Source organism: Urocitellus parryii, chromosome 1 (assembly GCF_045843805.1).
Source record: "Urocitellus parryii isolate mUroPar1 chromosome 1, mUroPar1.hap1, whole genome shotgun sequence".
In the NCBI taxonomy this organism is placed as follows: domain Eukaryota; kingdom Metazoa; phylum Chordata; class Mammalia; order Rodentia; family Sciuridae; genus Urocitellus; species Urocitellus parryii.
This window is the reverse complement of record NC_135531.1, coordinates 82,630,851-82,919,208: the sequence shown is the minus strand read 5'-3', so window position 1 is coordinate 82,919,208 and position 288,358 is coordinate 82,630,851.

Here is a 288,358-nt window from a genome sequence, read left to right as displayed (position 1 = left end):
ATGACATTTACTGACTGTACCTATGCTCAAGACTTGCAGCCTTCGTGGTGTCTCCTGGGTAAATGTAACTACCTTTTGTCTCCCACACCTCTTCTCAAGATCCACCATTCCCAGTAGGATTTTTCTTTTTTCCCCAGAGGAAAAAAATGTGGATGTGGCCAATCTTTCTCATCACCTTCCTTACTCTTTTCCTCAACATCTATGAGGCCTCAAAAGTGTCTGGCCACTCTCTTATTGTCTGCCTGCAATTCCCTTTAATCAGTGTCTTTTTTGTAGAATGGTATTCACCCTGTGTCCTTTCTTGAGATCCTAATGACAGGTGGGGAGTGTGGAGGGAGAAACAAGTTTATAAAAACATTAGAATACAAACAGAAATATTTTTTAACAAATGTGCTTGTTTCATATGGCCTATTTTAAATTTCTTACTAGTGTGGTTGAATACCAATATATAAGTTCGTGAAAGGGAATAGATTATTATTTTGTATTGTCAAGTAATACTAAATATCCAGATAAAATCTTTCTCTTTTTCTGAAATAAATCAAGTAAAAAATTATGATTATGAATATCTAGGTAAATGAAGACCAAATCAAAAAGAATAACATTGTGGGGCCAGGGTTGTGGCTCAGTGGTAGAGCACCTGCCTAGCATGTGTGAGGCATTGGGTTCAATCCCTGGTACCACATACAAATAAACCAATAAAATAAAGAATAGCATTGTGGCACAGCAACTATGTGGAGTGTTCTGCTTGTAAATCACACATGGCACATCAATTTCTTTCTTTCATACCTGGTCAGGTGTATCTAGATATATATTTATTCTATCTTTATTTCTATTAGTTCTAAATTGTATAGTGTCGTGTGGTTTGGGATTGGACATTCAATTGCCATTTAGGTATTTTGGAATGCTGTACTAGATCTCAGTACTGAGAGGATAGTAAACATTTTTATTCATATTGTTTGAGTCTGAACATCTATGAAACACCTGAATGAGGTTCTTCTAGTAGCTACAAAAATGCACTAAATTTTCACTATTAATTTATGGCACAGTAAGCATCGCAACTAACATCTATAGGTTTTCAGTCCAAGTAAGAGTTTTCTAAATTAACCTCTTCAGCTAAGTACGATCAACCACAAGAATGGGACTCTTAGGAGTCTTGTGTAGAATCAACACTTTAAAAATTTACAATTTAGCCGGGTATAGTAGTACACACCCATAATCCCAGTGACTTGGGAACCTGAAAGCCAGCCTCAGCAATTTAGGCAAGCCCTAAACAACCTAGCAGGACCCTGTCTTTAAATAAAATATAAAAAAAGGGCTGGAGATATGGCTTAGTGGTTAAGTGCCCCTGGGTTCAATCCCCCAGTACCAAATAATAAAAATAAATACAACCTTTTTTTTTAAACTTTTTAAAACTTTTATTTATTATTATTATTTTTTATTTTTAGTTATACATGGCAGTAGAATATATTTTGACCCATCATACATACACGGAGTATAACCTCCTATTCTTGTGTTTGTGCATGATGTGGGATTATATTGGTCATATATTCATATATGAACATAAGAAATTTATGTCCGATTCATTCTACTTTCTTTTTCCATTTCCCCTTCCCTCATTCCCCTCTGTATAATCTGGTGAACCTACACCTGTGTCCCTACTCCCAGGTCAGCATCTGCATATCAGAAAGAAAACATTCATTCGGCCTTTGTTTTGGGGGGTATTGGCTTATTTTACTTACCATTGTTGCCTCCAGTTCTATTCATTTACCTGCAAATGCCATAATTTTATTATTCCTTGTAGCTGAGTAATATTCTTTTGTGTATATGTACCACTAAAGACTTATTTTTAATTTGTAATTCTTCTGCCTAAGCCTCCTGAGCTAGGATTACAGGTGTGTACCACTGCATGCAGTCTGTGATGAAGTTTCAGATTAGTGAGGTGAATCTGAAGTCTGGCCCTAGGCAATGGTGGCAAAGTCAATGAAGGAGAGCTTCTGAAAATGTCCTGACTGCTTTCAGTTCCTTCTAGGTGTGTGTTCTGCTAGGAGAGCCCCGCATAGATAACTCTGACTTCCTTTCTTAACTTTATTTCCTCCTGTATTCTTAAATGATGTATCACATTTAAAACTGCTTCATTTCTCATGTGTTTCTACTTGACTTCTTAAACTAAAAAGCGAGGTACAAGCAATAATAAAGGAAACAAAACTGAGAAATAAATTATGAGATAAAATTGGAATTTTAGGTAACATAACCATGTCTCTAATATAGTGAAAAACAATGACGTATTCTAATATAAAAACTGGAGTTTTTAATTTTATTGAAATAGTTCATGTCAATGGTCATGGTCATTATTATCTCTGCTATGAGAAGAAACTAAATCTTTACCCTCATCTATTAATATTATTTCCCATTAAGAAACAACTTATGGTCTGGGGATATAGCTCAGTTGGTAGAGTGCTTGCCTTGCAAGAGCAAGGCCCTGGGTTCAATCACCACCAAGAAAAAAAGAAAGGAAGGAAGAAAGGAAGAAAAGAAAAAATTATTTTGTCTCACTTAAATATATTCATCATTGGAATACTTATCATTTAACATCATTCAACATAAGAAAATTTAATTATTCTAATAATGGTATTTAACTTGAAAAGTCTTAGAAAGTATTTAGAAAATATAAATGAATTTATTTGAAAAATTCAGATTTTATCATTTGGATTTTAATATATTGGTAAAGACTATGAAAGGATATCAATTATTAAATCATCCGTGAAATGAAAGTATAATGTTAATTTTCGTATAGTTATCTTTTACTTTATTTTATTGAAGGTTGTCATGGTTTTTGAAGGTGTGAATGTGGAGTAGAGGGAAACCTTGTCTTCAGAGAGTCGACTTGGGCAATTTATGTAGCAAAGATTTGCTCAGCCTCTCATTTTTGCCTCTCAGAGGGTCACCTTCAGCTTTGTCCCTGGATAAGGGGCATGGTTCTGAGCATTCCTGAAAACATGTCTTTTAGAACACATCCTAAGAGAGAAGACGATCTTTTCTATCAATAGCAATAGAAAATTCACCAGAGAAGGATTCTGTATAGCCTGATACATTCAGTTGGCAAGTACATGTGGACTGAAATATGAGGTGCTGCTATTGGTCAGCTAGCTGTCACAGATTGCCTGATTAATAGGAACTACTGCCTCCACGGGGGGGGGGGGTGTCATTATTTGTTCATGAGTAGTTTCCACCTACCTCCTGAATTCATACCATGTGGCTGATGCAAAAACTTAAAATGTGGTTCTAGAGAGGGGAAGACAAATTGCTTGTTGTCATATGTGAAAAAACGCAGGAAGAAGAAAGAAACAAAAGGAGAAAACAGGAGAGAGAAAAGACAGTAAGTCTACTGCCACAGTCTGGCTGGGCCCAAATCAGAAGCCACTCAAGCAGGAACAAACTTTATTTCTGAACTCCACCAGCACACTCCACACAGGCTCCCTGGGAACTCTCCCAAAAGCCATGCGGCTCCTCCGGGAACAACCAACCCGAAATCCCTCCTCCGGCACTTCCCCAACCAATGCGAACTCTCCAGGAATCCCCGCCAGAACTCCAAAGTAGTGGGAGAACTCCAAAGAAGCCGGCCAAGGCAGACAGTAAAGGTCTAATATACAATTGAATCAATTCAGCATCATCTTAACGGCTCGGCTGGCCTCTCAACCAATACTATTGGCAAAATGCCAGGGGCTATTCCGACTCGGGCTGTGGCTCACAGCAGTCTACACCAATTAATGAAGGAGAGAGAAAAAGAAACTGGACAAAGTAAAGCAATGCAAAGGGAGGAGTCAGACAAAATGAGGGTCTTGATGGCAGCAAAGAAAGAAAGAGAATAAGAATTGTTAACAAATGGAGGGTATAATTCTGCCTCAGAGCTCTGCACTTTGGCAAAATCTTATATGTCCATGGAACATTTTGACTATGCTTTTAATACCATGTCTTTGGATTCCTATTTGGGAGAATAAGAATAAGATTTTACTAAAATCACTTTTGAGTGTTGCTGTCTGACTGGATATAATTGAAAATGGTTATTATCTTATCAGTGTTTTACAATGTGTAGTAAAATGAGCTCCGAACTCAATCCTGTCAGCATAGTCTGTGCATCTCTTAGTTCTGAAGAGCAAAGCAGCAAGTACATTTTATACACTGATTTAAAACTAAATAGGAAGGGGAGGAACTGTCTTGAAGATCTGAATTCTTTGCCTAAGGCCATAAGGACATATGACAATACATAAACCATTCATCTTTCTTACTTAAATCAATTATGAAATCAACAGAACCACCCAAAGGGGTTGAGATCAGACATCATGTAATTGACTTCATTATCACCTGTCAGTGGGTTCCCTTAAGAAGTGAGTAGACACATGCTTATTTGGTGATTAATGTAAACTCAGTCTCCATAAATATAAATGTGTAATCTTATAGAAGATTGGGAATTCATGTGGCATTTGGCTTTATTGATATAATGTGAAATGAAATATTTATGCACAAATGTACTTTGAAACACATAATGCATAAGACTTTCCTTTCTGAGTATCAAATTTATCTTAAAACAAGGTGTGTATCACAATAATCTGCTGCAAAACATAGGTATTGTTTCCCTAAGGCTGATTGTATCATTTAAATCTGACCATCTGTGCCCATTATTGTAATACTACTCTGTGATGGGTATAATCTTCTCTCTCCCAACAAGTGATTGCATATTTCTTGAGATCAGGGAGAATAGTTTATCTTTCATGTTCTTTTAAAATGTCTTGCAGAGCCAGGTGGGGTGGTGCAAGCCTATAATTCCAGCAACTCTGGAGACTGAGGCAGGAGGGTTGCAAGTTCAAAGATAGACTCAGCAATTTAGTGAGGCCCTCTGCAACTTAGTGAGATCTTGTCTCAAAATTTAAAAATAAATAAATAAATAAGTAAATAAAGGGCTCCTGGGAATGTGGCTCAGTGGTTAAGTACCCTTGGATTCAATTCCTAGTACCCGCCCTCCCCCCCAAAAAAATGTCTTGCAGAGTTCTAAGCATAGGATGCGTACTTGATACATATTTATTTATTTATTTTTTAACATGGCTGAATACAAGATGGGATAGGTTGGCCTACAATGTGATTTCTTTGTAAATTTTCAGATTCCTAAGCTCCTCTGTCTTTGGCTTTCTTTCAAACTATCCAACATACTGTCCCTAACCCCAATCTGAGCCAGACTAAAGGAGAGTGAAAGAATATGTGTATCACTTTCTGTTCTGTTTTTTTTTTTTTAATGCAATAGGGCCTTATTCGGTGATATCTATTTTTTTTTTTCTGTAACTGTCTGTATCACTGAATCTTCTCATCATATACCGGGAAAGATGGGACCATGGCTTGATACATCCTTGTTGTTGTCTCTTTAATCCTGGATCTAGGTTGTGACTCTGCTTCATGTTATCTCACATTCAATTTAGCAAAACTAATTACATGGTTGGGCCTAAAATCAGAATGGGTGAAACTGTATAGACTGAACTGTGCCTCCCTCTCCAAATTCATATTTTGAAGTCATGATCTTTAGTGTGACCATCCTTGGAGATGGGCACTTTAAGAAGATATTTATACTTTAAAGAAGTCATAAGGGTGGACCCCTTATACAGTATGGGCAAGATGAAAGAGGCAGAGAATAGATCTTGTGGGAACACAGTGATAAGATGATTATTTGTACGTCAGAGAGAGAGAGAGGCCTCAGGAGACCTTGCTGATACCTTGATTTGGGGCTTCTAGCCCCCATAACTAAGAAAAACATTTCTGTTTTTTAAGCCCCTCAGCCTCTAACACTTAGCTAAGGCAGCCCTAACAGACTACAGGGGGTCTCAGAAAAGTTCTGAGCAAAAGGTATGGGTATAGACAGGACATTAGTGCCACTGATCCACAGAAGAAATCTGCAAGGTTCTTTTAGAATATATTTTAGTGTATTTTATAATTTAACACTAAATATATACTACATAATATATAGTATTTGCTACTTAAATATTTATGTAAAGATTTACATATTTACATAATGTACATGCAGAAAAGAGTGAAATCCTGAATGTCAAAATTTTTTCCCCAAGCTGAACATTCAGCAAGGCAGCAATCAACTAGTTATTTTTAACCTATATCAATAAATCTTGTCATGCCAAATAGAAAGATGTCTGTTTTTTACAGCTACCCATATCAATTATGCCACAAATTGGGTTCTATCATTGGTTGTTTCTCACACTATATTCTGTTCTGTTACTGTGTGGGAACTGGTACCACTTAATCTTAATCACTGTATTCCCATGAATATACTCTATCCTAGCTTTTTTGTAGAAATTTTTCAATCATCATGTCAATTTTCATGAAACGATCTACTTGGATATTGATTGAGTGGCATTGAGTCAATTTGATTAAGAGAGACATGCTATGTTTATAGTATGGAGTGATTGCATCTTACTTTTACTTGGGTTTTATACATTTTGTATACTGCCTAATATTAGATATTTGATATTTTGATTAACATGTTAAGTTATATCATTTAAAATTTTAATTATAGAGTATTGGATACTCTAGGTGTGTACAATCAATTGCCGCAGTCTGGCTGGGCACAATTCAGGAGCCACTTGTCAAAAGAAACTAACTTTATTTTAGAACCACACACGACAAACAAAACAGCTCCTCAGGAAAAACCTTCAGAGCCCAACTGCCACCACCGGCTTCCCACAAGCCTCTCTCACAAACACAAGCCTCTCCACCTCCCACAATCCTCCTGCTCTTGCCGCCGATTGGCTGGGTCGTGTGGGCGGAGCCAAAGAAGTCCCCCAATGAGCAGCTCCGTGGTCTGAAAGGGCAGGGAAACAGCCCAATGAGCATCACCGCAGATGAGCCAATCAGCTAGATGTTGCTGGGGCCACTGTGAGCCAATCATCAGCTGGCAGTCTGAAAGTTTGCTGGGGCCCCTTCGGCTGTGGCTCTCAACAATCAATGACAATGTATTGTTTGTTTGGTTTCTACATTATTATATAGGTTATGTCATTTAGCATAATGTCGAGTTGAGCTAAAGGGATAATGATGCTCTTAGTTGTCTCATTCACAATTTCAAGAAGCAAGCTCTTAAATTTCATCATTAAATCAGCAAATATGAAGTTACTGCTAGGATTTAATAGATATTTCCTATCATATAAAGGGAGTATATTCCTGTCCATATTTTTGTAAATAATATGAAAACATGAATGGATATTGAATTTTATAAAATATTTTTACATTGTTTGTGCTAGGGTTTAGATATTAGAAGCCTCTCAAAAGCTTGTGTTGAGACAATGCAAGAAGGTTTAGAGGTGAAATGGTTAAGTTAAAAGAGCCTTAACCCAGTCAGTGAATCAATCCCCTTATAGGATTAACTGGTTGATAACTGCAGGCAGGTAGGGTGTGGCTGTGGGAGGTGGCTCCCTCGAGTCATGCCTTTGGGATATGTATTTTCTTGTTCAGTGGAGCTCCCTCTCTTCTTCATGGTGCCATGTCCCCAGCTGCTTTCCTTCACCGCACACTCCCACTATGTTCTTTCTCATCTCAGGCCCTGAGGTTTGGAACTGGCATCTATGAACTGCATTCTCTGAAACCATGAGCCCCCCCAAATAGACTTTTTCTCCTCTAATTATTCTTGTTAGGTCTTTTGGTTGCAGTGACAAAAAAAGCTGACTAAAACAGTTTGTGAAATTATTTCTGTATACTTTAAAAAGTGGTAAATCAAATTGTCATTATAATTATGAACTACTCAACACTGGAATAATATTCAGTACAAGGTGAGATATTCATTAGTTTCACTCTGTTAACCTTTCATGTATTTATTTATTTTAATTAACACATAAAATTATACATATTTATGAAGTACCATGTGATATTTTGATACGTGTGCATGCTTTGCAAGAATTAAATCAGGTCCTCCTTCAACATTTATCCTTCTTTTGTGGTGAAAATATTCAAAATGCTTTTTTTTCTAGCTTCATTCAAATATAATTACTTATAGTTATGCTAATGTACATTTAGACACTACAACTTATTTCTCTTATCTAATTATAACTTAGTACCTGTTGATCAACCCCATCCTATCCCTCTCCTACCTCTACTCTTCCTAGACTTTGATAACTACTCTTCTAGTGCCAGTTGTCAAGAGATTAACTTTTCAAGATTCCATATATGTATGAAATCATGCAGTATTTGTCTTTCCTTTTATGGATTACTTCATTATAATGTAATTTACTCTGTTAGTTCATGTTGTCATGAATGACATTATTTTACCTTATTTATGGCTAAGTAGTCTACCATTGTATGTACTCACTGTTTTCTCTATCTATTCATCAGTTGATTCACTAATTTCAAAGCTATTGTGACTAGTACTCCAGTAAACATTGGAGTGATCGTGTGTGGTGTGCATGCCTGCAATGGTAGCAATTAGGGAGATTGATGCAGGAGGATTGCAAGTTTGAGGCCTGCCTCAGCCAGCCCCTATTTAAATAAAAAAATAAAAAAATAAATAAAATAAATAAAAATTTTAAAAAATGCTGAAGATGTAACACCGTGGTGGTAAATAGGCCTCGGAAGCCCTTCCCCAGTTCCATAAAACAAACAAAAAAAACCACACATGTGAATTCAGATGTTTCTTTGACATATGAACTCATTTCCTTTGGATATATATGGAGGAGTAAAATTGCTGGATCAGTGCTTTCCTAACATTTTTTTTTTGGGGGGGAGGGATACTGGAGATTGAACTCAGGGGCACTCGACCACAGAGCCACATCCCCAGCCCTATTTTGTATTTTATTTAGAGACAGGGTCTCACTGAGCCCCTAAGCACGTTGCCTTCGCTGAGGCTGGCTTTGCGTTTTGTTTTGTTTTGTTTTGTTTTTTTTTATTGGTTGTTCAAAACATTACAAAGCTCATGAAATATCATCTTTCATACATTTGATTCAAGTGGGTTATGCTTTGAACTCGAGATCCTCCTGCCTCAGCCTCCTGAGTTGCTGGAATTTCAGGTGTGCCACCACACTTGGCTTTTCCTAACATATTTTTATAGATCTTTTTAGTTATATTTGTGAGAGAGATGATAACATTGTTCCATGTTGTATATCGTAGCTGATTTTTGTTTTAATTTTCTGGTTATATCAAAGCTGTTAAGAAAGCTGTATTAAAATTTCTAACTATGATTAAAGATTTATATCTATCTCCATTTATTTCTTTTCTGTTTGCTTTGAATGTCTTGAAGCAAGAAAGAAGGTATATATACACTTTGAAATGTTATATTATCCTACTGGGAACAATCTTTTGTCATTGTCCACAGAATATATCTTTTTTTAAAAAAAATTATTTATTTAGTTTTAGGTGGACACAATATCTTTATTTATTTTTATGTTGTGCTGAGGATCAAACCTAGTGCCTCACATATGCTAGGCAAGCACTCTACCACTTAAGCCCCAACCCCAGCCCTTAGAATATATCTTTTAAAAAGTCTCCTTTGATAGATGGGGTAGAGAGAGAAGATGTGAGGGAAGGGGAGGGGGGATAGTAGGGGATAGGAAAGGTAGCAGAATACAACAATTACTAATAGGGCATTATGTAAAACTGTGGATGTGTAACCGACGTGATTCTGCAACCTGCATTTGGGGTAAAATTGGGAGTTCATAACCCACTTCAATCTAATGTATGTAATATGATATGTCAAGAGCTTTGTAATGTTGTGAACAACCAATAAAAAAAAAGTCTCCTTTGACATCACATGATCACAACAGTTTTTAGTAATGTAATTCAAATAGTATATTTCCCTCTTTTAATTACTTTTTTTGGTGGCAGGGTATACTGAAGATTGACCACTGACCCACATCCCCAGCCTTATTGTGTATTTTATTTTGAGATAGGATCTCACTGAGTTGCTTACTGCCTCAACTTACCTGAGGATGGCTTTGAACTCCATATCCTCTTGCCTCAGCCTTCTGAACTGCTGGGATTACAGGTGTGTGCCACTGCGCTCTTTCATTTACTTTTAATCTTAATATGCAACTTAAAAAACCATGGAATTTCGTCATGTTTTTAATGCAATATAACAATACTTTTCTTCTATAGGAAAATTTAGTCTAATCACATTAAGTACAATGCTACTTAAGAAAGGTATAGAATGTGGTTGAACTCTTGGGAATTTTTTTTTTTTTTTTTGAAAGGGAGGGAGGGAGGAAGGGGGGAGAGAGAGAGAGAGAGAGAGAGAGAGAGAGAGAGAGAGAGAGAGAATCTTTTTTGTAGATGGACACAACACAATGCCTTTATTTTTATGTGGTGCTGAGAATGGAACCCGGTCCCGCCTGTGCTAGGCGAGCGCTCTACCGCTGAGCCACAATCCCAGCCCCTGGGAAATTTGTTTTATATGTATAACATTTGTTTATTGCTTGTTGATGTCACTTTTATTTAGTTCTTTCTTTTTGACTGGTCAGATTTTTTTAACCCCCTTATCTGTTCTATTAGTTTTTGTTTTGGGGGAACCAGAGATTGAATCCAGGGATGCTTAACCACTAAGATACATTCTCAGCTCTTTTTTATTTTTACTTTGAGACATAGCAGAGGACCTAAATCAGGGCGTTGCGCAAGCTAGGCAAGCTCTCTGCCACTGAGCTAATCATTATCCCTTCTTTTATTAGGGTTTTAAGTGTTTGTTTTATGGATTAAAATATGCAGCCCTCATTTATTAAAATCTTTTCATATTAGCAATTTGTTTATTTAATATTGTATAGCTTTAAGATATTTATTTCGGTATCTATATTAACAGCAAAATGTTTACTACAGGGAAACAAATTAACATATTCATTTTCTTCTATAGTTCTCTATTTTTGTGTCTATGTGGTAAGAGTACATAAAATCTACTCTCAGCAAATTTTCAGTGTACAATAATATTAGCTATTGTTCTGTTGTATATTAGATCTCTAGACTTATTCATTCTATATAATTGCAATTTTTTTCTCCTTAGCCTACACTTGCCCATTATCTCCTCTTCTCAGAAGTAAGCCCAGGGGATTTATACGTAATTTATATATACACAGTGAGCTAATTCTCTCCAAGATCTCCAAGAAGAAATAATGGTGAAAGGACAGTCTCCTCATTAAATGGTACTGGGAAAACTGTATATCCACGTGCAAAATACTAAAACTGGATCCTTATTTTATACCAGACAAGGATTGAATGTAGAAATGAAAATTATAAAGCTACTAGAAGGAATCATAAAGGAAAAGACCTTCAATATTGGCTTTGGTGACAAATTAGAATTTTTATCACTTTTTAGCAATATAAGAGACAAAAATGGAATTATTTTTCTCTTCCTGACCTTTGTACTCTTTGTTGTAATATATCTTATTTTCACATATTTATGAACATAATATATATTTATTAATGTCAATTTAGAAAATCAACATTTTTACAGAATTATTTCCTATTTCTTGTATTGTTTATTCTGTTCTAAAGCACTTTGCTTTAATTAGGATCATTTATCTTTAGTTGGAAAAACTCATTCAGTATTTAATAAGGGAGAAATATTCAGCTTCTTTTTGTCTAAAAATATAAACTTTTATGCAATATTTTAAATTAAACTTTCTTTTAAGATAATTCTAGAATCATATGGTATTATATGAAACAGTATAATATTCTGTTATCCTGTGCCCTTTTTACCCAGCCTCCCCCCAGTGGTAACACATTGCAAAACTATAAAATACCACAATCAATATATTGACATAGATATAATCCATCAATCTTACTAGGATTTCACCAATTTTGTTACTTTGTTTATTTGTATGTGTGTGCATGTGTTTAATTCCATGACATTTAATACATGTACACAGTTAAATATTTACCACCAGAGTTAATACAAGACTTTGCACTACTATACAAAAATATCTTATCTACATTTTAGAACCAGGACCTTCTCATCCCCATGCCAGTGCATAACCTTCCAATCAATATGCTTTTCATCTTCAATATTTTTTGTCATTTAAAGAGTCTTATGCAAATGGAATCATGCAGTATATGGCCTTTTGAGATTGACTTTTTCCATTCAGCCAATTGCCTTGATATTCATACATGTTGTTGGGCACATTAAAAGTTCACTACATTTTACTGCTGAACAACATTCCTTGTGTAGTATTCTGCAACCCTTTATTCACCAATCATAGGACTTACAGGTTGTTTTCAGTTGTGACTATTACACATAAAACTGCTGTGTATCTTTTAGTTGCAAGACCTACAAAACTGCATTGCAATCACAGTGGATACAAAAGACCAAGGTGGGCAACTGGTGACGTTCAAAAATTTGTCTGTAAGTTCTTAAATTTTCAACTGTGCCTGTCTTTGTATTCCCTTTGTATTGTCAAGGATATTTTACAGATATTTTGTTCATATGTATACCCTATTTTTTCCTAATGGGAAGTTATGTTAGATACAAATTATTTACTTATTTTTAAATTTTTATTTGTTCTTTTTAGTTAAATGTGACAGTAGAATGTATTTTTTAATTTTTTTTAGTTGTCAATGGACTTTTATTTTATTTAGTTATATGCGGTACTGAGAATCAAACCCAGTGCTTCACACATGCCAGGCTAGCGCTCTACCACTGAGCTACAATCCCACCCCAGTAGAACGTATTTTGACATGAATATAATGTCCCATCCTTGTGGTTGTGCAAGATGTGGAATTATATTGATCATGTATTCATATATGAACACAGGAAAGGAATGTCCAATTCATTCTAATGTCTTTCCTATTCCCATTCTCTGTTAGATGCAATTTAATCCTGTAAAGTTACAGGTGGAACCCCAACGATGATATATATATATATATATATATATATATATTTGTTTTGAGAGAGAGAAAGAGAGAGAGAGAGAGAGAGAGAGAGAGAGAGAGAGAGAGAATTTTAATATTTATTTATTTATTTTTTTAGTTTTCAGCGGACACAACATCTTTATTTGTATGTGGTGCTGAGGATGAAACTCCGGCCGCATGCATGCCAGGCGAGCGCGCTACCGCTTGAGCCACATCCCCAGCCCATATTTTTAAAACACAAATTTTGGAAGAGTAAAAGATTATTTGTATTTTTGGAAAAGGTAGTGATCTAAACCATAAAACTAAAAATGGTATAAACTGTTTGAAAAAGTCTCAAAGCACGTTTGATTTCCTTTGTGTATGATGAATGTAAGAATTAAATAATTTAGCAACAGCTGCCTAATCAAGATAGAGATGGAGCAGTAAAGGGTGTTAGGAGCCACAGCAAAAATATTGATACAGGCACCTTTGGATTTTATGACCGCCAGCCAGCAATTCACATTCATATGGTAATTGGACTCATGCTGTCTAGCTGGGCCCATTTTCAGGACTCAGGTTACTCATGTCACTCTTGTAATGGGAGAGTTCCCATTGGTTAGGAAAGGATGGTAGGAGGGTGTTCCGGGGGAAGGGGAAACCCCCCCGGATCAGGTAGAACACACACGTGGCGGACCCACCTGTTAGGGGACGCACACGGCCTCTCTCTAAATAAAACTTTGTCTCAGTTTGACTGGCTTGTGTTCTTGTGCCCAACCGGGTTGCAAGATTGCAAGCCCGCGTGCACTGACAGCTCAGCAGGGAATCGCTCAGCAGGGGTGCCGCAGGCAGTGTTCGGCAGCAGGAGCGGGACTCAGCCGGCTCGGGACCGGGCAGTTTGCGGCAAAAGGGAACATGACACTCTTTGTTACAAGAGAGAAATAGAATGTAAATGGGGAATCGAGATGAAGCAATAGATCTGTGTCCAACATCATGGCTTCATGAATGAACTTTCACATCAGAGCCATGGTACACACAAGAAAAGAAACAAGGTGGATTTCTTTACAATGGCTAATGCTCATACTCTTTTATCAAAATGAAATTATTTTTTAAGGATAAAGATCACCAATAAGACCAACTGCACAATCTTAAATTTACATTGAATTCCACATGGTATTTCTCATGGTGTCTTTTTTTTTTTTTGTAATATGTGTGAAATGATTTAATTCTTTGTGACAACACTCAATAGAAAGATTAAGTATCTTTCTACCAAATAAATTAAATTTTATTGTCTTGATTAGATAATCACAAATACAGAATTTATTAAGGATATCTAAGAATTGTGTTTTATTATAATTTTTGGTTAAAAAAATTCAGGATGCTTGCTTTCTAAATAAAAATAAGACAAATACAAATATAATGCATACATTGAGGATAATTTTTATTTATTCATTTACTTATTTGTTAATCGATCTATTTATTTATTGTTACTGGGGATATAACAGGGGTGCTTAACCACTGAGCCACATCCCCAGAATTTTTTTTTTTTTTTGAGACAGCACCTTGCTAAGTTACTTAGAGACTCGCTAAATTGCTGAGGCTGTCCTCAAACTTGGTGTCCTCCTGTCTCAGCCTCCTAAACTGCTGAGATTACAGGCTGTACCATCACACCTGGCATTAAGGATAATTTAAAAAAAATGTGTCAAGGGAACATGGAAGTGAAAGAAATAAATAGGAAAACTGAAATCAAACCTAAAATAATAATTATAGCAATGAGAGTAGTTGTACAAATTTTGTTGTTTAATTATAAGGAGCCTATGATTTGATTGTTAAAAATCAATCCAATGTCAGAAACAAATCATTTTCAAGCTAGAATTCTAATGGCTTAAAGAGCATTAAATCTTCCTACTAAGGTTCTGAGTGGAGCCAGAACACCAGCAGCCCCATGCCCACTGTTGCCAGGGCAGCAGATGTATATACTCCTGTTCTAGGATTTATTCAGGTTGGTAGTCATCTTTTCTATTTTGATAAAATTGTAATTAAAAATAAAAATGAATATGTGATAATGGTGAAACTAATTGAAGAAAAGCCATGAAAGTAATCAGCATAATGAATGTTATCCAAGTGTTCTATATTCATTAACCAATGATGATTTTCATATCAGTTACATTATCAGACCAAATTTATGTTTTCAGAGCCAGCACTGTGAACTCAACTGATCATCATAAAATTAAGCTACCTGCTTTCAAATTAATGCATATCACCAACAATAAAAATCCTGAAATCTGAAGTTTGCAATTATTTCCATAAATGAGGAAGATTAAAAAACAAACAAACAAAATTAGTCTTGCTTTGCAATACCAACTCTTTTTTTTTGGAAAGGCAGGTGAGTAACCTGCACCCATACTGCTCTTCACCTTTGTGCTGTTTTATCTCAGCAGTCTTGCTTTTCATCGTGCTGTTCATGTTAATCTGAAAGAAATGGACAAAAGAAATAAAAAGGCTAGTTCCTTTCCAGCTACCCTATAAATACCTACTACATCCTTTCTCTGCAGCTCCAGACCTCCCCAGGATGGCTTGGGTGGGAAAGCCATGGATATATGTCTATCATAACTGCTGATGACTAATTTGGCAATGCCACTATCAGTGTCAGAACCAGGATTCTAACACTCATAAAGCTGAGATTCAAAGTGGCTAATTGGACAGTCCTCAGAGTTTTGCTGTGTGTTTAGTAGAATTGGAGACAATGTTGCTTTTCTGACTCGAGCTTATATCTTCTTGCCAAGGACTAGAACTAAGTCTAATATGTCATAAATACAGTTCAATTACATTTGCCTGCAGCCACCCTTACCACTGGGCTCAACTTCCATTCTGGAAACAGACTGAGACTTCAATCATCCACCTCCTCTCATGAAGATCAGTTCAGGCCACAAAAAAACCCACCTTCTAGTTCATCTCCTCCAGCAGATATCAGACATGCCTGACTAATTTTAATTTTCAGTAAGAACGCAAGGCGAGTGCAAGCTGGGACCTGGGACACACAATAACAGATATAAGCACAAGTACATCTCCAAGTTTAGCTCAAGCTGTTACTTTGTAAAGGTTTCAATGGAAGTATGCACTGTTCTTATTTTCCAGTTTGTTCCTTTGGCAAACTACTGTACTCAAATAAAGATGTCAATTATGATTGAAGTGAGTGGAGCTAGAACACTAGCTTATTATTATTGATTATTTTCCTTTTCCTTAAGTCAGAAATTCCTGTAATGATACTTTATAAGAATTATCTAGTACAAATGTTCTTTAAAGGATTCATATTTGAGATGAGAATTTTTATTTCTATTAAAATTATTTCTTTTCATTGCTTCCTTCAATTCCAAAAGCACGACGATTTTGTAATTTCATTATTAAATGCTTCCAGGGACATGTTGACCCTTGTTAAGAAATTGCCATTGCCATCCAACTGTAAGTCATTATCTGAAGTGGAATGCTAGGTCTGTTAACTTCTGAAGTGAGTATCCTTGTGTACAAGTACCGTGAGGTTCCCCAAAGTATAGTTTTAACTTCGAGTCTATTAACAGCAGGGCACAAATACAGGGAATATAAAACATTTTGTGAAATGGAGATAGAGATATGTTTCTGTTGTTTATAAAAATCCATATAAACTACTAACATAAAACATTTTAAGATTAATGGAAATTCAGGGATTTAAAAGAAATGGAAAATAGTACTTTAAACATAATAAGCAGTTTAAGTCTTATCCACAGCTTCAAGACTAGCTGGGATAAGTTGAAGAGTAGTAGGAACTATTTCTTGAGGTTATTATTCAGTTGAAAGCACCCACAATGAACAGAGTTTTTGAAATAAATATAATGAATGTGGACATGTCTATTTGTTGGAGAACTCACAGCAGTGCTCCACGAAATAACCTGGAGGTACTTGTGTCTCTTCAGCCTTTTGGGCTGTTGAGGTTTTCATTAGAAACTGCCACTTGCTGTTACAACCCTCTTTTCTTCGAGTATCATAGAGCCAGTATGGGTAATAGATTGTAAATCAGTCTCAAATTAAAGCACTAAGATGCAGTCTTCCAAACTCTGTAACTATTCCTTAAGTGCCCTTCTCTCCCAATTGTTCCCTCTTTCTTCCTCCTGGGTTCCCTGAATTGTTAACTACCCTTTCTTCCTCCCCAGCTAACCTAACAGGAGTTACTTTCTTTCTTTGTAACTATACCATCTTTCTCTTGAAAATTTTCCTGCTCTGGAATATTCTGGAACACCAACTCACTTCCACTTTACAAAATTCATTCTTTCATGATTAGATCTCAATACTAAAACTGACGATTTTGATGAATTGTTGATTCCATAGGCAAATATAAGTTGATGTTAGTATGAAGCTATACTAAGGCATGCTATTTATGCGTCAGATGAATATTTCATAGGAATAATATCTTAAAATGACATAGGGCTTGGAATTTAAGGCAACAAAGTGGGCATGGCAATTATACTGGTCTTGAGGCAGGTCTTTGTGGACCCCCTGTAATAGACAAGTAAGGAGAGTTTGCCTTATTTAGAGTGGCCACAGCTTTCAGCTTGATATGTAGCTACCTGAGCTGGAGGTCAGAAAATTTATGATACTGCTGGAAACCTTCATTCTGCCAGTGTTGGAGTTAGAGAAAATGGTAAAGGCTCATAAGCAAATTTTGGCCTCATGGTTCTTCTTTAGAGTTCTGTGTAGTGCTTCATAAAATGATGTTTTGAGATTTCAGCTTAGTTTCTTACTTTATACTTTATTGAGAAGATATCTTTGCCTGCACAATAATCACACTCCTATAATTTATAGAAGTTCTACTTGCATGAGATCCCATAGCTGCCTATGAGAACAGCAGAGCATTTTTAGCCTCCTGTGAGTTAGTCAGGGAGTTGAGATGACATCATGAAGGGCAGGAAGAGAATGTGTCTGGGCCTCACAATGATTATTGGTTTCCTCTCCTACCAAATGCAGCCACAAGATGGCAATGTGACAATTTGAATAAAATCAGTGGTTAGAAAGCTTTGTTTTATTTAGTTAAGAGGACTTATAGAAGGAACAATGCACTTTAGGCAAATACTTTACCTGAACAAGGAACTGTATCCCACAATGTATTAATATTTGTGTTGAGGTTCAGGAGATGGGTGACCTCCCGTCAGAGTGATTCAGGCTGGGGCAAAATATAACCTCACATCTTGCCTTCTTTTCTCCTCTGAAGTGCTCCAGTACAATGGTTGATGCAGGTCTCTGGATTTTGCCTTTGCACAGTAATGAGAAGGTTTCAAATGACATTGACTGGCACTAGAGGACAAAGGCAGACACTTTGATTTTATTTTTCTTCCTGTGACATACAGATAGACTGAGTAAAGTCCTACCAAGAAGTTAGGAATTTTAGAGGGCAATAAATCCTATTCGTTTACAGATAAGTCATTTAACAATTCCTTCAAAGTTTATTGTTTCACTCAGTGGGTGAATGTATGATTAACTTTATATTATAAACATTTCATTATTTAGTACTTGCATCAGTGTTGTAGAAGATAGAATAATTCATTATACAAAAATGTTTAGCCTGTTTCAGGACCAATGCAGTTTGAAATATGCAGGTATATGCTTATTTTTTAAATAAGTCTAGGGCATGATTGCTTCCTTATTATCTAGAATTTATGTTTATAAAGCAACTAGTGAAGAGAAAGTTTGAAAAGATGGAGGAAATTATTTGTGTAAAACATTTAGTATAGTCCTTGGCCCATAGACACCAACAACAAATGCCATTGTAAATATTTTTATTGTTGTTTGTGTCATGCTCATAGTTGGTACTGCGTTGACAATTTTTATGGGAACAAATTATTTGAGCTGTGTTGTAAAGCCACAGATAATTTTTTTTTTTTTTTTACCCAAAGTTCTGTTTTGGAAATGCAAAGACAATGCTAATCCATGTTAGCTAAAACTTTAGAGTGGGTATTTTATATGAATAGTCTTGCTTAATTCTCACAATACTATGGGTAACTATGATGTAAGTGAGATACACTCATGCTATGGATGTATTTATATAATTATATCCATAACATTTATATATGTGAGAAGAGGAAGAATTTTTATTTCTCTCACATGTTGAAGCCTCTGCGTCAGCCCTTTAGACAGACAGCATTGGGCATGGGCCTAATCATAGCTGTAGCAAATTTCAATTTGAATTTATCTTTCACCACTCTATACATAAAGTGAAATCTTTTTTGTGGATCTCAGATCCAGCTGTCAGCCTCCACTCAGTGGCAGCACCTCACTCTATTTTTGACAATGCTCCAGACATTAATTGCTCTATAGTCATTTGTGTTCCTTTACAGGGGTAATTTTTTAGGACTTTTATGAAATTTTAAGGTTTGGTATAACACTTTGAGGGCTCTTCTTAGCTGTCTCTTTACCCAGTTCTCTCCAGTAAACTTGCTTCCTGGAATTCATTTTTAAAATTTTTTTTTTTAGTTGTAGATGGACACAATACCTTTATTTTGTTTATTTATTTTTATGTGGTGCTGAGGATTGAACCCAGTGCCTCACAGTGGTAGAGGCAAACGCTCTACTACTGAGCCACAACCTCAGCCCCTCATATTGTTTTTAAGGAGTTACCATTCATCTCTTAATGCATTTATAGTCAAATCTTCTTTTTTAAAAGCATTTTTAAATTTATTAATTCTTTTTAGTTATATAAAACATTAAGATACATTATGACATAATCACAAAAGCATGAAATATAATTTGCTCTAATTCAGTAACCCGCACTTCTTCTCTCTCTCTACTCTCCTCTCTTTACTGATCTTTCTGCAATTTATTTATAGTTTTTTAAAATAGTGTCTTGTGGATATACTTTATGTTGGAATTCAGTGTGCTACATTCTTTATTTTTATTTTTTTTAGTTATAGATGAACATAATACCTTATTTTTATGTGGTTCTAAAGCTTGAGCCCAGTGCCTCAAACATGCTAGGCAAGTGCTCTACCACTGAGCCACAATCTCAGCCCTGTAATCTTGGATGTCCTAGCCTTCAGAATTGTGAAAATAAATGTTTATAGATTAAACCACCAATCTATTGCCATTCCTCTATGAATTAGGACGGGGTGGAGGAAGGGGGCCCTTGACTCTTTGCTATAATCACTAACAATGTGGGCCTTGCAACTTGGAGCTGAGGCAGCAGGAAATGTTCCTGGTTCACACAAACCCTCAAGATATGGTATTCCTTGGCTGTGAATTTAGGAGAGAAGAGGTCCCATTTTCTTGGCCATACTACCTTGATTTGAGCTTCTATTACACAGAGCTTAGGTATGCAAAAGGGAGGGAATGCATCGTGACTTAAGTGTCACAGACTCTTGGATTTCTGTCCCAGATTTAGTAAATTTCCTTGAAGCAATGTGTCTTCTTTTCTATATGTGTTTAGAAAAAATAACAAATTTTAAATGATTATTTTAAAATAATTTGGGGCAGTTATGATTCTTTTTCTGGATAACATGTCCATAGAGCTCCCCACATTACCATTCTGGAAGTGTAACTCCTGTAATAAGCATTTACTAAATGACTTTTAAGTGCCACCCAGGAATAAATATTTAAGAGCTATCTCATTTTATCCTCACAAGAACACTTTGAGCTGTATACTATCATTAGCCTTATTTATGGATGATATCACTGAGACTTGGATTACATGGCTTGTACAAGGTTGCACAGCTAGTAAATAATGAAGCCTGTATTTCAACCAAGGTCTTTCTGACTGCAGAACCTACTTGACTGTGGCTTAAGGGATGGTCAGTGTAGGACTCAACAGCCAGCTGGCCTTGGGCTAAATCCTGCCAGTCACTTAATAGGCAAGGGACCTGGAGCAAGTGGCTTAATCTCTTTTTGTCTCCCAGTATTTGCATAAAAAATAAATGCTTTCCTTGTGGGATTGTGGTGATTCTTGAGAGAGAAAGAACATGAAAAATTTTATGATAGTTCTTGAACCCAGTAATGGGTTTGATAGTTACTAGCATTTTTGTTAGTTTTTAATTCCTATTTAAATCTCATTCTATTTACAAAAAGGAATTCTTTGGATATAAAGTAAAGAATTCTGTCACTGGAATGTTTATTGTTATCTTAAGTGAATCTCTAATATATTTTACACTTAATTATTTGTAGAAAGGGAGGAAAAGTATATTGTAGTCCCATAGCTAATAATTTTTGGTGGATTTTGAATCATTAGCTTTTCAAAATCTATGGTTTTCTTTATTTTTCAAAGTAAACTTTTAATTGATATATCAAAAGAGTATGTATTTATTTGTGTACAATATGGTCCAGCTAAGTATATACATTGTGCAAAGGTCAAATCTAGCTAATTTATAGTTACAATTTTTAATATGGAGTTACATTTATTGTCAATATTTTATTTGAAAACAAAAGTACTTCTTTTTTTTATTGATAAAATGTCAATTGTCTCACCCTCCCCTTTTAGACACATGTATAATTTTCAATATATGATAATGGTACCCCTCCTCTCAGAAGAGACTAGTTATAACTATAAGGTTAAGTCATTTTACAATGCAGCTGATGAAATGTTGGGCCTGGTAAAAGAAGAAAGGAATTTTTAATGTTAGGTTTCTATAGTTTCTATTACAAATTACCATAAACTTTGTATTTTAAAACAACATTTTTTTTCCTCTTCAAAGTTCTGGAGAAAAAAGTTCAAAATAAGTAACAATGGATCAAAATCTAGGCCTTTGCTTCCCCTTTGGTCACTAGGAGAATCAGTTCTTTTCACTAGTAGGTTCTGGTGGCCACCAACATTCCCTGGTTTGTGGACACATCACTCTAATCTCTGCCTATTTGCTCACATTGCCTCTTCCTCTCTTGTTCTCATGAAATCTCCTTTATCTTCCCTCATAAAAAAATTAGTTGTGATGATATTTAGGGACCTCCTATATAAGCTAGGATTATCTGTCCATATCCAGATATTTAATGATATCTGCAAATGTCTTGTTTCCTTACAAAGTAACATTTATAAATTCTAGAAATTAAAGAACCCTAATCTAATAATATCAGTGTTCTTAGAGAAGGAAGAAATGATTTCAGAGCTTGCTCTTCACACAGCATGTGCACAGAGGAAATGCCACATAATGATAGACAGAAAGTGACCATTTTAAAGCCAGGAGGAGATCCCTCACCATAAACCAATTCTGCCAGGCTTGATCTTGAACTGCCAGCCTTTGATGCTGAGAGAAAACAAAACTCTAATATGCTTTTGTTCCTCATATTTTCTAGAATGAGTAATTATAGTAACTCTTGCCTGAAAATAGTAAGATGACTTGGGGACCATTTCCCACTGGGATAAAAATTTTGGTCATACCACCATATAATCCTTTGGGACCAGGAGAGGTGGTAGCTGAGTATCAGGGGACTACAGTGTTGGTATGGAGAAAGGTGAAAGTCACCATCACTCATGGACCAAGTAGCAGTTTCTATCTTCTAATCTTCTCCTATATTTTTCCCAGGATGTGAGACTATCATCCTGATTCTGTTTCCTGAACATATGTGCAGAGATGGATCTCAGTAGTGCTAAGGTCTGAATGCATGGTACATTTGGAGAAATGAAGAAGTTATGCAACTGGAATAGGGTTTGAGGATTGATATTAAGGATTTAAAAGATAAGTCTGAAGACAATGGTAATTGCCACCAAAATTTTAGCAAATACTAAGTGTTACTTTCAGAAGTTTGGATTTAATGAATGGATAAGACTGAAATCCTTCACATAGGACTTGCTGCTTCACATCCAGCAGCAGCAAATATTCTTTAGCTATTTGGTGATGGTGTCTATACTGTGTCACTATCTCAGCTAAAGGCATGGCCTCCAGCTCTTTTTATTTTGAGACAGGGTTTTTCCAAGTTGCTTAGGGCCTCACTAAGTTGCTGAGGTTGACTTTGAACTTGCAATCCTCATGATGTGGACTCTAAAAATGCTGGAATTGCTGGGATTACAGGTGTGTGCCACTGTGCCTTGCAAGCCCCTGTTTTTTAGTTGGGGTCATTGGCACCAATCTCATGCCAAAATGCAAAGTAACACTCAGTGTTTTGTAGCACTAAACAAATGCCTTTGGCATAACTTTGCTTATAATCAAAGCATCGTAAAGGTAGGGAGCACACTTGTAAAAATATGTACTTATGTTTTATTGTAGTCTGTACTGACAGGACCTAATCACTTTGACGTCTCCTTTCCTTAGAGGACACAATAGTTATTGCTGTGACTATTGAAGGCAGATGGGGAAAGGGTAGTATAATAAAGCTGAGAAATATCGAATTTTCCTTGCATGGGTGACATGTGTAACGAGGTCTAACCTTTTAATCTCTGTGCTAAAATTGTGCCTAACCAATAGCCATTGTAATTGATATAAATTGGGACCAAAACAAACAGAACAAACTTTTTTTGATCTTTTTATTTTGAGATTAAGCATCCACCCTGGGTAGACAACATATAATTCTATAATTATGTTCTGAAAGCTATTGGAAACAGGAACAAACACAAAAATCACAGTGTTCAGTGTGCACATAATGGAAAGAACAACATAAATGTATTCTATTTTATTGATTAAATGCTTTCTACACTGTTTCTACAATGTAAATTTTTTTTGGTATATCAATTATTTTTATTCCATAGAGCTTCCCTCTTGATTAGTGGTGTTCCTCCACTGAAAGTGCTTCCTATAGAGGAAAAATTAAAATAATCTTAAAATCTTTCGATGAAAAATTATTTAAAACATTTAACTATTTTATGTTATGAATGAATAAATAATAAATTTAAATATGAAAGGGAGTTTTTACTTTTGGCTTTGTTATGGTGACTTATGTTGAGGTTAATGGGATTTTGGGGATCTTAAGCACACATTATAATAATACCCTTTGAAAATTTCTGAGAGTAAATTTTAAAAGTTCTTACCATACACCTTAAAAATGATTATGTGAGATAATACATGTCAATTAGATTGGTTTAGTCTTTCCACAATGTATGCCTGAGTCAAACCATCATGTTATATACTATAAATATCTAAAATTTTTGTCTATTAAAAGTAATAATGTGCCCTTTTGGCTTTTATGCACTTATTTTATTTCTATGTTCTGTATTTTAAAGTTCTTATTACCTCTGTTATTTACTAATGTAGGTACTGTTTATTTTCCAAGTTTAAAAAAATAATTAAATCTAATTTTGGTGGATGTTTGCTGCTTCACATAATGGCTTTGTTTCCTTAACTCAGAGTTTAGTCTCTATTTTGTTGGTAATGGTATTGGATTTCTTTTTAAGGAATTATGCCTCTCCCGTTGTCAAAACTGTAGTGAGAGGTTATATCCAGATGCCCTGCACAAGATTAATGGACAGAGCAAAGAAAAATAATTGGAGTTCATGCATTGCAGTGGTTGGTGGCTTCCATGAGAATGTTCTGTAGCAGCAACAGCAGCCGTGACCTTCAGAGCATCTCTGCCTCTCTCCTGTTAACTGGATTTGAATCTCTGGTTATTACCACTGAATTTCAGAGTTCCCTGGCAACTTTCTAATAAATTTCTTTTTCAGTCATGTTAGACAGTCACTTGATATTGACAGCAATGAAAACAAAATCTCTGACTCTTCCAAAACTTTAAGAGTACACAAAATACCAAATATCAGATTTCTATAGAGATTATGAAATAAGTAGCTAATAGTTTTAAAGTATAGAAATCAAAGCATTTTAACTTTTGTCATTTGATAACTATTACTCATTTAAGTCTACTCTGCAATTAAGATATTTTCTCTTTTATACTTCTAGAATGTATTTGACTGATGGATACCTACTCTAACAAAAGTTTTTTGTTGTTGTTGTGTTTTTTTTTCTTTTAATTTTTTATTATATGTTTTTCTTGAGACACATGCCAGAGAATTGTCAGAGTAAAAAATCTTCAGGATATTCAGGTTATCAGGGTTGGGAACAGGATTCAAATCAAGAAGCAACTATGTTCACATTGATCTTATTGATTAACTTACTCATCCATCCATTATACAGGTATTTATTGTGAGCTTTAAGTGTGCCAGGCATATCTTAGAAGTTAAAATCAGAGAGTGAAATAAACAGCACATTTTAATTCATGATGAGCTGTGCCCTGCAAAGTGAATGCATCAGTGGTGCCCGAGGAGCTCAGGAGGCTTCTGCAAATGCCATAGAATTCTTAAGTGAGAAGGTGCTCATTTTTGGTCTTGAAGAATGTGTAGGTAGTATTCAGGCAAGGAACAAGCAAAAGGAAAAAAAAGAACAGAAAACATAAGGTCAACACAACAGGAAGGAATGCATGGTACATTTGGAGAAGTGAAGAAGTTGTGCAACTGGAATAGGGTTTGAGGGTTGATATTAAGGATTTAATAGATAAGTCTGAAGACAATGGTGATTGACACCAAAATTTTAGCAAATACTAAGTGTTACTTTCGGAAGTTTGGATTTAATCTCAAAGTTTGGAAGCTACAGAGTTAAGATATACACTTTTGAAGAAACTGCCCTGAATGCTACACAGGGAATAAACAGTAGGAGATCTAAAATAAAAACAGAAACCAAAGCTATTTTAAGAGTCCCAATGAGATGTTGGAGAGAAGATCTAAGGTAGAGAGATCCACTATCATCAGTCTAAATCCTGGCCTGCCCCATAATCACCAAAGGAGAAAACACAAAAGCAAACATGAATTTTTAGTATTAATTTTAAGTATAAGTTCCATTGACAGACTTTATTTGCTGATTCATAAATTAAATATTTATTCTGTGCCCTTCTCTAGCATTATTTTATCCATTTAGTTTATAAGGGTAACGAAGCAGGAATATTATCTATCCTCAAGTCTTTCAGCCAGGATTCCAGCAAGAATTGCTGATACATTCCAAATTGCATATTTTAAAAAATGTTAACTAAAAAGAATATTTTCCCAAGAACCAGAAAAATAAAGAATATTTCTTTTTCAAGTGTGTATGAAAATAACAGAAAAGAAGGTTGTTTTCTTGGGATAGAAAGAGACATTTTAACCCTTTACAAGAGAAGGATGTGTCTTCTATAACCCAGAAAAAGGAAGGAGAGAGTCCACCTTGAGAGAAGTTAAGATTACGGAGGACACTGCTCATCTAAGGTGGCTTCTCACAGAAGGAACCAGAGAATAAACACCCCTATCACCTCTCCACCACTCTTCTTCCTTCTCATACCCTGCTGGGGAATCTGAATGGCTCAACCAAACAAGACAAAAGCAGGTGTTTCTGTGATGTTTTCTGTGCAGGTCTGCATCTTGCAGCAAATAGACATGTAGAAAGTTGGAGAGTTGACTGGGAAAAGCAAAATAAAGGTGTAAAGTTTTGTAAATTGGATGAAACCCCCATGTATTTTTTTGTATGTGTATGCATGTATTCATTCTTTCAAAACTTTGTCTATTATTTGTTTCAACTTGGCTTCACCCTTGTGGAACATTGGAGGAAGGAGAGAGAGATTAGCATACTACGATTTTTCCTATGTTGACTCTGCTTTAGAGGTAGCCCAGGACTTCATCCTTTTCTACCAGGCAGCCTTCCCTTTGAAGTAGGCAGGTAATTTTACAAACAGGGTGTGTAGAACTTTTTATTTAACAGTGTATGTAAATTAGCATGCAAATGACACTCATATTTATTTGCCTGATTTCTTAGAACCTTGCAATTTGGGCAAACTTCAGCATCTGAAAAAAAAAGGGAGTTTTTTTTTTGTTATTTGATTTTTTAAACAGTCTGCATAGACTTTGTGTTTTGTGTCCTTTTCTTGTGACCTCTGTTTGTCTATTTGCGGATTACTTGGTCTTTTTGCTTTTTGCAATGTTTTGGGTTTGCAATGATGAAAAGCTTCAGAGTAAGGTCTATAAAATCCAGTGCCCTCTATTAGTTTTTCTTACATAAATAGAAGGTGACAATAGCATCTTTTGTCATTGGCAATTCTGAATTTATTATTCTGAATAAAACTGAAATTCAGGTTCTTAGCTGGTCAGTGACAAGATAAAAGATGTAAAACTGACAGGCACAGAAAATTTACATAGGTAGGGTGAATTTGTCATTGTGTAGTTATATTTGATACTATCAAAAAAAGAAACTTCATGACATTCTCAGGATTGTAGAGAGAAAGATTTAGATTGTAAGGAGTTGATGACTTCACTTGTATTTTCAAGATGTCTTGTAAATGAACATTAAAAATGCTCTTAAAATAAAGGAAGAAGGCTGAGTCTGATCAGCTATGCATATATTTACTGAAATGGTATGTGTGAGAGTCACAAATTTTCACTTCTATAGAATATGCCAGTGCTTTGAAGACATATCACTTTATCTTCAATACATTGCATTTGCAAGTAGAACCGAAAACATTAACAAATATAGAACTACCATGAGTTTTAAAAATAATAAAGGTACTGAAATCAGACAACATGATAGAAAAGGAACGGCTTCTGCTCTCTACTCTTGGTCTCACTGGCAAAAATAGTAAATTAATATCACAGTATGCTGGGCAAATAGAATCCAAAAGTAAAAATCTGCATTAAATCCTCTAGGGAGTATGTACCAAGTGGTGATGGGTTAAAAATCTGCAGGCCAAAAATACAGATCCTTTATCTGGGGAATACCAAAGGCAAAAGTTCTCACAGGGTCTGCAAAAAATGCTACCCATTTTGCACAAAAAAAGCCTACATTTATATGCACTATGCAGAGGTTTTTTTTTTTTTTATCCAAATATAAAATTTCACATTGTTTCTCTAAACTTCTAACAGGCTCTAGAAAAAAGTCAAGTAGAAGTGAAAGATGAGGTTTTACCTCACCCATTATAGATCCTGAACAGTGGTTCAGTCTGTACTGAATGAGGAACATTTTGTATTGAAAATGTGATTAAATATTAATTTAGGATGGATGAAATTTTTTAGTACTTGAAGGTATATCTGACTTACTGAATATAAATATTAGTCCCTGAAAGTGACTCAAAAGTCTTCACATGATACTTATAAAATGTGGGTGGAATAATGGGAATAGAGGTTGAAAAGTGTTTGTTTGAAGGCAAGCTTTATAGAATAATGAAGCTACATGCTGGTTTCAATAAATCAGTAATAATAGTATTATGGAAATTTCTGCATGTTGAATTAGAAGTCAGAATAACATAATTAGTTAATTCTTCCAATTTTGTATTTTCTGAAAAATTTTATTTCATTAACAGTGCAAAAATAAAAGAGAGGGTGTTGACATATTCAGTTTGTGCAAAATTTTTGTAGTAAAATTTGATCACCCAGAATAAGCTGAGTCATTGAGTCTTGGTCTCCATACCTGCTTCTTCTTTTTTCTTTTTTTCCTATCTACTTAATTTCTAGAAAGGTTTACATTAAGACTGACTCATTAGTGAGACAGGAAATATTTAATTCCAGTTTCAAACATCAGCAACTTTGGGTAAATATGCAAGAGAAGCAAACAATTGATAATCTAGGGAGGAAAGATTATTTATTTATACATGTAAAGAGGGTTTGACAAGTGTGGAAAGTTTGGAAAAGATGAGGAGGTGAGGGTGAAACTCAGGACCGATAGAAACTTAAGTAAAAAAACAAGTAAGAAAGGACACATATATGAAATTCTGCAGGCTGGGGATGTAGTTTAATGTTAGAGTACTTGCCTAGAATATGTGAGACCCTGAGTTTGATTCCTAGCACCATGGAAAAAATTGTTTTGCTTTGTGAATTTGGTGACAAATTGTTTTGCCTTGTGAATTTGGTGAGTTTTGATCTATCATGCTGGATAAATTTCTACACAATCTTAACCAGTCAAAATACTTCCAATGCTTTTTAAGTTTAATTATGCAGGGGGTAGGAAAGATTGTGGAATGAGATGGACATCATTACCCTAAGTACATGTAGGATTGCACAAATGGTGCAACTCTACATGTGTACAACCAGAGAAATGAAAAATTGTGCTCCATTTGTGTACAATGAATTGAAATGCATTCTACTGTCAGGTATAACTAATTAGAACAAATAAAAAATGTTTAAGCATGTATTTTAAATTTAAAATACCCTTTCCATGAATTTTAAATTCTTGGTGACTAGGCAGGATGTTCATTTCTCTCTGATGATTCAAATGAAGTATGTCCTTCTAAATCTGGGAGAGTTCACAGTGAAGAGTTGTGAATTCCCAGAGTAGATCTGATAAAATGCTTATTTTAGCCTGAGGAATGTATCACACCATTTCTCACTTGCAGTGTGGCTTGAATCCTGCTCAGGAGGGATGCATGATTCAAGACACATGGCATGTCTTCCCATGCTGTATTCTTCTCACACCACTTGTGACCTTTTCCCTTCCCTCTTTCCTGACAGATCAATCTTTCACTTCCTCAGCAGGCTTTCAACAGTGAGGAGTCATGTTGCTGGACTGCTCTCCGCAGCCAATGCTATGTTGATGCTAACAGTTGGCTTGTCTTTTGAGGGACAAGGACACCATCCTTTTAATGATTCCTTTTAATTTTTTTAAAGGGTTGTTTCTGGAAGGGAACACTATTTCTTTCAGTAGTTAGCTTGGAAAAAAAAAAACTATATAATTTATTCCATCAGGCAAAATACCAAAAGCACTCAATTATTTCAGGAGCAAGATTCATGAAAGACCGATATTTGTTCATTTAGCATACACAATAAAACGACATTTATTACAGCAGAAATGGTGTCCTTAGAATACATTTTTATCACTTTATGCTTGCAAAAGTTGATCTTTAATAATCTAATATAGAGGACAAGTAATCAGTAATTTCCTTGAACAGTAACTTAAGTTTGATATATATTCCTGTCCTCTTAACAAGCTTCATGTAGTCTTATAATTTTATGTCTCATTATGCTCACTGGCATCTAATAGAAAATGCCACTGTATAAATCAATTATGAAATTAACCTAAATTGTGTAATAAATTGTATGACAATTTAGAGTTTTGAAAATCTTCATTAATCTCATTGTACCTTTACTTATTTGAATAAAAACGAAACTTGTCTTTTTGTTCTTTTTTTCTTGTATATGCATCTACACACGAAACACACACATATAAAGTTTGTTTAATCCTTTGAGGAATTTGCAGAGTTTTTAATTCAAAAACAATTTAAAAGATTATTCAAGGATATGCTTCTGCCTGGGATATGGAAGGCTGGAAAAAAGTCTGTCACTCTAACCACAGGAAGAAGTTAAGTAAACTTTAAAAATCATATATTTTTTATACCTATTAGAGAACTGAAGTCACAGGACCAACAAGTTACCAGATATTTTATAAAAACACATCTCTTCACTGGTAAACGGCCCAATATTTTCAACTGTATATCGTAGGGGAGACTGAGTTCTTGGAATATGCATGTAAGATATAGGCAAATTTTGGAACAAATTGATATGGGATGAGTATGGACTACAGTGAGAGGATGCCCTTTACCTGTTATGCCACCAATAAAGAGGGAATTTACACTCACTCTCAGGCTCTTTTCCATGAAAATTCAACAGGTATTCACTAGAAATTTTGGGTGAGTCGAAAGACTGAGGAGTCTCTCTCCAAGGTGTAGCTCTGAAGTGCAGCCAGTGTTTTGCAAAATGTTTTAAGGGTCAATTTAAGGTAAATTAAAGCTTTCAACTCCCAGGGAGAGAGGCAAAGTTGGAGTCCCCTATGGCATAAGTAAAGATTTCTTTTGGACACAGAATCAAAATGTGTTATTACTGAGGGAGGAAAAAAGGTAAATTGGACTTTATAAAAATAAAATTTTATCTAAAAATGACACTATAAAGGAAATGAAGTGATAAACAAGATACTATGCAAAAATATTTGCAAATCAACAGTTTGATAAAGGACACATAACCAGAATATATAAAGGACTCTTAATTAAAACTCAAAAAAATAAGCAAGGCAATGGAAAAGAAGTAACAAAATATTGAACACATTCTTCATAGAAGATACATGTATATCAAATATGCAAATTTCAAATGCTCAAAATCATTTATCATTAGAGAGACTCAAATTTAAAGAAAAGTGATATGATTATTACATACTTATTTGTATAGCAAAAATTCAAAACTTTGACAATACTTTCTGTTGGTCAGATGCAGAACAAGAATGACTTTATCCATTGTTTCAGGAAATGCAAATTGCATATTTATGGCTATGCAGCTTAGAAGAAGTTTTGAGGTATTATGTGGTGTTAAATATAGACTTGCATGTTTGACTTTCAGTTTCACATACAAGAAGCTTGGATCACCACTTTCTCCTAACTCACTACTCTCTCCTAATAACAGGTAAAAAGGTAGAAAAATTGACAACTCTTCTTGGGTTTCTAATAGAGGCGAGAACATGAGGCAAACTGCCATACTAAAATTTTAATTGTAGACAGACAATTTGATTTACAGGAAGCCATGTCCAACAATAGCAGAAACTTATGAATGGGAAACTACTGAAGCAACCAGTTCTGGAGCAGAAAAATCTGAACCACGTTTGGTGAATTGCTGACCCTCAGAGTGAACAATTCTGAGAGTAAAAAAAGAGGCCTCCAAGGGGCTGGGGTTGTGGCTCAGAGGTAGAGCCCTTGCCTAGCATGTGAGAAGCCCCAGGTTTGATCCTCAGCACCACATAAAAATAGATAAATAAAATAAAGGTGTTGTGTCCAACTATAACTAAAAAGAATTTTAAAAAGAGGCCTCCAAAACGTGAGATTGACCCTTAGGAGCTTGATTCACACCAAATAGATGTAGAAACATCTCCTCATTGTACCAGCAGAAGGGAGGAGGAAGACCCCTTTTAAAGTATTCCAGAACACTGTAGTTTGTTTAGCAAGATCTGCCCTCAGAATCAGAGTCTAACCTACAGGAGTGTTATCAGAGCATATCTCATCTGAGATAAGGTAAATACCCAACTCCAGTCACTCTAGGCTATGAAGAAGGGATGGATGCCAATCTATGTCACTGAAGAGAGGACAAGATCTTATTATAAAATATTTGTATTATATCTGAAGCAAAATGTTATTATTCAAAAGTGGACTTAAAATTAATGGCAAATATGAATTACAAAGTTTAAGAAAATTAAAACTTTTTTTTAAAAAAAGCATAATTGATATGCTTAGAAAGAGGAAAAATGAAAAGACATAAAATGGTGAATTGAGAAACAGAAAGTGAAAAAGTGAAATAAAAAAATTAGGGACAAAAAGCAAAGGGCGAGAAATAGAATATCTGAACAAGCATGATTCATATTAATTGAACTGTATCATTAATCAATTTGAATCTTGATAATCTAAATGCAACAATTAAAAATCATAGATTTCTCAAGTGGTTTACAAAACAAAACATACTACATTTTATGCATAAGAAAGCAATTTTAAATATAAAGACACATATAAATTAGAAATAAACAGATGAATATAAGATATTCTAATACTAAGTTAGCACCTTAAAGCTAATCAAAAAAAAAAAAAAAGGAATCAGACGGAACCAACTTCAAAGTGAGGAAAGTTAGCAGGGATAAAGAAGTGTATTACAATATGATAAAAGGGACAATTCTCCAATAAGACATAACAGTCTCTCATGTGTATGTACTGAACAAAAGTATTAAACTACTTGAAGCATAAAATGATAAAATTGCAAGAAAAAATAAATGAATTCACTGTCATGGTTGGAGAGTTCAATACCGTTTATCAGAAATGAATAGATTCGTCAATCAAAAAAATCAGCACATAACTGAACTCAACAACACATTAATCATGTAATATGGTGAATAACTATAGGCTATGCCATCCAATGAGAGCAGCATATTTCAAGATTGCATAGAATATTCACCAACAGAGTCCATATTCTGGGCTATAAAAAATACCTTATCACATTTAAAATAATAGAAATACATAATGTCTGTTTTCTGATCAAAATGGAACTAGATGGAAACCAATAATAGATAATGAGATAATCCCAATATGGTAAAATACATAAAACTTCTAAGTAACACACAGGTCTAATTAAACATTTTCAGAATTCATGGATACCTTGAGCTTAAGTAAAAATGAAAACACAAATTATCATAATTTGTAGAATGCAGCAGATGCAAAGCTTAAGAGGGAAATCTATAGCTTTGAATGCATATATTAGAAAAAAGAAAGATCTAAAATAAATAATCTATATTTACATGTTAGGAAACAAGAAACAAAAAAGTAAATTAGGTACAAAAAAGCAGAAGAAAAGAAATCATAGAAATTAGAGTAGAAATCAGTAAATTGAAAATGGAAAATTATTAGGAAAAAAATCAATGAAACCAAGAGCTAATTTTTTCAAAAGATCAATAAAATTAATCAATAAAATTCTAGCCAGGTTAACTAAGAAAAAAGAGCACATGAATTATTAATATCAGAAATGAAGAGGGGCCATCATTACAGGTCTGTGGACAATGAAGGGATAATAAAGGAATACAATGAAGAACTTTATGCCAATAAATCTGACAATTAAGAAGAAATAATTTCTTGAAAATCAAAATTTGCCAAAACTTATGCAATAAGAAATAGATGATTTGAATGAATTTAGATCTATTAAAGAAATTAAAACTATAATAAAAAATTTTCCAAAACAGAAAGAATTAGGGCCAGATGAGTTCACAGGTGAATTCTATTACCCATAAGGAAGAACTTATACCAACTCTGCAAACTCTTCTAGAAGATAGAAGTAGAAAGAATGCTTCCAAAATCATTCTGCGTCCAAGATTGCCTTAATAATAAAACCAGAGACAACACAAGAAAAATATTCATTGATATCACTCATTAACATAATGTAAAATACCTAACAAAATATTAGCAAATCTAATACAACAAAATATAAAAGAAATTATACAAATGACCAAGTGTGATTTATTCCAGATATGCAAAACTGGTCCAACATTCAGAAATCTCAAAGTAATCTATCACATCAACAAGATTAAAAAAATTATATGACCATATCAATAGATGAAGAAAAAACATTCAACAAAATTCAACATTAATTCATGATAATTTCCTTAATTTAATAAAGAATATCTGCAGAAATCCTATACTAACTTCTTGACTAAAATTGAGAAAATTGAAATTTTTCCCACTAAGATCAGGAACATGAAATGAAGTCTCTGGCCATCACACTTTTGCATAATCATAGTGGAAGTTCTAGCAAATGTATTAAAACAAGACGTGAAAATACAAGGTATATAGAAAAATAAAAATAAAAAGTGTTACTGTTTGTGTGACATGATTATGTGAAAAATCTAAAAGAATCTACAAATTCCCCTGGGACTGAGAAGTGATTAAAGCAGGGTTCTAGGACACAATGTAAACATACATGTCAATAGTTTTTCTATATGCAAGCAATGAATAATTTGGAATTTAAAATTAAAATCATAATCTTATTTAAATAAGTATGCCAAAATGAAGTAGTTACGTGTAAATCTATCAAAATATGCACAAGTTCAATATGAGGAAAATCACAAAACTCTAATGAATGAAATCAAAGAAGTAAATAAATAAAATGTATACATCATTACAGAGGTTCAGTATTATCAAATTATCACTTCTTCTTAGCTCCATGTACTCAGTGAAGTCCCAATTAAAATTTCATTAACTTATTTTCTGAATATAGACAAACTTATTCTAAAGTTTATATAAAGAGGAAAAAACACACAACCACAAACAAAACAGATTAACCAAGACAATTTTAAAAAAGAACAAAACTTACTATTAAGTTTCAATATTAATATTGCTTAGTTTTTTTTTTAATAAACAAGTGCCAATGAAACAGAATAGAGAACCTAGAAATTGAGCCACGGAAATATAAATAACTAATTTTGAGAGAGGAGCAAAAGAAACACAATGGAGCAAAGATAATCTTTTCAACCAATGGTGCTATAAAAACGGAGCAACACATGCAAAAAAATCAAAATTGTCTTAAGCACCGATTTTATAAACTTCACAAAAACTAATTCAAGGTTGACTATAGATCTAAATGGAAAATGCAAAAGTATTGTGTTCCTAGAAGATAACACAAGAGAAAGCCTGGATGACATTTTCAGGATAACACTTTGGATACAAAGACATGATTTACAAAAGATAAAATAAATATTCCAGACTTCATTAAAATTAAATACTTCTATTCTTCAGAAGATAATGTCAAGAAAACGAGAAGACAAATCACAGACTGGAAGAAAACATTCTTAAGAGAATCTAATAAAGAACTCTTATCCAAAATATACAAATAATGCTTAAATAAGGAAAAAATACAAGTAACATATAATGATTGAAGACCTTAACAAACATCTTATCAGAGAAGAAATACACATGTTAAATAAACATATGAAAAAATGCTTCACATCATAAGTTATCAGGGAAATACAAGCTAAATCACAAAAGAATGCACTTAAGAATCTGAAACACTGATGACGTTACAGGAGGACATGTAGCAAGAGGAGCTCTCTTTCAATGCTGGTAGGGATGCAAAATGCTACAGACATGGTGAAAGGTAGCTTAGCAGTTTTTTATAAAATTAAATATACTCTTACCATATAATCCAGCAGTGATAATCCTTGATATTTAACCAAAGATAATGAGAACTTTTGTCTACACAGAAAGTTGCATATGATTGTTTATAGCAGCTTTAATTATAACAGTCCAAACTGGAAGCAACAAGAAATGTCCTTCAGTAGGTGAATTGGTAAATAAGTTGTGGTATTGTAAACAAATGACATACTATTCATCATGGAAAAGAAAAGCTCTATTAAGGCATCAAAAAAGAAGAAGAAAAAAAAAACCTTAAAGGTATAATATTAAGTGAGAGAAGCCAATCTGAAATTGCTCTACACAGTATGATTCTAAATATATGAAATTCTGGAAAAGGCAAAGCAAAGCTAGAGACATTAAAAATATCAGTGGTTGCCAGGGGTTTGAGGATTCAAGAGGGGAAAAAGGCAGAGCACAGAGTTTTAGGGCAGTAAAAATACTGTGTGATACCACAATGGAGAGTACATGTCATTATAAATTGGTCCAAACCCATAGAATGTACAACATCAAAAGTAAACTGTTGAGTTCAGGTACTAATGATTCTGCCAATGTAAGTTCATTAATTGTAATAAATGTCCCACTCTATCAGGGTTGTTTATAATAGGGGGGGGGTATGCATGTGTGGGACACTGAGTATATGGAAAATATGTAACTTCCCCTTATTTTTGCTGTGAACCTAAAACTTATAAAAATTAAAGTCTTCAGAAAATGAAAAAAAAATCACTGTATTTCCTTAAAATCACACTGTTTGGTATGTATCCAACTAAAGTGAAAAATTATTTCAGCACAACAAACGATATATAAATATTTATAGCAATTTTGTTTGTAATTTTCCAAAATTGAAGCAACCAGAGTATTTTCAACAAGAGAATGAATTAATAAACTACTATACATCCACACTGTGGTATGTATGGATGAGAGAATTAAAATAAGGATAACTATGAAAGAAGTTTTCGCTTTTAATTGCTCTAAAGAGCATGAAATTTTTATGAAGCGACATTTAACAGAAAGCAGCAATGTACTTTGGTTTTATAGCATATGTAAAAGTCATGAAAACAATTACACATAAGATGGATGCTATGGCTTGGGTCTGGGTTGTCTTCTAACTTGATGTGCTGGAAGCTCATTCTCCAGAGTGACAAAAGTGGGAGTTGGTGAAAATTTCAAGAGAGGGGGATTCATAGGCGTTCCTACGGGCACTGGAAATGCTGCTTTTGGGTCATGAGTTAGTAGAGTCATGAGTTAGTTCTTAAGGTAAAATTGTAACAAATAAGTGGCTCTGGCTCATCCTCTCTCTTGGCTTCCCTTCTGGTCATGAACCTTTCCCTTTTGGCACATGCTTTTACCATTGTGATGCCATTTTCCAGCAGGCAAGCTGATACCAAATGCAGTGTCCATGAACTTGCAGAACTGAGAGCCAAATAAACTTCTTTTCTTTATGAAGTTACTCAGATTAGAGTATTTTGTTAAAGTAATAAAACTGATTAATACAAAGAAGACAAATCAAACTTAATTTATATGCATGTTCACATGTAAACACATACATACAGATATATGTACGCATGTATATGTCTTCATCTATGTATGTTCTCACCTTTTTTCTCTGACAAAGACTGGAATAGCTTCGTTACAATGGCAGTTAGTAATGTAGTGCTGTTGATACCTAAAAATCTTTAACCACTAAAAGGAAACAGCTTTCTAAGAACAGATCAGAGATTAAGAATGAGACTATATGATATTAGAACTTCTGTTTGCACTGAAATAAGAAAGTGTTCAAGAAGAATGGTAGCATGTTGAAAGTACACAGGATCAGCTTTGATGGAGTTTCCAAGGGTCAAATCTAGAAAAATTTCACCTCAAATTAATGATAATAGTAATGGATCAAGACCTAATGAACAAATTAGGTAACCTTATGTTCAAGAAAATTGTAAACTTGATTAGAGATTTGGCATTTTTACGAGTGCTCTCAGCAATATGGTTGACTAGATGCTTTTAGTGATCTCTCCTCCTTTATCATGAAGCAATGAATTAAAACCATATTTCATCTAAAAATCACTAAAGGAGAGCACCAGAGAACAGCAAAGCAGCAGAAATCCTGTGTAGCACAGAAATTCAGGATGGCCTCATAAAGAACAGAAAGAAATACCTTGCTTTTGGTATCCCTTCACTCCAGTTAGGATGAGCTCATAATGAGGAAGACTTATCTCTGTGGGGAAACTGTAAGCAACAAGACCTCAGCCGTCCCCATTACCAACATGCATAACTTCAATACCTGCTGTCTTCATTGAATTTTCCTACTCTACAGTCTTCAAGGTTCTGAGCCCCATTGATACAGCATTCTGGAGTCCACACACACAGATTCTACCTTCAGAGAAGGAGCTGATACTGTGCCCTGCATTCCCATGGTCCAGGATGCTACATCTCTGATTTATCTTGGAATCAGATCCACTGCTAGAGTACATCCTGCTTTATACCCACTGCATCTCTTCATCCCTGAGGATAAACTGCTACTGTACTGTGTCCACCCAGGAGTGAGTCATGCTATACCTTAGGGAGGACAGGCTACAACAGAGTGGCTCCACTCCTCTACTACACTTCTGATGAAGTCTCCCTTTATGGAAAAAAACTGAAGTGATTCCCTGCCCCATGGGATCTAGAGCCTTGAACTACTGGAGCAGTCATTTTCTGGGTAGTAGCAGTGAAGTCAGTATCCCACTACTGGGGACCTCAGGTTTTCTGGCACTGAAGTAATTGTGCACTCTGTGTCATAGGTGAAGCAGCATCACAGGTGAAGAAGCACCACAATCTCAGGGTCCAGAGGCTTCAGTGACCATGTAGCTACACTTTCTGGGACTGAGCAGACACAGTGCTTCCTCTCCCAGAGAATCAGAGCTTTGACTGGGCTGCAGCACTCTGCCCACCAGACCAAAAACCACAGTGTCTTGCCTACATGGAATTATACTAAGCTAAGCTCTGGCATCCTTAGCTGCTAAGTAGCCTGCTCAGGGCCCAAACCACAGTTGCATTTTACCATATCTGGGTTGTGACTGCTGCTGATCCTGGCCTCAGAGAGCCTGGGTTCTGCCACATTCCACCATCTCAAGGTCCAGAGTCCTCACCATATGGTACTTCATCGAACCCTATTTCTTGAGATGTCATTGTGCCCTGTTGTTTCTGGGTCAAATTTCATCTGTTCCTGACTTTCCAGTGTTCAAGCCTCCACATCAAGTCTTCTTTCCTGAAGTCATGTTAGTTTTGTACGCTGTCCCTGAGTGCCAGAAACAGAGCTTCATCTCAGCCCCCTGAGCCTGAGCTGCTGAGGTGTGCTGCACAAACTCTGCATTAGCAAAAAAAAAAAAAAAAAAACCAAACAAACAAACAAAAAAACCACACACACACACAAAAACCCCCAAACAACAACAACAACAACAAACTACATATGATTATGACTTGGGGAGAGTCCCAGTGCTATAGTAGTTTCTCAAAATCTTGAAATCAGGCATGCAAGTTCATGGCCTCTAAATATCTGTTCCCTGGATCCCAGTGTCACTGTGGCTGCCTGTGAGTTATGCCAGACCCAGGACTAAAAGTGACCTCTTCAGTTAACATTTGTCACTGAGAGGCAAGAACAAGCTCTTGCCTTAATAACCTGGGCACTCAACATTACTTCCACAAACACCTGAAGCCCAAACTAAAGAGAAATTCAAAGTCAGTGTTTATAATGATCACAAATGAAGCTGTAGAGATATTCCACTGTGCCCACACAGAATCAAAGCCAGTAGGCACCTTGACCAAATGACTTATTCAGATCCACCTGTAGGTGAAAACGTCCCTTATTAAAGTCATTCTGTGAAGTTTGAAAGAAGTGACTTTACAATAAGGTATGCAGAAATCAGTGAAGGGACACAAGAAACATGGAAAAGCAAGGAGGCATAAAAGCACCAAAGAACAAAGTAATTCTCTAGAAACTAACTCCAAAGAAATGGAAATTTATAAACTGCCTGAAAAAGAATAAAAAATAATGCCCTTAAGAAACTCAACTAAATACAAAAGAATATACATAACTCAATCAAATCATGAAAACAATTTATTATCTCCATGAGCAACCAACAAAAAATGATTGATACAAAAAAAAACCCAGAAATCTTGGAACTGAAGAATTCAGTCAATAAAATAAAAAATGTGGCTTCAACAGCAGACTAGAAAAAAAGCAGAAGAAATAATTTGTAAAATGAATGTCTGCAGAGACTCAGTGAGAAACGAAGAAAAGGGTGAAGATAGACTACAGGGCATAGGGGACTCAATTGTCTGAAATTGTTGTGCTATGGTAATTCTAGAAGGGAAAGAAACAGAGAAAGCAATAAAAAAGCTTATTTAATGAAATAATTGCTAAAAACTTTCCAAATCTTGAGAGACATATAGGTGTCCAGATCCATGAAGCTTAAAGAATCCCAGATAGATTTAATCAAATGAGGTCCTCTCAAAGGTATATTATACCAAACTTAAAATTCAAGACAGAATTTCAAAAGCAAAAGGAAGAATCCCTTCAGATAAAAAGGAATCCCCATTAGACTACCAATGTATTTCTTAGCAGAAACCTTGTAGGACAGGAAAGAATGAGAGTTGATGTACTGAAAGAAAAAAAAAAAAACCCTGCAAAACAAGGGTATCACACACAACAAAACTATGTTTCAGAAATGAAGAAAAATAAAATATTTCATAAATGAATACAAGTTGAGGGGATTAATTAATACTAGATTTACCTTACAAGAGTACTAATGAGAGTTCTTTAAGTGAAAACAAAAGGAAGATAATTATTATTCTGAATATGTATATGAAAGTATAAAACTCACTGGTAAAAGTAAGTACATAGCAAAGTAAAAAATACTTCAATACTGTAAAGGTTGTGTTTAAATCATCCAAATATCTAATATTAACATTAAAATTCAAAACAGTTAAATATAACTAAAGCTAAACATTGCTAAGAAACACACTATAAAAAACATATGAACTGTGACATCAAAACATAAATTGTATGAAAGAGGTAAAATTGCAGAGTTGTATGAAACAGAAGTTAGGTTGTTATTAGCTTAAAATAGTATATTAAAATTATAATTTTTTTGGAGTTAAGCCTTATGGTAACTGCAAAAGACCATAGCGAATATACACATGATAAGGAGAAGAGAACCAAATCTTAGCACCACAGAAAATGAAAATGATTACAAATATGATAATAAGAGAGGTAAAAAGAACAAAGGGGATAAGAAATAACCAGAAAATAATGTATTGTTAGTAGTAAGTTCTTACTTACTAATACCAACCTTGAAGGTAAATTGATTTAATTCTCCAACCAAAGATATTGAGGGGCTAAATGGTTTAAAAAAAAATCCAACCATATGCTTCCTACCAAAAACCCATTTAATCTTTAAGGATACACAGAGGCTGAAGGTGAAAGGATGAAAGAAGGTATTATATTCAAATGTTAAGCAAAAGAGAGCAGTTAAATTTATATAGTTAAATTTATATAAAGTTTTATTTATATAAAGTTTTGTAATAAGTGCCTATATTTAAAAAGAAGAATCATCACAAGTAAACATTCTAACACTAGGCCTCTGGGAATAGAAAGAACACTAAACCTAAAAATTAGAAGAAAAAAAGAAGTAGTAAATAATAAAAATTAGCATAAAATATGACAAATAGCAGAAAAACTATTGAAAAAATAAAGAAAACTGAGTTAATTTTCTGGAAAAAAAATTGAGAAAAACCTAGCTAGTCTAGGAACAAAGAAGATTAAATCAATAAAATTAAAAATGAAAATGATGAAATTACAAAGATGTTTCAGAAATAATAAAAAAAAGAATTGGAGAAACTATCAGGAAACATTATGTGCCAACAATTTGGATAACCTAGAGAAAATAGATAAACTCCTAGAGAAATACAACCTACCAAGATTGAGGCAAGAAGAATTAAAAAGATTGAACAGAACAATAATGAATAAAGAGATTGAAAATGCATTTAAAAAACTTCCAACAAAGAAAACCTCAGGACCAGATGGCTTCACAGAATTCTATCAAACATTCAAAGGCCAATTAATGTTAATATTTCTTAAAGTCTTCTGAAAAAGAGAGTCAGAGGAAATGCTTCCAAATTCATTTTATGAGAGCAGCATCACCTTGATACCAAAGTGAGGAAAATAAATCACAAGGAAAAGACTGATTTCTTCACCGAATATTGATCCAATGTCCTTGATAAAATATTACAAATGGAATCCAGTACATACCAAAATATTATGTCATGACCAATTGGGATTTATCCCTGGAATACAAGACATATTAAACACATAAAAGTCAATCAATGTGATGCATCACATTAACAGAATGGAAGATAAAGACCATATGATTAACTCAATCAACACAGAAATAGCATTCAACAAAGACCAACATTGTATCTTGATAAAAAGCCTCAATTGTTTAGGTATAGAAAGAAAATTTCTACATATCATGGAGGTCATTTATTAAAACTCCCAAACTAACCTTGAAATCAATAGAGAAAAACTGAAATATTTTCCACTAAGATCTGGTACAATGCAAAGATCTTGCTCTCATTCCCCCTTTTGACATAATACTGAAAGTATTAGAAGAGCAATCTGGCTTGAGAAAGAATAGAAGGCATCAAAACCAAAAAGAAAAAAGTAAAATTATCTCTATCTGTACCTGACATGATCTAATTTGTCAAAAAAAGAAACCCAAGGATTCTGAAAAAATAGTTTAGGACTAATAAAAGATTCCAGTTAAGTTCCAGGATAAAAATAAACATAAAAAATAAGTATTTCTATACTTAAAAAAGGCTTAACTGGAGCTGTGGGTGTGGTTCAGTGGTAGAGCACTTGCCTAGCATGTGTGAGACACTGGGTTTGATTCTCAGCATCACATATAAATAAATAAAATAAAGGTCCATTGACAACTAAAAAATATTTTTTAAAAATGCCTAACTGAAAAAGAAATTTAAGAAAGTCCATTTATTACAGCATCAAAAAAATGTCTAGGAATAAACTTAACCAAAGATGTGATCTTTTGAAACCTGTAAACATTGATGAAAAACATTTAATGCTACAAAAGTAAATTGAAAATTTCTCTATGTTCAAGAACAGGAAGAATTAATATTGTTGAAATATCTTTGCTATTCAAATCAATGTACAGATTCGATGCAATTCCTACTAAGGAAGAATAGAGTTACTTTAGATTAAGTAGAGGGGAGTGAAGAAAGGGGAGGGGAAATTGGGGTAGGAAAGATAGGAGAATGAATTGGATGTTATTGCCTTATGGACATATATAACTATATGACCAGAGGGATTTCAGACCATGTACAACTGGAATAATGAGAAATTATACTCCATTTATGTATGATGTATCAAAGTGCATTCTACTGTCATGTATAACTAATTAGAACAAATAAAATTCCCAGTAGAATTTTTCATAGAAATATTTTAAAACTTTAAAAATATTGTGGAACAATAAAAGACTGAGAGTAGCCAAACAGTTCTGAGAGAGAAAACAAAGCTGGAGTCCTCCCAGGTCGCAGTTTTGTATTATATCACAAAACTATAGTAATCAAAACAGTATGATAGTGATGGAAAAATAGACAGATGGGTTAGTAAAACAAAATGGAGAGCCCCGAAATAGATCTAAACATATATAGTCAACTAATTTTTGACAAAAGCACCAAAAGGATACAACAGGGAGAAGACAGGCTTTCAACAAATAGTGCTGGAAAAATTGGATTTCCACTTACAGAAGAATGAAATTTGAGCATGATCTCAAACCATATACAAATGAATAAAAGATCTGAATATATCCGAAACCAATAAACTCCTAGGAGAAAATAGGGAAAAGCTCCTGGTTACTGGCACTGGAAATGATTTTTGTGGGTGGGATATCTTAAAGATCAGGCCACAGGGACAACTAAATAAATGGAAGCAGATCAAACTGAAAGCCTTCTGCATAGTATAGGAAATAATCACTGAAATGAAATGGCAGTTCAGTTCCATTGAGAGAAATATTTATAAACCATAGATCTGATAGTGGGCTAATATCACAAATGCATGAAGACTAATACAACTTAATAGTAAAAAAATAAATATCCTGATTTAAAATGAGACAAAGTTCTGAATTCACATTTCTCCAAAGAAATTATAAAGATCACCAACAGGTACATGAAAAGATGCCCAGTTTCATTAGTACCATCAGAAGAATGCAAACCAAAGCCATTATGAGTTGGGCATTCCAGTGACTTGGGAGGCTGAGGCAAGTTTAAGGGAGGCCCCTGCAATTTAGCAAGACCCTGTACATAAATAAACAATTAAACAAACAAACAAATAAATAAAAGTATAAATATGAAATGTTCTGGGGATGTAGCTCAGTGGTAAAGTGCCCCTGGGTTCAATTCTTAGTTTCAATTAACAAACAAGCATAAAAACCATAAGATGTTCTCTCACATTTGTTAGGATGTCTATTATCAAAAAGTCAAAAAATGACAAATGTTGGTGATTTTATTGTGCAAAGGGAATTCTGCTGGTGGGAGTACAGTTTGGTATAGTCATTATAGTAAACAGTGTGGAAGTTTCTAAAGGAAATTAAACATAGAATTATCATATTACCTACTATTCCCTTTCTTGGGCATACAGTAAAAGGAAATGAAATCACCATCATATACCTATTTGCACTACCATGTTCTTTGTAGCATGATTCACAAGAGCCATGACTGTAAACCATCTTAGAATCTTTCAATGGATGGATAGAAAAAGAAATGGGCACACATATACAGTGAGATATTATTGAACCTTATAAATATGGAGAACTTGCCATTTATCATTACATGGATGAGACTGGATGACATGCTAAGTGAAATAAGCCAGACAGAAAGAAATTATCATATTTCCTCACTTAAACAGGAAATCTTAAAAATATTAAAATATATAGAAATAGGGAACAGAAGCATAGTTACCAGGTGTGTTGGGAATGGGGAAATACAGGCCAAAAGACACAAGGTAGTAAATATGTAGGATGATCCAGTCTAGAGATATAATAATGTACATGAGGACTATAGGTGAAAAAATTACATTGTATACAGGATTAATACTAAATGAGTAGATTTTAGTTTCTTGGGTCACAAAATTTGAAAAATAATTAGCTGTGTGAAATTATGGATATATTAGTTTCACCAGTCTTTTAACTAATTATATGTAATCCCAAACATCCTGCTGTATACCTCAATATACACAATAAAATTTATTTTTAAAAAAGGAATGGAATTTTTATATTGTCTCAAAATAATTTCCAACAAAATACTTATCTGTTACTAAGGGAAAAGGTAACTTTTTAATTGAGAAGCCTGAAAAAACACTGCTTTATTCAGGTGATCAGAGTGGACATAATCAATAATCGACAAGTTTAAATTCTAAGACTCCTGATAAAATGCAAAAAAACTCACAAACAAACCATGGTATTAATAATACATGAATGTTAATTTTCTTCTCTCAGATTTCACATTGTACTATGTAGAAGACTATGATCATTTATAAGAAATACTGTTTCATTTTGAGAAAAGGAGCATATGTCAACAATTCACACTGAAATAATATTTTTTGATGGGGTGCTAGGACTCAAATCTAGGTCCTCATGCATGCTAAGTATATGTTGTACCACTGAACTACACCTTTAGCCCCCCCCTAAATTTAAGGTACGCTTACAAATTTTAAGATTGATATCATTTCAAAATAAATAAAAATAGATAGTCTGTCTCAATGGTCTTAATAGAGTATTAACTGCTATTCTTAGATTAAGAGATTGCTGCATTCTTTGTAGTCAATTACCTTAGTAATTTTGGTTAAGAGTTTTATTCTGAAATGGTTTAATGAGAAAAAAATAAGATTTTATGTACTGATCAAGGTAGTAAAATTCCAGAAATCATTATAATCTAGTAAATTCATATCACATTCTGGAATAAGCCAAATGTTGTATGACAGCAGTGAAAGTAAGGAAATTATGAAGAAAAATTTATTGAATATATTTGTTCATATTAAAATTATAAATTACAGATGTAGTTTTAGATTAAGAAAGACATTTATTTTTTAGGATTCACTAAATATCAATGGCATATTCATCTCTAAATGTTTTCTTTTTTTAAAAAAAAATTTATTTGTTCTTTTTAGTTATACATGACAGTAGAATGTATTTTGACATGTTATACATAGATGAAGTATAACTTTCTGATCTTGTGCTTGTATAAGATATGGAATTACACTGGTAGTTTTTTTTTGATGTTAAATATTTTTATTTATTTATTTATTTGTTTTTTCTTTTTTCTTTTTTTAATTTTTATTATTGGTTGTTCAAAACATTACATAGTTCTTGACATATCATATTTCATACATTTGATTCAAGTGGGTTATGAACTCCCATTTTTACCCCATATACAGATTGCAGAATCACATCAGTTACACATCCACTGTTTTACATATTGTCATACTAGTGTCTGTTGTATTCTGTTGCCTTTCCTATCCTCTACTATCAAATAGGAAAGTTATGACTGATTATTCTACTATCTTTCTTATTACCATATCTCCTCCCTTCCCTTCATTCCCCTTTGTCTAATCCAATAAACATCTATTCTTGTTTCCTACCCTTCCTTATTTTGTATTAGTATCCACATGTCAGAAAGAACATTCAGGTTTTGGATTTTTGGAATTGGCTTATTTCACTGAGCATGATAGTCTCCAGTTCCACCCATTTACTGTCAAATGCCATAATTCCATTCTTCTTTAAGGCTGTTTACTATTCCATTGGGTATATGTACCACATTTTCTTTATCTATTCATCTGTTGAAGAGCACCTAAGTTGGTTACATAGCTTAACTATTGTGAACTGAGCTGCTATAAACATTGACGTGGTCATGTCACTACAGTATGCTGATTTTAGGCACTAGACCAGAGACTCCAAATAGAAGAAAAAGTTGCCCCAAATCATCACCATGTCAGCCTAGGATCTGAGTTCCTTAAGAAGACTCCTAAAGTACAATAAATAAAATCAAGAATCAATATATGGGATGGATTCAAAGTAAAAACGTTTCTTCTCAGCAAAAGAAACAATATCATGAAGAGAGAATTTACAGAATGGGAGAAAATTTTACCACATGCACCTCAGATAGAGCATTAATCTCTAGGATATATAAAGAACTAAAAAACTTAACACTAAAAATAAATGGGCCAATCAATAAATGGGCAAAGGAACTGAATAGGTGCTTCACAGAAGAGGAATACAATGGATCAACAAATATATGAAAAAGTATTTAATACCTCTAGCCATTAGAGAGTGCAAATTAAAACTACACTGAGATTTCATCTCACTCTAGTCAGAATGGGAATAATCAAGAATACAAGCAAGAATAAATGTTTTTAAGAATGTGGGTAAATTGCTGGTACAACTGCAAATTGGTGCAACCACTCTGGAAAGCAGTATGAAGACTCCCTAGAAAGTTTGGATTAGAAGCACCATTTGACTCAGTTATCCCACTCCTGGGCTTATACCATAACATCTCTAAATGTTATAATTACTCATGTGTCATCCACAATCAATTTAGTTTCAGAGACACCTTGATAACTCAAACATTATATAAAGGTTTACAGCAGTACTGACTGTGTCTACAGAAGAGATTATATTCTCAGTCAATTTATTACCTGTTGAATGTGAGAGTATCATTTATAACTTAGAAATGGCTGTTTGACCTCTAGAAAATGAGGTATTTGAACCCTAGCCCCATGGAGATCAGATTTCCTTTTTTGGTCATTATAGGTTACCTTTCTAAGGAACGTGTATGTGTATGTGAACACATGAGAGAGAAGACAGAGAAATCTGTAGGGAAAGACACAGAAAAGAATGAAGAAGATACTAAATTTTTGTTTCCCTTTATAATATCCATTTGGGATTGGTAAGGGTTCTTTTTAAATAATCAAAATCCCAGATTCATAATTTAAGCATGAGATTAAATTATTACCATGCAAGAGCAATTTGTGACTAAGAAATACCTTTAGGTAATATTCAGGTGCCAAAGTTCCTGCTGAGAGACCTGAACTGGTACCCAACAGGCATTCCTTACATGTTGGAATTGTCAGTATCTTCATCATAGACAACCTTGTACTCAGAGTCACTCAGCAAAGGAAAGAAATGTTAGAAATTTCCTCACACTGTGGCATTCAGAGGCCCAGAGTATATTTTCCCAGTGGGCAATGAAAAGGTTTATCAGTCCTTTCATTTTATGAAAAATTTGGACTAGAAATTGACAAGGCCTAGGAGAGCTTGAAGTTTTATGTATTTTTAAAAAATAGATCTGATACACATCTGAACACTTTATCTTAAGTGGTGCATGCAGGTCAGTTGGTATTGCAAAGTTATACTTATCAAAAGAATTTACAACTTTCTCCTCCTAAAGAAAGTGATATATTTTTCTCAAGTTTCTTACAATGAAATCCCACAATCTCTTTTGATGTCTTTATTTAGAACACGGTTGAATATAGAATAGTCTTCCTTTAATACTGCGCTACAGAAAGTGTATAAAATTTTTGCAGTCCACGGAATTTTCGAATACTATTATGGAACTTAATTTCTTCAGACATATGCAACAGAATCACAAATAATTATTTATAAACTTTGGACATATTCAGTTTTTTAAAGAGTTTTTCCTTATGATGGTGAAGTTCCCCATTCTCAAAAGCCTGAGGCCAGATATCACCGTAGCCTTTAATATAGAACCAACTAAGTAGAATGCTGTTAAGAAATCTAGGTTTGTTTGAATGGTGTTAAGCATTAACAAACTTCTTGAGTATCATCATCATAATTTTGACCATCTTTGCATGTTGCCTGTACTCATACTTATATTATATTTTTTAGACCATAGACATTTTTTATTTAAAAAGTTTGATTTAAAAGGTCTATTTTATATCACAATTACATAGTATCTATTCATTTCCCCCAAATAGAAAATAACCATAATATGAAGTGATAACACATTATCTTACATTCTGTAATAGAAAAAATGTCTTTGCCATTAGGAAGAGCTTGATTATATTTTTGTTTTTTACAAACAATTCAAATATTTGATTGGTAATATTGGCTAGTCTTTTATGGTATCGTAGACTCCATTTTCTTGTTTGTAAAATAGAGATAATTTTGCTTACCTTTAATATTCTACAAAAAAATAAAAACCAAGTACAATCAAATCATATGAGAAAACAAAATAACACTGAGATAAAGTAGCTAATCAGTAATAGCAGATCTAATCATAATCATCTGTTTTAAACTGTTTTCTACAATTTTCTTCTCATCTCCACCTGCTGAAATCTTACTCATGCTTCAAGTCCTACATTTAAAAATTACTTCTTCCTCCATAATATCTCCTATTTTCTTAATGCAGACAAAATTTATCATAACATTTCAAAATGATTTAAAAACAAAAAAATAAAAAAGAAAAGTGGAAAATGTAAACATCTTTGTCTTTTATTTTATGTGATTTATCCTAATTTTAAAAGACAGAAAAATTAGTACATTTGGTTAGAGTTTTTCCCCCCTGGGAGAAGAGCTATTTTCATGAAACTGGTTTGTTTTTAATTAACAAAAGAGAAATTTTATATTAAGTGTAATAGTTTATTTTCAAGGTGTAATAAAACACACACAATGCAGAAGAGAATTGGTTTTAAAACAGACTACTGAGTCTAAGAGATTATAACTAGAAATCTTAATAATAATGATAATTCAAAAACTTCCATAAAGAAAAGCAGTTGTTTGTGTTTATTCTTTTGCTTTACTTAAAACAGAGTGCTGAGCACACTAAATTTGCCAGTTAGCACTTCTCCCTCATAATATAAGATGTTCTGTTTCAGAACAGTTGCAGACTTTGCTCTCAGGAAAGCATATGGCTGTTAAATTTGAAGAGATCAGGGCATAGCACAGACTAGAAAAATAGCAAATGACCAATGAGTTTTCCCATGCATATCACACTTCTTCATGATATCCTTAGTGTATTTATAACTATTTTAATAATTAAGTAGTTATTTAAATTAGTTTTTAAAAGAACCAGGGAGAAAGGGGAGAGAAAGGGGAAATACCAGGGAACAATATTGGCCAAATTATAGTTATATTGTCTGTATGGATTAATATATAACAATGAAACTCACCATTATATATAATTAAAATGCACCAATAAAATATGTGAAAAAAGAAACCTGATGCTTATCATTTGTAATTTTTTTTAAGGGAAGAATGCTTTCAGTTTTTAAGCCATCCAAACCTTAGCAAATTTAAAAGACAATCATAGCTGAATATTTTCTAACTGGTTTAGCAATAAACATATAGTACAAAATTAGTTTTCCATAACAAAGTTCCAACATTGAATTCTCAGGTTAAAATGGATGTACCTACCTCCTGTTCCCTCACTTTATAACAATTTGTCTTCTTTGACTTCTTTCTATTCTAAATGCAAACAAACAAACAAACAAACAAAAAAAACAACAACAAAAAAACGTGAAGATTTTGTCCTCAAGATTGTTGCAGGTAATGTTTGAATTCGGAACTTGTATATTTTCTTTTAACACTTTGCACTAATTGCTTTCTTACTGCCACAACAATAAACACAAACATAGTAACTCAAAACAGCACAAATTTACTTTCTAATGGTTCTGCAAATTAGAGATGCAACACAATCTCACTGGGTTAAAATCAAAACACAACAAGCTACTTTCCTCCTGGATGCTCAAGAGGAGAATATATTTTCCTGCTTTTTTTCATCTTCTAAAGGCTATCTATATTCCTTGTCTTGCTCTCTCTTGCTGTCTTCAAAGCCTTCAATGCCTCATTTCTACTGACCTGGCCAAGGCGATTCTCTGCTTATGAGGACACATGTGATTAGATTGAGCCTGCTTGGATAATCTAGGACAATCACTGATGTCTTTACCTGTAGCCACACTGGCAAGTGAGAACAAAAAAAGACAATACATTCACAGTTTCCAAGAATTAGAACATAGACATCTTCAGGACCTTTTTTTCCTACTTACTATACATTTTGAACCAAGAAGGACAACCTTTGTTACTCTTTTTTGCTACAAGTTTTGGGAAAGCAGTGAAAGGTCAATATTTCAGTATTCCTTTTTAAAAATTTTTAGTTGTAGATGGACACAATACTTTTATTTATTTATTTTTATGTGGACTGAGGACTAAACCCAGTGCATCCCATGTGCTAGGAAAGTGCTCTACCACTGAGCTACAGCCCCAGCCCCTTCAGTTTTCTCAATAATAAGGAACTGTTTCGAATGATTTATGTATTTTTAAAATGGAGAAAATAAAAATACAAAGGCATAAGTGTGTTATCTGTGGGGCCATTATTTCCATAGGACAAGAAGTTAACAGTTTTGGGATTCTACTATAGTCATTCTGGTAGCAGATATTCTCAACTCTTAACCACTATGCATGCACTCCTTTCATGTTATGGAAAAATAATTCCACTTGAATAACTTGATATGCAGCTTCAGTAATGCAATGTACAGAAAAGATTAGCACGGGCTTGAACCAAGGCCACCACTCTAGACTGCTACTCTTCCTGCCACTGCTCACATCCAGTTAAGTTAAAATAAAATCACAGGATGACCCCAATGAAAAATGAGAAATCAAGAAAGGGGTGGGGAAGGCAGGAAAAGAGAGAAACTGAAGAAGGGAGCTCTTTTTTCCATTTGGCAAAGGAACATAGTAAATTTAACATAGTTAAAACTTTATAGAACACGAGAACTCGATTTGAGCATCGTGTGCATCTGTATATAAGCACCAATTTGAACCCTGCATCCCCAAATCTTTAAAATGTTTAGATATTTATCTTTCTCAAGAGTATAGATGCTGGAGTCAATGGCTATTGGTCTCTAGTGAAAGACTGGGAAAATTAGTAACAATATTGTTGGTAGCTATTTCCTCCTGAGGAACATTTTCTCCCCTTTTGTCAATGGGTCTAAATGAATCTGTTATGAAAACAAAATATTTTATTTGGTGAACTGCTTTCAGTGTCCTGATCATACAACTTTGACTTCATTTCATGATGCAAGTTCATTTGGAACCTTGTTGACTCCCTGTTTGTGAATATTCCAGGAACTATATCCAGGTTGGTTCCTCTACCCCAGCATCTACCTTTCTGACCTTGTCATTTGTTGTACAATTAAGTCCACCTGATGTATGAGGATGAAGAGGCACCATCTGGTCCCAGAATTCTAAGATGCCCTCACCCCCATTTCAAAGACCTCTGTCAAACTCTCCAACCCTGACCTCAGAACCACAAGTGGAAGCCGTGGCTGCATGAATGACCTTTATGAACTTTCTTTAAAGCATTAATTTCCTGAAAATACAAAATTATTAAGAATAAAGGATTATTAAAATGCTAATTAATGCTGCATAATTGACTTTTTACATAGATTAAATAATGCTTTTACTACACAAATATTCTTTAGTATATATAATATGCAATATACTGTAAGAATGTTATGTGTCTTTGTCACCAAAAGGGAAGAAACTATCTGAAAATAAATCTAAAATAGAGGTAGGTAGATCTGACAGAGAAAGAAATCAGTTCCTAATCACAATGTTTAAATGCTTTATCTAGTTGTGTATGTCAGTCCTCCCTTTGTAAGTCTTAGTGAGCCAATTTAGCCCATTTTTAATTTATCTATTTATTCCAGTTTCTAAATATATTCAACTCAGGATAATCAGCCACTATACAAAGTGTTTTCTTTTTCTTCTTGTCCTATATGGCTGCTGATTCTAAAATTTTAGATTTATAGATACTTTGCTTTTCTAGTGTGTCAGATAAGGTTGATGTAGACAGACACGAACTTGTAATACCATCCTCTCTAGAATATATTATCTGAAAATTTTACTCAACTAGAGATTCACATGAAGCATGTATTGATTGGCCTCAAGTTAGTTTAACAAATATTGAATTACACTCTAATATTCATCATGGGTTGGAATTTCTCTTAATGTCTCATTGATCTAGAAACAATCTACTATAAATTGTAATTAATATATTTTATTTTGAGCACAAATAGAACTATATACAAATTCCTTGGGTAGATTCCCAGACCTCTATGTAATCCACCATGCATTTTGACTTGCAACCTGCCTTTTCTTCAAGTCACAATAGGGTCACTTGGGAAATATCATCAGACTAGCTGATAGGAGAAGACAAAGTATTAGCCTAATCTGTGAGTATAAACTGAAAATAGAAGATAGCTTCAGTAAAGTCCCACTTATTGGTGACTTTACTAGAGTGGAAATGAACTTGGGCAGAACTTTGGGGATGGGCCAGTTAACCACTTTATCCAGAGAATATCCCCAAAGAAAAATATGCATGGACTAATGGGCAGTGTGACAAATAACTATTTCAATTGATCAAGGAAGGGCAAAGACTTGAAGATCAGAAATGAGAACTGTAGAGGAGAGGCATGCTCACGGAAATAGAATAGTGGACCTGAGGTGTAAAGATCTTTCTAATTTATGATAATGCCACCATAGAGCACTGAACGAATCAGCAGACTAAATAATCCAATAGTTTGTATGATCTAGCCCTGTCACTGGCCACCACACTTGTGGTGAGGTAAGTGTACAATTATAGTAGCCATAACTGCAGAAGGAAAATATTTATGAGTTTGAAGTTATGGGATAATGTTTATCTAAGTAATCTTGCCACTGAATGTCTAACCTGTCTGTTTCACTTGGGGTTTGACAGCCAATGGCAAGGACTAGATTACGTAAACTGGCTGAGTTAATAAGTCTGCTGTGTCATACAATGCTGTCACTCTGGTAAGTGCTCTCTGGTGGGCTTCATCATAAAATACAGTGATCTTTACTGTTTATGCCCATGGTTTTATATCCAGGAGTTTTATATCCAGGTTTTATATATGTGGTATATAAAATTAAGCATAATTGTCTCAAAAAGAAAGTTAATAAATGCTCAAAGTTCATCATTTATTAATATTTGTACCAAATTTTATATTACATGTGGTTTTTTTTAAACAATAGTTCTTTTTTATTTTATTTTTTGGTGTAGATGGACACAATACAATGCAGTTTATTTTTTATGTGGTGCTGAGGATCAAACCTGGGTCCCGCCAGTGCTAGGCAAGTGCTCTACCTCTGAGCCACAATCCCAGCCCAAAACAACAGTTCTTGAGACTTTATTTATGGCCTGTTACATACTCAATTTTTGTAAATGTCCCAACAGTGCATGTAAAGAATGTGGCCAATGACTTTGAACAAAAAACATTAATATCTATAAATAATAACTTTGATTTAAGACAGTTTGTAGTACATTGGAATTTTACTTCTAGTAATTTTACTTCACAGAATACATTGTCCATCCCTAATACAACTTAGCAAAAGGGGTGGGGAAAATTCAAGGAATTGGATAAAGAATTATGAATTATACATTTTAAATTATGCTGCATAAACTCCATTGTATTTCTACATTTTCTGCAAAAATAATGTGTTGTTTGTTCAACAAAGAAGAACAATTTGCAAAGCTATTTCTAGAATCCAGGCTAGAAAAGTGAGGTTCTTAATGATTAAAAAAAAAAAGTAGTTGATAATATCTATAGGTCCAGGTGGTAATAGAATGTAGACAATATTTATGAAAGAATTAGAAAGGTGCTCAAGTTATAGGGGCAGCAGGGAGTAGTGTGTAGCATTTACTGAACTAAGAAAAACAAGAGGAAGTACAGATTTTAGGGGAAGAAAGATGGTGGTGAATGCTGAGCTTATCTGTAACATTCAGTAAAGTTTGGTAGACTGTAAGTGTGAGGAATAAAGTACTGGATTATTCCAGCCTCAGTCTCTGATTTCCCCAAGATGCTTAATTTTCATTAATATTTTTCCAACTGAATCAGAAAAAGGTTAAAAGATTATATGTGCTTTTTAAGTTATCTATGTGTATTGAATACATGGGATGAAAATACAATGTGGTAACCTGATACTGCTCATCTCTTCCCAATGTCTCAGTCAGGGAAGTTATGTCAGTAGTTCAAAATTCACCATGAAGAAGCATTCAGTTCAAGAAAAATAGCAAATGCTACAAAACTGGGCTTCTTCATTCCCCTTGAACTGCCAAAAGGTAAACATTTTCCAGTACATGACTAGTTATAACTCTCAAAAAAAATCTTTTTTTAAAGATTAAAAAAAACCACTATTTTTTTTTTACTTTTAAGCATTCAAGAAAGAGAGCAGAAATTTTTATGCTACAAACAGCTTTTATTTCATCAGATTTTATATATATAAAAGAAAGAATAAGGGGAAGCTTTTCAAATACCTTTATAGAATGTTAGAATGAGGTAGCATTCATGACTCAAGGGGAGCTTCCCATAAATAAAGTAGAAATAGCTTCCCTTTACTTAAATGAAGAATCTACTGAGATGTGCAAAATGCTATCAAGATTTTTAAGATTTCTCAGAAATTATTCTATATCACTTATTCTCAGGTAATGTTATCCTTCATTCTGATATAATCTCTAAAGTTTATTGTTTATGCAAAGATTTTTCTTGTTGTTCAATTGTTTAAAAATACTTTAATTCTTAGCTGGTTAATGAGATTCTTTCAGCATTTTAAATTATATTTTAGATATGAAAGTATATATTTGCCTTACTTGATATGAAATTCTCTGGGAATTCTTTGGAATTATCAAGGACCAATGACCTTGGTACTTTGTTACCACACCTGTAACTTTGGCATAGGTAATATATGTTTTTATGCTAGAAATATAAGTTATTGCATTCAAAAAAGAAATGCTAAAACAAAATTGCACCATTGTTTTTCCTATTACAGACAGCTTGTCTTTGGTAGTATTTGCATTAAATTGCCAGCTTCTAAAATGGATTAATAAGACAATGGCTTATCACATAACACAAAAATAAAAACCAAACAAACAAAAACAAAATAAAAACATAATGCTTGATGTCCTGGGAAGCAATTTACAGAGGTACTCTTTAAAGTGAAGAGTTGGTGCTGAATGTTGCATTGCTAAATGACTTGGCACAGAAATTATACTGACACAGTTTTGAAACATTTTTTCCATTAGGAAACCAATTTCCACTTAAGTGGTGAAATCAAGCTCTGACTTGATTGTTGTAGTGAGAAGGATTATGCTGTCAAATCAGATGAATCCATGTGAACACAATGTTTTTGTTTAGACAAATACTGAAAATATTTGCGGGTAAAAAGAAGCACAATAATAAACTCTATTGTAGCATTAGCTTTAAAGAAAATATGTTATTCTTTTTCCTTTAAAATGGAGTTTACAATTGTTGGTTTATCTAGTCTAGAAAATACCAACCAAAAATATAATTTTTCATATCAACTTAAATTTTTCCTTTCAATTTTATTTGATTCCTAAAAGATATGTTTTTTCTACATCAGTTCATATATATTAATTCTATTTGTCTTTACCTTCCAATATTGTGTGGCTTTTATCCTTACAGCCTTTAGCTTGCTATGATTCTTTTGTTATTTGTAAATCATTTTGTGAAGCTAGTTGTAGCAAATGGGACAGACCTGTATTGTTGGATTGTTTCAGTGACTTAGTTTGCCTCTCCAGCTTGTTACTTCCTGTGGTAATTTCTGGGTCCAGCTTCTGGCTCTAAAGCAGATGCTCAATAAATATATGCTAAATAGATTAATAAGCATTTTTCCCTAGAGAAGTTTGAATAGTTATTTGACTGTAAAAAGAAGCACAATTTCTGTGAAATGTATAAACCACAGTTTTGATGAACCACTGAAACTGCTAATGAGAATGGAATAATTTATTGAAGTTGAATTTTTCAATGGCAAAGTAGGTAACCTTGTTGTGTTCCTTGAATGCAATATAGGGGCTGATTTGTTGTTTCAGTTCTTAGTTGATGCAACCCTTTATTATCATTATGGGAGGTGTATAGTTACAGATGATGTAAACACAGAGCTCCTTGAAATCTAGAGATTCTAACTAAACGTCAAGGGCTTGACAACAAATTAAGACTGATCTGTGCGTCTATGATGTGACTACTACTATAAAGATGGAATAAAGAGTAGACCAATAAGATATTACGTGTGTGGTCTGGATGCTATGGACTGAATGTCTGTGACCCTCACCCCCACAGTTCATATATTGAGTTTAATCCACAAAGCAACCGTGTGTTTGGAAGTGGGAATTTAGGAGATGATTAGGTAATAAAGATAAATCTCCTAGGAATTGGATTAATTCCTTTAAAAGAAGTAAAATTGACATGGAATCTTTCTTTTTAGTTCTCTGCCACAGGACAGCTAGCCCTCCCAAAATCAGGAAATGGGACCTCACCTCACCCACCTAATCTACAGTATTTTTTTTGTAGCAACGTGAACTGAGACATTGAGAATGGGATCCTTGGCACAGACTCTAGGCTCACCTGGAGTCCAGAGCCCTTGCCCACACACTTAAAGAACCAAAATGAATCATCAGCATGACCTTATCTTTGCAGCAGTAGTGCAGTGAAGATGGATCTTCTGCATAAAATTCTGAGGAGTGCACCTTGGCTGCCATGCCTCCTGAATTGGTGTTGGCATGATATACACTGGTTCCAACCTGTTTTTGTGGTCAAAGATAGTCATAGCCCTCCCTTGAGGGTGGTTGAAAAACCTTCTGTCTCAGGCAATGGCTCTTTGAACTCATCATTCCACCTTCCTTCCCTTTTTTGTTTCTTTTCTACACCTTAGGTTATTTTATTAGAAATATAACTGCATAGGGGCTGGGAAGGATAATAAGGGGCTAGAGATGCCACGATTTTTAAAGGAAAAGGAGTAAACATAGATAAGTTTTAGATGCTTAAGTAGTTGTATGGTTCTCAAGGGAATAAATTATATTATCAGAACAAAACACAGGGTTAGGGAACAGAAGATTTCAACTATACTCCTAGCTCTGGCACCGGCCAGCAGTGTGACCTCGTGGATTTAATTTATTCATCAGAACAATGAAGCATTTAGTTTCTTAGGTTTATATATAAATACATGACCAGTAAAACTCCACATCATGTACAACCACAATAATGGCATCCTAATTAGAATAAATTATACTCCATGTATGTATAATACATCAAAATACACTGTCATATGTGTCTAAAAAGAACAAATGCAAATGTAATAATTTAAAAAATGAGGCGTTTAGAATACTAAAGCCCTTTGCAGTCACACCTTGTATAATTCTACAATGGCCTCACCACTCTGTTTTTTTTTTTTTTAAGGATTCATACTTGAGCTGAACTCTGAGTCCTTGGTATTACACTGGCTTTAAAATATATTTTGCTACTTCTTTAAAAAATGAGAAATAGTGTATGCATTTCTTACCACAGCCACTGGGCTTTATATCAACTTGTTCTTGATAGTTTTATACCTAAAGGAAAACATATATCAAGGGGATGGTCCTCTCTGTAACTCTTGGCATATTTTACATCATCACACCCATGCATTTCCAGGTACTTATGCCAGTGCTATGGTATTAGTCAAGGTCTTAAAATGTCCTTGGTTGACTTAAGTGAAATGGAGTTTTCTGTGCTTCTTAACACTTCGTATTATAAAATATATATCTTAGAGTGAGAATTGTGGGTAGTTGACTGCAGTCAGTGATAAGAGAAATTCATCTTCCTGCAGGTCACAGAAATCAGTGCTTATATTATAAATGTGTGAGTACAATTAAAGGCTTTTGAAGATACCAATATTTTCTAAAGGCAGAGGTAGATTAATGCTTGGTATTGTATTTGAATGGTGCTGGTTATAATACACAGTAGAAAATTACATAGTTTGGCTAAATACACTAAATTAAAGGATTTAGTAAAATCTGAATGCTTTCCAAACTTCAGTCTGAATTAAGCACTGTTGGTGCCAATACCTGACTGTTATTCCTGTTGCTGTTTCTCCTGAAGCAATTGCTATGCTTTCTATGTATCCAGTTAGTCAAATATAGATGTTTCTGATTTATACTGAGAGAATAATTTATGATCCTACCAAAGAAGGATTTATTGTTTTCTGAGTAACAACATGAAGTTCATATTCTCTCCAATCAATTCAAAATGTTGAGGATTAAAATGTAGCTATGCATGCATCGACTTGGACCAATCTCAAAAGGATTATGATGAGCAAAAAGAAGCAGTTCCATACTAACCTAGGAAGAGTGCTGTAAGAAAGCATTGAATTCTGGAGTGAAGTGGAAGCAGGAGCTATGGATTGCCTCAAGAGGGCCATGAGGGAAATTTCTAGGGTGATGACAATGATTTATAGCGTATTTTGTGTAGTGGTTGTACAGTTCTAATACAAGTGTTAGAATTCAGTGACCTAAAAACTTATGATCTATGCATTTGATAGCATAGAAATTGTACTTGGATATCAGTTATCTGAAAAAGATTATTCTAAAATGTTGGTATTGATATGAAAAAAACAATCATTAAAGTTTTTATTTGAAACCAATGGGGCCTACAAAATTCAGAAAGGCAGCTTAAGGAGCTCTTTGGCTCTTCTGCACAATAAAATGACTAAAAGTGTAATAATTATGTATAAATCCTCAACCATTTGAAGTTTACAGAAACTGTGAAGGAACAAAGGAAATTAAAAATATATATTTATTAAAGTAATTCAGTATATTGAGAGTCTGTGGCATTTGGGCACTAATCCATCTCTCTCCTCTTGATCAGCTCAGCATAAAACAGCTCTATTGCAGTTGAGTGCAATTTAGAATAAAGTTTCCCCCCATATTCCAGCTTAAGACTTAGTATTACCTTGGAATGGAAAGAACATCAGTTTTTCTCATCTACCCACACTTAGGTCCATGTTTTAGAAACTATATTCTATATCACATATGTGGAAATGTTTGGGCTTTCCATCTTCAATTCATCTGTCACTTGCAAGAGAAAATTTCCACCCTAGGCCTGACAGGTAAAGAATACTGGTTCCCAGTCACTTGTGCTGCAGCTTACCCATAGAGTGGAAGTTCTGCTCTGGGAGCGGAGAACTTAGAATACTAGTAGCTACTGCCTTCACCAAGTACTCCACATGTAAATAGAGAAAGAGGCCATTGTACCCATCCCTAGCTACATAATCAGAAACAATAAGGTGTTGCCTAAAGGGAGAAGCAGGATTCAGAACAGAGAGTTCCATAGCTCTTCCCAATAGCATTTACTTTATTTGGAACAGAGTGTGAGGAAGTCCAACCCTAAATGTACTGTTGAAAACAACAGGTATTTTGGTAGTAAGCATGTAAGTGGAAGATGATAGGTCTACAAGAAGAAAAAGATAAGCTACAGACCAAAGAGAATGAGGGAAAGAGAAAGCGAATAACAGGCTTACTCCAGTCAGAAAAAGCCTCAAGGATGAGTCTGAAAAATTATTTCCGCTAAGGTCCAAGATTTAATTGGATTAGAATTTACAGTTATTTATGGTACAAAGTTCCAGCTGGCAATTAGTGGAGATGAATATCTGGGTATGTTAGCTGCTTACAGAAGAAGGAAATTCAACAGAATTTAACCTCAGCAACTTAGAAAGGCCCTAAGAATTTCAGGAGACCTTGTCTCAAAAAAAAAAAAAAAAAAAAAAAAAAGGCTGGGCATGGTGGCACACATCTATAATCCCAGTGGCTCAGAGGCTGAGGCAGGAGAATCGTGAGTTCAAAGCCAGCCTCAGCAAAAGTAAGGTACTAAGCAACTCAGTGAGACCCTATTTCTAAATAAAATACAAAATGGGACTGGGGATATGGCTCAGTGGTCAAGTGCTGTCCCTGTTATCGGTACCAAAAAAAAAAAAAAAAAAAGAAGGCTGAGTTTATGGCTCAGTAGTTAAGTGCCCCTGACTTCCAAGGTGGTGGGTGGGTGGGGGGTAAAGATAAGCAAAATCATAAAGTCTTTAGTTATACTAAGAAAAAATGTGATGACATAAATACAATTAGAGATGAAAAAGGAAACATTACAAGTGATTCCACTGAAATACAAATGATCACTGGAGATTATTATGATCAACCATATGTTAACAAGTTGGAAAACCTGGAATAATGGAAAAGCTTATGGACACATTTACCTAGTGAAATTGAACCATAAAGACATAGAAAACCTAAACAGAGATTAAATCAGTGATAAAAAGTCTCCTAACAAAGAAAATGCCAGAAACAGATGGTGTCACTACTGAATTGTATCAAACTTTTTTTTAAAGAGAGAGAGAGAGAATTTTTTTTAATATTTATTTTTTAGTTTTCGGCGGACAAAACATCTTTCTTTGTATGTGGTGCTGAGGATCGAACCTGGGCTGCATGCATGCCAGGCACTACCGCTTGAGCCACATCCCCAGCCCCTGTATCAAACTTTTTAAAGAAAAACTAATGCCATTTCTCTCAAACTAAAAGGAAGGGAGCCCTCTGAAACTCATTCTATGATGTCAGCATTACCCTGATATAAAACCAGACAAGGATTCAATAAAAAAAGAAAACTATAGACTAATAGACCCAATGAATATAGAAGTATTTGTTTTTTACAAAATACTAGTAATCAAATACAATAATACATCAGAGAGATAATTCACCATGAACAAGTTGGATTTAACCAGGGATGCAAGATAGTTAAATGTGTGAAAATACATAAATGTAAAGAGCACATCAAGAGAATGAAGTACAAAAATCATAAGATTATCTCAATAGAGGCAGAGAAGGCATTTGATAAAACTTAATATCCCTTCATGATAAAAACTCTAAACAAACAAAATATAGAAGGATCATAACTCAACATAATAAAGACGAAGTATAACAAACTCACAAAGTCATGGCAATGGAAAAAAAACTATGACTGTTTTCAGTAAAATCTAGAATGAGAAAAGTGTGTCTACTCTCACTTTTCTTGTTCAATGTAGTATTAGAAGTTTCAGCCAAACAATTAAGCAAGAGAAAGAAATTACAGGTCTACTAATAGGAAGGAAGAAGGTCACATTATCCCCATTTGCAGATAATATGTACTATTTACAGAAAAATCTATACTTCATAAAAGAGTTTTAGAACAAAGGAATTCAGTAATGTTTCAGGACATAAAAGCAGCAAAGAAAAATCAGTAGTATTTTAATATACCAATAATATGATTGTAGCCAGGAGTAGAGGTGCATACCTGTAGTCCCAGCTACTGTGGAGGCTGAGGCAGAGACCTCTTGATGACAGGAGTTCAAGGCCAGCCTGGGCAACATAGCATGATCCCTTCTTAAAAAATGAGATTTCTTAGAAAAAGAAATCAAGAAAACAATCCCATTCACAATAAGTACAAAGGAATATAGAATGCTTATTAAGAATAAATTTAATCAAAGAAGTAAAAGAACTACTTCTGACACTTCTTTATGGGAAGTTCAAATTCCTCCCTTCTAATATGTTGAGATACATAATGCATTATTGCTAATTATATCCACCCTAATGTTCCATACAACACCAAAAATATTTCTCTTAATATTTTACAAGCAAATTAGTAAATAAATATATTCATATGTGTAAGAAATAATGAGGGATGAGGAATGAAAAGAAAGTTTTGATGTGACTGGAGCATAGCTGGAAGCCATGAGGTAGTATTTCTAAGAACAGATGAAGAGATGAAGTTTGTGAAGAGCCCCTGGACCTGCCTTTAGTTACAATCAATAGAGGCATGACTGGTTATTTTATCTACTGGTATTGTAAGATTATTTAATATTGAATAAGGGCTGGTGGCCTCATAATGGCTTAGAAGTTAGAAATACTTATTTTAGATTTTGAAGTTAAATCCTTTTATTTTTCACTTGAAAATTACCAAAACATAAATCCAAGGTAGTAGGGTTTTTAAAAAGTATTGGCAGCATGCCAATGCATATATGCTGAAAAAATAAAAAAGAGTAAAATACACAATCACCACCTAAATACCCCTTATATTACTACCTACTTTGTCATCTATGAAGTAACGGACATCCTCCCCAGGTTCTGTCTGCTTCAGAAATGACAACAAACCTGAGTTTCTTTGCTGACATTGCTGTTATGTAAGACATTGATAATGTCCTTAATTTTTAATGCCTCAAAGCATTAGTGTGGTATAACATTCAAGAATACCTTGTTGGTGTGTGTGACAAATGTAATTTGGAGGACAGATTTTGAAGTGATCTAAAGAGCGATTTCTGGTGTGATTCCTAGGATAGAACTATCTTAATTTATTTACTTTTCTTGTCTTCCATAATCCTTAGTTGACCAGTTTTGTGTTCCTATCACAATTTTGGAGAATACTGAAGAGTTATATTCTATTTCGTACAGTTCTAGGAGTAAAGTTGTGGATAGAAATTTCACTGCTCAATAAAACTTATAAGAATGCTTCATGACAACAACTGTTCGGAAAAATTCATCTTACTTCTTAGCAAAATATAGTATTCTGAACACAGACTTAAAAATGTACACACATATGATGAATACAGTAACTTTTGTTGAACTGTCATTAACATACCCCCCAAATAGTTTACGTATTCCCTCATCTCCCCATGAAACATTCTGGTTTTTCAGTAGCTAGTGTTAATCAAAGTCTTTTTGATTTTCATGCTCATTATTGGAGGTGTTTCATACTTGAGCATGATTTAAATTTCCATAAAAATGTAATGAATCTGGAGCTGGCATTAAAATGTTATTAAGATGGCAAGTTATATGATCAGTGCTTCCTTAGATAGAGTTGATGATAGGGGTTTCCCACTAGAGGTCTTGCATGACTGCTAATGAATCACTTTCCTTTTATTGAGAAGTCTGTTGAGAAGTAACAGGGCCAAAAAAGTCTGTTTTTCTATAGCACTGTATGAATGTCTCAGTCTTAGGAGGCTCAGTGTGACCCTGCATCTGGCATTTGGATTTGCTCCACTGGTTTGCATCTTTATTGCTCTCCAGTTATTCTGTCATGGCATTTTCCCTGATCTTAGGGATAGCCCAGCAGCTGACAGTCATAATGATTCTAACTTCTTAAGTTTAGTCCTAGGAAGTATGCTCAGGTATAGAGGGCCAATTTCATTTTAGCATATGTGCACAAATGAACTTGCTTAGCTCTTGGCAAATTACATATACACCTCTCCAAAACCCATAAACATATCTCTTAGCAATCATGTCAATAAAAACAAATGTACATATACTAGCAATAGGTCCTATGTGCAGAGTCTTATGCTTTGTTTCCTAGATATTTATTTGTTTGTTATTTCTTTTCATTTAATAATAAGTGAGTATAGTAGATTCCAATGATATAAAAGCAACACAGAGAAGTTAAAAATTAACACATACTTACAATTTAATTAGCAATAATGTCTTTTTTCTTTAAGAAATAATAAATTATAACCATACTTTTATTTTATTCATGGTTATACATTTTTCAGTGGTGTAGTATGAGTGTCAAAATTCTACTTTTTTAACTGAAAAGCTTATGTGACTAAATCTAAAGATTGTAGAGCATAAAAAGTATCTTAGTTTGAAGGATGGATGGAAAATTGCCACTATGCCATGTTGTAGTGTGTGTTCTGACTAGTGTCACCATGTGAAGAAGTCCTGATTATCTTGATGGAGAAAGGGGTTACATAGAAGGGACTGGGGAAACAGGAAAAAGAAATCACAGAGAGGGAGGGATTGAGAGAGTGAGAGCAAATGTGTAGGAAAACTGTTTTGGCTCCAGACAATGGACAATAAATTCAATAAGCCCCCAAAATCATTAAAAAACACTGCATTATCATTGTTTTCATCTCCAAAGTTTTGCTGATTTGTTATTCAGAAAATAGATTACTGGTATTGGTATATTTACTTATTTGTTTATTCAACAAATAATTGTTTAGTATCAACTCTACAGGGTTTAACTGTGATTCCAGTTGTCACTTGTTTGCATCAATATTTTCTTCAAGGCAATCTTAATGGGTACCTAGTTCTCTTGTTGTCTGGTTACTCTCTTACCTGTCTTCATGAATTAATACCATTTGATCTTTGAATTAAGATATTTGGCTGAAAACTCCCAAATTCCAAATTAAAATGTATAAACTTCTCTGAATTTAAGATCTAAGGAGTTGAAAGTTCATTGTTACTGAATTTTGTGTATTTGCATGTAGTTTATTCACTATTTTAACTTTTCCGTCTCCCCTTTTCCTCAGATCTTGTCACAAGTGATACTTTTCTTCCCTGCTTTCTGCCCTTTTTTGGAAGTATGACACAGAGTTTAAAAATATGCAAGTGTTCTGGAAAGAACATCTTGAGAATACTGATTTATGTTAATAAGCTCCATTATTAACCTTAGTTATTAACCTTATTTCATCTTAGTTCTTTGTTCATTGTTAAAGTAATTTTATTTACTGTAAAATATTCTGGTGGTTTTATAAGTGTGGGTGTTGGGGAGGCTTACCAGAATCTAAAAACTAAAGTAAATGTGCGTTGTTATGGTTCAGATATGAGATATTCCCCAAAAAGTCCATGTGTGAGACAATGCAAGAAAGTTTAGAGGTGAAATTTACAGTCTAAATGTAATCAGTGAATAAATTAACTGGGTGGTAACTGTAAGCAGGTAGGGTGTGGCTGGAGGAGGTGGGTCTCTGGGGGTGTGCCTTTGGGATATATATTTTAGTTCAAGTGAGCAGAGTATGTCTTTGCTTCCTGTTGCTGTGTTCTGAGCTGTTTTCCTCCTGCATGCTCTCAGCTATGACATGCTGCCTCACTTTGGGCCCAGTGCAATGGAGCTGAATGTCTATGGACTGAGACCTCTAAAACTGTGAGTGTCGAGTAAACTTTTCCTCCTCCAAAATTGTTCTTTCAGGTCTTTTTTTGGCCATACCAATGAAAAAAACTGGATGAAAACCTGCATGTGCATAAAACACATCATAGCAAATGTGAAAAATCTAAGAGGAAAATTACATTCTTATACTAGATATATTTCTGAAATTATTGAACTCATTTAGTTTATTTTCAGAGTCACATTTCTGAAATTATTGAATTCAGATTGAGGTGTTTTATTTTTGGGAAATATGCCACAATTTATTGATTGCTAGTCTCCAAAAATGCTATATAACTACTTTGTATATTTTCTTCTGAAAGTGTTAGAGTCTGTAAACAAGTCTGGATGGTGCCTGGCATTTTGCCAGAGGGAGTGGTTTGTGAAGTAATGCCAGCGAGCCATTAAGTGTGGAGATTCCTTATTGGTTGACTGCTGTATCTAGTTTAAATGTTAATTAAGATAAACTGTGTGGAATGTATAAATACCTCTGTTGTCCTACAATAAATGGCTCCCACTCCTGCTGTATCAATGTACACAAGTTGTTTGTCACCCTCCGGTTATTTTGTCCAGCCAGCCAGGCTGCGGCATGAAAGTATTTATAATTTGAGAAAAACACAAATTAATTATGTTTTTTTTTCTTTTTTGTGTGTGGTAAACAATTTGACCAATGTAAATGTGATGTGAAGAATGTTTGTAATTAGTTCTTTGGACCTTCAGTGCAAAGTTTTCCAATATGTAATGATACTTACCAGTAGGGGCATGCTGAATTTGAGGTTTTTTTCTAAGATGTCTTGCAAATATTAAATGCTGCTTAGATTTTTCCCACTTACCATCAACATCATTTGTATACATGAAATCCAATAAGAAAACCCACTGCCTAGGTGAAATTGGAAGAGGGTGTGTGCTACCAGTTAAAATCCACTGTTCATAAACTGTTTTTTTATTTCTACAAAAATTATAAAAGTAACCTTTTATTTATAAGATGTTTCCTAGAACTTCCTAATTTGTTAATGTCTGTACTCTAGAGCACATTACCTTTCGTACTATTTTGTTTTCACTTGTTGCATAATATTTCCTAATTCCATGAAGAATTTTAGTGTACAATACAATGGGTTCTCAAAAAAAAAATTGGGTTCTCTTCCAAACCCCAGGTAGCCATTAGTTACAAAGATGAAGAGGACATACTCTACTTAGGCTTTGCAATTGCTGGCAGTGTACACATGAGTTTTCTGTATATCTTCACAGAAAATTCATTTAAAATCTTGATATTGAACATTAAGAGGTAAAAATCCCATATAACAAAATTTTTCAATGTTATGGTTCTCATTCAACATTTCATTTTTCTCTTATACCCATGTGATTGCTCTGAGACACCCTGGTTGTAACCAACAGGAAGGAAGAATCTATTGTTTTATCTCTAAATATCTGAAAATATTATAAAACATTTTTCTTCACTATAAATTTTTCCAAACCAATTGATACAGGGAAACATGTAAAAATAATTCTGAAAACAGGAAGAGACTTCTACTCGCCATGGTGAGTCAGAAGCCCTAGGAAATCCTTGATGACTTTTTTCCCTGACGAATGTCATACACCCACCACTTGGTACATAGAGAAAATTATTCTACCAACCTCATCAGATTGTGAATGAAGAAATGGGAATTTCATTCTTATATTCCTTTAAGAAACAAAACCAAAATCTAAAACAACAGCAACAGACTATCCTGCTTCTTTAAATTTTCACTTAACCCCAGTTAACTTTCTTTCATGAATAATACATGGATTAGAAGCAGGTAGTCTCTCATATAGCTTATTTAATTACTTAACTGCTGTGTTGGAGACTCTCATACATTTTCATACATTTTTTCCCAATTATCAAGTCTTTACATCATTAGTGAGGATTGTGGAACAGATTTACATTTTTTTGAATGCTACTCATATATTTTTTATGATGAAATTAAGAGCAGAATATTTAAAATTCTGAAGTCCTTGAATGTTTGATAAAGGGATGTGGTGATCTTTGCATATAAAAAGTTTATTCTGATCTGATAGATATGCCAATTATGCTAATGAGATCATTATATATTTTATATATGTATCTAAATATTGCACTGTACCCCATAAATATTTATAACTACTATGTGTCATTCAAAAACCAATTTCTTTTTTGTACCAGGGATTGAACTCAGAGACACTGACCACTGAGCCACATTCCCAGTCCTATTTTGTATTTTATTTAGAGTCAGGGTCTCATTGAGTTGCTTAGTGCCTCTTCATTGCTGAGGCTGGCTTTGGACTCGTGATTCTCCTGTCTCAGCCTCCTGAGCCACTGTGATTACAGATGTGCACCTCTGCGCCTGGCAAAAATCAAAATATTTTAAAAGAACTTTGGCATCCAGCTATGATAAAAGAAATAGTGCCAGATTAGTCCCCTGCAAATAAATAATCATGAAAACCAGGAAAAAAATCTAGTTAACTATTTTTAGTATTGACCATAGGTATCAATTTTCTCTGCTTAAGGACAATTTTCTTACCATGATAATCTTGGGAAACTTAAAAGGCAGAGTTCTGAGAATATTAACAAGATTGGAGATAGAAGAACAACCAGAGCATTAATACTCTCTGGAATCAGAAGACCAGAGATCAAAAAGGGATGTTTATGTTAGGAAGGTGGTTGCAGAATACTTGTAGGAACCCTCTGAAAATCTATTATTAATTATTATTATTATTATTTTGGTACTAGGGATTGAATCCAGGGTACTTTACCACTGAGCCATATTCTCTGCCCTTTTAAAATATTCTATTTAGAAACAGGGTCTTGTTGAGTTGTGTAGGGTCTTGCTAAATTGTTGAAACTGGCTTTGAACTTGCAATCCTCCTACAGCCTCCTGAACCACTGGGATTATAGTTGTGTACTACCATGTCCAGCTGCAAGTCTGTTTTAGAGACTGGTCATCAAATAGGCAGGGAAAGAACTTCACAAGGCCACAGAGTAGTTGCTTGAGAATGGATGAAAAAATTTTGAGGTGGGCAATACTGTGGGACATTGACTTTGTGGTCCAATTGAAGGGAAGAGACCATTATCTTCTTTGGTATCCAGCTGACAAACAAGAAAAACATTGACTCAAGAGTTAGGACCAGTTCTTAGAATTATACCTACTCTAAATACTTCTTAAAAAACCCAAGTTGCTACAATTACTTAAAGGGTCAAAATTTTGTGGTTGAGTCCATTGAAATAGAGAAGCTTTGGAGATACTCTGTGCTTGCCATAGAGCATTCCTAAGAGTATAGTCAGGACTACAGAATGCAATTCAAACTTCACCAGAGTTTGCCTGTTAAAACAAAATGATGTATCTTCAGAGGAAAATTAAAACATCCAGAATATTTACCACATATTCACAATATCAACCACACAATTAAAATGCACAGATTTTCAAAGAAGCTAGAAAATTTGAGGAAAATGTGAGAACAAAAATAGTTTAACTGCCAGGCATATGCCTGTAATACCAGCGTCTAGGGAGGCTGAGGCAGGAGGATCACAGGTTCAAAGCCAGCCTCAGCAAAAGCAAGGTGCTAAGCAACTCATGAGACTCTGTCTCTAAATAAAATACAAATAGGGCTGGGGGTGTGGCTCAGTGGTCAAGTGTCCCTGAGTTCAATCCCCAGTAAGGACCCCCTGCCCCCCAATGGATCAAAACCAGACTCTGATATGGGCCAGATTTTGAAATAAGCAAACAAGAACTTCAAACCAGTATTATCAATATGTTCAATGATTTGAAGAAAAACAGTGATGTGAGTAAATAGACAGACTCTCAGTACTACAATGAAAATGATAACCAAAGGATTAAATGGAAAATCAGTAGTTGAAAAATACAACAACTGAAATGATAAAAAAGTGGATGAATTTAACAGAAGATGAGAGACAGAAGAACAACAGAGAATTCAGAGAGTTTCTAATGAGAACAAAGAGGAAATAGATTGAATAAAATGAACAAGTCTTTGGAACCACTGAAAGTACCAATGACATAATATACATGCAATTGAATCTCAGAAGAGCAATAAGGCAGAAAAAGATTTAAAGTAATGTTTCCATTATAAGGCAAAAAAAAATCAAAGATACAGATCTAAAAATCTTATTACTTCCAAAGCAAGATAGTTTTTTTTAAAAAAAGCTATACCTAGTTATGTGACAGTCAAGCTGATGATAATCAGAGATGAAAAAGAAAATCTTCAAAACAGAAAGAAGCCAAACCTTATTATATAGAGAAGAATGATGTTATGAATGGTGACTAGTTTATCAGAAATAATGGTAACTCGAAGGTAATAGAGACATTTTTAAAGTACTGAAAGAAAAACCAACCTAACTCCAAAATCTATAACCATCCAAAAAAATCTTTAAAAAAGAGAGAAAAATAATGATATATGCAGATAAATGAAAGCTAAAAGAAAGCAGTATGTATAATGCTAAAGGCTATTCTTCAGACTGAAAGGAAATGACACTGTATAGCAATTCAGATCTACAGGCTCTGATTAAAAATCATCTAATATAGAGAAAATAGAAAATGTTTTTTTTTCCTCATAAATTGTTTAAAAGAAAAATGATAACATTTTAAATTGGGATTTATAATATATATATAAATATAAACAATGATTAAAATAAGGTAAAGGACAAGTGCAGGTAACTGGGATTGCACTGTTAAATTTATTATATTTTAAGGTGAGAAGTATGAAATAAAAAATAAGAAGTAGGAAGTGGGAACTGAGGAAATGAATATGCTATATGAACATTGATAATAAAGTAAATGTAATAATAAAGCATATCCTATTATTCCAAAGAAGATACAGAGAGAATATATCATAACATGGCAGATGTTAACCCAATCACATCACTGTACACATTAAAAAGCAGAGACTTTCATTTTAGACATGAAAAGAGTCATATATATATATATATATATATATATATATATATATATATATATTTGTACAGGAGATTCTTTTCAAATATAAACATATAAGTATATTAATAAATAAAGATATAAGTAGATTGAAATTCAGAGTAGGTAGGGTGTATGATATGAGACCCACACACTTTAAGTAAGCTGGAGTGGCTGTATTAATATGAAGCAAATCAGCACTTAGGACAGGGTACTCACAGGACAAAGCATCACACTTCATAATGACACATATGAAGTTTGTTAAGAAGACATAACAATTCTAAATTCACTAATAGCAGAACTTCAAAAGCTATAAATAAAAACTCAGCTGGGTGCAGTGATGCCTGCCTGTATTTGAGATGTTAAGGAAGAAAGACTACCAGAAAACAGAAAACAAACAAACAAACAAACAAACAAAAAAGGAATAAAAGAAAATAAAAAGAAAAAGGTTTACAGAAATAAGGTGAAAATTAAGCAGAAAGTAACTGATATCTCCAACTTTATTTTGCTGGAGAACCACATTGAAACCATAATTGAAAATACAATTAAAAAGTTGTCCTGTAAGAGAAAGTAAGCAAAGGGGATGTATTTTTTGAGATATTTCTAAGAGTTTTATAAAAAATATGTGATAGCCAAGACCTCAGATTTTGAGAAAATTCAATGCACAATCTGCATATGGCATCTTGATATTTCTGTGTGTGACCTGCTGGAAAAATCTACACGCTAGCACTTAGAAGACTGTGATGCTGGGTACTTCCACATGGAGATGATAAAGGAATATGGAAAAGAGATTATCCTGAGCATTTCCCAGGCATATTGTCTCATTTGGAAGATTTATTTATTTGTTTTATTACTAAATCCTATTTAGTTCCAAAAAAAGTACTTCCAAATGTGTATGATTTGGGTAGACCCATTTTTCTTGGATGATCATGGGGTAATAAACATGCTGACAATGGCTTTTAGACTTGCTGTTAGGAGCTGTGATTCAGAGAAACAATTAGCATTTAATTCTGGGAGAAATTTGAAAATAAAATAACTTTTTGCATGTGAAATATTTTTAGGTTGTACTATTATCAGAGGCATGTCCTCATCAAAATTTGGGTGATCTGAATTTGTTTATGCATTAAAAATTTGCAAGGATTTTTTTTTTTTTGCTTTAAAAATTTCTAAATGCTTTTGCAAATTCCAAAACACATTCTACAGAGCTTTTAGTAATTAAGCACTGATTTAAAGATTAGAAGAGTGACTGTAAATCTGTTGTTATGCCTCATTCTGAGCTTCTCTTAATCTATGGCCTCTGGGCACTTAATTTGTAGGTGGTAAATCATCATGTGTGGTGAATGACTCTATTCTTCAGTCTCCTTCATGACTGAAAACAGATCTATAGTGTTGACACATGCCTGATGTTAGTGCTATTGAATAGAGACATGGTTCATATTCTGTCAAAGTTACATTTCAGATTACTAATTGTGTTCCTTTTCATAAGGTTCCCTGACAGATCTTATGTGTGTAACAGAATTTGTGAGAATATTGAAGAAGCAATAACTTTTAGCTGCTGTTTCAGTAACATAATTACTTTTCCCTATGTATGCAAATACTGCACTAAACTCATGATAAACCTGACTCTACTTTCAAAACCAAATTGCAAGAAGAATTTAAGAAGCTACAGTGTGTGGACTTTCACTTGTCCGGTGAGGAGATCCACAGAGGAGAGTGTGACTGTGGAGTCACAAATCAAGATCTCCAGAGACCAAGCTGGAAGCAGGTCTGATTTTATTGTGTAGTTACCATGTATATATATTCGGGCAGTAGCTAAGCAGATAATAGGTATCCACCAATGCAATTTCTGGCCAACTGTTCTTGTAGCAATCAGTTGAGGAGTGGGCTGTGGAGTAAACACTGGGACTACAACACATGGCCTCATGCTCAGGGTGCTGTGCCTATGGGGTAAGCAGCCTGCCATTCATGCACCTAGCACAAGCAGAGCTGCCTGCTACTGAGGCACCCTTAACCTTAACGTATGCCATGTATACAGTACTCCATGCACTGTCCCCACATCTCCCCCCATCCTCACCTGTCCTTGCCACAAGGACTTCAGACAGCATGGCTGTTTTTCATTCCAAGCCTTTCAGATGATTACATAAACATCTCACAACTCAAGAAAAAATTATCACTATCACAAACAGTGGGGCAAAGGTAACAGCATTATAAAGGTTAGTTAATTTGGATATTAGGTTTTGCCAATGGTCTGTCAATCCCTGGAATAAAGTGGAGGCTGTTAAGACAAATACCTTAGTCTCATTGATATTGACAATTGCTTTAGTAAGGTTATGCATAGTCATTACATAGTTAGCATCCAAAGCGCCCTTTATACTGAGAAAAATTGGAGAAGTGTGGGGTGACATTTTCAGATACAACATATTGGCTGACACAATTACTACAAAATTTTGGGTCACAAGAAAGCCTTTTCAACATAAACAGAATATCTAGTTGTTCCTGGTGGAGGTCTAGTTCTTGCTGAATGACTAAAATAGAGGCTCAGGATAGTTTATTTAAGTCATTTTGAATGGCAAATGCTTTGGCAGTAGACAAATTGTTTATAGTCTGAGCAGTCTGGATACTCTAAGTGAGCAAAGCAGTGGCAGTGGCTGTGGCGACGATGGTGGCTACCAGGGAAATAATTCCAGTGACGATGAGGCTAATTGTACACCTTATCTGGTGTAGGATCTTTCAGAAGATTCTTCAACTCCATGTCTCATGGACTCCTCCACTCTCTGGACAGGTTCCCTGAAGCCAGATTGCTGGGGGCACTCTGAGGATAAATATGTGTTTAGCTTTCGTAGCAGGGGTTAGACAATTTGTGAGCCAGCAGGGTGTATTGACTGCACAAGGGATCTCTGTATGAAAGATATTTATGCCATCGGTATCATTTATTATTATTAGCATAGGAAAGGGTGGCCTAACACATAGTGGGTATGGGTATAATTTAGGGCAAAGGTAAATCCATGGTTAGGGCCTTGTATTAACATCAACCCATTCATCCAGCTGGCTACCACCCATTTGATGAGTGTAGCAGCCAGCATTATTGGCATGATATCCATCATACCATATTAATTTCCTCTATAATGGTTGGTAACATCTTGTCCCTGAGAAATTACTCTTATCAAGGAGATATGGTGGGCATGACACATTGATTCCATGGGATGCTATCATTATCTGAGGAGGGCTTTCCAAAAAGCTTTGTTGAGCCTATTGGCAGCAAGAGTGCCTTGCATTTGCCATGTGGGAGTCTATGGCTTTTGGTAGCATTAACTATAATTCTAAGGTCAGTAAGAGATACCTCAACATATGACTTGTTGTATTTATCTACAATAGTTTCATTAGCAAGAGCAAAACAGGGGAGACTGTATGGATTATAGGTTTCATTATCTACTACAGAGAAAAAAATGGGCAGATATGGAAATGTTGGTATTCCAGGGTACAGTGACCTTCTGGATGGATAACTCAGGATCAATAAGGTTTGAATTATTGGAAAAGAGCTTACATAGGGCTCCTTCCCAGTTGGCCACTGCTAAAGGTGGTGGCCTAATGACCAAAGCTCAATTTTCCTGACGGGAAGCTTCACTGTTAGCAGTGAGTGCTGCACACAATAGGACCACCATCATTGGCCCAGGGATGAGGTTGCCCCTAGGCAAAGGGGTCAATCTAGTGTCTTGGGCAACAAGACCTTTAATATCACTTCAGGTAAATTTATGTGAGGTTCGTTTGCATTGTTCAGTCCTTTTTTTGTGAGGTTTCTCCTCCAGAGTTAGTTCCTTCACCTTCTTGGTTGGTGGTTCTGGGGATCTGGGGCTTGACTTTCTGGCAGACACCCAGATGGGGTGAGGCTCCTGTTTACATATACAAACCCTTGACCCATGGTTAGGAGGGGCCCTGGACCGTCCCATGCATTTGTTATGGGATCCTTCCAGGAGACCATAGGTAGATGGGTGAGTTCCATGAGGAGGTGCTCAATGTTTATGGACTGCTGTTTCCATAGAAAAAATTTGAAATTGAAAGAAAATTTAAAGTAAATGAGGTTTGGTTCAAGGCATTGCAAGAGGACTTGGTATAGTTTCTCCCCTCTGTTTTGTAGCATGGTCTGTAATTCCTTGTGTGTTCTTTCTAGAATACCTTGAGCCTGAGTGTTATAGGGGATCCCGGTTAAGTGCTATATATGCCACTCATTGCAAACCACCTGAAATGTCTTGCTGGTATATGCTGGCCCATTGTCAGTTTTACTAGACACAGAAACACTCATGATTCCAAACACTTTAGGAGATGGGAGATGATCTTTTTTGTGGTTTCTCCTGTGAAGACTGTGACCATTACACAGCCTGAATAAATTTCAATGGCTGCATGAATATATTTTAAATTTCCAAAAGGTGCATAATGAGTGACATATATTTGTCATAAAGCATTATATTTTAACTTTCATGGATTCACTCCAGCGGGTTGTAAAGAGCCAATGGGGAGAAAGGTTGCAATTTTTTGCAGTCTCTGACTAGCTATTTGTAAGCCTCTTTAGTCATTTCTGGAAATAATTTGTGGAGGCTCTGGGCATTTTGGCCAGAACTGTCCTGTTCCCCCATATCCCAACAAGTGGAGCTCCCTTTTTCTTTTTTATCACCTTGTTCCTGCTTTAATGCAACTGTCATGACTGAGGCCAGCAGAAAGGCTTGAGCTGCTTGTGTCCCTATGGCCTGGATAGCCAAAACCCAGTCATCCAGCATGCCATTTTTTACTGATGCTACTGCTGCTCTGTGTTCCTTATTTAGTCGCTCCCAGATCAATTCCTTGGCTAGGGCTTCCCTAATTCCTTTATGAGACATCCTTTTACTTCCTTGTTTACTCTGTCAATAAACTGTGGCTAGTCTTCAATGGCTTTTTGCCTTAGGCCCTGGATAGAAACTATACCTCCCCCAGCTGGTAATTTCCTCCAGGCTCTTAAAGCACCAGTGGCACCTGATTGACATAATTCAGTGGACCTGTAGCTTGTATCACAGGGGAACTGTAGATTCCCTTTCCCTGAAGGCATTCAGCTTGGAGGTTAACATTTGTGGCATGGTTACAATCTCCCTACTGTTCACATTCATTGTAGAAGGATGCCTTCCACTTCAATGCTCTGGCTAGGTCTTACCAGTGTTGAGGGCAATTAAATTCATGACTTAATGATTCCAGTATTTGCTTCACAAATGGGCCCATCCTCTTTTACTGACTTCTTCAACTTTCAGGGTACCTGATGTGTGTGGGTACCAAGTAGCAGGATGCTGTGGTGTGGGGGCCATCTTGACTGGAAGGCTTGTATTCCCTTACCCCACTTTTCATTTCTTATGTAGATCTTTGAAAGGATCTCTGGCCTCTTAAAATGGGTTTCTGGGAGAAACATGGCTTGGGCCTGTCTGGTGGCCTGGTCATTTCTAAGTTGTCATAGTCCCTTGATGGCTTTGGCATTGCTTTAAAAGGAGGCAGTTGCTATTGACTCAGGGAAGGATATAGGCTTTGCCTGTCAGTAGAAGACGTACTTGCACCATTTGCGGTCACCTCTTCCTGCAACATGAAGGCTAGTGGTACCGCTTCCCATCTCTCTCCCTCCTGCACCTGTTGTGGTTGCTTGCTTTGAAGTAGATTGTTGCCTTTGATTTTTTCCCCTTGTCTGTCTCTCATAATCTTGTCTTCCCTCAGGGCCATCATTATATGGCTAGGGTCTGTTGTAGGGCCCCCTAATGGCTTTTCTGAATGGCTGTCACAATAGGGGAAAAAAAGTAGTGGTAAAGTATACCCCTGTCTTACTTCAGCTTGCTGCACATTTAGTATTATCTTGTCCCATATGGTATGATCAAAAACATCAGCAGCACTAATCCAGGGGCTAGTGTCTATTACTACATCCCCAAACTTGTGGTCCTCTTTCTTATTCAGGGTTAAACCTCTAGTGTCTAGGAGAGTGGGCAGCATTTGCAACTTCGAGTCTTTGGTGGAGCTTGGTATATTCCCCATCTTTCCCTTCCTCACCACTCTATGAGGAGCTACACCTTGTTTTATAGGCTTGCCTCAAGTCTCCTTTCAGGCAACGTATGTGTGGGTTCTCTCTCTTTCAGTGAGGAGGTCCACGGAACAGGGTAGAGGAGAGTGTTTGACTGTGGAGTCACAAGTCAAGACCAAGCTGGAAGCAGGTCTGATTTTATTGCATAGTTACCATGTGTATATACTCAGGCAGTAGCTAAGCAGATAATAGGTATCCATCAATGCAATTTCTGGACAATTGTCCTTGTGGCAACCAGTTGAAGAGTTGGCCGTGAGCAAGCACTGGGACTACAACACGTGGCCTCATGCTCAGGGCACTGTGCCTATGGGGTAAGCAGCTTGCCATTCACTCACCTAGCACAAAGGGAGTGGCCTGCCACTCAGGTGCCCTTAACATATGTCTCTTATGTAGTACTCCATGCACTTGTCCCCATACTACAGGAGTTTCAACAATTGTAGAAAAGTAGCTCCTTTGCCAAGGAGCATGTATATAAAGTGTGCAGTGTGGATACATAAATTTATATTTTATTACTTGTAGAATACGCATATTAGGTGAATAAGTTCATGTAACCATATGCTATGATTCACTTGGATTATAAAAAATTTGGAGATTATAGAATTATGAAGAAATGCCTGCCCAAATCAGTTAGTAATTAATTCTCCAAACTTGTTTTAAAGGTGGCGCAATTTGGGGGGGTTAGTGTCTGTGGCAAAAGAAGACAAATGAACCTAATCTTTTTGCTTTTCTTTTTTTGGGGGGGTGGGTGGGTACTGGGGATTAAACTCAGGGGCTCTTGATCACTAAGCCACATCCCCAGCTCTATTTTTTTTTTTTTTTGTATTTCATTTAGAGACATGGTCTCATGAGTTGCTTAGTGCCTTGCTTTCGCTGAGGCTAGCTTTGAACTCACAATCCTCCTGTCTCAGTCTCCTGAGGCATGCACCATTCCACCTGGCTTTTTTTCTTGTTCAAGTATAAGATACTTAGGAATAGGATTTGAGGTAAGGAAGATGACCTTTATGAAGTTAGTGTTTAAGAAAGTCAATGCCCTTCCTTTCTTTTCTTTTTGAAAGAAAAAAAGTATATTATTGTTCTTTTTTTACAGTTAAGGGAAATATGAGTGTACCTGCAAGAAGAGGAGACTGAGGTGTTTCTTCTGTAGTATGCCTGCCTGATTATTGAACTTGTCCCTATGCTCACACACTGAAGCTAGAGATAAAGCACACGAGAAAGATATCAGGGTATTATTTGTGACTGTAACCAGGGAGGACATAGAGACTACCCTCAAATTCTTGGTATCAGGGTCCATAAAAGATGAAATTTACAATATGGGAGCCATAGATGTCAAATGAAATACAAATGGGATTTCTGGGGTATATCACAGCACCAGAGCAAGGCGTTCACACACCAAAGGCAAATTATGCTGTCTTCTATTGTAGGTCATATTTAATCTATGCCTTTGTGGGACCAGAGTCAGAGATTTAAAAACATTGACAGATGTTTAGACATTGACAGATTCCATTGAATTGTCATTTGAATTTCTCACGATCCAATCAAATCAAAGGCTATGGTAATATATGTGTTCTAGATGGTAGATTGTTTAATTCATTTATGTTCTTGCTACACCTCCCTGTGCATGAAGTACAGGATTTCCCTCTTCCTGTTTGATACTGAGTTAGTGCCACTGACTTGTAACTCCATAGACTATTACTGGGTTTAAGAAGAACCATTGAATAGGGTTGTGTAATTGCTTTATTATTTTTTTTCCTTGACCTCATGCATGAGAGAACAGTATGTACTGTGTTTGGGCTACCCCTCTCCCTCAACCTTGCAATGAGAAGGCATAAAGGAGCATATCTCTTTCCTGCACACCTCAGCATGGTATCCAGTTTTCATCCCTATTAATATGTAAATCAAACTTTGTTGTCCTGAGCCTCTAAGACTGTGAGTTTTGCATTTATAAACAAAGCCAACAAATAGAGAAAAATTGGACAATAATAGAAGCATTAAATTGATAGGAATTAGGTTGCCAGAAGAAATTCTAAAGTCAGAAGAGAGAAAAAGCATAGGAATTCCATCCCTCACCCCGACTGGGGATTGAACCTATGCTCTCCTTCCCAAGTGTTGATAAGTTAACCAGGTTGGCCTTGAATTTGCAATCCTCCTGCCTTAGCCTCCCTAGTAGCTGGGATTATAAGTGTGTACCATAGCACACAGCAAAGCATAGGGGTTCTGACCTTAAGAGGAGATGTAATAGTAAAAGGATTTGGCTGGCACTGGAATACAAAGTGAGATGCCAGTGGAGTTGTATTTCATGGATTCATTTGTAATGTATTTATGGATCACCTTTAATGAATCACACATTGTATCAGGCACTGGAAAAATAATGAAAAGATTAGTGGTCACTTTTGAAAAATTCACAATCCCCTAAAAAGTGTGCAGGCTAAAAATGAAAGATTTAAGTATTTAAAATTACACAAAATCCAGAATAGAAAAAATAAAAATAAAAATTTCACTGAAGGCTTGTAGAAGTCATCCTAAACAAGGGAATAATGAGCTGGATTTTTTTTTTTAAAGATAAATAACAATTTTATATTCAGCAAAGAAGGTGGGAAGGTGTCCCAGACAACACAGAAGACTCTGTGTTGTTTAGCTTAAGCTACAAGCTGTTCACTTTGGCTGGAGCATTAAATGTTAGCTTGGAATGGTTGGTCAGATGAAATGAAAATGAACTGTTAAAGGTGAAATCAAGGAGAGCCTTTTATGCCAAACTAAATAACTTGGCATTTACTCTAGGTAATAAAATTTCATTGGGAAAGATTTTAATCAGGGGAGACAGATGATCTGATTTTCATTTTAGGAAGATCACTTTGGTAGCTTTTAAGGGTCAGTTGCAAAGGACCAAGGTTAGAACCAAAGGAGATTAGCTAGGAGTTCTTCAAAAAGTTTTAGAATTATTTAATATAATAGAGTGGGTTTATATCTTACATATGATTTAAATTCTAAAATAGGGAGGATGCAATTCAAATATAGTAAAAATCATTTCAAAAAATTATTCAGTTCCATTTTGCATCACGGGTACAACAGAAACATTTTTCGGTGGTTGTATTTGAATAGATCACTGCGTTTTTTTTTTTTTAATGAACTTCAGATAAGTAGCTGTCTTATGCATCTTGAAATATTTAACTACTCACCCTGGTGAGATACTTATGCTAAGAGACATACATTGTAATTGAGAGCAATTGAGAGAACAATAATTTACATTTCTCTGCTTGCAAGAGAATTTATATTCATTAAGAGGATTGGAGTTTCTTCCTTACCATTTAAAGACAGTTGTCTTCTGTTTATTCCTTTTAACAAAAGCTCATTAAGATCAATATATATAGAATATGAGATCCCATTGGCATTAGAAGGAAACGACTTCTATAAGTTAGCCTGAATCTTTTTCAAATTAAACATTGGACCTCAAAACCATGAGCAACAAGAACAAAAATAAGCAAATGGGATTACTTCAAAATGAAAAGCCTCTAATCAGTAAAGGAAGCAATCAATAGAGAAAAGAGACAACCTTCAGAAGGGGAGAAACTCCTTGTGAACTATAAATTTGATGAGAGGTTGGTATCCAGGATATATAAGGAATCCATTCATATCAGTAGCAGAAAAACAAATAATCAATTAAAATGAGTGAAATATTTCAACAGATATTTCTCAAAGGAGATACATTAATAGCCAACAGGTATATGAAAATATGCTCAACATTTCTGATCATTGGAAAAATGCAAAAGAAAACCACAATAAGATATCATCTCATTCTAGTTGGAATATTATAAAAAAAGACAAGAAATAATAAATGCTAGTAAGGTTGTAGAAGAAGAGAAACTTTTATACAGTGTTGGCAGAAACGTAAATTAGTACAGCCTTTCTGGGAAACATTATGGAACTTTCTCAAATAAACTAAAAATAGAGTTACCATAGAATCCAGCAATTTCTCTACTGGGCATGTATCCCAAGAAATGGAATAAGAATGTCTTAGAGTTATCTGCATGCCCATGTTTATTGCAGCACTGCTCACAGTAAGTAACATTTGGAATCAAGGTGTACATCAAATGATAAGTGAATAAAGAACATGTGGTACATATGCATTGTGAAATGGTATTCAGCCATTAAAAGGGTGACATCCTGTCTTTTATGACAATGTGGATGGACCTTGGGACATTATGTTAAGTTAAGTAAGCCAGTCCCAGAAAGACAAATACTGTAAGATCTTACATGTGAAATCTAAAACCACTGCTTGTATGAAAGTGAGGATTAGAAAGGTGTTACCAGAAGATGCTGGGGTAGGGAGAGTGGCCGGGAGAATGGGAAAGGTTGATCAATAGATTCAAACCTATAAGGATGCAATTCCTACAGGAATAAGTGTTAGCTTTCTGTGTGTAGTAAATATAGCTAATAATAATGTATTGTATATTCTGAAATAGAAGAAAGTTTCTTTACTGCTTTTACCACAAAAAAATGATTAATATTTTAGGTGATGAACATGTCAATTACATGATTTGTTTATCACACAATGTGTGTGTGTGTGTATATATATATATACAATATATATATATATATATATATATATATATTGAATCATCACATTATAACCATAAATATGGATAACTCCTATGTATTAATAAAAATGATTACAAATTAAAAATAAAAAAGAATATTTAAACAGCTTCTGGTTTTGACTTTCAAAAGTTAGAGGATATGTGGAATTAAAAGCTTGTACTTTCAGTTTTTCATCTGTTTTTTGGGGGGACAATCATATTCTTCTGATTAATAAATAGTATACAAGTAAAGAGAAAAACAGCATACAAGTTTAATTCTGCCTTTTCATCTATGTGTTAATCTCTATCATACATTATAGATTTTGACGTGATTCTTTTTGTCTTATATTTGAGACACATGTCAGGCACCTTTTATAGAAGGTGAAAGTCACTATTTCTTCATTGTCAATGAGAAAGCAAAGGGCCAGTGTGGTTAGTGATGAATGGGAACTACAATCCATATCTAGTGGCTGATTTCAGTGCTGTTCAGATTATTGCTACATGTCAAATTATACCTGCAGTGCACACATGCTAATGAAGAATTTTGGCATGGGGAGCTCAGGGTCCTTTGATCAGTGTAAAGAACTCTGTTTTCCTAGATGAATCTTGGTGAAAATTAGGAAATGATTTTCCTTCAAGGAAAGATGGATCCTTACACAACTGTTAAGATGTCTCACATAACTAACTGTGTGCATCTGTACGTGTAAATGTACATTTGTATGTATTTTACATAATCAAAATCAGCTTCCAACTTCCTGCTGGGGTGCAGGTATGTCTCAGTGCTTTGTCAGGTGATGATAGAGTGCTTCTAAATTCATAGTGCTTCTCAACATATCAACTAAATAAGTACAGCATTTCTTTCATTTCTGCTTAATAGCTCCTTCTTGCTATGTCTAAAAGGCTTTGTGTTTTTTACTTCATCTGCTTTTGATTTTTAAAGGGACAATAGCTGTTTCAGAAAATATAGATAAAAATGTATTTAAATAGATATTTCCAAACATGAAAAACATGCTTTTTGTCATAATGGTATATAAATTGAAGACCAAACAAATGAGCACAAAAATGTTTTGAACACTTTTTGTGATTCAATTATCAAACCTTTCCTCAGCAGATTATGCCCTCTTCACTTTCTGTAAACAAACACTTTTCTGTGTGCATCTGTTTCTAAAGGAAAGTCACCCCCGTTGTTTTTAAAGGATTATTGAATTCTGTGGATTTTGAAACAATACTTGAAGGGCATCCGCATTAAGGCAGAGATAGAAATATGTCACATTTGTTTTTGTTTCTCAAATTTGTGTTCTTATATAAGACTGATCATTTCCCCTAAGGAACAAGTTACTATTTTCTTTCTTAAGAATCTTGTGATTATTAAAGTAGCAATATGAAAAAATTCACTTAGGTATGGTAAATAATTTCACATGCCTCAATAGAAAATTATGTTTATTTAAAAATCTGTAGCAATTTGGGATAGATCTTTCTCAATTCTGTAACAACACATGCTAAGATATGGAATCTATAAAGACAACACAACAATACAGTTTGCTAAATTCAATTTTGATTTTATAGCTTTCAGCCAAATCATAACTGCCTTATTATACAACTATTATAAAGCTGAAAGACATATGTTTAAAAAGTATAAAATATGTCCATGTTTCATGTAGTAGACATATCTCAACAATGTAGAAGTGTAATTAAATCCATATAATTTCAGGACAAAATTTTTAATTTTTAATACTATAACTTTATTGGTATTTCAATGTCAACTGTTTGCTCTTTGTATATTTAAAAAAGTTATAAGTATATATTTTAAAATGAGGTAGGCAATATTAAAGTCAAATTCACACAGAAAATTAATGAAAATAATATTGAGATATTACATAATAAACCAGAAGAGGAAAATTTAAAGTACCTGCTTTCTAATTATGTAAATGTCTATTAATTATCAGCATTCCCATAGTCACAAAAATGGACAATAGGTGGCAAAGACTTTGGTAGGTTTTCAGTGATTTCTAGGATGCAAAGTTGCATCACTCAACCTTTGAAAGAAAAATAGCAATGTGTGATTTTTTTTCAATCTGTTTTTTTTCAATCAACATTAGGCAAGATAGGAATGAATTTGAATATTTGAAACTGTGGTCTGAAACATGCATTTTGATTAAAAACTCACAAATGGGCAATAGACATAAACTGATATTTCTCAAAATAAGATATACTATGATCAGTAGGCATATTATAATTCTCAACATTAATGATTACTAGTGAAGTAATCATGTAAATCAAAATCACAAGGAGTTATCACCTCATTCCAGTAAGAATGGCTATTTTCAAAATGGCAAAAAAGAACAGGTGCTGGTGAGGATGTAGAGAAAAAGGAACAAGCCTAGCACACTGTCAGTAGGAATGTAAATTACAACAACTATCAAGGTAAACAGTATGGAGGTAACTCAAAATATTAAAAATACAACTAACATATGATCCAATAATCCCACACATGGTTATACATTTGAAGAAAACTAAAGTCACATGTCTAAGAGACATCTGCATCACCATGTCTATTGCAGCTCTATAATATGTGGGCAAGATATAGAATCAACCAAGATTTCCATTGGCATCAGCCATCAATCTCCATGGAATTAGAAATGGCATAGTAATCAAGAATGTCGTGATGGTGGAGTTTCCACAGGAGCCATATTGAATATCTACCAGTTCTTGAATCCTTTATGAGAGAGTTGGTCTATCTAATATACTTAGGTTATCCTCAGGGTATTCACTGCCATGCTGCTCCCCATGGGTAGTAGTCAGTAGAGCTCCTGTATTGTCTAGTCTCTGGTTTCACCTGATGGGGACTTATTAGTGGATGCTGGCACTTCATTCATCCAAATGTCCTTGTCATGACTGCTAAGCACATATCTGCTTCTTTCTTGCCCATTCTTGGCCAAATCTCTTGTCTTTCATTAAATATTTAACAATGGCCCTCAGACATCCCTTGAGATTTGCTGATGTACTGCCTTTATCTCATCCATCCAAGAATAATTATTCTCAGTAACATCTGCCTTTTATGATCTGCAGCTGAAACATGGGCAGGTCCACCCTTATTTCAGCTCCACTAAAATTATTAACATGTCTAGTTATTTCCAGATCCTGAGAAACCATCCAGGATTAGGCTAATTTCTTTCAATGCCTCAAAATACAACTCAGTACAGTAGGATTTACATCAGTGTTGGTTTCTGTTTCATTTTATGGACTTCTTTCCAGGGTCAGATCTTCTGGTGTTCCTAGAATGGACATCTATGCCTTACAATCCTTCTCCCAGAATTATTTTCCCCAAACTAGGTTTATATTCTGCAATTATCAACAAGTTTAAGTTATTCTCTATTGTCTACCTTTGCGACAGAATTCTAGTGTTAAATACATTTGGGAACTGCTACATATCATTTTTGCTGTTTTAAAATATTTTTTAGTTGTAGATGGATAATATATATATATATGTATATACATATATATATATATATTTGTTTATTTGTTTATTTACATTTATGTGGTACTGAGGATTGAACCTCACATGTGTAAGACAAGTGCTGTTCCCCTGAGCTACAAGCCTAGCCCTCATTTGTCTTTTTTAATAGAATTGCATCACATATGTCTATTAAGAGATCAGATAAATCTTTCATTGTATTTTTAGAGTTGTTTAGCATAGAAAATCTCATAAAAGAACATTTATGAATAATGATATTAGATAGTTTGTGAATCTACAGCTTTTTGTATCTAGGAAGGGAGGATGATTCTTTTTTCTATTTTGCTGCAGTTAGACTCTGGAAGTGTATACGAACATGATCTCGAGTTTTCATTGTTATAATAAAGGAAGCCATCATCTCAGGGGAAGTTTTATATAAGAAATGGTCCACATGAAAATTTTCCTGAGGAATTCTGTCCTTTCCTGTCTCAGGTAGGTAGCATAATTGTGAAAACATCTACCACTCTTGTTATGTTCTTTTTCCCTCCAGTGTTAGAGATTAAACCCAGGGCCTTATGCATGCTACCCAAGCACTCTACCACTGAACCACCTTCCCAGCTCTCTTGTTAGGATTTAGATGTGATGTATCCTGTAAAACACTCCTATGTAAAGCAGCAATATTCAGAGTAAAATCATTGGATTATAAGAACTGTAACCCAATGAGTCTATCCTAGTTTGAATGAACTGATTGGGTGTTACTGTGGGTGGGCGGGGCATGGATGAAGGAAGAATTACTGGGAGTGTAACCTAAAGGGATGGATCTTCCTTGTGTGCCACCAACCCCTACCCTGATCCCCTTGCTTCCTGGCCTCCACAAAGTGAACAGCTTCCCTTCACTGGTCCCTTCTCCCATGATGTGATTTCCCATGGAATGAAATCTCTGAAATCATGAAGCCCAAATAAACTTTTCCTTTTCTAAGTTGCTTTTGTTGGGTATTTTGGTCACAATGATGCAAAATTGACTAAAACACCTTAGAATTATGTTCTTCTTAATGAAAACACATGAGATAAGAGGAAGAATATAAAACTTGGAGTGTAAAAGAAAACAGTATTTGTTTTATTTAAGATTCCTTAACCTCTTGCTTCTTCAATTTCATCATCAATAAAAAAGGGATAATTACATCTATTTGCAAAATTATTTTGAAATTTGAAAGCAAGACTATGCAAAATGAAAAGTCAAAACATGCAGTAGAACTTTATAACACATGTCAGTTTCTATACACAAGAAGTTGATTCTTTCCCCTAATAGAATAAAAGATAGGTAAATTAAAGTTTAGCTTTCTTTTCTGTCAAAAGGAAGAAAATCTCCTTGAATAGTCTCCTTAAAAGGAAAGGGAAGCATGTTCTCTAGAGTGTGTGGGAATTCATTTAGAGACTTCAGTGGTGTAGAACTTTCATCTGTGACTGAGTTGCCCTGCTTGTTCAGATAAAAAGGAAAACTATTTTGAATAAAACATGACTAAAAAGGAAGGTCAATCCTATCTCCCTCTAATTTGGGGGAGTAAGTAGTTAGGAAACTTTCTTTAAGACATTATATTCTATATTTAACTTTTTTTTAACATTATACATACATGTGAATGATAATAGTGGTTAGAGTATTTCTTCACTTTCAAAAGCCCAAGTTATTTGTTTATTTTTTTAAAAAAATATGTTTATCAACACAAATTAACTGTGGAAATTGATGGGTTTCATGGTGACATTTTCATATATATATTATATATATGAAATACACTTTCATATATATAATATATATATATATATAATATATGAAAGTGTATTTCATATATATATTATATGATATATATATATATATTCGCATATGATGGATCATGTCCATCTTCTATCACTCCTTCCACTCCCCTGTCTCTGCCCTTCTCGTGGTCTACTTCTCTTTCCCTCATAGGCCCTTCTCTACTTCTAGATTATTTATTTATATTTTTAGCTTCAATATATGAAAGAAAATACCCGGTACTTATTTTTCAGTGTCTGACTTATTTAGCCTAACATGGCATACTCTGGTTCCATCAATTGTATATTGATGCGTGTATACATACCATATTTACTTTACCTATTCATCTGTTAAAGTGAACCTGGGCTGATTTCATATCTTAGCTATTGTGAATAGTGCCACAACAAACAGGGATATGAGGGTATTTCTTTTAAAGGCTGAATTCATTTCCTTTAGCTAAGTAACCCAGAGTGGGATAGTTGGATCATATGGGAGCTCTATTCTGGGTTATGTAAGGAACCACCTAATTCTTTTCCACAGTGGCTCTACTAATATCCATTCTCATGTTATTTTTTGGCTGTGAAGTATTCCCCAAAGACTCATATATTGAAGGTTAGGTCCCCAAATGCAGCAGTTCAGAGGTAGAGCCCTTGAGAAGCGATTTGTTCATGAAAGCCCTGATCCTATTTGTGGATTAATCCATTGAGAGATTCATAATTTTACTGGGAGGTGATGGAAAGTGTAGGAAGTGGGATCTAGCCAAAAGGGGTATGACCCTTGGGCATATGTTTCATCCCCATGTTCTTTCTCTTATTCTCTTTCTCTGTTTTTTTTTTTTTTTTTTTTTTTTTTTTTGCTTTTGTGAGCTTTCTTCTGGCATGCCTTATATCATGAAGTTTCTGTCTTGAGTCAATAGACCATGGACCGAAACCTCTGAAACCATGAGCCAAAGTAAATCTTTCTTTCTCTAAGATGATTTGTCATAGCAACAAAAAGCTGACTGACATACCCACCAACAGTGTAAAAGGACCCCTTTTTCTCCACATCACCAGTCCTGGTGGTTACTATTGTTTTTTGATAGCCATTCTGATTGGGATGAGTTGGAATCTCAATGTAGTTTCGATTTGTATTTCCCTAATGTCTAAAGGTATTAAGCATTTTTCATTGATTTATTGGTCACTTTTCTTCTTTTGAGAACTATTTAGATTTGATCATTTTGATTAGGTTACTTCCAGTTAGGTTATTTTTTGCTAAGTTTTTGAGTTTTTTATGTATTCTGAATATTAACTCTCTGTCAAATAAATGGCAGAAATGCAAAGATTTTTATCCATTCTGAGGATAATCTCTAGGCTCTATTTATTTTTTCCTTTCCTGTGCAAAAACTTCTATTTGATGTAATTTCATTGGTCAATTCTTGTTTTTGTTTTCTGAACTACTAGTGCAATTCTATTCTCAGGAAATCATTCAGATATCTCGTTTCACCAGAGGGTTTCTCTATTATAGGTGTTACTTTTTATTTCTAATGTTTGATTACTTACTAATTCTTATTTGCTCATTTATTCTTTTAGATTTACTCTTTACTATGATTTTGTTTATCTTCCTTCCACATTTGGTCTAGTGGTTTTGAAATTCTCTTTGTTTATGATTATCATAGAACATCTTTATTTTAAATGAGCTTTCGATCTGATGTATTAATTTTTTAATTTCTAAAATTTCTATTTGGTTCTTTTTTCAAAATCTGTCTCTTTATTGAATTGCTCATTCATATCTTATATTTCTTAATTCATTCATCTATTTGTGATTTCTTGGAATCCTTGAACTTTTAAAAAATCATTTTTTAAAGGTTTTATCTGGCATTTCCTCCATGTCAGTGTATTTGAAATCAGTTGCTAGAGAGTTATAAACTCTCACATTGCCTGCTTTCCTCACATATTTCTTGTGTTTTTGTGTTTATATTTGCACATCTCTGGGGATGAATACCTCTTCCCCTTTACATGAGGGCTTCATTAATAAGCAGCCTTGTCTGCATGGTGTTATGTGTAGTGTTGGATTTCAACCCAATTAGACTTCATAATCAGTTTCTTGTGACTTCTTTGGCAGGGACTGGAGGTTTTTGACATCATGCCTACTGTGTCATTTCCTGGGACTTGCTTTCTCTGCAAGTTTCACAAGAATGAGGTCTTTCTAGTAAGCCAGGTGAGTGTGGAGTAGACAGAAATGTATGGGGTAAACTGTATGGTTGCTCCTTCAGGTTTGTCAGCAGTGTCCAATCTGATAAGGTGTAGGAGCAAACTATGCTGAGCTCCCTTATAGACACAGTGTTCACATGGATTATGTTATTCCTCTCTCCTGTTGCCATGCGGGTACATCTAGGAGAGGGACTTCCTGCTGCCCCAGCTGTGCATAGTTGATTCTGGGTAGATGGCTAATGTTTTTTTGTTTGTTTGTTTGTTTTTTAATCTTTCTTTTTCTTTAAATTGAAATATTTGTGAAGGATTGAGTAGGCCAAGTTCACAGCAGAAATAGAAATAGTACAGTTTTGTGAGTAAAGCTGAGGTGTAGCTCAGTGACAAAGCACCTATTCAACATGCTTAAGTTGCCAGCTCAGTCTCCAAAAATGAATAGAAAGAAGAAAATAAACAATAAGAATAACAACAACAAATATAATCAGATTAAAAATGAATACTGAATTAATACCAACAAAGACAGAAAGGAACAAAAAAAAAAAAGGAAACAGATTAAACTCAATACCTAAAAATAACAAAAATGAAACTGAATTAAAAACAAATAACTAAAAAAGAAAAATACCCAAATAATGCAAAAAATAAAGAAGAAAAATGAAAGCTTAGAATGTTAAAAGAAAAAAGGAAAGCAGAGGAAAATAACAAGTTGAAGAAAAAGGAAATAATTTAAGACATAAAGAGTAAAAGAAAAATTAAATACTAAAATGTTAAGAAAATGGAGAAAAAGAGAAAAATGTGAATGAAAAACCATAATAACAAAAAATAGTATAAAAAGTAAAAATTTCCTCTCTCTGAGATGCTCAATTATGTGGGGAACAAGTGATATCATGACTAGTGCCGATCAGTTTCTTTCTGTGTTTTCTTGAGTCCTATAACCCTTGGACAAGCAAGTCTGAGTTATTCATCCCCTTCTTTCCTTTGCTATGCATACCAGGCAAGCCAGGAGAGGTTTATGGCTAGATCTTGATGGATTACCTCTCAACTTCCCTGTACACCCCAACAAGCTAGGGCATAGATGCACTCCAGAGCTATTTAAGAGTAGAGTGACCTCTACTCTTTCTGACTTGGATCTGTCCCAAGATCAGAGCAGATGCTGACCCTGCAATATGTCAAAGACTCTGGTGCCTTTTGTATTGTGTGCTCTGAGTGAGAGGAGGCTATAGTCACAACCACCTGACTGTGGTGTTCCAAATATAGCTCTTGCAGGAAATCCCAAATGAGTATTCTTTATTCCAGACTCCTGTAGCTGGCTTCCTGAACTAATGGTTTTAAAGGGAACACTTTTTTTTTTTTAATGTAATAGTCCAGTTTCCCATCACATAGAATTCTCAGCAGGTTTGTTTGAGACTGTCTCAATGTCAAACTGATTCTCCAGGCAGCTGCTTACTAAACCAGAGTACTATTGCTGTAGGGACCCAGAGATGGGGAAAATGCTTTTTATGCCCACAGCAGTAATTTTAGATAAGACTATCTTAGGATGGCTCCCTGTCACAGCACCAGAAAGACATCGTTTATCCCATTTATCCCAGTTTTTCTCAAATCTTATTTTCAACAGAAAATCTTCCTAGAAAAGTGCAAACATCAAGTCTTTACTAGATTTGAATTTTTGATATAGAATCTAGCACTTAGTTACATATTCTTTAATTATACCATATGTATCTTGACTCCTAAAATAGATTCTAAGTGGCTATAGTATTTTATATATTCTTTTCCTTTGTATCTTTGTACAAGGTCACAATGTTGGAGATATTTATAAAAAAATGGATACTTAAGGATTGCATGTAAGAATCACAGAAAAAAATGCTTTCCTAGAGTTTAGAATGAATAAATTTCATACTTTCTATACCCATTTTTATTTAAACACTTGTCTTTCAGAGAGATGATGGATGTTAAGAAAAAATGCAGTGTTTTATCTTTCAGTCAGATGTGAGTAATTCAAGAGGAGTGACCTCTACTCTTTCTGACCTGGAGCTGATGGTAGGGTATAAGTGGTCCTATATATAGGTCATTGGTAAAGATGCAGAGACTTGGTCTTACAGGTTGTCATGCTTGGGGAGTTGCCTGCTGGTTTCTAGTTACACTTTGACTAGTGGTCTAAATGAGAGTGTTACTTGGACCCCATCAGATTAATGTGAAATCGGTACCGTCACTAAATACATAACTCTATGTGATCTTCCCTTGTTTCACAACAGGGTAAGCACCAGTGGATATTAGATATTCTCTACCTAACTGTCCATGAAGCATGTTAAGTTGTGACAGAGGAGGACTGAAACTAAATGGTAAATATGTGTCCTTGTGAGAAAAAGAAGACAAGGGATAGTCTGCCTTAGATGCTACAGTGTAATTCAATTCTGGCTGCTCTCTGTCTCCCCACAATTGACTGTTTTCTTGAGGGCCCTTTTTATTATCACCTCTCCCACTCAGGAAACCCTACTTCTCACACTAGAAAGAACCTTCTGAATTCTGTCCCCTCTTTGCTTTGTGTGTCCTCCTAATTCATTAGACTTCAGCTCATGTTAATAAGGCTGGGGATTTTCTTTTCCTGGCTGGTTGTGGTTTCAGTTGACTCTACCCAGAGAGTAATAAATATGACAAATGTTCCCATTCTAACTGGAAATACTTTGGCTGGTTTCATACATTCTTAAGAACAAACAAGTCCAACATGTAATGCATGTTATTTCTTCCACACTAAAACAAATAGATCTGCAGATAAGGACAATATTTTCTTTATTCAAAATTCTCCTTGTTCCCCACCATGTTAAGATGTTTACCCTGGTATTATTATACTGAGAACCATTTTATACCTTTCTAAGAAGTAGCTTATGCAAAGGGCCTCCATGATCAATTAAAATGTTTCAGTCTGAGTAGGATTGGAATGGATTATCCTACATCACCACCCAAAAATCACTAAATTTGTCCCTTGATAGAATGAGTAGGGTAGATATTTCCATACATTTTTGCCTTACTATGTCTTATTGCAAACCTATATGAAATATAATCACTGTTGGTTAGTTATTACATTTTATAAGCAATTGAATCAAGCTCAAGTTTTAAAAAGGTGTTTAAGGCAACAACTAGAAGTTGTGATGCTACTAGAAAATAATAAGCTTATCTGGGCAAAACCTTTAATTTTTATGATTACAGTATAATATATGAGTTGATAATCTTAAAAAGTACCCTCCACATTTTTAAATTGTTCAGTTATTTGGTAGTTGGAGAGTGCTTAACATGAACTTGTAGGGATGGATATATAAGGATACAAATGTAGCCCTTGTTCAAGTCTCAATATAGGTAAACTCAGAATCCTGCTTCAGAAGAAGAACAAGAATAGAAAATGTTTAGAGAGGATGGTGGTAAAGGTATGTATGATACTAGTAGAAACTTTTTTTTTTGGTCATTAGAATATTAAAGATTCTTTTGGTATAAAAGAAAAATAAACTATTTAACACATTAGTGAATATTAAATCTTCAAAAGCTAAGCCACTGTGAGCAACTATCAAAAACATAAGCTTTCAAAATAATGTTATTTTGAAACAAGTTCATATTTCTATCTTAGATGGATTTTTACCAAGAATGCACTGGTTATTGCAGTGATCTTATGGAGGCCCATAGTATGAATTAGGGTATTGATACAAAGGGAGATTTTCAGCTTTAAAAATGCAGACATATAATCATATTGCTCACAGATACTCATTTTTCATTTCTCAGTGAACAGCCCTGACATGCTCTCAATTATAACATAAGACAGTTTGAATGTATTTAAAGTGGATATTTAACTTTGTTGGTAGATTTTAAATTTCTGTATTCTGATGGTTAAACTACTTTAACTGTGACTGGCAGATTCCACTACAGATGTAGCATATTTAATTGATTTTTATGTGATGGAAGAAAAGATGGAAAAAACATAAATTGGTCTTCAAATTGAATAGTTTTTTCATTTTAAAACAGTAATTTTTCCTTCTTCATCAACAAATCAACAAATAGTCTGTTTTAATAGTTTTGATATTGCAATCAAAACAATCGAATAATGAGGGGCCATGGCTCATGCCTGTAATCCCAGGAGCATAGGAAGCTGAGGCAGGAGCAGCTTCAGCAACTTATTGAGGCACTTAGCAACTCAGCAAGATTCTGTTTCTAAATAAAATATTTAAAAAAGGGCTGAGAATGTGGCTCAGTGGTTAAATACCCCTGGGTTCAATTCCAGGTACCAAAAGAAAACAAACAAAAAAACAAAACAAAACAAAACAAAACAAACAAACAAACAAACAAAAAACAACCAAATACACTATGTAGAACATTTTAAAAACTTTTATAATTATGCAGGCTATTTTTGAGTAAACTGATAACCACTTTAAAATAATACTGTTATTATATTTTAGCTTGCTATTCTACTCTATTGCTTTGTGGATTGCATAGGAGTTTGGTTTTAATTGTGGAATAAGTGAGGCACCTAGAAGGAAGTGACTGATCCTTCCCAGAAAATTGATATTGAGCTCTGAAGGAGCACACACGTTATTCTTTTTATTTTAGTTTTTGCCTTAGGAGTTTGGGCTAATTCTGAGGAGGACAATGAAACATTTTATATTTTTAGTACTCTTGTCTACTTTCTTTGAATTCTCAGGAGTTGTTCCCTTTGTTTGTTTCTCTTTTACTCAACTTGGGTGAGGGATACTTGGTTTATTCAGAATGCAGCTGTTCCTTTGGGTTGCTGTTTCTTTTATGTGTTGTGTATCAGATAATCATTGATACTCATGAATGACCTGTTGGTGGACATAGAATAAACGGCAGATTTCTTTACAGAGCCACCATTTTCTGGTCTTTGCTTGAGTGTCACCTCCTCAAGTCCTGTGTCTCATCACCTGTCTCCCAACTCTAACCATAATGACACAACTTAGGATGATCACTTGAATTCTCTGTTTGAGGGCTTTTAATTTCAGTAAATGGAAGTCTTTCTCTATTTTTGTTTTTCTGGTGAACTCCTACATATACATGAAATCTCAACTCATATATCTCCTTCATAAATATGTGGTTACTGTTATCTATTTACATGCCATTTACTGCCACCAATCTATTCATTTAGTTGAAAATGTGGAAAATAAAAATGGAAATGTATTATTCATTTTTGTATCACCAGCCTACTGTTTTGCCACTCAATACTTACTAGGTGCTTATAAATATTTGATAAATCCTTAAGGATAACTTGCTCACCATCTCAGATTTTGATATGTGCTGAACAGATACTTGCCTTTATTCACAGTGATTACACATTAGAACAAGTCCTCTTGCACTGCAGCCTGACTAATAAGTGACCTGCCTTGAACCTTCTGTTTTATTGTCAGGTACTTAAGTGGCCAAGTAAGATGCTGGAAACAATATTCATGAATATTCATGAAGAAACTCTGGCAGCAAAATGCAGAGGAGGAAAAATAGCAATAACAACTCAGTACACAGAGAATTGATAATGTATACTTTGCATTATTAAAATGTTTATTATGATTTTGAGCTACAGTTCTAATCTAATTTCATATTTTTAACAAAAATATTTAATCATAATAATGGCTTTCTCTGTTAAGTATAATAACTGTTTGTCTATTAACTTAGTATTAGCATTCTCATTAGGTAGAAGAATTTTAAAATAATTTTTAGTAAAACCCCTAGAATAAACTGCACATATCATCCTTGGGTGTGGCCTGTACAGTGGAAGGACTCAATTATTGGTGCAGAAAAGCGCTTTTCTGTTTTGTGAATTAATATTTTCTTCTTTGAGAGACAATTTTACCATGAAAGTTTGTGAAATTAATATGTCTTTGATGATATTTCTAGTGCTTATGGTTTAATTATTGTTTTAATATTTCTACCAGAATCTTTAGTGCCCATTGTGTAGAATAAGTTAACCACCAGAATTCCTGGCAGATGCTTTTGCTCTAACCATACCTCTCATCAAAATAATAGAAACTATACCTTTATTATTCTCTGATCAGGTATTTCCAATGTTTGAAAGCATATGTGGTAGAGTAAGACAAAGGGCTTTTCCAACATATTTTCTTTCCTTTTATGATAACTATAATTTTCTCCCTAATTGCATGAAAGGATCATTAAATATTTAAGCTTTTAAAAGTAATACTGTATTTCCAGATTACTAAAGAAGGCTCAATTTTGGCAGGCACATTGGCACGTGCCTATAATCCCAGCTGCTCAGGAAGCTGAGGCAGGAAGATTTCAAGTTCAAAGTCAGCCTCAGCAACAGCAAGGCACTAAGCAACTCAGTGAGATCCTGTCTCTAAATAAACCACAATATAGGGCTTGGGATATGGCTCAGTGGTTGAGTGCCCCTAAGTTCAATCCCAGGTACCGGAAGAAAGAAAAGAAAAGAAAAGAAAAGATAAAAGAAAAGAAAAGATAAAAGAAAAGAAAAGAAAAGAAAAGATAAAAGAAAAGAAAAAAGGAAGGAAGGAAGGAAGGAAGGAAGGAAGGAAGGAAGGAAGGAAGGAGGGAGGGAGGGAGGGAGGGAAGGAAGGAAGGAAGGAAGAAATTCCAGCTTTGAGGATGTAAATAAACAGATTTCTTTGGAATGGTTTCATCATGCTTTTGTTATGTGTGTGTTCTTTATAATAACTAGATCTCTTTGTGATAGGAGAATTCTCTGTTGAACTTTAAAGGCATTGGGCAATGAATATCCAAAATTATGTGGTACACAAAAATGTAATATGTTGCTGAACTTGTTTCAATATAGAGTATTGCATAGTCTGTGGTGCTTTTAGGAAAGACTTATTTTTATTGCATATTTACAGCAATTGTTCTGTTTCTGGGTGGGAAACTAAACCTTCAAGAGAATTTTGGCCTATCCATTTTTCACTCTAACCTTGTTTTCTAACCTTAAGAGCATCTGCTTCTAACAGCAGATTCTTGGCAGTTTCCTAGGGCTTAGAAGGATTAGCAAGAGGTTTGATATTGAAGAAGGATGACTGCATTGCCTTAGGACCAGTGTGCATATATACTTAGAAGAGCTGATGTGGCAAACGATGAATGGAAAGGCAAAACACCATGTACAATTTAGGCCTGCTGCTCTCTTAAGTCAAACACAATAGGAAAAAGATGAATGCAAGAGTTTTATTTATATATAGTTTTATATCAGAACTTCAGCCTAAATTTCAGAAAAGAGTCACATTACATATTAGTAAGATGACATACGAAATTTGAAAGAATTTTTAAATAAATTGGTAAAAAGAGAAAGGGTTACAAGAAGCATAGAGAGACACCCTGATTAGCAGATGGCAACCCAGTTCTATTTATTTAGATCCTTCTCTTCCTCCTCCTCCTCACACCCCCTTCTCATTTTCTTCTTTAGTATTTACTTACACTCAGGAGATTAGTTATTTTATTTATTAATTTGCATTTGGGATCTAATATCAGTGTTCAGATTTATTAGAATGCAGTTATTTGAGCTTTGCATTTGTAACTATTTTTTTTTAATGTGGATTGAACCCAGTACCCCCACACGTGAGATGCAAATGCTCTACCACTGAGCCACAACTCCTGCCCATAACTACTTTTTAAAAAAATTGGTTCTTTTTAGTTATACATGACAGTAGAAATCATTTTGATATAATTATACAAGCATGGAATATATCTTATTCTAATAAAGAATACCATTCTTGTGGAGATACACAATGGTAGAATTCACTATAGTGAAATTTAAAAAATTGAATTGGTTTTAGTGTTCAAAAAATGAATGGCTTCTTCTGATAGAGAATTCAGGATATATGTGGGTACTTTACACTTTCACTAAACAAACTATGAAGGAGTCCAGATTATGTCACCTCAAAGTATAAAGAATTGTTGAGCTAAAGAAAATTAAGAGTCAGATGCAGGAGAGTTCTCTGCCCTTCCTCTCCTTGCCCAAAAGCAGGATATAGATACACCAATACAAAAGGTATCTTGCTTCCTCTGCCAAGGAGAATGAAGGATAACCATTAAAGGCACTATTTGACCCTTGTCCTATTGGTGACATTAAAGGAATACATATGAACAGCTTTACTAAGGAGCCCTTATCTGCTATTTTTTTCCATTGTCACTTTTCTAAAAATTTACTTTTCTTTATTGAATTTGATATGAAAGCTAAAGTCACTTCTCTTAGAAATAATTATTCCATGAATTTCATGGATTCCATATGTGTGTGTGTGTGTGTATACACATACATACATACATAAACATATATACATATACATACATATATATATTGTTTAAAGTCTTTTATAAAAACAAAATTTATTCAATTTAAATCAATCTAATGTATTGATTTTTTTAAAGAGAGATTTTAATATTTATTTTTTAGTTTTCGGTGGACACAACATCTTTATTTTACTTTTAGGTGGTGCTGAGGATCGAACCCAGCACCCCAGGCATTCCAGGTGAGCGCACTACCGCTTGAGCCACATCCCCAGCCCAATGTATTGATTTTTTATGTGTCAATTAGAAAATGATGAAATACAATTAAAAAAGGCAATTTTTTGAATAAAAAAGTAAAGGTTGATAATTTATGCCTATACCACATAATTTATACTTCACATATATATGAAGCAAAAAAAATGTGTTTTTATGACTGGCTTATTTCACTTAACATAATGACCTCTAGGCGAATCCATGGACAGGTTTTTAGCAAGTTCCTGCTATCCACTAAGCTTTGGCTGTACTCTCTGCATCAAAGCCTGACTTTCCTTCTGGGGCCTCTCACTTGGTTGTTCTGTCTCAGCCCTAAATGTATTGATTGTTCCTTGTATCTTCCACTCCTCTATCCATTAGTATTTTTAATTTTTACTACCATATTGGTCATTACTTCATTCCACTATTACAGTTTTATATATATATATATATATAAAACTTTCCTCCTCAGATTATTTTGGGGTTTCTCTCTCCTGTTGAACTCAGATTGACACAGAGACCACTGCAGTTTTATTTAGAAACATATTCCAGATCTTGATCTTCTCTTTCTTTATTACACAAAACCCTACTGACAAGTATAAGATACTATATAGATTCTATATACTTTGTTGAATTTTTTTAAAATGTCAATTAAAGGACAGCAATTCATGTGATGATCATAACATATTTTAATTCTAAAATATCAAGTAGTATATGTAGAAAAATATTTTTTTCTTCAACTTTAAAGATTCATATTTGGAATAGTCTCTTGTAGCAAAGGACAGATTAACACACCCACACACAAAAGAAAATTTTAATTTATTTCTTACTCTGAAGGGATTCTAGAATAAAATCCCTTGGCTCTGAAGGGATTCTAGAATAAAATATTGTTTTTGTTTTTGTGTAGTATTGGCAATGGACTTAAGGAGTGATATAGCATCCATATGCTACATTGTTATAAGTTCAAGTCTTACAAATCATTTAAAATGAGTACACTTAAAATATAGAAATATTTTCATTTTATCTCCATAATGTTTTATTTAAATGAATCAAGTATGTTCTGGTTCATAATGTGTCATGTAACTGAGCAAAGCATTGAATGGAACTATTGAAATCAATTTATCCAGGTTTAAAAGACAGTATGTTGTTTATATCAGTCTGTAAAAGCACTTTTTTGGGTTTTTTATAGTTCCAGATGATACAATGGTAATCAAATTACCTGCTTGAATTGAGAGAAATGATTTGGCTCATGAAATTAGGAAGTTCAAAGGAGTAAATCTCATTAGCTTAAGGTATGACTAGATCCAAGATTTCAAATGATGACACCTTTGAAGTTATACCTCTATTTTTCTCTTTTTCTTTATTGTCTTCCTTTGTTGTCTATTTATGTTCATGTAGAATCTTGAAATGGATATTTGATTAGGTCACCAGAGTCTTGGGTATATTCTACTAGATAATCTTATTAACATAGAGTGCTTCTAGTGTATAATTTCATAGAGTGCTTCTATGTTGGTAGGATTATCTAGTAGGATATACTATATTCTATAATTCCAGCAAAACAAGAAGTTTCACTCTTACTGGGCCAATTGGGTTTCCGTGACCATCACTGACAAACAGTTTTTGTCAAGAGATTGAAAGATAGTGATTGATCAAGGTTTTGTTATAAACCCTGAACTCAATAGGGTGAGAAGATTAAGGAATGCAGAGTTGAAATATGTTTGTTCTGCTTCTGACCCAACCAAATGAAATGTGAATGGAGATGAGTGACTTCCTTTCAAACAGGGAGTAAAATATATGTTATCAGAAAAAGAAATGCTGATTAGTAAAACCAAAGGGAATACAACAAAGAAAATATCAAATGTAAAACAAAGATAAATGAAATTAACAAAACAGCTTGATCAATGGAACATCATGGATAAAATGATTAGGATTAATCCATGATTAAAAATCATGGATAAAGTGTTTAGGATTAAAGAAGTCAACCAAAATTTTTAGCAAAATTGTACTCTACTGGAATTAGTGATAGGTCTTAGATGTCACTGAATTTCATCTCTGGTTAAACTTTGAATTCTGTGAATTTAAACACACACATGCACACGCACACACACAGGGACTACAATGGTATAAAAGAAAATGTAAGGTTAAAAATGATCAGAACTGCAAAGAATAAATATGTCTTATTCATACAAAGAGAACAATATCATCTGGGTGCTAACTTGCAAGAAATTTGTGCAAATGAAAAGAGTGTATGTTGATTTCATCCCCAGGAGAATGGCAATTACACATTTGAACTCAGTCTTTTTTTTGTGATACATAACATGGAGGATTAACTTTATTAATATTCACAGAGAAATGTTGAAAGAGAAACGTATCTATTTGCAACAGTTAAAAAGAAAATCAGTTGTGGCAAGAATATTGTTACTTATATCATATTCAAAGACTTTTCCTTGAGTATCATGCACAGTTCTGAACTTCTAAAAAAAAATCTTTTTTGCTATAGAACCAGGTAAAATGAAATAGATATCTTCCCAGAAATTATTCAAAATAACATATTAGCTTAAATTTTTAAATTATTTTGAAAATAAGAAAAATCATAATGCTATTCTGAAAAAAAATGCTATAAGGACAAGTACGTATGACCTTTATTTATTTATTTTTGTTTTGCAATTTTATTTTATTTGTTTGCCAATTAATGTATGACAATTGGAATTTATTTTACAACTTTTTATACATAAATTTTTCTTTTAATGTAGCAGGTCAATAACTAGCATTAGTTATATAAGTAATGAGATAAAAATTTCATTTACCTCTACCATTCTAAACAGAACTGTTTCCCTTTGAGCATGCCCATTTGTTTATTTGATTGTTTGTTTGTTTGTTTTTCTTTTTTTTTATTGTTGGTCGTTCAAAACATTACATAGTTCTTAATACATCATATTTCACAGTTTGATTCAAGTGGGTTATGAACTCCCAATTTTACCCCGTATACAGATTGCTGTATCACATCAGTTTCCCTTCCATTGATTGACATATTGCCTTTCTAGTGTCTGATGTATTCTGCTGTCTGTCCTATTCTCTACTATCCCCCCTCCCCTCCCCTCCCCTCCCCTTTTCTCTCTCTACCCCTTCTACTGTAAATCATTTCTTCCATTTGTATTATCTTGTCTTACCCCTCCTTTCCTCTTATATGTCATTTTGTATAACCCTGAGGATCGCCTTCCATTTCCATGCGATTTCCCTTCTCACTCCCTTTCCCTCCCACCTCTCATCCCTGTTTAATGTAAATCTTCTTCTCAAGCTCTTCGTCACTACCCTGTCCTTGTTTACTCCCCTTATATCAAAGGAGTCATTTGGTATTTGTTTTTTAAAGATTGACTAGCTTCACTTAGCATAATCTGCTCTAATGCCATCCATTTCCCTCCAAATTCTATGATTTTGTCATTTTTTAATGCAGAGTAATACTCCATTGTGTATAAATGCCACATTTTTAATCCATTCATCTATTGAAGGTCATCTAGGCTGATTCCACAATCTTGCTATCGTGAATTGTGCTGCTATGAACATCCATGTAGCAGTGTCCCTATAGCATGCTCTTATTAGGTCTTTAGGGAATTATCCCAGGTAGAAAGAACCCATCCTATAATTTTTTAGTTTGTTTTCTGGCACTTCAAAATGTTTATTAATTATACTAAATATTATTCTTCTTTTCCTTTGTTGTTATCATTACAGAAAATTATCCTTTGAAAATAATACACAAATATCATAAATTTGTAGCTATTATTATATTAAAGACAACAGTTTTCTGCATATGTTCTGTCTTCTTAATTATTTTAGGAAACTGATGAGATCATCACATTCATTGGTCATTCAGAGAGTGATCATATTTCTTATTGCTTAATGGAAGATGAAATTATACACTAGAAGCACAATTCTCAACTAGGAAGCTAAATCACATTGCAATTGGCTTAGTATATAAAGATAGTGGATGTAGCCCAATGCAGGGTTATCAATATCTGCATCCTTGGAGCTACTTCTAATGTGTTCTAAGTAATAACAAAACTCAACATTTCAATGTGTGTGCATACAAACTCCCTTCTCTTGAGGTCATGCCTATATTGTTCTGAATCTTAGTATAGTAAAATTTTGAAACCTTTCTTCCCTTTAATGCTTTAGGATTTGTTTATTTTATGGAACACTTTTGGTGGGAACTCAAATGATTGTTTATTCTGAAATCTTCTGAGCATACCTGTATTCTCATTGTTGTTTTTCATGCTACATACTGGCCATAATGAGAAGCCCTTGCTATAGACATCCTTGTAGTGAGCCCTCAACCTCAAGACACTGCCAGGTGGTAGCAACCATATTCCTTTTATTTTTGCCCTTATAAAATGTTCCAAGTGTTTATATTTATAAACAAAGTATTTCCTATACAGTCTAAGCAAGTTAACTTGCATTTTATTGTAGATTGCTTCTATGTGATCTTGAATTCCTGCTTTCAAACTCTATCAGGATGTAAAGTTAGCTTTACTAAAGGGTGATTTCTAAACAACAACTACTCTGTTTAATTTAACTTATTTTTTTCTCCTTTCTCTAAATTTTGTTGTCTGAACTTACCATGACTGCCTGATTGGAGATTCTTAATGGTAGCCTAATACTCAGTTTCAACAATGAGCATGCTGAGAATTTAGTGAAATACACACTGTGGAATCACAGGGAACATGAACAATTCCCATTGCAAAGATTGGTGATGGATAATATTGTTCCAGAAAAGAAGAACCTTGAATAGTATTCTCATGCCAACATCTGTTAATATAAAATGTATTTTAGCTACTAGTTGCTGGACATGGACCTATCTTTATGGACAAATACTGTAGATTATTCAAGCCTCTGATGATTCTCAAAACTAACGGTTGTTAAGGTCTTATCAACTTTAAGGCAGAAAAAAACCATATAACAATAAAACAGTTATATGAAACACAATTATTTTTATCAGGTTCGATCATCAAATAAAGAATAAGACTTTTACCACTACTGCACAGTTTTAATGTTTATTGACATCTACACACTCTATTACTGCAAATTAATCTTTGCTATCTCCATAAATTAAATTGTTATGACTTTGATCTATTTTTCTGGAATAATTGGATAGACATTTTTTACTTAAGAACAATAGCCACATTTATGATATCACAAATCTCTACACTCAACAATTGGTTATTTGAGAAACTGGACTAAAGAAATGAGCTTTCACTCTAGAGGCCTTGTTACTTCAGTGCCCTCAGAGGAAGCACAGCAAGAAAAAGCCTCTGAGGAGGAAAAACATCTAAAATAAATAGGGTCTATTTAGAAACTAATTTAAAAATTAATTTTTGTAATATTATAAGTGAGCTTAATTCTTGATATCAGTTATAGAACACCTAACTGCATGAAACCACATTCTTACAGTTACATTTAAAAAGTAATTGTGTGCATTTTTAAAGAAAAAAAATAATTTTTTTTTGTAACCAGCAATAGAGAAGTCTGACTAGGAACTGTTGATATAAATGGAATACATAAACAATCAAGAAAAAAATTCTTTGAAATATTATTCAGGATTTCTGGACCTCTTCTAGTCTTGCAGTAAAATTCTCATGTAATGTAAGAAAATATGGAATCCCTGGGGCATGACAAAAAATATTGTCAATCCAAAATGATGCCTTATTTGTAAAAAATATCAAATAATGAAATATTATGCAGAACATAAACTCAAAGTTTAAGTTAAAATTCAAGGGTTAACTCAAGTATTTTCCAAGACTTGGAGGAAAAAATAAGTATTAAAAAATGGCTTATAAGACATTTTGTACCTATGTAAATGATAACATCTATGAACACTTTTTATTTCCAAATTGTGCCATGATAAAATAATTACCAAAAAAGTTCTTAAAAGATAAATCTGTGTACGTAAGGAAATAATGATTGAGAAATAGATGCAGAGAGGCAGGATAGGTTGCTTACCTCAATAAATCTGAGTACTTTGAATTCACTCACTAGTATCAATATTTCTAATAAAAAGATCTCATCTTAAACTTCTTTGAATTGGTATAAATAGAAAACTCTGCATTAAATTTTGAAATGAGCCAGGCATGGTGTTGTATACTATAATCCCAGCAACTCGGGGGTTGAGGCAGGATGATCAAAGTTCAAAGCCAGCCTCATTAACTTAGCAAGGCCCTAAACAACTTAATAAGCACCCCTGGGTTCAATCCCCAATCTATAAAAATGTATTTTGGAAAGGTGTTCGAATACATAATTTTAAAAAGTATTTTATGAAATGAGGTGTGCTTGTATATGCTAGTTTAATGAAACAGATAAATTTTGGCTTAATTTGGTTAATTGTTATTAAACATTTTATGAATTGAACAAAATGTTTTCTTAAAAAATCACACAAACATAAAATTAATTCAATGACCAATTTAAAATTTTGATGCTTTAAATTTGGGCAAAAATGCTCTTAATGATAGAGAATGACCCATGAAATGATTTATTAATCATGTGGATTGTCAAGGTTGATCACATTCAACCATGAACTGTAAAGAAAGTCTGAATCTTTGAATGCCTCATGGTAAAATCTCTTTAGAAAAAATAAATTCTAAGAGTTATATAAAAAAAGTGAGAGTTTAGACTTATATCCTCTAAGATATTTAGATCATTCACATTATAAAAATCATACTATTAATGGTTTAAAATAAAGATTAATTTCTTCAAAATGTATACAAGGCTGAGAGGCAGATGAATATTTTAGCCCTCCACGTGAAACTAAATAGCTTGATCTCTCAATATGAAGAAACACATTTCAAAATTTCTAAAAATAGTAGCATGGGACTTTCTCCTTTTTTTATATTGTTGTCTTGTCCGTCCTCACAAGGTCTAACCATAAATTATTTTTCCATAAAGAAAGTATACAGAAATTCCTGCATACATATACATTTGACTTTTATAGGCACATTATTAAATAAGGGTGTTTGTGAAATCATTTATCACCAGGGAATAATGAGATATGGATCCAAGCTGTTATGTTTGTGGCTTTTTAATTCAGCACAGATTTTTCAAAATTAAGAGACCCAACTTACTTTCATAGATAATAAACATTATGTTATCAGAAGCAAGAATACACTTTCAAATAGAATGCAAAAATCTCATTAAATTTAAAAATAAACCAAGTACTCAAGAAAATTGATCCTGGATAAGATGCTTGGAGTGATATATTCAGGTGCAGAGGCATGCTTATTGTCTCTTCTGCTGCTAAAATTCCTAGGAAGGCTACAGAAAGACATCTGGGTGTCAAGTTGTCTTACAGATTCTAGTCTAGTAGTTTTTTCTTAAAGTTGAGGTATGGTTGACAAATGTACAAGGTGATGATTTGATATAAATATGTATAATGAAATAATTACTGTAATCAAGCTAATCCATCAACTCATATGGATTAGCATATAGTTATATTAACATAGCATATAGTTATCCTGTGTGTGTGTGTGTGTGTCTGCATATGTGTGTGGTGATATCACTTAATAGGTACTCTCTTAACAAATGTCAAGCACACTATACAGTATGATTATAGTCCCCACACTGTACACTAGACTATAGAATTATTTATCCTATATAACTGAAAGTTTATATCCATTGATGTACACTTCCACATTTTCTTCTTCTTTTCTGTTTCTATGAATTTGATTGCTTCAGATTTCACATGTAAATGAGATTATTCAGTGTTTGTCTTTCTGTACCTGATTTGTGTCACTTAGTATAATGTCCTCTGGATTTGTTCATGTTTTAACAGCAGGATTTTTTTCTTTATTAAGACTGAATAATAAATTGACATTCCATTGTGCGCATATAAGGGATATAATGGAATACAATATTGACGTGTTTTGACAAATTCATCTACTGGTAGTTACATTTCTTGGCTATTGTAAATACTGTTGTAAAGAACATGGGAGTTCAGACATCTCCTCAACATGTTTCTTTAATTTCCCTTGGATATATATCCAGAGATTGAATTGCTAAATCATACAATAGTTCTATTTTTAAAATTTTTAGTAACCTCCATATTTCTTTTTTCTATTTATATACCCCTCAACAATGTGTAAGAGTTCCTTTTCTTCCACATCACAGCTAATACTTATTATCTCTTTTCTTTAAGATAATAGCCATCCTACAAGTGTGAGGTGATCTTTTATCATGGTTTTGATTCAGATTTTCCTAAGGAATAGTCGGAAGTTCTATTAGCTTATTAATTGAAGAATCAAGTGTGATATTTCTGCTATGGGACTTTAATTTAAACAGAGATTGGCATATCATGTAGATAAGATGATTATATGGACAAAGCAAATTTTCAGTTGAATTCAATGAAATTCAAGTTTCTTTCCAACCACTAGATTTAATAAAATCAGGTGGTCTTTTGTTATTTCTTTAAAGACATGAGATTTTATATGTATTTTCAGAACTTTGATTCTATTCTTAATTTACTCCTTAGATGACACCTGAAGTTTTTAAAACTTTAGTCCATTTTTCTGTATTGTTCTTTTAAAATGTAGCATGGAAAATGTTAGTCAGCATTCCATTGCTGTAACTAAGTACTTGAGAAAAACAACTTTAAGAAGCAAGATTTATTTTGACTCATACTTTCTAAGATTGTAGCCCAAGGTCACTTGGTTCTGTAGTTTTGGGGCCTGTGGTAAGGCAGAAATATCATGGTTGAATGGTTGAGCAGTCATGGCAGAATAAAGATTGTCATCTCATGGTAAAAAAGAAGAAGAAGGAGAAGGAGAAGGAGAAGAAGAAGGAGAAAAAGAAGGAGAAGAAGAAGGAGGAAAAAAAAGGGGGTCATGGACAAGGTATGTACTTCAAGAAAACACGCCCAATGCCCTCCTTCCTCCTACGAGACTTTGCCTCCTAAAGTTTCTACCAACTCACAAGACTTCAACACATTAGCTTTTGGGGGACATTCCATATCCAAACTATACCAGAAAAGTAATCTTTTTTCTTTTGTTTACTAAATTACACCAATATTTACATTTATTCTTTTTCACCATGTAACTTGAAAGACAAATACTCATAGTCTCTATAAAAGCACCGTATTATACATTTTATAATTTCTGCTGTTACATGCTATTTTGTTCTGTGTAACATGAAATCCAAAAAATTAATTTTTTTCCTAATTTATTTAACAGATATAGAAAAATTAGCATTTTTCTTGTCTCTCTGGATAGCTATTTTTCATATCTATGAAGAATAATGTAATAAAAGAGTTGTATACCTAGGTATGGCATGAATTGCTGAATTATTAATGGTTTGTGAGTGCCCATCTGTATTCCCAATAATACACAGAAGATGTTACTAATAAGGGTTGAGGAGCTGAAGCCTTCTTTTAACTGTTTCCTGCTTTCTGATGGACTGGAAATTAGTTATTTATAGCTCACTTTTCTTCTAAGAAATATTTTTAAAAGCTGAGATAAAACAGAAACTCCAGTGGAAACAATGATTATTTCCAAGGTTTGGGAACATAGCATTTTTGAATGCTGGGCCATCCTGACTGTTCAACCTGTCAGTCTAGCTCTCCTGCTGTGCACTATACCCACTGTGAAAAGCAGGAGCTAGTGCAGCACAGAGAGAAGCAAGCATACCAGGATTCCAGAGTCCAAAATATTATAAAATATCTTACAGTTGCCCTGCATGCATGCTAATTTAAGGAAATCAATGCTTAATCTTGTATCCTTGCACTTGTTGTGTGTATGTGTGTGAGTCTGATAAAGAATACTACTTGAAATGTTTTTGGTAAACATGATTCCTAATAATATGTTGCTTCTAATGATGCCTGGTAATGATGAAAATTGTGTTCTATGGAACTTAAAGTATAGGACTGAGTCTGAAGTGCAATGATAAATCTGTTCCTTTATTAGAGTAGAGGCATGTTAACTATTTCTTGGCACATATACCAGAAAATGCTAAAACATGCTAATTAAATGATGAGCCCTTTGAACCTGAGTCTAAAGTTTTGAAGAAAAAGGATTAAAAAATGAGCACAATCATAGACTTCTGACCATTAAAACATTATTGATAAATAATAAAATATTCAAGATCTCTCAACAAGTTCATATAACATATCAGTAGTTATATTTTCTTTAGAATAAACTTTGTGTTAGGCAACCGATTTTAAACTGTTTTAGTAATTTGATTCCCATAAATCACAGTGAAATAGATAACATTTTTGTTTCCATTATTTAGATAAAGAATCAAACATAGAGATAAAGTCATATTGTTTCCAATTTGGAATATGACAAGCCTGTGTGAATAGAAAACATTTATAAGGAAAGAAGAAATTTTCTTTGGGAAGACTTTTTAGTTGCTGAAGCTATTACTCCACTAAATTTAGAAGTCAGTTTTTGGCTTCTTTCTAAACATTCAATAGGATGTAAACCATTTTTTTGCTTTTGATGACAACTGAGAAAAAACAAGATTTATTTTTGGCAAGGTACAATGACTTTTGTTTTAAATTAGATTTTTCAGCCTCCGTGTGAGGTCAAGGAAAATGCAAACATCTGAATCTGAATTATGATTAAACATAATGCATTAGCTTTTAGGGAAATATAACAAGTTTACTAAGTAAGTTTATTTTGAATAATTTTATTACTATGATTATGAGGCTTCATTATTATCCCTTTCCCTATTTTTTCTCTCTTTCACCACAGACACAATCATAAATGCACGCTGAACTCAGGTTGAGCTGAGGTTGTTTTTATGCTGTATTATTTCCTCAATGATATGTTATTTTAAGCCGTATCACTTGATATGCACCATCTCCAATGTATATCAGACTTTTCAAAAACCGTATTTATGAAAGGGTTCCCTTTCTCTAGGCTTTGATTTTTATTGTATTGAAGCAATTATTGATGAGGGACCATTCTGTTTCCTTACTTCCAATTTACTCTGCATTAATAGTTTTATAAAATACATCAACGTATACATGGTGTGATACACAGTGATTTCAAATATTTTTTTTATTTTAAAATCATCTGTGCTAATTATTTCCTTTAACTAATGAAAACACATTTCTAACATAGGTTACTTAAATTACTAAAGCAACCAATTAAAGAGGGTTGAGCTGCAGTACTTGTTGAATCCTTGTCAAATGATCTTTCCCACGAAAAAGTGTTTGGCCCTGAGTGAACACTCAATGACAAAAAAAAATGACTACCTGTTCTGTAACTAAAGTATCATACTATCCAAAATGAATCAAGCATTTTAAACATATAAAGTCACCATAACAGATTGTGCATTATCTTAATCTACGTGAATCCCTAGTTCGACTCATCATGCCCTATAAACTCTGTCTTTCTCCTGCATCATGTAATTTATTTTACTAATTTTGGTATTGAAGATTGACCCCAGGGGTGCTTTACCACTGAGCTACATCACCAGCCCTTTTAATTAATTAATTAAAATTATTTTGAGACAGGGTCTCACTAAGTTGCTTAGGGTTACTGAGGCTGGCATCAAACTTGCAAATCTCCTGCCTCAGTCTCCCAAGTCACTGGTATTATGGGTATGCACCAACCACCACACCTGACTTCCTACATTGTATGTATAGAACTCTAGGATTATATACACTAGTAACTGTCATGTTTCCCTGCTTCCTGCCCTTGACGTGTATATCCCATTTTGAAAAAAATACAGAATGAAATGAAAATAAAGAAAGTTAACATTTGTTTCTAAGTATTTGATAAGTCTTCATACAAAACCTAAAAATTCCATTTTGGTTAAGAGTCTGTACATAGGTGAATGTCACTATATCTAAAATTGTAACAAATTAAAATTTTATATTTTCTGAGTTTATTTTCTTTCTTCAACTGGACCAACTCACCTGATTCTTGATAGAACTTGGATTCCTGTCACATGCCAGATGATCAAATGTCTTAAAGAAACTCAGGTGTCAATGGGCATATATGTCCAAATTGTTCAATGAAAACACTGGTGGATATGAATTAAAGTTTGAGGCAGAACTCAAGTGTGACAGTTGTGCCTTCCAAGACCTGATAACATCCCAGAGTTGTGATAACTCTGTTCTATGTAAGGATTCATATTGAATTGAATATGAATATCGTATTCATTATGATACCTTCTATCCTACTTAGGTCAGCATAATTGCTAATTCATCCATTAGCATTCATTTATCCGTTAGTATTTGTTTGTTATTTTTTAAATTTATTTTTTTGCTAATAATACCCAGCAGAAGAGATATTATGTGACTCTTGAGGCTAGGTCATAAAATTTAATGCTGTTTCTGCCTTATGGTTTAGAATGCACTCACTCTTGAAGCCTTCAACCATTATGTAAGAGATGATGTTATTTTAAACATGCTATAAAAAACAAACTTTGGATTGTGCAAAGGGGAAAGAGGGGAGGGGAGGAGTAGGGGAGTGGGAAGGACGGTGGAATGAGATGGACAATATTACCCTATATACATGTACAACTACACCACTGGTGTGTCTCTGCACCATGTATAGCCAGAGAAGGGAGAAGTTGTGCTCCATTTGTGTAGAATGTGTCAAAATGCATTCTACTGTCCTGCATAATTAATTAGAACAAATTAAAAAAAAAACACAAATACACCCTTAAAATTATCCAATGCAGAAAATGTACAGGAAAAGCTTGAACAAGGAGTTAAAATAGTTAGTCTGTGATCATTTATTTCCAATTAAGGGGTGAACAGAGCTACTTTCAGGAAAAGAGTTATCCCAGGTATATAATAATCAACAGTGAAGAGAAAGCCTACAGAATGGGAGAATATGTTTGTAAACTACACATTAGATAAGAGGCTAATATCTGAAATATATAAGCTACTCAATTCAATATTAAGAAAATAACCTGTTTTAAAATGGGTAAAATACCTGAATAGATATAGTTAGAAAAAGAAGACATACAAATGGCCAACAGGTACATAAAAAAATTCTTAACATCATCAACAATTAGGGAAATGTAAAAAAAAAAACCCACAATATCATATTACCTACCCTTTCAAAAATGTCTATTATTTAAAAACACTAAAGAAACAAGTGCTGTCAAGTGTTGCGGGATAGGTCACTCAGAAAACACACCAAGTCCCAGTTTTGTCCAAATTGAAGAGTCTTTATTTAGCTGGCCTGCTGGTGACTACTTCCCACAGGACCCATAACTGTCTCTGCAAGGAACAGCCCAGAGCTTGAGCCTTTTAAGTTATTTAAAGTCAAAAACTGCAAAAACCACATCTGGGTTAACATTGCTGCAAGTAAGAATGTACAGAAGCTAAACTGGGCAGTTAGGGAGACAATAAATTGGGTATATTGGTATTTCCATAGGACTTTCCAGGTTGGCATAGCAGCAAGCAAGCAGAAGAGAAGTGGGTCAAAATGACCCTAGTTCAGTACAAGTTAGAGAATGGCTGCTAATGTGCAGACAATCAATCTCTGATAGGTACATAACCCAAGAAAAATGGAAACCAAAGAGATCAATTTTACATTATATAAGAATTGTTATTTTGTGTTGCCAAGTATGCTACACTAGGTAACTATTAATGGGTAAAGAGGCGGGGCTTTCCCATTGGAGAAGCATTTCTTACATAATATGGAGTCTCAGGGTAAAATGGAGTCTCTTTGGTTAATGCCTATATAGCCTGTCCCATAACATCGAGAACTGGGAGCATCGGAGCCCTTGTACACTATTCTTGGGAATGTAAATTAGTACAATCATTATGGAAACAGTATAGTTTTCCCAAAATACTGAAAAGAACTACCAAGACAATCTAGCAATCTCAGTTCTGGGTGTAGAGCCAAAGGAGATGAAATGAGTATGTTGAAGAAACATACTCCCATCTTTTTTTTTTCATTTTAAAATAATTTGTTCTAATTAGTTGTACACAACAGCAGAATGCATTTCAACTCATTGTACACAAAAGGAGCACAACTTTTTATTTCTCTGGTAGTACATGATGAAGAGTCACACCATTCGTGCAATCATACAGTTACATAGGATAATAATATTAGTCTCATTCCACCATATTTTTCACCCCCGTACCCTCTCCCCTCCCCTCACTCACCTCTGCCCAATCCAAAGCTGAACTCCCATCTTTATTACACCACTGTTCACAAGAGCTAAGAAATGTAAACAACCCAAGTGTCCATGAATCAGTGAACGAATGAGGAAAATGTAGAACATATACTCAATAGAATGCCATTTAGTCATAAACAGTGAATTTCTTTTTGCGGTAGGGGTTATTGAGGATTGAACTCAGGAGTACTCAAGCACTGAACCACATCCTTAGTCTTATTTTGTATTTTATTGAGATACAGGGACTCACTGAGTTGCTTAGCACCTCACTTTTTCTGAGGCTGGCTTTGGATTTGTGATCCTCCTGCCTGAGCATCCTGAGCCACTGGTATTACAGGCCTGGCCCCTGGGCCTACATAAAGAATGAATTTCTGTAATTTGCTGCAGCATGGATGAACTGGAGGTCATTAAGTTAAGTGAAACACACATGTACTGAAAGATAAGTGCCACTTGATCTTGCTGATACATGAAATACAAACATGTTGACTTCATAGACTTTGAGAGTAAGTGGTGATTTCCAGCGTCTAGGGAGAATAGGAGGGAGAGGAAGGAAAGGTTGATCAATAGGTAGTAAGTTACTGTTAGATGAAAATAAGAAGTTCTGGTGATAAAAAACAAGAAGTCTGGGTGAGTATTGATAACAATGGTGTGTTATACATTTCAAAAAGTTAGAAGAGTGTATTGAGAGTTTTCACCATATGGAAATGAAATGTTTGATTAGAAGATATGTTAGGGTCTGTAAACAAGTCAGGATGGCACCTGGCATTTTGCCAGGGGGAGTGGTTTGTGAAGTAATGCCGGCGAGCCATTAAGTGTGGAGATTCCTTATTGGTTGACTGCTGTATCTAGTTTATGTTAATTAGATAAACTGTGTGGAATGTATATAAACCCTTCTGGTCCTACAATAAATGGCTCCCACTCCTGCTGTATCAATGTACACAAGTTGTTCGTCACCCCCCGGTTATTTTGCTGCAGCCGGACTGTGGCAAAGATATACATAACTTGATTTAAACATTATACAATGTACACATATATTTAAACATTATGTTACCTCATTACTATGTATAATTTTTATGATTTTATACCAGTTAAGATAAATTTAATTAAAATTTTAAAGATAGGATTCAGTCTAATACCATCACAAATAACTGACTTCCTGGTAATTGGACAGATAATATTTTTTTTAATTTATATATGATAATGGAATGCATTTACAATTCTTATTCCACATATAGAGCACAATTTTTCATATATCTGGGTGTATACAATCTATATTCACACCAGTTCATATCAGATAATAATTTTTAAGGGAGAAGTCCTGATGTATGGGATGCACCTATACAGGTGTTCCAGGTACAGGATTTCTTGTGGTAAATAAACTTGTAATCAATGAATTTATGAGGTATGGCTTCTTAGAATATATCACATAAACTATATAGCTCTCTGATGTTTAAAATCGAGTTGTCTTATGTCACAAATATTCCTTACTATGTGAGGTAACCAGCATATCACTGAGAGACAGCACTATTTCCTGATTTCTGGTACTCTTGAAATTATTAGTGAAACATTGTGCTGGTTAGATCTCTACTTGTTCAAGTCTCATTTAACAATTCAATGCTCTATGTTTGCTCAGTTTGAAATGTTATATTGTCATATTGAGTTAAAAAGAGTTGCTTTGTTTCATTTTAAATTCAACATTAAGAAAATGCATTATTTTAGTTGTAACTCTGCCAATGTGTATATCTAGAGGCTTGCTGCCATTTCTGCCTTCAGTAATCCCAAGAAAGGATAACAGATTGAATTGGTGTAGGGTATTCTTGGTTAGCAAAAATTCCTGTGTAGCTTTGGGATTTTGAATTGGTGAATATTCATGATTTGTAGAAAAGCATGATACATATTGCAATCTCAATAACACAAAATTAGATATTGTGTATGTATACGCATGACCTAGAGGGACATTTCCAATTAAGCTGCTTGTGCCTGAGTGAGTTTGTTCTTTGCTTTTGTCTTGCTTTTCCTGTAATGCACACATTAACTTTCAAAAAATAGAAGCTATTTTTAAAAAGTGCCATAATATATACTTTTAATTTATATACTTTAAACTTTATTCATAACTTTGGGTCAGTAAAACACTTTAACCAAAAAAAAAATTTAAGAATGTTCCTTTTAATATTTTGTACAGAATCATCTCTCTTTACTTTTCTTTCTCCAAAGAATTCTTGGTACCCTTTTGTTTCTTATTTCAATGCATATTTAATATAATTTTTGTCATGTTCTAAGATAAAATATTTTTATAAGTTAATGTATTTATAATACTGAGATTTTCTATCCTGAAATACATTTTGTCTTCATTTCTCCGGTCTCCCCTGTTGATTTTTACAGACGCCTATGTATTTTTATCTATTGTTTCCAAGTTATTTATTTTATTTAAAAGTGTGCATTCTGCTTTAGTTCTTTTAACTGATTTAACTTATCATTTTCTCTTTAAATATTTTATATTTTTCAAGAATTAAAATCAGTGAAGTCATTAAAGTGTTTCATTGTAAAAAAATATGTAAAGAACAAGAGTTGGCAACTTTCCCTCTTCCATTGTCCCATTATTGTTTAGCATGCCAGTGTGTGTCCTCCCCAGGTACTTTTCTTTGTGCTGATATAAACACACACACACACACACACACACACACACACACAAATGCTTATTGTCAATAGTATTGTTCAATTTATATGCATCTAGTTCTGTTCTCTAGTTAGTAATTGTTGTAACATGGAAAATGTTGATCTTTTATGAAATGCAGTTTTATTTCATTTTCATGGAAACAGTAGTATGTAAATAATATTAATAAAACATCTGTGTTCTTACTTCTTTTAAGTGTTTTTATATTTCTTTTTATCATATTACATAAACCCTAAAAGACCAAACATGAACCAAAATGTTATTAGGAATATTTTAAAAAAAATTTATATACTCTCATTTAGTTTGTAATGTCAATTTTTTAATGATTATTATCAAATAAAACATGTATCTTTTCCAAAATTATTAAGTTTTTTGGTTTTATTTGTTAAGAAGTAACATATCAGTAGCATGCCAATAAATTGCCCATATTGCAATCAATTAAAAGATAATAATTGAATAATAATTGAATAATAATAGCAAGATAAATTTTGTTTTTAAATTTGCTAATATTTGGCAATATATAAGATATATAATCTGTGTACAATATTTTGGTATTCATATACAGACTATGTATTTATATATAGTCATTAATTTCTAAAAAGTCTTTAATCATAATTTAAATGATATTTGCTCATTGAATTTTTTTTTTTTTTTTTGTACTGAGGATAAAATTCAGTGATGCTTACCATGGAGCTATACCTCCAGTCCTTTTTATTTTTCATTTTGAAACTGGGTCTCACTACGTTGTGTGGGGCCTCACCAAGTTCGTGAGACTTGCTTGAACTGCCTATCTCCAAGTCCCTGGGATTGTAGGTTGGGGCCAAATCTCCTGGCTCATGCATATGTTATTTAGAACTTTTAAAACTCTTTAAATGATTGGGTGATTTGGAGTTTACTTTTGTTTGTTTGGAAAAAAAAGTCTTGTTAAGTACAGTCAAGGTGCTCTTGTGTTATTTCTGCTTTTAGCTGTTCAAGATTATCTTTATAGATAAATCTAGGATCAATTTTAGAATATTTTCTTTGTACTTTAGGAAAAATATATATCTTTTTATTTTTTGTGGTTCTCACAATTAAACACAAATCCATATATTTGTACACACAAATATATAAACACACACAAAAAATAAATGCAGTCCTAGTAATACCACTAGTCCTCAATGTATAGTCCATAAATTTCTGGGGGATTTAGGACTCCTTCAAGATATTATCAAGCTCAAAAGAGTTTTCACAGTAACACTATCATATAATTTGCTTTGTTTTCTTTTGTTATGGTGATGGTTAGAACTATATTGTGAAAACATTGTTAGTTATAATGTCTGGCTCTTTTACATGAATGACAACATTGACACTGAGTTATATGACTATTATGAATGTAATTTCCATCACACACTCATGATTGAAAAAATATTAGTTTTACTCGAAATTGTCTGTTGAAGCAGTAAAAATTGTTAATATTATTAGATCTTTACCTTTGGTTATATTTTAGTAAGTTATTAAATATAAATATTTCAATAAGTATTAATAAATATACACATTTTTATTAAGTAGTTCCATTGAAAACCAAAATATGATAATTGTGTCTAGGAAAATAAATATTTGTGGATTGAGATATAATTGAACTTCCTACTTTTTTCATAGGATACTATGTCATTTGAAAATATGACTGACAAGTAAACCATAGTCATTCAGATTTGATTTTATTACAAACAAATAAAGCCTGTCTGCAACTGGAAAAGGGGAATACCTGACAGTACTGTAGCCAAATGTGTCTTTCAATGGAAAATTAAAATAATGAAAAACTTGCATGCTTGAGCTTAAAAGATCCCCAAAACAAAAATTCTCTTCTGAAATGGTGAATTAATAAATGTGATTTAAAAAAATCTTACCATGATTCTTCATAATTCATTATCACAACAATATTAATTATGAGATACTTTACATGAATTATTAGAAGAATGTAGGATATTCTTTGATTTACAAAAAAAGGCAAAAAGAACATTTGTATTTGTTGTAAAATAGTTAAAATATTATAAAAACTATTACCAAATATAAAATTATCATTGTCATAACTTGCAGCAGTCCGGCTGCAGCAAAATAACTGGGGGGTGAAGAGCAATTTGTGAAGACTGATACAGCAGGAGTGAGAGCCGTTTATTGTAGGACAACAGAGGTATTTATACATTCCACATGGCTTATCTTAATTAACATAAACTAGATACAGCAGTCAACCAATAAGGAATCTCCACACTTAATGGCTCACTGGCTTTACTTCACAAACCACTCCCTCTGGCATTTTGCCAGGCGCCATCCAGACTTGTTTACAGACTCTAACATTTCTCTAGCAAAATGCCAGGCACCATCCTGACTTGTTTACAGACTCTAACAATAACTTATTCTCTAAATAACATATTTGCATGTAAGAAATAAATTTCCAAGTCAATGTATGATCAGAACAACTAATGATCCAAAATACAATTCAGTTAGTTTTGTCATCTGTGGGGAAAGCACTAGATAGTTTATAGATGGGAAATGAGAGGGTCAATCTATCAAGGTTGACATTATAATTATAGCAAATATCTTAGAAGGAAACATCAATCGATTCTTACTTTGAGAATCTATTTTTTCTTTAGTCTCATTCATCTGCTTGGCAACTGAGAACAATCTTCATGGTTTTCTAATCTTGTTACCACTTTAAAAAAGAAGAAACTTATATTTTGCTTTTTTTTTTTTCAGATAAGAAACATAGCAGGTCTATTCCAAGCAGACAAGAAGGAAGACAGCAAATGCAGGGGAAATAGGATGCACTTAGCTGTCTTTCCACGAGGTGTCAAGCTTTTTAGCTAAATTTCCCAAGTAACAGGATGATTACATAAACCTGTTCATGCTCATACTTTGTTCATCATAGTTTCAGGTGAAAAATAAAATAAGCAATACCAACATTTTATTTGAATCTCACACCTACTTTCTGCTAGATGCTTAAGTATTTTTCAAAATAGGTGCTTCAAACATGGCAATTGTGTTCTCTAGACTTGTAAAACATGTATTTGAGTCTTTGTTGTCAGTTTTCAAACTCAGATTATAGTTTGGTTGATCTATTCATGTCAAGAATATGTTGCTTCATTTCCTATGGGGGAAATTTCTAAATAACTTTAAAAATAAATTTCTTCAGGATGCCCAATAGGCAGAGGAGTATATAAAAGCAATTGAATGGATGCATGCATAGCTGTACTGAAGAAAGCAAAATCAATCTGTCATAGCATGCAGTAATCATTGTAGAAGGCTATGAGTAGAAAACTATGAAAAAGGATACAAATTACATGAACTTGACATGGTTCATGACCTCTAACTTTGCTGCCTAGGTGATGAAAGAAGATGAAGTCCTTGAAACCTATGTATAATAATCATTATGTGCTAATTCCTGGGTTATAAGTAAAAAATCCAATGAACATTTGCTTTCAGAAGATTTTATTAAGGCCACACTTTGCAATTTTCCCTCCTCAGAAATTTTAAAAATAATTTCAGTAGTAATACATTTATCTTTTGGCCTATAATTAGAACCAGAAGGTAGCATTATATATGCTAAATTTATGGACATTTTATAGGATCATAAAATTTAATCTCATAGGTAAACACATTATAATTGCCTATGTTGTAAAAATGGTTGTGCTGTTCATTTTGTACTACTTTGCATAAATTATGAGATGTCCATTGCTGTTTATTTACATGACGATTGTGATAGGCAGGAAACTTCCCTTGTATACCCACCACATAATGTCCAGGCCCTATTCCCCAAAACTTGTATGTTACCTATATGGTGAAAGGGACTTTGCAGATATGACTTTGCAGACAGTGAGATGGGGAAGAGTATCCTGAATTATCCAGGTGGGCTCAGTGTATTCACTTGAGTCTTTACAGCATAGGACCTTTCCTAACTGGGTCACAAAGATGAGATGGAAAATAAGTGTGGGCAGCTTCTAGAAGCTAGGAAATGACAGCTGACAGCTAGCAGGGAAACCAGGATCTCAGCCTTGTAACTACTAGGGACTGAATTGTGCCAACGACCTATACGAAAGGGAACTAGAAATTCCCTAGAAACCTCAGAAAACAATCCGATCCTTCTAATAGTCTTTATTTCAGTTCTATGAGTCCCTTGTCAGATTTCCAAGCTACAGAAGTGTAAACTAATAAATTTACATTGGTTAAGACTGTTTGTTGTAATTTGTTATGACAGTAATAGAAAATTGATCTCTTTTCCAGCTTGAACCCCATAAGGAATATAAGATTCTTGCATTGGTCATTTTTTTGCTATAAAATTCTTCATTCAATTGTTTGCATTTGGTAATTCTATTTTCAATTGAGCAGATTTACACATGCATTTTTACTGTGCAAGATATACCAGTTTAATTAATCATAATATTTGATGTGACTTTTCATTGAACAGATTTGTTATTTTCTAATAATTGTGCCTAATGGTTTAATGACAAGCAGATCGCTACCCTACTTGCATTCACATTAGCCAGGAATTCAGTGCAGCCCATATTTACACTGAGGCCACTGCCTTTGATACCTCTGCTAATACCAGAAAAAATGTGTTCTGAAGATTTGGTATTTAGTTTTTCTCTCATAGGATTTCATATAAATGTACTGAACTTTACTTTAAAATGTTGGTTTGTCTTTTCAAAAAGGAATGTCCTTAATGGATTAGGTACAATGAAGCATTCAACTGTACTTTTCACTTTTATAGAAAAACTCATTTCACATTTCAGATAAATCAAAATTCCAAATGTAACACTTCATATGAACACGTTGCGCTAATAAATGTTCTTTGAAGATAATTTTTGAACAGTATAATAATCAGAACTATTGTGAAGTACAATTCATTGTTATTATAATAATCAAAAGATGTCAAGAATAGATGTTTTTAAAATTAATCTAATATTCTAGTGATATATTTTATTGTAATCTGTAGAAATAAGGATATAAAATGATGAACTTCCTTGCAAAAGAATAAAATAGTGTATTTTAGGTTAAAGACCTGATTTTACAAACCAGAGTTCCTTTCCTAATGGGAAGATGCTAAAAAGTTTATCTTTATGTAACATCTAAAAAATACCATCACGGATAATACATTAAGCTCACTTTTTACTATACGAAGGATTCATATGTAGGAATGTGTTTCATGGCTCAAAATTAATTCTAAATCTCAACTTTTTTTTTTTTAGTGGGGTACAAGGGATTGAATCCAAGGGTGCTTAATCACTGAGCAACATCCCTAGCGCTTTTTATTTTTATTTTTTTGATTTTAAGAAAGGATCTCACTAAGTTGCTTAGGGCCTTGCTGAGTTGCTGAAGCTGGCTTTGAACTTAAGATCCTCCTGCCTCAGCATCCTGAGCCACTGGGATTACAGACATGCACCACTGCACTGGGGCTAAATCTTGACTTTTTTGATCACACCATGAATATACAGACTGCCAGGGGATTATAATGTCCTTTCCTTTTCTTTCTATTTTTTGGTAAAAAATTATAACAAATACATATGATAGCATAGATTTTTTTTTTTCCATTCTGTAGTTTATTGGTCTTAGGATCTTAGTGTAACATCTGTGATCTATGGTTTGGTTTATTTGTCATCAGGATTGTGTTTCCTTCTTTGTTCCTTGCAAAAATATTACCAGCTATGCTTTGGTCAGAGTTTTGTATAATTTGAACTTAATAAGGTAGGGTTTTTTTTTTTTGTTTTGTTTTACTGTCATTAGGCAATGCAAAACATACAACATACTGGAGAGTACCTGATTTGAAGATGAACAAGACTTTAACTTGTCTGATAGTCGCAGCATTCAGACAGTTGAAGTGAGAGTGGTAAACATTTTGTGTAAATAATTGTTTTTCCTGAGTAATAGTTATTGTGAAAATTATATTATATTCAATGTGTTAGCTACTCATATTTTTGTTTTGACAAATTTGTGGTACTGAGGATTGAATTCAGGGCCTTCTATATGCAAGGCAAATGATCTACCACTAAACTGCATCCCCAGCCCAGCTGTATTCTTGGTAATTTTTTTGGTACTAACAAAGTTACAATGTTAATAATATGTAACATGAGATATAAGGTTTAAATTTTTTGCTACATGTTGTTTACTCTAATAATAGAAGAGATCTTCTTTTTCTTTAGTAATCAAAATACATTATAAAGTACAACCTTCACAAAAACAAAAAACATACTACCCAAATGCCTTCAGTCCCTTACCAAATCTTGACTATGGCACATTTCTTGTTACTCACCATGATGGTTAGTGATATTTTCTCGAGGCATTTTTACAACTTTATTTGAAAAAATACCAAACTTTCAAATGTCAATTTACATGTACATAGAGCTCTCATTTTTGCTATAGCAAAAGACATTTTTGAATGTGAAGTTTATATTTTGTGTACTCTTTAATATATTTTAATATCCTACTATTATGCAGCAAAGTCAACTTCTTCCTGATTTTCACTTTAATTTAGGGTTGTTAAATACAGGACACTCAGTCAAATTTGAATTTCAATCAAACAACTAATGATTCTAGTAACTCCCATACACTATTTGGGGCTTGCTAATATTAAAAATTATTCAATGACTAGCTGAAATTCAAGCTTCACTAGACTAAGTTCTATCATAATTTCTATATATTATTTATAAGTGAATGATAGAATACTATTTCTCTTGTTTCTATCAGTATAAGATGCTTACTTTTGTTACAAAATTTAATTATTAAATTTTTCTATTAGGTTATTAGGAGATAATCTGAGATGATTTTAAACTTGACTAGATTCAGAAACCATATGATAAATTTACTGGGCTCAGAAATAAGGTTCTAAAATGCACTAAAATTGAGTAACTTATATAAGATGATAAATGGAAGTGTTGAATAGAAATGAATATAAAGGTGTGCAATAGTTGTATTAGTCCCTCTGTCCTTTCATCCATTCCCAGTATATATTCAGGCACAATCACCGATTCCATTGTTTCTTTTCCTTTTTTTTTTTTGGCCTCACCTATTTATTTATTTTCTTTTTAACTTCCAGGTGTACCATATTTAGGATATTGTGTGTGTATATGTGCCTGTGTGTGTGTGTGTGTGTGTGTGTGTGTGTGTGAGGATGTGTATTCAGTTTAACTTGGGAAGAAACTGAAGAAAGACTTGGAATGTGTAGAAGAATATGCCTTAAAGGGACCTATGCCAGGAAAGGTGCTGGAACCTGAGAAATTTGAAATATTTGGACAACATGTTAGGAATGGTTGCCAGCTCTCGTGGGTAACCATACAGTTCTAAGGCTTTAGAAAAATGGCCTCTAATTTTGTTCTCTGATTTTTCCAGATTATGCTTGGGCCATAGAAATCCACTGCAAGGATGACCAGAGGTCTTTCAGTAAAGCCGGAAAGGGTACTGCAGTCCTTGCTGCTCTTGAAAGCACTCTGAACTCTCCTTTTTTTTTTTTTTTTTTTTTTTTTTTTTTTTTTTTTTTTTTTTTTTTGTTTTTTTTTTTTTTTTCTCCTTTTTTTTTTTTTTTTTTTTTTATTGGTCGTTCATAACATTACATAGTTCTTAATACATCATATTACATGGTTGATTCACATGGATTATGAACTCCCGCTTTTACCCCGTATACAAATTGCTGTATCACATCAGTTTCCCTTCCATTGATTGACATATTGCCTTTCTAGTGTCTGATGTATTCTGCTGTCTGTCCTATTCTCTACTAACCCCCCTCCCCTCCCCTCGCCTCCCCTCCCCTCCCCTTTTCTCTCTCTACCCCTTCTACTGTAAATCATTTCTTCCATTTGTATTATCTTGTCTTACCCCTCCTTTCCTCTTATATGACATTTTTTATAACCCTGAGGATCGCCTTCCATTTCCATGCACTTTCCCTTCTCACTCCCTTTCCCTCCCACCTCTCATCCCTGTTTAATGTAAATCTTCTTCTCAAGCTCTTCGTCCCTACCCTGTCCTTGTTCACTCTCCTTATATCAAAGGAGTCATTTGGAATTTGTTTTTTAAAGATTGACTAGCTTCACTTAGCATAATCTGCTCTAATGCCATCCATTTCCCTCCAAATTCTATGATTTTGTCATTTTTTAATGCAGAGTAATACTCCATAGTATATAAATGCCACATTTTTTTTATCCATTCATCTATTGAAGGGCATCTAGGCTGGTTCCACAGTCTTGCTATCGTGAATTGAGCTGCTATGAACATCGATGTAGCAGTGTCCCTGTAGCATGCTCTTGTTAGGGCTTTAGGGAATAGACCGAGAAGGGGAATAGCTGGGTCGAATGGTGGTTCCATTCCCAGCTTTCCAAGAAATCTCCATACTGCTTTCCAAATTGGCTGCACCAATTTGCAGTCCCACCAGCAATGAACAAGAGTGCCCTTTTCCCCGCATCCTCTCCAGCACTTATTGTTGTTTGACTTCCTAATGGCTGCCAGTCTTACTGGAGTGAGATGGTATCTTAGGGTAGTTTTGATTTGCATTTCTCTGACTACTAGCGATGGTGAGCATTTTTTCATGTACTTGTTGATTGATTGTATGTCCTCCTCTGAGAAGTGTCTGTTCAGGTCCTTGGCCCATTTATTGATTGGGTTATTTGTTATCTTATTGTCTAATTTTTTGAGTTCTTTGTATATTCTGGTTATTAGGGCTCTATCTGAAGTGTGTGGAGTAAAGATTTGTTCCCAGGATGTAGGCTCCCTGTTTATCTCTCTTATTGTTTCTTTTGCTGAGAAAAAACTTTTTAGTTTGAGTAAGTCCCATTTGTTGATTCTATTTGTTAACTCTAGCGCTATGGGTGTCCTATTGAGGAATTTGGAGCCCGATCCCACCGCGTGTAGATCATAACCAACTTTTTCTTCTATCAGATGCCATGTCTCTGATTTAATATCAAGCTCCTTGATCCATTTTGAGTTAACTTTTGTGCACGGCGAGAGATAGGGATTCAGATTCATTTTGGTACAAATGGATTTCCAGTTTTCCCAGCACCATTTGTTGAAGATGCTATCCTTCCTCCATTGCATGCTTTTAGCCCCTTTATCAAAAATAAGATAGTTGTAGTTTTGTGGATTGGTTACTGTGTCCTCTATTCTGTACCATTGGTCCACCCGCCTGTTTTGGTACCAGTACCATGCTGTTTTTGTTACTATTGCTCTGTAGTATAGTTTGAAGTCTGGTATCGCTATACCGCCTGATTCACACTTCCTGCTTAGTATTGTTTTTGCTATTCTGGGTCTCTTATTGTTCCATATGAATTTCATGATTCTTTTATCGATTTCTACAAGATATGCTGTTGGGATTTTGATTGGCATTGCATTGAACTTATATAGGACTTTTGGTAATATCGCCATTTTGATGATGTTAGTTCTGCCTATCCATGAGCAGGGTATATTTTTCCATCTTCTAAGGTCTTCTTCTATGTCTTTCTTTAGGGTTCTGTAATTTTCATTGTATAAATCTTTCACCTCTTTTGTTAGGTTGATTCCCAAGTATTTTATTTTTTGGGGGGATATTGTGAATGGAGTAGTTGTCCTCATTTCCGTTTCAGAGGCTCTGTCGCTGATATACAGGAATGCCTTTGATTTATGCGTGTTGATCTTATATCCTGCCACTTTGCTGAATTCATTTATTAGCTCTAATAGCTTCTTTGTAGACCCTTTTGGGTCTGCTAGGTATAGAATCATATCATCTGCAAATAGTGATAATTTAAGTTCTTCTTTTCCTATTTTTATGCCTTTAATTTCTTTCGTCTGCCTAATTGCTCTGGCCAGTATTTCGAGGACTATGTTGAACAGAAGTGGTGAGAGAGGGCATCCCTGTCTTGTACCAGATCTTAGAGGGAATGCCTTCAATTTTTCTCCATTCAGAATGATGCTGGCCTGTGGCTTATCATAGATTGCTTTTACAATGTTGAGGTATGATCCAGTTATCCCTAATTTTTCTAGAGTTTTGAACATAAAGGGATGCTGTACTTTGTCGAAAGCTTTTTCTGCATCTATCGATATGATCATATGGTTCTTATTTTTAAGTCTATTGATGTGGTGGATAACATTTATTGTTTTCCGTATATTGAACCAACCTTGCATACCAGGGATGAATCCTACTTGATCATGGTGTATAATTTTTTTGATATGTATTTGAATCCGATTCGCCAGAATTTTATTGAGGATTTTTGCATCAAGGTTCATTAGAGATATTGGTCTGTAGTTTTCTTTCTTTGAAGTGTCTTTGTCTGGTTTCGGAATCAGGGTGATGTTGGCCTCGTAGAACGAATTTGGAAGTTCTCCCTCTTTTTCTATTTCCTGAAATAGCTTGAAAAGTATTGGTGTTAGTTCCTCTTTAAAGGTTTTGTAAAACTCTGCTGTATACCCATCCGGTCCTGGGCTTTTCTTAGTTGGTAGTCTTTTGATGGTTTCTTCTATTTCCTCTATTGTTATTGGTCTGTTTAGGTTGTCTATATCCTCCTGGCTCAATCTAGGCAGATCATAAGACTCAAGGAATTTATCTATGCCTTCACTATCTTCTGTTTTATTGGAGTATAAGGATTCAAAGTAGTTTCTGATTATCTTCTGTATTTCTGAAGTGTCTGTTGTGATATTGCCTTTTTCATCCCGTATGCTAGTAATTTGGGTTCTCTCTCTTCTTCTCTTCGTTAGCATGGCTAAGGGTCTGTCAATTTTATTTATTTTTTCAAAGAACCAGCTTTTAGTTTTGTCAATTTTTTCAATTGTTTCTTTTGTTTCAATTTCATTAATTTCAGCTCTGATTTTAATTATTTCTTGCCTTCTACTTCTTTTGCTGTTGTTTTGCTCTTCTTTTTCTAGGATTTTGAGATGAAGTATGAGATCATTTATTTGTTGGTTTTTTCTTTTTTTGAGGAATGAACTCCAAGCAATGAATTTTCCTCTTAGAACTGCTTTCAATGTGTCCCATAGATTCCGATATGTTGTGTCTGTGTTTTCATTTAACTCTAGGAATTTTTTAATTTCCTCCTTGATGTCTTCTAAAACCCATTGATCACTCAGCAACCTATTGTTCATTCTCCAGGTGATGTTTGATTTTTCCTTTCTTCTTTTATCATTGATTTTCAGTTTCATTCCATTATGATCAGACAAGATGCATGGTATTATCTCTACCTCTTTGTATTGTCTAAGAGTTGCCCTGTGACATAGTATATGGTCTATTTTTGAGAAGGTTCCATGTGCTGCTGAGAAAAAAGTGTAGCTACTTGATGTTGGGTGGTATAGTCTATATATGTCAATTAAGTCTAGGTTGTTAATTGTGTTATTGAGTTCTATAGTTTCCTTATTTAACTTTTGTTTGGAAGATCTGTCCAGTGGTGAGAGAGGTGTGTTGAAGTCTCCCATGATTACTGTATGGTGGTCTATTAGACTCTTGAACTTGAGAAGAGTTTGCTTGATGAACATGGCTGCTCCATTATTTGGGGCATATATATTTATGATTGTTATGTCTTGTTGGTGTATGGTTCCCTTGAGCAGTATGAAGTGTCCTTCTTTATCCCTTTTGATTAGCTTTGGCTTGAAATCTATTTTATTAGATATGAGTATGGACACTCCTGCTTGTTTCTGTGGTCCATATGAGTGATATGATTTTTCCCAACCTTTCACCTTCAGTCTATGTACATCTTTTCCTATCAAATGCGTCTCCTGTAGACAGCATATTGTTGGGTCTTGTTTTTTGATCCATTCTACTAGCCTGTGTCTCTTAATTGGTGAGTTTAAGCCATTAACATTTAGGGTTATTATTGAGATATGGTTTGTTCTTCTATCCATATTTGTTTATTGATGTTACTAAACCTGATTTGTTATCCTCTTTGACTACTTTCCCCCCTTTACTGTCCTACCTCCCATTGTTGGTTATCAATGTTATTTTCCATTTCCTCTTCCTGTAATGTTTTGCCAAGGATTTTTTGAAGAGATGGTTTTCTAGCTGCGAATTCTTTTAACTTTTGTTTATCGTGGAAGGTTTTAATTTCATCTTCTAACCTGAAGCTTAATTTCGCCGGATACAAGATTCTTGGTTGGAATCCATTTTCTTTAAGCGTTTGAAATATGTTATTCCAGGATCTTCTAGCTTTTAGAGTCTGTGTTGAGAGATCGGCTGTTATTCTGATTGGTTTACCCCTAAATGTAATCTGCTTCCTTTCCCTTGTAGCTTTTAAAATTCTCTCCTTGTTCTGTATGTTGGACATCTTCATTATAATGTGTCTTGGTGTGGATCTCTTATGATTTTGCACATTCGGCGTCCTGTAGGCTTCTAGGATTTGGGATTCTGTCTCATTCTTCAAGTCTGGGAAGTTTTCTTGTATTATTTCACTGAATAGATTGCTTAATCCTTTGGTTTGGAGCTCTGTGCCTTCCTGTATCCCAATGACTCTTAAGTTAGGTCTTTTGATATTATCCCATAGCTCTTGAATGTTCTGCTCATGGTTTCTTAGTAGACTTGCTGAGCTATCTATGTTCTTTTCAAGTTGAAATACTCTGTCTTCATTATCTGATGTTCTATCTTCTAAGTGATCCACTCTGCTGGTAGTATTCTCAATTGAGTTTTTAAGTTGGTTTATTGTTTCCTGCATTCCTAGTATTTCTATTTGTTTGTTTTTTATTACCTCTATCTCCCTGTGAAATTGATCTTTAACTTCCTGGATTTGTTTGTCAATGTGATCTTTCATTGTCTGATTTTGCTGTCTCATGTCTTCCTTGAGACTCCAGATCATCTGAAGCATGTATGTCCTGAGCTCTCTATCTGACATTCCATCTGTTGCAGCTATTACCTCTTCTAAAGTTGAGTTGACCTGCATTGCCTGTGGTCCTTTCTTTCCTTGTCGTTTCATACTGCTGGCGTTTCTTCCTGCTTAGTGAAATTGTTGTGTCTTTGATATTTTCCCCCTCTATTTATTTATATTGCTCTTGTATAGTTGAAAAATCACCCTTGCAGGGCAGGTAGTGGCTGTGATCCTCCTCCAATTAGTGTGATCCGTCTACCATGCTGGCAGGCCCTAGGTCTGCTTTGCTGGTCGGTCAAAGGTCTACCTACCCAGCAGGCGCCAGGGGCACCTGTGTCACTCCATAGGTTGCTGGGCCTAACCTCCCGATGGGTTGCAGGTTCGCCTCGCTTGCAGGCACTGGGGGAGAGGCCGGTTCCGCCCCTCAGCAGGCTTTGGGCCCACTCTGCTCCTGTTCACAGTCCCGCCTACCTGCAGACACTGGGGGAGGGGACGGGCCTAGCCCTCAGCCGTCCGCCGCCGGACCTGTCCTAGTGGGTCCGGTCCGCGTTCCCCGCCGGCACGTGTAGCTGCAGTCCCTTGGCTGGTTGCTGGGCCTGACCCGCCCGCCCGTGGCTTGTAGGTGCGCCTCGCTTGCAGGCACTGGGGGAGGGGCCGGTTCCGCCCCTCAGCAGGCTTTGGGCCGGCTCTGCTGCTGTTCTCAGTCCCTCCTACCTGCAGACACTGGGGGAGGGGACGGGCCTAGCCCTCAGCCGTCCGCCGCCGGACCTGTCCTAGTGGGTCCGGTCCGCGTTCCCCGCCTGCGCGTGAAGCTGCAGTCCCTTGGCTGGTTGCTGGGCCTGACCCGCCCGCCCGTGGCTTGCAGGTGCGCCTCGCTCGCAGGCACTGGGGGAGGGGCCGGTTCCGCCCCTCAGCAGGCTTTGGGCTGGCTCTGCTGCTGTTCTCAGTCCCTCCTACCTGCAGACACTGGGGGAGGGGACGGGCCTAGCCCTCAGCCGTCCGCCGCCGGACCTGTCCTAGTGGGTCCGGTCCGCGTTCCCCGCCGGCGCGTGTAGCTGCAGTCCCTTGGCTGGTTGCTGGGCCTGACCCGCCAGCCCGTGGCTTGCAGGTGCGCCTCGCTTGCAGGCACTGGGGGAGGGGCCGGTTCCGCCCCTCAGCAGGCTTTGGGCTGGCTCTGCTGCTGTTCTCAGTCCCTCCTACCTGCAGACACTGGGGGAGGGGACGGGCCTAGCCCTCAGCTGTCCGCCGCCGGACCTGTCCTAGTGGGTCCGGTCCGCGTTCCCCGCCGGCGCGTGTAGCTGCAGTCCCTTGGCTGGTTGCTGGGCCTGACCCGTCCGCCCGTGGCTTGCCAGTGCGCCTCGCTTGCAGGCACTAGGGGAGGGGCCGGTTCCGCCCCTCAGCAGGCTTTGGGCTGGCTCTGCTGCTGTTCTCAGTCCCTCCTACCTGCAGACACTGGGGGAGGGGACGGGCCTAGCCCTCAGCCGTCCGCCGCTGGACCTGTCCTAGTGGGTCCGGTCCGCGTTCCCCGCCGGCGCGTGTAGCTGCAGTCCCTTGGCTGGTTGCTGGGCTTGACCCGCCCGCCCGTGGCTTGCAGGTGCGCCTCGCTTGCAGGCACTGGGGGAGGGGCCGGTTCCGCCCCTCAGCAGGCTTTGGGCTGGCTCTGCTGCTGTTCTCAGTCCCTCCTACCTGCAGACACTGGGGGAGGGGACGGGCCTAGCCCTCAGCCGTCCGCCGCCGGACCTGTCCTAGTGGGTCCGGTCCGCGTTCCCCGCCGGCGCGTGTAGCTGCAGTCCCTTGGCTGGTTGCTGGGCCTGACCCGCCCGCCCGTGGCTTGCAGGTGCGCCTCGCTTGCAGGCACTGGGGGAGGGGCCGGTTCCGCCCCTCAGCAGGCTTTGGGCTGGCTCTGCTGCTGTTCTCAGTCCCTCCTACCTGCAGACACTGGGGGAGGGGACGGGCCTAGCCCTCAGCCGTCCGCCGCCGGACCTTTCCTCTGAACTCTCCTTAAGCCATTCATCTTTACTTCCCTCATTGTTGTTTTATCTTTATTGTAGACCTTGATATTACAACACACCAAAAGAAAAACTTATCCAGAAATAAGCTCTCATTTTTCAAAAGATAAGCCTCTTGGAGTATGTGGAAAAGATGATGTCTTTATTTTTTATTTTGAAATATTTTGAGTGCTCATATCCTTTCACAAATTATTAAAGATAATAGAATTATGTATATGGAAACTGACCAAAGTAGGTAAGTAATATTATCTTGCACAAAATCAATTAGGTTCTTATTGTAAGTTGATTGCTAAAGTTAGGAAAGTTACATAGTTCTACAGAATGAGACTAATTATATTCATTTATTTATTTATTTATTTATTTTTTAAAGACAGAGAGAGGAGACAGAAATTTTTTTTTAATATTTATTTTTCGGTGTTCAGTGGATACAACATCTTTATTTTATTTTATGTGGTGCTGAGGATCGAACTGAGCATCCCGCGTATGCCAGGCAAGCACGTTACCACTTGAGCCACATCCCCAGCCTAAATAATTGTATTTATTTTAAGGTAAGCAGTACTGTAGTAGGGACAAACGAGGTAAGGCACTGAAGATATCAGGAAACAGTTTTATTTGGCTGCAGCCAGGTTCAGAGGGCACAGCTTTTGCTGTAATCAATTAATCACCTGAACTCTGAGTTCAAGGAGTTTCAGAGTTTTATACCCAGCATGTAAGGGGAAGGGCTCAGAAGTTCACAGTCTGCAGAAGCTCACATAAAAGCAGCTTTTTCTTTCACTGTTCTGGGCAAGTTAACTCTTCAAGGACAACACCTGAGAAGGGGAGAGCATATTCTCCCCTTTATTCCCCCCTCCCAGCTGTTATCATGGAGCCCATTTGTAACTTATCTTAAAAAATGTAGACAACTTTGTGAAACCCCAGCTCAAGGCCAGAGGCCTTGTTTGCACATTTCTACAAAGTGCTATACTGGATATGTTTCTGAAAAATTAGTAAGAGGGTGTTTAGCATCTGGAGTGCTGGTATCTTCCCGGCCAGTGGCCAAGAAAAAAAGGGCAAAACGAAAATAGGAAATTTATCTACATTGGACTCTTTTGCAGAGACTCTTTTGCTGACAGTCCCAAAATCAGTCATGGTGAAGAGAGCTTTTCTGTGGAGAAAGGGGGTGCCACTTCAGTATGGTAACCATAACAAAATAAGATTCAATACTAAATCAAAGTATTATTCCAATCACCCTATTTATTTTCTACTCCCAATAGATACCCTTCCATAGATGAATGGATAAAGAAACTGTGGTATATATACACAATGGAGTGTCACTCAGCATTAAAAGAGAATAAAATTATTGCATTTACAGGTAAATAGATGGAGTTAGAGAATATCATGCTTATTGAAGTAAGCCAATCTCCAAAACCCCAAAACTGAATGTTTTCTCTGATAAGTGGATGCTGATCCATGATGGGGGTGGAGAGGGAGAATGGGAGAGGAAGGGAGCATGGGAGAAATGGAGGAACTTTGGATAGGGCAAAGGGGAGGAAGAGGAAGAGATGGGGCATGAATCTAGGAAAGATGGTGGAATGGGATGGACATCGTTGCCCTAAGTACATGTATGAAGACACAAATTTTGACTCTACTTTGTGTACAACCAGAGAAATGAAAAATTGTGCTCCATTTGTGTACTATGGATTGAAATGCATTCTACTGTCATGTACAACAAATTAGAACAAATACAGAAATAAATTTTTAAAAGTTATTCTCAAGCTGAGGTTGTAGCTCAGTGGTAGAGTGCTTGCCTAGCATTTGCGAGGCCCTGGGTTCGATCCTCAGCACCGCATAAAAATGAATAAATAAAACAAAGGTTTTGTGTCCAACGACACCTAAAAAATAAATATTAAAAAAGTCATTCTCTTTGATGCTTTTTATAATTTGTAGAATAAAATTACATTACCTCTTTTATATAATTTGTAGAATAAAAATACATTACTTCTTTTAAGATGGTCACAATGGACATTTTGCCCTGATTGTAATAGAAATAATAATTTAATAATGATAAGTGAAGCAACAGATTTTCAAGGAATTAATTTTTATTTTTACATCTTGTGAAAATTATCACCTGGAAAATACATTTATATGTCTTGGTATGACATAATTCAGTAAAGGAAAATAAAATAAATTAGTTTAATTATATATTTTTTTCCAAATTAATGCATCTTAAAGATTACTAAGATTTTATTTCATGATGAAAACATGTAAAGTTTCTGAAAAATAAAATAAATCACCTTATATTTCTTTTTGGTTGACAATATTTAAATGAGATACAGGTTTTGGAAACAATATTCTCTTACTATAAAATCAATACAAAATTTTATTTAAATTACTAGACATCTTGACACCCAGAGACTTGGTGTTTCTGAGAGGCTGAGCACATCTAACAGGAGGCAGCCCATCTGGTCAGACAAATAAAGCCAAGGACTAGTATGGAAGCCCTAAGTGAGCTTCCAGGATTCTTTCTGAAGTTATTGTGCTATAAGTTTTTTTTTTTTTAATTTTAAATCTCAACACTTCTTAATGGTTTATTAAGTTGAAAGACAGTTAAAAAATCTAAGGTAGGTCTCCTCCACTTTTCTGCCTATTGGGTTGTTTTCATTTTTTTTCTTTTTGGTAGCATTATACAATATTTGTACTAGAACACTTTCTAAACCAATACTGCATACAATTAATTAGATTTGATATACTTATTATAGGACCCTCAAAATTGTTCTAACTATAACCTTAATTGATTCATTATTTGAATACATAAAATAACTCAGCTCTAGTTTTTACATATTTCCTCTCTTTAGTGTTTTTAAGAAAAAAATCAATAGGTGATTGATGATTTTTACTTTATTTAGTAAGTTTTTGTGCAAGACTTGCTAGATAACATGATTTACTTCACAATTTCAATTTTATTACCTGGAAAAATATAAACCAAAGGCATAGTATTTAAATAGAGGCCAATGATCATTTGACTAATTATTTTTCTGTCACTGAAATAATTACACATTACTATATCTCACTTTTATGCAAATATAATTTATAGAACCATTGGGACATTTGCAGACATTAAGGAATTTATATAACCAACTATTTACATAACCAATCATCTATAAGGTAAGCCATTTATTTTATTTTATCAGTGCTTGAATTTTATGGTAGTTCTTTAAAATTCTTTTCTTTGTATGTAACAGTTGTCTACAAGTTTTTCCTTACCTAGTAAATTATTCTATGCATTCTAGTATTTTTATTTATTTTTTAAAAGCAATATACATATTATATTAAAAGCACACTTTAATATTGCTGTATAACACTAACACTGTCACCTTTGGTGATTAAATCTGTGGGAACTTTGCATGAGTACTGACAGCAGAAAGAGTGATACCAAGAGTTTCTAGGTTTCTTTAGAGAAAATTAATTCTTAAAAAGTTTCAAGATTATGTTGCTGTCTGTTATTTTTGCCCATATTACTGTATTCTCATCCTTCCTTCTTGCAGCCTTTCTTCAATCTCTTTCCCCCTTTTTTTAGATTATAAATTTTTTTCTCTTGGTTGTTTACAACTTTAAAGAGCAATATATCATAACAACCTTTGTTTATCAGTCGGTAATTTTTCAGTAGTAGTCCATTTTCTCATGTTTATGCCACTAAGACCTTGATAACTAATACATGCTAAAAAATTGGGTATCAAATATTGAGTTTCTGATAGGCCTTTTGAAGTATAAAAATATCTCAAAACACCTGCTTATGTCATAGAATTGATATGAATATAAAAAAGACTTTTACAATTTTAAAACAGGTTTTATATTAATCACAGTGGCAGTCACGTTTGCAAACTTAATGCCATTTTTAGGTAGATGTGAAAATATAGTTTGAAAGTAATCCATTGATTTACTGTTTAGGCTTCACTCTACTGTTGATAAAAGTCTGGAATGTAATGTTTTCATCCTAACCTCCTGGGCTTCCTGAAACCATGCAGGGTGCTGAGTTGGACGACTGTAAGGATGCAGAACCAAAGTTGAGTTGTACTACCCGGAAGTGGATAGTAGGATAGTTCTACTTCAAGCTGTGGTGAAGAGTTAAAGAAAGAGATTTAAGACATATATCACTTGTGTGTAGATAGCTTTTCAGGTATTTAGGAAGCACTACAAAGTGCAATAACAAGCTAGATATTGGAGAACCAGAGAATAACATATATGGAATGATTAAGAAACTCTTCTATCAACATGGACCTACAAGTAAAAAGAAAGCATGAAAGAAAAATAAGGAAGGAAGAAAGGAAGAAGGATGAAAGAAAGAGAAAAATATGGAAAAATAAGGGAGTGATTAATGAATCACTGAAATTACTTTAACTGACTTGATGTCATTAAAGAATTTTTAAATTTAAATTTAAAATTTTAAGTGGTGGAAATTATGATAGACATTATTAGAATTAAGTTACATTATTTTGGGCCAAGGACAGAACTGATGGCAGGTGAAACAATGAAAATGCACATCATGTAAGTTTCATGAAAGTATTCCCATACAAAAAAAGTTTATGGCTAGTTTAAAACAATATTTTATGTGCTAAGTAGCAATAAACATAAAGGACTCTATCTACGAGCTAATGCACTGAGACAAAATTTGCATAATATAGAATAATTAGTCTATAATATTTTCCACAAAAGTTTTATTTTAGTAAACACATTTACAGTATTTATTTAATACTAAAAAGAATGCCAAGATAGTGTGTTAGGTGGTAGACAATGATCGATATTATTCCTATCAGTTTAAAATTTACATTCTAATGTTGCTTATAGTCAGTTTATATACGTATGCCAACATAAAAGAAATCAAATAATTTCTAATGATGGATATTAAACAGGAAAAACAAATGTCACATTAAAAACCATTATGTGCATTTTGTGTATGTTTATGTGTCTGTGTGTTTTATTGAATCAGAGATATTTTATATTGTTGCTTATAATCTGATCAAACTGAGAAGCAATGACAACTCACAGAAACCATAAAGTAATAATTATAATAACAGTAAATTATCTTATGTTCAATTTATTTAATGGTCTGAAGTTGCATATATTTCAAGTAGAACATTGTCACATTTTTTTGTGCATGATTAGAATATTAGGGAAAATATCTAATTTCTTACATGAACACAAATCTTCACTTTTAAATGAATTTATTTATTGGCCAATTTATTTTTTTGGCCAAATGCTTTTCATGGTGACATCTTCATTTTAAAATGCAATGTGTTACTTTCTTAGTTGAATTTAAACTTTTCCTCAGTAAGTAGTTTGAAATATTTCCATAAATTTCAAACTTTTCATTTGCTTCATCAACTTTCAATTCCATGTCAATAATAACTTTTTCTCCATGTTATATGAAAGAACAAAGAGCTCATGTCCCAGAATTGCTATGAATATGAAAAAGCTTTGTCCTGATTTATAATAGGTTTTGTATCAAGGACAGGGGCTATCATTTACAAATTTAATGCCATTATTGATAACGATATGTATTTAGAGTTAAGTGAAAACATCAGAAGTGATTCTTGGTTACATAAAATATATATGTAGGTTTTTCATCAAAGGAAAACACTATCTTTCAAAACCTCTACAAAAATGAAATTGACACATTACTAAAAAGTAGAAAGGTTGTCATCAAAAGTGTGTGCTAAAATATTATTTCTCTTGTGCTGTGTTGATGAGTTGCATATATTCCTTGAGGAAAATGTCAACCTTAGGGTGACATAAAATCATGGTTGAGAATAAAATACAAAAAGTATTTAAAAGCAAACACATATTTTTAGTGTTAAAAATCTGATCTTTCTATTTGAGAGGAAATGAAATATCTTGTATGAATTATGTCAAAATTCAGATATAACTAAACGTTTTATTTTGAGCACTCACATTTGAATTAAATATAATTAAATCAGAGCCTGAAGGTGATTCAAGTAAGGTCCTCTTTATTGTGTGGCTGCACCAGTTCTATAATGTGCTAAATCTTGGCAGTCAAGATTATTTTGTCCTTACCAAAGTCAACATCTGAAAGAATTAGTTGAATGGAATTTTACTCTAAGATTATCTTTATTTTTTCCACAACTCTCTTTTGAAATGATCCTTGAAAATTCAGTTTGGGTGAGTATTTTAGAGGTAGATAGCTTCCTCTTGCAGGGCAGAATCTTTTTGAAGGTATTATAATAGTTTTATTTAAATAATTTAAGCACTATATTTTCAGCATCAACCATACTAAAAGCAATTACACTGGAGAAAAATAGAGGAATTAATTCTTGGGAAAGGGATGCTACTTCACAAAATTTATTTTGCTTTATATGTTAAATAATTATGTCTAATAGCTTATATTCTATCATAAATAGAATAGCTAGCAAAAATACAAAAATCAATTTTAAAAATATATATTATATAAAATGAATTAGCCACCGTTTTCTCTAGCTATGATTATTATATATTATATATACATGTGTGCTATCAGTTATCTGTTTGTAAAGTTGGAAATAAAATAATATGACCTGTGATCTGGCCTATAGTTTTCAGAAGATCAAAGTTGAAGATGTACAACATAGACATAGCTACTAGCTACTGCATAAATCTATCTAGAGGCATTTGTTTTGAATTATGGATGTTTGTGTCAGTCAGCTTATATTAGTTCTATTGAGGTAAAGTCTTGTCTCCTGTGTAATATCATTGATGACAGGCTACTCTTTAGAACAGAAAATAATTGAATTTTACACTGTACTTTAAGTTTTTCTTTTCTTCCCTTGGACATTTATAGGTGTGTTATTTACAGCATAATTTCATCTATTCGTTATTTATGTGACTCTTCAAATTTCCATCAGACAAATAATACCATGAGAGTACCTAGATTATATCATGCTACATGTTATCTGATATATTAGAGTGTTCATTTTTTTTGACAAGGCACAGATATTTTATCCTGAATTCCTTTTAATAGTGAAAAGCCTTGTGAATTATAATTTTCATAATATGCTTTAATACTATTAAATTTCACGTCACCTATTTACTATGTACAGTTTAATTAAATTAATGTGTGCATGATTCTAGTTCAGAGAATATAAATTGATATGCTACTTAATAAAAACTAATTTTAAAACATGACATGTCTTTATCACAGTTTCTGTGGGATGTGTATCTGGAAAAAAAGCAAAAGTTATTAAGGTACACTTTTAGTAATATTTACTTGATTAAAGAAAAAAAGGACTATCTAATGTCAAATATAGCTGAGGCATAATAAATATAAATTAATGATAGAAGAAAAGATGGTAAAGTGAAATAAAACAAACTAAAAAAAATCAAAAATAGGTATATTCAATGAAGAGTTAGACACAGGGTATAAAGGAGTTACCAGTCTGATCCTCCATTGCCAGGGTTCTATTAACATTTTACCCATTGACTGAAGAAGACAGTCCTGACCAGGTTTCATACTTCCTTATGCCCTTTTTGGTATGAAATATGAGGAATGTACTCAATCATCTCCTCAGAGATAATTTTCTGATGGCTATGACAACTCACAAATGAGCCCTCCATTGATGATTCTAGACCCCTCCTGTTTTTTGTTAACATTAGCAGTTTTCAAATTCCTGTCTTACAGTGCATGATTCCTCCTCCTCATTGTGTTGTCATTTACAAATATGCAGCATTTCTTTCAAATCACAGTAAATATGGCTACTATATCATTATTGTTATAAACAAATGTATCTTATTTCTTGATGCTTTGGATGAAAACAAAGATGATCCTTCCAACCTTTTGACCTCTTGATTCATTTAATTCTCCCTGGCAAGGGGCTCAGAAACCACTTATGTGGTTTTAGAGCTACTCACCTCTATGATCATAGCCAAGACAGTGACAATTCCAGTACCTGTAATCTTTCCAAAATCTCAGTTTCAAACAGTATCCTTTCGTTACCTACCCCTCCCTTGCTTTTTTTCTAGCTTACTATAGAATTCCAGATCCAAAAATCTATAGACCTTACTGTGACCTCCCATTTATTGAACTTAATAGTCTCTTTGCTTGTTTTTTGTCTTGTCTACCTTATCCTTTGAAAGTATTCCTTTCTCTTTCTACACTGACTTCCTTAGTGACATAGTTTCATCTTTGGTATTTACAAATCAGTATGTGTATATCATGAAATTCATATATGCATCTTACATTTCTCTCTCTCTCTCTCTCTCTCTCTTCTGAAACTGGTACTGGGAATTGAACCCCCAGGGGTACTTTACCACTGAACTACATCCTTGGCCCATTTTAATTTTCATTTTGAAAAAGGGTCTTGCAAAGTTGCAGAGTTGCTCCTCTTTGGCCTGCCCAGTATCTGTGGCCTGTGCCACTATGTCTAGCCTATACTTTTCTCTGTTACCCCAGATTAAGCCTAAAACACTTCAAATAGACAGTTATTTTTGCTTTTTGTTCATTTGTATGTCACAGTTGATTGCTTAATCAGTATCTGTAACATGATTGGTCTTCACGAAATGAATGAACATTTCTTTTGCCTACCAAAGCAAATAAATAAGATACATGTGGTTACTGAATTAATTTTTTAAAGAGAAAGAGAGAGAGAGAGAGGCGAGAGAGAGAGAAGAGGAAGAAGAAGAAGAAGAAGAAGAAGAAGAAGAAGAGGAGGAGGAGGAGGAGGAGGAGGAGGAGGAGGAGGAGGAGGAGGAGGAGGAGGAGGAGGAGGAGAGAGAGATAATTTTTTTAATATTTATTTTTCAGTTTTCGGTGGACACAACATCTTTATTTTATTTTATGTGATGCTGAGGATCAAACCCAGAGCCCTGTACATGCCAGGCAAGCACGTTACCGCTTGAGCCACATCCCCAGACCCCTGAATTAATTTTGAGTAGTTTTATGCAATGAAAATGAAAACATCAGGTACATGTTTAAGGATAATAGTATTGGTTTGGAGCTGTTTTTACTTTATTTTTCAGACATAAAAGACTCTCATATTATTTTAAACATATCTATTTTCTACTTTCAGTGACCCAGGTAGATGTGGAAGGTAGACGGGAAACAGAGAATATGAATATTCTTTCAATTTCATTCCTATGAGATGACCAAAATATCTTTAAATGATAACAACAACATTAAGCTCAAGACAGGGGACGGTGTTGGCCATAAATTAAAAATGGAATAGAAACACAATATTCCTTAGACTTATGTGTGGTGAATAATTTTAAATAGAGAATTGGTTTCTTCCAATAACTTACATTTTTATTTCACTACACTTAATGATTCATCAGATCACTATTCTTTGAGTGGAAATTATATAAAAGTAAAGATTTTTGAGGAGAAATATAATAAAATTCTAAATTACTAAAGAATAATTTATTTAATATTTTGATATACTTAATTTACTTCTTGTAAATGGATGTAAAAATAATATCCTGTTAGTTTGAATTCATTAAACAACATATATTATATTTCATTATATTTAATGTATTTACAAATGTTTCATACACACACATATATATATATATATTCATATACATATATTCATATATTTAATATATGTACCTATTTTATATGCATATATATTTAATATATGTACCTATTTTATATGCATATATATTTTATATGCATATATATTCTGATCTTATTTATATCTTTTACCTTCATAAGTGTTCAATAAAACAAAGGTCTAAATCTTTAATAAGATACACTTTGTTACCATAGTATCGTAGTATTTTAGAATAGAATCATAAAAATCACAATTCAACCTCAGAAGAGAATGCATAAATTGAATTTACAGTGCATGATCTTTGTTAGCTGGTATGTCACTTATTTCTATGAATTTAGAAAGCACATGATCATGTAAGCTATAACTGTAAAAATTATAGTATTATAATGTATAAAAACGTGAAAATATATGTTGATGAAGAGGTATATGCATAATAAATATTAATTTTTGATTATCATTAAATTAAAACTATTGAGATGTCAGAAGTTGCATTTGTGTGTGCTTTAAGTGAAGAACTTCATAAAACATTTAGAAAATACATGATATTTTAAATTATACAATTTTATTCCAATGTAAAAATGTTCCTGTTACCATAATGAATGTTATAAAAGAAAGAACGTGAGAAAATCAGTCTGACTTTACTGTCCTGTTTTCTCATGCTGGTTATTATCTCTTTATGCCTAACATCAATCTGGACAGACTGTCATTCTACCTTTCTAACAGTGTATACAGATGGATAATGATTCCTAATAAATAGGGGATTCATTAATAAAGGTTTCTTGAATGTGGGCTATAGGAAGAGAGTTCTGCTTCATTGAAGCAGTCGTAATTGCCCATACATGTCCTCAGCACTCAGCATGAAGTCTCTATACAGGAGAATTACACTAATCAAATCACAATTTTTATCTTGTTCTTCTCTAGGAATGTGTTCAGATATTATTAACTCCATAGTATCCCTAGAAGTAGTTTATGGTTGCCTCTGTTCATAAGGGGTATGTTCAGACATGAGCTTATTGGTGCAGAATTTTCTATTAGATAGCTACTTTAAAACTGCTCCAGTATCTTTTGTAAGAAGTCCAAAATGTTATTTCAGTAAATAAACTAAATGCCACAAATTAATTTCTTTCTTTCCAAAAATTAAAATAATACCAATCTTCAAAAATAGAATTGATCATCAGAATAATTATAAAATTAATATTATAAAAGAATATTATGAGCATTAGGCAGAAATCTAACTACTTAGATGAACTAGACAAATTCTGAGACAGACATAAACTGCAAAAACTATCTTGATAATCCTTCAGGATGTAAATCTTACTTCATCAGCTTTTGAAACTGTGTTGACTATGTGATTTACTAGACCAATAAAATTTTCCTAAATGTAGCAAGGGCAGATATTTTAAAAATGTTGACACACAGAGAGTATTTTTTTCTTGTTGTTGAATGTGGAAACCTTAGATCACCAGGTGGGACCCTGGGGCCTGCTGAAGGATGAGAAAACATGGAGCAAATACAACACACCCTGGAGAACAGCTTGCCAACTGCCGTGCCTGTGAGTGGAAACATAAATCATCCCACAGGTGAGAGGGCTCCCTAGAACCTACCTGAGATGACCCAGATTTTAAAACCACCCAGTGAAATCCAGAGTTATAATATAATTTAAATACTTGTTGTTTTAAGACAGTTTTAGAGTGATTGGTAATAAAGAAATAATGAATACCTCAATATTTTAAAGTTCCATTTATTATGAAAAGAAAAATACAAAATACATATGACATATGCTTATAAATTATGACTAGTCACATCCTGATTAAATCAATAAACTAGATAACCTTCTTTCCCTGTTTCTAACTGGAAGCTGAAAGAGCTAAAATAGAGGCAGAGGGAGAATACAAGATTAAAGATGTAAGAATCAGAAGATGAAAAATGCCAACAACTCTGTGACTCAGTTACCAAAAAAAAAAAAGAAAGAAAGAAAGAAAGAAAGAAAGAAAGAAAGAAAAGAAAAAGAAAACTCAAGAAGACATCAAATATTTTTATTTGGAAAATGACCTTGTGGAGTTATGATTTCAAAAGTTATTTCAGATTATTGAGATTGACAGGGAAAATTGGTAGAGACATCCGTTGGAAGACCTTGCAATAATGTAAACAAGAGATAAGAGTCTGAGTTATGGTATGACAATAAAGATAAGAAATCCAAGAATGGTTCAAAAAGATTGCTTATCTTTTGGGTATATCAAAAAATTTGCTGCAAAAATCTGGTGTTACAAGGGCTAAGATAAATGAGATAAAATTTTCCTGAAAAAATAGTATCAAAGTTTAAATAAATTAAATCTTCCAAAAATGTATTATGCTCTAAATAACTTAAATTTTCATTTCTTTTCAATGTTAAATTCCACTAAAATGATGCAATGTCATAGTTTTAATATTATTTTTATTTTTGTCTTGTATCTTCTTGAATTGATTTTCCCCCTCTTCTTTATCCTATGCCTCCTACCACCTCTCCCCATCCCCCTATTTTAGACACTTTTTGACTTTTGTATGAACTTCCTTTACCATCTTGTTTTCAGCAAGCTATGAGGAATATTATATCATGATGATGAAGAGCTAAAGAGAGCTTCATTATGAAAAGATGCCATTGTGACCACTGGAAAAATTTCATTTCCATGGGTTCAGTGCTTTTGCCCCAGTTCCAGCTCTTACTAACTTGGGAACCTTGGGTTTATTACTCACACTCTTCACAGATCAGTTTTCTCATCTACACAATGGATGATCCATGGAACTAATGTTTCCGTGTCAGATTAACCATTAATAATATAATACAATCAATTAGGGGCCACCTTTAATATGCTCAAGCAGCAATCCATCAAGAAGTGTTATCAATTAACTGTATTGTACTTTATCACTGTACTTCATAGAAAGGACTGGTAGGAGTGAGAGTTTTTTGTATCTATCAAAAAGAGTAAAACACATCCAGAATCTTCAAAACACTATTAAATATTTTAGCACTTCATTTTACAAGTATCACAGAAGAAAACACTTTTGAAAACTAAAAGTCACTTATAATTCTTACCATTCTAACTCATTCAATACTTTATTTTTTTCTGAATACCTTTAAAAAATCTTTTCCACCTCCATTTCATCGCATGTTTAGCTGAGTATCAACTTAACATTTTGTCTAAACATATTTTTATTTCCATTAAATTTTCATTCTTATAAATTAAAGAGTCAAAGAAAAATTTTCCACTAGAATCGTAACTTTTAATTTTCATTATTTTAAATATATAAATAAATATACCTCTGTTTGAGATTCTCTAACTAGTAAATTATTTTGTAAATGGCTTTTGACCAATATTAGGAAAATCTGCTTTTTCAAAAATGTAATACTAATTTATAAGACTACCCCAACATTAAGGAGAAGATTCTGAGAACAGACTACTGCCTCTAGGTACTTACTTTATTGTCTCTTTCTGAATAACATACCAACAGAGTATTTGTGACAAACCTGGGTTTGGATCTCTCTGTCTACTAAATTTGACAACACATAAACAGCATATTCCTGGCAAATCCAGACATGGGTGCCATTAAATGCAGAAATAGTAGAAGTGCCTACATGGTCAAAGAAGCAACTTCCTTAGAATTTCAGGAAAGACAGGCACATACAAACCCAGATTAGGAAGACCAGAACATACACCTGACCCTTCAATATTCAGATGACTTTGTGTGCTGAAAAGCATCAAGAATTTTCAGGAAACTATTACCTCACTAAGCATCCAAAATAAGGCGCCAGAAACTGACCAGGAAGTATTTGGTAAGCAAGAAATGTCAGAGAATTTAAAAAAGGATGTGTTAGGGAAATTCAAAGAACTTGAAGAAAATGCAGAGAAATGTTTTAATGTAAAATATTTGAAATAAATTACATAACAATTTAATAGTTCTTTACTAATTTGGAATCCTAAATAAAGTGAGCCCATTTAAACCTTTGGTTGTTGTTCAATACACTGAAGCACCCTAAAAATACATAATATAATATTATAGATGTCCAAAGAAGAAAATCTCAGCAAAACTTTGAAGTTGGGATTGTTGGTCACCTTTATTTTTATTAGAATAAGAATGGTCACTTCCAAAATAATTATAAAACAAGAAGAACAATTTTAGACAACAATAATATTTTATTTAGTTGACTGTAATGGAAATTTATTGCAAAACATTATTTTATCGTAACATTTCATAAAAGAAGAAATACTACTTAGAATGCTGAATAAATGAATTTGTCATTAAATGAAACAATTTTAATTAGAATTTGAGCACTAGAACCTGATTAAATATAATCTTAACACCACTGTCAATTTCTGTCAATGATGGCCAGCATACATGATGGTCCCCGAAAATGGTACTGAGTAGTGATGTCACAGCTGTTCTTGTTTGTGCTAAGTCCTCTCTTTAATGTTCACACAATAATGGCATTGCCTAATGTATTCCTCAAAACATATGTTTATATTAAGCAATACATGACCATATTCTTGAGGCAGTGATAATTGATCAGATTAAAATATAATAGAAATGTGTATTTTTGTGTGATGGATAACTCTAGTGCTCACTCATATTGAAATTTACTGTCATTCTGCATTTATATAGAATATATTTTTCAGCTTCTTGGTGGCAAACTAGTGATAGATCATTGATTCTGAACTATGAGTTGTGGGGAATGATGTGCCTTGCTTTTGGGATAAAGCTTTTAATAATGGGATCTCTCTTCTCTTCCCCTGTTTCAATGAGCAAGGTGTCCTGATGTTCCAGATCAAAAGCATAAAGCTTTTGCTTAAGTCACTATGACTGTGTGGGCAGAACTACCCTGCTCATACACTGGATGGCTGGGTAATGCAGGATAAGTATTTATTCAAGTATCCCACTGTGATGGAGTTTTTATTTGTAACCCTCAATAGTTGATATTTTACAGATTTTACTCTTATTAGTCAAACAATATGGTATTTAATAGCACCTTCATTACATTTTGTCCTATTTTCCTTTACATATGATTATTTAACTTAATCCTCTTGTGAATTCATAATAATATTTTACTGTCTCTTAGAATTCTTTTAAATAAATTATCTTCTCTCAGGTCTTTGGTTTCCTTGTATTTTTAGGTTTGAAAATGTCAAATAAAATACAAAATTGCATACATAGTTATGTAAAAATGCATACAACTATTTTAATAATAGAATACCTTTGCTGTGCTTTCATTTCAAGTAGGTGGAATTCAGAACTTCCCCTTTCTAATTCAGACATTTCTGTAATATTTATATTTATTTTATAGTAGAAAAGATAGTGTTACCATCTATAATAAAATGTAATGAAATATTTTATTAGTTTATCCATAAAGCAACTCTCTTTTAAAAAGATAAATTTTCCTTACATCAACCTAATGGGTTAAACTCTAACACATTCTGATATGTTTGCAATGAAGTTGTAGGAATGTGGATTATGAAAAAAATTTCAAACAGTAGTATATTTCAATAATATATAAAAGATGCAAGTCAATTACCTGAAAAACTACAAACAATTATGTTTGATAATTTAGGAATATAAATTCCAGGAAAAATGTGATTGTTTTCAATTTCATCTCATAACCATATAGACTCAATTATACTGTTTCCCATTATGGAAGCCTAATTAGCTTCAGAAAACTGGCATGTTTGCAGTGCAAGGTGTCATAATTAGGATTTTGATTTTTCATCTCTAAGTATCTCTCCTTGATTGAGTGCTTTGTTCTGAATTATTCTATATACACCTCTTGAAAAGAAATATTTCTTAAATCATTATTTCAAACTTTCCTTTGAACTTGTTTCAGTGAGAGAAAAAAAATGAAGACAGCATTTCATAAAGCATTAAAAACTCAAAAAAAAAAAAAGAAATAAGAGAAGATAATCTGTCCTTCATGATTTAGAACTTTAAAAATCCTTCACATTCTGCATTTTTTTTCAGTTTTCTCTGGTGTGTGTTTTTGTCCCAGAAAACTTCGTACTAAATTCAATTTCATCTCAATCTTGAACAAATGTGCTCAAATAAAAAATATATAAAGGGGCTGGGATTGTGGCTCAGTGGTAAAGCGCTCGCCTAGCACAGGCGGGACCTGGATTCGATCCTCAGCACCACATAAAAATAAAGGCATTGTGTTGTGTCCATCTACATCTAAAATAAGTATAAAAATTTTTAAAAAAGACATAAAATAAAATAAATAAAATGTGTGGCAGAGAACAAAGATGAACAAATATCATATTCATAAAATGTGACAAATAAATGAAATACAGGAGCAGAACACAAGAGCAGAAATTAGTGAGGGGGAAGATAATAGGTTAATAATGTGTCATTAGCCATTAATCTAACTTCTAAAATTACTGCATTGCTAATTAGATACTATTACTGTAAACAAAGTATGGCTAATGACATACAGATGTAAACAGGTGTGTTCTTGAATTCATGTAGGTTTAAATGTACTTAGGTAGTGCACCAGTAGATAAGAAAGCAGTTGATAAAGATAAGCACTGACTGATAAGGAAGGCCACATTAAAGTTAAAAAAAAAGAAGAAGTTATGTATAGAAGGAGAAATAGTTATAAAATGAATTAGATTAGTTCATTTATACCTTTTTTGTATAGTTGATGATACAGTCAACTCTTTCATAAATGATTTCAATCATGGATTTAGAAATCAGCTGTAATTTTATAAGCCAAAATATCTGAAGTTCATATATACACAGGTTCTTCTATGTAAGTCATAGTAATGATGACTTACACGTGGTAAATGGATTATATTTAAATTAAAATACATTCACTTTTTCTGACAGTATAAATCTGAAAATACTCATTTTATTCTATAATTAAGTCTCTGGGACTATTATTTTCTGAATAAATAATAAATTCAACAAATTAGGGAACTAATTAGATGTAAGATTTGTTTCAATAAGTTTCATTTGAGTTTCTTAATTTTTTTCTAATTAACTTAGTGTTATATTTTTCATATAACTTGAACCAAACCCATTTAGAAATGCAAGTTCAGTTCACATGAAAAAATCAAAATATCAAAGAATGAAACTTAAACATTAAAAATTGTAATTATAAATTGTACAATAAAACACTACTTGATTTAAAAAGAATAGTGAATACTTTATAATACACTAAAAAAATGTATCTTGGATTTAAAAGAGTAATTTGCCTAGTCAACATTAGCAGTGATTATTTTATATTACTTTTTTTAAATTTAAAACTATTAGTGACAATATAGATAAACTGGTGAAATTTTTCAATGTATGGTCTTGAGGAAATTAATAAGATTAACATAGATTAAAAAGGTTTATAGAATATTCTAATTTTGAGAATATAGATTAAAAATTTCATGACATTGATCCTGAGAGTGATTTCATGGATAAGATAGCAAAACCAAAAATGAAAAAATAAAACAAATAGATGGAACTATATCACACTATGAAGCTTCTACAGAGCAGAGGAAAAAGTAGAGTAAAAAGCGTCATATGGTATGGAGAAAATATTTGCAAATAATTCATCTGAAATAAATTAATGCCCAAAATATATAAGGGATTCACAATTCAATAGCAAAAACCCTAACAACCCACCATAAAAACAGTTTAAGGATTTGAATAGACATTTCTTCAAAGATGTACAAATGGCCAACAGGTATATGAATAATGCTGTGTCACCAATCATCAGGAAAATTAAAGTCAAAACCACAAGTGAGAAATTATCTCATACAAATGACTTTTATAAAAAAGTGCAAGAAAATGAAGACAAGTGTTGGCAATAAGGTGGATAAATTGGAACCCTTTGCACTGTTGGTGATAAGCAAAATGATGCAACCTTTATGGAAAACAGTATAGACATGCCACAAAAAATTAAAGCTATAGTACATCATCTAGCATAGTCATAAGTATTTATCCAAAAGAATTGAAATGGAGATGTCAGGAGATACTACTAGTAACTTATTTTTTTTTTAACAGCACTAGTCATGATAGCTAACCTGAAATATACCTGAATGTCCTTTAGCAGATCAATACAATTTTTTTAATGGGGCAAATTCCTATAAGAAAATACTGTTCAGTCTTTAAAAAATGGAAACGTGGCACAGTGGCACAAACTTATGGTCTCCTCAACTTGGAAGGCGGAGGCAGGAAGATGTCAAGTTTGAGGCCAGCCTGGACAACTTAGTGGAACCCTGTCTCAAAAACAAAAACAGAAAGGAGATGTAGCTCAGTAGTAGAGCATCCCCGGGTTCAATTCTAAGTATGGAGAAGAAGAAGGAGGAGAAGGAGAAGAAGAGCAAAAGGAGGGGGAGAAAGAGGAAAAGGAAGAGAGAAATTCTGTAGTATGCAACAACATGGATGAATCCTGAGAACAATGTGCTAAGTGAAATAAGCCAGTTGTGGAAAGATTCCACTTATGTAAGATATTTAAAATAGTGGAATTCATATAATCAGAGGTTGGAATGCTGTTTCCCAGCAGATGAGAGAGGGAGAAATGGGGAATTAAATGAACTTTCAGGTAAGCAAGATGTATAGATTTTAGAAATTTGCTGTACAGCTTTGTACCTATAGTTAATGGTATATTGTACACTTAAAAATTTAAATTGGTAGACCACATGTTAAGTATTATTACCACAAACAACAAATTATTGTTTTTAAAAGAAAGATATTTGAATGTTTTTTAAAATATCAACATATATTTAATAGTTTTATTCCTGAATTAACCAAATATTTGTTAAATTTAAACACTCATTTTCACAGAGCTATCTGTGTAACAGAGCATTCGCCTTCTAAGTAAAAAATATATATTTTCTTCATAATTTGAAAGAAAGTAAAAAATTTAACCTTTTCTTTGATTCCACCATTTTTCATAATTGAAAAAAATAAATAGAACTCTACTAGGAAGAGGGAAACTGAGGAGCAAAATATTGCCTATATTTTGACCTGATGAAGATCAGTTTACTCAAATCACTAGCCAGATATGCAAGGAACTTAAACCAGATATATTATTTGATTAATTTAGCTACTTGATTCTAAAATGCTTATACTAAAATCATCACAATAAAAAAGTAAGGAGAAAGAAACTCAGTATGCTTCTATAAAAAATGTCCTAAACGTATTTGGGTCAATTTACTATTTTTAGAAATTAGAAAGACTCTTTCACTTTCTAATACTTAAAGTTTTCTTCCATTGTTAGCCCTCACTAGACAGTGTCCATGTTTTTGTTGCCCTTCAATAGACAAAAATTTAATGTTTTTAAAGATAAATAATAAGTCAATTTCTATCTTGACATTTAGAAATGTAATTCCTCCGTATATGTTTTTTGATTCGGTCCAGAAATCCTTTTCCTTTTCTTTTCTTTCTCTTTGTGTGTATGTGTTTGTGTGTGTGTGTAGTACTGGGGATTGAATTTAGGAGTGTTTTACCACTGAACAACTGCCTTTGTAGTCCTTTTTCAGTTTTTATTTTGGGACAGGGTCTGGCAAAGTTGCCCAAGCTGGCCTCAGGCTTGTAGTCTTCTTGCCTCAGCTTCCAGAGTTGGTGCAATTACAGATGTGTGCCACTATTGCCCAATTAGTATACATGATCTCAATTGAATGCTAGACCACAAATTAAGTATTTTAGTCAGCTTTCACACAGCTGTTGTGATAAAAAAAAATCTAAGAACAATTAAAGGAAGACAAGTTTCTTTGGGGGCTCATGGTTTCAGAGGGCTCAGTTCATAGGTAGCCTGTTACATCTGTTACATTCCATGGGGCTTGAGTTGAAGCAGAACATCATGGCAGAACGGTGGAAGAAATCAGCTCAAGAAATCACATCAAGAAGTGGAGAGAAAGAGAGAGAGAGAGAGAGAGAGAGAGAGAGAGAGAGAGAGAGATAGACAGACAGACAGACAGACATATCTGCTAAACAAGCACAATATATAATCCACAAAGGCATACCCCTAGAGACCTACCTCCTTACCCAACTTGCCTATAGTAATTACTCAGTTAATCTCTATCAGGGGATTAGGATACAGATTGGGTTAAGGCTCTCATAATCTAATCACCTCACCTCAAAATTTTTCTCACATATGAGTTTTTGGGCAACAACTAATATCTACATCATAACATTAAATAGAAATTGTGTCTTTTTAATTATTTATTTATTTTAGCCAACTGCTAAATTCTGCTACTTTATTTTTTCCACATTTTTAAATTGAGGCTTTATAGTTGTGCATAATGATGAGATTTGTTGTTACATATATATGTGTACACAACATAATAATTTAATTTGGCCATTACCACCCTCAGGAGTGGTAGAATTATAGTGATTTTATAGTGTATTTATCCTTTATGTAAAATGAACTTGGAAAATCCATCTTTCTTTGTCCTTCTCAGGCTTGACTCCCAAAGAACTTTGAAAACAATTGGAAATGGATTTTCTTGCTAGAATTCGATCTGCTTAGAACACATGGTTTAAAAATGAAATTTCTAGTATGCAGCCCTTCTGTTATGCTTAGGATATTTGTATACATAGAGTTGACATTTACTGCTTTTTAAATATGTAAAATAAAGTGATTTGGAACAACAACTAATTTTGACATTTAATTTTAGCACAACATATTTTTGTGAAACACAATCTGCCTCTCTTTGGTTTCCTTGATCTAGAGTCACTCTGCCAACTCCAAGGATGTAAGTCACAGGACTGTGCGCTCATGCAATCAGTTAACTCCAAAGTACTTCTCAGCTACAAAAGTCTGTGATAATTCTAACTGAGGATAATACAAGTGTTCCTAACTTTTTCAGTATACTGCCTTGTTTCAAAATTTTCCTGAAATATCTTCTCTTGCATAAACACAATTGGGACATTTCTAACACAACCTGTGTTTTGGACACAACCTGTCTTTTAAGTCATAATTAAATTCAGCGACCAAAATAAAATATGTCCAATTTAGAATTCTTTCATAAGCTAGTTTATTGAATAAGATTAATAATGGTGTGTGTGTGGGGTGGGGATGGAAGGGAAATGGGCAGAGTTGCAGGGGAAAGTACACAAAATAGAATGAAGAGATTAACAGAACAGATTAATTTACCTTTCCAAGTGCACAAAGGTAGCCTTTGACAGGCTAATTATGACACAGAATAACACACACATCTAGGTTTTTCAAGTGTCATTAAGATGAAGGGTGACAGAGATTCTCTGTCATTATACTCTTCTGATTGTGTCCTATCTGCAAGCTAGATGGCCCAAAAGGACCATGGCTTTGGTGAAACTTAATCAGGCCCCTCTGAGCTCTCTCCTCAATTAGACCTCTGCTTGGCCTTCTATGTCCATCACTGGGAGAACAGTTTTAGTAAGTGTCCTACTTGGTCAGCTTAAGGAGAACCCCCCTTCCTTGATATATAATCAAATTCCTCATCCCACAGTTTGGTATCTAGTTCCTTGGACTCCTGCCTTTATCAAGAATCCTGTCAGGTCAGTTTATCAAGAACCTTAACCACCGCTCCCCCTTGATGTTTCCTCTTAGTGATTTCCATTCTCTGATGCCCTCAGTCTACTTGCCGGCAATAAATCCCCACTCATTCTGAACTCAGAGTTGAGCTCAGTCTTATTCCCCTACTGCACTAAGATAAAGAATGTCTTTCTTACTGCTTTTGACAAGCTCAGAATATTTTTTTGGATGGGAGTTATCTAGTCTCTTCTTTCTTGTATTTCAATGACTAGATTTTTGTTCTACACCTCTACCCCAGTAATTAATGCCTTGGCCATCCCACTCCACTTCTCTAACTCCTCCCTTCTAAAAGATTAAAGAAAAATAAATATACTGGAAAATTTTTTGAGGAACAGAGTCTCGTTATGTCTACATGACTGCATTTCTTCTGGTACAATGTGTTTACAGATTTTGTCCAGTGTGTTTCTGTCTCCTCCCCTTCCTTCCTTTCTCCTGTCTCTCCCCGCTTGGTCCCACTCACTGTCCACATAGTTCTGCCATCTTCCTGTAATGACCCTCCCCCTTCAATGGACACCCTGGGGCAAGGCTTCTTTTATACTTGGTGATACTCTGGTTTCAATTTCTTTCAGTTGTTCTGTTCCCTGCAGAGTGGTTCCATCAATTGAATTTAGAGAAAAAGAAAGAAAGAAAAATATTTCAGGTTCAGCAATAAATCTCAGCTTCCAACCCACTGTTGTTTCTGTAATGAAAACAGTCACTACCACCACCATCCTAATGAAAACCATTAGGGTTTATAGGAAAGCTGGAAAACAGAGGATGGAGGTATAAAATAACTTGATTAGTAGAGACAGAATAATATCCAATAAACTCCAAGAGAAGGCTGTTCTATGTGAGATAGAGGATGTGGCTTAGCTTGTCTTTGATTAGAAAGATTCCTTTCCCTAAATCAAAACTTCAGCTCCTATCATGATTACTTCTAATCTTTTCTCAATTAATAGGACTCAGTCAAATTCCCTCTCAAACCTTACACAATGATTGCCTGGGGTAGTCCTTTGTCATTCTACTGAAAAATTTAATTTGATGTCCTCCTCAACCTCAAATAGACATTCTAACAATAAGGCGTTTTAAAATTTTCTTTAAAGTGTCATGGCCTGATGTGATATTCTTTATCTCCAGGAAAAGAATATAAAGTCAGCTCTCCATAAGGGTATGTTCCTCATCTGTAGATTCAAATAACTGTACGTTGAAAATATTCAGAAAAAAATGCATTGGTAATGAAGATATATAGATTTTCATGCTTATCAGTATGTCCCAAACAACACAATATAAAGACTATTACATAGCATTTATATTGTATTAATCCAGACACGATTAAAATATATAAGGTGATGTGAAGAAGTTATATGCAAATGCCATGTTGTTTTTATAAGAGATTTGAGCATCCAAAGATTTTGTTGTCTGCACAGGGTCCTCGAACCAACCCCCTACAGATACTGAGGGGATGACTGCAGGTTTAAGTATTTAACCAGTGTACAGATGCTAGACACACTGACAATATATTCTTGGCTTGCCAAGTCATATTTTCAGATAATAATATAAAATAACATAATTATGCTCGGAAAGGCAGAAGGCCTTTTACAATGTTACCTGGAGAAGATATGACTGCTGCCTTCCTAACAAGGTAAAATTTCCAGAAGGTGCTACAGACATGTCTGACCAAGATCTGCACTAAATATAGAAAAGAAGCATTTAAAGAGCACACGTGGCAATAAAATATAATTAATATCACAATGACTTTTTAAAAGCACAAATATTTTTTTCAATGTCCTAAAGGTAGCAACTTAATAATAAATCATTTAAAAATAAGTATCAGAGGGTGTGAATTTTGGTGGTGGCTAAGTGATTTAGGATTAGTAAGTAGTCACTGCAAAGTAAATATAAAGTCATACTAAATGTACAGAAGCAAACAATCCAGCACACTAGAATGTAACCAGTGTTTATCTTAAAAATACACTGAGTATCATTCAGACTCTAATAGGGAACCAGACAACAAAGTAGAACTATGGGTTATAGAGTGAAATATAAAAGGGTAGAATTGTGGCTTAAGAACAACATCTGAAAAATCCTTTATATCTAACTAACGTAAAAGAATGAAAAACCACAATCTGCTTATAAAATATTAATGGCATTGTTGTTTCATTAAAATTATGAAGAAACCAATTTTTTTATATGCTCCCGTGCTATGGGTTCTATGTTAGAGATGCCATAATAATGTAAAACAGGAAGAAACATAAACATGAAAAAAAAAGGCTTAAGAGAAATAAGGATCAGTTTTTGGTTGTTTTGGTTTTTGATTTTTTTTTTTTCTTTTAGAAAGATCTGTTTTGTCTGTGGCCAGGAAGAATAGCAAGGAAGGCTTCCTAGAGATGACCCTTGGAAAAGTCCTGAAGGGGAAAAGAAGGAAGCCTATAATGTGATATGTGTGTGGGTCCTGTGTGGGAGGTGGAAGGAGGCTGGGAGAGGAAAGGGCATTTCAAATGAATAGGCACCTGGACAAGATAAAGATATATAATTTATTTGTGGACTAAGCTTGATATAGCTTAAAACTGCTCACAGTCAATATTATAGGTAGTCAGGTACCAGATCTAAATGGCTTTTTTTTTTTTTTGTTAAATGGATGAAGAGGAGGTAGTAAAGGTTTGTAGTATATTAGAAATGCAGTGTGTTAAGAGCATGATTAGACTAGAGAATAGAGACAGAGAGAAGAGTGAAGGAGCTTGCTATAATCATGCAATTTGTATTTTTATGAATGTATTGACTTAGAGTTGCTGTTCTCAAACAGTTTCAAAGGGCTCCTTTGAAACTTACTGAGAGCACAAAGAACTTGTGTTTTCTTTCTATTTGCTATGTTAAAAATTAAAGCATATTGCTAACAACTGCTAATTTTAATTAATTTTTCAAGAAGAAAACTATTAGCGAAATGTCTTACATTTCTAGAACCATAAGAATGATTTCCAAACTTAAAAAATCAGTTTAAAGAGTGGAATTGTTTTACAGTTTTGTAAATTTTTTCAGTGCCTTGCTCAATAATAAACAACTGGAACCTCAAATCTGCTTCTGTGTTCAAAACAACCAATCTTGTTTTGCTGAAGTATATAAATAAAATTTGACCTCACCCTGAGATGATTTTAAAAGGAAGGAGTACTTATCTTTTCAGATAATCTTGGATATTATTCTTTAATAATACACCAAAACTTAACAAGTGGTAGTTCATAAAGTTTAGTTCCTATGTGGAATGGGAAACTGCATCAATAAATTTTTGAATGCTAATACATTAAAATCTGTTGGTCTTCTTACATTTTAAATGAATATTTTCCAAATGAATGATTTTTTTAAATTAACTGTTTAAAAATTATCAACTCACTGCATTTTCCACATCTTCCAAATACTGACACATTACATTAGGCAATATTTTGAAAAAAAATGTATATCTAATCATCACTAATCTCATCAGAATAGTCTAAGAATTTGGAAGCAATATGAACATTTGTTTTGTAGAATCATGATTTTTAAACTGAAAGCTCAAAATGTTATCATGGGAGAAAAATATTTTCAGTTTTACTTTATAGGTTCCACATCATTAAATTTTTGAGAAAAAAGTATCAGACATATATTTGAATCTGAATAACTATAGTTTGTCTATCAGTCATTCTATCAAGTAAACATGTTGTTCTACAAAAAAAAAAAGGCAACTCAAATTCAGTCACATAATGGCTTTTATCCTAGATTACCATAATAATTGAATGTAGAACAAAAATGTTTTGTATGTGCTTTCCATTTTCTCAATAGAACATTGAGGAGAGGTATGCTCATTGTTAAGGTTCAATTAAATTAGTTTTAATTGTTTCATCAAAACATTCTTAAGTGAAACTTGCTGTTATTGCTAGTTTTTCTGGGACTGTATGACATTGAAGAGTGAAATAATCACATGTGTATGTTGATGCAATTGATTTAATAGGTTCTACAAAGGCAGCAATTTTACCACTGATTTTGCAACATTAGTGCAAATCTGAACATGGCAAAAGAAGCAAATATCATCAGTAAATAAATAAAAAAAGTTTATTTGACCTTCAAACTCCTTGGAAGGGTGTCAGAAATTACCAAGAGTTCAGAGACTGAACTTTGAGAAGCACTGACTTAGAGAAGAACTGAAGGAAAACAAGAGAGAAAGTAAGGTTAAAAGATTGGCATAAATAAACAAGGATTGTCATGCCTTGTATCCCTTTCAAAATGCCTATATTTATGTGTTTGAAAAACAGTGTGGACCTTTATTGTGTGCTACTTTGTATTCTTTTCAAATGATCTCTCCATATAATTTGTCTAACTGACCTTCTTGTTAAAGTTTTATGAAAGTGTCTGTGTTTCCCATAACCACTTTGAATCTTTGTAAATGCTGGCCATGGAATAATTAAAAACACCCTTAACAACTCTTGATTATTTTGTGGCTCTTGGAATAGACTAAAAGATTTGGATTTGAGGTTATAATCTTTTGTAATCTAATATCATCATATTAAGAATAATTTATATTATTTTAAATTTGAAATTGAGGAGAACTTTCAGCTTCAAATATTAAAATTATGGCTATTGGCATATTAATTACTTTTAAATTAAATTTAATTACAATTTAAAAAACAGAATAAATAGCAGGGCTTATCCAGTAAACAAAAATCTCAATGGATAATACCTTTCTCACCTTTTTAATTTTTAATTTAATTTATTTATTCATTCTAATCAGTTATATATGAAAGGGTTTTCTTTTTAATCTGTTTCTTTTGGTGGGGTTCTTTTTTTATTTTTTTTTGTCTTTTTTGGAACTGGGGGGTTGAACCCAGGGCTTTGCAAATGAAAGGCAGATTTTTACCACTGAGCTGCATCCCAGCCCCTCATCTTTTTAACATATCATTTTAAATACGTATCGCTATGTTTGTGCCTTAAAAGTTATAAAGTTTGCAAATCACTATTTTTTGAGTCAGGTGTGAAGTAGTCAGAATAAAGCATAAGACATAATTATTGATACATATTATTCTACCCCAATTTATTAAAAAGAAAAGGCCATGTATTTTTGTTCTAGGTATAGTTTTGTTATACTTCTCTTTAAGTAATAACTGCATGGCCTTGTACACATCTAGTAGTTGCTATGCTCTTCAAATGATCATCTACAAAGTAGGGGGTTAAACTACATAAGTTACCACATTCCTTCTTTCTTCTTAACAACCTACTGTCTATGACCATAGTGACCAAGCTCATTATTTTGTTATGTATTAAATAACATTCTAATCTATTAAAAGAAGAGAAATGAATCATTTTGGTTATTATTGTTATAGTGTGATATTTTAATCACCTTCCTGTCAGATTTTAATATGTGCAATTAAAATCCCACATATAATTATTAGATGCTTGTTTTATGTTTTTAACAAATGCACATATTCATATTAAATTTCTTTTCTGATCCCTATGAGAAAATGATGACAATTTCTATGCTTGTCTTTTTCCATTATTGATTCAGCTGCCCTCTTCTTTTGTTGACCTTCTAAAGTAGACATTGAGCTTACTGAATTAATATATGCTTTTTAGAAGCATGGAATGTTCTCCAAATTTAATTCTTTGATTTCTAACCATCCAATGTTGATGAAAATTTAGAATTTAAAAGAAAAATAGGTATAGGGAATTATAAATGGCTAAGAACATATAAAATACAACAGACTCTAGCTCTATAAAAACAATGTTTACCTTAGTGGCTCCAGATGATGGTAAATGAATTAAACATAACTTTGTCAAGAGAAGAGAGAGTTTTAAGAAATCATAATTTATGGAATAACTTAAAATAAAATGACAGACCTTCTATAGGTTACTTGATGATCTCATCCAGTCTTGTAAGCCCAAATAAACATGAGATACATGACCAAGAAAACCCAAGAGGAGCAAGCGGTAGTAGTAAGCCTCTGCTTCTCTCATTCTCTCTCTCTTTTCTCTCTGTCTCTTCTTTTCCCTTTGCCTTGACAGTTGAACTCTATAACAGCCAGTTGCTGGTGTAGGCAAATATGAGACCCTCTTTCTAAGCACAGAACAGAAGAATGCTAAAGGCAGATAAGACTGGGATTCCTAGCTCTGACAAAATGGAAAAGTGTGAGCTAGTGTATTTTTCCTAATCTTAGACTAGCAATAAAGCTTACATGACACTCACTTATATAGTTAATCTAATATCACTTAAATTCTAACAGTTCTATATGAATGGAGCATGTAGCAGTTTTTGATGGCCTGTACATCTGTTATTTTACTCCACTAGGTTACTAGTTCCCCTTTGTCACACAAAGAAAGCCTGATTTTTTTTTTGATAGTGGGGAAGAGAACCATTTATCCTTTTTGGGGGTTCAGTGTTTCCGTTAGTGACTGACTGCATCAGCTCATCCTGTGGGCAGGGTGATTGCTTCATGAAGGGCTCCTCTTGTACTCTGGGTAAGCTTTTCATAAACCCTGATTTTATCTGTAATTTTGGGGAAGATAGGGTGTTTTTTTTTTTCTATCATAGTTGCTGATAGAATAGGATACAAGCCTAGAGCTGTACAGCAGACATGTTTTCCCATGAGGTGACTCAGTCTATAATGGAAATAATAAGAACCAAATAAAAAAGCACAGAGTAAGATAGTTCAGTCATAACTGAACTTCTCACTATGAAAACTAAAATTGTCTTTTCTTTAAGCCATCTTATTATATAAGTAGGGCATCTTATTATCTTGCATATAAAAATTCCAACTACAATATGTGTAACACCATAAAACTCTCTGCTATCCTTACCTCCACGTTCTTACTTGTGCATCAACTTAACAGAGTGTTTTTACTTTTTAAAAAATTAAAACGTGTGCTGTGAAATAAGGAAACACACAAATACACACACACACACACATATATATATATATATACACGTATATTTATGGTAACTAATTATTAATAATCACTGAAAGTCTTTTAACTATTCATATGGATATAGGATATAACTAAAATAGTCAGGCATGGTCGTACATGTTTATAACTCTTAGGAAGCTGAGGTAAGAGGATTGAAAGTTGAAGGCCAGCCTTAGCAACTTAACAAGATCCTACACAACTTAGTGAGATGCTGTCACATAATAAAAAAATAAATAAAAATGCCTGGGGAATATGTCTCAGTGACAAAGCACCCTTGAACACAGTCCCCAGTACCCCCACCCCACACAAACCAGAATGTAACAAAAAGAAATCTATCTAGTGATTTATTTTATTACACAATAAAATCATGATTTATTATAGGATGCTGATTGCACGTTGTATAATTTGAAATTACATAGCATTCCGTTTCAAACAATATCATGTATTCAATTACTTTTCAACTTTTATGTGTAGATCACACACTAAGTTAAATAATACTTAAGAAAATGATAGACACAAAATCAATGGGAAGGAATAAAGAGGCAGGCAAATGTTCCATGAAGAAAATTTGATTTGATCATTTTTCTTTACCTTGAAAAATAATTTTGATGATAATAATTATAGCTTATGTAGAGTTAGAGCTGATTATGCCAAAACTTATAGCTATGCAGAACCTTTACTTTACATTGACCTTGAAATTATTCTTACTTGTGTCAGGAGAAGATTTATTCATACTTTAAATGCTATAGCTTTCTCAGCCCCAAAGAAGATGCATGCTTTGAAACCTCGAATATGGTATTTTCTTTGGGATGCAACAATATTTTCTGACAGTAATTGTAGTAGTAGTTGTATGTTGACATCAGATAGCCTAAGGCTTAAACCACAGTGCTAGCCAAATTCTTATTATCTGCATTCTCAAAAAATGGGTATGATGGCAAAAAATTAACTGAATCTTTTATTTTGGGAAGAGGAAAGAGGGAAAGATGAAGAAGTGCTCCTTGAATGCAGTTTATGTTTAATTATGATCTGAACCTTAGTTTCCCTATCATGTCTATGAGCTTGAAATACAATAAAATTAACAAAATAATATATGAAGAAAATGTATATACTCCTAAAACCAAAGACTGTCTAGTGGTCACATTAAAGTGTTTGTCACCATGCTTATCTTCACAGCATTTCTCAACTTACACTCTTTAGACTAGTTATGCAAAAATGCCTCACATGCTAGTTAAAATAGCTACATGCATTTAAAATTTAAATTAGAATAGTGTCAGTAGTATAATAGATATGTGATAATAGTGGCTATGTGAATGAATTAATATCCAATATTAAACAAGGAGGCAACAATTTACTACACAGTTTATGTATGCATACATTTATACATAATTAATGCATTAATATTCCTGGAAGATATGTATAATTAGAAGCTCATATAGACTCCAAGATCTAGCAACAGTAGAAGCAAGAAAGAAGTCTAGAAGATTACAATATTCAGCTAAGATTGAGAGTTATTGAGAGAGAAGAAGCATATCCAGTTCTTAATTAGATCATAGAAGACCTATTTTTCTTGCAAAGGAGGACAAATCTTATAGGATGATCAAGAGTGAGAGTTATCCTGGACATGGAAGGTGAAATGGACAATCAAGAATACAAAGTGTAGAAACTTGACAAAAGCTTATCTGCTTATTTGAAATACTGGTGTTTGCGTAAATGAGCATTGCAAATTTTCCCTCCAGTTTTTATTAATATTATTCTAGCCTGGGGTTCCCAGAGACATGACATATGGCCCAAATATCTTGAAACAGAAGAACTCAAAATAAAAAAAATCTTCAGCTAATGCCTTAAAAGAATTTTACTCTTTTTTTAAGCTTATCTAAATCATGTATATTGGGATATACATGATTTAGATAAGATTCAAGAACTGGATGTTATTATTCTAGAATCGAGAGTATAAAATAAATAATCTTGGCCCCATTATTATGCCTTATGAATGTATATTTGGATTGGGACAATTTTTGCATTAACTGTAATTTTATATTTATACATATGGTTGGGTAGCTGATACTGAACGCAGACTATTATTGTCATGAAGAAAAAGTATTCATAGATTTGAATCTACACTTTCTTGCAAATACACCCTTATTTCTTAAGAGTAAAGAACCTGCCCACCTACCTTCCTTTCTTCTTTCTCTAAATATAAATTAATTATTATAAATTAATAAAAATAGGGATTTTTCTTGAATGTAGCTTTGTGTGCCACTTATAATCTTACAATCAAAATTATTACTTTAGATATGATGCACATATTCTTTAAAAGTTTTAAACACATATTGTCTTTGTGACAAATGGTAGTGTTTTAAACCTTGACAAGCAATTATAATCAGAAAGCAAAGGACTCTTCATTTTAGAATTCAGCTAAAACAATTTCTGACTGTGTTACTCTCTACATATGCATTTCAGAAGTGAGTTTTGCATTCTTCTAAAGAAAAAAAGAACTACAAAATTAAAAGACAATAAAAAATATACTCTCATTTTATTTTGTTGGGGCATTGAACCTGAAAGTGGGGATTATTTGAATTTTCAATGAATCCACTAGATGGTGCTCTGTCTCTTGAATTACAAAGAAAGGTCAACCTTTCAAAAAATTGAAGTCTTGAACCTAGTTACCAAGGCAACCTGATCAGCTTGGTTTTGTGGCTTTTCCATGTGACCATTTCTCTTCATCTCTCTTCCTTTTCTTTCAATCCCAATAATTGATGTTCTTTTTTCATGTGTCTGTTAGGGAGCAAAAAAGAGAAAAGGAGAAAAAGAAATGTGCTGTATATCATTTTGGAGTAAGCACCATTCAGCAGTCAATTCTGAGAAGAATGCAACGGAAGTTTGGAGCATGGTCTGATACAGCTTACACAATTCATATACAAGTAGTATAAAGGGAAAATGAGAAAAAGCCATAAAATACATTGGTTAGTACCAAATGTGAGTTATGGCTAGTAAATATGGCTTGATCAACTGGGCACCATTTCATAAATAAAGAAAATAGATAACCTGCATAAATTTATTGAATCTCTTGGTATCAGTTTAAGAAAAGTGTTTGGATTAAATCAACAATTTTTAAATTTCCATCCAATTCTAATATGTGATTTTTCTGACCTACAATTATAGGAATTGCACGAAAGTGTATTTTAGGCCACAATAGTAAAAAAAAAAATGTCTCATGAATGAATAGGAAATTAAATTATGACATATTTGAAAATCCAAACTCTAAAGACAGAAATAAGTGAGGAATTTGATGCTGATACTCAGACATGCCAAAACCTGAAGTGTGTGTGTTCTGTTAACAGGGTTTCTGGTGCCACCTTAGGAAACACTCTCAACAGTTAGAGGTCATCTTCCCTACAAATATGAGATGAGGAATATTTGTAAGAGTTACAGTAATAAAATCTTAAATGTTTATAGTGATTTTTCTATAGAACCCCTTTAAATTGTTGTTGTCTACTACCCAAGACAATGATTATGACATATATTCATGTGAAGAGTGGTGTAACTCAATTTTATCAATGTAATTCCTGAGGACATTCTATATCAGAATCACCTTTGGTAGTTATAGAAACTGTGTATTTTTGGTCTGCATTCAAAACCTACTCAATTAGAACTTCTATTGGATAGCTTCTGAAATGTGCTTCTAACAACACTCTTCAAAAATTCTGATGTATATCATAAATTGGGAACATCTGTTATTGTGTACAAAAAGGCATTGGGGAATAGAAGAAATAATGTATTAATGGACTGAAGAAAAGTAGGATAACAGAATATCAATGGACAGGAAATTGGCAGTGTGTTTTGCTCAGGGAACAGGGCATCCTGTTTGTTATCTGTAAAATGAGACAGCCTCAAAAAGACCAGCTATATTGAGAGAATGAAACAAAGAACTCTTGGGTAATATGTTTCTCAAGTCAATAAGTTAAAAAAAAAGCAGCACTTGGCTAAGTTTCAATCTCCCATTGTGGTGCAAAAGCTAATATTGACCCTGTTCAGAGTAGTATTAACAGATATTTAAAAAGATGAAAGGGGAGGAGAGATTTATTGGGTACAATTTACAACTAGTCAAAAGGAAGGAACCTAAAGAAAGCTGTTGGAGAAAATAACTTCTTGTTTCTGCTCAGTATTGTGTTCTCAGATATTAACTTCCTGACTATGGTATTTTAAATTACTCCAGCTTTCTAATTCTCTATAGTTTTGTTTATTTAATTATATTAATTTATTATTATATACATAGTAAGTATAAATGCATTGCATTTTGTGTGTTAACTTATTTATCATCTATCTCTAGCCATTAGTTTAGACAGAAAAAAACATTTTCATTCTTTTATTGTTTATCATGTCACCACAGCCTACGTAGTAAGCATTTAATTGTTTGATAGGGGAGACAGTTGAGAATTGTGGGAACATGAGGTTAAGGGAATAATTCTATAAAATGGGCCCACTGTGCTGATCCCTACATGTTTTCTTTTCCAAGAAGAAATTTACCTGCAGTCCTGCCTGGCTTAAGTGGACAGGATACATCACATTCCACAGTAAACTACCTGTTACCTACAAGAGAAATGCTTGCAGAAATAATGCTGATAGGAGAAACACAAGCTATGCTGAGGGGGAGACTTTTGTGACCCTTTTTACAGAATACATCTTGGAAGTCAGAGAGATAAGGATAATTCCTCCTAACTATGAAATCTGTAATGACAGGTTCTAATTAGTACAAGTCAGCATGGGTTAAAGTGACTTAGAGTTATCATGACACTGGGGACTTGAAAGTGTGATGTTATTCTGTTATCTGTCAAAGTCAAGAGGTGGAACTGGGTGGGACTCTCTGGAAACTTAAAAACTGGAGTGCAAGTGTTGTCTCTCTCCTCTGTGAAAGAACCTGTTCTCTCCCTTAAGAGTGTCTCTTTTCCTTTTCCTATTTCTTCGATAAACGCATGCCTTTTGCTCTGAGAGATACGTATGAAATCTTTCAGCCTTGAATGCAAGAATCAGGAGTTAAAGTGTGTGGGGGGTGTTTCTTCCTTCTGCCTCAGTTTCCCAGAAGGCCTTATCCCTGTAATACCTGAATAACAGAATAAAATAAACAAGTGAAATAATTAATTTATAAATAAAGTATACAATTTCATTAAGATAGGAACATGCAAAACTTGCCTTGTCCATCTATTACAATATCCACTCCTAGAAGTTCATTACATGTTTTTGGATAAATAAATAATATCTGTTAGAAACTTTTAAAAATAATGTGAATTTTGAGTTCATTTAAAAAAAAAACAGTTATTTAAAAAACAGTTATTTAGAGGAGAGACTATTTGCATATAGAGGAGAAAAAGAGAATTATAAAGCGCAGGCTACTCTGAGGGAGGACTAATCAAAATAGGGAGCATATCCATGGACCCAGGGACAGAGGAGAGGGCAAGAGCACACAGAGAGAGATGCTGTGTCTTTGATCCTATAAGCATACCCCTCAAATAAGGGTTTAGCAATTGTTTCCAGCAGGACACCCATCTCTGTCCTAACAAATACATATTTGGCAAAAATGTCTTAAAGGCATTTTAGAGATTACCATATGGAGAAGTTTTCTCCTTCTTTCTAGAAGTTCAATAAGTGGAATAGAAAATTTACAGAAAACAAATTAATTAACTTTAGAGTTTTTCTATTCTTAACTCTGGTTTGATTTTTTTCTGGCCATACTCAAAATGAGGCCTTGTACTGCAAATCACTACAAATATATAGTGGAGAATATTTTGGGAGAAAATACTATGTTAATAGTTAAATGTTAGTAAGAGGTACATAGTTGAACACTATTTCTTAGGAGAAGTAAAATTTAACCTTATTAAAGATAACTGAAAATGTTTTTCTTCTTGAGTAGATATATTTGTGATTGTATGTTTCTTGAATCCTAATGGAATTTGTGACTTTAAACCTTCTTAAATATTTCCTAAATCATTCACTGAGGCTAGCATTGCCCTGACATCAAACACTGACAAAGAGCTCAAATGAAAATAGATGCAAATGTTATAATAAAAATTTATTAAATCAAATCCGACAAAATATAAAAGCAATAATGTATGATGGTCAATGAGATTTGTTTTGGGTAAAAAAAAGTTTGGCTTAACACTTGAAAAATCAATCAATGGAAATATTATGATAACTAACAAAAAACAAGTCATATATAAACTCAGTAGAAATTGAAAAAAGTATTTAACAAAAATTCAACATTCATTTTTCCCCTTTTTTTGAGGGAAGGGGGTATTGAACCCCACTGAGCTATATCCCCAGCCCTTTATACTTTTTATTTTCCAATAGGGTCTGTTAAGTTGCCCAGGCTACCTCAAACTTGTGATCTTTCTGCCTCAGTCTCCTGAGTAGTTGGGATTAGAGGCATGTGGCAACACACCTGGTACAACACTCTTGGTTTAAAAAAAAATCATCAGAAAACTAGGAATGTGAAGAGTTTCACTTGGGCTGATGTTGTAGTTCAGTAGTAGAGTGTTTGCCTAGCATGTGTGAGGCACTGGGTTTGATCCTCAGCACCACATAAAAATAAATAAATAAAATAAAGTTAAACAAATAAACAACAACAACAAAACCCCTCAATCATGTTGATTAATAGCATCAACAAAAGTCCTGTAAACAGCATCTTACTTTTTGGTAATTTCTCATAAGAAATGAGAGAAGAATGCTGATCATACCATTTTTTAATTGTTTCTTTTTAGTTATATATAACAGAACCCATTTTGATATACTTAGACAAGCATGGAATATACCTTATATTGGTTAGAATACCATTCTTATGGATGTACCTGGGGATGGGATTCACTATGTTGTTTTCATACATGTACATGGAAAAACTATGTCACATTCATTACACTGTCTTTCCTTTGCTTATTCCCTGCCCTTCCCTCCATTCCCTATTGTCTAATCTATTGCACTTGTATTATCCCCACTCCTTTATTATGTGTTAGCTTTCACCTATCAGAGAAAACATTCACCTCTTGGTTTTTTGGAACTGGCTTATTTTATTTAGCATGATAGTCTCTAGATCCATCCATTTGCTGACAAATGTCATAAAGTCATTCTTAATGGCTAAGTAAAACTCCATTGTGTAGATATACCACATTTTCTTTAGCCATTCATCTGTTGAAGGGCACCTATGTTGGTTCCATAGCTTAATTGTTGTGAACTGAGCTGCTATAAACATTGATATGGCTGCACCACTGTAGTATGATGATTTTAACTCCTTTATACCACTATTTTTAAATATAATTTTATTTGTAGTTGGACAAAATACCTTTGTTTTACTTATTTATTTTTATGTGGTGCTGAGGATTGAACCCAGTGCCTCAAACATGCTAGGTGAGCGCTCTACCACTGAACCCCAACCCCAGCCCTATACTACTTATTTTTAACACTATACTGAAGGTTTTCACCAGCATCATAAAGTAAGAAATAAATAAAATCTTGTAAATCAGAAAGAATGAGACAAATTATCTTTTCAATTTCATTTATATACATTAGAAAATTTATTATTACACACATAAAGACTGATTAAATATAACACATATTAGTGACTTTTCTACATTAAGATTTATAAGTGCAATTCATGCTTGTTTTATTTACTTGTTTACCTTTACATACTTTGTGCTTAAAAGTTACTTGCACAATATAGGTTCTGGAAAAATTGATGAAGAGAGAAATTCTGATTCCAGCTCCAACAGCAATGAGTTTGGAGCATTGCTGTCATTCTTACCACAAATATATATATATAATTTAAAAATCAGTGATTTTGGAGACCCATCAGAAAGCTGTCATAGGTCAAATTGCCACCGAACTCCAGAGAGACACGCATATCTGGAAGATGCATATCCAATGAAGATCTGCTGAGGACAAGCCAACAAAGGCACAATCTTGTGGGGATATTTAAAAGACCATTTTGACAAGATACCAGAAGCTCAAAGAGGAGTTTCCCAAGGTTAAGAATGTCTAGGGACTGTGTTCTGATGTGGAAGTGTTACTGTGCTCAAACTTGGGCTTTTCTTGCAGGAACATAGCAAATTTTCTCATTGAGGATCCAAGAAATATCTTCCCTTTGGTTCAAAGAGGGGTAGGAAAAAAACACTCTGTTGTGAAACATAGGTAGATACTTGCCCATAGCAAAAAGGATTTAACCAGGTCACAATTCTGAACACTTATCCTAGCTCGGAGCAAGATTCTTTTCTATTCCAAGTCCCCTCCAACCTTCCTACTGCACTCAAAAAGAAAAAAGAAAAAAAGATATAGCAAAACAACTGTCAGAAAATGGCTTCAAAGAAAAATATTTTGAACAATGCAGCAGAAAACTGGAGGTGTATTACAAACTGGGAGAGTTGCAGCCACATCTAAATTATAACAGGGGATATGTGCTAGATCTGAAATGCTATACCTCGGATCAACAAAAGAGAGGGAAGAATTTTTTCAGGGAAAGTATCTATCTGTATGGAGGTTGGAATAAGATTATTTTTTGAAGTGCTAGCAAATTTTTATGTTTATTTTTATTGATACATTATAATTGCATAAAAGTGAGATTTATTATGCCATATTGTACATGCACCTAACATGATTTCATCACTCTCATAATCTTTGATGCATTAGTCTAAAACATTGAAAAGCCTGGATGAACAGTCCATGTCATTAAGCAGAGATTTGTTCTAAAATTTTATTATGGGCTGAGAATTTACCTCAATGGTCAAAAACATGTCTAGGAAGCCTAAGGTCCAGGTTTGATTCTTAGCAACACACACACACACACACACACACACACACTCACACACACACACACACATACATACAACTTTGCTTCTTTTGCTGAAAACCACTTAGAGGAGTTGTGTGGGCATGTGAAGAGTCATGAATCATCTTTGACAGGTCGCCCATCAGTCCAATGAAAACATTACTGAAAACTGCAAGATTGTACTTCTTAACTTGGAGTGGTTTATATTTATATATTCAAGTAAAACATAACATTTTGATGAACAAAATTTTATAATTCCAGAAGCACAGTATCTTTGTCTCATTTCTTAATAATATCAAATCACTCTAAATATATCTTTGGTCATTTTTTAAAAAGGGAATATCAAAACAAGTGGTTGACTATAATAATCTATATCAGTGCAGAGTTAGAAAGGATATCAGGTTTTATAACTTCTTATACGTGTTAGCTAATTATTGCTAAATGATGTGTAAGTGTGTACTATATCTCTTAAGAGAGAGATTAACAGGAGTGATGTATTGTTTTAGTGGATTACATGAAGTAAGAAAACTTGAATTTTTTATTTCAAGTACAACACACATTCATAAGCCATAGGTATACGGGGACACAGTATACACTAATCAGATGTAGCAAATACATCTACAGAAATACAATTTAGGTTAAAGGAAAAACATATAAATATACAGTTAAGACTTTGAAATTGATTCATTTTCAGTTTTTGATACTGAGGTTATGAGTAGAGAATAAACAGAAAACCATCCTCGGTGAGGAAAGAGATCAACTTGCCAATAGAAAAATATGCTCTCAGAAGAGAGAAGATAAAAATTCCAGCTTTTTCATGGATGACAAGGAGTGAAATCTCCTCTGTGTTGTTTGGATGTTGATAACCAGGCAGAAAAAAGCCAATGTGACACCTTTCCTCAGTGTGTCTCAGCCAGCGGAGCAGGAATAAACAGAACAGTGAGCTGGCACCAGAGCTAGGACACTTGGAACTTGTTTCTTTTGTTAGACTTCTTTAATTCTGAGTTGTCACGGATCAGTAAAACTTGGTGCAAAGTCAAAAATGATCATACAGGAATCAGGACAGAGAGTGGGATTCTTAGCAATAGTTCACATAGAGGAAATATGAAGCAAATTATTCTAAAGGCCTCATAGTCATTATCAGAATTGACATTGGACATTAAATCACACTTTTCAGTTTTATCCCTTGGTCCTCTGCAAAATCAAGTAGGGAGCTTGAATTTAACATGATTAAACTGTATGTAAATTAACATAATTGTTATAATATTTTGCAGATATGCAAATGAGGTAGCTATCTTTATATTGCTATTTAATTTTTAGATATATGAAGTAATAAAAGCTATAAACAGAATTCATAATGAGGGCTATCTATGTAGTAAAGTGACATGCACATTTTATCTATCTGTGGAATAATAATAAAAATGCTTATCCTTCACCATGTCCCTGGGGAGTCAGGCAGGGGAACTTAAATGAACAGTAGATACCTGATAGCCTTATATGAGTGTCTACTGTGAACAATGGCCTAAGGAATGTTTAGGGGAAAAAAAAGACTAAAAGAATTTATTTTTTCTTTCATCAGTAATGGCATATAAAAATTATATAGTAGACAACACAAAACAATGAATAATCACAATTTACTAGATACTTTGATCCAGGGAAACAGCACACAATCAGTATATGTTTATTGTAGTATAGACCCATAATAGGAAGTTACTATTGTGGATGCAAACATATGCAGTGAAACATTTATCTACTGGCAAAATACGCACTCTGAGTAAGCCTCTGACTAGTTTTTAAAGGGTAATCAAGCATCATATTTTAGGATTGTCTATTAGTGTCTATTATACCAAATAAAGCTTTTGTTTCTGCTCTAATCATTGCCATAGAGGCTCAGTGCTTTGGGGCACTGATCAAGATGTGAAAATGGCACTTTAGAAATATCAATCTGACATGTGTTAATTTATTCCATTTAAAATTTTATATGCATGATAATAAACTTATATATTTTTAGTTGAAAATATGTGTATATATATGCATATACACTTTACTCAGTGCATACAAATTATTAATGTGGTATTTTAAGGTAAGATTGACTTTTACAAGAAAAATCAATCAAGGAGAGCCACCAAGGAGAATATTAAAACAACAAAATAAAACCCCTTGATTTAGTGGTAGGCAAATTGTATTTTTTATTTAAGTTAACTTTATTTTTAACTGATGCATAAAAATGTAAAATTATATATATTAATGGGGTAACATGATATTTTGGTACATGCATACATTGCAACATGTTTAAATCAGGTTAAATACATCTATCTCTTTAAATATTTATCATTTCTGTTTGGTGAAAATTTTCAATGTGCTTGGTTCTTTTTGAAATATACTGTTCATTACTTATAGTCATTATTTATAGTCATTATTTATAGTCACCTTCTTGTGCAATAGCACCATAGACCTCTTGTCCTATCTAACTGTAACTTAGTACCTACTGATCAACTTTTCTCTACACTGCTCCCCCTACCCCGTCTGCCTTCTACTTTCCATCCAGCTAACCCAATGGCAAGATGGCAGAGTAATTACATAATCTTACTAATGATGTTAGTTTGAAGAAACTAGGTGATATAACATTAGATTTGAAGAAATTAACATGGCTGCATTGACAAGGGTATTCCAAAGGTCAGAATAGGACAATTAGAAAATTGTTATTGTTTTATAATTATGATATAAAAATGAGATACTAGACAAAAATGGAGATCTTTGTTTTTTTGTTGTTGTTGTTGTTTCGTGTTTTTTGTTATGCTCTTATCGCTGCTCCACATGCCTCCAGTGTTAGAACTGCCTCCTTCTTTTCTTTCCACATGCACTGAGTGGAATGGCTATGGCTGATCTATAGTACTCTTCCCCAAATAAAAGAAAACCTTTTTTCATAAGATGAACATGGACAATCATTCCATTTAGGGTACTGGGTATCTTAGGAATGCTGATGCTGATGTTAATAAGATAGATGTGTTCAAATAAAACTAAATATTGGGAATTATTTTCTAATCTCACTTGCTAATTGCTATACTTCCTGATTATAGATGGCTTACGATTTTTAAGCAAGAATTGTAATTTCCCCATTAAAGAATAGTTTTAGAAATTAATAATTTACATTGTTAATGTTAATCTTCTTAGAAGCCCAAAAAGAATGCACTGATAACATAGTTAAGTTTGGAAAAAGCCTACCATTCTTTAGAAATGAAACAAAACATATACAACATGCTATTTGTAAAACTTTATCTTTTAAAAAAATACTATGATTTAGGTTATGTATTGATTATAATTACACTGTGTAAATTTGAAAGTGGAAATCTATATGTGATTCTTAAACATTTTTTAGAAACCTTTGAGAATTACTTCTATAATTACTTATATATGTCTTATAAAATAGGCAGACTTTTTACTTCTTGGAACAAAAATTAGCCTATATTTGGAGATGGTGTAAAGAAAAGTGTGATCCTTTCTATAAAAGTGTAACTAGAAAGACAAGTGTAACTAGAAAGAACAATGAGGGATCACTATTTTCCTTTGGAACAGGAAGAGCCCATATGTCCAACTTTCTAAGTCACTGACTCTCTTGAATACTGTTTTGGTAAGACATATTGGTGTTTGCAACATTTTCTAAGAGATAAGTATCTGAATTGTTCATTATCACCAACTAGCCAGGCTGGCAACCTATGCTGGGTTCACAAAATCTGACTACATCAATAACTGAGAAAACAGCAAAGAAAGCACACAAGCACACAGAAATACCTTTTCAAAATCCAGGATGGCTTTCGACCTTAGGGTCCATTGGAAAGACAGAGCTTGCACCTGGATTCTTTATTTTTATGGGGGGGGCACACAAAGGGAGATTCCATAGAACGTTCTTTCCAAATAAAGCAAGGTGTCAGTTTTCAGGGTGTTGAGCCTAGCTTCCTGATGTCTTGTGGTCAGTAGATTAATTAATATCATGGCAAGGCACATCATGTTAGGTGCTGTGTGGGAACACAGGCAGAGGAAAGTGCATATGTGTCTCGCTTGCATGGTTCAAAGAGCACACAACACCAGGCCAGTCCTCCCATATGCTCAGATGTGCATAGCTCTCACACACAACCCATGGATAGTACACCAGTTCATCCTGTTGGTGTGCTATGTGGTTACTGGGTCAGATGCTGAGACCTCTGTAGTCCTTAATCCTGTCACCTTGACTGGGGCATTTAGTGGTGGTGGGGGGTAGGTACCAGGGATTGAACTCAGAGGCACTCGGTCACTGAACCATGTCTTCAGCCCTATTTTGTATTTTATTTAGAGACAGGGTCTCACTGAGTTGCCTTGCTTTTTCTGAGGCTGGCTTCAAATTCAGAATCTTCTTGCCTCAGCCTCCAGAGCTGCTGGGATTATAGTTGTGTGCTACTGTGCTCTGCAAATGAGGGCATTTTTAATGGATTTCTCTGCTTGTGGACTGGGCTCATTTACCTTGCCGTCACTATGAAAACTGGCCATTGAGAAACTGATTGTTGGCTAAGGTCTTTTTATTATGCATCCTATATGAACTTGTCATGTTAACCAAGGGTCTTGGGTGACAATTTGTATCTCATATGCTCTTCTCTTATGATTGTGCATATCTAGACAATTTCTCTCTATTAACATCCAGGTGAAACATTAACCCTCCCAGAAAGCCTCCTGCAATTCTCAGTTATAAGTAATGGATCACTCATTTTAATACCCAATGGAATCTCTTTGCTTATCTAATAGCTCTTTAAAAACCTTCTATCATTTTTAGTGCTAGAGTAGTGCTTCTGAAAGGAATGAGGCATAAATGATTGTCAGAAGTTATTTTAAATACATATTCCCAGTTCTGTCTCCAGAGGTTATGTCAGGATCTGGGATGGGCTCAGAGGAGACCTTGTATACTTTGAAAAAATTTCCTCATGATTTGCACTGACTCTTTTCTGCAATTTTCCATTTAAATTTCCCCATATTTAGCACACATTTTTGTTACTGGTATCCTCTTGTGATTTACCATCTTATTCCTGTAGTTAATGATACATTTTACTTAGGATATCATTAATAAATAAGTGTTAAATGATTGGATAAATGGCCATTCAAGAGAAAATAAAAATTGAGTGGCTTGAGTTGAAGTCATAAGTCATGCATCTGAATATTTTGAGTTTTCTAAACTTGATTTTTGGATTCAGTGTTTATTACCACTGCTTTAGATAGCATTTGACATTGATATAATTACCAGTGGCAGTGGCAGACAAAAGCTGTGTTTCCTGTCCTTTCTTTGGTTCAAGTAGCAGTGTAAATCCTCCATCTCTTGGCTTTGTTTTCTGTTTATGGGATTATGCTCACTTGAAAAAAAAATGTTTTAAAAAACTTCTTGGAATTTCCATGATGATGTTAATAAAAATTTTAGGGTGTTGTAGAGAGTAGCTATTCTATAAAAGAAATGAAATAAATCCCTGTAGCCCAGGTTCACCATACCAGAAAAAATAGGTAGCTTGAAGGATGTTGAAGGATGTCTCAGAGTCTTCTAGGAAAACATTGAAATTTCCAAGATTTCCTATAAAGTCAGTGTGATAAATCAATATCTTAGGCCTAAGAAAAACCACGGGTATTACTTCAGTCACATTCCTAATTGTTTTAGTACCAGATTTGATTCATAACTTCTAACACTCTGTACAAAAGGAGTTTTATTTATGTTCAGCTGTATTACAAATGCACTATTGGCCTAGACTCTTAGAAATCTTTTTTAAACACTCATTAGTATCTTTTATTTTTTTTAAAAAATGATTTGTAATTGAAATGCTTTTATCTGCAATATTCCTTCGATTCATGAACATCAATACTCAGTATTTTAGAGATCATGGAACATACAAATGTTTTTTCTTTTAAAAGGTTGTGCTAAAATCCATTTTGATCAATGAGTTGTTTTACATTTACCAATAAAATTTGCAAAAATCTGTAGGTTTTATTCATAGCAGACAAAAACAGCAATCTATACCGCATTTATGTGGTTTGAATAATAACAAGAGAAAAATATGAACACAAGAGTATGTTCTCAGAATCTTTAGTTCCCCTTTATTCATTGTGTTTAAAACCAGATTTTAGAATATGTTTACTGAACTTAATGGCAATGTTGTTTGAGTTTTTCTATATCTAGTTCATAAGCTATAGTGTTAAACCTATAAATTTGTATGACAATTTTATGATGCAGAAATTATCTTTTATTGCTTTCCAAATAAGTGAATAACCAAGAGGATATCATCATTTGTTTAAAATTTCTTCATCTACTTGTAATGTTTATTTTCTTTTTTCTCATTTAAAATTAATATTTAAAAAGTGAAAAATTATTGAATTTATACTTATATTCACTTTTATCTTTGATCTCATGTCAATCAATAATATAACACATTATAGACAGAAAACAGCCAGTGCCTTTAATGAACCTAAAATAATGTATGTATTAAAGTAAGAAAAATGTAGTTCATTTAAGAACATTTGTAGTTCTATTTCATTTTGCTTGGACTGGTACTTCTTTTCTCTATATAATTGTTAAGTGTCTAAAATATATCTTTAAGTGCATAAAGTATCAATTAAAACAAAGTAAAACAACTGAATTTATCACTAGAATCTAAATTGAAGTAAACAGGAACTACTCTAGATTTTAAAAATAAAAATGGAATTTATGTAAGTAGAATTAATGTCTTACAAAAGGATTAATGGGGTTGATTTTATGGAAAGCCCCCATACCACAAGGAAAGTGCTTTATTTTTTGTTGTTTTTTTCAAGTTAAATATACATTTTTTTCAATTGACATGTAATAATTAGAAATATTTACTGGGTACAATGTGACATTTCTATAAATGTATACAATATGTTATTATCAAATCAGAATAATGATGTATCTGTCACCCCAAACATCTATCATTTCTTTGTGGTGGGAATATGCAAAATCATTTCTACTTGATATTTTAATTGTTGTCATGGTTGACATGATAGTTACAGTTCTCTTCGATAGAGCATTAAAAATTATTCCTTTCCAATTTCACCAAAAAACTGTTAGGATTTATGAACAAATTCAGTGAATTTTCAGGATTAAAGAAAAACCTATAGAAACAGACCTACCAGGTTACCCAACAAACTCACTGTTGGATATGTATCTAAAGAAAATAAAATGAGTATGTTGAAGAGATATCTGCAGTTCCATGTTTACTGTAGCACTATTCACACTAGCCAAGAATTCGAGCACCTGAGTGTTTGTCAAGTACTGAATGAATAAAAAAAATACTTTGAATACTACTCAGCTATCAAAAAAGTACCATTTGTGAAAACATGAATGTAACTGAAGGGCAATATGTTCTGTGGAATGAGACAATCACAGAAAGACAAGTACCACACGATCTCATTCATGTTTGGAATATAAAACAGTTGATCTTTCAGAAGTTGGTAATAAAATAGTGTTTGTCAGGGCCTAAGGAAGGTAAGGTAGAAGAAGGGATGGGGAAATGTTGATCAATGAATACTAAGTTATGGTAAGATAGGTGAAATTAGCTTTCTGGTATTCTAATGCAAAGTAGCCATACAAAAGGATTTTGAATATTTCTTCACAAAGAAATGATAAATATTTGAGGAAATAAATGTGTTGATCCTAATTTTAACATTTTGCAATTTGTACTGAAACATCACATATTATGCCATGAATATGTATAATTTTATGTTAACTAAAAATGAGTAGTATTACATCAATCACAAATTAGTTGAAAAATAATCAAAAAAGAAGCTTCATCACAATAGCTACAAAATGTGTAGAAATTAATTTAAGCAAGAAGGTGAAGGAACTCTACAATGAAACCTATAAAATATTGATGATAAAAATTGATGAAGACACACAAAAATTGAAAAAATTTCCCAAATTCATAGATTAAAAGAAATAATATTGCTAAAATGTCTATACTTCCCAAAGCAATATACAGATCAATTGCAATCAGTCCCTATAAAGATATCAATATTTTTATTCACAGACATAGAAAAAAAAACCCTAAAACTTATTTGGCACCAAAAGAAAAATTCAAATAAACAGCCACAACAGCAACAACAAAACAACAACAAAAAACACACACAAACCAACAACAAGAACAAAAACCAAACAAATAGTAATAATAATCTTTTGCTCATTTATGAGCAAAAGATTAAAGCCAGAGGCATTTCGATACTTGATATCAAGACATGGCTAACCATAAACAAGAGAGCAGGTTATTGACATCAAAGAGGCACATAGTCCAATGGACCAGAATAAAGAACTCAGAAATAAATCCTCATATTTACAGACAATGGATTGTTGACAATCACCAGAACATACATTATAGTTAGTCAGTCTCTTCAATAAATGGTGCTGAGAACACATGATATCCAGAAGAATGAAGGTGAAATGCTGCCATTCTTAAGGTGGAGAACAGAAGTTGACATAGAAATTGTTAGATCCAAAGACACACTTTTTAAATTTCAGTCTAGGATTGAATATTGTACTCCTTTTCCTACCTGCTCCACTGCATATGCCTCTTGAAATCCATACTACCAACAAATGGACACCTGTGTGCCATTGCAAACAGCCGTTGCCTCCTAAGGTTGTCTGTTAGCCACAATAACCAAGGCAGAGAAAGATGGCCCTGCTTTATTTCTTCCTTTTAAATCCCATGTAAATAACTCTGATTTCTGGTACTTAATTCTATTCTAGAAGCATAGCCTCAAGGGAATGTGATTAGTCTCACATATTCTGCAGTAAAGAAAGGCACACTAAAGGAAATTGAAAGAGATGTTGGATGCCCTACCACATCCCTAACATTCATGTTTTCCTCTCTATCAATGTAATGTTATGAACCCAAAGAAATTAGTTGAAAAAGAAATAACACAGTAATCAGATCAAACTATTATTATTCTGCAATCTGAATTCCTTGGGAGTAGTGATTTCATATAAATCTTTATGGAGCCTGTTCACATCCTTGATAGGACTTAGGGCAAATATAATTCAAAATAAAAGGCTTAATTTTCTCCTGTTGAAAATAAGGCAACAGACTCCCTGCTTTTGCTTTCTTAGAGTACTTTTTTTGAGAATGTGTAAATGCAAGTTTTTTTTTTCTCTGAATATATGTGAATCTTTCTAAAAGCTAAGTAAACCTCTTGTCAGTTTGATTGCCCAGTAATGGCTTTCTCAAGGACCCAAGAACATTCTCTATGGACTCTAAACATCCAAGAAAGATAATACCCCTATCTCCAAGTTTCTGTAGTCAGGTGGGAGCCTAACTTGGTGGGGTGGGGGCTGGAAGTGTCGGGGGTTAGGTCTTGTTCTGAATTGCAACTATCTCTTGTTCGCTAAAAGGCGAGTTGTTTATTTTTCCTTTACATAAAGCTATTTAGCTAATATAGAAGGACAAAAAATTTTCCAGGTAAACTTAGGAAAAATTCTGTGTGATAAATGATGTGGTCAAGTTTTCTTACTTGAGCACTAATAATTGTTTATCTTTAACATATGTATGTAATGGATGTTACATGCTGCAAAACCTTTCCTGGACTGCACCACAGTTGATGCTTGCATTCACTCCCATGAAGGCCAGAATAAGCAAAACCAAACTTAGCACAGTGTTGTATGATTAAACCACATCTCTGTGTCTTTACTCAATAATAATAATAATAATAATAATAATAATAATAATAATAGTATAGTAGGTTTATTGGAATTGTATCTACTCAGATAAATAAAATAAAAGAATGAAGATGAGGATTTTTCTTGTGCTTAATTTCTTAATGGCTTGCCTATGATAAGCATCACATCACATTTTTTCAATAATATGTTTCTTCTTCATTTGCTTTCATGGATAAATTTTCTGAGTTGATAGAATATTGTGTGATGAATTATATTTTCTAAAAGCACATAGAAGAAACTCACTATATATAAAATATTATTTGCATAGGCACATATTTCCTTCTTGCAAATTCTTATAGAGTGCAGAAATCTCTCTTGTGTTTCATTACTTGATGTACTTTTAGCTAAACATAAATGGGACATATTATAAACATTATATTTTCATTCATATGGAAAGCATAGGAAATATTTAAGTTCTAAGAAATAACTAAAAAAAAATCTGACTATTACAGGAAGTCATTTTATCATCCTTGTCAAACCCATTAGTCAAGCCAGGTACAGTTTTATTCTGCTAAAATAGACAATATATAAATTTCAACATAAACAGACTTTTATTATTTTTGCCTTTATTATAACTGATATTTAAACAATCTTCAATCTCATTTTTTATCCTTGAAATAAATTATTCTGAAAACACTAGTATTAGCAATGAACTTCTTCCTCTTAAATGCTTGATAAAAGAACATTGTACTTAGGACTTCTACTAACCCATTAAAAATACAAGAAACAGAATAAATATTTATTTATTTGTTTGTTTTAAATATTTATTTTTTTTAAGTTTTTTTTTTTTTTTTTGGTGGACACAACGTCTTTATTTGTATGTGGTGCTGAGGATCGAACCCAGGGCCGTGCACATGCCAGGTGAGCATGCTACCGCTTGAGCCACATCCTCAGTCCCCAGAATAAATATTTAAAATAAGTATATTTTTGTCTCAAAAACTAAAATGTATTTCATAATAGTAAGCAATGTTTTTTCTATTCAATATATTTTCTATGTCATTACATGTCTTCATTTTAGTGATTTTATTTTACTTTACCAACTTTATATTTTTAATAATTTGATTTTCAAGATTTTATTTTACTCTAAGTAAATATTGAAGCCTATAGCCCTTTGCTAATGTATTTGCAAAATATTTTCATATTTTTTTATTTCTATATTTTATTCCCACATTTCGACTCTCATTGTATTGCCTTAGAAATCGTTTGCTTCATCAGTGTTTACTCAAATAATATTCATCAAGCACAAGTCAACTTCATTTAATCAAATCATTCTATTTTATTTTACTATTACCTTACTGATATATTGCTAGCTTGATGGTTTCTCATTTTGCTATTTCACAGCACACTCCCTCACCCTAGGTATTAAAGTTAAGTTGCTTAAAACTGAATCCCATCTGGAAAACAATTTAATGTTCATTTTAGGGCATTTATATTCATTCCACTGCATGAAATCATTTGACTTCCAATATTTACCTATGAATTGTTCTCAATACTCATCACAATTTTTCATATTTTTGACTCCATAGGTTAGAATTTAAGATTTTATGCTTTGCTGAAAATGCTCTAAAATCAAAGGCTAATTATGTCCTCATATTTGTACTTCTGACTCTGTCTACTATCTTTAAAATTGTCAGATTTACAAGGAATTCTCTTTGCCTTTGTACTTCCATGTGTGACTATATTCAATAATCTTCCTTCTTATATAGGACTTTGTGATAGACGTTTATAGAATTCTGGTCTAGATTTCTTTAGAAGTTTTATGAATACATTTGTCACACTATAATCGTTTCAGATTTTCCCTTTTCCAGTGTGATAATTTTGATTTTGATCAAGCTAGCAATATGAAAAATTAAAAAACTAAGAAATTTAGGTAAAAGGTATGGTCCATTTAGCAGAGATTACTGTTAGAATTCTGGGGTGGGGGGAACTTGTCTAAACAAGTTAGCTTTTAGGGTACCATAGAGCTAAGAAAGTCTAAGCTCTGTCCTGACAGGGGCTACAACTTGTAGAACACACCAGCACCAGTCAGAATGGGACCATTCTAAGGATAGTGCTTTAATGCTGCTGGTGGAATCATTTTCAGAGTAATTTCTTTTTGATCCATGGGCAGCTTACTTATTTCTTTGTTAGTTCTACGCAGAGTTCAAGTCTTTAGAAAATTTATGACTAATGTTATTCCTGATCCCCTCCCACCTCTTGTTAGAGATGACAGTGTTTCCTATCAGGTGGGAAAGTCAAACCCATTGTACCTTTCTTCAGAATGCTAAAATTCATCACTGCAACAACCACCTCAGCAGGCAGAGGGATGGGGTGGGAGCATTTCTCAAAGTAGAAACTGTAAATCAGAGGAAGCCTGTGTGGGATATGAATAGAAATCTATTTCAATGGGTCTTCTTGAGCACAGATGCTTTAGAGTATTTTTATTTCCAACCAGGAGTACGCCTTAATGGGAGAATATGAAACAATATCCCCTGGGGTGAGAATGGCAAGTGGAAGGAAGGAATGAGACATCCAGACTGGTTGCTTTAAAGGGCCTGTGAGTCTTTGAGTCCAGGGCTTGACTACCTCAAAACCAACCATGACTGACTAGGGCCTTTTTACTTTTGAGGCAAGCTTGCCAGGGATGTTGCAGAGGACAGTATGAAAGCAAGTCACTGTTTGTTTAACAACTTTATTTTTCCACATTTTTTTAGACGTTCTATTATGTCTCATTGCTACAAAAGGAATCAGGAAAAAGTATTTTGGGTACAAGTTGGAGTACACTATGCAAATATGGGCAAAGGGATTCTAGGAGTCACTCACTGGGAAACAGTAATTAACAATGTATGAAATTCCCCAAGGTTAATCTAGGACTTTTGAGGAATAATTTGGGTCACTTAAGCATAAGACAATGTTTCATCATCTGGAAATTTTTATTTCAGTAACTAGCATTTAATATTCTGTGTTACAATTTTAAAGGGAGATGTTTTCCCTTATGTCATAACAGGCCCTGGGCCTTTCTGCATCCTCTTCAGGAGAAAAATGTGAAGTGAACAGAGACATTTTCCAAGGGCATTCTCAACTCATTTTGGGGGCTGTGGTGACCATGAGCTGTGTTTGGATGCATTCTTGGCCTCATTTTAGACATCTTTCATAAGGGCGGACTTCTGATTTCATGGCTATAACCAGGGCCCTAACACTAAGAACTGTAATTAGTACATTGGAATTTTTATTTCAATTAGACACAGAATGTCAGCAAAGGTTTAGTGCCAAGATGTATTTCTGCATATGGAATGTAGGCGGATGTAAACATTAACCTAACTACTTTTACAGATATTTTTCATAGAGAGCACAATATACAAAACTTGATGTATCATCTCTAATAATACTCCTATATTTTTTATTAAATTATTTATTTAGTTTAATTTGTTATACATATTGGCAGAATGCAATTCATTTCATATTACACACATAGAGCACAATTTCTCAAGTCACTGATTTTCACAAAGTATCTCCACACCATTCATGTCTTCATATATGTTCTGAGGGTAATGATGTCTAACTCATTCCACCATCATTTCTACCCTCTTGTCCCCTTCCTTCCTCTCCCTCCCCTTTTCTCTATCTAAAGTTCCTACATTTCCCCCATGCTTCCCCCCTCGCCCCATTGCCATTATGAGTCAGCATCCTCATATCAAAGAAAACATCGGGCCTTTGGTTTTTTGAGGATTGGCTTGCTTCACTTGGCATTATACTTTCCAAATTTATCTATTTACCTGCAAACACCATGATTTTATTCTCTTTTAATGCTGAGCAATGTTTCATTGTATATATATACCAAAGTTTCCCTATTCATTCATCTACTGAAGGGCATCTATGTCGGTTCCATAATTTAGCTGTTGTGAATTGTGCTACTATAAACATTGATATGACTGTGTGCCTATAGTATGCTGTTTTTGAGTCCTTTTGGTATAAACTGAGCAGTGGGATATCTGGGTTGAATGGTGGTCCCATTCCAAGTTTTCTAGGGAATCTCCATACTGCTTTCCATATTGGCTGCACCAATTTGCAGTCCCACCAGCAAAGTATGAGTGTGCCTTTTCCCCCATATCCTCACCAACACTTATTGTTGTTCATATTCATAATAGCTGCCATTCTGACTGGAGTGAGATGAAATCTTAGAGTACTTTTGATTTGCACTTTTCTAATTGCTAGAGATGTTGAACGTTTTTTTCATATGTTTGTTGATTGATTGTATATCCTCTTCTGAGAAGTGTCTGTTCAGGTACTTGGCCCATTTATTGATTGGGTTATTTGTTTTTTTGGTGCTTAGCTTTTTAAGTTCTTTATATATCCTAGAGATTAGTGCTCTATCTGATGTATGAGGGGTAAAGATTTGCTCCCACTCTGTAGGCTCTCTATTCACCTCATTGTTTCTTTTGCTGAGAAGAAGCTTTTTAGTTTGAATCCATCTCATTTATTAATTCTTGATTATAATTCTTGTGCCAAAGGAGTCTTATTAAGAAAGTTGGGGCCTCTTTTGATATGATGGAGATTTGGGCCCAAGGTCTCTGATTTAATTACTAGGTCCTTGATCCACTTTGAGTTGAGTTTTGTGCATGGTGAGAGATAGAGGTTTAATTTCATTTTGTTACATGTGGATTTCCACTTTTCCCCGCACCATTTGTTGAAGAGGCTATCTTTTTTCTAATGTACATTTTTGGCACCTTTGTCTAATATAAGATAATCCAGTTATGTGGGTTAGTCTCTGTGTCTTCTATTTTGTACCATTGGTCTACAGGTCTATGTTGGTGCCAATACCATGCTGTTTTTCTTACTATTGTTCTGTAGTATAGTTTAAGGTTTGGAATAGTAATGCCATCAGCTTCACTCTTTTTTACTAAGGATTGCTTTGGTTATTCTGGGTCACTTATTTTCCACATAAATTTCATGATTGATTTTTTTTTTATTTTTAAAAGGAATGTCATTGGGATTTTGATTGGAATTGTATTGAATCTGTGTAGTGCTTTTGGAAATATGGTCATTTTGACAATACTAATTTTGCCTATCCAAGAGCAAGGTAGATCTTTCCATCTTCTAAGGTCTTCTTTAATTTCTTTCTTTAGTATGTTGTAATTTTCGTTGTAGAGGTTTTTCACCTCTTTTGTTAAGTTTATTCCCAAGTATTTCATTATTTTTTTAAGTACTCCCATATTTATTTAATTTCAGGACAAATAGAATAAATTAGCTGCATCATCTCATAGGATAGAGAAATAGACACTTTCCTTTCAATTTTCTTTCAGAATTTTTGCCACGGCTGAGTCTGTATGGCCCCTGGCATTTTGCCAACAGTATTGGTTGACAAGCAAGGCATTACTATCCGCCTCGGCTGCTACTTTTGAGTTCTTGCGCTACTTTGGAGTTCTCCTGGGGATTCCCGGGGATTCCCTGAGAGTTCCCATTGGTTGGGGAAGTTCAGGAGGAGGGATTTACGGGAGAGATATTTCCATCTGCGGGTTCCTGGACTAGCCACATGGCGTTTGGGAGAATTCCCCAGGAGTGTGTTTGAAGTGTTTTCTTGCAGTTCAAAAATAAAGTTTGTTCCTGCTTCAGTGGCTCGTGATTTGTGCCCAGCCAGACTGTGGCATTTGGTGGCCCATACGGGGAGCCCTGGGACACTTGGGGGTAAATGACAAAAAAAAAGCTACCTGTCCATAGATAGAACGGGAGCAAATCTGCTCATCCCTAGCCAGATAGGGCGAGAGGAAAAATGGCCATTTCGAGAAAATGGAGAAGATTAATACAGTATGTTTGTGTCTTGTTTTTGTCTTGAAATGTTGTATTGTCTTTGTGATGAAAATATGGAAGGGGTATTAGATAAATTGATAAGGGAAAGAGGCACCCCAATGGAACCAAGAATAGTTAGGGCATGTGTTGATAAGAGCCCAGGAACTCTAATCAGAAAGAAGAAAGTTCAGAGGAGGAAGGATTATCAGGGAAAAAGTTGCAGCAAAAGGCTATTACTGAATACTTTTCATTACCAGAGGGTGCATGAATCAAAATTGGAGTGATGGCTGCCATGTGCGTGAGCCGGTCATGGTGCAGCAAGGACTTTCCAAGCGGCAGCAGCCTGCTCTTCCCTGCCCCCCGCCCAGGGATCGGAACGCCACTGCAAGAGCCCAAATCCAAACCTGACCCAGAGCCCAAATCCAAACCTGACCCAGAGGCACAATCTCACGAGCTCTTGCTCCCTGTGCCCGGAAGCAGTTTAAGTCTGGAACACTCCTCAGGGCCATCTGGGGCTGCCCAGGATGCTACAGCTGGCAGAAGACTCTACAGGTGTCCCTGATGTTTGGTCATTTTCAATGCCAATTACTAAGCTACAGTGGTTCTCCCACACCTGGAAGCTAATGAGTAATGAGCACCATTAAGGCTTATTTCAAATGTAAAAAACCTTGCGATATTGTACTAAATTGTTCAGAAGGTTGTTTTCTTAGTGGAATGCTATAGGATTTTCTTTAGCCATCTAAAGTTCCTGCCTTCGTCCCAGTGCCAGTGAAAATGAAGGTGGAAGAATTTCCAGTGTTGCTGAGAACTGGATGAGACTTCGGATCAAGCTAGCTGCCTGCAGAACTTACCTGGACTGTGATTTAAGCTAGATGCCTGCAGAACTTACCTGGACTGTGATTTACCTGGACTGTGAGTTAATCTATTGAGACACTGCTTTACCTGGACTGAGACAACAAACTGTAATCTACAACAAATTGTAACTTGGTATCTTTGCTAACAGTGTCATTGCTGGTATAATTTTTCCAAGGGCTTCTTGCATGGAGCCATCAATTGGCTTGGTATTGTGGCATTTTGTATCCTCCCCTTCTGCTTGTAGCAGATTATTTATGGTGTTTGTGTAAAAACCACTATGGTCCCTATTTAAATTAAACAAAAGGGGGAAATGTTAGAGTCTGTAAACAAGTCTGGATGGCACCTGGCATTTTGCCAGAGGGAGTGGTTTATGAAGTAATGCCAGCTAGCCATTAAGTGTGGAGATTCCTTATTGGTTGACTGCTGTATCTAGTTTATGTTAATTAGGTAAGCTGTGTGGAATGTATAAATACCTCTGTTGTCCTACAATAAACAGCTCCTACTCTTGCTGTATCAAGGTACACAAGTTGTTCATCACCCCCCTGTTATTTTGCTGCAGCCAGACTGCGGCAATTTTTCTTTAAGACTCATTGCTGGTTTGACAGAAAAAAAAAAAAAAAGATTAATAGAAAGTTACATGATTTGTTGTGAACTTTGTATCTCCAAAAGTAATGAAAAGATACTTTTACTAGGCCAGGTGTGGTGGCCCACACCTATAATCCCAGCTATTTTTGGGTAACTCAGGAAGGAGGATCACAAGTTTGAGGCTAGACTCACCAACTTACAAGACACAAGACCCAGTCTCAAAATAAAAAATAAAAAGGCTGTGGGTGTATCTCAGTGAGAAAATGCCACTTGGTCCAGTCCCTATTACCAACCACAACAACAACAACAACAAAATAACCTATTATTAATTAGAACAAGAGGAGGCTTTAAGACAATGAAAAATATTTAGGCTCTTTCACATACCCTACATATCTATTTTATGATAATTATTATGTTGAAATGGAATTATGTGTATTTTTTTACTACTTTCCCCTAAAACATGCATTTCATAATTGAATTCCAAGCAAGAGCACAGTGTCTGGCATAGAGTTGGCATTTAATGAATGCACATATATCTTTAGTGTTTACTATTTTATTTTCTTAAGGAATGTTAGAATATGTTTTGGAATACAATGTAGAATATTTTAATGAGACAAACCTAGAAGACTTATTTTTCTGTATTTCATTTTTTAGAACTACTACAGTGGGAAAGTACATTTTTATAAAGGCATAACTTTAATAATAGTATTAAAACTAATAGTACATTTTTAATGCTAAAGATCTTTTAATTCTTTTCTACTTTACTGTTGTTTCTTTTTTCTTTTCTTTCTTTCTTTTTTTTTTTTTTTTTTGGTTTACTGCACTTAAGCACTGAGTCATACTCCTAGCCGTTTTTACTTTCTCTCTCTCTCTCTCTCTCTTTTTTCTTTTTTTTGTATGGGGGGGTTGAATCCAGGGGCACTTAACCACTGAACCACATCCTGGCCCTTTTTTAAATATTACATTTAGAGAAAGTGTTCCACTGAGCTGCTTAGGGCCTCACTAAATTGCTAAGGCTGAGGCTGACTTTGAACTCATGATTCTCTTGCCTCAGTCTCCCAAACTGTGGAGATTATAGGTGAGTGCCACCATATCCAGCCTTATTTTTTCATTTGGGATTGGGTCTTCCTAAATTGCTTAGGGCCTCACTAAATTGCAGAGGCTGACTTTCAACTTGTGATTCTTCTTCCTAAGACTTCGGAGCTGCTGGGATTAGAGGCATGCACTACCTCATCTGGCTACTTTGCTGATGAACTTTGAGGAAGTTGTGGAGCAATTTCACTAAGTCATGATTTTATGTGACTAAAACAATAGTCTCTTAATTTATGTTAGAAATGAATGTGAATCTATTTAAACTTGCTACTATTACATTTATTAAATGAATACAACATCAAATGATTTTTTTTAATATTCAGTGAATTCCCCTATTATCAGCTCTGTGGTAAGACAGAATAACTTGGCAAGTTGTAACTTAGTTTTGAAAATAGAAAAGTAGATTTGAAATTGGCTACAATGAGTTTAAACACTGGAACAAACTAGAGGCTGTATTCAAAGTAGGATAGTATTTAGACAATAATCTAACCTGTCTTGTTTTTCAGTTTGTGTTACAGTTAATGTCTATATAATGCATGCAGTGCTTGCTTTTTTTGATATCATTAAAAGTACTCTCATATAAAGGATTTTTCAGAATTTTTATTTTTTTTAATCACAGCATAGTGAAAGTACATTTAAAAACACTTAACCATGATCTGATTCTATTACAGAAGTACCACAATCTCAAGGCTCAGCACTTTTTAGCAATCCAATAAAATATAACTATCCTTTCCTCTTTTATCCAGGTTTAGTGCCTGTGGTATAAAGTCAACTTTTGAAGCATTCTCATGGAAAGTTGCCATGTTTAAATACTTTCCATTTGCAGGAAAACTTTACTGTTGGTGAAAACTGGAGTTTTGTTTTAGTTTTGTACTAAAACTGAAACATACTCCTTGTGTGTATTTTTAAGAAATACTGAAGAGTGTGAACATGTAATTCATGATTCTTTAAACATGAATTTTGCAAAACAAACTTGGAAATTATCTGTATTTAAATCTGAAAAGAGTTCATGACAAGAATGATATTAACTACAGAGTTTATAGTGGTTTATGTCATTTAGAGGAAAACATATAAAACTGTCCCTGTCTTCCTATAGTAATTAGTGCCTCTTTTATGGTACATAAAATATTCTAATGGTAATGTTGTGAGAAGTCATTTCATTTTTATCAACTGCTGAAATTACCTTGGATGTTGTCACTAAAAACAGAGAGATATATAGGTATATCGGGATTCAGAGAGCAGCAGTTTAGCTTCTGCTATCCTGATGGCAGCTTTGTTTTGGGGTGCAGATGAAAGGCCTAATTTCATCACATTTATTACAGTAATAGATGACGTTTATTCTGTTATTCTAATGGAGGTGAAAAAGGAAGAGTGTGAAGGGAAGAGTTCAGGATGAAGACATGCCAGAGGAAGCAGGAATTAGGAAGACTCTTGAAATATTTTTTATTTTTTAACTGTTTACTCAACATTAATCTACCAAGTTTCCTCGATTTATTTGATGACAAAACTCATTCTTTTTTTTTTTTTAAAATGGAAGGTAATATTTCAATGATATTTCTGTACAGTTGCTAATCTGTAACATCAGAGAAAGAATAAATGAAATATGGCAAATACAAGAAGAAATCAAAGAGAAAAGCATTTGGAAAGTCTTCAAGTTGTAGCATTTAGCAATAGTGAGGGTCTTCCTGCTCTTTTGAAATCAGTTTATCTGTTGATTTATTTCTCTTGCTATTATGGTTCATTCATGTCTCTCTTTGCATATTCCTTTTTTCCTACCTTTCTTTCTAACTTTTTATCTTCACGAAGTCCCTTATGTTACATTTTTTCAATTATCCTAATGAGGCTACCAGGATCTTTTGATTTATTCTACTTCCACTGAATCATTAGGCTAATCTGTGACACCATAATGGACAAAATTCTGAAAATGAAGGCCAGGAAACTAGGGGACAGGGTTTTTTTCCCAGAATCTTGTCCAAGTGCCAATATTAAAGTGGAGCTAAATGCCACCATATGAGATAAATATTATCAGATAGCTAATCTCTGTGAACACAGCATATTTTAAGATTTGGTCAAAAATCATATGACTATACAGTTGTTTTCAAGTAGTGAGAATCTCTTGATTTTTGAAGTGTCATAAGAGTACATTCTTAGGAACAATAATGTAAGTTTGGCATATCTTGACCACTTAGTGAAGGCAGTTCTAACTGTAACACGGACCATTTTCATTTTCTGGACAGACAAGACTGAGATAGGTAAACTAAAATGTGCACATGGGGAGAGGCTCTTAGTAAATGGAACAAGAATAACAACAACAACAACAACAACAACAAAACATGACAAATTATGTCAATCTTGCTTCTTCAGCTACAGATAAGCAGAACATTCATTGTATGCTTATAAAAGATTAGATAATTTATTAATTAAAACATCATCCACCTGAGGAACTTACACAATGTGCCCACAAATGATTAACAACTAGACTCTTTGACAAAGAGGAACATTCTGACCTCCAAGTACAGGGTGTTGCCCTGGGACTAGATCACCAAGATAGCATGATCAAAGAAACTGAATGGTTTCCATGCTGAGGTCGCCCTCTCTTAGACATGCTTGGACACCCTCTGGTGATAGAATGACAACATTCACAAGCCTTCCTTGGAATTAGTGTGTCACCAAGTGACAGAATATGAGAGGAAATGTGGCACCTCTAATCTGAGGCATTTAAGACGTGCTATGTTTTTCTTCTTTTTCATCACTCTCCTACTTTGCCTTGACAATCCTAGAAACCATGAAAAGTAGCCATCAGCAAATAAAGGGAAACACCTGACTGGCTGCACTGACTTGGTATATTAGTAATAAATTTTGATAATACTTAAATCCTTGATGTTTTAAGGCTTACCTGTTATTACAGTAAAGCCTAACTGATCCTGACAACTATATTTAGTACAATGTTGTGGTTCATACTTATGAAATGGTGGTTATGATGATTTATCATAATTTTCTGTGGGCTTATTAAAAGATGAAATTGTATTTATTCCACCTCTATGTATAATTATCTCTATGAAAATGAGATCAGGAAAGTAATAGATATTTATTAGATTCTCTTGATTCACTGGATGTGCATTTTAAGATGAGAGCAACAAAATTTTTTTTCATTTAGATATACTGCATTCTTTAATTTATGAAATGTCCTACCTAAATCGCCATGTCTTTAGTCTAATTTTCGGAGAAAATACAGAAAATACAGTTTCAGAAGATATGAAAAGGGATAGATGTGGAAGTAAGAAGAAATACAAGAAAGAGAAAAAAAGAAAAAGATTGTCTATGGTGTTATTTTACATTACATCCCTCAATAGACTACTTTAGTACTAATGAATATATTTAAACATAATAAATAGTGAATCTAAAATTGCTGAGTATATTAAATGACTCAAATAATTTGGGAGCTGAGTAATGAATATGAAACACTTCAAAGTGTCAAAATTTTGATCATCAGTCACAGTTTGACTACCTATCTCATTGGAACCCTTGGGAAAAAATCCAGGAAAAATGATGGTGCAAAGATGGGTCCCATAATTAAAAGAGAGTTTTTCATCAAATTTTTTTTTATTTTGTCAGGAAGTCTAACCTTGGTTTTCATAGGTGAACTTCCAATGTACACATGACACAGTTGTTATGATTGAAACCCTGCAACATTGTTGAGAACAGTGAATGAATTTGACATCCTCAAGGTGCACCCTTATTCAAGAAATTTAGGCCTGTGCTTAACAGAGAAACTAAACTATAAAAGTTCTCCTAAAACTCCAAAGATAAGCTTGACACCTGGAAAATAATCTCTTTGATGTGTAGTGGTTTTTATTCTTTTATATTATACTATTTACATATTTAAAACATTTAAATTTATTGTGTTTCTTCATGTCATCCTGACTAAAAAAATAGTTTTCTGTATCACAAAAATAAATAAATATAAGTAACTCCAAAACTGTATAATATTAAGCAAGTGTTTCTGTGACAATAAATATTTATTGTCTGTGGACTGGATAATCTATCTTTGACTGCAGTTGGCCAGGTTTGGATTCAGGATGGTTCTATGTGTCTCTCATTATAAAACTGAGGTGGATAGAATAGCAGTTATTGGAAGCATGCTCTTTTCATCGTGATTATCAGGAAAGCAAGTAGGCAATGGAAAAATGTTCTTTACTTGGATTTGCCACCATTTCCTATATGTCTGTCTGTCTGTTTATCTATCTATCTACTATCTATCTATCTATCTATCTATCTATATTCTGTTGGTCAAAGCAAGTATGTGAGCAATATCAAAGTCAATGGGGTAGAGATGTATAGGGTACTCTATCAGATCACTGGTACATAATTAGAATATTTGTGTTGTGTTATTCATTTGCTTTTATGATTATGTGTCCCACCACTAAGGAAACATGACCAAATTAACCTTATAAGTTAATTTCCTTTAAAATTGCTGGAGAAGAATGTAGCTTTTTACCTATTAAAAGAGAATTCAAAATGATTTTAAAAGACTCATTTACAAATTAAAGCTAAGTGTACTCATAAAGGTACACTTACCTATAATGATTCTGACTTGATTATTAATGACAATTGAATTAAAGTAGTGAAAATACCATTTAAATTTAAATTCATGTGTCACTTTAATCACTAACTCATATAACCACACTAGAGTTTATAAAAATATATTGTCTTTCTGGACATGATGGCACTTGTATACCTTTAACCCCAGGAACTCAGGAAGCTGAGGTAGGATGTTTGCAAGTTTGAGGTCAGCCTCTGCAACTTAGCAAGACCCTCAGCAACTTATGGAAAAGTCGTTTCAAACTAAAAAAGGATTGAAGTTGTAGATCTCACCTCAGAGTTCAGTCTCCAGCAGGGATGTATATATGTATGTATGTGTGTATATGTGTATGCATGTGTATATGTAATGTAGCATATCACATAGATATTGACATTTGTAAATATTTAAATATTGTGTGTAACTGAAACTTGGTAATGATTTAGCAACAACTAAATAATAATAAGACTATCTGCCAAGAGAATAATTGTGCTTGAGTTTCATGATCTGCATATTGAAATGTAAAATAGTACAAGCCTATGTGTACCATTTATTTTATATTATTTGTATTAGTTTTGGTAGGCAACACATTGCTGTCATTATTTCTCTGTATTTTCTCAAGAGTTTTTGGAGTCTGGTACTATTGTTGTTCCCCTTATAAAAATGAACAGTCTTTCCTTAGAGATTAAGTGATTGGCTCTTGTTTCCTACAATTAATAATATAAGGTAGCTATACATGTATCATGTTTGGGATATCATTATGCCTATTTAATCATTTTGTTATCATATCTTTCATCTTAACAATTGTGTAAAATATGCATAAATTATGTGAAAGTCAAATAGCTGAAACAAAAACTGTATTGTAATTAACTGTAACACTAAAAAGATTTTCTTTCATAGAACAGCAGGTTTTCTGGTGGGAATTTAGAGTATGTTAAGACTTTATTGTAAGAGAATCACCAATTGTCAGCTTTGGCACGTCTATTGGATAAAGATGGGCAAACTTGACTCACAAAGGAGCCATGAGGATGGTCTGAAAAGCAGCATGGTGCTGTGTTTATGAATTGAAAAAAATTAATGCTGGCAAATAAATAACCATACTACTCAGAGTAACCCCCAAACTCTTTTTGATTCTCATGAGAATTCCAAGGTCACTTTTAATAGAAATATAAAAATACCCTAAATTTGTATGGAATTATAAAAAAAATAAATCCCCAAATAGCCAAAACAAACTTGAGAAATAAGATCTAAGTTGGAGGCATCATACTTTTCTATTTCAAATTCTACAACACAAAGCTTTTGTAACTAACACAGAGTGGCACTGAAATAAACACATAGAGACCAATTAAACAGAATAGAGAGCCCAGAAATAAAGAAACCGTACATACAAGATGCACTAATTTTTGACAAGACTGCTAAGAATATTAATTGGGAATTGGCTCTTCAATAAATGGTGTGGGAAAAGCAGATGTCCAAGTGTGAAATAATGAAATTGGACCTGAACTTCTACAAATTACACAAATAAACCCCAAAGGGATTAAAACATAATGTAGATTAGAAATCATAAATCTTCTAGGAGAAATCGGGCAACAGGCTCTTAAACATTGGTCTTATCAGTGATTATGTGAAGACAGCAAAAACACAAGCAAAAAATAAACAAGTGGGGTGGCATGAAACTAATGAGCTTATATGCAGAGCAGAAAGCAATCAACAAACTGAAAAATGACCTGGAGAAACTATTTACAAACCATGAATACCATAAGGGATTCATATTCAAAATGTATTAAGAACCCAGACAACTCAATAGCAAGAAAACCGACAACCCTATCAGAAAATGAACAGCTGGGCACAGTGGCACATCCCATAATCCCAGACGCTTAGGAGGCTGAGACAGGAAGATCATGAGTTCAAAGCCAGCCTCAGCAAAGGCGAGGCGCTAAGCAACTCAGCAAGACACTGTCTCTAAATAAAATACAAAATAGGGCTGGGGATGTGGCTTAGTGGTTGAGTACCTCTGAGTTCAATCCCTTTTGTGAAAAAAAAAAAAATTGGACAAAAGACTTGAACAGGCATTTTTCCAACCAAGACTTACAGTTAGCTAATATGCATATCAAAAGGTGCCCAAATCAGTAATAGTGAGGGGAATGAAATCGAAACTACAATAGGATAGGAGATTCTGCCATTTACAACAGCATGATGAAACTCAAGGGCACTTTGTTAAAGGAAATTAGTCAGACACAGAAAGAAAAATACTGCATGATTGCACTTACTTAAGGACTCTCAAAAAGAAAGAGAAGGAGGAGAAGGGGAAGGCAAAGGAGGAGATGAAGAAAAAGGAAATCATGAATACATAGAATAAAAAAAATTACCAAGAGAGAGTAATGGAGGAGGAAATATTGACACGTAAAAGTACTTTTTCAAACATATGTGTGATGAATAAGTCTAAGGATCTAATTTTCAACATGGGGAATTATATTGCCTTGTATCTTGGGCATTTCCTCAGAAAGTAGGTTTAAGGTGCTCTTACCATGAAAAGTGATAACAGTGTGAGATGATGGATTTGGTAATTTGTTTGACTATAGCAACTATTTTACTATGTATAAGTAGATCAAAAATACTATTTTGGAGATTTCAAATATACAATAAATATTGTAATGAGAACTAACCTCATAATCTGTTAGGATGGTTATTCTAACAAAACTGTTTATGGGAATGTGGTAAAAATGGACTTCTTGAAGGCTGTTGGGGATACAAATTGGTACAGTCATTTTGGAAAACAGTATTTAGTTTCCTTAAAAATTAAAAAATAGAGCTAATATATCCAGCAATCCCTCTTTTTTGTATAACTCAGTGAGTATATGTACTCCTCTGCTCCTCTGTTCTCTGTAGCATTAGTCACAGTAGCCATGTGAGGTAATAACCTTAGTGCCCACCACTGACGGATAATGGCTAAAGAACATGTGGCATATGTGTATGTACATGCATACTATAATATTTCTCATCCTTTAAAAAGAAGAAGATCCTGATATTTGTGACAACTTCAATGAACCTGTGGAATATTATTATAGGTGAAAAAAGACAGACACAAAACAAAAATGCTCCATGATTTCACTTACATAATCTAAAAAGCATTGCATACATAGAGACAGATGCAGAGGGAAAATGGGAAGATGTTAGTTGAAGGGTTTAAAGTTTCAATTGTGTAAATGATTAAATTATAGAGATCAAATACTCAGCATGGAAATCATGTTAATGATACTGTATTGTATTGTACACTGGAAATGTATACAGACAAACACACACAGATAAAAGAACACAAGCCATTTTCATGATAGGATTTTCAAAGTGATCTGAGGTTACATTATAGTATAAATTCAGTGTATCACACAGAAACTGAAATGCCACTGAGAATGTTTAATATTAGCAACAAAAAATAGGAAAAGGGAAATTATCAAAAATACTTCCTCTATATCATCTGCACTCAATAAGTAGCACATCAGATTCTTGTTTAGTTTTTCTCTATGACAAATATACTCAAGTAATTGAATTTCTCCATTTTATGGAACTAAAAATTTTATCCATGTTGAAATTTGAATTCTGGCTTTTCATTATGTAAATTCATATTCCTGAAGTGTATCAGGATAAAATATAATTTTTATTGCTTCAAACATTGCAAAGATGATCCAGATATTGCTGTTAAAGTATAATGTATTGTTTATAGAATTTCAGATTATAAGGAAAATTTATTTACCACAAATATTGTGATTATTCCTTTGCAAAAAACATTTTTTAAAAACAAATCATAATTGATCTATTATATTTATTAAGGATATCTTAAGTAATAAATTGAGAGCTTTCAGGATACATTTTATGTAACTACACATTTTGGTAATTGTATTTGTGTGCTACAGATGCAGTGACCTTTTACTTATCTTTATTGATTGCCTGATACATAAGCATGCTCCAGCTGAAGCCTCCTTCATCCTGAATAGTGCATTTGCCACTAATCTCAAACCCTATTAACTTTTAAAAATGATATTGTAGTAATGTGATGAGCAGTTATTAAAACATAATTGGATAATAATGGCAAGCTTTCCTTTTTAATTGTTTTCTCAACTTTATATGGTCGTATAGAACTTTAGATATTACAATCAAGTTATTGGGATGAAAGGTCATTTTCAATGTCATCTGGTCCTGTGAGTTATAGCTGTATTTTACTAGCAGAATTCTTATTTATTTTCAAATAAAGTTGTATATGGAACTCTGATAATAAAAGAGATAGAAAGTATACCAGCTGTGCTTTAAGAGAAGGAAACAATCATAACCTGTAGCAAGACAGTGCAGGCTATCCAGAGCACAGTTTTATGATTATTGATCTGACTAATTTCCTCAATATTCTCAAAATCTCTACTAAATCCCTGCTTTTTTTAACATTTCCTACAATAACCATCCAGATATTTAAAGACAATAAAGTTCTATGACCTACATCAATCTGAGAAGAAGATAATTTGACTTATTTTCAAAATTCCCTTCTAGAGAAGTAAAATACTTTCTAGCCCTTGCTATGATCTGTGTAGGTGAAACTTTGTTTAGGAGACAGTGCACAGTCACATTTCTGATAATGGAACAAAAAGAAACCATATGGCAAAAGATAGATGACATTCAGTTTCTGATCTAAGCTGTCACAGGAAAATATAAGAGTTTAATATTTCCAAGTCCTTGGAATTACACAGAGATTTATATTTAAAAAAAACAGCTTCAGAGCAAGGGGAACTGAAATGGTGGATAAGACAAAACACTGGAAGACAGAAAATAAATCCAAAGATAAAATATAACTTTGTATTAATTATAGTAATATGTGTATACATTGCACCTACTCTCAGAACTATCAGCCTAGCCATAAGAGTCTACTGGATTCTGAAAGAATAATATAGCTGTCAATAACTATATCTGCCACAATTTGTTTGGGGTAGTGACTGATTTTTGAGTTCTTAGCCTAATAATATTTGGTTCTCAGACTAGCACTGTTAATCCTGTTTTTCAATCTGCAGTAGTACCAATTCTGAAAGCAGAATGCTTCCTATCTATCCTCTACTGGCCTTCACTTTTTAGTATTTTTTTCCAAGAAGTTAGAGGCATTGAGTTCTGTTCTGTTTATTTTAAATTATGCCATATTTGCAGTCTAAGGAAGTGAAGTTAGATTTTAGCTTAGACTGAGAAAAATACACAGAACTAATTAAATTTCCAATGTATAAGAATTTATAAACAGTAAGAAACAGTAAGATTCAAGAAAGAGGGGGAAGACAAGAAAAGCTTAGTGGTTGGGTAGATCCTTGCCAAGTGGTTGGCAGAAATGGCAATATTCTTTCTTCAATTACCTAAACCACAATGTTTACTGTGATAAACTCTACTGAGCAGTAAGCGATTACTTTATTGCTATTAAAGGACTAGTGTGGTAGCTGAAGTGACATTTTCCAGGTATAAGAAATTTACAGAGAGCATTTGCTGATCAGATCTTCTGAAATTTAAAGGTTGTCTATTGTGTGATGTTACTATCTTGATTTCTGGCAATGACTTGTAGCTAAAGATCTCCAGGAATGAACCAGCAGTTGAACAAGTTGTATTTATTGCTTCCTGCAGTGAGGAAGAACAAATAGCATGTGAAATGCTCACTGTCTAATAAGAGGGTGTTAAAGGAAACTATTATAGGATTTAGGTTTCATCATAATGATATGAGGGAGAGTCCGAGGAAGCTACAACACACAAATGGTCAATAACAGAAAGCAGAGATAAATTTATGATGAAATAAAGTAATGAATGCTACTCATTTAAAAAGAGTAGGGATGTTTCTTATTTTGTCCAGTGTCCTGGCTTTTATCTGGGCTTAGACAAAGTTCTGAAGTGCCCTTGCTTTGTCTCATTTGAATGTACTCTTAGAGTAACATTGAGTGTACTAGATGTTTTATGAAATTGTTTTTTTTTAATTTTTTATTACTTTGTTATATGTGACAGCAGAATGCATTACAATTTATATTACATATGTAGAACACAATTTTCATCTCTCTGCTTCTATACAAAAGATATTCACACCATTTGTGTCTTTTTCATACATATACTTAGGGTAGTATGTCTATCTCATTCCACCATCTGTTTTTTACCCCTTGCCCCCTCCCTCCAGATCCTTCGTCTTTTCCCTGTCTATACAGTTTGTCTAATCCTCCCATGCTCCCTGTCTCAACCCCATTATGAATCAGCCTCCTTATATCAGAGAAAATATTTTGCATTTAGTTTTCTGGGACTGGCTTACTTCACTTAACATTGTATTCTCCAACTTTATCCATTTACATGCAAATGCCATGATTTTATTCTCTTTTATTTCTGAGTAAGATTTCACTTTTCATATAATACCACATTTTCTTTATCCATTCATCTATTGAACGGCATCTAGGTTGGTTCTACAGTTTAGCTATTGTGAATTGTTCTACTATAAACATTGACTGTGTCCCTGTAGTATGTTATTATTAAGTCCTTTGGGTATAGAATGAGGAGTGGGATACCTGGGTCAAAGGTGGTTCCTTTCCAAGTTTTCCAAGGAATCTCCATACTGCTTCCATATTGGTTGCACCATTTTGCAGTCCCACAGGCAATGTATGAGTGTGTCTTTTCTCCACACCCTCACCAACATTTATTGTTTGTATTTTTAATAGCTGCTATTCTGACTGGAGTGAGATGAATATTAGAGTAGTTTTGATTTGCATTTTTCTAATTGCTAGAGATGTTGAACATTTTTTCATATGTTTGTTGATTGTTTGTATATCCTCTTCTAAGAAGTGTCTGTTCAATTCCTTGACCCATTTATTGATTGGTTTATTTGTTTTTTTGGAGTTTAGTTTTTTGAATTTTTTATATACCCTAGAGATTAATGCTCTATCTAATGTGCAAGTGGTAAAAATTTGCTCCCATTCTGCAGGCTCTCTATTCACCTCACTGATGTTTCTTTTCTGAGAAGAAGATTTTAGTTTGAATTCATCCCATTTATTAATTCTTTATTTTAATTCTTGCACTATAGGAATCGTGTTAAGGAAGTAGGAGCCTAATTCAATATGATGAAAATTTAGGCCTACTTTTTCTTCTATTAGACACAGAGTCTCTGGTTTAATTCCTAGGTACCTGATCCACTTTGAGTTGAGTTTTGTGCATGGTGAGAGATAGAGGTTTAGTTTCATTTTGATGCATATGGATTTCTGTTTTCCTAGCACCATTTGTTGAAGAGGCTATGTTTTCTCCAATGTACTTTTTTGGCACTTTTGTCTAATATAAGATAACTTTAGTTATGTGGATTAGACTCTGTGTCCTCTATTCTGTACCATAGTTCTACTAGTCTGTTTTGATACCAATACCATGCTGTTTTTGCTGCTATTGCTCTGTAGTACAATTTAAAGTGTGGAATAGTGATGCCACCTGCTTTACTTTTCTTGCTAAGGATTGCTTTAGCTATTCTGGGTCTCTTATTTTTCCAGATGAATTTCATGACTGCTCTTTCTATTTCTATGAGGAATGTCATTGGGATTTTGATTGAATTTGCATTAAATCTGTAGAGTGCTTTTGGTAGTATGGTCATTCTGACAATGTTAATCCTGCTTATCCAGGAACAAGAAAGATCTTTCCATCTTCTAAGGTCTTCTTTAATTTTTTTTTCTGTAACATTATTTAGTTTTCATTGTAGAGTCTTTCACCTCTTTTGTTAGATTGATTCCCAAGCACTTTATTTTCTTTTGAGGCTATTGTTAATAAATGGGGTAGCTTTCCTCATTTCCTTTACAGAGGATTTGTCAATGATATACAGAAATGCTTTTCATTTATGGGTGTTGATTTTGTGTTCTGCTACTTTGCTGAATTAATTTACTAGTTCTAGAAGTTTTCTGGTAGATTTTTTTGGTCTTCTTGGTACAGAATCACATAGTCGGCAAATTGTGCTAATTTTAGTTATTTTCTTTCCTATCTGTATCACTTTAATTTCTTTCATCTGTCTAATTGCTCTGGACAGTGTTTCAAGAACTATGTTAAATAGAAGTGGTGAAAGAGGGCATCCCCATCTTGTTCCAGTTTTTAGAGGGAATGCTTTCAATTTTTTTCTCCATTTAGAATGATGTTAGCCTGGGGCTTAGCATAGATAGCTTTTACAATGTTGAGACATGTTCCTGTTATCCCTAGTTTTATAGTGTTTTGAACATGAAGTGTTGATGTACTTTGTCAAATGCTTTTTGTGCGTCTATTGAGAAGATCATATGCTTCCTCTCTTTAAGTCTATTGATGTGATGAATTATATTTTTTGATTTCTCTATGTGGAACCAACCTTGCATCCCTGGGATGAATCCCACTTGATTGTGGTGCAAGATCTTTTTGATATATTTTTGTATTCTATTTGCCAGAATTTTATTGAGAATTTTTGCATCTATGTTCATTAGAGATATTGATCTGAGGTTTTCCTTTTTTGATGTATCTTTGCCTGGTTTTGGAATCAGGATGATATTGGCCTCATAGAATGAGTTTGGAAGTGCTCCCTCTTTTTCTATTTCCTGAAATAAATTGAAGAGTATTGGTATTATTTCTTCTTTAAAGGTCTTGTAGAACTCAGCTGTATTTCCATCTGGTCCTGGGCTTTTCTTGGTTGGTAGGCTACTGATGGTGTCTTCCATTTCATCGATTGAAATTGATTGTTTACATTCTGTATATCATCTTGATTCAATTTGGGCAAATCACATGACTCAAGAAATTTGTCAATGCCTTCAATACTTTCTATGTTATTGGAGTACAAGTTTTATGAAATTGTTTTTTAACAGGAGAATGAAACGGCCTAGCTGTGTCCAGCCAGCTTCTGAATGTGTCAGAGGTATACTCAAGCTCACACTCTGGCCCTTAAATCTCCCTCTTTGTTTGTGTTTTTTATGTTTTTCAGAATTAATTAAAAAGACAAGATCTGACTAAAGGAAATTAAAATAAAAGCAACAGTCTCCACAATGTATGGAAATTAACCAGTGCTAGAACAAGTGCTTCATGTGCTGTATTAATTTCTTACATTTTGTAACAAAGTGCCACAAATTTAGTGCTTTTATATAGCTTGTGTTTATTGTCCCCTCATTCTTTTTGTGTGTGGAGGGGTATACTCGGGATTAAATTCAGGAGCACTTGACCACTGAGACACATTTCCAGCCCTATTTTGTGTGTTATTTGGAGACAGATTCTTATTGAATTGCATAGTGCCTCACTTTTGCTGAGGCTGACTTTGAACCTGCAATCCTTCTGTCTCAGCCTCCCAAGTCTCTGGAATTACACATGTACTCCACCATGCTTTGCTCTCATAGTTCTTGAATCTGAAGTCCCAAGTGGTAGAATGAAACCACCATTTGAGACAGTTATTTCACTCCTTGGGATAATCCCAAAGAAATTAAACTCAACATACTACAGTAATACTGCCACATTAATATTTATAGCACCTCAACTCACAATAGCTGAACTATGTAATTAAAATAGGTGCCCTTCAACAGATTAATGAATAAAGAAATTGTGGCAGATATACACAATGGAATATTATTCAGCCATAAGAATGACTTTATGACTTTTGCTGCTAAATGGATGAATCTGAAGACTGTCATGCTAAGTCAAACCTCCAAAACCAAAGTTTGAATGTTATTTCTGATATGTGGATGCTAACACACAACTGGGGGAGGGGAGGGAAGAATATAAAAGAAAAAACAGAGTTGTATGTTTAAAGAAATACTGAAAAAATGTTGCAAAAATTTTCCATATACCCCATACCACATCAATTTCCTCCATTAACAACTTACCTGATATATTTTTACAACAAATAACCATATTACTAATTAATTAAAGTAAAACATTTAATGGATTTTTTTAAAACTTTTTACCTGATTTATGAATTATAAAATCCTATCCTGGATAGCATGCTGTATTTAGTCATCTTGTCTCTCTGGGCTCCTTCTGTTTGTAAAAGTTTCTGTAACTTTTCTTGTTAATGATGTTGACATTTTGAGGAGTATGGCTCAGGTGTTTTGTAGGATGCTGCATTGTTGGAAGTTGTCTAATGTATTCCTCACAAGTAGACTGGGATTTTGAGATTATTTGAGGAACATCACAGAGGTAAATCAACATTTTCATCACATCATATCACAAGTATTGTTAATGATTTCTCATTGTTGATATTGGCCTTAGTGACATAGCTCAGGTAGTCTTTTGTTAGTTTTTTTTTTTTTTTTTCACTTCAAGTTTATTCTGCTTCCCCTCTCCTACTGTCCATAATGAACTCTTTGGAAGAAGTTCTCTATGAACAACCCACTCTTGGGAAATAGGGAGTGATGATCTCCTTGGGAAGGCAGAGTATCTACATAAATTATTTGTAATTCTCCAAGGAAGAAATATCTCTTGTGCCAATTTTATTTATTGATTGATTCATGCATTTGTCTGTGTGGATTCATAAATATTTATTTTATACTAAAGCTTATTAGCTAATACTACATTACTTGTTAGCTTCTTCAAATTGGTTCAACTTTAGCGGTTGAAGAATCCATCAGTTGGCTCTTGGGTCTCTTTAACATTCTCCTATCTTCCTCTCTCTCTTTATGTGCTGTGTGTGTGTGTGTGTGTGTGTGTGTGTGTGTGTGTGCGTGCATGTTTATGCATCCTTACTTTTTTTTTTTTTTTTTGCTGTGGAAGGCATAGAGACTCATTTTGTATATCTCCTGCCCTGGCCTATATTGGCTAATTTCTCAGGACAGTTTTGTTTATTTTATTAGAGAATGGTCTTAATAAACAAGGTCTGAATGCTGAATGTGCTCACTGCTAATAAGATGCCATTGCTTCTCTACTCTGCCAGATGAAAGAGCAAGGAAATATATATGTGAATGTGAACATATATTTTGTTTATATTTTAAAAAATCTATAAATGCATGTCCATGTGTCCAGAAGTATTTATGTTAAAACAAACATTAGTTCACATTAATGTTTCAAACTCTAATTTGCTACCGTATTGATAATTGTATAGCATTTCCTTCTGCTTATCCCTAGATTCCTACACCAGTAGAAGAAAACCTGGCTCCCAACATCTACAATCTGTTTATTTAATTTCCTATTGTAGTTTTAACTAGAATTTTAATCCTGGTTAAATCAGTATGAGAAACAACCTTTTCATCAATGCATATGTTCATTTACTTTTGCCTCTGATTTTATAGAAGCCACTTATTTCCAAATTTATTGAGTACCGTGTTTATGTTTAGTTATTTTTATCTCTTGTCATTAGAAATTACTCATTTCAAAACTTACTAAAGTAAGAAACTTTATTCTTCACCCAACTTTTTTCAACACTATTATTTCTTGAAAATTTAATATGGATAAATTCTTCTCTCATACTATTCAATCTTCAGATCTTCTGTATTCCTAAATATTTTTAAAATTTGCATTCATTAAGTTTCAGTTTTTGTTATTAAAATTTTAAGATTTTTTACAAATGACAGTTTCATATCATCTTTGCTGTATCAAAAAGTATAGTTAATTTCTCTTAAAAATCCCCTGCGCTTTACTTATTCAACCCTTTTCTTATGCTACTTCTTATTCTTAAATTGCATAAAGCTTCCCCTAATTTTTCGTTAAACCCTGAAGATTTAAGGATTGCCGTAAGTTATTGTTTTTCGTTTCAATAATGTCAGGTAATTGAAATGATATAGTAAATCACCTTTTCAAATTTCCTAATTTTTTACTAAAATATATATGCATTGAAGCTTCATGTTAGTCCTTCCATGGCTAGAAAGATCTTTTTTTTTTTTTTTTTTTTTTTTTTTTTTTTACTGAATAGTATTCCATCATACAGAAGTAGAACAATTTATCCATTTGACTTCTGAAGAATGTCTTTACTGCTTATGGTTGTGATGGTTTAAAAAAAAATCTAAAATTACCATTTGTAGATTTATGCTTTGATTTGAGTTTTAAAGTCATTGCCTAGGAGAGTTATTGCTGGATTACAAGGCAAAACAAGTTTTTAGATTTGTAAGAAACTGTCAAACTGTCTTTCTATTTTGCACTTCCACTAGGAATAAATGAAAATTACCTTAGCTCCACATATTTATAAGAATCAAGAATTTAGGGTGGTGAATTTTTGGTATCTTCACAATACTGATGTGTGTGTGCTGCTTTTTCATTGGTGTTTTAATTTGAAATTTCCCAATGACAAATTACATTAATAACTTAATCATATGATTATTTACCATTTGTAGATTTTCTCTGAAGGGTGTCACTCCAGATCTTTGCCCAATTTTTCACTGAGTTATCTTATTGTTGAGTTTTAATTGTTCTTTGAAAAATTTAAATACATATTCTCAATAAGAAATTGTTTCCCAACTATTTTCTTAGTCTTTTGCTCTTTTGATTCAAATAAAGGAATCTTTTCCAAAGATTTTAATTTTAAAACAGTTCATCTTGCCAATTTTTTTTTTCATTAATCATTCTTTTTGTGTTTCTTGCACTATCTTTTGATTATTGATGTCCATATTTCCAATAAAGTAGTTTATGTCCTTTAAAAATTATATAGTTACATTTGCCTCAATGGTAACTAAAATATTTTTTAATTATCTGTTTTTTCAATTGTACAACAAACAGTTTGAAACAAGTGTATAAATAAACTACATATTATAGAGCACTATACATATTTAAAACCTTCTAATAAGTACATAAGTAATGACAAATTTTATATTTTACATAGAATCAACTTATGTGTTCAAAATGCATAAGCAATGGATAAATGAATGTTATATACATATACAGTGAATTTTTGTAGTTTTACTTCCTAAATTATATAACATTTGGAATGAGAAACTTACACTCATTTGAAAGTTAAAATATAAATTTAGACCTTAATTTGAGTGGACTAGACCAGAGAACATGTTGTCTGATATACCAAGTTAATTGAAGCATCTGTTTAACTCCAATTATTCTAATAAATAGTTTTCTTAATAACCTATGTACAATAAAATAACATGAATTAATAGACAAAAAATGTCCATTAGGGTTTCATAGACAATCGACTTTTTTGGTTTCAGGGATTATACCAATAGGCACTTAACTGAGCTAGTATTCACTCCCAACCTTTTATTTTATGAGACAGAGTCTCACTAAATTGCATAAAGCTTCCCCTAAATTGCTGAGGCTGATCTTGAGCTTGTTATCCTTCTGCCTCAGCCTCCCAAATTGCTAGAATTATAGGAATGCACGCACTGTGCCTGGCTCATTTAATATTTTTATGCTTTTAGGTCACTCTTGAGTTAAAATACTATGTTTAATTTAGAAAAAAAAGAACCTCCCAGAAATATGATTACCCACTTTTATGAAAACCACAAAGAAGGAAGTCAAGATCCTTAATTGTTGGACTTATAATTCTTACTGGAATTATGATTTTTGTCATTGTTTATTTTCTGATAGCCTTAAGCAACAAATAGAGTTTAATTTGCCATAAACTTTACAATAAACTTTTGGAAGTGTGTATTTTTCAATGTATTGTATTAATGTTATATAACCCCAATACTGAAGTTCTAACACTCTTGATTATATAATCAGGATTATTGTCATGACTCATATGCAAATGGAGTTAATAAAAAATGTAATCCTTTCAATTTAGGGGTGGGAAAATGAGAAGATTTGCGGTAAATAGACATGAAATTTTCTTTTAGTCATTCATTTAAAGTTTCTACTGACTGTTGTTAGAATAGAAAACAGGAGGTATTAACTACAAAAATATTGAAGTCTACATTGAAAAAAAATGACATGCAATAATAACTCTAAATTATTGTAATCTCCTTCATTCCCGAGGGATTATAAATCTTAACATCAATGAAACCCAGACTTTTTTATTCTCTCAATATAAATAATAATGTATTCTGGATGAGTAGGCGAGTGGATATTTGTAAAACTATTTAAGTGCTTTGATTTACTGTACTCAATGAGCTCATAAAAGCACAGAAGACAAGTGAAGGTAAACAGCATGAAACAGATATGATAATTTAGCAATGAGTTTTTCTCTAAGAGTTAGAAGGATATACACAGTTTTGTGTTAATAACAAACACTGCCTTTTTTAAAAAATGAAATGTCTCTATAAAAAGCAAGCAGTTTCTTGGTGACTGACAAGGAAAGGACTGAAGTTGAGTTTTAACTGTCTTTTGAATGCATTAATATGAACATTGAAGATGTGAAATGCATTCTTGCTTTTTCTTCTTTGAGATTTTTTGAGGAAATTACAAGTGTTCTCTTTCAGTACACAGTGAATAGAATGTGGATTCATACATCCAAAGATTGGATCCATGATTAATTTCCACTAGCATTTATTTTTGTGGCAAAAATTTGAATTCATCAGTTTGGGATAGGATAAGTCTGATAAAGTACCCACTCTCTAGGAATTATTTAAGAGTTCCTTAAAATTGTCAAATGGAGACTCTTTACAATTAAACAGATGTAGACCTCTGACATGATGCCTGTCTTTGAAGTCAGAAAATTGCCTGAGTATTCGTGCTACAAACATGTTGTGTCAGGAGCAAACAGGTGTGTGGCATAAATTTAGGGAAATAACATTTTATGAGTATACCTTAGACATATATAACCAGGATTATTCTAAATTGTCTAGATTAATTTTATACAAGATAGAATGTAATGAAGAAACTAGTGTGAAGAGTTAAAAAATGTGTGTGTGTGTGTGTGTGTGTGTGTGACAAAATGAAATTAAAACTTCTCATCATAGTGAACTCACCAATAGGTCTCTTTAGATCCCATGTGGAAGGATGTTGGGGAAAAATGTGAGAAATAGTCCTTATATATAATTTACAAAATAAAGCATATGATTTAAAAGCAAAAAATGACAAGAGAAAGAAAAACTCTATAAAACAACAAACCAAGAATATGAAATTGTTAGTTTTGATTTCTGCATGATTTTTTAGTTGAGGTGTAAATTTCTACTCCTAATAGGATGCTTGATAAAATTTTTTATTGAGTTTTTTTTTACAAGAATTATTATCTCTTGATGATTGTAGAAGTTTCTTATTGTTATGATAAATCATTAAAAATTTTGGTATGAAACAAAACAAGTTTATCTCTTAGTTCTAGAGATGAGAAGTCTAAAATGGGCCACATTGGGCTAAAGTCCAAGTGTCACCTGGAATGTGTTCCTTCTGGAGGCCCTAGGGGAGAATCAGTTATCTTGTCTTTCCCAATGTGTGAAGACTGCCTCCATTCCTTGGCTGGTGGCCCCATATCTCTCAGATATGGGCTTTTGTTGTCACATCTTCTTTGACTTTGATTGTTTTGCTAAGAATTCTTGTAATTTTATTAGGATTTTTCAGTAATGCCGGATTTATCCTTATCTTAAGAGTGTGAACTTAATGACACCTGCAAAGTTCTTTAGCCATGGAAGTACAGTATTCACAGACTGGAAAGACTACAAGTGAATATCTTCAAAGCGCCATTATTTTTTTTGCCCACCACATGATTCTTCCAGGGAAAGGTGTTATCACAGAAAGAATATTGTACATGAAGGAAAATGTTTTTCCTAAGTTATGATTCTAATATTACTCAGACATGCTCTATATGTCAGTAATTCTCTCTGAGTTTTGTTTTCCCAACTGAAGAAAGAAGAATCAGATAGGCCTCCCTTGATTCCTTCCCAGGTATGTCATAAAATCCCCAAAAAATGTAAACTAAATGCAAAGCACAAGTAATTTACAAAAGGTGAGGTTTCCTTAATAAATCAGAACAAATAAAGGACCTGGCAAAATAAGTAAATATCTCACCTTTCACAGCCTGTCAAATGCTACTGAGAAAAAGGATAATAGAGATATCATTTTCACCAGATTTCTTACCCAAACTTTGGACAAGGGATCCCTCAACAGCATTGCACAGATGTTTCAAAGAAGTCCCTAACAAAAGTACAAGTGAAGATGAATAAAGATGTGAGAAGGAGCACAGAGTGAGGAACAAACACATGGCATTGGCACAGGCAGGTGCTCTTTAGGAAGACATTTTTTAAAAAAATTGTACTTAAAAAAATTATTCTGAAAACTATTCATTTCATTTTACTAAACAAAAAAATAGAAAGCAAAAAAGTGTTTATTGTACATCATCATTGATGCAACACTGAGATTTTTTTTTTTAATTTGGCCTCAGGAAGTTATCAACTCACTCCTGGAAAATTAAGGATAAATAAATAGAATAATATATTCTGACTGCTGAAAGCCCTCTTAGAAGCATTCAACAAATTGCTAGGGCCTTATGCAAATTTTTGTGTAAACAAGAGTTTAAGAAGATGTGCAAGGGCATCAAAATGTTAGGTGGGAAAGTCAGTCATTTCACTTAGGGCACTCTAAACAGTCTTCTCCTCTTGCCTGGCTTTGCTGGTTGCCTTTCTTGTTATCATTTAATTGCATCATTTGTTTTTGAGTACCTCTGTTTTATTCTGAAGTGATGTTTTCTTTGGCAGGGTTTTATTTATATTTGCAATTTGTAAACATGTTTAAATGGATCTCTCACTTCTTTATTTACATTGAGAATCAAGCTTTTTTTGGTTGATGTTGCCATAGCTACCTGGACTTCTATTTTATTGGTCTTTAGATTTCTTTGTATTAAAATTTATCTGCATCTGCAAGCATTCTGAGTAATTTGCTAAGAGGGAACACAAATTTATCTCAGGAGAGGAACTGGAGGAGAGAAGAGAGAAGAAGAGAATGAGCAAGAGAGAGGGAGAGGCTGAATGTACTGAAGTGCTCTGTAGTTTTCTACTATATGATAAGCATCATTTTATTTGTTTATTTAAATGAACTATAAAGGTAGATGTTTACATATCTCACAAAAAAACCAGAGTTTATGTGGAAAGGTTGAAGATATAAAGTGCTTAGAGATGTAAAGTGCTTACATTTTCATATTTACTAAATACTATGCAAGAAAAGTGTTTTGTAGTGCTACTTTTCATAGCATAGTATGATGAAAAAACAATCCTATGTCCTCCTTTTACTTACTATGCCATGTTGGGCAAGGCATCTCTTTGTCCCATTTCATCAGTTTGAAGAAAAAACACACACAGAGAAGATGTGTTGTGAGGATTAAATGAGGTTAGGTGTAGTTTCCAGTACAGTGTTTGACAGAGGAACAATTAATAGAGACACAAAACCAGAAGAAGGAAGTATAAAAAATGCTAGCAGTCATTTGTTATATTTGTAACTTATTACTTCTTTATTTTTATGTAATGGAGACTTAATATATGTTAGTATTCAAGAAAAAAAAAACCCAATAACACCCTTATTGCTGGTTCCAGTTTACCTGGCCTCTGTTCTGATTTGCAAAAATATCATTTAAATCTAAGTCACCAGCGCTTGCTGTTTCTTCTTTTTCTTCTTTTAATTTTCAGTTTCCAATGTAATTTGGGGCTAGAATTGCTTAATGAATACTTAAATCATTCAGATTTAAATTTATGTCTTTTAAAAATAAATTAGTTATAAAATACATTTTCATGCAATCTACATGTTTGTAGATTGTGGATAAAATTTATGTTACTGCTTTATTTGAAGATATCCAGAGAAAGAGAGCCTACCATCTTAAAAAAAAGTTGCTCCCTCTTTGAATGCCTCCAAATAGTAGAATATTTATTTTGTATTCAATAGGTATCTACCCTCATGTAACAGTCCTATGGATATAGTGATAAGTACACATTAAAAAAAATCTCATGGGAATTCATTGCATTATCATTTTCCCAGGTATGTTACAGAGTTCTTAAAGAAAGAAGATTTGGCTCAAAATTATTATGAGTCTTAATCATTGCAAGGGAGCTATAACCCTATTAATTAATCACATAATTACTTTTCTGTTGCAACTGGATTTTTATCCATTTCATTTACATGCGTAACTGGCTTAATAGCTTTTACTGAATAGGTTGTTTGAACTAATTGACTGGAGAATCAAATAATCAAACCAATGCTGCATGAAGAGTTCGAGTAAATATCTTGTCTTATAGAATTTAACTGGTCATTAGCCTGCTTTATGAAAGTCTTAACTAATTTCTACTGACCTCTGCACTCTGTACTGTTCCTTTTGGGTCATTCTTCTCATATGAAATAATTAGCTCTAGCAAATGAGATCACTGAGAAGATCAGTAACACAAGTTATTCTCTAATATTTGCATATTTATTTATAATGTCTTGATTTGAAAATTTTGTTTTATTCTACTATTTTATGTACATCTATTACTATGGTCATATGTAAGTCCATAATGTGTTCATATATTCTCTGGTTTTTATTTCAAAAATTTAGAAATTTCCAGTGATTTTTGTGCCAAATTATAATTTTAAAAAGTTTATATATAATCAGGGATATAAATTATTTATAATGGTGTATGAAGAATTGTAATGCAAATAAATAAATAAATTTTAAAAAACAAAGTTCAGAAAATATAATAAAGGCATTGTGTTCATCTTAAAAATGTTTTTTTAAAAAATTTATTTTATATTTTGTGATAATTATAGACTCACATGCAATTGTAAGAAATACTACAGAAAATTCTTATACCATTTGCCAAATTTTCTCCCAATGGTTACATAAAACTGTAGAACATTATTATAACTAAAAGATTGACATTAATACATTCTATTCACCCTTTAAATTTCATCAGTTTTAAATGTGTTCTTGTGGGGGTAACATATGTGTGCACTGAGTTCTGCCCAGTTTTAACAGATGTGAATGCTTATGTGACCACCATCACAATCAAGAAACAAAATAGATTCATTCTATTGGAATACACACAGACATTCTAACAATGTGTATGACAGCCATGTTTTATTTTGATTTATGTAAGAAAAGAAGCTTAAGTATTATCTTACCTAAAATACAAAAAAAAATTACTTTACACTAGTCCTTATCTGGGAGTTTGGTTTTCTGCAGGTTCAGTTACTCATATTCAACTGCAATCCAAAAATATTAAATGAAAATTTACAAATTCATAAATTTTAAATTGCGCCTTGTTCTGTGTTTTGAGTAGCCTAAAGAAATCTTGTGTTGTTCTTCTCTGCCTTGTCTGGGACATAAATTATTATTTTGTTCAGTGTTCTAGTGTATCCATCCTGAAAAAGCTGCCTTCCCATTAGTCACTTAGTAGCTGTCTGAATTAACAGATCAACTGTTGTAGTATTGCAGGACTTTTGATTGAGTAATCCCTATTTTATTTTATTTTATTTTATTTAGTACTGGCCCCAAATCACAAGAGTAATGATGCTGCAATTTGTATATGCAAAAAAGTATTATGTGCAAAGGCAAAAGTTCACTACTTAATAAACCAATAAAAATTATATTTGAGGTCACTGAGCTCTGTGGTAAGAATGGATCTTCTAGTAATGAAATTGTGATTAAAGAAAAAGAAATTATTGTGAGTTTTGCTGTTACACCTCAAACTACAATAATTATGGCTACAGTGTGGATTAGTGCATAGATAAATTGAAAAGGCATTAAATCAAAGGGCTCTATCCAATTTTAGGTATCCACTGGAAGTCTTGGAACATATCCCTGGTATGCAAGGGAAAATATGGTGTATAGTGTAGTCCAAGTGGGTTATGGATTCAAACATTAAAGATAAAACTAATAATCTTCTAGAAGAAATTGTAGAGGAAAAATAGTTATTTAAAATGAAGAAAGATTTCTTAAATAAGATTCAAATACACAAATGATTAAACATTGATAAATATTATAAAAAATCATATCACAGATCAATGGAACAGAATGGAGAGTCTAATAAGAATAAATTCATGTATGTTAAGCCAATTGATTTTTAACAGAGGTCCTAAGAACAAACATTGGAAAAAATACAGTCTTTTTAATGATTTTTAATGATATAATTTTTATATCCACATGTGAAACTTGATGCTTATCTCTCATCAATTACAAAAATAAACTCAAAATGAATAAGTGACTTAAATGTAAGACCTGACACAATGAAACTACTAGAAGAAACCATACAGAAAGTGCTTCAGGATTTCTAAAAATTCAACTAAGTTGATTTAAAAAAGCAATAGATCCAAATAGACATTTCTTAAAAGATCTGAAAATGGCTAATAGGCACCTAAAAATGCACATAATCACTAATTGTCAGAAAAAAAATGAAAATCCAATCTGTAATGAAATACCACTTCATCCCAGTGGGAATAGCTTTTTATCAAAAATACTAAATATTACACGTACTGGCAAGGATATGGAGAAAAAGGAACCCTTTAAAACTGTTTTGGGAATATAAATTAGTCCAACCACTATGGGAAACAGTAGAGTGGTTTCTCAAAAAATTAAAAACAGAACTTCCATATGAATCAGTAATCACACTACTGAGTATAAGTGTAAAGGAAGTGAAATCAGTAAGTTTAAGACATCTACACTTGCATATTCATCCTAGCACTACTCACAATAGCCAAGAAATGGACACAACCAGAGTGTATGCCAAGTAATTATTGGATAAAGAAGATGTGGTACTTACACTTGGTGGAATACTATTCATTTATAAAAAAAAAATGAAATCCTGTCATTGGAGATAACGTGGATGGAACTGGAGGTCATTATGTTTGGTGAAACATACCAGATGTGGAAGGATAAATACTCTGTGTTGTTTAACCTGATATATACACAATGTATATATGTGTTAAAATATTACATTATATCTCATTAATAGGGACAATTTTTATGCTTTTATGTGTCAGTTTTAAACATTTAATTAAGGGCTGGTGCTGTAGCTCAGTGGCACAGAACTTGCCTAGCAAGTTTGAGTTACTGGGTTCAATCCTTAGCACTGGATTTAAAAAATAATAATAAAATAAAATAAAGTTATATTGTCCATATACAACTACAAAGCCTTTGAAAAAATACTTAATTAAATGGCATATTAGACACCATAAATTGTAGAGTTTGACTATGATCTTTTATAAAATTAAAACATACATTTATAGCCCAATAATCTGACTACTTGGTTCCCAAGAGAATCAAAATCAATAGACAAAAGTCACGTTCTAATGTATATAGACACTTTATTCATAATTTCTTCCAAATCAAACACATGTAAATGTTTGTTAACCATAGAATTGAAAAATAAATATCAATAAAATATAATATCACTCTGTAATAAAAAGGAATGCACAATTTATACACATGACAACATGAGTAACCCTCAAATTCAGATAGTAAGTTAAAGAAGACAGACTCAAAAGAATACATATCCTTTGATTCATGCTGGAAGTAGAACATATTTTATGAATAGTAATGAGATTAAGAGTTTTCAGAGACTGAATGTTCTTTTCAGAGAATTGGAGTACAAAGGGCAACTTGGGATATTTTGGGGGAGATTGAATTGTTCTATATTTTGATTTCTGTGGAGACAATAGGCCTGTCAATGTTTCACTATGTATAAATTGACATAATAGCATATGGGCTAAGTCTAAAGATGATTTGGTAAAACTTGGATATTTATCTTGAAAAAAATGAGTGCATATCTGCATTTAGTCATATACAAATTTTAGACATTATATACAACACACAAAACTTTAAAAATACTAGAAGAAAACTTGTTTACAACTTTAGGATAAGTGTAGCAAGTCACAAAATGTAGGTATTATACAGAAACAGATGGATTTGAATACATAATACACATTTTTGTATAACCAAATATATCAGGATAAATTCTGAAAACTAGTAACGGACTAGGGAATACATTTGAAGTATATATAAGATAAATAATTTGTGGAGAAATAATGGAAAGAGGAAAATAAGTAACCACCTGAAAAGTTTGTTGACTGGAAAACATAAAAATTATATTTGAAACAGATAGTATTTAAATTCATGTGATACTTGGAAAATGAAAACAGATATATTTTCCTCCAACAACCACAAAATGAAAAGGAGTGCTGGCTGTGGTGGGTCCTGCCTGTAATCCCAGTGGCTCTGGAGGCTGAGGCAGGAGAATTTCAAGTTAAAAGCCAGCCTCAGCAATGGGAGGGCACTAAGCAACTCAGTGAGACCCTGTCTTTAAATAAAATATAAAATAGGACTGGGGATGTGGCTCAGTGGTTGAGTGCCCCTGAGTTCAATTCCTGGTACCCAGAAAACAAAACAAAACAAAAACCCTCAGCTGATATATTTGGTAAAGTCCAGAATTAGCTAAGTTTTGGAGAATTTTTCATGAAAATTTCAAACGAATGTTAATTGACTCAATGTTTTGGAAAGTAATATCAAAATTTTTTTTATATTTAAAATTTGTATTACTCAAAATTTAGAAATTTTTCCTAAAACCATCTTGAAATATATTTGTGCAAGGAAAAACATGTTGCATTTTTAAAGCATTTGCTTTAAAAAATGGGATTAAATAATATCCATTATTATCAGACTCATTCTTGGTGCAATAATATCATGGTACATTGTTAAAGAATGAAATATAGTGAAGTAGATTCATATATATGACTAGGAAAGTCCTCTGAGTCATATTTTTAAAAAGACAACTCAGACAATATCTGCCGTCTGACTACAGGTATAAAGAAAACCACAATGAACACAAAGCTACAGGTTCTTTATCAATATTTAAAGTACCATTTAAATATATAGCTTTATCAAAATCTGAGCAAGTTTCAATGTAGATAAATAGATGAATAGAAATGCAATGTACCATCCTATAAGACTGATCTTTTGTGAAGTAAACTGATAGTACCAAAAGACAAATACTTTCCACATAAATCACTGCCTATCATTAAAACAATTTTATTTTATTTTTGATAGTGGGGATTGAACCCAGAGGTGTTTTTGTTGTTGTTGTTTGTTTTGAGACAAGGACTTACTAAGTTCTTCAGGGCCTCACTAAGTTTCTGAGGTTGGCTGAGAATTTACAATCCTCCAGTTTGAGCCTCCGAAGTTGCTAGGATTACAGGTGTGAGCCACTATGCCTAGTATATCATAAAAACACATTTGATCTGATATTGTATGAGTTACAGAGTTAAGATTTGCAGAAGCAGCATACTTGTAGGAGATAAATAAAATCACACACGCTGCATGAATATTTACCAATGCAAAATAGGAAAAATCTGGCAACATATTAGCAAAATGTTTTAAAAAGTCTCAGTAGACAATGGGGGAAAACATGTTTAAATAAGGGGAAAAATAGCTTCATTTGAAAATCATTAATTAGAATGCAAATTTAATATCCTCTATGGTGCTTAGTTCAGGAGCATTTGGGCTGATAAAACATTTTGAAAGATGTTAGACTTCAGTTTATAATGGGAATTCAATTTTACTGATCTTCTTGCTGTATGTCTCATCCTGAAGGCTAAAAATTCATCCCACTTCATAGTCTTGAATAAAAAAGATGAACTCAAGATATTAACTCAAAAAAAAAAAGTGAGAGAGGGAGAAAAATCTCTCTATATTTACTTTGTTCAAAAGGGAAATTATTTTTTAGTCAGCTTCCAAAGTAATTTCTGAATTTGGGAATAGGTTCTAGCAAGTGCAACAATGTGAATGAACTTTGGGTTGCCACCTCTTAGGGGGGAAATGCCATAAAAGGCCTCTCGCAAAGAAATCAAGCAGATGCTCAACTCCTAAATTTAAGAAAATGCCTAATTTAACACAGTGTTTAACACCTTTTTATTTTCATTAGTGAAAGCATAACTTTGGAAAATCTTTTTCTTTCCTATTTCATTATCACCTACTGCCTTCTTGATCCTTAGGAAAAGTAAAGCTTAATGAGATATTCTGATGCAACAATGCAGATTCTTAAAAAGAAAATTAGAATGTTTGTTCCTGAAGGGATTTACAGACTAATTTGCACAATCACCCCATAGTATAAGGGAGGAAATCAAGAAAATATTTCCCACAAATAGAAAGAATTGCTTTTCTACCACATGGTAATTGTGCAGGAAGCCTTGGGTGGCTTCTCTGAGTAATATGTTCTTAGTCTTTTGTTCAGGTGACTCACTGCTCAGTCATGAAGGACATACAAACATCTGCAGGAGAATGTATGGCGTCTGGAAAATATGCAGATCATACTCAAGGACAGCTATGGCTTTCCAGCTTTTTTTATTTCATTTTTATTTTGGTTTACCCTTAGTAAGGCCAGAGACAGAGAAGCATAAAATGTTTAGGATGTATGCAAGATTAATGTATCTTCCTTGTACATACACAGGCTTAAGACAGCTGACACAGAATCCAGAGACACTTCCTCCCACCCACAGCCAGAGTTAATTGAAAGGAAAAACAAAAAAGAAAGAATAGTGGGGTGGAGTGAGGAATTCTCACCACATAAATAACTTTAATAATCTGCATTCTCATTTACTTTAAAATGTAGCCAATGTATCAAATTCTACATGGTTGTTAAACCATTACTATTTCTTTTTCCTTAGGGTAATTAAATCTTTTTGGTTCATTGCAGACTTTTGAGATTCTGTGGTTAATAATATGTATATCCAAGAATGACATTTGAAAAGAAAACATAATTTATATATATATATATATATATATATATATATTTCAAATTATCCCCACTAGTCTGAGTTATTACACAGAAATGCATCATTTGTTCAACTTTGTGGCTATTATTTTAATCAGCTATCATTCAGATCCATAAAAATTTGTTTTTCTCAAGGCAGAACAACTTTTCATTATGGCTAACATAGTGAAAAAGGTCAATGAAAGATGCTCACAACTGTTTTTAGCTAATCTCCTACAGAGGCTGTGAAACTATTTTGAGAAAGTTATAGGTGAGTCATGCCAAAAAATTGATACAGATAGCCTCACACATAACCAAAATATGGAGGGAAAAATTGAAACAGATAGCCTCACACATAACCAAAATATGGAGGGAAAATCATCTTATAAAGGAACTGTGTATTTTTTTATCAGGATACAAAGTCCTTGTTTTGAATAAAATAGGAAAAAACACTAAATGATGAACTCATATTTTTACTGATCTAAGATGCATTTGCCGGAGGGTGGACTTTACTCCCAAGAGTAGGCGGATGGCAAATGTGCAATTGAGGTAACAGAAATGTCTCAACCAATAATTAAGGAAAATTCTATTGTCTCTGGACTTCTAATCTGCTATAGTTAGGTATGCTGTTTTGGCTTTCCCAAGTTACCATTTGTCAAGCTGAAAGCAGCAGAGTCCACTGTAATGTTCTATATCAGAAAGCACTTTCACCTAAATAGAACATGAGTGTAGAGTATAGCACATAACCTTGTTAGAAGTGAAAGCAAAATTTTCCTGCCCATAGAAAAGTCTTGTTTGTGGGAAGTATCTATGTATTTCTAATCCAAAGATATTTCTGCCAGATTTGATTTTACCCACCAAGGTAATATGAAAACGCACTCGCGCGCGCGCGCACACACACACACACACACACACACACACACACACACATAATATATGAAAAATGTTATAAGAATTTTTAAAATAATCAAATAAAAAAATTTCCTAATCCAAACAATGCCTTTGGTCAAACTGAAAAAAAATATCCTCCTTTGAGACAATTCCATTGGCTTGAAAACTATCATTATACATATGCAAGTGTGAATGATGGTCCCCCAAACTGTGCACAACTGCACAAAGTGATCATAAAATTATGTACATACATATGTAAAGGGGCATGATAGAAAGCAAGGTGCCCTTAGAGAACTAAACAGGTAACTTACAATAAGTCATACAATTGATCTAAAGTATGTTCTCTATCAAGGAGAATCTATAAAGGCTCTATATTAAGGAATACAGTAAACTCTTATTGTCATTAAAATAGAATTATTTTAATACTATGGGGTATTATTTTATTTCCTATCACTCTGATGTACAAAAATCAGCATATTTTTTCAGGTGATATTTATTTATTTATTTATTTTGAGAGAGAGAGAGAGAGAGAGAGAGAGAGAGAGAGAGAGAGAATTTTATTATTTATTTTTTAGTTTTTGGCAGACACAACATCTTTATTTGTATGCGGTGCTGAGGATCTAACCCAGGCCGCACGCATGCCAGGCGAGCACGCTACCGCTTGGAGCTACATCTCCAGCCCTCAGGTGATATTTATTAATGCTTCCATTGATAAAACAAAAAAAGTTGTAAGTTATGTTTTTTAATAGAATTTCAATGCTAAACCCCTCAACACAAGAATACTGCCACGAAAAAAAAATAAGTTTTCACTTTTTATAGCATGTATGTTCACATTATAAGAAGTGAGCAAACACTGTCAAAACATTTTTTAAGTTTTCTAGCATTTCAAAATAAAAAAAAACTCAGTTTCAAAAACTGATGTTTGATTTTTAGATATTTTGAATATGTTATATTCTGATCTCAGGAATAAAATCACAATATTTAGTTCTTATAATTATTATAATTAATAATAATTTGGTACCAGGGATTAAACCCAGGGTCACTTAACCACTGAATCACATCCCTAGACTTTTTATTTTTTATTTTGAGACAGATCTCTCTAAATTACTGAGGGCCTCTCTAAGTTGCTGAGACTGACTTTGAACTTGTGACCCTCCTGCTTCAGTCTCCACAACTGCTGGGATCACAGGCATGTGCCACTATGTTCAGCTACTCTGACCTAAAAAATATGTTAGCCTTCTGTACATTGTTGCTGCAAATATTATTTGTTAAATTAATATTGTATATATTAGAAACCATTTACTTCAAAAAATTGTTTTTAGTTGTAGGTGAACACATTAGCTCTAATTATTTTATTTCTATGTGGTGCTGAAGATTGAACCCAGTGCCTCAAAAGTGTGATGTGAGTGCTCTCCCGCTTAGCTACAACCACAGCCCCACCATTTACTTTTGAACCATAGAAGCTATACACAAACAGATGTCTGTAGAATATTCACAAGTGATTGTTTCCAATTAAAATATGATACCCTTCAGTGCTTCTATCTTTAGACATCAGTGTGGGAGTTATTTTTTATATATTAAGAACAGAAGGTCAGATCATTGTGTAATACATTTACTATTTTATTTATGCAATTTGGGAGTAAGTCTTTTGAGAATCTGGTCAGTGATGAAGAAAAATCCTTGCAAGTAGCTGCAAAAACTTGGTACCAAATGTATATAAAATATGCATTGCACTTCTAGTGTATTTTCTCTTGTTTCTGGCACACAGAACTCATTTTGCAATATCATGAATATTGTGCAATTACTGCTCTCTACATAGTTCAAGGAAACAATCAGTTAGCACTACGGAGGCTATTGTAGACAGACTTTATGAAGAATTCCTAGGTCTGGGCATTGATAAAAGATCTGGATGGAAATAGGTACCAGGAGGAGGCCCAGGAAAGCTAAGTCAAGTTGCCTCTGGGACATTGGGAAAGGAAAAAAATACACTAAGCATGCTAAGAAGCCTTTGTAAATGCCACTTCATTAATCCTTGCACTCCCTAATTTCCTTGCATACACATTCTAAAATCTAAAAATAAACTGCAAAGTTCTGGCATTCTCGCATGCCTTCTCAGTCACAGAGTTACTGAGGGAGAAAAAAAAGCCAAGTTCATTATTCATTCAAGTTTGTTCATAACCCAAAATTTCCATAGGGACAGGGATAGATTAGGAATTTCCTTCTGGTCCTATTTACTGTGAAATACTATAAATAAAATCTTGATAGCTATAGCAGTAAAGCACATTTATGGAGATGTAAGGTAATTTTTTTAATCTTTTGGAAAATAATTGAAAGCATTAGTATTTTGGAAATATAAAATCCCATATTTACCCCTTACTTATTAAAAATGTATTTTTATATAACATTTTTTTAAAGTTTCCCTTAATAAAATGGATATGTAGAAAATTCAATAAACCTTTAAACTAAGACTAACATTCATTTGTGATTACAATGTATAGAGAATTTATGTGTATGACAGCTGTTCAGTGTCAAAGTCATCTGGAGTTTAAGAAACACTGGACATATACTTAAGACACAGAGAAATTCTGCCATTCCTACCCTGGAAGACCTTATACACTTACTGACAAATGTTCTAATTCAATTTCTCTAAGAACTAGATGCCCAAACAGGGTTATTAGATATGTATCACTAGCTGTCCATGGGCTGTGTGTGGATTGTGTTGCACATAGCAGCCCCTTGAGGGGATAGGCCTGGCTCTGTGAACTCCCTGTCAGGGATGGAATGCATGATGCAGGTGTGCCTTCCCCTCTAGCTCTGCCTAAGATTCCACTCAGATGGGTGTGACTTGCCAAGATGTCGATCAATCTGCTGACCTTGAGATATAAGGAAGCAAGACTCCACCCTTGAAACTTTATGCCCCTCTGATGCCCCTGCACACACTCTCTTTTTCCAGGGCTCTTTCCTATGTGTAAGCTGACCCTTAGGGTCACAGAGCCATCCTACCCTCAGTTTCAAAACTACTCTGGTGTCATGTGATTTTTCTAAGCTTTCTTAAGTTAATGTTGCAGCCAGCTCTTTTAAACCCAATTGTGTTGTCTACTCGGGTGGTAGGCAAGAGATGTGCAAGTCAATTATTGTGGAGGAATGACATAGAAGATAAAGAAGTAGGAGTAGGAAAGGAGAGACTTCAAAGTTGAAGCACATCTGACACATATGAAGACAAGAGACAAAAATATATTAGAAAGGAAGTGCTGAGTGCAGCCCTGAGTACTTTGAGCCAGGCCAAAGGGAAGTTCTAAAATTAAGTTGCACATTAACAGAGGCTTAAATCTGGAGGAATGGCCGTATGTATACCTATCAAGTTCAATAATTACTAGAATAGCTCAAGAGAAGAAGGCCTCAGTACATACACTGTGGTGGATCCAAACAGGGGTCATTTGGGAGAAAGCATTTCCCAGAAGGCCACAATCCAGTCTTTATACCTTACAGCTCTGTTTCTCCACATAAACACAGAGAACAGATTCTTATTGGTTCCTATAAACTTCTCCCTTTGAAAGAAATTTAAAAGAAAGAAGGCTAGTGAGGTAAACTATAGCCCTACTGGTAGTTCTAACTTAAATCTCCTAACCAGTCTGTTGCCTAGCACCGGCTATAGAGAAATAAATGATCATGTAAGTGATCACATCCTATCCTAAGGCCATGCCAGCTCTGCATGGGAAATGAGTTTCCACATAAAAGAAATGCAAGAGACAGCTCAAGTCAGAAGGGAAAGAAAGAGGACAGGAGGATGGAAGGAAGGAGGGAAGAGAGAGAGAGGATAGAGGGAAGGAAGGAAAAAAAGAAACACATTTTTAAAATTGAAAATAACATGCACTGTTGGTCATTAGAGATAATGTTACTTAATTTGTAGAAAAGATGCCCTGTCCATTAAAAAACATACTGATTAGAAAAATGACTTCCAAATCCTAGTAATTGGCAATAGTTTTGAGTAAAAGGATGTACTTCATTAAGGCCAGTTAATAAACTGGCTAATTTAATTTTTTAAACGTGGTGTAAAAGAAGGGCTATTGTGAAATAAGATACAATTACATGTGTGTAGAAGGCCAATCAATGTATAATTAAGCTTCGTTTCTGTGTCTATCTCAATTTTCCATCTCTTTCTCTGCATCTACTTTGACTGATAGAAAAGTTACCAATGTAAACTTCTTATCTATTCCTATGATTTTCTATTTTTCCTATTTGCTTTGACTTTACCTTTACATTTTGACTAATTCCCTTTGAAAACTATCTTGTTAACTTAAAAAGGAAAATGAATTATGAACAAAAGAATCATAACAGCTTAATGAGAGATATTAGAACTGCAAGTCTGATTTCCTGTAAGCCAAGATATTCATTCTCTCTCTCTCTCTCTCTCTCTCTCTCTCTCTCTCTCTCTCTCTCTCTCTCTCTCTCTTTTTAGTGCTGGACATTAAACACCCTGAGCTATATCCCCAGACCTTTTTAAGTTTTTATTTGAAGATAGAGTCTCACTAAGTTGCCAAGACTAGCCTCAGAGTTTTTGTGATGATACCACCTCAGCCTCCTGAGTCATTGGGATTATAGGCATATGCCACTGTGCCCAGCTAAGATTTTCTCTTTTGACTACTACTTCTTACACACACTTGTGTGATCTTTTCTGTTTTGGGGAGTGTGCGTTTATATATCAAGATTAAACATATGTACCAATTTTCTGTTTTGGGAGTAGGGTTGATTTATTGTGTTACTATCTTTTCAAATGCAGTATAAACAACAGAAAAAGTTTATACTAATAATTGTTTACAAAGCATATTAGAGAAAAAAATTTCTACTTAATCTTATAAAATTCTAGGATCTAGGATGGTATTATTTAATTTTCAATGTTATTTGTTCCTCTCTGGAATGAATATATATATCACACTTTGACTGTCTTACACAATGTTTTATTTTAAAGCCAGTCCAATATGAAAGCAGTATAAGTCAGTGTTGAGTATATGAGTCTTAAAATTTTTTTCCTATAGATTCTTTAGTTCAAAGATTGGACACAGAAAGATAATTTATAATGGCCACAATCTCACCACTTAGATCTGTTAGGCAATGAAAGTAAGCAATTAGAGTAAGCAAACATACTTGAAAATCTTATAACTTGTGTATGTGCTAATGATAGATGTATTATTGTTTTGAAGTACATTTTACCAAGTAATATATTTGATACTTTTCATATTAATATGTATGTATCCTTATTATCACTGAAAGTAAATGAATTTTATCCCATTGTGTGTTACATAATTTATCAATCACTTACTTTGTTAACACTGTTGGTAAATTTCCAAGATTTTAAAGAATTTTATATTTTGCTACTATGAAGGATATTCTATTATAAGATAAGAAAGACAACCAGTTGTCTATGAACCAGCAGGCAAGGCCTCATGAGACAGAATCTACTGACATCTTTATCCTAGACTTTCAGCCTCCAGAGTGATGAGAGCATTTCCATTGTTTATAAACCACCCAGTCAGTGGCATTTCATTATAACATCCCAACCCAATTAAGACACATGGTATTAGATAATGAGCCTCCACATGAACTACCTGAAGTCTGTTCATATTTTTTCTAGGAGTTTCCACAAACACCATTGTTGAAAAATTGTCCAAAATAATGAGAATACAAAACTAAACAGAATAAGTATAAAATGATTGATTAAAGATAACTGAAGAAGTTATTCAAAGTATCCTTAAGATTTAAATAGATTTAGAGGCAATTCCATTGATTTACATTTTGAAGCACAGGTGTATTAAGTGTATTACAAAATTTGTTTTCTGTTTAATTCACTTCATGCTTTACTAAGTATATGATAAATAATTCACATAGTACAGTTATTTCCTACCATTACTTCACTATTATTCCCTTTCAACTAGTTTTCACTTTTGATGTTCCTGCCATTTGTTTTTAATGTTAGAAGGAAGCCAAGAGCTAAGAGAACAATATATTATACAAGCCTATTCTGAAGAGAAAATCAGCTGCACAAACTGCACACCTTAGTACTTCCATTATAGCAGGTCTATTATTCCATGTTACTGACATAATTTTTTCTCAATTTTAAAATTCTAAGTGAATCTCTGTCACATTTATTTCTAGGTTTTTCATGTGATTTGAATTTTGGATGATATATGCTTTGTAGTCCCTTCACATAAAAATTTTAATCATTTCTAAAAGCACTTAAAAGTTGTACTCAAGCTAGTAGTGAATACTTGACTTGATCAAGGAGATATTCCTTAGAGGCATTATTCTGTGCTATGAAAATTTAAAACATATACTTAAATTCTAAAATCATGGTCAAAGATGTGGGTTTAATTGTGTCCTTCAAAGAGACAAGTTAATGTTATTAACCCCTAGTACCTCAGAATGTAACCTGCTTTGGTAGTGGGATCATTGAAGATTTACTTGGTTAAGTTAAATAAGATCATACAAGAAGATGGGACACTCATCACATATGACCAGTATCCTTATAGTGCCACAGTCTGGCTATTTCCCTGCCCTTTCAAATAACGGAGCTGCTCATTGGGGGAGCCGTGGCCCCAGCAACATCTAGCTGATTGGCTCCTCTGCGGTGATGCTCATTGGGCTGTTTCTCTGCCCTTTCAAGCCATGGAGCTGCTCATTGGGGGACTTCTTTGGCTCCGCCCACACGACCCAGCCAATCGGCCTCAAGAGCAGGAGGACTGTGGGAGGTGGAGAGGCTGGTGTGGGGGTGAGAGGCTTGTGGGAAGCCGGTGGTGGCAGTTGGGCTCTGAGGGTTTTTTCCTGAGGAGCTGTTTTGTTTGGCGTGTGTGGTTCTAAAAATAAAGTTAGTTTCTTTTGACAAGTGGCTCCTGAATTGTGCCCAGTCAGACTGCGGCATTTGGTGGCCCGTACGAGGAGCGACTGAGGGTAAGTAAACTGCTCGCCCCTGAGGGCAGGGTGAGAGGATGGGTAGCCATTTTAAGATTCTTCTTTTGTTTTGCTTCATTTTTGTTTTAAGTTGCCTTTCCCTGGAGATGAGTGAGACGGAAGAAAAACCACTCACATCTGAGGAAAAACTATTTGTGTCTGAGGAACAGATAGGGAGAAAGAACGGATGGACATTTCAGGAGGATAGAAAGGCTGATATAATGATTTTGTGTGGTTCCATTTTTATTTCATTCTGTCTCGGTTTTGTTTGGCTTCATCTTGTTGGGTTGTATTATAGTAGAAATATGGGATCAGAAATTAGTAAAAAACAAACCAAAAGAGTGTTAAGTAAATTGTTAGAGGAAGGAGGCATCCCAGTAAAATCAAGAGCAGTCAGGGCATACGTTGATACAATACAAACATGTAGCCCATGGCTTTTTAAGGAGGAGTTGTTAAATATATCACAGTGGGACCATCATGGTGAAGATTTAAAAAGAATAGAAAAGAAAAGCCCAGGAACTCTGCCAGTTGGCATATTGACATTGTGGGCGTTGGTATCTGGTTTGCTTAGTCGAAAGCCTTCAGTTCAGACAATGGTAGAGGAAGGAGAAGACATATTGATTCAAGTAAAAGAGAAGGTCTCTCAAGTTAGTCAGACAGAGGAAAAGATTCAAGTAAAAGAGAAGGTCTCTCAAGTGAGTCAGGCAGAGGAAAAGATTCAGGTAAAAGAGAAGGTCTCTCGAGCTAGTCAGACAGAGGAAAAGGTTCAAGTAAAAGAGAAGGTCTCTCGAACTAGTCAGACAGAGGAAGAAAGTGTAAAGCAAAAAAAGCCATCAGGGGAAAAGTTACAACAGGAGACTGCTACTAACACCTTTCTATCAGAGGGCGTAAGTGTCCAACCAACAGCACCACCTCTACAGGAGACTGCTACTAACACCATTCTATCACCAGAGGGCATAAGTGTCCAATCAACAGCACCACTTCCATATGCTGGGAGGCTCCCAACCCCCGCAGTTGATAGTTGGGATCCTGAGACATGATCTCAAGTATTAACATGACCTGTATTTGAGGTAGGAGGGCAGAGAATTTACCATGCTTTAAATTTCAAAACAGTGAAGCAGCTAAAAGAGTCTGTAACAACCTATGGTCCTCAAGCACCCTTCACTGTAAGCTTGGTCGAATCCATTAACAACTTGAACATGACGCCAGCAGATTGGGCTAATATGTGTAAAGCTGTGCTAAATGGAGGACAAGACCTGTTACGGAAGTTTGCTGTTATGGAAGTTTATTCGATGGCTGTATGAACACGAAGACGCTCACAGGAAGGACATAATATGAAAGCAAAAGCAACGACTGGAATGATACAGCAATAAGCTAAGGAAAACCAAAGATTGCCAGCAAAACTTAGAAGCTAAAATAGGCAAGGAAGGGCTTCCCTATGTGTTTAGATGAATCACGGCACTGTTAAAACCAGGATCTTGGACTTCTAACTTCTAACTTCCAGGAATACAAGACAATAAATTTCTGTTGTTTTAAGCCATCCAGTTTTGGACACTATATTACAGTAGCCCAAATTAATTAACACAGGTGGTTTAAGCCAAAAATATTGGAAAATAAATTGAAGAGTCTCTCTGATCAGATACAATCTAGTAACAAACCTTGTATGTAAGGAAAAAGGAAACCAAGGAAGGAAGATGATATTCTTTCTTTTTAAATATGTGAAATTTACATTAAATTGACTTTTAGTTTTTCTTTCTTTCTTTCTTTCTTCTTTCTTTCTTTCTTTCTTTCTTTTTTTTTGCTGTAACTGAGTTATTGACACTAGCAATTTATAAGAAAATAAATTTATTTCCTACTATTTTGGAAGCTATGAAGCTGAAGAACCTGGCATCAATCATGGTGAGGACTTCCTTGCTACCTTATACCATGGAGGAGGACATTCTATGGAGAAATGAAGAAATGATAAGAGAGCTTGCTTTTATAGCTAAGCTACTTCCTGGAAAACTCATTAATCTATAAATGCATTAATCCACTCCTGATGATTGAAGCCTCATAACCCCAAAACCTCCTCAAAGTCCCACTCCTATTCCACACCCCATTAACATATGACTTTGCAGATTACTTTGCTCACATGAAACTTGGGAGTCAAATTCCAACTACAGCATTGACTAAAACAGTGCAAAAGACATCCCACCAAATAAAATTAATAATCAGTGTGCTTACATGAAGTCTTTTTCATTCTAATTGGGACTCTTAAGAATGCTTACAAAAAAACTCATTTTATAATTGAATAAAGAGATGAACTTTGAAAATCTTAGTTTTTTTAAAAAAACTGCAAGACATACAGATACAGAAAATTCATTTCGATAAAATAGAAATCATGGAACCATTAGCATTTAAGGGTAGATGACACTTTAAGGCTATTAAAATATAACAGTACAAAGCCAGCTAGGTTTAACTGACACATCTATCTTAACGATGATTTGAAAATAAATGTAAGTTTTGTATAAATGCAAGTTGCTGGTCTTTAGAAAGCTTTCATCATAGCAGCAATAACCTCACTCCAAGCTGAGCAAATCACTTGATCAAAGCAAACAGAGCAATGACCTTCAGTTTCTTCAAGGCTGCAGAAAACTACAAACTGAAGCCAAACCACTCTAAACTTTAAATTCTCAAACTGTGGATCAAGACAACTGGGAAGGCCTTAGCAAAGTTGCCAGAGTACTCTGGGGTATTCTACATTTTTCAAGGGAAATGATACTTCTCTTAGATATAGTATTAATTACTGTGGTAAGGTAGTTTCGTAATTTCCATATTATGTTACTTTTGATATTGACATGTTTACAAAGCTAGGTTTTAAGTATTTTGTTTGATAGGAACTTGAAAATCTCTGAGTTAGAAAATGCAATTGTGATGTCCAATAAAATTGCAAGGTTCTAGAAGTCATATAGTAACTAATATGTGCTCAGTGGTTAAGATATAAGTACTTTTAAATTACATGAATCTAACTCCCTTTCAGAAAAAATAGTGTTTCCTTTGGTTTAAGGACAATTAAGAAAATTACTGACAAAAAAAAATGCATCTTAAAGTGTTTAAAACATGGAAATTTTCACAGTTAACATTTAAAGTATTTTAGACAAAAGTGATGGGTTATTATTCCCAGTTATTTTGGAACTTTATGACTGTAAATGCCTACAATAAACCTCATTTCAGCCAGGGAAAGTAGAGGAAATAGAACTTCTCTCTTTGGAGGTTTTCTTTTCCCCCTCATTATACAGAAGTAAAAAATGAAACCCTGTCTTTATGAAATATTTTAAATTTTAGATATATAAGTTCTAAGTTTCAAAATAACACATTTTCCCAATTATAAGTAAAATCAGCCATGAATATAGTCTTTTGAAATATTGCAAATTAATAGCAATATCATTCAGAATTGAAAAGTATGATGTAACAGACTGGAAGGAGAGAAATGTTTCAGAATTGGGGCAGTATATAGTAGAGCATATATAAAATATATGTTGTCTAGTCTAATCATGAATATTCATGTTTAAGTATATTCATTTGAATATTCTTTAAAGATGCAATTATCCATTTAGAGGGAATTTCTTGATAAATATTATCATACATACGACATGCACCATATATAATATATGTCATTTATCCTATATCATATAGTATATACATATGTTGACTGGTGTTCATTCAGGAAAATAAAAAATGATTCTATGTATTTTCACAGATAGAATATATATTTTTAGAAAAAGAAAAGCAAGGTAGTAGCTGCAAGACTGAAGATGAGGAGGTTAATTTTTAGGAGGATTGGTGACATTTGAAAGCTGCTACCACTTCATATGACTGGAGAAGCAAACTGGAAAACATTATCCAGAGGCCAAAGTGCCATAGTATCAGCAGCTGGTGATGATCAGCTGCCTCTATGAGAGATAGCAGGAGTTTTGCTCTAAGCCACATTGTCACTAGCTGTCATTATGGCAGAAGCTCATAGCAAGCCACAGTCACCTGCTGGTGCTACAGAGAGCAACCCAGAAAGAGTGCTGCTGAGGATTCTGGAGCACAGTGGTTACAGCTGCTGTTGGAACTGCACTGTCTCCACAGAAACTGGGAGCCCACACTTTCCTTCCATTCACAGAACTATTTCCAGAGACAGAAATGGCTCATCCCTTCTTCCCTTGTGGGTAGTGTCCTGTCAGTGGCTCTCATTAGAAGATTCTAACTTAAAGCCAATTTGCAAATGAATCCAGAAAATACAGTGTGTTAGCTTTCATCTTTTCTGCAAGCACAGAGGAGAACATTGAAGAACTGATAAAGCTGAGAGCTCAATAATTAGCACAGCACAAAATGAAAATCCATAAGAATATGAACTTTTTTGTGTGTGTATTCACATGAACCTGTTAGAGTCTGTAAACAGGTCAGGATGGTGCCTGGCATTTTGCCAGAGAAATGTTAGGGTCTGTAAACAAGTCTGGATGGCTCCTGGCAAAATGCCAGAGGGAGTGGTTTGTAAAGTAACACCAGCAAGCCATTAAGTGTGGAGATTCCTTATTGGTTGACTGCTGTATCGAGTTTATGTTAATTAGATAAGCTGTGTGGAATGTATAAATACCTCTGTTGTCCTACAATAAAGGGCTCCCACTCCTGCTGTATCAATGTACACAAGTTGCTGGTCACTCCCCGGCTATTTTGCCCAGCCAGCAGGGCAGCGGCATGAACCTATGTTCATAATATTTTCCTATTTTCAAAATAGCAATTATAAAAATAATATGCATATAATGTACTGTGTTATCTTTATTTCTTAAGAAAAATTAAGTGTGTGAAATAAAATATATATAAAGCTATTTTTTTCCAGTAAATTACTTTACATGGTTTCAATACTAATGATAGGTATGTATTTATTTGAATATAAACATGTGTGCTTAGATTGGTGCAAAAAGGCAATCTTTTCCTGGCTGCATTAAATCTGCTGTTCATGAATAACTTTTATCATGCAATTTGTATTTAAAAGAAAATAATTTGCCTTTTATTCACAAAGAAGAGATATTAGAAAGGATTTATGATTCTGGTTGTGATACATTGCAAACTTGTACCATGTTTGCTTATGTATAAGTGCCAGGTTAAACAAATTTTTATTAATGTTATAAACAGTTTTATTCAACACTTTTGTCCTCTAGAAAATCCAATAATTGTCTTTTAATTTGTCCTCATAACATAGGGTGAATAAATCTTTAAGAGTGATTTTGAGACTTTATAATGAAAAATGTGGAGAATGGAAAAGAGATTAACTGAAAGTTGAGTGAAATAAATAAAGGGATATGCAGTAAAGAAAATTTGAGAATAAAGGCTAGAAAAAGATGGAGTTGGCAAGAAACACTCAGCCCATCCTTATTCTGAAATATTCAGGCAGATCCATACCTAAAAAAGAAAACTAAATTTTTACTTATGATCAGCATACTTCAATGTAAATGAGCAGATGGGATTTATAGGAATGTTCTTTAAAAGAGAGGTTCTGCAGGTACAAAGCCATACAAAACAGCAACAATGACAACAACAAATAGAAGAAAGAAAGTAAGAAAGAGAAAGGAATGAAGGAAGGAAGGAAGGAAGAAAGGGGAGTAGCCATCAGCAAGTAGATGGTAAGAAAGAAAAAAGAAATTCTTATGGGACAGAAGTCAGCCAAAACATTGGAGAATTCACTTTAGAATCAATATAATCAATTAAATGAAAAATCATCAGAATATATAGACTTTGCAAAAATGAGAAAAGAAAAAAAATTATTAAGAATATTGTTGATATACCCCAATACTGTAGAAATGAACAAAGGGAATGTTAAGTTGAAACAGACCTCTAAACACAACCCTGAGGAAAATAAAAATTGTAATTCAACATCATAAACATGTGCTGTAAAAACAAGTACTTGTGGATGTGAAAAACTACCTTCAACCATAAAAACAAAGGCTATTTTTAAAAAATATGATTCTTGTATTGTTTTGTTATTTTTAACCCAAATATATTCACGTATTGCTATTTGAAAAAAAATGCTACCAGTACCCAGGGATGGGGGAAGAATAAAATTGAATGAACTCATTAAAGAAATGGAAAGAAATTTAGAAATGAAGAATAAGTTACAAGGTGCCCAAGAGAAAATAGACTTAAACGAAATTTAATGAGGAACATTAGAGAAAGGAAAGCAACCAAAGAGATGTAAATGATATAAAGAAAAAAGCAAAAAAAAGTCATACAACACAAGCATTATATTAATATTAGTAGATTCTCTGAAGAATAAAAAAATACAATAGAACAGAACCAAAACTTGAGATTATAACTCTAGAAAACATTCAGTGTACTGAACAATGCTAGAATCTATAATTTGAAATGAGTTCATTACCCAAAGTAACCATCTTATATGATCATCTCTGAAACATATTCTAATAATAATTTAATAGTTGAAGATAAAATTCTCATGACCTCCAGGCAAAAAGATCAAAAACTTACAGTGATAAAGGAATTAGACTAGGAACAAAATGTTCAAAATCAATAGGTAAAACAAAAGAGTAAGAGAGCTGCATTTTTACAAAACTCAGTGACTGAAAGGTGAACTAAAGATTTTTTGTGCAGTTGAGGTGTCCTTCCACTCTCTGAAGACTATGAAAAAAAATCGTGATGTAATATTTAGGAAAGGCAAAAACGGTCAGTTTTTGTTGTTGTTGTTGTTGTTTTAGTACTGCTTAACCACTCATCCACATTCTCAGTCATTTTTAATATTTAATTTAGAGACATGATCTTGTTGAGTTGCTATGTGCCTTGCTAATCTGTTGAGGCTGGCTTTGAACTCTCAATCCTCCTGCCTCAGCCTGCGGAGTTGCTGGGATTAGAGGTGTGGGCCACTGTGCCTGGCTACGAGTCAGCTCTTGAGGAACATTTCTTATTTAGTTCCAGGAGGAAACATTAGCAGACAACACACTTTGATAGTAATTAGAGTGGCCTGGAATGACGTCACACACCTGTAATACCAGTGATTTTGAATGCTAAGACAGATCACAAGCTAGAGGCCAGCTCCAGCAATTTAGTGATACTCTCACCATCTTAGCAAGACCCTGTCTAAATAAAATAATAAAAATTCTGGAATGTTGTTCAGTGGTAAAATACTACTGCATTCAATCTGAAAGACAAAACAAATTAACAAGGAAAAAGAAAATAAAGGTATCAGGTATAGTTCTTCTTCGTTAATTAATAAAACAACACATAAGGTAACATCTTTGTAGGTTCCCAGAATTAGGACATAGACCTACCTCTTTGGGAAGCTGTTATCCTAACATAATTGGTTTCATATTAGTTTTTAAGGTCCTTTCTTTAAATTTAGAAGTTTACTGGGCTCTCAGAAATAAGAGAAAATAATCCAAAACAATATATGCAATTATCTGATTTTAATTTTTAGTATTAATAGTTCATAATTCCTTTTTATCATCTCTTAATCAGAAATTAATTCAGTGCTATTAAATTATAATTGAAGTGGTTATAATATGCTATGAAAAATAAAACAACAAAACATGCTCTAGAATGAGAGAACATTTAAATTATGCTTCCATTTTTACCAGCGTCAGTCTGAGTGGACTTGCATGGCTTCAGTGGCTCTTAAAATTTGCTAAGCTCTCTAGGTCTTTGTTTCTTTTGAATCACATAAAGTATTAATTATTTCAAGCTATGCTCCATGAAGCCCTAGGACTCAAAGGCAACCTTTAGGGAATTAAATAAGAGGTCCAGCTTCTTTATGTTTTGCTTGTTAAGTTTCTGGCTGATATTGCTTAAGGGCAAAAAGTCTGTATATATTATAAATTAGTGAGCCAAAACAATTTAGGATCTCTTATACTTCCTGTAGCTTAAATTAGTAAAAATTGGAGAATTATTGACTATAACTATTCTGGGGGATATAAAAATCAATCTATTTTCTCCTAGAAATATATAAATTGGTTAGGAAACTGAAAAAGGGAAAAAAATTGCATGATTGTTGTTGTTATTTTTGGTTGTTGTTGTTGGCCAAACATGGCTCTTATCTATAAAGTGATGTCAATATCTCTTTGCTGTATTTAATCCAAATTTAAGTAAGTTCATATAAAGATATGTTGTGCATAGCTTATATAAAATTTTCAATGTTATTTATAATAAGCACAAAGAATGCTATACCAAGGTGGAAGCTTGCTGCTTAGAATGCAGCCCCGGGCCTCCTTGTGAAGACTGTCAGAGACAAACAGCAAATAGCAACTACTGTCAACTTCTGTCTTTGAGCCTCTATTTTCATTTTTGAAGCTTGGCAGAAAAATGACATCCATACCATTGTGCCTGAGCCTGTTATCTCTCAAGTTCTGTTTTCCATTGTACTGATGTGTGTCTCACTGATGCTGAACCTGATGTCCAGGCTTCTTTGGCTCCAAAAGTCAAAATTACATTTACTAAGGAACAAGAATAAAGAACAATTTGAATCTTGTAACATAGCTTATAACTCACTTGCTTCATCTTATTTCCTTTTCTGAAAAATAAAAGTATAACATGATTTTCCCAATTTAGAAAGTGATATAATAGGTTTATTTTTATCTTAAACTTAGGTAAATGGATATTATTTATTTATTAAAAAATATTTTTAGTAGTCAATGGACCTTTATTTTTTATTTATTTATATGTGGTGCTGAGAATCAATCCCAGGGCCTCACACATTCTAGGCAAGCTCTCAATCACTGAGCCACCACCCCAGCCCACATAAATTAGTTTAAAAAAAAATAGTCTTAGAGATTCAAATAGTTATTTTAAAAGGTAATAAATTCATTTGTTTGGCCATTAAAATATGGTGAATGTATAAGTAATAAATATTCAGCACTATAGTAAGAAATAAAATAAATATAAGATGCAGTTGAAATCTTTTGTACAAATTCTAGAATCTAATTGAAGAAAAAAATTCAAAAATGTAAATATATATTACAAAAAGATTCAAAACCATGAAAATGTTATGTGGTGACATCACAATACATTCTGGTGAATGTACATAAGGAAATGTGTCCTGTGACATGTCTTCTGAAATGTTTTTTTAAACTACATCTCCTTCCCTCAAAATCAACTGAGTCAGCAACTCATGCATGAGATTGAGGCTCTGTGCCCCTGAGGAGGCTGGGCTCGTTTTTCCTTTCAGGAAGCTCCTGGAACTCTGGTGGCTCTATGTCAGAGGAGTGAGAAATCTGCAGGCTGTAAATCTGTAGCCACCTGGGATGGCTTTTGGAAAGAAGCATAATGCCACCAGAGCCTTGAAGGTTGGGTAGATTCAGAGATTGATAGAGAGAGAATAGTTGGATAGATTTAGAGATTGACAGAGAATAGGTGTGGAATATCAGGAGAGTAAGATTGGAATATATGTAGAGAGAGGTGTGGGTAAGGGAGAGAGAGAGACACACACAGATAAAGACAGTGAGAAATTGCATTAACTAATATCCTCAATCCAGGAATAAGGAGGGGAGGAGTAGGAGGCACAGGGAAAGAAAGAGAAGGAGAAGGAAAAGACTCTTACTGATAGTATTGAGTTTCCCTGCTAGAGTATGTAAACAAGTCAAGATGGCGCCTGGCATCTTGCAGAGGGAGTGGTTTGTGAAGTAACACCAGGGAGCCATTAAGTGTGGAGATTCCTTATTGGTTGACTGCTGTATCTAGTTTATGTTAATTAAGATAAGCTGTGTGTAATGTATATATACCCCTCCTGTCCTACAAAAAGGGCTCCTACTCCTGCTGTATCAATGTACACAAGTTGTTTGTCACCCCCCAGTTATTCTGCTGCAGTCCGGCAGAACATTTCCCAAAATTTGAAAGCTAAATTCCTTATCCCTAGAGCCATAGAATATAGCTGTTTGGAGGCAAGGCCCTTAGAAGTGGTGATGAAGTTGAAGTAGCCTAGTAGTGTAGCTCTAATCAAGTGAATGGTGACCTTTTAAACAAAAGGGGTCAGTGCATGTGCACAGAAGGACAGGTCAGTGCAGAGAAGGCAAGAAGGCAGCCATCTATAAGTCAGAAAGAATGACTTCAGAGGAAAATAACCTTCTGGTTTCCTAATCTTGAAATTTCAGGCTCAAGAACTATGCAAAAATACATTCCTATTATTTAGGCCACCCAGTTTGTGATATTTTTTTTTTGGCAGCCCCATAATGAAATATCTTATGTAATGTATTTCATATTTGGACCGCATGACACACAGTTGCTATATTATATCCCTTTATTTGGAGAGTAAAACAGCCTCTGAACTGCTTTAGGGAACTTTAGGGGAATTGGAGTCCTTGTTGATGTTTTTAAACAGAGAACAAGTGAACCATGGTGTTTTGGTTTATGATTGTATGTCCATTCATGTCTGTTTTGCATATATTAAATCAATATGCTTCATTCTTTAGACTAATGACAAGTCATAAATCTGGCAAAATCCCTCACTCTGTTTTGCTGTTGAAAACAACTTAAAATAAATCATCTTCCTAAAACAGCAAAAACAAGGCTTTAAGCAACTCAGTGAGACCCTGTCTCTAAATAAAATAGTGCTAGAGATATAGTTCAGTGGTCAAGTGCCCTTGAGTTCAATCCCTGGTACCCAACACGCCCCCCCCCCCAAAAAAAAAAACCCTTAAAAATTATTAGTGTAGGGCTGGGGATGTGGCTCAAGTGGTAGCACGCTCACCTGGCATGCCTGCAGCCCAGGTTCAATCCTCAGCACCACATACAAACAAAGATGTTGTGTCTGCCGAAAACTAAAAAATAAATATTAAAATTCTCTCTCTCTCTCTCTCTCTCTCTCTCTCTCTCTCTCTCTCTCTCTTTCTCTCTATCATCTAAAAAAATATTAGTGTGGAATTAATTTAGAAAAAAATCACAAGTGGAGTACATTCTCCAGTTAAAAATGAAAATAGTCAGATGTGGTGGGTGGTGTATACTTTCAGTCCCTGCTACTCAGGAGGTGGAAGCAAAATGATCACTTGAACTCAAGAGTTCAAAACCAGACTGACATAATTAATATTCTCAAAATGGCCGTCCTATCAAAAGCATTATACAGATTCAATGCAATCCCCATCCAAATACCAATGATGGTCATCACAGAAATAGAAAAATCAGTTCTAAATTTCATTTGAAAAGACAAGAGAACCAGAAGAGCCAAAACAAACCTGAGCAAAAAGTAATGCTGGAGGCATCATAATACCTGACCTCAAATAATGCTGCAGAGTCATGTAACAAAAACCAAATGATACTGGCACCAAAACAGACATGAAGACCAAGGGAATAGACTGAAAAACAAAGAGACAAGCCCATGTATATACTATTGTCTGATACTAGACAAAGGTGCCAAAAACATAAGTTGGAGAAAAGATAGCCTTTTTAACAAATGGTGCTGAGAAAACTGGATATCCATATGTAGAAGGAAATGTTGCCACTCCCTCTCACCCTGCATGAAAGTCAACTTGAAGTGGATCAAACACTTAGGAATTATATTAGAAACTCTGTAACTGCTCAAAGAAAATGTAGGACCAACACTCCAACATATTAACACTGGACTTGACTTCCTTAACAAGATTCCCAAAGCATAAGAAATAAAACCCCATATCAGTAAGTGGATGGTATCAAATTAAAAAGTTTCTGCACAGCAAAAAAAAAAAAAAAAAAAAAGAGTATGAAGGAAGAGCCTCAGAATAGGAGAAGATCTTTGCCATCTACTCTTCAGCTCATGAATATCAAGAAGACATAGAGAACTCAAAAACTTAACACCAAAGAATCAGCCCAATTAATTAATAGGAAAAAGAAAGTGGACATTTCTCAAAAGAATAGACACTAATGACCAACAAATATACACACACACACACACACACACACACACACATTCAACCTCCTTATCAAGAAAATGTGAATAAAAATTACACTGAGATTTCATTTTGCTCCAGTCAGAATGGTAATTATAAAGAATACAAATAATAAAAAGTGTCGACAAAGTTGTGGAGGAAAAGGTACATTCAAACATTGTTGGTGGGGCTGCAAATTAGTGCAACCATTCTGGAAAGCAGCATGGAGATTCCTCAAAAAACTAGGAGTGGAACCACAATATGATCCAGCTATCCAGGACTTTGGTATATATCCAAAAGTTCTAAAATCAGCATATGATAGTGATGCAGCCACATCAATAATTACAGCAGCACAATTCACAATAACCCACCTATGGAAACAGCATAGGTCCAATTCAACCCATGAACTGGATAAAGAAAATGTGAGGGAATTCCATCAAAATGGAAGAAAGATCAATGGAGTGGAGGGAGGTAATTGAGGGGGAGGAAAAAGAGATTGCATAAAGAAAGAACAGAGGAATGAATCTGACCTAAATTTCCTATGTACATATATGACTATACCACAGTAAATCTCGCTTTTATGTACATCCACAAGACACCACTTTTTTTAAAGCTATATGTAGGGCTGGGATCGTGGCTCGGTAGTGCAGCGCTTATCTCAAACATATGAGGCACTGGGTTTGATCCTCAGCACCACATAAAAAAAATATACAAAATAAAGGTATTGTGTCCATCTACAACTAAAAAAAGAATTTTTAAAAAACTATATGTAAATGGCAGAAAGATTAGCACACTAGAGGGAAGAGAACATGGGAAGGAAGGAGGAGGAAGGGAAAGGCAAAGTACTGGGGATTGAATTACAGCAAATTATTTTCTATGCTTTTATAATCATGTCAAAATTAATCATAATGTTATATATAACTAAAAAAACAATGAAAATTTTAAAAGAAAAAGAGAAAAAAAATAAGAACTACCTGAACTACTTAGTAAGGTCTATCTGGAGGAGGAGGTGGAAGAGAAAGCAAACATTCCACAAGTATATAAACTAAAAGTCTTTTTATTTTTTCCCCTTCTTCTCCTCATTCTCTAGGATAAGAACACAGTTAATAATTTAGCATGTACTCTTGCACATGTATTCTGTGTGCTTATCTGCCTTCCTCAGCAGAGGAACCACAGAAAATAAATAAATCCCTGCTGCTGTGGACCCAGGAGTATGATGTATTCCATTTTAGAAGAAGTTTGATTATAAATCTATATCAGCTATTAAAGATATCATGCAGATTTTAGTTTGGGATTCATATTTACAACTTGTTTTTTTTTTCTGCTGCATATACCATATTTATATTTTAAAATAATTCTTATAAGCTCATAACTCAATATATCTGTCATGCTCTTACTGATTTGCATTAACAAAGGTCTGCTGCAGTAATTCCTAATTCTCCAGGGAAGAAGGCACATGATTTCCTGTAACTTTGAGCTCCCTACCCTAGTTTAAGTCGCTAAGTCCCAAAAGTTGATTTTGGTTATGATGTAAGATAATTTTATGATTTAAGTTTGAACATCACAAACACAGACTCAGAGTTAATGAATTTATGTCTCATGGGGAAGTGAAAGAGAAATATAGTCATAGGAAAGTAAAAAAACTAGTTGAATTTTGGTAGGGATATTGCAATTTCTTTCCTCCAATGTTTCAAATAGGCCTCAAAAAGACATCTGAAGCACAGAAAATATAGCCACACATAAGACTATTCAAGGAAAGAATGAGAGCATATATCAATACCTAGGTCATGAATCATATTTAGCAGGGAGTGTTACTTTGAAAAATTGGCATTGAGACATTGGTCTTCCAACCCTTTAAAACTGATCAAGGACAAAAAAAAAAAATTCCCAGGCTTCACCAAAGAAAAATAGATGTAAATAGATATAAATGTTGAAAAACTTAAATATTATGGAATGGTTTTCCATAAAATAAATAATAAAGGAAAGGAAAACTTGAACCTCATGTACTGAGCAAATTCCAGGTCTAGCAAACAACACTAGACCTAGATAATTTGATTTTAAAACAAAAAGAAAAATGGTAAAAGATAAAAACAAATTGTTGTTTTGTAGACCCTGAGAAATTTTTTCAGCAAGATACAAAAATGTAAGACATTTTTTCTTTAATTTTGTAATTATTTATTGTGAATGTCAGACCCATTTTAAATCACAGAATTGATACCTGAGCAAGGAAGTATAATTTGGATTATAAAATTCTTGCTTATAAAGTTCCTTAAACAGTGAAATAAATGACACTGATTTGCCTGTAAAAAAAGAAAAAGAAAATTCTATTTATAAATTGACAATGTCAAAGAGAGAAATAATACATTGCTTCTTTTGAAGATGAAATGCTACTCTAATACATATTTGAAAGGGGTTGCTTTCCTTTTGTATATATTCCACCAGTCTAAACTTGGTTTGAAACATTAGGTCAGAATATTTGCCAGTGACCTAAAAGTTCCACTTTGGAGGAGGGAATTACTAACTTTTAGGATCTCATTCATCTTTTAAATTGTCTGACTGCAAATAGGCTTCAGACGATTAGGTTATTCAAAGCATCATGAAACCAAGAACACAGGAAGAAACTTCAGAAATTATCTAGCTCATCCTTTTTATTTAACAATAGTACAAAGAAGCTTTATATCTTTTGTAAGTGCTATTTAACTGTTTACTTCTTTATACACATACTTCTTCAAGAAAGAATAAGTTACTTCAGAGTCAGGAAATGAGTCAAGTGTCAAAGCTGGTCCTAAATGTCTGTGACCATTCTTTTCCTCTAAGCCAGTTTCTCTCTTTCACTTGTGGGGAAGGTAAATGTCCTCCTCTGACATTTCTGTTTGGGACTTATATAAAACCACTTAAAAGAAAAAAGCATATCCTTTTTATTTAGTAACTTTTACATGTGCATAGGAACCATTGCAAGAAAAATAAAGAGTCCAATAAGTGCCTAAGCCTAGATGTTTATATACTATACAGAGTGGCAATTGTTGAAAAGCAATCAAAATTAAGGTGAACATAAAGGAATGTAAGAGACAGTTTAATATGCTATGTTTGTATTATTTCTGTTAGCCTTGACTCCCCATTTTTGGGTATAAAAATGTTCCTTTTCATTTGGTGTAGTGAAGGCAGCTTATAGATAAGAAATAATATTTATAATAACATATTTATAGAATTTACTAAGGAAATGATTTGCAATCTAAATTTTCATTTGAGTTTTTATATCAAGCACATTTCCTAATTTCTTCTTTAAAACTTTGAAACATATTGTTTCACAGAATTTTTTTTTTTTTTTTTTTTTTTGGTACTGGAGATTGAATAGTGCTCAACTGTTTAGGGTTGCTTAACTATGGAGCCACAATCCCAAACCTTTTTTATTATACTTAGAGACAGAGTCCTGTTGAGTTGCTAATTGTCTCACTATTCTGCTGAGGCTGGCTTTGAACTCATAATCTTCCTGCCTCCGCCTCCCAAAATGCTGGGATTACAGGCGTGCACCACTGTGCCTGGCTGATTCACAGAATATTATATGAGCCAAATTTATGGAATTGCTTCAATTGAGTTCAAAGCTTTGTCTGAGATACTGTTTAGAGCATACTGAACACCAAAAGTAATATGCATAATGCTTATTTTCTAGACTTATATAGTCATTCTTGAATTTGACTATATAATCACAATTTTAAAAAGTATTGTTAATCTTTATCATGAAAAATATGAACTTCAACTCTACCGATGCAACCTTTCTTCCACAGTACAACAATATTGTAAAATGGACTATTGCCTTTCAAATCTTGGCTTATAAATATGCTAGTGTTACAATGTTTTCTTAGAAATTTATAGTTCTTTGCAATGTGAGTTTAGAACACATTAATAAGAGACCCATGGATTATTAAGTTGTTGTAAAATAGAAAACTACTCTTGGTTATTTTTATGTACATGGGATATAAAATGCAGCATTAGTCTACCAAGTAAATCTCCATTAACAGACTCTAAAACAATGATATTTGGATTCAAAAGCTCATTATTATTATTGTTATACATCCCAGGGGCTAATATAAAATTGGCTAAAGGTTGATTCATTCAACAATGAATGAAACCAAGTTTCACATTTTATGCGGCCTGCAGTATTTTAATCTTGCTAGTTCCCATAAACAGACATTTTTATATGGATTAGAGAGTAAATTTAATTATTTTCACATCACTAGGTAATTAATTATGTAAATGGGTCTTTGCTTACACTACTTCTCTCCACTGTGAAAAAAAATGATTAAAATTAAGAAAAAGGAATGTTACTAAATCATGGATTTTCAGAAAGTCCTTTGAATAACATTTAAAATTATGGTTTTGCTTTGTTGATTGCTTCAGGTTAAGTTTGTTCATACTGTTCTATATTTTTTCTAAATTGGTGTCTTCTTCTTTTCTAATGTAAGCATTCAATGCATTAGTTTCCACTTAAGCATGGTTTTGGTTATTTCTCATGAATTTTAATTTTGTATTTTCATTTTTGTTCAGTTCCAAATATCTTTTAATTTCCCAGAGGTGTTTCCTTGACATTTTACTTATACAGGGGTTGTTTAATTTCTTTGTATCTGGGAATTTTCCAGATTGTATATTAAACTCTTTTTCAATTCAAGATATTTAACATATTGTCTCTATTTTTAAAATTTTACTGAGGTGTATCTTTGAAATGAAGGATACAATAAAATCAAATAAAATACTCAGTAGAAAGCATAACCAACAGACTAGATCACTTGGAAGAAATAATATCAGATAATGAAGACAAAGTTTACAATCTGGAAAATAAAGTTGATCATACAGTGAAGATAGTAAGAAACCATGAATAGAACACCCAAAAATTATGGAATAGCATCAAAAGACCAAATCTAAGAGTTATTTGGATAGAAAAAGAAATAGTATTTCAAATCAAAGGAATCTCTTCAATGAGATATTATCAATAAACTTCCCAAGCATGAGGAATAAATTGGAAAACCAAATACAAGAGGCTTATAGGAGACCAAATGTATAAAATTATAACAGATCTAAACCAAGGCACATTATAATGAAAATGCCTAGCATACAGAATAAGGATAGAATCTTAAAAGCCACAAGAGAGAGGAATCAGATCACATATAGGGGGAGATCAATTTGTATCTCAGCAGATTTTTCAACCAAGACCCTCAAAGCCAGGAGATCCTGGAACAACATATACCAAGCTCTGAAAGAAAATGGATGTCAACCAAGAATCTTATATCCAGCAAAACTAAGCTTTAGATTTGATGATAAATAAAAACCTTCCATGATAAACAAAAGTTAAAAGAATTTACAATTAGAAAGCCTGTAAAATATTCCAAGAAAAGAAAATGAAAAATAATGAAGAAAATCAGCAGAGGGACATATTAGATTGAAGGAAATTCTAATCAGGGAGAAACCAAGTCATGTTAAATACCAAAAACAAATAAAAATGGCTGGAAATACAAACCATGTCTCAATAATAACCCTGAATGTTTATGGCCTAAACTCACCAATAAAAAGACATAGACTAGCAGATTGGATTAAAAAAAGACCCAACAATATGCTGCCTCCAAGAAACTCATAGATAAAGACATCTGCAAACTGAAAGTGAAGAATTGGGAAAAATCATACCACTCATATGGACTGTGGAAGCAAGCAGGGGTTTCCATCCTCATATCAAATAAAGTACAAATCAAGCTAGTCAATCCAAAAAGACAAAGAAGGACACTAGATACTGCTCAAGGGAAACATACACCAGCAAGAGTTAACAATTATAAATATATATGCTCCAAATATTGGAGTGTCTACATTCATCAAACAAACTCTTCTCAAGATCAAGAGTCAAACAGACCACAACACAATAATTCTGTGTGACTTTAACACATCTCTTTCATCACTACAAGCTGAACAAAGAAATTGTAGAACTTAATAATACAATCAATAACTTACACTTAACTGACATATATAGAATAATTCATCCTTCAACAAGAGAAAACACTTTCTTCTCACTAGCACATGAATCCTTCTCTAAAATAAACCATATACTATGCCACAAAACAACTCTTAGCAAATATAAAGGAGTAGAGATACTACCCTGCATTTTATTAGATCATAATGGAATGAAATAATAAATCAATGATAAAATAAAAAATAAAATCCACTCCAACACCTAGAGACTAAATAAAATGCTCCTGAATGAACAATGGGTTGCAGAAGACATCAAGGAGGAGGTTAAAAATTTTTAGAGGTGAATGAGAACACAGATACAACATATCAAAATCTCTGGGACACTATGAAAGCAGTTCTAAGAGGAAAGTTCATTACATGGAGTTCATTTCTTAAAAGAAGAAAAAGTCAACAAATATATGAGTTAATATTACATCTCGAAGCCCTAGAAAAAGAACAAATCAACACCAAAAGCAGTAGAAGACAGGAAAAAAATTAAAATCAGAGCTGAAATGAATGAAGTTGAAACAAAAGAATCAGTTGAAAAAATTGACAGAACAAAAATTTGGTTCTTTGAAAAAATAAATAAAATTGACAGGCCCTTAGACATACTAATAAGAGAAGGAGAGAAAAAACTCAAATTACTAATATACATGATGAAAAAAGAAATATCACAACAGACAATACATAAATACAGTAGATTATTAGAAATTATTTTGAAAACTTTTACTTCAATAAAATAGAAAATATTGAAGGCATCAAATATTTCTAGTGTCATATAATTTGCCCAAATTGAAACAGGATGATGTACACAATTTAAACCGATCAATTCCAAGTGACAAAATGGAAGACAACAACAAAATTCTACCAACTAAAAAAAGCCCAGGACTGGATGGATACACAACCGAGTTCTATAAGATATTTAAAAAAAACTAATACCAATACTCTTCAATTTATTTCAGGAAATAGAAAAAGAGGCATCACTTACAAACTCATTCTATGAGGCCAATATCACCCTGATTCCAAAACCAGGCAAAGACAACTCAAACAAACAAACAAACAAACAAACAAACAAAAAACTATACTACAGAGCAATAGTGACAAAAACTTCATGATATTGGCACCAAAACAGACTGGTAGACCAATGGTACAGAATAGAGGACACAGAGACTAAACCATAAAATCACAATTATCTTATATTAGACAAAGGTGCCAAAAACATGCATTGGAGAAAAGATAGCTTCTTCAATAAATGGTGCCCAGAAAACTGGAAATCCATGAAAAACAAAATGAAATTAAACCTTATCTCTCACCATTCACAAAAATCAACTCAAAATGATCAAGGACTTAGGAATAAAACCAGAGACCCTACATCTTATAGAAGAAAAAAGTAGGCCCTAATAGCCATCATGTGGGATTAGGCCTCAAATTCCTTAATAAGACTCCTTTGGCACAAGAATTATAATCAAGAATCAATAAATGGGATGGACTCAAACTAAAAATTTCTTCTCAACAAAAGAAATAATCTGTGAAGTGAATAGAGAGCCTACATCTTGGGAGCAAATCTTTACTATTTACATTGGTGAGGATGTGAGGGAAAAGGCACATTCATACACTGGTGGTGGGACTGCAAACTGGTGCAGCCAATATGAAAAGCAATGTGAAGATTTCTTGGAAAATTGGGAATGGAACCACTATATTATATATTATGTATTATATATTATATATTATATATTATATATTATATATAGTGTACACACTATACACACACACACACACACACACACACACACACACGCACGCACATATCATGAATTGAACCCTGGGGTGCTTTACTACTGAGCCACATCACCAGCCCTTTTATTGCATTATATTTAGAGACATGGTATCACTGAATTGCTTAGGGCCATGCTAAATTGCTTCAGCCTGTAATCCCTGTGGGATTACAGGCATCCACCACCACTGTACTTGGATTTTGTTTGTGTTTTGTTTTTCTGATTCATGTATTTATTTTAAGATTTATTGAGGTATCATTGACAAATAAATATTGTGAATGACAAACATATTTAAGGTGTACAAGATCATGTTTTGATATAGATCTATGTTGTGAAATGCTTAACACATTCATGTTAATTGATATATCTATCATTAGCTTTTTATCTGTTGAGAATATTTTAGATCTACTCTTTTAGCAAGTTTTTAATATGCAATATATTATTATTAAATGATTAAATATAGAACCATATTCTACATTATGTTTCCAGAAAGCATTCATCTTATAACTGCAAGTTTGTATCCTTCCGATAACACTTCCTCATTTTCCAAACCTTTGATTTCTGCTGTGAACTCACTTATATGTAGAATCTAAAAGGTCAGTCATAGAAACAGAATAGGATAGTTAACAGTGGCTAGAGGCTTTAAGAAAGATTTCTCTCTCAAGAGAGCAGAGAAAAAAATGCAAGTTTTAAAAAATACTCCTGCTGAGAAGAGAAAGGAAAGGGCCCTCGTAATAATAATAATAATAATAATAATAATAATAATAATAAAGGTCTACAGGAAGTTTAGTGAAGCTAAGAGAATAGTTAAGGCTCTCCAGATAAAACTGATAAGAGATGTGATGTAACAAGTCCAAGTGCCATGACATAATATAGAATGACATTACTGTTCAAAAATGTATGAGATCTATGTTAAGTCCAGGCCTCTGGAAAACTGAGATTTTTCATCTTCCTTTGGTGAAAATAAGCAAACATGAGCTAAGAATAAGCAACACAAGCCCATTCTTCCATTCTGATACCTGCGTGATCAATGGATTACTTCACACAAAGGTTTACTTATGACAACTGAGACTTAAAGAAAGGCACAAGCTACAAGTGGCACAGCTTCATTGCCAGCTCAATGTGCTCTTTAGTCACGCTTGACTCTGTGTCTCACACAGAAAAGGCTCCACAATGGCTTGATTCTGCCTCTGTAAATAACACTGAGCAGTGGATGATACAATAGTCTTCACTACTTGTGGCTCAAAAGAAAGCTGGAGTCTTACTCTCCTTTCTTCCATGAAGGACCAAACACTGGCATGTTGATCTCTTCCCTCTCTGCCTTTCTCTTTTATTCTTTACACATAGACTGTAGCAAAAAACAAAGCATCAATGTGGGAGTTTGATCTAGATATTGGCATCATTCAATTTCCAAAACTGTATTTCCATAGATATAGTCAGTTCTTTGGTTAGTGTGTATACAGTGTGCCCAAACACCATCTTTAACAAATTTCTGTAGCACTTTGAGAGAAAAAAAAAGAAATACAGCCTCTCTTAAACATAATCTTCCAAACCAATAGAATTTTATGATGAGGATCAGGAAACACTAAACGTTACACAAATTACTCACTGAAATTTTTCTTGAAAATATGTTTTTTAAAAAAATCCCCTCACTAAAATGAATAGTTATTTTCAACCATTTGTTTTGATATTCCATCTTCAATGGTCACACAAAAACAAAGAATTTTAGGTCTATCTGTTAAGATCAAAGATGAGATGAAACCCCACAGTTCCAGAACTGCCAAACTTAAATCAATGGATTATTATGTCTCACTTGACCCTGTGAACAGAAACAATCCAAGCAAATGCCATTGACCATCCAGGGCATTGTACTCTGTAATATTTTATATTACACTGAACTATTACGTGTCAAAAATGATTCATGGGTCCCCAAATACATCTCCTCTGAGTAGTTTTCAACCCAAAAAATCAAAATGGATTCTTGAAGCTAATCCCTGCTCCTGGCACGGACCATTCAGTTCTTCTGAGGTCCTAGCCTAATGGTCTCTCAGGTCATTTATCTCCTTCCAACCTCCACAGAGAGTGATGTTTGCTCTGAATAATAACTTCTCATTTCTACTCTGTATGCTACGGTATACTTTAAGTCAAGTCCAGCAAATGTCCTGCCTTCTCCAGCACGTCTAGTCTTGGAAGCCTCCGCATATTGTTCTGTATCTAAATTCATTTTATACTTACTGTCTCTATCTAATGTATCTCTGCAAATGTTGTGCTTATATGAATACAGGAATCATAACACTGTTTCCTAATTGTTTTTGAGTATGAGGTGACCCCCAAAAGCTCAGGAGATAACACAACAATGACCAGAAGTTAAATTATTAGATTATGAGAACTGTAACCTAATCAGTCTATCCTAGTTTGAGTGGACTAACTGGACGGTAACTATATGTTGGTGAGGCATGCCTGGAGTGGGTAGGTCATTAGGGAAATATCCTGGAAGGGTTTATTTTCCCTGTACCCTCTTCCCGCTTCTCTCCTAGTCACCATGAATAGAGCATCACTCTTCCCCCAACTGGGTTCTGATTGTCCTCTTGGGCCCAGAGGAATGCAGTTTGCCAGACCTGGACTGAACTTCTGAAACCATGATCCAAAAGAACTTTTTTCCTCCTCTAAGTTGTTCTCATTAGATATTTTGATCACAGCAATACAAAGCTGACTAACGCACTACTATACACAGGACTACCACACTGTGAAGTATGGTTATTTCATTCAGTAAATGCTTGATCAGTTGACAATTAAAAAATTAGTTGAAATTTATTTAGTATAAAAGTAGTGACTTAATGCCCAAAGGAAATTGAACAACAAATTCTACTTTAATTATTTCAGTTTAATTTTTAAATCTAATACCTATATCTGGAACTACATGATAAAGAACCCTGCCATGTAAGCATATTCAAGTTTGTGAAAATGATAAATGATATTGTAGGTAAATAAAGTTGTTCTCAGTTGTTTGGGGAAATATTTAATATTTTGTATAATTGAATTTACTTTTCCAATGAATAACAGGCTTTAAAAATCTACCAAAATTTGTTCACATACATTTATTTTTCCTTAAAGAAAACTAATGTGTGAACCTATACTTACATAAGTCCTGCTTGGTATCCAAAAACAGTTTTTCATCCGTATTTGTTTACATAATTCCCCATAAGGAATTAAGCTGATATATTATTTTTGTGGTAAGTCAACTGTCTTAACTGAGAATTTGTCATTCTTCAAATCTCTATTTTATTTAATATTCTAAAAATTACTATGAGCCCAAAACTTTTAACAAAAAATATCTTGAGTGAATGAATAATCTTAAAATTGTTTTTTTTTCCTCTCTCATATAATCCCTCTGTAAACATAAGCAAAAAAATCACACAAACTCACTGAAGAACATTCTACAAAATACCAGACCAGTACATCTTAAAACTGCCAAGGTCATCAAAAATAAAGAAAGTTTGATAAACTGACCAATAAGAGCCTAAAAGACACAAATACAGAGTGCACTGTGTTGTCCTATTTGGGGTCCTGGAATGGAAAAAAAATGTATTAGATTTTTTAAAAAATAAGAAAACTGGGTAAAGACTTTTGTTATCAATAATATCTCAACATTGATTGGCTGTGATAAAGGGATGTTAACAGCAGGAGGGTAAAAGCATATGTACTAGCTTTACTACTTTTCTATAAATAAAAACCCTACTTTACAATAAATTGTATTTTTAAAAATATACATGAAATGTATTTATAAAAGTATCCTATGAGAAACACAAGCATGGCAAATGTATAATACAAATATCTTCAAGACCAGCAGATTCTTCAAAGTATAGGGACCAAAATATCCAACTGGATATATATATATATATATATATATATATATATATATATATATATACATAGTTTTAATTATGCATATATTATTCTATGCAATATTGTTATTTTTTAATAGGAAGCATTATATTTCCTCACATGTTAATTTTTAAAGTCATTCCTTACTATCTTATCTTTGAACTGATGTTTTTTATCTAAATAATATCATCTTAGTATGGCTTAGTGGAAAATTATTTAAGAAGTCTTCTTTTTTTTTAAGTGTTTTAATCTGTCTTATTTAGACAGATGTTTTTGTTAGTTATATTACACTTCTTGGGCTTTAGTAGAAAAATACATATCACCACCAGAGGGTATGTATTTCTCTTAACACTGGAGGTAATAGGAAGTCCAAGATAAAGGTGTTCACAAGGTGGGTTCATCTGAAGAATCTTCATTCGGCTTATAGATAGATGGCTACCTTCTTCCTGCGTGCTCACATGACCTCTTTTTCTGGTGCATGTTTAGAGAGTGAAAGAGTGAGAAAGTAAGTGCACTTCATTATATCTTCTCTTGTAAGAACCTGAATCTTCTCTGAGTCCCACACTTAGCATCTAGTTAATGGTAGTCCTTCTTTGTAGGCACTGGCATTTGGGGGTTAGAATTTCAACAAATGCATTTGGGAAGATACAATTCAATTAATAGCACTACTTATAAAATTTTGGTCATTATATTATATTATTTCATGGTATTGTTTTCTTGGTTCAATTACAGAAGTTGAAAACTTATCTGTAAGTATTACTGCCTTTTGAAGGTATCATGTCTTTTCATCTTAAGACTCTCCGAATATTAGTTTTTCAAACTGCAATTGTATAAATCAGAGGCAGCATAAAAATGTTATTTTTGTCATTGTTGTTGTCTTTGTGTTCTGTTTCTGAATTTTGTTTTGTTCTGTTTTCCTTTCTGTGAGCCTGTAGTTAACGAGTTGGCAGATTTACTGTTACCCCAAGGGCACATCTCTGGTTTAAGATACATCAAGAGGATCAGTAGAGAGACATCCTCTTTTCTACATGATGAAAGTTCTTATTTTATTCCAGCAGGAAATGTCAGAAGGCAAAGACTTTCAAGAGTATTAATAGCATGCTGGTACCTAAAATTCTTTTCTGATGGAATAAACCAGCAATTTTGGTTTGAGTCACCTTGAAATCTACTGATTTTCCTGAGAGTGTCTAATCAAAGCTAGTATATATTGTGCTGTGATTTCTTTAGGGTTTGCCAGTGGAATTCTCACTTGTTCTCCACATGATATATATTTTTAAAGTGTTTTTTTTTTCTTTTTTTGTGGTGGTAAGGACTGAACCCAGGACCTTGTACATGCTAGACAAGTGCTGTACAAACTGAGCTACATTCTCAACCCCTTTCCTCTTGATAATTTGAGTCAAAGACTTGCCTGTCAGGGTATAGCAGTAGGCTTCATAGTCTTTTTTTTTTTTTTTTTTTTTTGGCATCTGTCACAGAATAACTGAGACAGGGTTGTTTATAAAGAACATAGTTTTTTTTTCTTAAGAGTTTTGGAGGCTGGGAAGTCTGAGGTCAAGGGGCCATATATGGTAAAGGCGTTCATGCTGCATCATCTCATTAAAGTGAAAGGATGAGAGAAACAGAAAGAAATCAAATTGGAAGCCTCAGGCACTTTTATAATTGATGTTAATTCACAAGTGAGGAGTCCTCATAATATAAACACCTACCATTAGGCTGCACTTCCCGACACTATTGGCTTTGAAGATTAAGTTTTCCACACATGCTTTTGGAGGGACACATTTAAACCATTGCTGCTCCCTTGAGTGCTGCATGGCTTCAGTGGGGGAGAAAGGAAGAAAACAAAAACAAGAACAAAAAAAACAAACAAACCAGAAACAGGAGTTTCCATTAATTCCATCTTCTTATTTATTATGTATGCATTTTAATTTTATATTAAAAAAGTTATAATACATAGTTTTATATTTAAATGTATATATAAAGTATTTTAATACAGTGATTTAGGTCTGTTTTAGAATTTTTGGTATGTATACTATACTTAAAAACAATTGCAAAATGCCCTACGTGACTATTGATACTCATGAATGGAATGCCATCTATCACACAAAATGACAAAAACACTAAAATATTTTACTTCTGATATTTCTTGGAAGATCTTTCTAAAATCAGATATTGGTAACATCATAAACATTAGAAAAATAACAAATACATTATTATAGATAATATTTTATAAATGACCTTGAACCTAAACATCTTTACAATTGGGATCAATTTATGAAATTGTCTTTAGGTCTACAAAAGAGTTACTGCAGAAATTTGTCAATCTGTTAATGTGGTTAGATATCTACTTTTATGATCATTAAGTTATTTTTCAAATAAAAATACTTGCAAAACCTACTGGGGCCATGCCTAGTTAATTGTAATTCCTGGTGTATCTGAAGAAGTTTTAGACTTAAGCAGCTGAGTCAGGCACAGCAGCACACATCTGTAATCCCAACATCTAGGAAGGCCACAAAAGAAGGATCACAAGTTCAATGCCAGCTCCAGCAACCTAATGAGGCCTATGCAACTTAGTGAGAACCTGTTTCAAAATAAAAAAGGTTGAGGATGTGGCTCACTATTTAAGCACCCTTGGATTCAATTCCCAGTAACAATAACAAAAAAAAAATAAATAAAATTAAAAAAAAATAAGCAAGTACGCTTTTTGTTTTCCAGATAGAGCAATTGCACCTTAAATATGACCTGAGAGAAGAACTTCAGTCACTTTAACTTTGGGACACTTCATTTTTCACTATGTTTGCCTTTAAAGCAGAGCTGAAGTAAAATAAGATAATTTTAATTTTTTTTTTATTGGTCGTTCATAACATTACATAGTTCTTAATACATCATATTACACGGTTTGATTCAAGTGGGTTATGAACTCCCGCTTTTACCCCGTATACAGATTGCTGTATCACATCAGTTACCCTTCCATTGATTGACATATTGCCTTTCTAGTGTCTGATGTATTCTGCTGTCTGTCCTATTCTCTACTATCCCCCCTCCCCTCCCCTCCTCTCCCCTTTTCTCTCTCTACCCCTTCTACTGTAAATCATTTCTTTCATTTGTATTATCTTATCTTACCCCTCCTTTCCTCTTATATGTCATTTCGTATAACCCTGAGGATCGCCTTCCATTTCCATGCAATTTCCCTTCTCACTCCCTTTCCCTCCCAACTCTCATCCCTGTTTAATGTAAATCTTCTTCTCAAGCTCTTCGTCCCTACCCTGTCCTTGTTTACTCCCCTTATATCAAAGGATTCATTTGGTATTTGTTTTTTAATGATTGACTAGCTTCACTTAGCATAATCTGCTCTAATGCCATCCGTTTCCCTCCAAATTCTATGATTTTGTCATTTTTTAATGCAGAGTAATACTCCATAGTGTATAAATGCCACATTTTTTTTATCCATTCATCTATTGAAGGGCATCTAGGCTGGTTCCACAGTCTTGCTATCGTGAATTGAGCTGCTATGAACATCGATGTAGCAGTGTCCCTGTAGCATGCTCTTATTAGGGCTTTAGGGAATAGACCGAGAAGGGGAATAGCTGGGTCAAATGGTGGTTCCATTCCCAGCTTTCCGAGAAATCTCCATACTGCTTTCCAAATTGGCTGCACCAATTTGCAGTCCCACCAGCAATGAACAAGAGTGCCCTTTTCCCCGCATCCTCTCCAGCACTTATTGTTGTTTGACTTCCTAATGGCTGCCAATCTTACTGGAGTGAGATGGTATCTTAGGGTAGTTTTGATTTGCATTTCTCTGACTGCTAGCAATGGTGACCATTTTTTTCATGTACTTGTTGATTGATTGTATGTCCTCCTCTGAGAAGTGTCTGTTCAGGTCCTTGGCCCATTTATTGATTGGGTTATTTGTTATCTTATTGTCTAATTTTTTGAGTTCTTTGTATATTCTGGTTATTAGGGCTCTTTCTGAAGTGTGTGGAGTAAGGATTTGTTCCCAGGATGTAGGCTCCCTGTTTATCTCTCTTATTGTTTCTTTTGCTGAGAAAAAACTTTTTAGTTTGAGTAAGTCCCATTTGTTGATTCTAGTTGTTAACTCTAGTGCTATGGGTGTCCTATTGAGGAATTTGGAGCCCGATCCCACAGCGTGTAGATCATAACCAACTTTTTCTTCTATCAGATGCCGTGTCTCTGATTTAATATCAAGCTCCTTGATCCATTTTGAGTTAACTTTTGTGCATGGCGAGAGATAAGGATTCAGATTCATTTTGATGCAAATGGATTTCCAGTTTTCCCAGCACCATTTGTTGAAGATGCTATCCTTCCTCCATTGCATGCTTTTAGCCCCTTTATCAAATATAAGATAGTTGTAGTTTTGTGGATTGGTTGCTGTGTCCTCTATTCTGTACCATTGGTCCACCCGCCTGTTTTGGTACCAGTACCATGCTGTTTTTGTTACTATTGCTCTGTAGTATAGTTTGAAGTCTGGTATAGCTATATCGCCTGATTCACACTTCCTGCTTAGCATTGTTTTTGCTATTCTGGGTCTTTTATTATTCCATATGAATTTCATGATTCTTTTATGTATTTCTACAAGATATGCTGTTGGGATTTTGATTGGCATTGCATTGAATTTATAGAGAACTTTTGGTAATATCGCCATTTTGATGATGTTAGTTCTGCCTATCCATGAGCAGGGTATATTTTTCCATCTTCTAAGGTCTTCTTCTATGTCTTTCTTTAGGGTTCTGTAATTTTCATTGTATAAATCTTTCACCTCTTTTGTTAGGTTGATTCCCAAGTATTTTATTTTTTGGGGGGATATTGTGAATGGCGTAGTTGTCCTCATTTCCATTTCAGAGGATTTGTCGCTGATATACAGGAATGCCTTTGATTTATGCGTGTTGATCTTATATCCTGCCACTTTGCTGAATTCATTTATTAGCTCTAATAGCTTCTTTGTAGACCCTTTTGGGTCTGCTAGGTATAGAATCATATCATCTACAAATAGTGATAATTTAAGTTCTTCTTTTCCTATTTTTATGCCTTTAATTTCTTTCGTCTGCCTAATTGCTCTGGCCAGTGTTTCGAGGACTATGTTGAACAGAAGTGGTGAGAGAGGGCATCCCTGTCTTGTACCAGATCTTAGAGGGAATGCCTTCAATTTTTCTCCATTCAGAATGATGCTGGCCTGTGGCTTATCATAGATTGCTTTTACAATGTTGAGGTATGATCCGGTTATCCCTAATTTTTCTAGAGTTTTGAACATAAAGGGATGCTGTACTTTGTCGAATGCTTTTTCTGCATCTATCGAGATGATCATATGGTTCTTATTTTTAAGTCTATTGATGTGGTGAATAACATTTATTGATTTCCGTATATTGAACCAGCCTTGCATCCCAGGGATGAATCCTACTTGATCATGGTGTATAATTTTTTTGATATGTATTTGAATCCGATTTGCCAGAATTTTATTGAGGATTTTTGCATCAAGGTTCATTAGAGATATTGGTCTGTAGTTTTCTTTCTTTGAAGTGTCTTTGTCTGGTTTCGGAATCAGGGTGATGTTGGCCTCGTAGAATGAATTTGGAAGTTCTCCCTCTTTTTCTATTTCCTGAAATAGCTTGAAAAGTATTGGTGTTAGTTCCTCTTTAAAGGTTTTGTAAAACTCTGCTGTATACCCATCCGGTCCTGGGCTTTTCTTAGTTGGTAATCTTTTGATGGTTTCTTCTATTTTCTCTATTGTTATTGGTCTGTTTATGTTGTCAATATCCTCCTGACTCAATCTGGGCAGATCATAAGACTTAAGGAATTTATCTATGCCTTTACTATCTTCTATTTTATTGGAGTATAAGGATTCAAAATAATTTCTGATTATCTTCTGTATTTCTGAAGAATCTGTTGTGATATTGCCTTTTTCATCCCGTATGCTACTAATTTGGGCTCTCTCTCTTCTTCTCTTCGTTAGCATGGCTAAGGGTCTGTCAATTTTATTTATTTTTTCAAAGAACCAACTTTCAGTTTTGTCAATTTTTTCAATTGTTTCTTTTGTTTCAATTTCATTAATTTCAGCTCTAATTTTAATTATTTCTTGCATTCTACTTCTTTTGCTGTTGTTTTGCTCTTCTTTTTCTAGGATTTTGAGATGAAGTATGAGATCATTTATTTGTTGGTTTTTTTCTTTTTTTGAGGAATGAACTCCAAGCAATGAATTTTCCTCTTAGAACTGCTTTCAATGTGTCCCATAGATTCCGATATGTTGTGTCTGTGTTTTCATTTAACTCTAGGAAGTTTTTAATTTCCTCCTTGATGTCTTCTAAAACCCATTGATCATTCAACAACCTATTGTTCATTCTCCAAGTGATGCTTGATTTTTCCTTCCTACTTTTATCATTGATTTTCAGTTTCATTCCATTGTGATCAGATAAGATGCATGGTATTATCTCTACCCCTTTATATTGTCTAAGAGTTGCCCTGTGACATAATATAAGGTCTATTTTTGAGAAGGTTCCATGTGCTGCTGAGAAAAAAGTGTAACTACTTGATGTTGGGTGGTATAGTCTATATATGTCAATTAAGTCTAGGTTGTTAATTGTGTTATTGAGTTCTATAGTTTCCTTATTTAACTTTTGTTTGGAAGATCTGTCCAGTGGTGAGAGAGGTGTGTTGAAGTCTCCCATGATTATTGTATGGTGGTCTATTAGACTCTTGAACTTGAGAAGAGTTTGCTTGATGAACACAGCTGCACCATTATTTGGGGCATATATATTTATGATTGTTATGTCTTGTTGGTGTATGGTTCCCTTGAGCAGTATGACGTGTCCTTCTTTATCCCTTTTGATTAACTTTGGCTTGAAATCTATTTTATTAGATATGAGTATGGCCACTCCTGCTTGTTTCCGCAGTCCATATGAGTGGTATGATTTTTCCCAACCTTTTACCTTCAGTCTATGAATATCTTTTCCTATCAGATGCGTCTCCTGTAGGCAGCATATTGTTGGGTCTTGTTTTGTGATCCATTCTGCTAGCCTGTGTCTCTTGATTGGTGAGTTTAAGCCATTAACATTTAGGGTTATTATTGAGATATGGTTTGTTCTTCTAGCCATATTTATTTATTGATGTTACTAAACCTGATTTGTTATCCTCTTTGACTACTTTCCCCCCTTTACTGTCCTACCTCCCATTGTTGGTTTTCAATGTTATTTTCCATTTCCTCTTCCTGTAATGTTTTGCCAAGGATTTTTTGAAGAGATGGTTTTCTAGCTGCGAATTCTTTTAACTTTTGTTTATCGTGGAAGGTTTTAATTTCATCTTCTGTCCTGAAGCTTAATTTCGCCGGATACACAATTCTTGGTTGGAACCCATTTTAGTTCAGTGTTTGAAATATGTTATTCCAGGATCTTCTAGCTTTCAGAGTCTGTGTTGAGAGATCAGCTGTTATCCTGATTGGTTTACCCCTAAATGTAATCTGCTTTCTTTCTCTTGCAGCTTTTAAAATTCTCTCCTTATTCTGTATGTTGGACATCTTCATTATAATGTGTCTAGGTGTGGATCTCTTATGATTTTGTACATTCGGCGTCCTGTAGGCTTCTAGGATTTGGGATTCTGTCTCATTCTTCAAGTCTGGGAAGTTTTCTCATATTATTTCACTGAATAGACTGTTTATTCCTTTGGTATGGAGCTCTGTGCCTTCCTGTATCCCAATGACTCTTAAATTTGGTCTTTTGATATTGTCCCATAATTCTTGGATGTTCTGCTCATGGTTTCTTAGCAGACTTGCTGAGCTGTCTATGTTCTTTTCCAGTTGAAATACTTTGTCTTCATTGTCTGATGTTCTCTCTTCTAAGTGATCTACTCTGCTGGTATTATTCTCAATTGAGTTTTTAAGTTGGTTTATTGTTTCCTGCATTTCTAGGATTTCTATTTGTTTGTTTTTTATTACCTCTATCTCCCTGTGAAATTGATCTTTTACTTCCTGGATTTGTTTGTCAATGTGATCTTTCATTGTCTGATTTTGCTGTCTCATGTCTTCCTTGAGACTCCAGATAATCTGAAGCATGTATATCCTGAACTCTTTATCTGACATTCCATCTGTTGCAGCTATTACCTCTTCTAATGTTGAGTTGACCTGCATTGCTTGTGGTCCTTTCTTTCCTTGTCTTTTCATACTGCTCGCGTTTCTTTCTGCTTGGTGCAACTGTTGTGTTTTTGAAATTTACCCCCTATTTATTTATATTGCTCTTGTATAGTTGGGGAGTCTCCCTTGCAGGGCGGGTAGTGGCTGTGCTCCTCCTCTAATTAGGGTGATCTGTCTACCACGCTGATCGGTCGCAGGTTTGCCCCCCCTGCAGGCACGGGTGGCAGCTTTGCTCTGTCCCCACTCCAATTGTGGTAACGTAACTACCATGCCCTGGGGTCCTTGGTCCTGATCTGGATGTGGGTGGCGGCTCTGCTGGGTCCCCACTCCAATTGGTGTGACGCATCTACCACGCTGGCAGGCCTCTAGGCCGGTGGGTCACAGTTCTGCACAGCCCCCACTCCCAATGGGGGTACCTGACTACCTCTCCAACGGGTCGCTGAGCCCCCTCCGGACCCGGTCGGCGACCCTGCTCCACCCCCACTCCAACCAGTGTGACGCGACTGCCTCGGTGTTACGTGTCCACCACGCTGGCAATCTACCTGGCCTGTCTTTCCAGTGGGCTGCAGGTATCGTTGCTCCCCCGCTCCGGCACCTTGCCGCTCCCCAGTGCGCGCCACAGTCTCTAGCCGTGTGGCGATTGCCTATCAGGCTATGCGACCCTCCGTGCGGGAAAATGGAGCTCCCTCAGTCGAACTTCGCACGATGGAAATCTGTCCACTAGATTCTGGAGCACCTCAATTTCACTGGAAATTCCCTACAAGATAGCCTTCAGGCGATTCACATCATCTTTCTCCCGCTCAGTGACGCGGCGCACTGGGGTGATGCACTCCCTTCACTGCCATCTTCCCTCCTCAGGACTTGACTTCTGCACCCGCCGCGGGGCCACTCGTGGAGCCAGGTAGCTGTGGCCGCGTGGTTAGGAACCGGGCAGAAGAGGCGGCTGCTCCCAGAGCAAGCGCTAGGCCTCCCAGGGGAGCCCGGATGGCGGAGGCCGACTGCCGGTTCGGGCGGGGCAGCCCAAGCCGCTCCGCCGCTCCGGGTGTCCGCCGCTTGCAAAAGCGACTGCTGGCTCGGGGACTTGATTTCTGCACCCGCCGCGGGGCCACCTGTGGAGCCGGGTAGCTGCGGCCGCGTGGTTAGGAACCGGGCGGGAGAGGCGGCTGCTCCCAGAGCGAGCGCTATGCCTCCCGGGGTGTCCGCCGCTTGCAAAAGCGGCTGTTGGCTCTGGGACTTGACTTTTGCACCCACCGAGGGGCCACTTGTGGAGCCGGGTAGCTGCGGCCTTGTGGTTAGGAACCGGGCGGGAGAGGCGGCTGCTCCCAGAGCAAGCGCTATGCCTCCCGGGGGAGCCTGGATGGCGGAGGCCGACTGCCAGTTCGGGCGGGGTGGCCCAAGCCTCTCAGGGTGTCCACCACTTGCAAAAGTTGTGGCTGGCTCCGGGACTTGACTTCTGCACCTGCCATGGGGCCACCTGTGGAGCTGGGTAGCTGTGGCCACGTGGTTAGGAACCGGGCAGGTGAGGTGGCTGCTCGCAAAACGAGAGCTAGGCCTCCTGGGGGAGCCCCTTGCCGGAGTGGCTGATGGCTGTGGGACTAGACCTCTGTGCCCGAGTGGCCGTCCAAGATCCACTTCTCTGGGACAAACTGTCACTTCCAATAAACCTACCAGATCACGGCTGCTCTCCTCTTAAGGGAATTATGCTAGAAGCTCCTCCGTAGGTAGGCTGCAGCTGTTCAGATGGGTCTTTCTTATCCCGTTAAAGTGGAGACGTTGGAATCGCTGCTTCCTCGCCGGCCGCCATGTTGGATCCTGTCAGATAATTTTAATTTTATGTTTTTTTTTCTCAAATGGGTTTGTGGTTTGTAATAATCAGCTTATCAAATGGACATACAACATAACCAAATATTCATGCTATTTTAATGCATTGAAGATGCAGTTATATATACTATATTTATATTTATAGAAAAATATTAATTTCTATTTACATGAATGCATCTACTTATGTTTCTGAGCATTTTGTGACATTTTTACTAGGTATTAAATGTCATAAACAGGTTTATATCACTGTATCTATTTTACTAAATTATTAACAATCTGTTTCTTCACATAGCCACTGAATTGAAAAAAAAAAAACATTATTTTGGCAATAATTTATATGACAGTGAATGAGCAGACGGAACTGACTGAGATGAAATAAACGTATATCTCTACTCTCATCTATCTGTTCAACAGATAGCTTATGTGAAACCCAAGACAGTGGTCTTGTTTACCAAGAGTTTAGTAATAGAACAAAATCTTTCAGGTAAAAAGTTTGCTCAATATATGTCTGTTTGACAGAGACCCTGCACCTAATAAGAGGAAAAGTAGGCCCAAATCTCTACCATGTCAGCTTAGGAAATGACTTCCTTTACAAAACTCCTAAAGCCCAAGAAGTAAAATAAAGAATTAATATATAGGATAGAATCAAACTAAAACTTCTTCTCAGCAAAGGAAACAATCAAGATCATGAAGAGAAAGACTTCAGAATGAGAGAAAATCTTTACCACATGCACCTCAGACAGAGCATTAATCTTCAGGGTATATAAAGAACTCAAAAAACTTAACACCTAAAAATAAATTAATTAATTAAATAACTCATAAGTGGGCAAAGGGACTGAATAGAAACTTCATGAAGAAGAAATACAATCAACCAACAAATTCATAAAAAAGTTCAATGTCTCTAGCAATTAAATAAATACAAAACAAAACTACACTGAGATTCCATCTCACTTCAGTCAGAATGGCCATTATCAAGAACACAAGCAACAACAAATGTTTGTGAGGATGTGGGGAAAAAGATACACTCATTCATTGCTGGTGGTACTGAAAATTGGTGCAATCACTATGGAAAGCAGTATGAAGATTCCTCAGAAAACTTGGAATGGAACCACATTTTGACCTAGGCGTCCCACTTCTTGGTTTATACCCAAAGGACTTAAAATCGGCATACTACAGTGACACAGCCACAGCAATGTTTATGGCAGCTCAATTCATAATAGCTAAACTATGGAACTAACCTAGGTGCCCTTCAACAGATGAATTGTTAAAGAAATTGTGAGGGGCTGGGGATGTGGCTCAAGCTGTAATGCGCTCACCTGGCATGCCGGGGTGCTGAGTTTGATCCTCAGCACCACATAAAAATAAAATAAAGATGTTGTGTCCGCCGAAAACTGAAAAATAAATATTAAAAAATTCTCTCTCTCCCCCCCCCCTCTCTCTCTTAAAAAAAAAGAAAGAAAGAAAGAAATGTGGTATCTATACCCAATGGAACATTACTGAATCTTAAAGAGGAATGAAGTTACGGCATTTGCTGGTAAATGGATGGAACTAGAGATATTATGCTAAGCAAAATAAGCCAGTCCCAAAGAACCAAAGGGCAATTGTTTTTTCTTATATGCAGATACAGAATTACAATTAGGTATGATGGCTAGGGAAAAATGAAGGAAGTTTGGATTGTGCAGAGGGGTAGGAATGATAGTAGAATGAATTGGACATTACTACTCTATGTGCATGTATGATTGCACAACCTGTGCAACTCTACATTATGTAGAAGATGTGAAGTTGTGAGAAGTTATACTCCATTTATGTACAATGTATCAAAATGCATCCTACTGTCATGTGTAACTAATTAGGACAAATGTTAAATTAAAAAAAAATAAAACTTTGCTACAATGTTCACTGTACACACACATACACACACACAGATATTTGTTTGAAAAACACAAAAAAAGAATGATTGAATCAATTAATACTACTCTAAGATACCACCTCACTCCAGTAAGAGTGGCAGCCATTATGGAGACAAACAACAACAAGTGCTGGCAAGGATATGGGGAAAAAGATACACTCACACACTGCTGGTGGGACTGCAAATCGGTGCCGCCAATTTGGAAAGCAGTATAGAGATTCCTTGGAAAGCTGGGAATGGAACCACCATTTGACCCAGCTATTCCTCTTCTCGGACTATATCCAAAGGACTTAAAAACAGAATACTACAGGGACACAGCCACATCAATGTTTATAGCAGCACAATTCACAATAGCTAAACTGTGGAGCCAACCTAGATGTCCTTCAGTGGGTGAATGGATTAAAAAATGTGGCATTTATACACAATGGAATATTACTCAGCAATAAAAAAGAATAAGATCATGGCATTTGCAGGGAAATGGATGGCATTAGAGAAGGTTATGCTAAGTGAAGTTAGCCAATCCCCAAAAAACAAATGTTTTCTGATATAAGGGGGTTGACTCAAAATGGGATTGGGAGGGAGAGCAAGGGAGGAAGATTACCTCTAGATAGGGAATAGGGGTAGGGGGGGAAAGGAGGGAAAAGGGGAATAGCATGGATGATGAAAGGAGACCCTCATCATTATACAAAATACATGTATGAAGATGCGAATTTGGTCAACATACCTTATACATAATCAGAGATATGATAAATTATGGTATATGGTTTATTAAGAATTGAAATGCAAAAATTAATTAATTATTTAATTAAAAAAATAAAAAAAAAACTTTGCTACAATGTTCACTATATACACACAGACAGAGATATTTGTTTGAAAAATACAAAAAAGAATGATGAATCAATTAATAATTTCCTGTACTGTTTTTGAGTAAACAAAATTCTGTTGTTCTTTTTTGTTGTGATTAATGAGTTTCCTGGCTTAGATTGCTCACTATTCTCTCACTTAACCATGTTTTACCATCACTTAATTTCATTCTTCTCTCTCACTGGTCTAGTTGTTCATTTTTTCCACCTTTTCATAGTTTTGGAAACCTTATGAACTAAACCTACAGGGTCCAGCTTTGAGATCATATGTATATCAGGAAAACATAATCCAAAAATCTAGATTAATTTTTATAAAATCAGTCCATTCATTTAACACAATCTATTTAAAAGATTAAAGTGTGTAACAGTGGAGACAGTTTTTGAAAAAGTAGCAAGACACTCATCTTTGTTAGATCATGTTTTATTTAATAAATTATTACATATGACAGTGAAAGAAATATTCAGTTCTCTTAGGCAGAAGAGTATTTTTTAAAAAGTACCTTATATTAAAAAGAAGACTGTCATATATTTCATTTGCTGATAAGATCATCATTCTTTATGAATAATTTTGAATGTCTGAGAGTCCCTATAGTTAATTTAAGACAGATTTAATCGCTTCCTCTTTCCCTCTATGGTATAACTTAACTCAATCTTTTACACCCAAGTACATTTATAGGAATGATAAGCAGTTACAAACTCTCCTTTCTCATTTTGGGCACAGATCCCTCTAATAGATAGTTCAGTAAACCTTGTCATGCCAGGCTCCTTCAGCAAGGTTTTGGTCTGTGCATGCAGATGGATTAAGCATTGTACTACAGTAAGTGGTCAAGCCCGAGACCAGTTGTGGAGGGTTATGCAAATATCTCATAACCCAGAACACAAAATATGTAATCTATAAAATATATTAAAATTGCCTGTATCAATTCATACACTCTTAATCTATTTCTCAAATCTCACACATTATCACCGCCCATATCCAGAAATAATCCTTTCAACACGGTCATCCTGCATACCCTAGCACATTAATTTTTTTTTACTGCTCTCCATTTTCTCTTACCTTCCTAGGTGCCCTGAACTTACATCACTGCTCCTCTTACAATTTTTCAACTTAAAATACATTAGATAATATTTGTTCTTTTCTATTTCTCTATTTTCTGCAATTTACCAAAAATCCCTGGTGGTAGGATCCTTCTCGGAAATTAAGGTGGGAAAAATAATAGGGAAATAAGGCACATTTTTTTAATTGGCTAGAAGGGGAAAGCATGGGAAAATAGGAGGTAAAATATGTGTTCCTATCCATACTACTTTTCATATATATGGTTGATATAGTTAGACATGGATAAAACGGAGACTATTGTGTGGTGACTTGTGATTGAGTGAAGGCTACCACTGCTTGAGGCCAATGACTACACATGTCCTTGATTCTGCTTAGGATGTATGCTCATGAACTGTCCTCATGAACAATGCTATTATAACTTTTAGTATCCATAAGTACATAAAACCAAGGCAGACGGATGATAATAAAAAAACAACTAATGAATTGCTTTTGCCACTAAATCACCTACTGGCAGTATGACACAAAGGCAAGAGGAGAACTCTGAGGCCATTAAGAGTTGGTCCTGAATCTAGTTTCTCCCCTTTAATAATCACTTAGCTCAGCCCAGTTTCTTTGAACCTTGGCTTTTCATATGTGATGAGATAACTTTGTGCACAAAAACCAGATGTTTAGACAACATGTATTCAGCATTTACTACATGTCTGGCACTTACTGTCTACTACCTCATGAATGAGCACATTTTCCCTTCTTATATCTTTTTTGTTAATTACCTTTATACACATTTAATATTTATCCCTTATTTCCCAAAGAAGCTAATTTTGATTTAATATAAAATGTGGAGACAAACAATAAGTAATTCATTCATTTTAGATTATTAATGATGAAGTGAATTTATATTTCTTATCTTGTAAGAAATTTCAAAAGTCTGAAACTTGAAAATTGTATTAAAGAAAGCAGTGAGCTGCTGCTTAAAAATCGCTAATCAAACTTTGTATGAACTGCTTCAGTGTTATAATTCTAAATACTTAGATGCTGGCATCTTAAATTATAAAAGGGACTAACATAAAGAATATTCTAAAACATTTATTAAATCTGCTCTTTGGAGATATATGTAAAGTTTTTATTTAATAAATTTCAAAGGTTAAAAGCTTTCAGATCAGCCAACCAGAAACTTCTGAGCAGGGGAACAGATGAGCAGTTCAAATTCAATAGAGCAGTGAATATGAAATGAATCTTCAAATTACACATTTTTTATTAGACATGTGTTTGTGCAAATTATGGAAGCCTATTAAAACATGTAAGCTAAATAAAAAGAGAAATTTCTGCTTGAAGAAAAGACAGACCATTCACATTTTGGAGGCTAAACTGTTCTTCTCTTGAACACCAGCTAAACTAAGACACTAATTATTGTTATTTTCATCAAGATGTTTCTACAAAATTTTTAAATCTCATGTTCAATTAATGAAATGAACATCTTTAGTTTTTAATGCCATGTATATAATCAGCCAGGCAAACACTGAATTTGTAATTTAAAGTATTTGTTTCTTCTACAATTAAAGAGATTTTTAAAAAGTGCTATTTGAAGAAAAAAATTTTGCATAAACTTCTCTAATTTTATTTATGTTTTTATATTGTTTTGTATGCCCAGAATATCTAATCCATAGTGTCAAATGGTCATCATTAATGTTAAAAATATTTCAGGAGAGCTAGAATTTGAGGAATTTTAGTCAAGAAAAATTACTATTTGATAAATTGGTTAAGGTAATGGATCTTGTCTTAACCCCCACCTCTAGCCTAATTTACACCATCAGGCTCTGGTCTCCTCCTTTAGGTGGAATATGTGGATTGAATTATTGTCTGTAGCATTTGGTCTTAGCTAGTTAGACCTAGGCCTTGAGAATCTTCCTGAGGTATCCACTCAGTTGACTCCCATTCATTCTTACTGTCATGGTTCAGGCACCATCTCCTCAGAGAAGCATTACCTCTTTAAGTGCACACCTCCTTAACTTTTTGTCCCCACCCTCAGTCCCTGACTTACCACTATTTTCTATTACATATGTATTCTGTAAGTAACAGAAAAATGTGAAACAAAGTTTTTATAAACTCATTTTCTGCTTTCTTCTATTTTTGGATTCTAAGTTCAATGAGGGGAAGTTCCATGTGAGATTTCTTAATGTCTGTATCTAAGTTCCGCCCCCCATCATTCTTTTGAAAGTGCTTGCTTTGTCAGGTTATATAAAATAAATCAATGGCTGAGATTTGTTTGTTTTTGATCATCAATTTAACCAGTCTTTCAAATTTTCATCACTTATATTCCCTCTAAGTTCCATAACTAGGTGAAAGTTTATTTATTTTATTCTTCTAAAAATAGTAGTTAAATTTTTTTAATGAGAGCTAATGAGTCATAAATTATATTAAGAAATACTTAATACTTAGGTGTGCCTTTTTTCCCACATCCTTGCCAATACTTATTGTTGTTTGTATTCTTGATAGCTGCCATTCTGATTGGAGTGAGATAAAATCTTAGAGTAGTTTTGATTTGCATTTTCTCTAATCGCTAGAGATGTTGAACATTTTTTTCATATATTTGTTGATTGATTGTATATTCTCTTCTGAGAAGTGTCTGCTCAGTTCCTTGGACCATTTATTGATTGGGTTATTTAATGAATCTATTTATTTATTTATTTTTGGTGGTAAGGTTTTTTAGTGCTCATTGCTAGTGGGACTCCAAATTGGTGTAACCAATCTGGAAAGCAGTATGGAGATTCCTTGGAAAACTTAGAATGGAACCACCATTTGATCCAGCTATCTCACTCCTCAGTATACCCAAAGGACTTAAAAACAGCATGTATCAGGGACATTGCCATATCAATGTTCATAGCAGCACAATTCACAATAGCTAAATTGTGGAACCAAGACAGATGCCCTTCTAATGAAGTTGAATAAATGTAGATGAATAAATAGGGAAACTTTGGTATATATACAAAATGGAACATTACTCAACATTAATAAAGAATAAAATCATGTCCTTTGCAGTTAAATGAAGGAAGTTGGAGAATATAATGCTAAGTGAAGTAAACCAACCCCCCAAAACCAAAGGTCCAATATTTTCTTTGATATGAGAATGCTGACTCACAATGGTGGTGTGGGTGGGGCATGGGAGGAATGGAGAAACTTTAGATAGGGCAAAGGGAAGGGAGAGGTAGGGAAGAGACAAAGTGGGTAGGAATGATATTGGAATGAGTTAGACATCATTACCCTAAATACATGTATGAAGACACGAATGGTGTGAAAATACTTTGTGTACCATCAGTGACTTAAGAAATTGTGCTCTATACGTGTAATAGGAAATGAATTGCATTCTGCCATCATGTATAAGAAATTAGAATAAAATAAATAATTTAATTTAAAAAGGTAAAAAAAAAAAGAAAAAGCCTAAAATGCACCAGTTCCCTTTTATCAAATATTTCACTTTCCCATTAGTGAATAATATATGAAAATATAATCTATTGTCATGTATATCTAAGAAGAACAAATAAAATAAAAAAATAATTTACAGAAAGAAATACTTAGGATTTATTGTGCAATTATTTTTATCATAGGTATTAAAGATTGTCAAATCTGATCTAAGCTGATCATTTGTGCAGAGAAGGGTTGTTTTTATACTATGGCTCAAAACTTGAACTTCTGAATTTCCTTTACTTTGTTTTCTTTGTCACCACGGTAAGTGATCCATTTTTCTTAAATTTATGTAAGCAAGCTTTTCAGGGGAGGCTACATGGTTGACAGTAAAACCCTACATATATGTATCTTATATGTTCCAAACTCTATCGAGATATACATGTGAGGACAGACAGGCATACACAAAAATTACATTGATTAGAATTTAAAGCTTGATGATTTTTATATTATATACACATATATTATATACACCCATGAAATCACTGCTACAATCAAGGTACATAGCATCCTCTCTACAAACTTTTCTTGTGTCTATTTGCAGCCCATTTTTCTCACTGCCCCTGTCCTCAGGTGACAACTAGTTGGCTTTTTGTCACTAGAGATTCATTTGCATTTTCCAGAGTTTTATATAAATAAAATGATAGCATAAAATTTTATATGAATCTTACTTCTTTTACTCAGAACATTTAGTTTTACATCAGTTGATGTTGCAGTTACCAGTGTTTTGTTGTCTTTGCTTTGGTATTTTTAAATTACTGAATAACATTCTATTGTGTATTCATGCCACATTTTGTTTCAAAGATCCTGAATTGTCTGTTTTTTCTTTCTGGATAATGTGAGTCACACTGCCACGGACACTTGTGTGTAATCTTTGCTATTCAATGTCTCTTAAATAAATACCCAAGCGTGGGATCTTTGGTCAACCTCAAGAACTTATTTAATTTTTAAAAGCAGTTTTCAAACACTTGCCCATAGTGTTATATTTAGCACAAATACCAACAGTGTATAAGAGTTTGAAGTTTCTCCATACACTTATCTACACTTTTAGGCTTTCTATTTTATCCATTAAAGTGGTGTTCAGTGTTTTCATTTGGTTATAATTCACATTTTCATGATCACTGAAAGTTGATTACCCTTCCTAGGCTTGTTGATTAGTTCTAAGTCTCTGTCTTTTTTTCTTTTTTTTTTTTTTTTTTTAGATATTTTTTTACTTGTCAATGGACCTTTATTTCATTTATTTATATGTGGTGCTTAGACTCAATCTCAGTGCCACACATACGCAAGACAAGTGTTTCACCACTGAGCTACAACCTCAGCCCCTAAATCTCTCTCTCTCTCTCTCTCTCTCTCTCTCTCTCTCTCTCTCTTTTAAGGGTCCATTCATCTTTGTGCTCACCTCTCCATGAATTTCCTTGCTGTCCTTAAAATCTCAGGTGACACATGATCTATGGAACTTTTTCTATACATATTTAGGGCATTTTAGGAAGTCTCCTGAACATTCAAATGAGATCTAAAGAGCCTGATCAAAAGTAAACTCTGAATGCCCTTGGGAAATGTCTAATTCGTGAATGTACTAGGCAACACACTCAGATCCTTTGGCAGAAAATGAAACACTTATTGATTCAAATAACTTCTATCTAACTTGTGGCAAAATTCTAAGTTATGCACACACAGGAGCATCCTCTAGGAATCTAAATTAAAAATAAAAATTAAAAAAAAAACTGAACAGAGGGAGCTGCCCACTGAGAGAAGAGGAATTCACCAGATTGCTCAAGTTTCTTAAAAATAAAAACCAATAATAAAAATTAAAAATAAATATTTTCTGTGAACAAATATGAAATTCAGAATTGCAACAATGTGTTATCATAAATGTTCAATTCCCAAAGACAAATTCTAAAATATGCTAAGAAAGAACAGATGACAGTTGACATTATATATTATTTCTTACATATGAGAATTTTACATAGATTATTTCTATGTCAGAAAAACAAAAAATCTGTGGGGCTGTAGTAAGTGAAAAGATGCCTTGGAATGAGGGACCCAGAAAAAGAGAAAAAAAGAGAAATGTGAATAAAACTGAATAAATAAATTAAAAAGAAACTTTTGAAAAGAAATAAGAATCTAACAAGTTAGGAAGAGAATCAATCAGATCTGATGTGGGATAAACATAAACACATAGAATTAATGTAACTAAACCACTGAAGTCTAAAAAAAAAGAATGGTTGAAAGTAGGAAGATAAAAGTGAGCAACAGTGTGGTGAAGTTATGCCATGTAAACAGTACCTTAAAAAAACTGAAATGAGCATTTTAATAGGAGACAAAAGAGATTTAGGGCAAGAAATACTATTTAATGTAAGGAATAATATTTCATCATTATGCCAGAGTTAATATATAAGGATGGTATAAATTATAAATACCTACAAATTCAATAGCAGCATCTTTAAAAGCAGAAAGAATAACAATGAAAGATTTAATAACAATTTAAATAATTGACAGAATATCAGAAATGATACCACAGATATAAATAGCACCATCAAATATCTTGGCTTAAAGGATGATTACAGAATACACTACAACAACATATTTCCTTTTTCAAGCACAAGGGCACATTTTCTAAGATGGAACATAGGTTTGGATCTAAAGCCTATTTAATAAAATAAAAATATTAAAATCATACATAATGTTCTCAGACTATAATAAAATTAAATAAGAAATTAATTAAAAAAATAGAAAAATTTTCAAGTATTTGACAACTTGTAGAACTCTAAGCTATGTGTCAAAGGAGAAATCAGCGGGAAAAAAATCTGTTTTGAACTGAATGAAACTTAAAAGACACCAAAATTTATGGTATGAAAATAAAGTAGTGTATAGAGAGAAATTTATACATTTAAACTTTTATAAATGATGGCATTTGCCAACAAATGGATGGAACCTAGAGAATATCATGCCAAGCAAAACAAGCCAATCCCAAAAAACCAAAGGCCAAATGTTTTCTTTGATATTTGGATGTTAATTCACAATAAGGGGTGGCGTGGGGGGCTACGGAGAATAGAGGTACTTTGGATTTGACAGAGAGGAGTGAAGGGAGGAGCAGGGTCTGGGGGTAGGAATGAGAGTAGAATGAATTGGACATTATTACCCTCTGTGCATGTATGATGGCATGAGCTGTGTTAACTCTACATCACATACAACCAGAAGAATGAGTAGTTATAGTCCATTTATGCATGATGTGTCAAAGTGCATTCTATTGTCATGTATAACTAATGAGAACAAATTTTAAAAAAGAGGAAGGTCTTAAATTAACAACAAAACTTCAGTCTTCAAAACTAAACTAAACACAAAAACAAAACAAAGATCATATCAAAACTTCCCGCATTCATTTTGTCATAACAAAACTCATAAACTTAATTACAGATGTTCTTCTGTATGTATATTTTCACCCTTTATTAAGAGGCTGCTTTTGGTTAAATAAAATTGGAATGTAAATTTACCAAGAACTGACATACAAAACAAAAAGTTTTAGTCTTTCAACTTCTTTAAATATATCCTAATTTTTTGGAGCCATTCATTTATATGCTAAAATATTTTATAAGTCCATTTTATTAGTCTGCATAATTTCTCTGTGTATTTTTGAAGCATCTACTATAATAAAACCTTTATTTAATTTATGAGAAACAAGGATAATAATAAAAATTTAACTTCTCTTTTAGGGGAGAAAAAAAAAGACACAGAAGAAATTCATGAAATACAGCCCCAGGTAGACAGAAGGCAGTGAACCATTCAAACTTCATTGTGCAATTTGCATAGGGCTGTAAAGTGAGCTCACTCTGAGGTGAGTACAGATAATAAGCGGGAAAGAAACTTTAATTTTAGGGTTCTAAATAAAAACAAATAAAATAAAATGAGTTCTCAAAAATGATAGCAGAGGCAAATGATAGCTGGAGGAAAAAAGTCAACAATATTTAAAATTATGGTGATTGACGAGTGATCATGCTATTTTTTATCAGTATTTGCAGCATGAGTAAAACCAAAGTCACTCTTAAAACCAATTACAACACCAATTGCAGTGTATGGCAAATGATAATAATAATAATGATTCTATAGGAAGAATGATAAAGGAGTTAGAGATAGGCACTAGTTGACTCTGGAAAGAAAGTGAAAGGTTACCCCAGAAATCCCAAAACATAAAAACATTATTTAAATGTATTATCAGTTTCAACTAGAAGACAGATGGAAACTTTTAGATTCTTTTATTTATTTATTTTTTTCAGAGCTGGGATTGAACTAAGGGAATGCTAGGCAAGTATTCTATCAGTGAGTTAAATCTTCAACCCCTTCATGTGGGTTTGATTTTATTTGTTTATTTTTATGTGGTGCTGGGGAATGAACTCAGGCCCTCGCACATGCTAGGCAAGCGCTCTATTGCTGAACCACAACCCCAGCCCAATATGACATTTTAAAAGCACAAGAAAGATAACTTCATTTTTTTTCCTAGAAATTCAGGGACATGGAATCTTTTGTGGTTACTACTTATCATATTTTTATTTGGTCCAGTTAATTCACACTCCCATTCACAGAAAATTGGTATTTCCAAATTACCTATGTCCGTGTAAGAGAATAAACTATACTTTTGCATCTCTTTCTGCAGAAAGGGTAGATATTTAGGTAACAAGTAGGGTTAAAATGTTTCAAAAAATGGATAAAGCATAACAGGATCCTTAACAGATGTTAGGGTTTTTATGCTACTGAGTAAATGTAATAATGTAGCATAATACCTTATATATAATATATACATTATATATAATATATGGGATATGCTTATTTGTATATGTTTGTGTGACTGCATTCTTCTCAACCTTATTTTTAGATTTTGTCATTTTATTGATCATTTGTCATTAGCTTTATGCAAATAATAATTATGTGAGTATGTATGAATTTTGTTTGAACAATATAGAATAAAAAAAATGTGTAGGTTATTTTCCAGGTGTGTGAGACTGCAAATGTGTGTGTGCAAAGTGACTATTATGATCACTGTAACATATTTCATGAAGCTAGTATCAGAGACAGACTCGTACTGAAAGAGCTAGACTAACACAAATATTTTCAGAAAGTGGCCCAAGTTTATTAAGAGCATTTTGCTTTGGACACTTAATATTATTGTTCTTTAAACAACCTTTTAAGTAAGCACTGTGTGGAATTGGGCCACAGAGTAGTTGTTTGGAAAAGATGTTGAATGTTTGCTCAACCCAGCTTCAGAGTACAGCTGTCTACCCCAGCACCTTATTCAAAAACGTCACAGAAACAAATCTAAGTTCCCTAAATGGGGATAAAGAAAAGAACATTTTTTAGAGTCAAAGGAACATAGAAGAACAAAATAAATAAATAAATCCTCCAGAGTTCCAAAGGAAATGACCTGTGAGTAGAGGCAAAAGAGCTGTTCACAGCAGGAATTATTAGGGATTCACAGAATATCAGTGTCACTGCTGCAGTCACAAGGTATTTTTATTTCCTTGCTCAGTTTTCTCACTAGCAGACAGAAAGTTTGCAAACTAGAACCACTGACCTTATGGCAGGGTTAATCCCACAGAAAGGTCCAAATAAAGAAAAGCCCGTTCTCCATGTTGGGAATTCAGAAAAGACTTCTGGAAGTCACAGCAGAGAAACACACTTCAAACAGGCTTTGTTGCTTTTGTTCTTTGTTCTGCTTAGGATGGTAGTTTAGTTTTTTTTTTTTCTTTTTCTTTGTTTTTTGTTGTTGTTGTTGTTTTTGTTGTTGTTGTTATGAGACTCTAAAGAGTAGTTGCATCTGTAATAATATTTTTGGAAGTTTCAGATATAAAGCTTATGGAATAAATTTTTAAAATGGGAATGTTGGACAAAAAGTAAAACTCAAGTTTGCACCAATAAGTGAATACAATGACTTGAGTAGAAGACAGGTGGGGTAGGGGTGGGGGGGAAAGGAAGAGAGAAGGGGAATAGCAAGGGTGGTGGAAGGAGACGGTCATCATTATACAAAATATATGTATGAAGATGTGAATTTGATGTCAACATACTTTATATACAAACAGAGATATGATAAATTGTGGTATAAAGGTGTATTAAGAATTGTAACACACAAAAAAAGAGAGCTCATGTATAATGGCATAATTTGGTGTGAACATACTTTATATAGAGAGTTACAAAAAAGTGTGCTGTGAATGGCTAATTATGAATGTAATGCATTCCACTATTGTCATGTATGTAAGAAATAAAATGAAAAGCATTGTATTTAACTGAGTGACCATGAGACAACAGCTCCCAAAATTGCTGTCTAGAACACTCTCCCCTCAGTTCTAGTTCTTGAAATAGGGTCTCTATACAAAGAAAATAAGTCATCTAAAGACCATTGATTGTTGTTATGTAGCTTCAATTATCATTTTTGCCTGTAGATCATGGTACTTCAATATTGTAAGGTCTTCTGGGGCATCAAGTCTGTGTTAAGCAGCTGTTATAATCAACCTCATCCTCAATCCATACTAGAAGTTCAGGCTTGTGTTTGTGTATTATTTTAATTGCTTGAATGAATGAATAAATAACTAGGCCATATACGTGAAATCACTTCAGAAGTAGAAGTTACAGCCATAAGTTTATAGTCATTCAAATTTAATATGACTATTATTAATTTTAATGGTGGTAAAGTGCTAGAAATCTAGTATTGCAGCTGTTACTTAATGTGATGCTCTCAGACTTTTTCACATTATTGTAGAAATGTGTGTTTTAAGATTTTAAAGAGAAAGCTTGCAAGTACAGAAAAATTGAATAAATGAAGATAGAATCATCATAAATTCTACAAAAGTCACTACTATTGCTAATTTACAGTGTTTTATCTTCCCTGCTTTCTCCTGTGTAAACCGATAAATTCCAATTATGTAAGAATGCTGCTTCGTTTTTGGCATCCAAGTGTGATAATGTTCCTTTTACGTGGCAGTTAATTAAAAGAAAACATAAATAACATTGCAATAGTTCCATTTTCCTTTAAAAATAGAGTCCACTAAAGTATAGCATGTTTTAAGACTTTTATTCCTAATAATTTCCAGGCTTCTGCCATAGGAACATTTACTAGTTTCCACAGAAAATAACATCATTAAGGAAATTTTCCATACTTCATTTCAGTAGCCTGATATCATAAAGAAATGGAAAGAACTCAAATAATATTAAAGATTACTCAATATTTCCATGTTATCATGTTTTCTTTGACCTAACTAATGGTTTACCACACAAGTTAAAAAGAATTTTTTACTTTTCTAAATCATTTTTATTAGTTACTTTATATATAACATTAGGATTCAATTTGACATAATTATAAAAGAATGAAATACAATTTGCTCTAATTCAGTCCCTAGTACTTTGCCTTTTCCCTTTCTCCTCCTTCCCCCTGTTCCCCTCTTTAAAGATGATTTGTAGCTCAGTGGTAGAGTACTTGCCTAGCACATGAAAGGCTCTGGGTTCAATCCACAACAGCCAAGTATACATGATTTCACACATAATTCTACAACATAAACTTTAAGATATATTATAATACAATCCATGTACTTTTATAGAAAATTTAGGATATATAAGTAATCAAAAAGGAAAAAAAATATTTTTTTTCCTGAAGTTATCTCTCAGAGAACTTTCACCTTGTCAATATTTTGGCATACATATTTCAATGTTTCTACTATATGACAGCTTACATAAGAAAAGACCAAATGGTGCACTTTGGTTCCCAGGATTTTTCATATCCATGCATAATTGTACACATATTCCAATTATGCATGTTGAACTGTCTTTATACTGTAATGTGTATATTCCATGTATAGGGTACTGAATTTCTCACCTGCTTTTTTCTAACTACTGTTACCACTCTATTTCAGATAACACTATACTTTTAAAATTTATTTTAAAATTTATTTATTTGTTCAAATTTGTTATACATGACAGCAGAGTGCATTTCAATTCATAGTACACAAATGGAGCACAATATTTTCATTTCTTTGGTTGTACACAAAGCAGAGTCACACCATTTGTGTCTTCATACATGTACGTAGAATAATGAAGTCCATCTCCTTCCACCATTCTTCCTACCCCATGACCTCTCCCTTCCAGTTTTCCCTCTCTAAAATTCCTCTATTCCTCCCATCCACCCTCCCACCCCCATTAGGTGTCAGCATCCACTTATCAGAGAAAAAAGCCAGTCTTTGTTTTTTTGTGATTGGCTTACTTCGTTTAGCATGATATTCTTCAACACCATCCATTTACCTGCAAATGCAATGATTTTATTCTCTTTTAATGCAGAGTAATATTCCATTAAGTATATATTCCACAGTTTCTTTATTCATTCATCTAATGAAGGGCATCTAGATTGGTTCCACTATTTAACTATTGTGAATTGTGCTTCTATAAACATTGATGTGGCTGCATCACTGTAGTATGCTGTTTTTAAGTCCTTTGGGTATAAATCCAAGAGTGAAATAGCTGGGTCAAATGGTGGTTTCATTTCAAGTTTTCTAAGGAAAACATTACTAGCAATGTTGAACATTTTTTCATATATTTGTTGATCAATTGTTTATCTTGTGAAAAGCATCTGTTTAGTTCCTTACCCCATTTATTCATTGGGTTATTTGTTTTTGTGGGGTTATGTTTTTTGAGTGCTTTATATATTCTGGAGATTATTGCTCTATCTAATGTGTGTGTGGTAAAAATTTGCTCTCATTCTGTAGGACTCTCATCACCTCACTAAGTATTTCTTTTGCTGTGAAGAAAGTTTTCAGTTGGAATCCATCCTATTTATTGACTCTTGATTTTATTTCTTGTGCTTTAGGTGTCTTTTTTTTTTACCTCATTTCATTTTGAATTCATTGTCTTTTTAAAAATTTGTTTTAATTAGTTATACATGACAATACAATGACTGTGATATATCATACATTTGAATCAGATGGGATATAATTTCTCATTTTTCTGAGTGTACAGGTTGCAGAATCATATTGGTCATGCAGCCACATATATACACACAGTAATAATAATGTCTGTTTCATTCTACTATCTTTCCTATCCCCACATCCCCCTCCCCTCTCCTCCCATCACTTCTCTACCTAATCTAAGGTAACGCTATTCTTTTTTTTTTTCACATCTTCATACATGTATTTTATATAATGATGAGGGTCTCGTTTAGGAGTCTTGTTAAGGTAGTAGGGGCCTAATCTGACATTATAAAGATTTGGGCTTACTTTTTCTTCTATTGGGTGCAGGGTCTCTGGTCTAATTCCTAGGTCCTTGATATACTTTGACTTGAGTTTTGTGCATCGTGAGAGATAGGGGCTTAATTTCATTTTGCTGCATATAGATTTTCAGTTTTCCCAGCACCATTTGTTGAAGAGGTTATCTTTTCCCCAATGTATGTTTTTGACGCCTTTGTCTAGTTTAAGTGTATTTACGTGGGCTTGTCTCTGTGTCCTCTACTCTATACTGTTGGTCTATAAATCTATTTTGATGCCAATACCATGCTGGTTTTGTTACTATTTTTCTGCTTCCCCGTTCTTGCTAAGGATTGCTTTGGCTATTCTGGGTCTCTTAATTTTCCAAATGAATTTCATGATTGCCTTTTCTATTTCTATGAGGAATGACATTGGAATTTTGATAGAAAATATTGAAGACATTGACAAATTTCTAAAATCATATGATTTACCCAAACTGAATCAGGACAATACACACAAATTAAACAGATCAATTTCAGACAACGATATAGAAGACACCATCAAAAGCCTATCAAATAAGAAAAGCCCAGGACCACATAGATTCACAGTTGAGTCCTACAAGACCTTCAGAGATCTAATACCAATACTTCTCAAATTATTCCATGAAATAGAAAAAGAGAGAACACTTCCAAACTCATTCTATGTAGCCAATATCACCCTGATTCCAAAACCAGACAAAGACACATTAAGGAAAGAAAAGTTCAGATCAATATATTTAATGAATATAGATGCAAAAATTCTCAACAATTGGCAAATTGAATAAAAAAAAACATACTAAAAAGATAGTGCACCACGATCAAGTAGGATTCATCCCAGGGAAGCAAGATTGGTTCAACATATGGAAATCAATAAATGTAATTCATCACATCAGTAAACTTAAAAGATAAGAATCATATGATTTATCTCAATATATGCAGGAAAAGTATTCGATAAAATACAGAACCCCTTTATGTTAAAAAACACTAGGAATAATAGGAACATATCTCAACATTATAAATGGTATCTCTGCTAAGCCTGAGACCAGCATCATTCTAAATGAAGAAAAAATTGAAAACATTCCCTCTGAAAACTGGAACAAGACAGGGATGCCCTCTTTTACCACTTATATTTAACATAGTCCTTGAAACTCTAGCCAGAGCAATTCGACAGATAAAATAAATTAAAGGGATATGAATAGGATTAGAAGAACTCAAACTATCATTATTTGCCAATGACATGACTCTGTACTTAGAGGATCTGAAAAATTCCACCAGAAAACTTCTAGAACTGATAAATAAATTGAGCAAAGTAGCAAGATATAAACTCAATACCCATAAATCAAATGCATTTCTCTACACCAGTGACAAATCCTCTGCAAGAGAAATTAGGAAAACTGCCCCTTTCACAATAGCCTCAAAATAAATAAACAAACAAACAAACAAACAAATAAATAAATAAATAAATAAAATACTTGGGAAGCACTTTAATGAATGAGGTGAAAGACCTCTACAATGAAAATCACAGAATGCTAAAGAAAGAAATTAAAGAAGATCTTAGAAGATGGAAAGATCTTCCCTGTTCTTGGATAGGCAGAATTAATAATGTCAAAATGACCATACTACCCAAAGCACTACACATACTCAATGCAATTCCAATCAAAATCCCACTATGTTTTAACTCTAATTTATTCCACATAGTACAAAATTCATTAGCTTTGGTAACTTGCACCTTATCTCTGTTTTCTTACTCAAAAATTGTTACTTATTCCAACCCAGATTAAGCATATATAACACAAAAATATACCTTTGTTAGTTTCATCTTTCATTTCTCCTGTATGCAAAACAGTTTTGTGTTTTTCTGGTTTGTTCCTGTTTCTATTAATTGAATGACCTAATCCAACATACCCAGCTGTGGAAATTCTGCCATTCTTTCAGACTTATAGACATTATTTCTTCCTCTAGGTAACTGTCTGGGTTTACCTTGTCATAGCATTTTCTCTTCTCCTTTGATCTCCTAAATATTTACACATTTGAAGGATGTTCATCTTATTATATATATATATACACACACACACACACACACACACACACACACATATATATACATATGTTAATTTACTCATGGCTTTTAATATTATTTTTAATATAATTTATACATTGACTATATTCCTGTTTTTTTTTTCTTTTTTGTGATACTGGGGATTTAACCTAGCAGCACTTTACCACTGAGCCACGTCCTCAGCTCTTTCTACTTTTATTTTGAGATATTGTCTTGCTAAGTTGCTGAAGCTGACCTGGAACTTGTGATCCTCCTGCCTCAACCTCCTGAGTAACTGGGATTACAAGAGTGTACCACCATGCCCAGTTTATGTTACTCCTTTTTATAAATGCATAAAATAAGGAAATGGATCACTTACCGATTTTTTTTTAATCTGTCAGTGCTTTGTTTACAGAAAGTGTTCAATAGGCACATATATAATTGAATTTATTAAAAAAATCGACATCTGATGAAACCTAAAATACTGTTTGAAATTTAAAATAAATATAACATAAAATAAAAACATAAATAAGTGTTGATAATTTAAAATGCATTTTCTTTCACCTTATGTGTATTTATAGGATTAGATCATTTCCAAAACAGGTAATTAAAAATGTGTCTGTCTTTACTTAGCAGCTAGAGCAATCTGACTGCAAAGTATCTGATTCTTGGTAGGATTATTTGGACATTGTAAAAAAAGAAAAATCTTACATTAGAAAGCTATTTAACCCCTACCTTTACAAGCAGAACTTATTTAGCTCTGTTGTTCTTACTCATTGGTTTCCAGATTAGGCTAGTAGAATTCTCTTTCTACATTGGGAAGACTAAAACAAGCTGGCTCTAAGAGTTTCCACAGTTTGGGAAATGCAGCTAGTGAGGGCTCCAATGGTGGAGCTGAAGGACAGAGAAAGCTGGCCAAGGTCAATGGCTGGTATGAGTGGAGACAAGGTGTAAATTAGGTTTTGTGTGAAACCTTACCAGATTCTCATTGGGAATACTGAAGAATTCCCTACTGTGGAGAAACCAGACAAGAACCCATTTCAGAATAAACCCAATGTTTCTATTCCTCTTAGAAAATTTATTTATAAAGGAAAATAATTTTACCAGAAAACACACCAATTTGAGTTTTACCTGAACCTAAATGATGTAGGAGAAGAGAAATACCCTCTAGCTGTCCTGTCTTACCTAAGTGAGGGAATATTGGTGAGACACACTTGTGAAAATCATAATTCAGGAACTTACATCCACAAAAAATGTGAAGCCTAATGGTAGCATTATAGAACACACCTTCACCCACCCACACACACATACCTTACCATCACACCAATTAGGATCCTGTACATGACAGGGAATTGCAGCTGAAATAACTACTAGGCTCAGCTCTGGTGAGACCAAAAGACAACAGATAAAAAGAAAGAAAGAAAAAAGAAAGAAAAGAAAAAGAAAAAAAACTTGGACACTAGAAAAATTTAACCTCTGACATTTATAGCTATAGTAAACAGAAAATATAGCCTACCTACTAGCCAGACAAATATAAAATATGCTTAAGGGCCTTTATCTCATGTCCTTTTATCTGACACATCATGTTTGGCTTTTAACAAAAAAATTTCACACCATGTTAAGTAGCAATTAATTCAGTCTTAATAAGCAAAGCAAGCATCAGATCTAGACTTGGATATGGCAGAGATTTTTAAATTATCAGAATGGGTATTTAAAATAATTATGATTAATGCAGCAAAGGCTTTAATGGGAAAAAGTGCACAACATGAAAGAACACATGAGTGTAAGCAGAGAGATGGAAATGAAGTATCAAAAGTAAATGCTATAATAAAAAACAGTGTAATAGAAATTAGAACCACAAATAAATGCACAAGACTTAAGATAACTTGCATTTAAAAAATACAAACTAAAAATGAAGACATTTATCACTTCTCATAGGAGTTAAATACTTCTCGAAGGAATTAAATACTCATGAGTGTGCTGAGAAATAAATGTGCACTTTTCTGTACTAGTAGTATAAAGAAAATTTGATAATATCTATCAAAATAAAAATGTTTACTGCATGTGTCTTTTAATCTAGTAACACATGTTTTCAGAATTTGTTTTTTTAGACTGAAAAGATGTACTTGATACAGTAAAATATAGTCATAATATCCCTTTGGGTTATAGGATGATAAAAACCACTGAGGTTGCTATTCTTGATTCAGGGAACTGGAAGTATATAGAAATATAGATCTCAGAACTCATTAGTTGCAACACCATAACTATACTAGTTCTCCACATGGAAAAAGGTCCTGGTTTTCATATTTTCCCAACATTACTGATGTAAGTGCTTCTACCTTTGAGAAAGTTCAAGCTACAAAGTGAAGTGACTGAATATAGATTTGGAGAAATATGTACATATTTTCTGTTTACAAGCTCAGATAAGTTGAGTCCCCCATATCACAGTGTAGAACATCTTGTCAGTTAAACAAGAACACAAGAGTTCTATTGAGGTCATTCTCCCAGAAACAAGAATTAGAAAAATGATGTAGTTCAAAGTCTCAAAATAGAAACTGAACACCCAGGAAGAAGATGAAAAATTAAATACCAAGAACTGAACAAAGAAAAAAATCTTTTCTACAAAAATGTTCTCCAATTTAGTTCAGTGAGACAAAAAAAAAGTATCAGACATAAAGTAAATCCAGGAAAGACACCCAAGAAAGTTCAATGAACAGTGGAATTTAATATACAGGATAACCTGAACTTCACCTGATGGCAAGAATATAGCTACCAAGAATTTGAGTTGATTTTAATAACAATTTACCTCAGCATTGCTACCACACAAATTAGGAAAGCTACCCTTTTCACAATAGCCTCAAAGTGCCTTACATTTAAAGAGCAAAATTAGAAGTGCATAAGCAAGGTGACCTGTCTTACCTCACAATGCACCACAGATTAGCACCATAAGGCAGTTGGTAGAATCTGGGTAATGGCTGAAGAGAGGGAATTACCCACCTAGCTGTTAAATAAAAAAGTTTGTTTCTTACATAGTTTAACTATTTCTGAAGCCAAATAGATACTTACAAAATAGGGATTTAGTCTTCCCTTGCTAGGATCATGTCATGGAGGGAATGTTTGTACTCCCCAAGAATTCATTCATTGCAGTCTTAATCCGAAATGGAGTGAGGTCAAGAGTTGAGACCTTTGGGAAGTGACTATGTGAGTCCTGATGGGATTCCTGTCTTCATGAGAAAAAATGGAGAAAAGTTGTTTCTCCTCTCTGTGAATGAGGATTCAAAATGATGATCACTTACAAACTAGAAAGAAGTTATTCACCAAAAATTCTAAAACTTGATACAGCTGGCTCTCAAGTTTGAAATTCTGGTCTCCAGAAATGTAAGAAATAAATGTTTGTTGTTTCAGCCACCTGGTCTATCGGAATTTTGTTATCTTAGCCAGAACTGACCAATACTGAGTAATTTCTAATTTGACACATGTAATTTATAAAAAAGTATATTACACTCCTGCAGTGTTAGATACATGCAAAGATTCAGGAGAATATCATTGCATAAAACGAATTAGTTCAAGCTTACAGAAATATTATGAGTTCTAAAAAATATTATTTTCCCAGGTGTTGGATGTCACCAAGATACCTTTTGAGAGAGAGTTTACACCAGAGAGAAATAGTCCTTTGATTCTTATTTCCATGGTAATGTACTTTCAGACTACAATAACGGACCTAGTTTCAGCTTTTTTTGCAAGTTCTTTTCAGATTTGATGATCTTTGTGACAGACCATTACAGTGGAAATAACATTAAAGTATTCCCTTGAGCTGAACTGATAGACAAAGTAGATCTACTTTTTTTCCAGAGAGCTGGTGAAGGATATATTATTTCACCTTCCCTTACTCTTGATAGAGATTTTAAAGAAAGATTGCTCAATTTTAATGTTCAATAGTCTGAAGAGATTTCATGGTCAGGGAATAAAATTTTCTCAACAAAATTTAGCACCTCAAAAATCTTGTGGCCTTATGCCAACATGTACATCATTCAGATATACCTTATTAGAAAATTGTTTTAATATATCTTCATGATCTAATAAAATAGAAAAGAATGTAGCTCATGAATATAAGAAAAGAGCTTAGCACATTTCATCATTTTTGTAAGAATGTTCCTCCTGATTTACATAAAAACTTTATCAAGAGTAACTGGAATTGTCAGAATTTATGTCAATGAAAACTGAGGGAATTGATATAATTTTTGAACCATGTGTGGATACAGACCTGTTATCATAAGCCATTCAGTTTTGGTCACTGAATTGTGCAGCAAATATAAAGAAGGGAGTCTGTGAAATGTTGTGTTGCAGAGTTAGGAAGTAAGCCTTACCCATCAAAAATAAATTAATCATCTTCATTAAAACTTGCACTGTTAAAACTTGATTTCCCTAAGATGTTTTAAACATTTAATTAAACATAACTTTGTGTCACCAGCTGGCTGGACTGGCAACTAAAAAGCCACACAAATACAGAAATACCTTTTTTTCGGGGACAGGGACAGCTTGGAAACTTCAGGAGTTGACTCCCATGCTGGACGTCAAGGGGCGGGGGAAGGGAGGCAAGAGGCAAGAGAGAGAGCACACCCCAAGCCCCTCTTTTGTTTAGGGGAAAGACATTTGACAGAAAGTTCCACCCAATAAGGCAAGGGATTGGGTTTCAAAGGGTGGAGTCTTGCTTAGCTATGCCTTGGGGTCAGCAGATTGACTGACATCTTGGAAAGCCACACCCATCTCAGGTGCTGTATGGGATCACAGGCAGAGCTAGAGAAATGGCACATATATGTCTCACAGCCCTATCAGGCAGTAACATCAGGCCAGTCCCTTCATATGCTCAAATGCACGTTGCTGACTCACACAGCCCATGAATGGCTTGCGACAACTTTGTAAAGTGTACTTCATCTGTGTAGCTTGATTTAAAGGAGAGGTTGCCAACTGGCCTCAGACTCGGCATATGTCCTAGAAGTAGTATTTCTACTTATAAACCACTAGATTGATAAAAGGAGAAATCAGAGCCAGGTTCAGGGGGAACAAAGAGGATGATGCAGTGGAGCCCAAGGAACACACATATTCCAGCCTCCCACCAGGGGCCAGATGAGGAGTGGATTCTCCCTCAAATTCCCTGGAGGGAAGCCACTGAGCTGCCATCTTGATCTAAAACTTCTGTCTACTCAATCATGAAACAATACATTTCTTTCCTTCCTTCCTTCCTTTTCTCTTTCTTCTTCTTCCTTTTTCTTGTTTTTTTTTTTTTTTTTGGAACCAAAGTTTGAACCCAAGAGCACTTAAGCACTGAGCCACATCCCCAGCCCTTTTAGCATTTTATTTTGAGACCGGGTCTATGCTGAATTGTTTAGGACTTCACTAATTTGCTGAGTCTGGCTTTGAACTCGTGATCCTTCTGTCTCAGCCTCCCTAGCCACTAAGATTACAGGTGTGTGCAAGAAATAATAATACATTTCTATTGTTCAGTTTGTGGCAGTGGTTGTGTTAGTCTCAGAAAAATAAGGCTGGGGAGGATATGAAAGCTCAACATTTTTCCTTTTTATTTCATTGCTACACATTAATTATACAGAATGGTAGGTGTCATTGTGGTATATTAGTAGATGTATATAATATTGTTTGATCACTTTCATTCCCCAATATCTCCTCTTACCCTCCCTCCCCTAACCCCCTTTCTCTAATGATCTCACTTCTGCTTTCATGGTGTTCTTTTTTTTCCCCCACCAGCTTCTACATATGAAAGAAACCATATGATATTTGTCTTTCTGAGCAGACTTATTTCACTTAACATGATGCTCTCCAGTTCCATCCATGTTCTCGCAAAGACATAGTTTTATTTTTTATGACTGAATAAAACTCTGTTGTGTATATATGCCACAATTCCTTTATCCATTTATCTGTTGACAGAAACCTAGGCTGATTCCATAACTTGGCTATTTTGAATTGTGTTGTGATAAACAAGCTATGCATGTATCTCTACATTATGTAACTTTGATTCTATAGTATAAATACCAAACAGTGGTACAGATAGATGATGTGGTAGGTAAATTTTTAGTTTTTTGATGACTCTACCTACTGGTTTCCATAGTGGCTTCACCAACTGATGTTCCATCAACACTGTGAAGGAGTTCCTTTCCCTCCCTCACATTCTCACTATATTCATTGTTATTTATTTGTACTCTTGATGGTTTCCATCGTGACTGAAGGGAGATGCAGTGTCAGTGTAATTTTTATTTACATTTACCTGACCTGATGGCTAAGGATGTTGGACTTTTTTTTACATTATGAAATATATATATATATATATATATATATATATATATATCACTCAACTACAGAAACACATCCCTAGATCTATTTTATATTTTATTTAGAGACAGGGCCTTACTAAGTTGCTTAGCACCTCAATTTTTCTGAGGCTGGCTTTGAACTTGCAATCCTCTTGCCTCAGTCTTCTGAGCTGTTGGAATGCTAAAATTATAGTTATGTGCCTCTGTGCCCAGCTCATATGATATTTTGTACTTCTTCTTTTGAAAAGTCTATTTTAGTTCATTTGCTCATTTATTGATTGGGTTTTCATTAGTGTTGAGTTTTTTGAGTAACATATTTTTTTATATTAATCCTCTGTTGAAAGAGTAGTTAAGAAAGATTTTTTTTTCTATTCTGTATGTTGTGTCTTAAATGCTAGTTGTTTTCTTTGCTGTGCATAAGCTTTCCAATTTGATGTGATCCCATTTGTTAATTCTTGCTATTAATTTTTGAGCCATAGGATTCTATTCAGTAAGTATTATCTGTGTCTATATGTTGAAGTGTTTCCTGTACTTTTTTTGTTAACAGTTGCAAAGTTTTGGGTATTTTACTTAGGTCTTTGATCCATTTTGAGTTGACTTGTTTGCAAGGTGAGAGATATGTTCTAGTTTTGTTCTTCTAAAAAGGATATCCAATTTCCCAACAGAGCTAATGTATATGACAAAGGTGAAATTTTTACATTTCTTAAAACTCTTAGGTCTTGTTTTCTTTCAGTGAACAATGGGGGTGGTGGTGGTGGAGTTGTATCTATTAATCATTGAGTTTTCTCCAGCTCTTCTTTCTGCTATCCTACAGAGAGGTGAAATGGCTTAGCTTTCCCTTCAGTTGGACAACAAATTATTTGTTTTCTTCTTGAGAATCCCATTTGTGCCCAAGTAGTGCAAGAAAACCCTGGTCATGAAAAGTGATGTCCTTCATGTATTTTCCTCCACATTTTAATTAACTTTGGTAGAAAAAAAATAAACTCGGATTTTATTATGCCTTATAGTTCCAATCAAGACAAATTCAAGGCACTTTTAATTTACGGGTCAATGTCATGGATGCCCTATTGCCTTCTGTGCAGTAGCAACCACAAATAATAAATCACCAAAGTTTTTTTTTCCTTATTCCAAGAACCCAATAACCTATTTTTTCCTGTCACATAGCTTTGTAGAAGTGTGGGATATTTTTTTAAAGGAGAGAATAATATGTATCATATCATGGTGCTTATTTTATTGTGTGGGAAATTGTTTTTATGGTGGCACTGCTGGAAAACTTGTCCTTAGGTAGACTGAAAACACACAGTTTGTTGGTGTAGGAAATAACACAAGAAAGAGAATTGTAGATACATCTTTTCTACTACAGAAGTTAGTTAATGCAAATGTCAGAAGCTGTGGTACAACAGTTACTTCTCGAATTTACAAATCATTACTCAATGCTCTTTCCTGAAAATAAGTCCTTTTCTGTATTTGTTCTTTTTGTAACTGCTCTTTCCAGATCTGTGATTTCATGAAGTTAATTAACTTTATTTTGAAACATCATTTAATATTTTTTCTCATTTTTGCCTATATCAACATTAAAAAAAAAAAAGAAAGAATGGCCCAAGGGTTGATCAGACAGAAGAAACGCAATAATATAATAAGAAGAGCTTTATGACCACTAAAGTGTAAGCAAGTCAGTGTAAACATACGAGATTTTTTCCACAATTATTCCTGGTTAAAATTATTTCATATGTGCATAATATTTTAATTGATTATGTTTATTTAACACGTTTCTCCACCCAGTGTGGGTCTTGAGTAAATGGGAAAATTTATCAAGCTTCTAAACTGTCTTGTGAGGCCTGGTCAAGTTTAAACTGTCGCTGTTACTGTATTCTTTTTTTCTAGACCATTTTATTTACTTCCTATGTTATTCAAATTATAAAGTAGGGAGACAGCAGAAGATTTTTAGAGCCTGCATCTCATTTCTAACCAAGTTTTTAAATGTTAAAGCACACTATTAACAGATGGTTGCAAACCCTAAGTTTGTGAAAGCACTCTTGAGAAATTTAGCAAGAGCTATATGAGTTCAACCTTTTCAGATTTCTATCTAGTGAGCAATTGGCATCTATATTTTTTTCTCTCAGGTATTTAGAAATACCTGAGAGAAGAAAGTAGAGATAAAGAACCACATAGCAGCATTTCATATTTCACAAACTAAATGACAATACTGGAGTAGTTTCCCATAATGAAAGTGCTTTGGGGAGTTGAGAACTATTATATGACTCATCAGCTTCAAATAATTTAGCCACAGCAGATGAAGGGTAATAACTCTTGTTAAAAGCACAAGTTGAAATAAGTATTTTCATGAGAAAATCTTCAGAAACTGTCTGCATAACATGGAGTGCAAACTGTGACAGTTTTATGCTCTGCAGTTCTACATAGTGGCTTGTGGAAAACCAAATCATCAAAAAATAGTCTCAGAGAAAAAAAGATATGTAGGATGGATTGTAGGGAATTTGCTGACTGCAGCTAAAAGGTTACGTTTTACGTACATAAAATGCTTCTTTTATGACTCCCAGAACCAAAAGAGGTAGAATTAACCATATCTTAAAAAGAAATCTGTTTCTCCTAGTGTACTAATTATTATTGGTAATCATTTTTTGAAAGAGCGTTAATTCTTTGTGGAGAGTAGAATGTTCTGTACTGAGTTTGGTTAAGTAAAAGTCTAATAATTATAATAGTTTATTAACAGGAAAAAAGTTAAATTATCATTGTCTAAAGTTAATCTCTATTTCTGCCATAAACTTTTCATGATGGCATTTCCTTTTTTAAAATATAATGTTATGAAAACAATGGTACTCAATAAATATAGTTATAAATATTTACCTATTTTTTGTATGATTCATTCATTGTCTAAATATCCTTCACTAAGATTTTCCTCTCAGTTTCATTGTGTTCTAATTTAGGCAGATGATAATTATGCAGTAAAGTGATACAATGAATCAAGTAAATGATGAGCTTGCAAAGAATAACATGCATCTTTGAGAGGGGAAAGATAAAAAACACTATTCAGTTGGCAGTTTTAAGGGAGGCTAGAGGAAAGCTTAGCAGAAAAGTCTACTGAAAGGATGGACACACAGATTTATTTATTTATTTATTTTATTGTGGCTCTGTTCATTTTATATTTATTTTAAGAACTTCACTTTCTTTCTCCTGTCACTATGTCACTATTCTTTTCTTCCATTCAATACAATAGAAACACGAACAAACATTACTTGCAAGGATTCAGAAGACCAAACAAAGTATCTACTTTCCTACAGGACAATAATACGGAGAGTACACTAAGTGTGTACCTTTTAGGTACTACATAGAGGAACAGTGATTTGTGTAGTTGTAGAATGTTTTATGGGAAATAAATTATAAATGAATTGCCATAGAATGATTTCAGTTGTAACACTGATGAAAATGTGTTGGCTAAGTGATTTACTAAATTATTTTACAGAGTATAAAACATCTGCATTTAGTTGGATTCCATTGGCTGAAAAACAAACACCTCTCATGTCTGATGATAATATACCGGAAAACTTGAAATTGCACAAAGCAATCTAAGTATGATTTCTCTTAAAAAGCAAATAGCACTCTTACTATGTAATATAGTATATTGTCCGAATTGAATGGCACATTCTTTCTAAAGACATTTAAATGTCATAGTATTATATACATAGCACTATGATACTGGAAAATAAGAAGGCAATTTCGGAATTTACTTTTAAAATGTCAGTTTTCATAATAAAATATCCTCTAGCAAGATCATAAAGGAGACAATAGGAGACAACCTTCCTTGACTTAGTCAAAGAGGGAAAATAATTTAACAATTGCTCAAAAATTTTACAGTGCATGTCTAGCAAATATTAGATTTTGGGTAATTCACAGCAAAGTTTTGGTTCAAGAATCCATAAATAATATATCTACAAGAGTGTTGGATACAACAGAAATTTCAATCAGAGTTTTCCTATTAAGGAAAACTAAATAAAGACCATGTCCGTTGTGTTCAATCAATGGAAATTAGTCTTACAAATTGTTCGAATATTTTAAGTATCAAATAGGTGTGCAAACATCTCATAAAATACTTGCACAGGTGCCCCCTAGTAAGACACAGTGACGTATTCAAAGGAAGTTTGTTTTAAATGGTGCTAGTCAGAGACTTTCTTTCTTCAATCAAGTTGACTTCTACTCATTTAGCTCACAAACCTGTCTTCAATTTAAGCAGAAAATAATTTCACTAATTATTAAATCATAAAATCTTCAGGAATTTTATAATCACTAGGAAACTATTTGGGCATTTTTTTAGCCTATGTTACTATTGTTACCTTAAATATTTATTAGCTACATGCAGGCAGTATCACAAACAAAAGTAGAGAAATAGAAAGAATGTGCTGCCATTTGATTTATAAGCAAGGTTGTATTTATTATTCAAAGGCAATAGTAAACATTTGATCAAAATATATTTATGGCTTTGTGAGAAATATCCCTATGTATTTTATGTCAAGATCAAGTTGTAAGATTCATTCAAGTTCTCCAATGACAAGAAGGCATTTATTGTAATGCATAAACAATATTTTGATGTGGGTTTAAATGTTTCATCTAATTCTCAGTGGCACAGGCCAATGAGTTATGTTTGCTCAAATATACAAAATATTAAATCAGTGTATCATGGAGAACTCATTTTATCTCTGGATAGTAGAGTGTGCTTTCTTTCTGTTATTTTGTTTTCCTCTGTATAATTAACATCACTCATCTATTTGTGTAATTCTTGGTTCTGTTTACCAGAATCCAAAATATTTTATGTACTTATTCATCCAATTATTTGTCCAAATGTAACAAATATAAACTGATAGCAAAATATCTACATCATTGTCAGAATGTTTTATTTATTAAGGATTCTTCTTATATCAGTGCAGGATGTTCAAGTAGCCTCTTGTGCTACTTCTAGTTTAAAGAGCAAAATTTAGAAAACCATGAAACTGATTCATTGATGAACATCAGATTCATAACCTGGCATTTATAATATAGATGAAGTTGATGTCAATCCGATTATTTATTATATACACATAGTAGGTGCTATCAAAATTATAGAGAAACAAGGGTGTGATGAAAGATAACAAATCACTTGTTCTGGATAAGGTTTATATTATGGGAAAATAGCTGTATGTTAGTGGAGAAAAGTTAAATTCACACAGTTAAACCACAGCATCTGTCTACTTATCATGCACTAATCAGGTGAAATGTAAACTTGGAAGTGTCTCAATGTAACTTGAGAAACGCATAAGAGATTTTTAACATTTTTAAGAATTCTTTTTGTTGTTGGGTGGAGGCACATCCTGTAATCCCAGCAGTTTGGGAAGTTGAGGCAGGAGGATCTTGAGTTCAAGTCAGCCTCAGCAAAGGCCAAGCACTAAGCAACTCAGTGAGACCCTGTGTCTAAATAAAATACAAAATAGGGTTGCAGATGTGCCACAGTGGTTAAATGCCTCTAAGTTAGTCCCCAGTAACGCCTCCAAAGAAATTCTTTTTGTTATATACAACATCAGAATATAGTATGATGTAAACACGAATCACAGAACACATCCTGCTCCAATTGAGTTCTCAACACTTCCCCTATTCCTTTTAGTGTCCACAACATGCCAAGCCACCTAGGAGGTGCTTTATAGTAGAAACATGACATAGATATTAACACCATTTGGGAGATTGATATTTCCTTTTGTACAGAGATTAGGTTGCTTTCTTTCTTCAAGCCACAGGAATGTAGAGTCAATATTTGCTTCATAACTGTCAGTTTCAAATCCTGTGTGCTTAGCGAACATCCACACTGCCTAAAACCTTTACTAACCCTGTAATATGTGTGACAGATGCCCACCCTCTCAGTCCACACCTTTCAGCAACGGCCACCTGATTCCACTCCCACATTCTGGAACTGTGACACTTTCAGAGATTCTTTTGGGGGCAAGTGTCCATTGATGCATGTGAGCATCATTTTGTATTTTTCTCTGAGCTTTTTCCTTTCTGTCTTTGTTGAGGTGTAATTGACAAATAAAAATTGTATGTATTTAAGGTAAACAATGCAAAGATTTGCTATACGCATATATTATAAAATGAATATCACAATTTAGTAAATCATCCATCATCTCATTTAGTTTCTATTGTAACATGCCTACCAGTTAGTTTGGGAACAGTTCTTCCAACATGCAGAAAGGTGGAGATTTGAATGCTGCGTGGCACATTATGTGAGGTCAAGATACTAGAATGGGAGCTCTGGTCTGGCAGTGCTTTGAGAAATAATGATAACCTTGGCACTGAGTAATGCACTTAAATTAACTAACTTAATATTGAAAAAGAGTTATATGCAGTAAGTACTTCTATGGTCAGTTTTGTGCTGTATTTGGGGAAACTGAAACAGAGAAGGAAATCAGTTTTATATCACATCACATGAGAGATGGTGTAAGCAGTGTTTGAACGCAGATATCATGGGCCCTCTTGTACTTTGTACCAATGCTACCCAAATTACCATGCCTGGGAAGCTCACTTCGAGAATGTTCAAAGGTTCACAATCCTAGTACAGTCTCAGGCTCTGTATTCCAGTTTCCCAAATGTTTTCTTTATCACTTACATTTTTTTGATTTTTGATTTTGTTATTGGTCCATGTGAATTTATACTTCAAAAATTCTCTTTTATTTGTCATCTATATTGTATATTGGAGAATGCAAGCATAAATATGTCTATTCATTCCAATCTTCAATTGGAAATGTGACTTATCAGTTCCAATATAATGGGAAGGAAATAGAAGTAGCAGAGATTAAGAGAAATAAAAATAAAGAATTAAGACTTTTGAAGAAAAATAAATAAATTTGGCACAATTTATCTAGTTTCTCTGATCATATATAGAAACTTATCCTAGGATTTACCACTTTTCAATAAACAAAGTTACAGAACAATTTTGTCCATACAAGTTTTAACAAAATAGTAAAGTAGGCAAAGCTGCAGAAAATTGTATGGTTTTTATTTTTCATAAATATCATAAAATTTCATTTATTCTTTGTACTGCATTTCCTGAAGTGGAAAATCACCAAATAATAAATGGTGATAGCTCTTCCAGATAGTAAATTGATTGGTACAAGGGATAAAATGATTATTATTTTGGTGTATAAAAACCAGTTAAGTAAACAACAGCCTATAGAGAATGAATTGTTTCTTATTATTTAATAAGAATCCAGTAGGGTCACTGTTTTCTCTTTTGTTACAATTTTAATGAGGCATGAATGATATACCCAAACCCTATACATATAAATTGTATACAAATTGATGGCATTGGACATATGTCATCATCTACAGCTGAGACAATAAATGTCACCTCTAAAAGTTTCCATGTGTCTCTTTGCTTTTTGTTTCTTTTAATTATAGTAAGAATACTTCATATAACTATGATGTACTCTTCTAAAATTTTGTATACATAATACAGTATTATTAACATAGGCACTATGTTGCATAGTGCACAAGAGATAAAATATTAACTTCATGTATCTAAAATTGAATGGCACTTAATTTCTTCCCTCATGTTGCCCTACTTTATAATTTTAACTATTTAAAATTACCTCTGATAGGTAGAATCATGCAGTACTTGTCGTCCTGTGACCGATGTATTTCACTAACCATGCCTCTAAGATCATTAGTGTTGGCATATGGTATAATTTCTATTTTAAGACTGAATAGTATTAAATTGTATGTATAAAGTTCATTTTCTTTTTAAAATTTATTTTAATTGGCATGTAATTATGATCCAAATTTATGGAGAGCAATGCAATGTTTTCAAATATAAATATTGTGTAGCAATTTAATGAAGGCCATTAACATATTTATCAACTCAAATATTTCTTTGTGAAGAAACATACAAAATCTTCTATGTATTTTGAAATATATAACATATGAAATGTAACTGGAACATATTGTTATTGAATATAGTTATCCTACTGTGCAATAAAATACCAGAACTTATTCCTTCTATGAGACTGTAAATTTGTACCTTTCAACCAAATTCTCTACATTTCTCCTTCCCCTCTACCATCTGTAACAGCCTCTCCTCTTATTCTACTCTCCATTTCTATGAGATCACTGTATCATCTTTTTTTATATACACACATGAAAGAGATCATGAAGTATTTGTCTCTCTGGGTTAATTCCCACAATGAGTCCTCTAGGTTCATCCATGTTGTTGCATATGATAAAATTTCATCTTTTTATGATTGACTAGTATTCCACTATGTTAGAAAAAAATCAACAGAATGAAAAGACAAATTTTGGAATGGGAAAATATATCTTAAAATATATATATCTGCTAGGCATACTGGTGCATGCTTGTAATCCCAGCGGATTGGGAGGCTGAGGGATTGCAAGTCAAAGCCAGTCTCAGCAATGGCAAGGTGCCAAGCAACTCAGTGAGACCCTGTCTCTAAATAAAATAGGGCTGGGAGTGTGGCTCAGTGATGGAGTGCCCTTAGTTCAATCTCTGGTACCAAAAACAAATATAAAGAAACAAACAAAACGTATATATCTGATAAGGGGTTAACTTCCTCTTTACATAAGGAAGTCGAACAACTCAACAGCAAAACTAGTAATAACTTAGGCATTTGACTAATTTAAGAAAGTTGCTTTATTGTTATTTTGTGAACCAAAACTTTTCTAGCTTTCAGTTTTCTGTGTGAAAGAAGAATTTGCTTCTTTTTTTTAGGTTAATGGTGATGTGAGCTTATCATGATGAATGTCTCCATGTCTTTTTACCTTTTGTGACTCCCACACAGAATTTTGGCTCATATTAGTATTACATAAATTCCCCAAAGTATCATCCTCTTGTAGTCTAAGAGTTTATTTTTTCTATTTTGTGTATACACAATGCGTAACTGTGCTACTTACATGAAATTTATCAATATAAGTTCTCCTTTAGATCTAAGCATATATTTCATACTTTTTTCTCTTAAACTTTCCTTTGACCTCCAAAATTTAGATGTAGAATCTCTCTTAATGCTTCTATAGCACTACAAGGTCATTTTCCTATTCTGTTAATTTGAATAATTTTTTCCCTCTTACTTGTTAATGCTGAAAATTGAAAAAATCATGAGTGTCTTGCTCAATGTTTCAACGCAGTATTCTTCATGATAATAATAACCCAATGTTCAATCACCTGAGGAATGGCTGAACATAATCTAGTTAGGCCATTCAAAAGTATATTATTCAGCTATAAAAATGAGTGATTGATAGTGCTACCACATGGAAATATTGCAAATATTATGCTAAATGAAAGAAGCCTGGCATGAGAGAACATAAGTTGTATGATTCCATTTACATAAATTCAAGAGTAAGCAAAATTTGGAAACAAAGCAAATTAGTGGTTGCCAGAGATTGGGATAGTAGAGATTGCTAAATGATAAGCTGGTAAATTAGATAGTGATGTTTGCACAACATTATAAATGTAATTAATGCTATAATTTAAACTAATTAAATGGTCTATTTTATATTATTTATATTATGTGTATTTTAACATGATTAAATGAAACATATATGTAAGTAAATTACATAAGTATACATATATATATATGTATATATATATATACATATCATGTGTAAATATATATAATTTTTATATAACTATGACTAAGGCTTTTTCATTGCAGTGGTACCTACTCTCTTAACACTATGAAATCTTATTTTGGATGGCATTTTGCCGTAAGTAAAAATGAGCTGATTTTTAGTATTTACCACCACTGTATTAAAAACACAAAACATAAACTGTAGAAATTAAACTCTGGCAAATTTAACAACTCAATCAATTTTCTTAAAGGTAAAGAACTATCTTTTTAAAATATGCATTTGACCTGTATGTCATATA